This window comes from Notothenia rossii (assembly GCF_949606895.1).
Source record: "Notothenia rossii genome assembly, chromosome: 7".
NCBI lineage: Eukaryota > Metazoa > Chordata > Actinopteri > Perciformes > Nototheniidae > Notothenia > Notothenia rossii.
In genome coordinates, this window is record NC_136905.1 from 6,764,195 (window position 1) to 6,984,194 (window position 220,000).

Here is a 220,000-nt window from a genome sequence, read left to right on the forward strand (position 1 = left end):
CCTATCGTAAGTAGGAGCTATGCTTACATGTCATATCTTTGTTATAAAACATAAAAATCCCCCTGTGATCTGGCCAAAGCTGCTTCAAGTACTACATAAAAAAACAATGAGAGATAAGGGCTCTATTTTAGAGATCTAAAGTAAATGGTCTTAAGTGCATTTTGAGTGTGTCCTACTTTTACAAATGTTTTGTTTAACTACCTACAACTGGGCACAAAGTAAAGTTCAATGGGCTCGTGTTTAGTCTCTTGATTAGGCTATTTAAATGCGTATTTTGGACAAAACAATAATTTTGCCAATTTTTTTAATCAGACTTTTGTTGCAATCTCCACCAGTAAATCTTGACGTCATGCAAAGTGTGATTTCTGCTTCTTCTAGCAGGTTTTGGTTAATCACCGGCATCCAGGCAGGTGAAACTGTTGAGTTGAGTAAGCCATGGAAAATACTTATTTCTAATTGGCTGACGGGTGTACGTTCAAATGGTATCTCTAATGAATAGCCAATAAAATACATTTCATTTTTGTTTATCGAGTTAAGCAGCAGGTGGCGCAAATTCTCCATTTTGAAAAAAAAACATTAAACCATTGCAGAAGAGATGATGAAGCAATTCAAAGAGCACCAGTTGAAGTTTAAACAGTGAAAAACAACGCGTGAAGGTCACATGAGATCTATGTGGAGCACTGAGGTGAATTATTTTATTTTCTATCATTTAATCATCTCATCGGCGTAGCAGAAGCTTCAGTGGACATTTGAAGTCACATGCTTTAAAATTAGTGTGAAACTGACGGCAAGGTTAATTATTGTGGAAGGATGGACTCCATCCTGCAAAAAAAAAAGGTGGCGCAGAGAGGGAAAGGGAGAAAAGAAAGAAGCGAGGAGGAGGCACCGAAATTTGCAAAAATCACAGATTTATTCAGAACCCCGCGTAAGGTATAAAATGACGAAGCAGAACAATAATAAAACATATATAGTCAAATATAATATAACAGTATTTACATTGCATTTGATCTGGGATTAAACTCTGGATTGTATTTTGCACTAAAGAGGAAATATTATGTAAATGTTCAGGTTCATAGTTCTATCTCCTCTAATGTGGCCCAACAGCCTATATATCACACTACAGAAGAGGGGAACCCCCTACAAGCACAATAGGGCCTCTTTAACTGGTGCTGGAACGAGTGTTTCTGTATGGTTAAATCATGGCAGCCTGTGTTCTGTATTTGATGGTAACCACTCATGTGTGCATTTTAGGACATGGTTATGTAAATATATTATATATAATCATTTAAAATATCTAAATTGACTTGAATTTCAGGACAAATAGTGTGTAATTCTCATGAACTTTGTCTTCCTTTCTCTTCGCTCAGGCCCGGGTGCAGCATGCCAGAGATCTGGGACATTGAGGATTCCCAAAACGTTGGTAAAGTTCCCCTTTGCACCCACATGTCCAGAAGCTCACGACCCCACTTCACCACAGTCTTCTCCAACGACATCTACAAAGTTCTCAAAGTCTCCAAAGATCTCAGATAACACCGTGAGATGGACTAGTTCAGCACCTGTTGATCTTTCACTAGGTTTTGATCAGTCACTGCCATTGCTGCTTTTTACTCGAAGCCCAACGGTCCCCCCTCTTTGCGGTGCTCTGATTCACTGAGCGGTTGGACATTTCGCCCTGACTTCTCAGTATCTGTGGACTGTTGCCAACCATCGTTACTGCTGCATTGTTTTCATACAGCAATGTTTCCATTACGCCAAAAGGTTTCCTAGCTTTTTATTGTTCCCTTGGTTCTGTCATATAGAATCTTTACTTTCGGAAATGGTGTTTTCAAAGACATGCTGTTCATACATCAGTATTATTTCTTAATGTTAGGAATTTATGTTCTTTGACTTTGGCTTAAGAAGTACATTTTGTCTGGCAGGCCCAATCATCGATGTCCACATACTGTGAAGCAATACCCTTTGCAAACTTGACAAAATCTGACTTCTTCTATTGTTCTGCACAGTGTTGATCTGGGGAAAGATTCTTCTGTAGTACGCTATTTTTATAATTTATAATTCTTCCCGAGAGTTACTAATGAACTCACTTAGGTATCCCTCTCCCAGCTATGGGATAGCCAACTGAAAGCTAGCTGAAAGCCAACTGACAGCTAGATTACACCGTAAAAAAAAAAACATTAATTCAATTGCAGGCTTTCCCCATGAGAGGGCGCTTTCTACAGAAAAACACATAAACAGCTCAGGCATACAGAGGACACTTTGTTTGGGCCTCCAGACATACATTAGTTGTTTGAACTTTAATATTGTCTGTGGCCCTTCAGTTATCGAGATACCACTCTGACAGACATGATGGGGATTGATCTTCTGATCTAACTTTGGGTAAGAAAGCTTTCAGATGTCTTTTATAATATTTGTCTATTTTGTCTGTATTTAAAAAAAAAAAAACTTGCCTTCAGAACCATTGCTTTCACTGTTCTTACATTCCCAAAAGGTGTACAAGTCCCGTGTAAAAGCAAAAGTCAAGGCAGACTTTTGTTGCAATCTCCACCAGTAAATCTTGACGTCAAGCAAACAATGAAATTTAGGATGCACATTTTATGTTAGATGCTTTGTGTACACATTACAGCATCTTTGCAAATACATTACATTGAATGCTAATCCAGTGCAGAGCCATACACCTCCACCTCACAGAGGGTCAAGTACTCCTTTCTTCCAGGGATACCTATGTAAACATAGCGGCCGTCCATCCCGTTGGGAACCTGGAACACAGCGGTTTGACCAGCCGGGATGCTGGTGATTACAGCAAACCTGTAGAAGAAGCAGAAATCACTACATTAACCTCAGGAAGGGTTTATTGAAGTAACAGGCTTTTCATTTTAAGTTCAACATGCACTCAAAGCGTCATTAGGTTTCTGCGCTTTACTTGGTTAGAATGTTGGTTGCAGATCTTTTAATAAGGTCTTGATAATGAACAATATTTATATTTCAGTAATGTTTAAATAAATGTTTTCAACTCATGTCACAGAATCACAATGGACGACCCTCGGTCAGGCCTTTAATTTGGCGACCTTGGTATTTGTCCATTTCTGTGATCAGATCAGAACACATTGGAGGAATCATTCATACATGAAGGGTATTCCCGCTCCAATCCTATTTCTTGGCAATGTAAGGATTTTTAATCCAAAATGTATCACCAGGTAAACTTGAGAGAGAAAAACTGAATAATGTTCCTCAAACGTGTTCCAACAAAATACCAATTTAGTGACTATTTAATATTAGTATTGTAATAGGACAGGCTTTAAGTTACTTGGGATTGTCAGCACCATTGTTTACAAGAGAATCTCCAATGCGGATCTCGGCTCCATTGAGTCGTTCGCAGTCTTCATATGCGTTAGTTATCTTAACAGAAAACACTTTGTGTGTTTCGGGCAGAGCCAGCCTCCACCAGGGGTTCAATTCCCAGGCTGTGCAACTGCAGGAACCCTCAACCCACTTGGAGGCCCGATTCCCATCAATGGCATAAAATGCATTGTAAAACTGATACAGTGATGACTGTGCAGCTTTTCCTTGAATGGCCAGGTTCTCTTCTGCAACAAAAAAACAAAACAAAGATTTAGTTTAAATCAATAACATGTATGACTCCTGATGCAGATTGTTCTTTATTATTCTGTTTCACCATGACTCTCAAAAGATTTGATTTAATTTGCCGTCAGGATGAAGGACATAAAAGGGATAACCCCACCATATGTAAACAAATAACTACCATATATTATTTATTATTGGAAAAGAGGAATTAAAGTAATATTATAGTCTATAATATATTGAGTCTATAGTTAAAGTTATATATAACTACAACTGCACTAAGTTTAACTAAATGTCAGTTTTGGCAAATTAAACTTTATATAAAATAAGACCTGTTTTAGTAATCATAAGTGACATGAGAGGCTGGTACATCCTTTCTCTTTTTCCTATTAATGGCAACATATTTTACAACTTGAACATCATGCTGGATTGAAGAAGACTTGAAACAAACAATTGAGATCATAAACTAATAGTCACACTCTTTCCAGCGGTAATAAATCAAGTGAGTTGCAGGAAAAATGTTCATAGACTTCTACACAATCAGACCTTTAGAAAGAATGCAGGTTTAAGGCACTTCTGCATTGAGTTCACTTTTCAGCCACTTGGCTGATATGACAGTTCCTTGTTTGGATGGAAATCATACATTATTTATGTAAGATCTCAAACCCTCACCAGTTGGGGCATGGTACCCGTAGACTTCCACCTCACAGAGGGTAAGGACCTTTCCATCACCCGGTATACGCACAGTCACATAGCGTCCCTCCACACGATCAGTGAAAGTCAGAGTGTTCAATCCCTCTACTGTAGAAATTGTACCAGACCTAAAAGAAAGAGAACAAAAGTGAGAAAGAAAGAAGAACATGAATGACATGTTATACCCCTAAGGCTTCAGCAGTTAGATAAAAGGTAACTGGTGATTTCATCATAGACTTCTATACAATCTGAGTCCTTTTTGCAATCAGGGGGGCACCCACTGTGAGATATTAAAGACGATGCAAGTTTAACGCACTTCAGCATTGCCTATATTTCTGATAAGCAATGCAAATAAGTAAAATGACATGGTTGAAACATTTAGGAACAGTTTCTATGAGAATCTACTGGCAGAGGTGGGTAGTACATTTACAGTTCAAAACAGTCAAATCATATAAATACAATTCAACTTGTAAAATGCTTCTTAAAGCATGAATATATCTAGAAATGTCACATACATATGTACATTTAATCATTAAGTACATTTTGCTGATAATACTTTTGTACTTTTCCTTAAGAAACATTTTGAATGCAGGGCTTTCCCTTGTTATGAAATATTTAGAAACTAGGGTATCTGTACTTGTACTCGAGTAAAGCATCTTAATACACCTCTGTCTACTGGTGGTGAGCAGTTAACAGGGGAGAGGAGAAAATAAACAAAATGCTCAGACAGTTACACAAAATAAATGAATCAAATGTGTTCAGGAAATGTCTTACACTGGGTTTGATGCACCATTGTTGTCTAAAGAGTTGCCGATGTGGACCTGTGCCCCGTCAAGCCTTTCTGAACAGCAGTCTCCTCTGTTGGAGATGATGACGGAGGTGACGATGTAGGGCTCCAGCAGGTCCACTCTCCACCAGGGGTTGCTTTCTGTAGTAGTGTGGCTGCACGATCCATAATCAAACTTATTCTCACGGTTTCCATCAATAGCGTTGCTGGCAGCTCCACTTACGTGGTAATATGTGGAAGCGAATATAATCTTTGACTGGGTCGCTTTCCCGCGCAATGCCACGTTTTCTAGTAAAGAGAAAGTTGAATATATAATTATAATACACACATTGGAAAATGGTTTAAGCTACATTATTGTTACCTTTGAACGGTGATCATTAAAAACTATTCCATTGTGAGTTGGGTTACGCTTTCTGAATGTGCAGCATGTTGCCTCAGCATGCACGTGTTGCCAACTTGATACAGATGTTTATCAGTGTTTTTATGTCTATCCATTGTTTTATTTCCAAACACTGAACACGTGCTGATAAATTGGAGATTTAATGTGTTTTCTGTATTTGTTTGTGTCGCTTTGCTGGGATTTCTTACATGGCGATGTGTTCACAGTTACATTTAAACAGTATTACCACAATAACAATAACTAGTTATTGGAGCAGCAATACATACAGTATCTAATGTGAGCAGTGAGATTACAATATGTTATGCATTACATAACTCTTTTTTTGGAGCTAAAGCTATAATCTAGACCAGTGGTTCTCTTATAGAATGGAGACCAGCTCAAGGGGTAAACGAGGTTGGGAACCACTGATCTAGACAATTAAACTTACTTTGTATAAACATGCTTTTCTTGCTAATGGACAGCCTTACATTGACTTCCCTGTTATGTTTTATAGTGAAGACGTCATATACTAACGATTCATACTCACGATAAGTGGAGGCAGAGCACGTCTCCATGAGGAGCATGAGAAGGAAAACACTGAGTTTCATCATTCTGGATGAGACCTAGGGTAGTCATCAATAGAACATATTTAACATAAAATACATTTCTTTGTTATTTCTGAAAGTCATCATTTAAGAAATGAAAATCAGATCTAAGTGTATTGAAATAGTTCGATTTCAACACCTGAGCCTGTTTTTCAGGTTTCAGGCTCGAAAATGACATTCCCAGAACAAATGACTATATCTTCCCTTTTAAAAGGGTTAAATTAATAGTCTTTTCTCTCAAAGTAATGATAAACCTGTCAGTTGGATGTAGAAAAGTCAGTTTCAATATAGATGTTTTTATTTTAAAGAAAATTCAGATTGAACATGGTAAAAAACTGTAAATGATAGTGTCCGTCCAAAATATATTTTGTACTTATAGTGAAAACTAACCTTAGATGATGGGTTAGTAGACTAAACGCTTTAGGAATCCAAAGTACAACATATAATAAGTACCCTGTATCAAGATTGATGCAAAACAAGTAATATTTGACATTTTTAGACAGATTTAGCAAAAAAAACTCTTCTGGGGCCATTTGGGTGGATTTTTCATATCTCTGGCTCCCCCTGCTGGATTTTGACATGTGACATCTCTTTCTAACCGTCAGAGCCAATGGAATCGAGGGGAACTCCCACATAGTCCTTATTTGGTCATGTGTGTGTATTATACTGCTGCATAGCCAAGACCGGAAGCAGCAGCCACTCTGGTGGCTACCATTAGCAGCTAACTTTTGCTCTGTGATTTTTACATAAAAATGGAATTATGGATTATAAATAATTCCAATTATTTCCCAGAAACTTTATCAACCTATGGATTAACCGATTCAGCCGCGTTTTTTCTCGTTTTAATGCCATTGGACACGTATTTTGATCAGTTTAACAGCTACGGTGAGACGATCTCCCTAGAAGCTACGTAAAGGTACGTGTTGTGATGTCTGTCTTTGCTTCCCCTGTCGCAAATTCAGATCACTCAGTGATGATACTATAGACTTAAATAATCTGTGGAACCTCAGCTTTAATTGGATATCTTGTATGTGCAGCTACGATAAGTAATAAGGGTACTTTTATCTTGAGTTCTGTGCCAATGTCCGTTAGCATTTTTCGCTAAGGGGTCATTTAGATGCTTCTTATGAGACTTGTGTTTTGTTTTGTTAAAAATGGTTTATATCATCAGTTAGCTGAGATTATTTCCGTTAATCTGGTATAACACATTAATAGGTTCTTAAATATTAAGATCCCCTGAGACACAGTGTCCTGAAAAAAACAAACAGGGTACCCGCCGGGGCTTAACAGGTTAAGACCATGATCCCGCCCCTTATGTCTTTGACCAATGGGAAGTAAAGGTTAAAGTTGAACATATTTAATAAAATAGAATTGGGAGGGATGAACCACTCTTTAATGGTCACAAATGCAGAGCACACAGTGAAATGTGTTCTCTGCTTTTAACCCATCCTAGTGCCATGAGTCTAGTGCTAGGAGCAGTGGGCAGCTATTGTAGAGCGCCCGGGGAGCAATGGGAGTGAGGGGGGAAGGGGGGTCCGGTGCCTTGCTCAAGGGCACCACAGCAGGGCAGGAGGTGAACTGGGACCTCTCCAAGTAGCAGTCCACACTCCATAGTTAGGTCTGGTCGGGTACTTGAACCAGCGACCCTATGGCTCACAGTCCAAGCCCCTACTGACTGAGCCACTGCCGGACTAATACAACTGTTAATAAAATTAAAGCTGCAATTTGAATGTATACTTTATGATGAAGACCTTTCACGAAGAACAACAAATAATATTACTTTAAATAATTAACAATGGGGAAGAGCTTGGTTAAATCCTTGACTTTGATTGGATATTCCTTCTCTGAGAATACTTGATTTTTCGTAACCTGTCTGCAAGATACAAAACATCCCTGACACATATTTATGTCTAAAAGGAATCAAAAAGTGTATTCTGCCTGATAGGTCCCCTAAAAGGAGGATAGTGCAACACACAATCAGGTGACAGGTCAAAATGCACCAGAGTGAATTGAGAAACTGCAGCAGAGAGCAGGAGTTTGTTTCCTAAAAGGCTAAATTGTACAAATATGTTTTGAGTTTTTTTTTCCAAAGACTTCCACTGAGCGGGCATCCCTGATGTCTCTAGGTATTTTTGTTCCATAGCTTTGGGGCATAATTAATAAAAGCTGCATCACCAAATGTCTTTTTACGGCTGTTTCTGGGAACCTCTAACAAACCAGCCGCAGAGGAACACAGTGTTCTTGACGGCTTGTGGCTGACAAGGGAGTTAGCAATATAGCTAGGTTCTTGCCCATTAGGGCCTTATATGTCAGGAGGGGGACCTTCAAATCAATCCTTAAGTAAACAGGAAGCCAGTAAAGAGCAGCTAAAACTGGACTAATGTGTTCTCTCTTCTTAGTTCTGGTTATCCGCAGAGCTGCAGAGTTTTGGTTGAGCTGAAGTCTGTCAGTCGTTTTTTCGGGAGGTCACTGAAAAGTGCATTTCATTACTTGTGACCTCCGGTTTCATCCCAGGAGTAAATCTCCCCAGATTATTTACCAGAATTTCAGTTTTTGCTTTTACTAATTGTTTAATACATTTTAGGGTGTAAACTTTTTCACACTTCTAGCTTTTCAAATGTGAAGATTTTTTTGGATTTAGAGTTTTCTTTTATATATCATGCTTAAAAACGTTTACTTAAGTAGCATTCTCAATGCAGTATTTTCCTTGCAATGGAGTAATTTACATTGCAGTATTAGTACTTTTACCTAAGTAAAGGAGCCTAGTACTTCTTCCACCGCTGCAAAACATTAATATTAATACAAAATGTTTGAAACATACAAGATTTAAAAATAAAATAGAAGGAATGAGAATTGAAATGCTTACCCTGATTCCCGGTGAGAACAAAATAACTGAGTCAAAGTTACTTGATCTCAGAACTTCAGGAAGTGTCTGTAGATAAAAACCCTTAAAGCTGAGCTATTTGTTTGATATCTTCCCCCAAAGTCAATCAATAATCATGATCAGCATCCAATCACTGAATGCCATGTAGTATCCTCCCAGGCACACGAACCCAGTTCTAGTCAACATATCAAGGTTCCAGTGGTCATCTAAGGACAACTGATGAAACATTCATATGAGTTCATGTTTGCGCAACCATTGCTTTAATCACAGAGCGATAACTGCACTGATCCAACAGTTTCATTTAACTAGGATATAGTTTATCACATTGACATATATATTATATATATATTGTCTTATAGCTACAAATGCAAGAGAAATATATGTTTATATGATGCCGTGTGCAGAGGTGGGAAAAGTACTCAGATCTTCTAGTTAAGTAAAAGTAGAAGTACCAGAGTGTAGGAATACTCTGTTACAGTTAAAGTCCTGCATTCAAAATGTTACTCAAGTAAAAGTAGAAAAAGTATTATCTTCAAAATATAGTTAAAGAACCAAAAGTAAAAGTAGTGATTGTGCAGATTGGTCCATTTCAGAATAATAGATATGATATGTTTTATAATGATTGATCATGAAAGTGTTCTCAAAGCTGGTGAAGGTGCAGCTAGTTTGAATGACTTTGTATACTGCAGGGTAGCTTGTGGATTTACTCCAGGTGGAACTAAAGTCTGATTTAACACTTGATTATATTAAACTTCATTAATCCACATGTTGCTGTAGTTGTAGTTTTCAAAAGTTGTTGAAATGTTTCTTTAGAGGCCAGCAGTGTTTAAAGAGTCTTTGGAAAATTCTCTTCCCATGTTTGGAAGCTTTGAAATACAATATTTACTGCATATCATTCAGCTTTCAGCAGGCACACTTTCATTCTTAATCCAGTTATAAAATGACAGAAAGAGTTGTGTTTTTTACGCCAAACAAGTAGACTGCCTCTAACTGTGCCCTGTCAGAACCTTTTTGTAAATATCCGATTTCTTTGTGAAACACAACTGTACGGCCTTAACAAGGTTCTCTTTCTTTCTTATTGTATTTTTTGCCAAAGGAAGTCTTGTTATTAATGCTTTCTACAGAAAAACACATAAACGGCTCAGGCATACAGAGGACACTTTGTTTGGGCCTCCAGACATACATTAGTTGTTTGAACTTTAATATTGTCTGTGGCCCTTCAGTCATCAAGATACCACTCTGACAGACATGATGGGGATTGATCTTCTGATCTAACTTTGGGTAAGAAAGCTTTCAGATGTCTTTTATAATATTTATCTGTATTTAATAAATAAATAAAAACTTGCCTTCAGAACCATTGCTTTCACTGTTCTTAAATGATTGATAGAAACAAAGTATCAGTTGTTTTCTTATGACATAAGACAAGCACATTCGAAGAAGGTGTACAAGTCCTGTGTAAAAGCAAAAGTCAAGGCAGAGGTTTTTTTTGGGTGGTCATTTGGTGCAATGTTGATGCAATCTCCACCAGTAAATATTGACTTCATGCAGACAACAACATTTACATTTTTATTTTTGGAAGGTTTGTTCACACATTACAGCATCTTTGCAAATCCATTACATTGAATACTAATCCAGTGCAGAGCCATACACCTCCATCTCACAGAGGGTCAGGAAATCCTTTCTTCCAGGGACGCCTATGTAAACATAGCTGCCGTCCATCCCGTTGGGAACCTGGAACTCAGCAGTTTCACAGAATCACAATGGACGACCCTCGATCAGGCCTTTAATTTGGCGACCTTGGTATTTGTCCATTTCTTTGATCAGATCAGAACACAGTGGAGGAATCATTCATAAATGAAGGGTATTCACGCTCCAATCCTATTTCTTGGCAATGTAAGGATTTTTAATCCAAAAACAAATTTAGCGCCAGGGAAAACTTGACAGAGAAAAACTTGTAAATCACCTGGGATTGTCAGCACCATTGTTTACAAGAGTATCTCCAATGCGGATCTCGGCTCCATTGAGTTGTTCGGGGACTTCTCATCGGTTGGCTGTAAAATAACTAAAGGCATTAAATAAATGCAGAGTAGTAAGGCACAAGGCAATTCAACGTGCTTTACAAAAATGAAAGACATTAAAATTGCCAATGTGAAACGCCACAATGAGACAAAACACAAAGTGTTTGACCAAACATTCCCTCTCAAGTCAGAACTGAGGTCAAATAAACAGTCTCATAGCCCAATATGATCAGTCCACCAGGATCAAAATAATAAAACTAAATATCGGTCCAGGCAAACCAATGAGCACCTGCATGTGTGAATGAGAATGGCCCTGACACCATTTCAGCCCAGATTTACAAACTCCTGGCAGGACAAGCTCCAGCTCAATTCTCGCACTGAACACAAACAAGTGAGTGAGGGACTACAATATAAGAGGGAAAGACTTTAAAACGGTTCAATTGTTATGATGTGTAAAGACTGATATTGTTCTATAATCGTCTGAAACTGTTAAGTCATGATGTGAAACGGTTAACAAAGAAAAAGGGAAACTCAAGCTGCTGCTACACTTTATTTTATTTATCTAAAATCAAGCACTTTTAAGATGCACACATTTTCAAAAGCCATTTTATTTATTTTCTCTATTTTATTTTTAAATGCAGCCCGAGAGGAACAATACAAAGTATTTACTGTATATCTGTATAGTTCAATGTTAATTGACAATAAATATTGTTGGTTTTGAATTGTACTTTCTTTATTTGATTGGCAGTCAGTTGTTGATGACATGCAGACGTTGATAAAGCTGCAGGCTACTTCAATATATCACACTAATTCATAAAGCAACTTAGACATTTTGATGTTTCGGACCTTTGCATGGGGACATTTTCTCTAACTGGACCTCGTTGAATTATTGTTGAATACCCCTGGTATAATATGTAAGCAAGTAGGGCTATAAACATTCTCAAAATGAAATCAATGTCATTCTAGTACCTCATTCACACCAACGGTGTTTCAGGGCCGGTTCGGAGCTGGAGCCTGAAAAGCACCGGGGTTTCCTGTTCACACCGCAGCGGAGCAGCCTCTTAGCTCCGGAATCCGGTTCGTTTCAAGCACCAAAAAATTGTCCGGCTAGAGCAAAAGCACCGCATACGTCACGCTTACGTCGAGGCGGGGGCAGAGGCAGGATCAACTCCTGAACAACAACAAAAAGCCGGCGTTTTATCCAGTTTGTACACAACGATGGAGAAACTTAACAAGAGTTTCAGAGTTTCAGTGTTTCTGCCATAGACTCGACTGTATATATAGAGGTTTCTGCTCATGGTGAAGCAACGTGTCTGCGTGTTAAGGTGGAACCTGAGCATTCACGTTGATCACCTCTCATTATAACTCATTATAAAATTAAATGAAAGATGCAACGTTACTCCACACTCATGGTTCAGTCCACCTTAAGAAATAAGACCCACCTCGGAAGCAGTTATGTTTTAAAAAAACCTTTATTGAAACTACACTTTTTTATAAGAATATAGACCAAACCACAGAAATGACTCCGGAAAAGCTGCAGATAGAGCCATAAGAAATGAATGCAACTGATTTCATCTGCGCGGTTTGGCTTTATGAAGCAGGCACGCAAACGGTTACGTCATGACGCAATGACGCAGCACCAGTCGGACTCTGGGCGGTGTGAAAAGAGCCAGAGCTAAACCGAAGAACCGGTTCTGAACCTGAAAAGCTCTAGCACGGAGCTTGAACCGGAGTTGCGTTGGTGTGAATGAGGTATAGGAGATGATTTTAGAAATAATTGATTTTAGTTTTTTTTTTTGCATTGTGAACTTCTCCAGTTCTTCACTTAATCAAGACGAGAGCCGTACACCTCCACCTCACACAGACTCAGAAACTCCTCCCGTCCTGGGATGACTATGTTGACGAAGCGACCATCCATCCCCTTACAATCAAACGCACCGGCACCACCTGCAGGGATACTTGTGATCACAGCACACCTGGCAGAAGAAGCAGAAATTACTTTGTTGAGTTCAATTAAGGTTGGTTTTGTTGCTTTAAAAAAGTGCACTGTTGGCCACATTGGGGCAGCAGAACAAACATTGCAAATACAGGACTTTGGTCACTCACAAAGTTGTTGTGGCATACATGCAAGCAAACATTTGTCTTTTTCATCATCTTTTGGCCACCTGATGAACTCTGTACTGGTCTCCGCGTGATGGAAATATCTTGCTCTCAGCTGCTCCAACGCTCCACTGTGTTCACCGGCTAGTTATTAAATGTGTGTGTGTCTGTACTTTGGTGGTGAGCAGCTAGCGTACAGTCCGGGATATCTGAGGTTTTTCTTATTTAAGCAGCCGAAAGCAACGCTACGATAGCAATCATATTAAACCAAAAATTGTCTAAAAAAAAGTCCCACATAAACCAAAAGCAATATACCAAAAGAAGCGTAAAAAGCTGATAATAATAATAATTTTTATTTTTCGTCAGAATTTATGATGGCAACCCTGTCTCTTAAAAATCACGTTCCCACAGAACTAAACTGCATTCTCAATTACGTTTAGCGAGAAACGTATTTTCTCCCACTTTACGTTCGTTATGAACTTATCTCAAATAGGTTTATTTTCTACATATCTTCTAAAAACATATTTTCTCCCACGTTACGTTTCTTATGAACGTATCTTAAATGCGTATCTTAAATACTATTACTTTCTATGTTTGCCATTTATTGTCTTGCTTGCTTGTAATAATAGTCATTTATAAATATCATTTTAGAGCACACATTTGAAATCAGTAGGCGAGGCTGTAATTTCGCCAGCTGTTACTCTCATGAGCGAGGCAGAAAATAAGAGTTTTAACATGCCAAAAAGCTGCTGTGTCGTTTATTGCACCTCAAACATTAAAAAAAATCCAGAGTTACGTGTTTCTGAACTTCCTCTAAGAAGAAAGGACAGTAACGGCCCGTCCACACTACAGCTTCGGCAGCTTCAAAAACGGTTTCCAACGCGTCTGCCCATTCACTTAGAATGGGGTGACGTCACGTTGCCTCGCTTTTCGCCGAACGGAATTGTGGGTAGCATAGCGGTCCGTCTCCGCCGTCTCCGGTGGCAGAAGTTGAACAATTTTCAACTTCTGCAGCCGGAGACGCCGGAGTAGCCAGCGTCAGCCAATCAAATCCCGTTTACGCAAATCTGACAGTTCAAGCGCTAGCCAATCACCGCAGTTCATTTCCTCATATTCCAAACGAGAAATTACGGTAGCAAATCACCCGGTTCTTTACGACCAGAACTATTTACTGGGATACAAACCGGAGGAACCAGGCATGGAGGGAGGTGGCAGAGACAGTGGGTGAAACTGGTAGGTTTTCGCCTGTTTGGGGAGTTTATATATATATATATATTGCTCGCATAAAATCCCCGTTTTTTTTTGCTTTGTATGCCGGGGGCGGGACATTCATGTGATTGGTTGTTGGTCGCGGTGCTCGAATAAAATCCCCAAGATTCAGACACGCCCAGCTCCAAGCTTCTTTTGAAGCTGTAGTGTGGACGGGCCGTAACAGAGGATCTCTGTGGCTTCAGGCTTGATCGCCGTTCAAATGACAGCATTGGTTTCCCCAAAAGTGGGAAGGGCTCTCATATATTATTCAAAACCATTCTATTTATTCTAACGTAAATTACATGCCAGTGTTTTATCTTTTTATTTCTTTGTTTTTATTTTAAATCGTATAACGTTGGACTTTTTTTGCCGTCTGTGAGGAAAAGAAATGGGGCTCAGAGCCTCAAAATACTGAAATCTGTATTTTTTTAAATCTTTTTTTCCTACTAATTTGTTATTCTTATCTAAATAACACGCTGTTATTTACTCAACAATAACACATAATTATCCTTGTTTTTATTTATTCGTTTAATTCCATAATCTTGGGCTTTTTAGCACGCTTTTTAGCCCTAAATAAAGTCACAGGAAACAGACGTAGGCCTATAAGGGACATTTTGAGCGAAACACACCACAAACCACCCACTGAACAGATTACCCAAGATCCTCAGCTTGAAGCTCGTTGATTGGATGTTTTAGCCGCAATGCATGTTGGGATATGATGTTAATGCGATATGATATCCGAAAACATTTAAAAAATAATACTTTATTCCGAGTGTTCTTGCTTTTCTCTTTGAAAGTAATCACATAACTGCATTTAATACACGGTTCGGCTGCATTCAATATTACATATCTGCCGTAGTTCTCTATTTATAGAGCCTTGATGAGAAGACTTCTAGACAAACATGAGGAACTGCCGCCAACACTGAAAACCTGACGTGGATCATAAATATATCAGAAATTAAACAACATCTTACATTTCTTTTCACACAACACGTCTCTTCGCAGTATCAACACTAATTTGGCTGACTTTTATATTTGATCCAATTGGTAGATAGGCTGTATTTACACCATAAAGGTACACAGCTGATAGAAAGGGACACCTGGTGGTTGAAGCATGTTATTGAATTTCATTATTTTTATTATTAGATATTAATAGGATCCCTATAAAGTATATTCATTACTCGTTATTCTCAACTAATAGTTAATTAAAGACTGTATATAATGACTATTTTGCACATCCCTTTCAAGATTTCAAGATTTACTAAGGTTTATTGACATATCATATTCACAAACGGTGTAGTTATGCAATGAATGAAAAACTTGGGTCGCAGGTTCCTCAATAGTGCATTACAAGACATCTATCAATATTTGTGCATATCTCCAGCAATGTTAACTATGTTGAAGCACTTATTTTAACTGATATTATACATATGTATTATACTCTTATAAGATGTATATAGATATTTCATCTCCGGCCTTGTCAGGTATTGAACAATCAATAAATAAAGAACACAGAATTATTAAATATAAAACACAGAATTTGTCTGATTATACTAAATGATTTACAAATAAACACCACTGCATATTTACAACTGTTACACATGCTGATGTAACGCAAATGTTTCCAACTTGGAATCAATATGGTATATCTTATCTTAAGATGATCGATGGCTACTGCCATATTTGCAAAATGTGCCTCTGAACCTTGACAAGTGCATGTTTTAGGCTTATCAATTAATGTAATGTAATGTAATGTAATGTTATCAATTAACAACAGGTGGGGTTACAGACATAAGACCAGCTGTTAAATAAAGCTCTGCTGACCTTAGCTGGCATGTGGGTATATATTAATGCTGCCCATTAAGGGCACAAGCAATTTTCACTCATTTATTAATTATATATTTTAAATTTGAGTGTTTCCTATCCCCTAAACCTCCAGGGATGTACACAGTATACTGGCAACTTATTATTTTGGGAAATACGAAAACGTCTTTTAAAACTACAACTCCCAGTAGAGACGTGCCATAGATAGAGAACATGTTGCAAAACACAATATCGATAGCAGCGTCCCTAGCAACAAGTAAGAAGTAGTTAATAATAATAAAAGACATTAAGAAAAAGGCATTTTAAACAGTCATTAAAAAGCAACACAATCTACCTGCATTGCATTACTCTAAACGTGTAATAACGTGCTTTAACCAGTAGGTGGTTCCGGTTAAAAAGCTGTCAAGTTTACAGTGTTAACAAAATAAAATATACTGCTGTTTCTGGTTTAGTTTACGACGGATATATTTAGTTATTGTTTTGATATTTGTAACACAAAAGCGATGGAAAAAACCCACAGCAACACAGAAAAGATGGTCTTAACATGACCCAGCGGTCTAGTAGTTAATAAAAAACAATAATATCAAAACAAAATATTACTACTAACTTTATTGTGAAATTCAAACTGAACGGTAAAAGAATAGTTTCCGGTCTATTCTGAGCCCGATCTATGTAGATAAATAAAAATAAAGAACTACTACGACAGATGTGTAATATATTTAATGCAGCCGAACCATTTATTACAATGCATTAATGTGATAACTTTCAAATAGTAAAGCAAGCACTGCTGAATAAAGTATGATTTTATCTTTTACGAAACGTTTTTTTATTACGGAATGCAGTTGGAGGTCAACCAATCACAGAGCTTGAGAACTAATCACGGGGTTTGTCAAACAGAGAAGATGGTGAAGTCCTAAACGATAGCTGGGGATTCTGGGTAGTGTAGTGTCTTCTTCCATCCTTTACTCCGAAAAAATATTCGTTTCTCCGAATCGAAGGGGAAAAATTCAAAAGCATTGCACACAATTTAAACCAATCAATGTTGTGTAATAAACAAGGATAATCTGGTGTTTTTTAGACGATGAGTAGTGCAGATATCACTGTAAAATCAATCGACAGTAAGGGGAATACTTACTTCCGGGTGTACATTTCTCCGTTATCCAATGGGAATGGACGCTCACATTGCCTTTAAGGGCAGCCGACACAAACGAATGCCGTGCTTCCATGAGCGTCAAATCCCGCCGCAGATGGGAATACATTGCAATCAGTTGAAAGCTATTTGCGTCCCTTTATGAAGCTGAAGGAGCCTAGGAGCGTCACAACTGCACGCCACGGGACCCTGACCAAACGTCGCTCCTGGTTGATTATGGAGTGAGAGTGTGTTGCCAGAGGAAACATACAGCAGAGAACTGACCCCTTGGTAAATTAGGTAATTGTTTGAAAAAGAAAATGCACGTTTGTAGATTACATATTTTTCATGGAGGCATAAATAAACATTATTGTTGAAAAGCTCTATCAGACAACAATTGACCAATCAAAACTTGTGTGTGTTGTGGATTTTTCACGATATAGTGTCAATAAAATATCCAGTGCTGTTGATTGGGATGCTATTTATTTTTAATTAGTGACTGATTCCAAACATCTTTACCGAATGAACTCAAAAGGAGGTGATATGTCAATGTTGTGTGGCAAAATGGCAAAACATTGATTTTTTCAGGTTCATTGATTACATTTTTTTTTCATCCACCAAATATGTATTTATTTCAAATGTCTCATTCATAGAAAATGTGGCCTTGCGTGGAAAAGCAAGCCAGTCTGGGCGTCATCCAGACCATTATGGAGATGCAGACAAAGCTATTGATGGAAGCCGTGAACCTAACTATCATCATGGTTCATGCAGCGCTACTAGCAGGATGACCAACCTCTGGTGGAGAGTGGACCTGCTGGAGTCCTACATCGTCACCTCCATCATCATCACCAACAGAGCAGACTGCTGTGTAGAAAATACGGGGAAATACGCTATACTCTGTGAGGTGGAAGTCTACGGGTATCTTGCTCCAACTGGTGAGAATTGAAAACAAAGCCACTAAATATTAGATCTTCCAAGTGTTGAATCCTCATCTATCTGTACAGCTGACATCACACCAGAGTTAAAGCTCTATGAACTTGAATGAACAACAAAGGCTAAATGCAGAGCATCATGAAAACTAATGATCAATGCTGATGTTTGCAAATGTGTTCTGTTTGCAGGAGAGAACCTGGCACTCCAAGGAAAAGCCACTCTTTATATGTCTATGGGGGAGGCCGTCCCAAAGCTTGCTGCTGTATTTACTCCCTCCACGTGACAGGAGGGAGCCTCGTTGAGCTGCGAGTGTGGCTACAGACGGAGTTCACTCCGCCACGGAGGGGTAGGGTCGAGGGAGTGGTTTGGGATTGGGCCTCAAAGTCAATATATATAAGTGGTCATGAACACATCTGTCCATCAGAGTGCTGCTGTGCCTCCTGTCATCATTAATGGACGTCTCTTTAAAATGACCGCTCAGAGGAGAGGAGTTCTCATTTCTCTTACTGACTGCTGCTTCCCCTCCTCTCTCCTCGGTTCCCCTCCTCAGTCCTCCGCTCGCATCTCCTGTGGGCGGCACCAAGTCTCGAGGAGAGGAGTCGAGGATAGGAGTCGAGGAGGGGAAATTTGAGTATTGAGAAACCTCTCCTGTCTTCTGCACAGCTAATCAGCAGCTGATCGGTATCTGCCTGTGCACCTGAGTCTGATGGCTGATTGGATCCTCTCACCCTCAGCTGGCCTATCAGCAGCCAGGGCCGACCATAAAGGAGGCACCCAGGAAGTCTTCTCTCTCTCACCCTGGGCCTGTTGCTGATCAAGGAGCCTGCAATTGACTGCCTTGTTATGAAAGTAATTCTACTTTGTTTGTTCTGACCTTTGATAAATGTGTGTGTGTTGAGAGGTGGGGGAGTTAGGTAAGTCTGGGGTACCCTGTACATTTCTCATCACGTAGGTAACTAATGTTAAGATACACTAGGTTAGCGGATTGTTGCCACCCCTGTATTCTGTTTTATCCAGTTCTGAGGGTTTTTGTTTGAGTTTTGGTTTCAAAGGATGGATGTAGAAATAGGCCTGGTTTTGTTATGCTTATTTCTTTTGTTTGGCACAATCTCCTTTGACTCCTCCTCCTCACACAAAGAGTATTTCTGTTTAATTTCGGTTCAGTTAGGTTTACAAGGAATACAACTTTTGTCAACCTTTACACTGACTCCCTCATTATTATTGGTTGTTGTGTGTTATTGTCTCCAGGTCCCCTAGACCTTAGTGGGGACGTAACACTCTCCATGAATGCATACCAAAGCCAAGCAGAATCCTTCAAGTTGCAAAGTGCATCTTCAATGCTGTTTCAACTGTTTCATTTATAGAGAATGTGGCATTGCAGAGTGAACAAGTAAATTAGTTGGCATAGACCTCATGTTAAATCAGCCAATACATTAAGGTCAATACGTTTCCATATAATTATATTCATCCATGCCAATCAATGTGCACATAAGTCCATCACATTTTGATCGCTTCTCTAGTTGTTTTTAGTTTTTTTTTTACTTTTCAGCAGTAATATTATGTTCCTGAGAATGCAAAGTACACACATTATCTAATCAAACCAGGAAGTTGTGACTTAAATGATCCACTTGGCAGATATTAAACTCTTCCTGCAGATGTTTCCCTGTCACCTGTCTGTTTAAGGCCAGCAGGTGGAGCTGTTTCACACAATCTCTTCTTTTTTAAAGTGTACAGCACCACCTTCATCTTCAAAAAAAGATCGCTAGAGATTGTTTTTAATGAGGCATGCAAAGAAGTGTAGGCTTATTGAGAAAAGGGATTATTCAGGTCTAAAAACAGGTAATTGTATTCATGCTTTTCTATTCTGACAGAATACTGCCTGGGCACACAGATAGGGAGACACATTTGGAAAGAGTTGGAGAAAATTGTACACAAAGCATACAAAATTATACGTAGCTGCCATTTCTCTCTGACCTTCCGGGGCATCAAATTCAGAATTTTGGCCAGATAATTGTATTTAGGCATCAGGTTAATCACTTAAGGATTTAGCTCTATAGTTGACTTAGTACACTTTCTCAATTAGCTGCCATATTATATTATTTATGTTGATTATTTTGACTAGTGTTGACCTGTGCCCTGTTTTATAACTGGATGCTTATATATTTGAATGAGAAGTATCTGTTGACTTAGCAATAAAGTTTTTCACTTCTTAATCCAAATGAGCTTTATCTGCCCACAAGCACAAGGTAATCTGTGGGTAAATCATCAATGAATAACAACATGGACTATAACTGCATTTGGTTGTGCAACCCTGTGTTGCAGAATAACAAAAAGGATTTGAGTAACATTTGACTCAATAGGTAAAAGTTTCCAACTGAAACTCTGTATGAACAATCTGAAACACATCTTTCCGCATGTATGCATAAATAAATAAAAAATAACTATTATTAAAGTTATATCTTATGCGTAAAAAGTACAAGTTACTCTAGCTTGTGATGACCTTGTGTCTGTTATTGCTGGACACCCTAAACACATTTCCTTGCAACCAATTTACATAAAGTTTCAACTGATGAGTTAAATATCAAGCCGTGGTCAACACAGATTTGAACTGCATTCATTAAAATGAAGAAACGGCTAATTGCATGCATTTCCTGTTCCTAATGGAGCTCTCCTCTGCAAAGACACATTTATTAAAGCTACATGTGTATTAACTCCAACATAAAATACAGTCGGACTCACCGGCCTGTTAACATCTTTAGAAATATTCATATACGCTATAAATTGGCAAGTCATAAGAAGACACATTTTTTTCAAATGTTAATGTGATTCTGTATATAGTTGCAGAAATAACAACTCTGTGATAAACCATTCCAGTTAATTTTATGTTGCGTGTATCCTTCTATAAAAAAACTATTTAAACATTTGCTAATGCTAGCTGGTGGTGCATCCTTCAAGGGTCAAAATATATCTCCACAACTTTACTAGACCCCTCCGTTGTTTTCTGCAGTTTCATCTCACCTCAACATATTGTGTTAATTTGGCCAACACACTAAGGTAAATCATATTTCATATCATTATTCATTAATGTCGATCAGAGTGTACAGAAGTCCATCAGATGTATCATCGTTATCTTATTAAGATTAAAGTGGATCACAATCGCATAATATCAAAATCCTCACACAATCAATCGAGGTCAATCAGTTTTCATAATATTCCTGTAAATCATTGTTGACAGCAATCCATCACACTTTCAGTGCTTCTCTAGTTTTCCTTTGTATATTTATTGACCTATTCTCTCCCACTTTGTCCTCATGTGGTTTCAAACTGAATTGTTTTGTTATGCCTTTTCAGCAGCAATCTAACCTTCCTGAGAATGCCAAGAACACTCATTACCTTATCAAGCCGGGGAGTTAGGCCCAATGAGATCCACCTGGCAGCAAACCAGCAACATCAATATTTTCTAACTCTGGTGTTTTATTTTTATCTGACCAGGAAGTACGACCATATTTTGTGTGGAATTGACAATAAACAGCAAGTGAACACAACTGTTGCGCCATGTCTTAAAAACAAGGCGTAGCTTATAAAAGCAAAACAAATCATAAACAAAGTCAAAGTCACCTTTACTGTCAATCTTTCAGTTTGTGTGTACAGACAGAGAGATCAAAGAAATGTTTCCAACAATCCCGAATAAAAAAAATACAAATATGTATAACATATGTATATCCTATATATACACAATCGACAGACACATATGCATATGCAAACCTGTATATTTATATTATTGCATATTGCATTCTACATCAGCATTTTTTTTCAACTAAGCTTAAGGTAATACACTTGTATTAACACATGTAACAATATGTCTGTCTGTCTGTCTGTCTGCCCGTCTGCATTTCTGTCTTTCGTTCTGCCTGCCTGTCTGTCTGTCTGTCTGTCTGCCTGTCTGTTTGTTTGTCTGTCTGTCTGTCTATCTATCCGTCCGTCTATCCTGTCTGCCTGTCTGCCTGTCTGTCTGTCTGTCTTTCTGTCTGTCTGTCTGTCTGTCTGTCTGCCTGTCTGCCTGTCTGTCTGTCTGTCTGTCTGTCTGTCTGCCTGTCTGCCTGTCTTTCTGTCTGTCTATCTATCTATCCGTCCGTCTATCCTGTCTGCCTGTCTGTCTGTCTGTCTGCCTGTCTGTCTGTCTGTCTGTCTGTCTGTCTGTCTGTCTGTCTGTCTGTCTGCCTGCCTGCCTGTCTGTCTGTCTGTCTGTCTGTCTGTCTGTCTGTCTGTCTGTCTGTCTGTCTGTCTGTCTGTTATCATTAATATAACGTTGTAAATAGTTGCTGATCCCTGCTTGATACACATAATACGCCTTATCTACATACAAGGACAAAAACAAGCCATAGATGGTCAATCATCAATAAACGACAGAATGTGCCACGATAAGATGTGCACATAAATATCCCTGTGATGTCCTATTCAAATCATATTCATCAACACAACATAAAGAGCAACTCCTCGTCTTCTTCTGAATAAAGTCAAGGTGTGTGGTTGTTGAATACTGTTGCTTTTGGGTATATAGTTTGAAGGGTTGTTTCATATTTTGTGAACTTACTCTGCACTGACATTTAAGGATTCACACATGTATTGATATTGAGTCATGTAATTAACTTTTATGTTTGTCACCATCAGAGCAATGACACACATTTCAGTTCTGCTTCTCCTGCTGGGGACGAGCTCAGCTTACACCTATCGTAAGTAGGAGCTATGCTTACATGTCATATCTTTGTTATAAAACATACAAATCCCCCTGTGATCTGGCCAAAGCTGCTTCAAGTACTACATAAAAAAACAATGAGAGATAAGGGCTCTATTTTAGAGATCTAAAGTAAATGGTCTTAAGTGCATTTTGAGTGTGTCCCACTTTTACAAATGTTTTGTTTAACTGCCTACAACTGGGCACAAAGTAAAGTTCAATGGGCAAGGGGTTTGTATTTAGTCTCTTGATTAGGCTATTTAAATGCGTATTTTGGGCAAAACAATAATTTTGCCAATTTAGAAAATATTGAAAAGCAAGCTGAAAAGGTATGCACATTCACAAAATGAGACATCAGCCTGAAATGCTGCTGTTTAGGGGCAGAGGACCTGAACATGTAGGTTTGAGGCACTGTGTGGGCAAGTGTAACAAAACAAATAATTAGTTGACTGTCATCTGCATAGCTATGGTAGAAAAAGCCTTGTAAGCAAATTACAGAGTTGGACTTTGTAAGCGTGAAAGACCAGGGGACCCAGAACCGTACCGTGAGGGAAGTTACCCCGTAAGTGTTTTAGAAAGACATGGAAGAAGAGAAACCTGTCTGTAATTCTATAGATAAGAAAGGTTAAGTGGTTTTCTAATTTACTAACATTTCCAAATATATATTTAATATATACTATCTACAACTATCTCATTCACAGACAATGTTGCCTTGCGTGGAAAAGCCACCCAGTCAGACTGTTCTGGGGGAAACTATGGGGCTGCCCACAATGCTATTGATGGAAACCGTGAGTCCAAATACTCTGCTGGATCATGCACCCACACTGATGAGATGACCAACCCCTGGTGGAGGGTGGACCTGCTGGAGTCCTACATCGTCACTTCCATCATCATCACCAACAGAGGAGACTGCTGCGCTGAAAGGCTCAACGGGGCAGAGGTTCACATCGGCAACTCTTTGAAAGACAATGGTGCTGCAAACCCAGTGTGAGTGATCTTAAAGACTTCATAGTCTATATAGTAGAGGACTATATAATCACCAAAGACGTATAAATTAACATGTGACGTTTGATGTTTGATATACTGCCTTCTTCTGGCAGGTTATGTGTAATTTATTCTTTTATACGTTTATACTCTTAAAGTACTGGAGTTTTAAAATAATGTTCTCCGATGCTTCCTCTTTCTCTTCTTTAGGGCTGCTGTTATTCCTCACATCCCAGTTGGCAGGTCTTTAAAAATCACTTTTACCGGACTTGTGGAGGGACGTTTTGTGACTGGTTCTACCCGGTTTAAAAAGGATCCTTACACTCTGCGAAGTGGAAGTCTACGGGTACCATGCCCCAACTGGTGAGTTGAATATATTTGGATGAAGTGTCACATGGTTTGATTTTGTATAAAACTGCTTTCATTTGAAAAACTTCAGGCACTTCCTGTCGCTACAGTAATAAAGATAATCTCTCTTTAATTACATTAGTTACTTGTGAGGAGAACAGTTCTCAACAGTCTCCTGGACTCTTGTTGTTGAAGAAAACAATTTATAAATGTACACTAGTAGCTGCTGGTGCATCCCTCCAGTTTTGCAATTCTGATCTAAATAAAAAACATGCATCCTCACAACTTTCACTGCAGTTAGGAGAATTAACAAATACTTGTGGAATCCACTTTCAAGGCATACACAGATTTGGGCCACATTGTTTTTCAGAAAGCTTCTGTCACGATCTGTCTGTGTTGTGTTTTGTCTTGTCTTTGGTTTCCTGTTTTAGTTTGAAAAGTGTTCACCTCCTGTCTTGCCTGTTGCTTTCTGTCTGTTTTCCCTCCCTGATTACCCGATTGTGTTCACCTGCTGCCCCTGTGTTTTCTCCTACCTCCTCACCTGTCTCTTGTTTGTTTGATTAGTCCTGTGTGCATTTAGGTTCTGTGTTCTCTGTTAGTCTTTGTGAGTTCCTTGTTGTTTCTGGACTCTGTTCACGGGGAAGAGTTCTGTCTGTAGCCTTGAAATAAAGGTATTTTCTGTTCATCTGCATTTGGGTCCTGCTTGCCTCTGTCAACCCTGACAGCTTCAAGGAAAGCCCATTATCAGTGTTGATATTTTCAAATATGTGCTTTGTGCAGCGGAAAACCTGGCAATCCAAGGAAAAGCCACACAGTCATCGCTGCATTCTACAGGCATTACATCTGCAAGCAATGCTATTGATGGGAATCGCAACACCCTCTGGAGCACTTGTGCTCACACCGCATCCGAATTGAACCCTTGGTGGCGCCTGAACCTGGGCAAAACTCACAAAATATTTTCTGTTAACATAACCAACTACATAGATGTTAACTTACAACTTGTTGGAGCTGAGATTCGAGTTGGAGATACTCTTCAGAACAATGGCAACAGCAATCCCAGGTACTTTAATGTCCATTAACTAAACATTTGAACATTTATAGAGTTGTCATTGGGTATGTTTGAAACAACTAATTATGCGCGATACAACATAATAATCAAAGAGCATAGGTTAGGCATAACATAGCAGTATCTTACATTTCTCACAATAGAAATAAGAAATCTTTCTGAGAGTCTATTTATTTAACTGATTTTTGATGTGTTAAAGTATGTTCTTCTTCAAGGTGTGCTGTGATCTCAAGAATTCCTCCAGGTTTCACTGAAAGCTTTCAGTGTAACGGGATGGACGGTCGCTACGTTAACATCGTCATTCCTGGGAGAAGCGATTACCTAGCCCTGAGTGAGGTGGAAGTGTACGGCTCCAGACTGGATTAGGTGAATACAGTTCAATCTCAGTTTCAGCCAAACACATCATTATAACTTTGATGAAGGTAAGATTTACTGCGGGGCTGTTTTACTAAGCTGCATTTTAGATACAGTGTGCCAAAAAAACTATCAACTAAGTTTATCTGGCTCTTTGGAGGCAACAGACTTAAGAAGGTAAAAAAGAATATCAAAATGATTCCAATAAAAACATCCAATTACCAAAGATAAAACTCTTTTTCTTGCCAATTACAGGGCTTACACCGACAACAGCTCAATCTAGGCACTTCCAGTTCAAGTCTTTCAAAGGACCAAGTACGGAGTGTTCTGGTACTTTAACAGGCGGCCGGTGCCCACAAGAAAGCCACCGGACCCCCATGCTGACCCCCAATGCGCTATAAAGCTTCCCAATGCTTCTAGTACTGGTATGGGTAATATGCAAATGAATTATGTTGTGAATGTATATGTATAAATGTTATACTTTTGTATTTGTACTGATCATACTGTGTTTTGTAAAGCTATTGCTGAATTGTTTTTGAATAAGTTCAAGATCTATAAAACTGAGCTTTAGTACGGTCATTGCCTGCATTTAGATATTAAGAACAGTTCTCAACCTGGACTCTGGATAGATAAAGAAAATACAATTGACGTACAACTAGTATTATATGATGTTGTTTTTGCTGAAATAAATTGAAAGGATAAAAAAAACGTTTTTCTTTAACCTGTATTCATTCATTCCTCATTGGACAGTTATATTGTGTTAAATGTTAACATTATTATCACCTACTGAGGTTTAAGGGTGCTTGAAACTCACACAGACACATAGTCCAGTCAATGGAAAGTTTTATTCTTGCAACATGTAAGTAAATAAGGAGTGTACATATATGTTTAGGTTACATTATGACATTAGTTGAACGTACATTGCAACAATGTTAACATGCAATTCCCCAAAACATACATTTGTACTTCCTGGTCAGATTATAAGAGATAAAATAGTCAAGTTAAGGTATATTTGTACTATATGCTGATCATACAAGGTATACAATCACAGTTTGAATTGATCATTTGCATCTGGATTATAATATTGATGATGAAAAAGGCATTCAAAAAATGTGTTGTGACATCATCAAAAGCAGAAAATAAAACCAGAGAAGATTTATTTAAACCGATTGACTATAATGTATTTAATTTATTAGATACATATATGTCCCGTTGCAGGCCAAATTGGTTGCTTTCCACATTTTCTTAATTATAAATGCGACAGTTTAACACAATAAAAGTAGAGTGGAAACATTAATCTGTTAATATTCATTATATTTGGCAAATCACATTACTTTTTTGTTGGAGAGTCTCTGGTTAAACAAGGTACAAGTCCCATCAATATGCAGCTAGCAAAAGAAGATGAAGCTATGATTGAAATTAAAGTATCAATAAGATTATCAGATGTTGAAAATCGTTCTCCTCAGACCTAATCCAGTCTGGAGCCGTACACCTCCACCTCACAGAAAAGCAGGTACTCGTATCTCCCAGGAATGAAGATGTTGACGTAGCGACCGTCCATCCCGTTACACTCAAAGGTTTCGGTGAAACCTGCAGGGATGCTTGAGATCAAAGCACACCTAGCAGAAGAAGACATGTGTTTGTCTTTGAATGATCATTTGAACACATTTTGGTAAAAAATATTTTAAAGAGATATTACTGTGAGTATTGCCAAAATTATATATTATTATATTATATTTATAGAGCATACAAGTGTGGTTCCAAACAAAACTAATGATAAACATTAAAAACACAAACTTTTAACTACAGTAGTAACACAATTAAAGGTCTGTAAAGTACCTGGGGTTGCTGTTGCCATTGTTTTCCAGAGAATCTCCAATTCTGATCTCAGCTCCATTAAGTCGTGTTGCCCCATTATTTAGAGTGTTGGTAACTTTGACAGAAAATATTTTGTGGGTTGCAACCAGGTCCAGACGCCACCAGGGGTTAAGATTGTTTTGTGTGTGGATACAAGAACCATGGCTCCAGACACTGTCACGATTTCCATCAATGGCATTGTAAGCTAAGCCTTGGAAATACTGCACTGATGACTGTGAAGCTTTTCCCTGGAGTGCCAAGTTTGCTCCTGTGAACAGAACACATTTGCAAGTATCAGCATTGATAAGTAGTGGTTCTTGCTCTCTGTAGAAAGAACCCATGAAAAACGTGTGCACTATCATAAAACTATAATGCACAAACAGGAAAGTAGACTCTCCAGTGGTAAAATATGCAGTAGAAAAAGGAGGTCAAGGAAAGTTGTACAGATGCATTGATTTATTTTTGTTGGAGAAAGTGCCACAGCAGCTAGCAGAAGTGAATTTTGTATATCAGTGTCAACAGTGGGATGACGAATCATAACATTAGAGAAACTGTTTCTTTAGAGAATTTACCAAGCCAATAAATCATTTAAGATGAAATAGCTTGGTGTGGCTGCAGCTGTTTCAAAAGAATTAGACAAATGTACCTCCGCGCCATGATTTCAATTCTCACCTGTTGGAGCACGGTAACCGTAGACTTCCACCTCGCAGAGCGTTATGGACTTATTTGAACCAGGTAGAACCACAGTCACATAAAGTCCCTCCACAGATTCGGTAAAAGTCATTATGTAAGAACCACCTGCAGGGATGTGAGAAATCACACCAGCCCTAAGAGAGAGAGAGAGAGAGAGAGAGAGAGAGAGAGAGAGAGAGAGAGAGAGGAGGCAGTTCATTACGTTGTTTAGGTGGAATACTAAACAGGTGGAAAGCAATATAAAGTAAGACATTACACCCACATGTAACCTGCCAGAAGAACAGTAAAGGCAGTGTTTCACACCCCAAATGCTACATGTGCACTGAGTGCAGCTATGACTCAGTCACCTAATGGATCATGAAATAGCCTGGGTGGCTTAGGTCTGCTAAATTATTTCCTGGGGTGAACCCTGTAATCAACAAATCTGTACGATCACTCACACTGGGTTTGCAGCGCCATTCTCTTGCAAAGAGTTGCCAATGTGAACCTCTGCCCCGTCGAGCCTTTCTGCACAGCAGTCTCCTCTGTTGGTGATGATGACGGAGGTGACGATGTAGGACTCCAGCAGGTCCACTCTCCACCAGGGGTTGGTCATCAAAGGAGTAGCGCTGCATGAACCGTGATGGTAGATAGAATCACGGTTTCCATCAATAGCTTTGTTTGCATCTCCATAATAGTCTGGATTACTCCCTGACTGGCTTGCTTTTCCACGCAAGGCCACATTTTCTGTGAAGCAGATAGTTGAACAATTATTAGAAGATGATTACAAATCACCAAACAAAGTGAAGCTCAAACATCCAAGTGAAAAAACTAAATAATTGTTAGAACTTTTATACTGAGCGTAATCCCACTTACGGTAGGTGTAACCTGAGCATGTTCCCAGCAGGAGCAGCAGGGGCAGAACTGAACTGTGTGCCATTGTTCTGGTTGAGAAAGACACAATTGTTAATTACACTGAATAAATATACAGTGTCATAATTACTGCATGAAATCTGTCCTAAACAAACTACAGTAATAATGAACTTCTCTTCCATATTTACTGCAAACTGTTTTTACTTAAAGACATCTTCCGGCTGGTTATTCCTCGTCACGTGACAAGCGGTGCCCGCTGCTGCGTTTAAATTGTGGCGCCTTGGATTCGCCCTGAGTAAAAAGTTGTTTGACACGCGTCGGCGTCGTCCACCACTTATTTTTGAGAGGCTGCATTGAATACAACTGAAATGTGTGCACGAGAAATGCACATGTGTACGCCTCCTAACTCGTAAAAACAACAGCAAACAACAAAGATGGCATTGCAATGCATTTTGCCAAACCATGCGTTAGCAAGTTTGTTGAAGTTTGTATATATATACTCACTCTGTATAGTTGAGGGATGAAAGATGATCTCAAGGTGAGTGATAGAAGCCTGGCGGGCTTCCTGGGAATCAGACGAGACAGACGGGTCAGAGGCAGGCTGGGTTAGCAAAAGGAAATCGTGCTAGAGAGTCTTGCAAAGAACAATCTGGCAATGAGTGAGTGCGCAGGAGAGGCTTATATACTATCTGATAGGAGATGAAAAGCAGCAAGGAGCCCAGGTGAGCTGAAGGTGTGGGTGTGGCTGTCCAGTCGGGTGTGGTGGAGGCGGGGTCAGTGGGAAAGTACTGAGGTGCAGCACGTAAGGCGAGAAGCCGAGCGTGACAATAACATCCGGGATCAGCAACTTCTGCTGGTGTTGGAAAATGTTTATTTCATCCGGTGCTAGCTTCGTTATTGTCCATCAAATATATAGACTGCCATTTAGAAACATACAGTAAATACAATTCTGCTTCAAACAATAGGGCTAGGCCAAACTGTCTAGAAATCTAACGAAAAAAACAAACACTTATGCTGAACTGAGGATGATCCTCTGTAACTTTAAAGTAACTAAGAGGCTCTCTACGATCTTTCGGGTCTAACTCCACGTTATGTATTCAAATGTCCATTTCATTGTTTTGGGATATTACAAGACATTGAAGGAAGTCCAGGAGAATGGCAGCATTGTTTGCTACGCACGGAAACTTGTCCATAACCTCTCAAGTATGATGCCAATGTTTTGTGTGTTACCTGGAACAGTATGGGAGACATCCAACACGTAAGTCCTTAAGGGTATCAAATAAGTGTTGATCCATGACACCTATTCAGTACATGTGGCCGGGGGCGGTGACTTTTAGAGGCTTCTTCTATTGATTTAAAAAAAAACTTGTTAACAAAGTATTTTCTTCTGCTGCCGGCCTTCATGATGAATCAGGCCCTTACATCCCTGCATGCTGAAGCCTCACTCAGCCACCCCAGACCCTCTTGTACTGTAGGTAGGGCCCATCTCCAGCTCAACAGGACAGCAGGGGTTCTCAATCCTGGGCACCATTACTCCCTTTCACACCTCCCCTTCTTCTTCTTCTTCTTCTTCTTCTTCTTCTTCTTCTTCTTCTTCTTCTTCTTCTTCTTCTTCTCCAACCACACCCACTATACAGGGGACAGCCACCCTTCCCCATTTTGGGTGCATCAAAATACTAAGACTGGATATGTTTTGTGATGTTCCATTTGAGAGTATCAAGGAAGCAGCAGGTTTCTAACCTCTTGTCCCTCAGAGGTGATGCCAATGTTTTTGGTTGCAGCTTGTAAGATAACAATAACATCGCTATAGTGTCAGTCTGAAAAATGTGTGCAGCGTCTTAATTGTCAGTCACCCGAAAAGGAATTTGAGAAGGAAATACAATCTGCAATCAATTCATCCGAGGGTATCCACCCAGAAACATTGTCTAACTTAAGATCTGTGAACCCTCTTGGACGTGGAAGACCATAACAGGCTGTAGGCGGAACTGAAAAAAGTAAATATCGGTCCAAATAAATGTATTATCTGGAACAGTATGGGAGACATGATTGTCCAGAAGGAAAGTCAGTGAGGGTCTGAGGTATCAAATAAGCATCAAACCATCCAAACTATTTTGTACTTATGTGTGGGTGACTTTCTAAGGTTTCTTCTCCTGACGCACTAATTCATGGTTTGAATATAATTGACCAACTGTTGAATATAACAGTGAGTTTGGAAAAGATAACACAACAGAAATAAGTTAAAACGTTTAAATAGTACTTATGCATTGTTTTAGCTCTTGTCTCTAGCTATTGCTTGAGCATGTCTTTTGACGCTAATACGATTTTTAACTGGTTACTTGCCGTGTTATGGATATTTGATATCAACTTGGACCCTTTTGCACTTGGAGCTCGCCGGCCGACATATTCTGGACAATTGAAACCAAATGAAAACAAAATGTTATACTTAAACCCAGGGGCGCGGGAAGGGGGGTGCTGAGGGCGCTGCAGCACCCACATTTATTACATTTTTATTTTATATATATTTATTTCATTTCATTGTGCCTGAGATTATATTTTATATAATATATTATTGTTCAAATGATAATTTAAAACGATATAATACATTATTTTGCTTCAGGGAAGAAAAATAAAAAATATTTTTTTTTGCTAGTTTTTAGTCGGCTACTTTTAACGTGACGCACAACAACACAAGTAACTAACATGGCGCAAAAAATATATCGGAATTTGTTCTCTCTACAAACGCTAAATCTGAAACCAAATGAAAACAAAATGTCATACTTAAACCAGTCAGAGCAGCGGGACAATATTGTCCCAAGGAAAATTCTCAGTTTTCAGTCCCGTCTGCTCAATGTTAAGCTACTGCTTTAGAATGCTGAATAATGAGTATTCACACTAAGGGGAAAGTACACTTTTATGTTATTTTTTTACACTTGTGTTTTTATTGAGTTTTCACAACAATAATAACAGATCAACATATGAACCTAAACAACAACAAATAAAACACACAAATCAGTCATAAAATAAAGCACAATAATGACTTGTTGTCTGAAGACCTTCAATATTCATACATACTGTACAGGAAATAATTAGTCATTCACTTACTCATTGGTGTCAACCATGTACATTTTCCACTTTTCCCATTTCCTATTGAATGCATTCTCTTGGATTCTCAAAACATATGTCAACTTTTCCATAATAAAAAGATCTTGACCAATTTCCAGCCACTGCTCCTGATTCGGAGCGTTCACATTAAGCCAATTCCTAGTTTTAGATTCTTTACTCGCTGAAAGTAAAACCTTAGTCAAATATAGATCGCCTCCCATCACAACACCCTTAATGATCCCAAGATATATCACAGGCATACTTGCCAACCTTCAGACCTCAGAAATCGGGAGAATTTCAAAATGTAAAATTGGGGGGGCGAGGGGAGTGGGGTGCTAGTGGATCGCCGGAGCTGTTAGATTAACATTAACATGCTTATTGTAGTTGTAAGTGCACTGCCTTGCGGCCTGTAGCACCGTCCTTGATGGAGCATATGTGTGGGCTGGACCTGTATTTTACAGGAAAGGAGTGAGTAGAGAGTAGAGTAGTTGTCGATTCTTGTTCTGTTTTCTGTGAATATCTGCCTCACCCTCTGAGACTTTGAGTTGCGCGCGCTACTAAAGAAACGTGTTACCATGGAAACCAAACAATGGTGTAGCTGTATTAAAGTCCGAGTGGAAACAGTCGTGTGTAAATCTGATTTGGTCAGAAATCGGGAGAAATGCGGGAGAAATATGACGCCGGGAGGAAACCGGGAGAGGGCAATGAAATCGGGAGTCTCCCGCGAAAATCGGGAGGGTTGACAAGTATGATCACAGGTATGGTATTTGGGAGGGAAAGTGCTTTTTTCATTCTCCAGGACAGTTACATAATTCTTCTGTGACTTGTTATGCGTTTATCATTTTTATGACTGAAGAAATGGGACAAATGGAAACCCTGAACTAGACTCTATTGTAGGGTTGGTATAGTAGAGCATTTTGACCTTGTTGGGAGGCGTGTGGCGCATTGGACTAGTGCGTTGGTGTTCCGATCTGGAGAGCACAGTAGTGATGGGATTTATGGCTCTTTGAAGGGAGCCGGATCTTATGGCTCCGTTCCTTTCAAAGAGCCGTTCAAAAGAGCCGTTTTTTTTGGCGGGGTTACTTGGTTTGTCTGTGAAATAATCACCAGGATAATGATTGACTGTATTGCCAGACCTAATGTCAATAATCTGCTTTGTAAACACGACACAAGGTGGCGCCATATCCATGTCATTCATGTCCGTGAATGTACTACTTTGAATTTACCCTCCGTATGTGTTAAGTAAATAAAGTTGCCTTGCCTTGAATGAAATTCACGCAACTCTTAATATAGATACTGTGTTTTTAAGTGGCGATGGAGATCATTTGTTGGCCCTGCTTTAAAGGATATTTTGCCTTTACAAATGGTGCGCTTTTTTGGTTGAAGTGCATCAAAATGCTGCTGCGTTTTCGCGTTTGGCTCATTTTCCATCCGAAAAACACGTCGTCTACCTGTCCTGTAGCCTACCACTTGTTATGACTTCTCTCTCTCGCGTATTCCGTTAAGACCCACCCCATCTCACTCCTCCTGCTGAAAGCTACTAATCAGAGTAGGGGCGGGTCTTCACAGAATACGTTTGGGGAACAAAATCAAGCTTTTTAACAGGCGAGTGGATTTTGGCAGGCAGTGAGTGCGGACTAATAATTGAACGATAACAAGAACGGCTCTCACCAAGTACGATTCGGTTCCCCTCGTTCATACCAAAGACCCGTTCAAAAGAATCGGCTCGTTCGCGACCGACACATCACTAGAGCACAGGTTCAAACCCCACTGCAGTCAGCATCTCGTTGTGTCCCTGAGACACTTCACCCCAAATTGCTTCTGTGTGGATTGCCCACAGTATTGAGTATGTAAGTCGCTTTGGATAAAAGCGTCTAACAAGTGACATGTAATGTAAAAAAAATGTAATGTTGGTCATTTATTTTGGTTCCAGCTTCATGAAGACTCTGGATATGTTTTGAGATATTCCATTTGAGAGCATCGAGGAAGCCAAGAAGAAGCAGCAGGATTTGGTTCACACGGCAACTTGTTCCTAACCTCTCAGGTCTGATGCCAATGTTTTTGAGCATCAAGGAAGCAGGAAATGCTACAGACAATAACTTGTTTAGAACTTACTGTCACTCAGGTATGATGCCAATGTTTTTGGGTACAACTTGTACAGCTAAGAAAACAATAACATTGTAATAGTGTCAGTCTGAAGAATTTGTGCAGCGTCTTAATTATCAGGCATCCGAAAAGGAATTTGAGAAGGAAATCAAATCTGAGTTGGTGAAACCAGTAAGCTACAGGGTTGGATTGTGTTTCTTCAGAGAGAAAACAGAGAAGTAGAGCATTCAAAATGTTGAAACACACGAGAACAGAGAAGTTGATTGTGCACATTAAGCAAAAAGTAAATTGCAACTAAGCCTTTTTGTTATTAACAAATTCTGTTGTTTTTTTGTAGAATCTTTTGGTATGTTTTCAACTTTCCATGTGCAGAGGTATAATCAGGGGTCATTCACTGCAATGTTTGTTTACCTGATGCTTTTTTTATGATATTTTTCACACATTTTGGTCAAACACATGTAATGGTTGATGCATTTAGTTGGTTATAACTCTTTATTATACACAGTTTACAAGTTTGTGCAAATTAGTGTTGTAATGGTCCAATTTAATCAGAGGTCGTCCGTAACACCATTCATTAAGCAGTGATGAAAGAAGTACTTACATATTTTACTTATGTAAACATTTAAAATGCTCTATAATAAATGAAAGCCTTGCATTTAAACATTTACCCAAATGTATTTACAAAAGCATTATCAGTAAAAAGCACATCAAGTAAGTCAATGTTTGAGTAGCACCCTTGAGAGTATGGTTTATAAATGATTGTTGGAGCAATTCAGTTTATTTCATTGTTCATTATTTATTTTCTTACCGTTTTTGCTAAATATAAATGTACCTTAAAAAGCAAAAGGGGCAAGATTGGAAAACCCAATATTGTTCTGCATGATATTGGATTCTTGGCACAAACTTCAGAAAACGACGTTCCCTTGTGGACTTTGGATATTTTTCCCTGCGTAAGATTTGCTAGCCGGTTCTTCAGTGGCAGTTTTAGTTTGGAGTTCATTTTCATTTTTATTTCTTTATAATTTAGCTGCTACAATTACAGTATGTATTACTTTCTGGAATATTATTACTAGGGGTGGGGGAAATGATCGAGACAGCATAGTATCGCCATACTTTGCGTGGCTATATTGTATCGATACACGGATGGCAAGTATCGATAATTTATTATATAAATCTTTTGTTTGCTTCATTTCATTTAATTGTTTATTTGAACAGGGACAATGCACATGTTTTTGGGGGCAGCTTTTGCATCTCAGATAACAATGTTGTTTACAATAGTTTCAGTCTAAAGAATTGTGTGCAGACTCTTCCTTCTGACATACACGGAAAGGAATCTGTGGAGATGTATCTTTTTACTGCACAGCATTCTTAGCATCTGTCCCACACATTTTGCTGATGTCCCGCATTTGATTGACAGTTGCACGTCTAAAACTTGGCTTTTATCCAAAGGTGTTGAGGAAACAAGAGAGCTGTGTTGGCTGTGTCAGGTGTCAAACAATCAACAGAAAACATTGATTTACTTGTGGGTGTGGAGGGAGATTCCCAGATAGCTTTTGTGAGATTTTCCAGAATTGTTTTTCAATTGTGCATTGAGGTGCATATCTTTTGAAGCAACGCTTCACAGAAACTCACAAGAAATGCCAGACTCATAAAGAACATATCAATCTATGGATACATTCTTCCTGAAACCAAAAGCATATTACCAAAGAGACAAGGTTACAGCAGCTGATTTAATAAACGTTTCCCAGACTGTGCAACACTCGGTCCCAGGGCAGCAGACTGTGGCATTAAGCTGGCTCTGGTCATTTTTCCAGACTCGGAGATCGCAAAAAAAAAAATTAGAATATTTATTGAATATAAAAATGTTGAAAATAAATTCCATTCACAACACAAAGTAAATAAATATGTGTGGGTGACTTTCTAAGGTTTCTTCTCCTGGCGCAACTATTCATGCTTTGAATATAATTGACCAACTGTTGAATATAACAGTGAGTTTGGAAAAGATAACACAACAGAAATAAGGTAAAACATTTAAATAGTACTTATGCATTGTTTTAGCTCTTGTCTAGCTATTGCTTGAGCCGGTATTTTAACGCTAGGATTGTTAACTGGTTACTTGCTGTGTTATGAATATTTGATATCAACTTGGAATCCTTTTGCACTTGGAGCTCGCCGGCCGACATATTCTGGACAATTGAAACCAAATGAAAACAAAATGTTATACTTAAACCAGTCAGAGCAGCGACCCAATATTGTCCCAAGGAAAATTCTCAGTTTTCAGTCCCGTCTGCTCAATGTTAAGCTACTGCTTTAGAATGCTGAATAATGAGTATTCACACTAAGGGGAAAGTACACTTTGTTATTTTTTTACACTTGGGTTTTTATTGACTTTTCACAACAATAACAACAGATCAATATATGAACCTAAACAACAACAAATAATACACACAAATCAGTTATAAAATAAAGCACAATCAATACTAGTTGTCTGAAGACCTTCAATATTCACACATACTGTACAGGAAATAATTAGTCATTCACTTACTCATTGGTGTCAACCATGTACATTTTCCACTTTTCCCATTTCCTATTGAATGCATTCTCTTGGATTCTCAAAACATATGTCAACTTTTCCATAATAAAAAGATCTTGACCAATTTCCAAATATAGATCGATATTTTATTTGATGAACCTTTTTTCTTTTTTTCTAGAAACTGTAGCATATCCCTCCGAAAGATGGACGTATATAAAACGGGAAGTTACGTTAAGACATGTATACAATTGCAATGAAAGTAACAAAAACGATGCCATGTCCTTTTCAGGTTCTAATAACACAAATTGTGTTATTTACATAAACTATTCATATTGCAAATACATTTTTTAACCAGGAAGGGAAGACGGACATGGATATGACCCATTTGATTTGCAATATTGCAATATATATCGTATCGCAACACTTAGCATATCGTAGAATCGCAATACTATCGTACTGTATAGTGGCTTAAAGGTGACCTATCGTGCAAAATGCACTTTTGTACGTCTTTTCTACATTAATGTGTGTCCCCGGTGTTCCAGGGAACTCACCAAGTGTCAGAAAACACAACCCTCTCTATTTTCCTCCATACCCAAATCTCTTAAAAAGGGGCTGCAACGGATCTGATACAGACTGATCCAGATTTGAACACTTCTATGACGTCACAGAAGTGGTGCTACGGCTATTGGGCCAACTCCACCAATCAGGAGGAGACAGCCACGGACATTGCCGTTGGAAAGCGCTGGAGACGCTGTAGTACATATGCCAGGCCTGTAGATGGTGCTGTTCTCACAGAATCAGCCCATGCAAAGACAGTGTTCAATTGAGCGAAATGAGGAATGGCTAAAATGCATGATCTGTTTGGTATTTTGAAAAATAAAAAGTATAAATATGCCTTATATAGGTATGGTCCTACACTATATTATTCAAATATAGCATGATAGGTCCACTTTAAGGATCACGATAGTATCGTATGGTGGGGAGCCTGGTGATTCCCACCCCTAATTATTACTGACGCATTGATGCTTAAGCAATATTTGAATACTATATGATGAGCTAATTATTTCGTACACTATTACGGAGCCCCCTAGGGAGGAGAAAAAAAATAAAATAATGTTTAATACTTTTGCGAAATTTCGCAAAACTTTTCATTTAGTTCAATGTACTTCCTGGTCAGTTCGGCTGCTACGGCAACACAGAAACCACAACAATGGAGGGGTTCATCGATTTGACTTTGAGCGTGGCCTTAAATATAAAGATATAACATCAGTGCTTGGCAATAGGCACGGGTTTCACACATAGGCTGTATATATAAAGGGTTTTTTCATAAAATGTTTATAAAATGATTGTTTTCCCTGTTTTAAAATATCTACTAAAGTTAGTTTTAGTTTGAAAGTATTAGGACACTATTTTCCCTTCCTGCCGCTGTAGTGCAGTAGAAGTATAAAGCAGATTATATTGGGAATACTAATTATAGTATCTTTAAAATGTACTTAAATGTAATAACCTACATTCCACCTACATGAGTTGTTTTAATTCATTATTATCAAAGTTACTTTACATAATATTAAACCGATATTATTGGTAATACATTGGTGTGTATTGAGTGATCTTTAGCATACTTCCTGGCATTAACTTGGATGACTCCTATAATCAAATCCACAAGAAAAGGGAACTGAAATACATGTGCATGGGAGTAAACCCAATAAGATTGGTTGGTGTTGAATATGATCTGATTTCTGATGATTGGTTGGATAAGGTTTGGCCAGGTTGCATATAAAGAGTAACATAATCTCTTTGTTTGGGGCTTGGAGACTTTTCTTTCTGTTCTATTGAACCAACAGACTGTCGGGGTCTCCAGGTAACACTTTTTATTTTGTCTTTGTCTCAAAGCCTGAGCATGGATTATAAAATATGTTACATAGCGTGTAAATAGGAACCCTCTGCAGCGTAAGGATCCTCATTTGCATTTGTCCTACTTTGGACTGCAACTGAAGCGCAACAAAATCCCTATGGATAAATAAAGATCTTATCTTAATGTTGAACTCTAACTCATTGAACTTTACCGTGACAGTCACTGATCCTGCCTTTCTAACAGTAAGACAAATTTAAAATATGGTCATTTGTTAAATGATATTCTGTTAACGATATCCTCTTGCTCTACCAGAAAGATGAAACTCTGTGTTGTCCTTCTGCTGCTGCTCCTGGAGACGTGCTCAGTCTCCACTTATCGTAAGTATGATCCGAGAGGGTCAAGATTCAAATTGAATTATCTGGAGGTTTTTGCTCCAAAATCCCTGCAGTTGTTGCAAAAGCTTAATAAGATAAAGATAAAAAAGTTTCATTAGCAAGTTAAATATTAACTAAAGCTTTAGGACAATTTTATGATGATGTTTAAAAAGAAATAAACTCAGTTGGATTCTAAATAAGAAGATTGTAATCTGCTCACATTAAATATATACACTTTATGTTTTGCAGCCTTAATAACTACTCTGATTTCTCCAAATGTCGTTTTGTACTCGAACTGAATCAGCACACCACTTCCTCTTTTTGCTGACTTCTCTGCAAAAACTTCCTGCAGGATTTTTGTATTGCGTAGAAAGTTTTTAGGCCGATTCGTATCGATTATACTGTTGCTCAAGGCATTGCAATGTAAGCAAACATGTGCAAATGACTGAATAGACACTAAACACATATAAACTATTTAGCAACACCACTGCAAATGCACACAGTACAACCAAACTCACATTACACAAAGACAAAGACATAAATGCACTATTTGGAAAATAACATAATAATAATGTTCAGTATTCAAACACAGGTCATATATCAAGCTAATAAGCAATAATTAACTCCATGACCGATGAACTCTCCCAACAACTTGCAGCCTTTCTATGACTGGAATGTTTCTGATATGCTGTTTTCTTTGGAGTGTCGTGAGTCCTCAGGACCATCTCAAAGTTATCTATTGAAACACTGACATACCTCTGTCTTCTCTCTAGAAAACGTGGCGTTGCGTGGAAAAGCGACCCAGTCAACCAGTTATGAGCACGTATTTGGATTTGCCAGCAGCGCTATTGATGGAAACCGTGACAATAAGTTCTATTCTGGATCGTGCAGCCACACTGATAAAGAAAGCAACCCCTGGTGGAGAGTGGACCTGCTGGAGCCCTACGTCGTCACCTCCGTCATCATCTCCAACAGACTAGACTGCTGTTCAGGAAGGCTTGACGGGGCACAGGTCCACATCGGCAACTCTTTAGACAACAATGGTGCATCAAACCCAGTGTAAGACATTTCCTGCACACATTTGATTCATTTGTTTTGTGTAACTGTCTGAGCATTTTGTTTATTTTCTCCTCTCCCCTGTTAACTGCTCACCACCAGTAGACAGAGGTGTATTAAGATGCTTTACTCGAGTACAAGTACAGATACCCGAGTTTCTAAATATTTCATTATAGGAAAAGTCCTGCATTCAAAATGTTTCTTAAGGAAAAGTACAAAAGTATTATCAGCAAAATGTACTTAATGATTAAATGTACATATGTATGTGACATTTCTAGATATATTCATGCTTTAAGAAGCATTTTACAAGTTGAATTGTATTTATATGATTTGACTGTTTTGTGACTTAAAGAGTTTGTCCCCTAGTTTAATTGTTAGAGATACATTTAGTTAAAAGTAGCTAAAGCTGTTTAATGAATGAACTGGAATAAAATGACATTATTTCCGTATTTAAACGTAGAGGAATAGGAGGAGAAAGTAGAATTAAATGGAAATACTCAAGTTAAGTACAAGTACCTCTGAACTGTAAATGTACTACCCACCTCTGCCAGTAGATTCTCATAGAAACTGTTCCTAAATGTTTCAACCATGTCATTTTACTTATTTGCATTGCTTATCAGAAATATAGGCAATGCTGAAGTGCGTTAAACTTGCATCGTCTTTAATATCTCACAGTGGGTGCCCCCCTGATTGCAAAAAGGAGTCAGATTGTATAGAAGTCTATGATGAAATCACCAGTTACCTTTTATCTAACTGCTGAAGCCTTAGGGGTATAACATGTCATTCATGTTCTTCTTTCTTTCTCACTTTTGTTCTCTTTCTTTTAGAGCTGGTACAATTTCTACAGTAGAGGGATTGTACACTCTGACTTTCACTGATCGTGTGGAGGGACGCTATGTGACTGTGCGTATACCGGGTGAAGGAAAGATCCTTGCCCTCTGTGAGGTGGAAGTCTACGGGTACCATGCCCCAACTGGTGAGGGTTTGGGATCTAACATAAATAATGTATGATTTCCATCCAAACAAGGAACTGTCATATCAGCCAAGTGGCTGAAAAGTGAACTCAATGCAGAAGTGCCTTAAACCTGCATTCTTTCTAAAGGTCTGATTGTGTAGAAGTCTATGAACATTTTTCCTGCAACTCACTTGATTTATTACCGCTGGAAAGAGTGTAACTATTAGTTTATGATCTCAATTGTTTGTTTCAAGTCTTCTTCAATCCAGCATGATGTTCAAGTTGTAAAATATGGTCCCATTGATAGGAAAAAGAGAAAGGATGTACCAGCCTCTCATGTCACTTATGATTACTAAAACAGCTCTTATTTTATTTAAAGTTTAATTTGCCAAAACTGACATTTAGCTAAACTTAGTGCAGTTGTAGTTATATATAACTGTAACTATAGACTCAATATATTATAGATTACAGTATAATATTACTTTAATTCCTCTTTTCCAATAATAAATAATATATGGTAGTTATTTTTTTATATATGGTGGGGTTATCCCTTTTATGTCCTTCATCCTGACGGTAAATTAAATCCAATCTTTTGAGAGTCATGGTGAAACAGAATAATAAAAAACAATCTGCATCAGGAGTCATACATGTTATTGATTTAACCTAAATCTTTGTTTTGTTTTTTTGTTGCAGAAGAGAACCTGGCCATTCAAGGAAAAGCCGCACAGTCATCAGTGTTTGAGAATGGCGATCCACATAAGGCCATTGATGGGAATCGGCACTCCAACTGGGGTCAGGGTTCCTGCACTCACACAAAAAATGATTTGATCCCCTGGTGGAGGCTGGCTCTGCCCAAAACACACAAAGTGTTTTCTGTAAAGATAACCAACCGAGATGAAGTCCCCGAACGACTCAATGGAGCCGAAATCCGCATTGGAGATTCTCTTGTAAACAATGGTGCTGACAATCCCAGGTAACTTAAAGCCTGTCCTATTACAATACTAATATTAAAAAGTCACTAAATTGGTATTTTGTTGGAACACGTTTGAGGAACAATTATTCAGTTTTTCTCTCTCAAGTTTACCTGGTGATACATTTTGGATTAAAAATCCTTACATTGCCAAGAAATAGGATTGGAGCGGGAATACCCTTCATGTATGAATGATTCCTGCAATGTGTTCTGATCTGATCACAGAAATGGACAAATACCAAGGTCGCCAAATTAAAGGCCTGATCAAGGGTTGTCCATTGTGATTCTGTGACATGATTTGAAAAAATGTATTTAAACATTACTGAAATATAAATATTGTTCATTATTGAGCCCTAATTTAGTTTGGCGTGGGAAGCGCTTCGGTTTGTTAGCCGCAAAGCTAAAGAGGTGTCGACTTACTGTTGGTAGAAGTACATAAACAAAAAAATCACAGAAAAACAAACAACTAAAACTCATGGGAAAACTCAAGACCCAGTCGGCTGAGGAGGTCGACGAGATCAAAAAGTCACTCGACTTTCTAGCCGGAGAAATCTCTGCTGTCAGGCTACAACAGAAGGGCATCTTGGACCTGGTTGAGGAGGTGAAAATAGTACGGATTCAGAACGCGGAAAAAGACAAGCGACTGGAATACCTCGAAAACAGGGTGGAGGACTTGGAGCAGTACACCCGGAGAAACAACGTGATCATCACTGGGCTCAAAGTAAAGCCCTGATCGTATGCCCGGGCTGTGGGCGCTGACGCCGGGGGGGAGCCCGGGGAACTGGATGCTAGCTCCACGGAGCAACATGTGGCTGCTTTCCGACAGTCCAAGGGGATACAACTGGATTGCAATAACATCGAGGCATGTCACCCGCTACCCAGGCGGAAGGACAGCGACAATCCGGCTATCATGCTGAAGTTTGTGAACAGAAAACACAAGACCAGTCTGCTAAAACAGGGAAGAAAGCTGAAAGGATCAGATGTCTCTATGAATGATAATTTAACTAAGCGCAACGCTGACATAGCCAGAAAAGCGCGCTACCTAAAGAAACAGAGAAAAATTCAAAACACTTGGACTTCAAACAGTAAAATATATATTAAACTAAATGGAACACCAGAGGAAGCAAAAGTGCTGGTCATCAGGAACGTCATGGATTTGGACAGGTATCAGTGATCATCATCATACGCCGGACTGTGAGGTAACACACACACAAAGCCATGGCGCACACTGACGACACCTGCTCATATACATCTGAAGTCAATAGTGACATAACTCAGAGGATAAAGGATAATGATCAATTGGAACTAAAAACATTCGAGTACACTGAACACAAGTTACATGACTTGGAACATGAAACTGATCCGGACAATAACTTTTTCGTCGACAACAACATCTGCGACTACTACACTGATGAACAATACAACCAGAACATCGAATCAAATGGCAAATTATCAATCATCCATTTTAATAGCAGAAGCCTGTATGCAAACTTTAACAACATCAGAGAATATTTACATACATTTACTAATCTATTCAACATAATTGCTATTTCTGAAACATGGATCAACAACGAAAAGGACATAGACTTTGAGCTGGATGGATATGAGCTCAGATACAAAAATAGATCAAATAAGGGAGGAGGAGGAGTTGCCATCTATGTGGATACAACTCTGCACGTTAGTGTGGTGGACAGTATGACAACTGTGGTTGACAACCTATTAGAAAGTATAACAATTGAAATCTACAAGGAAAAAAATAAAAATGTAATAATTAGCTGTATATATAGGACGCCAGGGTCAAGCATTGACACTTTCACAGACTGCATGTTTGCTAAAATAAATAACAAAGCTATCTTAATATGTGGAGATTTTAATATTAACCTGCTTAATCCTAACAAGCACAAAACTACTGATGAATGTATCAATACAATGTATTGTATTGAGCCTATTTCCGAAAATAACTAGACCCAGTAGAGTGACATCCCATTGTGCCACCCTAATTTATAATATATTTAACAATGACATTGAAAACCAAACAGTAAGTGGCTTATTAATCCATGATATCAGTGATCACTTGCCAGTGTTCACAGTCTATGATAGCAACTACAGGAAAAATAAGCCAGACAAAGAAAAAGGATACAGACTGATGCGATCAGAGGAATCCATCAACGCACTGAAAAATGAATCGCTGGAACAGAATTGGGACACACTACCAAGAAAGAGACATTGATACTGCTTATGAAACCTTTCTAAGGATATTTAGGTCATTATATGACAAAAACTGCCCAATTAAAGAATAGAGCAGAGGGGACGACAAAGGGATTACAAAATGCATCCAAAAAGAAAAACACTCTATAGGGACTTCATTAAACAAAGAACTCAAAGTGCAGAGGATAAATATAAAAAATATAAAAATAAGTTGACTTATATTATTATATATTATAATATTATAAGAACAAGCAAGAAAGACTATTATAAGGAATTAATAGATCAAAACAAAAGCAATATTAAAGTAATATATGGGATATACTTAACAGTATTGTAAGAAATAAGTCTAAACAGAAAGGATATCCTGATTATTTTACTGATAACTATAACGAAAAGTATAACGTAAATAAAGTAGGTAACAACTTCAATCAATTCTTTGTGAATGTTGGACCCGATTTGGCGTGAAAAATCCCTGATCCAGGGACAACTGGGGAACATCAAGACAATGTTTTTGAGAGAAATCCCTGCTCAATGTTCATTAAACCAGTTGATGAAAGACAGATATTAAATATTGTTCAAAAATGTAAAAATAAAAAGTCTACTGATTATAATGACATTGATATGACATTAGTAAAAATGGTCATTGGGGGGATTTCTAAACCATTAACGTACATCTGTAACCTGTCATTCCAAACTGGTACTTGTCCAAACAAAATTAAAAAAAGCCAAAGTCATACCTGTATACAAAACTGGGAACAAGCATCACTTCACGAACTACAGACCTATCTCTTTACTTCCCCGATTCTCAAATATACTAGAAAAAGTATTTAACAACAGACTGGACGCATTCATAGAAAAGCAAAAATTAATCACGGACAGTCAATAAAGATTCAGATCAAACGGATCAACAACACTGGCAATTATGGAATCAATTGAGGATATCACAGATGCCCTTGAACAAAACAAATATGCAGTAGGGATTTAAAAAAAAAGCTTTTGATACAATCAACCATGACATCCTAGTATATAAATTAGAAAGGTATGGTATCAGGGCTATAGTTTTAGACTGGATTCAAAGCTATTTAAGTAATAGACAGCAGTATGTAAAGATGGGAAATGACTGTTCTTCATGTTTGGATATTGCTTGTGGTGTCCCCCAGGGGTCAGTGTTGGGTCCTAAATTGTTTATACTGTACATCAATGACATCTGTAGAGTATCCAATGTACTGAGGCTAGTTTTGTTTGCTGATGATACAAATATATTCTGTTCTGGGGAGAATGTAGAACAGCTAGTGGAGAACATAGAAAATGAAATGCACAAATTAAAAACATAGTTTGACAAAAATAAACTATCATTAAACTTGAGTAAAACAAAGTTAATGCTGTTTGGTAAACATAGAACAAAAACACAAATGCAAATAAAAATAGATGGGGTTGAAATTGAAAGAGTCCATGAAATACAATTTTCATGGGGTAATAATAGATGAGACAATAAGTTGGAAATTACACATAAAACATGTACAATCAAAGCTGTCAAGAAGTATTTCCATACTAAACAAAGTAAAACAAGTTCTTGATCAGAAATCACTTCGCATTCTCTACTGTTCACTAGTCTTACCATATCGGACTTACTGTGCTGAAATCTGGGGCAATAACTACAAAAGTTCTATAAATGCAGTATCTATTCTACAAAAAAAAGCCATACGAATCATTCACAATGTGAAATACCTTGATCACACTAACAAATTATTCCTGCATTCAAAATTGTTAAAATTCACAGACCTGGTAGAATTCCAAACGGCACAAATCATGTTTAAGGCTAATCATAACGTTTTACCAGGAAAAATCCAAAAAGTATTCACTCAACGAGTGGGGTGATATAGTTCAAGGAGACAATTTCAATTCGAAATTCATAGGGTCCGTACAACCAGAAGAACTTTTTGTATCTCAGCCTGTGGAGTGAGACTATGGAACAGTGTGAATGTGGAGCTAAAGCGATGTTCAGACATTAACCAGTTCAAGAGGAAATACAGAGAAATTATTTTCTCGAGATACAGGAATGGGGAAGGTGTTTGACTATGTGCATGTGTATATGTGTGAGAATGTAGGTGTGTATATGTATGTGTGCATATATGTATATCAGTGTATGTATGTGTATTTACATGTGTATACTGTATGTATATATGTCAATCAACAGATAAAGCTGATTAATAATACTAATAATATCAATAATAATGCATACAAATGATAATTATTGCAGATTACAAATTATAAATAAATCATTTAGGGACAAGGGGGTGGGATTAAATAAGTTATACTTCTTCTCACTCCTTTTCGAACATTAGATGTGGCACTGTTTATGTTGATAATGCTGTTGTTGTTGTTGTTGTAAATGTCATTTTTTGTTTTGTCATTTCTATGTTTTGATTTGTTTTACATGACTATGCACTGCAACATTTGTTTTGTTTTTGTCATTTTACTTGTTCGAAATAAAATCAATTAATCAATAATTAAAATATCTGCAACCAACATTCTAACAAAGTAAAGCGTAGAAACCTGATGACGCTTTGAGTGCATGTTGAACTTAAAATGAAAAGCCTGTTACTTCAATAAACCCTTCCTGAGGTTAATGTAGTGATTTCTGCTTCTTCTACAGGTTTGCTTTAATCACCAGCATCCCGGCAGGTCAAACTGCTGTGTTCGAGGTTGCCGACGGGATGGATGGCCGCTATGTTTACATAGGTGTCCCTGGAAGAAACGAGTACCAGACCCTCTGTGAGGTGGAGGTGTATGGCTCTGCACTGGATTAGCATTCAATGTAATGGATTTGCAAAGACGCTGTAATGTGTACACAAAGCATCAAAAATAAAATGTGCATCTTAAATGTCATTGTTTGCTTGACGTCAAGATTTACTGGTGGAGAATTGCAACAAAAGTCTGCCTTGACTTTTGCTTTTCCTGTGTAAAAGCAAAAGTCAAGGCAGACTTTTGCTGCAATCTCCACCTTTTGGGAATTTAAGACCAGTGAAAGCAGGTTCTGAAGGCAAGTGTTTTATTTTTTTAAATACAGACAAAATAGACAAATATTATAAAAGACATCTGAAAGCTTTCTTACCCAAAGTTAGATCAGAAGATCAATCCCCATCATGTCTGTAAGAGGGGTATCTTGAACAGTTGTCTGACCGCTAGCTGTCTATCCCATAGCTGGGAGAGGGATACCTAAGTGTCCTAAGAGATTAGTAAATCTCGGGAAGAAAGCAATAAAACCTATTTCATTCAATATTGAATGGTCATTAATGTGCCAAGAAGAAGGAACCAACGACTGCTACCATTTACATGAAATCTACTGCTACAAATAGGTTGAGTTGACTTTTACAAAACCTACTAACTGATGCAAAGGGGAACTTTACCAACGTTTTGGGAATCCTCAATGTCCCAGATCTCTGGCATGCTGCACCCGGGCCTGAGCGAAGAGAAAGGAAGAAGAAGTTCATGAGAATTACACATTAATTGTCCTGAAATTCAAGTCAATTTAGATATTTTAAATGATTAGATATAATATATATGCATAACCATGTCTTAAAATGCACACATGAGTGGTTACCATCAAATACAGAACACAGGGTGCCATGATTTAACCATACAGAAACAGTCTTTCCAGCACCAGTTAAAGAGGCCCTATTATGCTTGTGGGGCAGTGTTTCTCAAACTTTTTCAAACCAATAAAAAAACACTCGCGGACCACCTAACTCCGCAAATATCCCAAAACACATCGTTTTTCTAGAGCAGATTACAAATCGCCTGAAAATGGTACAAACAGGTGACGAAGGTGTTGCGCTGGGCTATATCATGCAATCGAAAGTGAAACTTAAGCTCGCTCCATTGCGGAGATATTCCCGCGAGAGTGCGGAAAACTTAAATGAATTTATTTAAAATGTGAAATGTTACCAATACACTCACGGACCACTAGGGGGCGCTCACGGACCACCAGTGGTCCGCGGACCACACTTTGAGAAGCACTGTTGTAGGGGGTTCCCCTCTTCTGTAGTGTGATATATAGGTTGTTGTGCCACATTAGAGGAGATAGAACAATTAACCTGAACATTTGCATAATATTTCCTCTTTAGTGCAAAATACAATCCAGAGTTTAATCCCAGATCAAATGCAATGTAAATACTGTTATATTATATTTTACCATATATGTTTTATTATTGTTCTGCTTCGTCATTCTATACCTTACGGGGGTTCTGAATAAATCAGTGATTTTTGCACATTTCGGTGCCTCCTCCTCGCTTCTTTCTTTTCTCCCTTTCCCTCTCTGCGCCACCTTTTTTTTTGCAGGATGGGGTCCATCCTTCCACAATAATTAACCTTGCCGTCAGTTTCAGTCGGTACAGTCCACACTAATTTTAAAGCATGTGACTTCAAATGTCCACTGAAGCTTCTGCTACGCCGATGAGATGATTAAATGATAGAAAATAAAATAATTCACCTCAGTGCTCCACATAGATCTCATGTGACCTTCACGCGTTGTTTTTCACTGTTTAAACTTCAACTGGTGCTCTTTGAATTGCTTCATCATCTCTTCTGCAATGGTTTAATGTTTATTTTTCAAAATTGAGAATTTGCGCCACCTGCTGCTTAACTCGATAAACAAAAATGAAATTAATTTGATTGGCTATTCACTAGAGATACCATTTGAACGTACACCCGTCAGCCAATTAGAAATAAGTATTTTCCATGGCTTACTCAACTCAATAGTTTCACCTGCCTGGATGCTGGCAGACAGACAGACAGACAGACAGACAGACAGACAGACAGACAGACAGACAGACAGACAAAAAAAATGTTGATGTAGAATGCAATATGCAATAATATAAATATGTAGGTTTGCATATGCATATGTGTCTGTGTAACAGGGACAGTTATGTCTCATTTGTATATAATATATTATGTAAATATGTCTATATAATTACACAAAATCTGTGTTTATTCTTGTTTCATCTTGTGTTAATACCTGACGCAGTAGGACTCACATCAGTATGTGGAACTATAATTTTAGCGTGTACCCCTACGTTCCTTATGTATGTGACACTGTTCCCCTTTTTTTCGCGGGGTTCATGCATCGTTCTCCCCTTTTGATACTGATCTCTGTGGGAGAGGTAGGCGGCTCTTCAGCCAGAAGCAATTTCCGTGTTTTAGTGTCGACTTTATGCAATTTAAGTTACTTTTTATTACTTATTTTTGTTGTAGTGTCTCACGGGTGTTCACAATGTATTTCTGTGTTGTTTAATTTGTATAGGGGCACGTTAAAGAGAGTACTGACTGGAGAAATGTTTTCTTTCTGTCGCTGTTTCGTCAGGTATGTTGTGTTACTTTTTACGTTATGCCCCTTTTGATACTGATCTCTGTGGGAGAGGGGCACGTTAAAGAGAGTACTGACTGGAGAAATGTTTTCTTTCTGTCGCTGTTTCGTCAGGAGTGAAAATAAATGTACATCCTGAATGAAGCTACACGTCTGGGTCGTCGTCTTTCTACACAACACAACGCAGAGTCAGACACAGCCGGTTACACTTGGTGCCGTGACGACCCGTTGTATCCGCGACCAGCGCCGTCTGGTCCCCGGGGTAAAGCTGCTGCCCACCGGCGGGAAGAAGGAAAGACTGGAGTGTGTGTTTTTTTTTTCCTCTTTTTTTTTTTTTCCCCCTCTCTTGCTGCGACCGCAGGTGCGTTAAAGGGACAGTGTACATATTCAAATTGAGAGATGCACTGAGTCTGAGAGGACACTTATCACTGAGTATATCTGTCTATCTGTGTTTTATCATTTTATTTTATTTTAGTGTTTTATCTCTTGTGGGTGGCTTTAAACTGTGTTTTGATTGCTTTGTGGGATTTTTTTGTTGTTGTCATTAAGAATATGGATGTTAGTGGGCATGATGTCACATTTGGGTTGGGGAGGGGCCAGCGACTTAAAGGTAGTGAAAGATTTGGGTTCGCTAGTGATTTCAACCCGACATTAACACCTGCTGCAAGCTCCACACCTATTATGCAGCCAGACCGTAAACTTACACAAGTAGTATCTGTTGAAGCTTTTGGGGAAATGATAACAAGTTTGGCTAAACAGATAGGTGAGAACATATCAAGCACCATGCACCAGCCCAGTGCTGCCCAGCCTCAGTCTCCCACCAATCCACACCCGTCCCACCAGGCTGATTTGTCTCAATTGAAGGTTGTGGTGCAGTCAGACACCAAGGCTCCGCCTTACTTCAGGGGTGATCGTGCTGATGTATTTTCTATTCATGAATGGGAGGACATGATGAGATGTTACCTGAATAGAGTGAAATGTGACACTCACGTAGAAAGGTTTGATCTGATTATGTCAAGACTAACAGGTAAAGCCAGGGATGTGGTGAAAGTGTCAATCCGCAGCCGACCTGACTTGAGTGCGACCGACCTGCCCACAGCTGTGTTTGACATATTAAAGGGTAACTTTAGTGAGCTGTCATACTCTAACTTGCCCATGAAAGATTTTTACGGCACTGTTCCACGTGCTGGTGAAAGTGCTATGGACTATTGGATACGCCTTAACAAGTCAATAGATGCTGCGGACGAGTGCCTCCGGAGGCGAGGTAAATGTGTAGATGACCCCAGTGCAGAAGTGGTCTTGATGTTCATTAATCACTGTCCTGACCCCAGTCTCGCCATATCATTCCAACTGAAGGCACCTGAGCGGTGGACCACGGCTGAGGTTCAGGAGCGTCTGGACGCCCATATGAGAAATGTGAGAAAAACAGCAGCGCAGTCTCATAATGTGGTGGGTCTGTCAGTTTATAGTCAGAGCCCTGTGACTGATTCTTTCCGCCCTGTCAATCTGGGGATGTCTCAGGCCTCATTAGCGCACCAACCAGATCCCCCTCCCAACTCTCTACCGGCCACTGCCCTTGCTTACAGTCAGCCTCAGCCAGACCATGCTAGGGTGAGTCCCCAAGTGTCCCCCTTATCCCTGCCTCTCTCTGCTGTCTCTGACCCAGCCCCTACCACCGTCAACCCACCTACTACCGACGCTGGTGTTCAACAGGTAGTTGCAATGTTTGACAGAGTTCTGGCTATGTGCAACGCTTCCCTTACAACCAGTCAAAGGCCAGACTACCATCAGCCAGGTAACCACCAACAAGCCCACCGTCAGAATGGTCAGCCAGGCAACCACCAACAAGTCCACCGTCAGAATGGTCGACCCCGTTACCAGCAGGCATCTGAGTCCTTTCCATGCAAGGTTTGTGGCTCCAGGGACCATTCAACCCATGCACACTGCAGGCTTTACAGATTATGCCTTAACTGCTTCAGTCCTGGTCACATAAGAAATCAGTGCCCACAGGCCTCTCCTTCCTCAGCCATGCCACCTTCTCCCTCCAATGCTGGTTTAAACTAGCCCGCCCGTGCAGTGAGAGGGATAGCATGGGCGGCACTAGTGACACCCTCAGTGAGGAAAATGACTTAAGATCAACATATGTGAACTGCTGTAGTAATCTTCCTGATGACAAAACTGTGATTGCTGTGGGTTCACATAGAGTTGAAGGAGCCAATGACTTGTTTTATACCCCAGTGTTAGTAGGGGGTCAGTCAACTTTAAGGGGGATGCTTGATTCAGGGAGCATGTCATGCACACTCAGCGAAGAGGCAGAGTCCAATCTTAGAGCTGCTGGTGTCCTCCCTTGTCCTCAGCCTGTGCCAGAGAAGGTGGTCCTAGTTGGCTGTGGTGGCCTTATGACACAACCCAGATGTATCTATGACCTGGAGATTGAGGTTTACGGTTCTAAATTCATTGTGCCAACTTTCCTTGTCCCAGGGCAGAGAGACGAACTCATTATTGGTAGCAACGTCATCAGGCCCATATTACAGAGGATGAAGTCTGATGAGAAGTACTGGGAGCTCATCCAGTCCAACACCTCAGACCCCGACTGTGAGCAGTTTCTTCAGTTGCTCAGCTGCATCACTCGTTGGTCTGGTCCTGAACTGCCTGACAAGGTTGGCACGGTCAAGCTACGGCAAGCTATCACTCTAGCACCACAGAAGGAGTATCTGGTGTGGGGAAAGCTACCTGGCAGTGTTCCTGTGTCCCCTGGGAGCACTGTCATTGTGGAGCCCACCTCCTCCCGTTCAGCCCCCAAAGACATTATTGTGGGACGGGTTGTGGCACCCATGTGGGGAGATCGTTGGGTCCCTATGAAGGTCCTTAACCCAACCAAGAGTCCCGTGACACTACGCCGCAATGCTAAAGTGGCCGATGTGTTTACTTGTGTCGCGATGGAAGACCTTCCCCTCTCTCAGGGTGTGAATAGGCCACAGACCAGTCAGGCAGCTGACCCTCCTCCCAACTCAGATGCCAGCTCTACCCACACTCAGCAGCTTAAAGACTGTGGATTGGCAGACATCGACCTCGAAGGCTGTGCGGTGTCAGATGAATGGAAAAAGAGACTCTCTGAACTGTTGCTCACTTACCAGGATGTCTTCTCCAAAGACAAGCTGGACTGTGGGGAAGCGAAAGAGTTCGTCCACCGGATTCATCTCACTGATGATCACCCCTTCAGGCTACCCTATCGCCGTGTCCCTCCAGCACACTATCACAAACTGAGAGAGGTGCTGTCTGAGATGGAGTTGAAAGGCATCATCAGTAAATCAGTCAGTGAGTATGCATCGCCGCTGGTCCTTGTCTGGAAGAAGTCAGGAGAGTTAAGGATCTGCACTGACTTTCGCTGGCTTAATGCCAAGACCGTCAAGGACGCCCACCCGCTGCCTCACCAGGCCGACTGTCTTGCTGCCCTTGGTGGAAACGCCTTTTTCAGCACCATGGATCTCACATCGGGGTTCTACAACATCCCCCTCCATGAGTCTGACAGGAAGTACTCGGCATTCACAACACCCTTAGGCCTGTATGAGTACAACAGACTTCCCCAAGGTCTTTGCAACAGTCCCGCGTCCTTTATGCGGATGATGATGAGTGTGTTTGGTGATTTGAACTTCTCCAGCCTCCTCTGTTATTTGGACGACCTGCTTGTCTTTGCTCCATCCGAGGAGGAAGCCCTGAAACGGCTGGAGACTGTCTTCTCGCGGCTCAGAGCCAACAACCTGAAGCTGTCTCAGAAGAAGTGCTACTTCCTTCGCAGGACTGTGGGGTTTCTGGGTCACGTGATAGACAGCAGTGGCGTCTCAGTCGACCAAGAGAAGGTGAGGGTCATCTCAGCTTTCGGGAAGGAGGATCTCATGAACGACGACGGTTGCACCCCATCTCAGCGGAAGGTCAGGTCTTTCCTCGGGATGGTGCTGTATTATCAACACTTCATTCCTGGCTGTTCTTCCATCGCAAAGCCACTCTACGCCTTAACTGCAGGGCAGAAGAGGAAAGCCAAGGGCTCTTTCGGTCGGAGAAGAGCTGGCACCTTTCGAGAACTGACTCCTCAGGATTGGACCCCTGCCTGTGAGAAGGCATTTGATGATCTGAGACACGCACTCCTCAACAGCGTGGTGCTGGCACACCCAGACTTTGATAGGCCTTTCATCCTCTCCACCGATGCTTCCCTTGATGGTCTGGGTGCTGTACTGTCCCAAATTTCTGCTGGTGAGGAGAAGGCAAGACCCATCGCCTTTGCAAGCAAAACTCTCAGTCGCAGCCAGCTCAATTATCCTGCACACAGACTGGAGTTCTTGGCTCTAAAGTGGGCGGTTTGTGAGAAGTTTAGCCACTGGCTCAAGGGTCACAGATTCACCGTCTGGTCAGATAACAATCCTCTCACATATGTCATGACCAAGCCGAAACTTGACGCCTGTGAGCAGCGGTGGGTTGCTAAGTTGGCTCCGTATTCCTTCGAAATCAAACATATTCCCGGCAGGTTGAACGTGGTGGCGGATGCCCTCAGCAGAGACCCTTTCGTGAAACCTTTGAGGGAACGGTTGCTGCGTGAACCCTACTTGGAGCTACTGGACCAGGTCTGTGACGTCAGTGATGGGTCTGTGCAAGATGCCTTCCGCCTCACCTGCCAACCACAGTCACTGGAGGGTCCATCTCACTCTGACGCCATTGAAGGTTCAATGTCTGAGGATGAGGTCTCTTCTCTTCTTTCCTCCTTGGACGAGTGGGACTCTGCTCCTAGGCAGCGTGCAGCCTCCCTGGTTGATCACCTCACCACCTTTGAACCACCTGGCCAGGACACGTTGCATTCCCTATCTCTTTCTGAGCTGCAGTCACACCAGCAACAGGACCCAGTAATTTCCAGGGTCGCTCTCTATGTCGACAGGAAGCGCAGGCCTTCCAGACGGGAACGCTACAATGAGAGTCAGCCGACTCTGAGAGTCTTGAAGCAGTGGGATAAACTGACTCTTCTGAATGGCGTCCTCTACAGGGTCACGAAAGATCCCTTGACTAGACAGAAGAGGTCCCAGTTCGTGGTGCCGGAGTCGCTAAAGGCAGATGCATTATCTGGTGTTCACGACCATGCTGGCCATCAAGGTCAGCCCCGCACACTGTCTCTGGCCCGCCAGCGTTTCTTCTGGTACGACATGGAGAAGGATGTCCGCAATCATGTGAAGCACTGCCACAGATGTGTTCTCAGCAAGACTCCTGAACCTTCCGCAAGAGCCCCACTGGAGAGCATTAAGACCTCTGCCCCTCTGGAGCTTGTGTGCATCGACTTCTGGTCAGCTGAAGACCGTCACAACAAGTCTGTGGATGTTCTTGTGATCACCGATCACTATACAAAGTTGGCACATGCTTTCCCCTGCCAGGATCAGACAGCTAAGAGAGTAGCCAAGAAGCTGTGGGACAACTTTTTCTGTGTTTATGGCTTCCCTCAGCGCCTTCATTCTGACCAGGGAGCAAACTTTGAAAGTGAGCTGATTGCTGAGCTCTTGCAGTTGTCAGGGGTTGACAAGTCCCACACCACACCTTACCACCCTATGGGGAACGGCGGCACAGAGAGGTTCAACCGCACCCTGGGCAACATGTTGAGGTCTCTACCACTTCGCTCCAAACAGAAGTGGCCGCAGATAATACAGACAATGACTTTCGTGTACAATTGCACTGTCCATGAGACCACTGGGTTCGCGCCCTTCTATTTGATGTTCGGGAGAATCCCAAGGCTGCCAGTGGACCTTCTGTTCAGGAATGTACTTCATGATGTGACTGTGTGTGACTACAATGCCTACGTGAAATCCCTCTTGGAAGACCTGCACTGTGCCATGGCACTGGCCCAGAAAAACTGCACAGCGGAGCAGAGACATCAGAGTGACCAGTATAACAAACGGGTCAGGGGCCAACCTCTGTCTGTCGGTGACCAGGTGCTGCTGGCGAACAAAGGCGCCAAGGGAAAATGCAAGCTTTCTGACAAGTGGATGCCTGTTGTGCACACTGTGGTGGCCTCAAAACCAGCCCTCCATATCTACCGGATCAGGGATCCAGAGGGACATGAGCGTGTTGTTCACCGAAACCTGCTGCTGCAAGTCAACTTCCTTCCGCTGGAGGAGGCCTCGGATGGTGAAGATGATGCTCCTGTGCCCGCACCTACCCCTAGCATGACCGATACCGCTCCGGCATCTGATTGGCATGGGACAGAGGTGTCCGAGTTAGACACAGCAGCTGCAACAGCTGGGCCATCCCTAGCTGGTTCCCTCTCGGATGTTGACGGGGAGGATGGCCGCACCGCCTCATGGGTCCTTGAGCAGTCCCCTTTTGATGACTCTGTTCATCCAGACCACCCACCACCTCCTTCTGTGTTGGTCACCCCCGTTTCTAGTGACCCTGCAACTGCTGTAGAGACCCCAATGGCTTTCCCAGCTCCTCTGCCACAACGGCCCCCTGCCAATAAGCGTCAAGCATCACATGTAGATGGCCAGGTTACCTCACGATTCGGCAGAGTCATTAGACCTGTGCGCCGCTTCATTGAGTCCATGGCACAACTTGAGTCCCTTCTTGAGGGTTGAGATAAGGCCGCGTGCTGTTATTAATGTGTGAAATGTGGCGTGTTAGCCATTATTTGTGCTCTGGTGATATACTGCTGTATTGAGCCTTTTTTTATTTTTCGCTCATCCACATCGTTTGGCCAGGGTGTGGGGTGTAAACTGCACCTCACCTTGTCTGTAGAGTACTGTGGGTTCTTGCTGGGCCCAAGCGAGTCCCTCATTCTCTTATCCTTTAGGTAGGAAGCTCTTATTGCTGTTTCATATGGTTTTGTTGCTTGTTGTAATGGCCAGTGTGTTTATATGTGGATTGTTTTGCGACCCAGAATTTTGCATAATTCTAGCGGGGTGAGTGTAACAGGGACAGTTATGTCTCATTTGTATATAATATATTATGTAAATATGTCTATATAATTACACAAAATCTGTGTTTATTCTTGTTTCATCTTGTGTTAATACCTGACGCAGTAGGACTCACATCAGTATGTGGAACTATAATTTTAGCGTGTACCCCTACGTTCCTTATGTATGTGACACTGTTCCCCTTTTTTTCGCGGGGTTCATGCATCGTTCTCCCCTTTTGATACTGATCTCTGTGGGAGAGGTAGGCGGCTCTTCAGCCAGAAGCAATTTCCGTGTTTTAGTGTCGACTTTATGCAATTTAAGTTACTTTTTATTACTTATTTTTGTTGTAGTGTCTCACGGGTGTTCACAATGTATTTCTGTGTTGTTTAATTTGTATAGGGGCACGTTAAAGAGAGTACTGACTGGAGAAATGTTTTCTTTCTGTCGCTGTTTCGTCAGGTATGTTGTGTTACTTTTTACGTTATGCCCCTTTTGATACTGATCTCTGTGGGAGAGGGGCACGTTAAAGAGAGTACTGACTGGAGAAATGTTTTCTTTCTGTCGCTGTTTCGTCAGGAGTGAAAATAAATGTACATCCTGAATGAAGCTACACGTCTGGGTCGTCGTCTTTCTACACAACACAACGCAGAGTCAGACACAGCCGGTTACATCTGTAAATATTTGGGTACCACTTTACAATAAGACTACCCTTATAAAGGATTAATAAATGGTTTATAATTAGGTTATGAATTAGGTTGTAAACACTTTATTAATCATTAAGAACCAGTTATTATCCAGGTCTAACAGTTTTCATACATCAGCACAGGCAGTGGCGCAAAAAGTGGGTATGCACTATATGCGACGCATAGGGGCGCCACACCAGTGGGGGCGCCCAACAAGCGATGGTAAAAAATTTTTTTTAAATTAAATAAAAATAAAATGGTATTTTCTTTATGTTTCTAAATAGTTTCTGCATTTCCTTAAGGTTTTAAAACATTTTAGAGGAGTAATATGCTAGAGAAGGGCGCCCTATCTCATAAGATTCCATCATAGAATTTTGACATAGAGGAGGGAGCACGAGCAGGGACGCCGTGAACACTGAGGAGCAGGCGCTCGTTGTGAGTTAACGTCAAAAAGAAATCATGGATAAACCAAAAAAGCGGTCGGGGGCAGAAAATAGAAAAAGAAAGAGGGAAAAGGAGACGGCGTGTCAAGGGATGCGACAACAGCTAAATAAGTGGATGTTGAAAGGCAACAGGTAGGAATAGGATGATTTAAAGTGTGACGTCTGTCTGTGCTTGGAAATATTGACTGGCTAGCGTATGCTAACACTGGGCATGTAGCAGCCAAAGGTGGGTGGGTTTATGGCTAGCTTAGAATATGCAAACCAATGTTGCTGCGCCAGCGCTGACATGGAAAGTATGAGGTAGCATGTACAATAAATGACAAGAATCTGGAAAACATAACTAATGCAATAACTCTGGTTTATCATGGAATCATGCACACATTTGCTACCAAATAAGAGGCTTGCAAATGTCAGTTCATGTTAACAGACTGTTCTCAGATTGGCTAGTGTTTGCTAACACTAGCAGCTGAAGTGTGGTTTACGGCTAGCTTTAATGCAAACCGATGTTTCTGATAGCTACATTTAGATTTTGGTTAAACCCCATGCATGTCACGTCCAAATTGTATTAAGGTAAAATAACAACTGGTAAATATAAGGTAGCATGCACAATAAATGTCAAGAAGCTGGAAAACATAGCTAACCATGGAATCATTTAAATATGTTGTGCTGCCATTAGCTGTCTATGTTAGCTGTGCTGTCAGACATACAGGCTATACATCTGTTTGGTGACACAGAAGCTGTTATTACAGGGTCACATCTCTTTACAGGTCTGTGCTAAGTAGCTCTCCGTATTTGTTCTTTTAAAATTCAAAATGTGAATGTACTTTCAACAGCAGCACAACCTTACACGGCATAATAGTGTTTTTTATTTGTTCTTTTAAAATCCAAAATGTGAATGTACTTTCAACAGCAGCACAACCTTACACGGCATAATAGTGTTGTTTTTTTTATTATTAAGTTGCCTTATCACTGGGCTGATATAATAATTTAATTTAGACAGCTGCTTTAACAGTGAATTCATTTTATTCAGGTGTGAGGATGGTGGCTCAGGAAAGACAGGGGAAGGCAACAGGTAGGTCTAACATTAGGTGTAAGTGTAGGGGTCTTGATACCAACAGATTCATTTCTTAATATTATTTTAATATTATTAATAAGGAAAAACTAATATGGAAAATCTATTTCATAATGTTTGTTTGACAATATATCTTAGTGGAAAAGAACACAGGCAAGGAGTGAATGAGACAGACATGAGGTCGGCGATGGCATCAAGTAGAGATGAGACCAGTGATGATGTCAGATAGTAGGAGTTCTATTAGTTTGACCACACAAAACTCAATGTCCAGTATGGTTTGAAGTTCTGTTGACCAACCTATTCACTGTGTCCTTTTTGGGGATAATAGTGCAGACAGAGATGGAGAGCCACTCACCACAGAGGTGGAATTTGAGGAGATTGTCGAACCGAGAGGTGACGATGAGGTGGAAGAGAATGTCGAACCGAGAGGTGAAGATGAGGTGGAAGAGAATGTGGAACAGAGAGGTGAAGATGAGGTGGAAGAGAATGTCGAACCGAGAGGTGAAGATGAGGTGGAAGAGAATGTGGAACAGAGAGGTGAAGATGAGGTGGAAGAGAATGTCGAACAGAGAGGTGAAGATGAGGTGGAAGAGAATGTGGAACAGAGAGGTGAAGATGAGGTGGAAGAGAATGTCGAACAGAGAGGTGAAGATGAGGTTGTGGAACAGAGAGGTGAAGAGGAGAGGGCTGAGTCAAGGCCTTACTCAGAAGATCCATCAGACTGGCCACCACCACATCAGATTGGGGACTCATTTAGGCAGTGTGTTGTTGAAAATGGCCCACACAAATGTCCTGATGGGCCATATCCAAGATCAGAGAAGTCTAGAAGGTGTTTTTCGAAAGCGTATTGTTTTCGCACAATGTCAAATGGAGAGAAAGTTGCACGAGATTGGTTACTGTATTCTAAAAGTACGAATAAGGTGTATTGTTTTGCGTGTAAACTTTTCGGTGGAGCTAGCGTTGTTGACACACGCTTTGTGGTGGGATATAATAACTGGCAGAGTCTTTCAAAAACGCTGCAGCACCATGAAACCAGTGGTTTACACATCAACGCGTATCTTTTGTGGAAAGAATTAACATCTCGCTTACGCCTTGGTAAGACAATTGACAGTACCTTGCAAAAAGCCATAGAAGCTGAAAAGGCACACTGGAGAAGCGTGTTAACGAGAGTGATCGATTGCATACTCTTTCTCGCAGAAAGGAACTTGCCACTGAGGGGGAAGAATGCTACATTAGGAGATCCTAAAAATGGAAATGTTCTGGGTGTCCTTGAGGTCATAGCACGATATGATGTCACACTAGCAGAGCATCTTAGAAAGGTAGCGGCTAAAAAAACCACAGGATATCTTTCCTGGTGCACTCAGAATGAATTTTTAGATTCAATTGCAGACTGTGTACTTGGTAAAATTTGTGCCCAGGTCAAAGCCTCCAAGTACTTTGCTGTGGAGTTGGATTGCACTCCTGACATTTCAAAGCAGGAGCAGGCCTCAGTCATAATCCGGTATGTTCATACGGACGACAAAAAGAAAGCCACCATCAATGAGTCTTTTGTTGGCTTCATAGTTGTGAAGGACACAACTGGTAAAGGTCTCACAGAAACACTGACTGGGGTGCTGGATAGCCTGGGGTTGGAGTTGAAGAATTGTAGGGGACAGAGTTATGACAATGGCTCGAATATGAGAGGTATACACAAAGGTGTTCAAGCCTTGGTGCAGCAGAAGTGTCCAGAGGCACTATTTATCCCCTGCTGTAGCCACAGTCTCAACCTTCTCCTATGTGATGCTGCATCATCAAACAGAGTGTGTCTTACCTTTTTTGGCACTATCCAGAGACTGTACACCATTTTTTCAGCTTCGGTGAAGAGGTGGGATATCCTCAAAGAGTTTGTGGACATTACTCTAAAGCCTCTCAGTGAAACCAGGTGGGAGGCGAAAATAGACTCTGTCAATGCTGTGCGTTTCCAGTTAGGGGGGATTCTTGACGCTTTGGAAAAGCTTGAGGAAGTGGAAAAAGACGGCAAAACAGTCTCAGAGGCAAAGTCGCTCTCTGGCGAGATTGTTACCATGGAGTTTCTGATGTGCCTCTTGATTTGGTATGATCTATTGTCAGAGATCCCGTTTGTTAGCAAGGCAATGCAAGCAGTGAACATTTCGATGGACACTGCCATAAGGATGATCGATTCTCTAAAATAATTCTTCTGTAAGTATAGAGAGGAGGGGTTTCAGAAATCCCTTGACATTGCACGCAGACTAGCCATTGAGATGGATGCTTCCCCTGACTTTAAGGAAAGACGTTGCAGAAAGCAAAAGAGATTTCATGGAGATGATTCAAGCACTGGCCATTTTGAACAGGAACCTGAGACCCATTTTAGGTGCATGGTTTTTAATGTTATTGTTGACACTGTAATTCAGGAGTTGTCTGACAGATTTTGCAATCTTCAGCTTGTGTCCGAAAAGTTTAAGTTCATTTACAAAATGGAACACATGACAAAAGCTGAGTTGGAGGAATCAGTGACAAGATATGCACTGGCTACCGATGATGTTTCAAGGGATATCATTCAGGAAATTTACCCAGCAAGCCGTCTACTTAGGGGGCATGAAAAGGCTCTGGATAAACTAAATGTCCTCCTACAGGAGAACCTTGATTTGGTTTTCCCAAATCTGACAGTAGCCCTGAGAGTTTTCCTGACAATGCCTATGACAGTTGCCTCTGCCGAGAGATCATTCAGCAAGCTAAAGCTGATTAAAACATACCTTCGTTCCAACATGAGCAATGATCGCTTAACCCAATTAGCAGTCATTTCAATTGAAAACAGTGTGGCACGAACTGTTTCATTCGATGCAATACTAGATAAATGGGCAAGTGCAAAGGCACGCCATGTTACGATTTAGTAGCAACTAAAGAGTGCTCTACTACAATCTCAGGTAGCAACATTGTTACATAAGCTACATCATTTTTTAATTTTTTTTATTTATTAGCTTATTTGTCAGGGGCCGTGTACAAGACAGTTCAGGTACCAGAGTTAGCTATAAAGTGATTTACATCTGTGGTTGTTGTTAACAGAGTGTGTTCTAATGGATCTTTGTAAGCTTACTTTTGCATTTTAATGTTTTAATGTTTTATGTTGCATTGATTATAATGATTGTAAATGTGTAAATTTGTTTATTATTTAATGATGGTAGACCTACAGTGGCTGATATGCTTTAAAATAAACCCTTATTATTTAAAGGCCATGTCCAGCAGACTTATTTATTTATTATTACTATATATATATATATATATAATATATATATAAAAAAAATTTTTTTGGGGGGGGGCGCCAAAATTGTTGCTGCATACCCCCCTGACACAGGGCAGCTGCGCCCCTGAGCACAGGCTCACTATTTGGCAAGATAACTAAGCCTTATATTGGCTAATCAGCGAGAATCAACTCAGTGAACAACAGATACCAAGGATGCTGGCTGATGAAGAAGACAAAATAAGTTAAGTAGCCAATATAAGGACCACAGAGCGTGTGAACGTTGTGATCAGCTGTTTTAGCGCAGTGCTGCTGTACAGGCCGACGTTAACAGCAGCCCTGTCTGTGCACACGGAAACCGACTGTCGTCCGGGGATCTAACCGCCTTCTGGAAAAGCTTCACAAGTACGTCGGTACGCAAATGCGCTTTGTGACACAAGTGACGGTACGCATTTCAGATTGTTGCCGCGCATGCGTACCTGCGTACCACTTATGTGCACCCCTGGTTATAAAACACTGAAGTGGTTAACATGTGGTTTGCAATTTGTGACACCACTTGGATGTTAAGGCAGAATGATGCGTGTGCAGAGTTTGACACTAGAAGGCTGTCTCCCTAGCAACCACCTTGGTAACAATGAAAACGTTGTATGGACACAATTTCCTGATGTAATCTTCGTAATAACTAGCAAACTAAAGATCATGTACATCCACTGCACACATAATCTGAAATAACAACTCATATTTCTCGCATCAAATGACATCAAAACGCATTTTAATGGCCAAACTAACTTTAAAATAGGCATTATCCACCGAGAATGAAACAAAGTTCGGCCATGTTTTTTTTTTCTGCAGGGAGAAATTTGAAGACCACGTGACATAGACGCCAGCCATTGGAATGAATGGAATGAAGTTGGAGGTCAACCAATCACAGAGCTTGAGAACTAATCACAGGGCTTGTCAAACAGAGCATATATGGTGTAGTCCTAAACGATAGCTGGGGATTCTGGGTAGTGTAGTGTCTTCTGCCATCCTTTACTCCGAAAAAATATTTGTTTCTCCGAATCGAAGGGGAAAAATACAAAAGCATTGCACACAATTTGAACCAATCAATTTTGTGTAATTAACAAGAATAATCTGGTGTTTTTTAGTCGATGAGTAGTGCAGATATCACTGTAAAATCAATCGACAGTAAGGGGAATACTTACTTCCGGGTGTACAATTCTCCGTTATCCAATGGGAATGGACGCTCACATTGCCTTTAAGGGCAGCCGACACAAACGAATGCCGTGCTTCCATGAGCGTCAAATCCCTTAGCAGATGGGAATACATTGCAATCAGTTGAAAGCTATTTGCGTCCCTTTATGAAGCTGAAGGAGCCTAGGAGCGTCACAACTGCGCGCCACGGGACCCTGACCAAACGTCGCTCCTGGACGATTATGGAGTGAGAGTGTGTTGTCCAACACAGCTCTCTTGTTTCCTCAACACCTTTGGATAAAAGCCAAGTTTTAGACGTGCAACTGTCAATCAAATGCGGGACATCGGCAAAATGTGTGGGACAGATGCTAAGAATGCTGTGCAGTAAAAAGATACATCTCCACAGATTCCTTTCCGTGTATGTCAGAAGGAAGAGTCTGCACACAATTCTTTAGACTGAAACTATTGTAAACAACATTGTTATCTGAGATGCAAAAGCTGCCCCCAAAAACATGTGCATTGTCCCTGTTCAAATAAACAATTAAATGAAATGAAGCAAAAAAAAGATTTATATAATAAAATATCGATACTTGCCATCCGTGTATCGATACAATATAGCCACGCAAAGTATGGCGATACTATGCTGTCTCGATTATTTCCCCCACCCCTAGTAATAATATTCCAGAAAGTAATACATACTGTAATTGTAGCAGCTAAATTATAAAGAAATAAAACAGCAAATTAACTCCAAACTAAAACTGCCACTGAAGAACCGGCTAGCAAATCTTACGCAGGGAAAAATGGTGGTAGCAACAGCAGCCCTGTCTGTACACATGGAAACCGACTCTGTGGTCCGGTGATCTAACCGCCTTCTGGAAAAGCTTCACAAGTACGTCGGTACGCAAATACGCGTTGTGACACAAGTGACGGTACGCATTTCAGATTGTTGCCGTACCTGCGTACCACTTATGTGCACCCCTGGTTATAGCCAACTAAATGCATCAACCATTACATGTATGTGTTTGACCAAAATGTGTGAACAATAGCATAAAACAGCATCAGGTAAAAAAACATTGCAGTGAATGACCCCTGATTATATGGTTGAAAACATACCAAAAGATTCTACGAAAAAACAAGAGAATTTGTTAATAACAAAAAGGCTTAGTTGCAATTTATTTTTGCTTAATGTGCACAATTGACTTCTCTGTTCTAGTGTGTTTCAACATTTTGAATACTCTACTTCTCTGTTTTCTCTCTGAAGAAACACAATCCAACCCTGCAGCTTACTGGTTTCACCAACTCAGATTTGATTTCCTAATCAAATTCCTTTTCGGGTGTGTGACTGACAATTAAGACGCTGCACAAATTCTTCAGACTGACACTATTGCAATGTTATTGTTTTTCTTCACTGTACAAGCTGAAAAAAACATTGGCATCATACCTGAGTGCTGACAGTAAGTTAGAAACAAGTTGCCGTGTGAATCAAATTCTGCTGCTTCTTCTTGGCTTCCTCGATGCTCTCAAATGGAATATCTCAAAACATATCCAGAGTCTTCGTGAAGCTGGAACCAAAAATAAATGACCAACAAGTTCAAGATGCTCTATGACCAATATGCGTCTAGTTCAGGGTTTCCATTTGTCCCATTTCTTCAGTCATAAAAATGATAAACGCATAACAAGTCACAGAAGAATTAGGTAAATGTCCTGGAGAATGAAAAGTGTACTTTCCCCTTGGTGTGAATACTCATTATTCAACATTCTAAAGCAGTAGCTTAACATTGAGCAGACGGGACTGAAAACTGAGAAATGGGACAATATTGGGTCGCTGCTCTGACTGGTTTAAGTATAACATTTTGTTTTCATTTGGTTTCAATTGTCCAGAATATGTTGGCCGGCGAGCTCCAAGTCCAAAAGGAGTCCACGTTGATATCAAATATCCATAACACGGCAAGTAACCAGTTAACAATCGTATTAGCGTCAAAAGACATGCTCAAGCAATAGCTAGAGACAAGACCTAAAACAATGCATAAGTACTATTTAAATGTTTTACCTTATTTCTGTTGTGTTATCTTTTCCAAACTCACTGTTATATTCAACAGTTGGTCAATTATATTTAAACCATGAATTAGTGCGTCAGGAGAAGAAAACTTAGAAAGTCACCAACATATAAAGAGTTTGGATGGTTTGATGCTTATTTGATACCTCAGACCCTCACTGACTTTCCTTCTGGACAATCATGTCTCCCGTACTGTTCCAGATAATACATTTATTTGGACCAATATTTACTTTTTTCAGTTCCGCCTACAGCCTGTTATGGTCTTCCACGTCCATGAGGGTTCACAGATCTGAAGTTAGGCAATGTTTCTGTGTGGATGCCCTGGATGAATCAAGTGCAGATTGTATTTCCTTCTCAAATTCCTTTTCGGGTGTGTGACAATTAAGACGCTGCACACATTTTTCAGACTGACACTATAGCGATGTTATTGTTATCTTAGCTGCACAAGTTGCACCCAAACACATTGGCATCACCTCTGAGCGACAAGAGGTTAGAAACAAGTTATTGTCTGTAGCATATCCTGCTGCTTCCTTGATGCTCTCAAGTGGAATTTCTCATAACATATCCAGAGTCTTCATGAAGCTGGAACCAAAATGAATGACCAACAAGGTCAATATGCTCTATGACCAACCCTAGAGTTCAGTTCAGGGTGTCCATGTTATTCATAAAGCAGATTCTGTTGGACGTTGTGGTTCATTAGTGTAGCATTGATTATCAGTACATAGCTCTCTTAATACATTTATAGAATCATAACAAACGATTTCTTTTTAGTTCCTTCGACAGCCAGTGAAGGCCTTCCACGCCCACAGTATGACTTTACTAAAAGGATTTTAGGTGACTCATCTATGTAGATGCCGAAGCTGTATCAGTTTCAAAAAATAAATCTCCCCAGATTCCTTTTCCGTGTATGCGAGAATTTGATAGAATTACAATACAATTCTTTAGACTTAAACTATTGCAAACAACATTGTTATCAGAGATGCACAACCTGCACCCAAAAACATTGGCATCATACTTGAGAGGTTATGGACAAGTTTCCGTGTGTAGCAAACAATGCTGCCATTCTCCTGGACTTCCTTCAATGTCTTGTAATATCCCAAAACAATGAATTGGACATTGAATACATAATGTGGAGTTAGACCCGAAAGATCGTAGAGAGCCTCTTAGTTACTTTAAAGTTACGGAGGATCATCCTCAGATCAGCATAAGTGTTTGCTGTTTTCGTTAGATTTCTAGACAGTTTGGCCTAGCCCTATTGTTTGAAGCAGAATTGTATTTACTGTATGTTTCTAAATGACAATCTATATATTTGATGGACAATAACGAAGCTAGCACCAGATGAAATAAACATTTTGCAACATCAGTGGAAGTTGCTGATCCCGGATGTTATTTCCAGGCTCTGCTTCTCGCCTTACGTGCTGCACCTCAGTACTTTCCCACTGACCCCGCCTCCACCACACCCGACTGGACAGCCACACCCACACCTTCAGCTCACCTGGGCTCCTTGCTGCTTTTCATCTCCTATCAGATAGTATATAAGCCTCTCCTGTGCACTCACTCATTGCCAGATTGTTCTTTGCAAGACTCTCTAGCACGATTTCCTTTTGCTAACCCAACCTGCCTCTGACCCGTCTGTCTCGTCTGATTCCCAGGAAGCCCGCCAGCCTTCTATCACTCACCTTGAGATCATCTTTCATCCCTCAACTATACAGAGTGAGTATATATATACAAACTTCAACAAACTTGCTAACGCATGGTTTGGCAAAATGCATTGCAATGCCATCTTTGTTGTTTGTTGTTTTTACGAGTTAGGAGGCGTACACATGTGCATTTCTCGTGCACACATTTCAGTCGTATTCAATGCAGCCTCTCAAAATAAGTGGTGGACGACGCCGACGCGTGTCAAACGACTTTTTACTCAGGGCGAATCCAAGGCGCCCCAATTTAAACGCAGCAGCGGGCACCGCTTGTCACGTGACGAGGAATAACCAGCCGGAAGATGTCTTTAAGTAAAAACTGTTGTGCAGTAAATATGGAAGAGAAGTTCATTATTACTGTAGTTTGTTTAGGACAGATTTCATGCAGTAATTATGAAACTGTATATTTATTCAGTGTAATTAACAATTGTGTCTTTCTCAACCAGAACAATGACACACAGTTCAGTTCTGCCCCTGCTGCTCCTGCTGGGAACATGCTCAGGTTACACCTACCGTAAGTGGGATTACGCTCAGTATAAAAGTTCTAACAATTATTTAGTTTTTTCACTTGGATGTTTGAGCTTCACTTTGGTTTGGTGATTTGTAATCATCTTCTAATAATTGTTCAACTATCTGCTTCACAGAAAATGTGGCCTTGCGTGGAAAAGCAAGCCAGTCAGGGAGTAATCCAGACTATTATGGAGATGCAAACAAAGCTATTGATGGAAACCGTGATTCTATGTACCATCACGGTTCATGCAGCGCTACTCCTTTGATGACCAACCCCTGGTGGAGAGTGGACCTGCTGGAGTCCTACATCGTCACCTCCGTCATCATCACCAACAGAGGAGACTGCTGTGCAGAAAGGCTCGACGGGGCAGAGGTTCACATTGGCAACTCTTTGCAAGAGAATGGCGCTGCAAACCCAGTGTGAGTGATCGTACAGATTTGTTGATTACAGGGTTCACCCCAGGAAATAATTTAGCAGACCTAAGCCACCCAGGCTATTTCATGATCCATTAGGTGACTGAGTCATAGCTGCACTCAGTGCACATGTAGCATTTGGGGTGTGAAACACTGCCTTTACTGTTCTTCTGGCAGGTCACATGTGGGTGTAATGTCTTACTTTATGTTGCTTTCCACCTGTTTAGTATTCCACCTAAACAACGTAATGAACTGCCTCTGCCTTCTCTCTCTCTCTCTCTCTCTCTCTCTCTCTCTCTCTCTCTCTCTCTCTCTCTCTCTCTCTCTCTCTCTCTCTCTCTCTCTCTCTCTCTCTCTCTCTAGGGCTGGTGTGATTTCTCACATCCCTGCAGGTGGTTCTTACATAATGACTTTTACCGAACCTGTGGAGGGACTTTATGTGACTGTGGTTCTACCTGGTTCAAATAAGTCCATAACGCTCTGCGAGGTGGAAGTCTACGGTTACCGTGCTCCAACAGGTGAGAATTGAAATCATGGCACGGAGGTACATTTGTCTAATTCTTTTGAAACAGCTGCAGCCACACCAAGCTATTTCATCTTAAATGATTTATTGGCTTGGTAAATTCTCTAAAACAGTTTCTCTAATGTTATGATTCGTCATCCCACTGTTGACACTGATATACAAAATTCACTTCTGCTAGCTGCTGTGGCACTTTCTCCAACAAAAATAAATCAATGCATCTGTACAACTTTCCTTGACCTCCTTTTTCTACTGCATATTTTACCACTGGAGAGTCTACTTTCCTGTTTGTGCATTATAGCGTTATGATAGTGCACACGTTTTTCAGGGGTTCTTTCTACAGAGAGCAAGAACCACTACTTATCAATGCTGATACTTGCAAATGTGTTCTGTTCACAGGAGCAAACTTGGCACTCCAGGGAAAAGCTTCACAGTCATCAGTGTATGTTTTCCAAGGCTTAGCTTACAATGCCATTGATGGAAATCGTGACAGTGTCTGGAGCCATGGTTCTTGTATCTTCACACAAAACAATCTTAACCCCTGGTGGCGTCTGGACCTGGTTGAAACCCACAAAATATTTTCTGTCAAAGTTACCAACAATGTAGATAATGGGCCAACACGACTTAATGGAGCTGAGATCAGAATTGGAGATTCTCTGGAAAATAATGGCAACAGCAACCCCAGGTACTTTACAGACCTTTAATTGTGTTACTACTGTAGTTAAAAGTTTGTGATTGAATATTTGTCATTAGTTTTGTTTGGAACCACACTTGTATGCTCTATAAATATAATATAATAATATATAATTTTGGCAATACTCACAGTAATTTCTCTTTAAAATATTTTTTACCAAAATGTGTTCAAATGATCATTCAAAGACAAACACATGTCTTCTTCTGCTAGGTGTGCTTTGATCTCAAGCATCCCTGCAGGTTTCACCGAAACCTTTGAGTGTAACGGGATGGACGGTCGCTACGTCAACATCTTCATTCCTGGGAGATACCAGTACCTGACTTTCTGTGAGGTGGAGGTGTACGGCTCCAGACTGGATTAGGTCTGAGGAGAACGATTTTCAACATCTGATTATCTTATTGATACTTTAATTTCAATCATAGCTTCATCTTCTTTTGCTAGCTGCATATTGATGGGACTTGTACCTTGTTTAACCAGAGACTCTCCGACAAAAAATTAATGTGGTTTGCCAAACATAATGAATATTAACGGATTAATGTTTCCACTCTACTTTTGTGTTAAACTGTCGCATTTATAATTAAGAAAATATGGAAAGCGACCAATTTGGCCTGCAACGGGACATATATGTATCTAATAAATTAAATACATTATAGTCAATCGGTTTAAATGAATCATGTAAAAAAACGTTTTTACAGAAATCCATGAACCGATCAGATCTTCTCTGGTTTTATTTTCTGCTTTTGATGATGTCACAACACATTTTTTGAATGCCTTTTTCATCATCAATATTATAATCCAGATGCAAATGATCAATTCAAACTGATTGTATACCTTGTATGATCAGCGTATAGTACAAATATACCTTAACTTGACTATTTTATCTCTTATAATCTGACCAGGAAGTACAAATGTATGTTTTGGGGAATTGCATGTTAACATTGTTGCAATGTACGTTCAACTAATGTCATAATGTAACCTAAACATATATGTACACTCCTTATTTACTTACATGTTGCAAGAATAAAACTTTCCATTTACTGGACTATGTGTCTGTGTGAGTTTCAAGCACCCTTAAACCTCAGTAGGTGATAATAATGTTAACATTTAACACAATATAACTGTCCAATGAGGAATGAATGAATACAGGTTAAAGAAAAACGTTTGTTTTATCCTTTCAATTTATTTCAGCAAAAACAACATCATATAATACTAGTTGTACGTAAATTGTATTTGTCATCTATCCAGAGTCCAGGTGACTGTTGAGAACTGTTCTTAATATCTAAATGCAGGCAATGACCGTACTAAAGCTCAGTTTTATAGATCTTGAACTTATTCAAAAACAATTCAGCAATAGCTTTACAAAACACAGTATGATCAGTACAAATACAAAAGTATAACGTTTATACATATACATTCACAACATAATTGATTTGCATATTACCCATACCAGTACTAGAAGCATTGGGAAGCTTTATAGCGCATTGGGGGTCAGCATGGGGGTCCGGTGGCTTTCTTGTGGGCACCGGCCGCCTGTTAAGTACCAGAACACTCCGTACTTGGTCCTTTGAAAGACTTGAACTGGAAGTGCCTAGATTGAGCTGTTGTCGGTGTAAGCCCTGTAATTGGCAAGAAAAAGAGTTTTATCTTTGGTAATTGGATGTTTTTATTGGAATCATTTTGATATTCTTTTTTACCTTCTTAAGTCTGTTGCCTCCGAAGAGCCAGATACACTTAGTTGATAGTTTTTTTGGCACACTGTATCTAAAATGCAGCTTAGTAAAACAGCCCTGCAGTAAATCTTACCTTCACCAAAGTTATAATGATGAGTGTTTGGCTGAAACTGAGATTGAACTGTATTCACCTAATCCAGTCTGGAGCCATACACCTCCACCTCACTCAGGGCTAGGTAATCGCTTCTCCCAGGAATGACGATGTTAACGTAGCGACCGTCCATCCAGTTACACTGAAAGCTTTCAGTGAAACCTGGAGGAATTCTTGAGATCACAGTACACCTTGAAGAAGAAGAACATACTTTGTTAAAACATTAAAAAATCTGTTTAATAATTGAACTCTAAGAAATCTCTTATTTCTATTGTGAGAAATGTAAGATACTGCTATGTTATGCCGAACCTATGCTCTTTGATTATTATGTTGTATCGCGCATAATTAGTTGTTTCAAACATACCCAATGACAACTCTATAAATGTTCAAATGTTTAGTTAATGGGCCTTAAAGTACCTGGGATTGCTGTTGCCATTGTTCTGAAGAGTATCTCCAACTCGAATCTCAGCTCCAACAAGTTGTAAATTAACATCTATGTAGTTGGTTATGTTAACAGAAAATATTTTGTGGGTTTTACCAAGGTTCAGGCGCCACCAAGGGTTCAAGTCGGATCCGGTGTGAGTACAAGAAGCCTGGCTCCAGAGGGTGTTTCGATTCCCATCAATAGCATTGCTTGTAATGCCTGTAGAATGAAGCGATGACTGTGTGGCTTTTCCTTGGATTGCCAGGTTTTCCGCTGCACAAAGCACATATTTGAAAATATCAACACTGATAATGGGTTTTCCTTGATGCTTTCTGAAAAACAATGTGGCCCCAATCTGTGTATGTCTTGAAAGTGGATTCCACAAGTATTTGTAATTCTCCTAACTGCAGTGAAAGTTGTGAGGATGCATGTTTTTTATTTAGATCAGAATTGCAAAACTGGAGGGATGCACCAGCAGCTACTAGTGTACATATATAAATTGTTTTCTTCAACAACAAGAGTCCAGGAGACTGTTGAGAACTGTTCTCCTCACAAGTAACTAATGTAATTAAAGAGAGATTATCTTTATTACTGTAGCGACAGGATGTGCCTGAAGTTTTTTAAATGAAAGCAGTTTTATATAAAAAGAGGCAGAGGCATCAACTCGAAAATCAAACCATGTGACACTTCATCCAAATATATTCAACTCTCACCAGTTGGGGCACGGTACCCGTAGACTTTGCAGAGTGTAAGGATCCTTTTTAAACCGGGTAGAACCACAGTCACAAAACGTCCCTCCACAAGTCCGGTAAAAGTCATTTTTAAAGACCTGCCAACTGGGATGTGAGGAATAACAGCAGCCCTAAAGAAGAGAAAGAGGAAGCATCGGAGAACATTATTTTAAAACTCCAGTACTTTAAAAGCATAAATGTATAAAAGAATAAATTACACATAACCTGCCAGAAGAAGGCAGTATTTCAAGTATCAAACGTCACATGTTAATTTATACGTCTTTGGTGATTATATAGTCCTCCACTATATAGACTATGAAGTCTTTAAGATCACTCACACTGGGTTTGCAGCACCATTGTCTTTCAAAGAGTTGCCGATGTGAACCTCTGCCCCGTTTAGCCTTTCAGCGCAGCAGTCTCCTCTGTTGGTGATGATGATGGAGGTGACGATGTAAGACTCCAGCAGGTCCACTCTCCACCAGGGGTTGGTCATCCTGCTTGTAGCGGTGCGTGAACCAGCAAGATAGTTAGATTCACGGCTTCCATCAATAGCTTTGTCTGCATCTCCATAATGGTCCGGATTACGCCCTGACTGGCTTGCTTTTCCGCGCAAGGCCACATTTTCTGTAAATCAGACATTTGAAATAAATAAATATTTGGTGGATGGAAATTTATTTTTTATCAATGAACCTGAAAAAACAATGTTGGCCACTTGGGGGCAGCCAACACAAATTGTGAAAACAACATTGACATATCACCTCCTTTTGAGTAAAGTTCTTTGCAATCAGTCACTAATTTAAACATAAATATCATGCTATTCAACAGCAATGGATATTTTTTTTAATGTTTCACTATGTCGTGAAAAGATCCACAACACACACAAGTTTTGATTGGTCAATTGTTGTCTGAGAGAGCTTTTCAACAATAATGTTTTTAGCCTCCATGAAAAATCTGTAATCTACAAACGTGCAGTTTATTTTTTAAACAATTGCCAAATTTACCAAGGGGTCAGTTCTCTGCTGTATGTTTCCTCTGGAGACTTCAGATTTCCTCATCACATTAGTATCCATACTGCACCACGTTTGTCTCCAAAGTAGTTGATGTCGCAAAATCACCTCATACTTGCAAGATTTACAATCTGAGGTTATTTTTTATTCTAAATCAGCCTTAGTGTCAAACTGCACACAGATCATTCTGCACACTGAAGCCCAAACATCCAAGTGGTGTCACAAATGGCACACAGCATGTTAACCACTTCAGTGTTTTATAACAAACCGCCCGATTTTGAAAAGCATCATTATTCAACTAAAACAACTTACCTTGACTTGCAAAATAAACTCAGAGGAAGACGAGGAGCCGCTGATTATGCAGTGCAGATGGATATGATTTAAAGTGGACCACAGTGATATTTATGTGCACATCTTATCAGGGTACATGTTGTTATTCATTGATGATTTACCCACAGATTACCTTGTCCTTTGGGCAGATAAAGCTCATTTGGATTAAGAAATGAAAAACTTTATTGCTAAATCAACAGACACTTCTCATTCAAATGTAAAAACATCCAGTTATAAAACAGGGCACAGGTCAACACTAGTCAAAAATAATCAACATAAATAATATAATATGGCAGCTAATAGAGAACCGCAGTGACGCGTCCAAAAACCCAGAAGTAAGTTAGCATTTTTAGCACTTCCAGTTCCTTCGTCAAAAAGCAATGCATTTTTTCCATAGGGTTTTGGAAAATAGCTCGAAATAAGGTCTGTGGTTGACACAAATTTAAGAGATAAATCACGTTTTGTTCTACGACATTAAATACATCAGCAGTGACCCCACTGGGGATTTTTGAAGAGTTTACGTGTCTGAAAAACGATGGTTGTTACCGAGTGGCTGAATAGGACTACAGAAATTGTCGAGGCCGTTGTACGTCATTACGCCGAACACGTAAACACTCCCGCTAAGTTTGTTTTCCCCTGTGTTCTGCTTGAAAGCAAGTACATGCCTATCTTTAGTATCTCTGTATATCTATATCTGACCATTAGAGTTTGTATTTTTGGAATTGTCTTTTTTAACACCGTAGTTTTACAAATTATAGAATAATTAACTACCAGTGTTTTCCAATTTTACTCGGCAGTTCGTTTCGTTAGCTAACGTTAGCTAAAGCTGGCGCTACTAGTTAGCTATGCAATGGTAAGTAAAGATAATGAATACATCCTATTAAAACCTGTGTGGCTTATATGATAAGTCTAATTAGTACAAGCAGCATAACGTTTCACCATGTAACTAAAGATTGTAGTCAGGGAAATCAGTTTGACATATTGAACTAATAACAAATCACCTCTGGCTGGCAGAGAACTCTCTGCTCCATAGCTTCTCTTGGACGTAAAATCACATGTACATTTTACATTTATATTCCATTTAATATTCTATCCCTCACATACTTTTGTATGTATAATAACTTATATTTTGTTTTTCTTGTTATGCTGCTGCAACACAAACATTTCCCAAATTGGGATCAATACAGTAATATCTTATCTTAATTAATTAAGAAATATAACTATTATAATTAGTGTAGCAGCTGACACCTATTTTCAATATGGATTAATCTACCATTTATTTCTTTAGTTCAATTTTCATCTATAAAAATGTCAAAATAGTGAAAATGTTCACAAGACTTATCAAAGTGCAAGGTTATATCTTTAGATGTTTTGTTTTAGCCTATGTACTGTATGTCTTAATGCTCTTACAGTATATGTGACGGTGTGACTTCCATGAAACTAATATTTTATATCTTCCCAACAGATGAGCTGACAGGAAACCTAACACTCTAACAACCACAATATTGCAAAGGCGAGTAAATGTAAATTAAAAACAATTCACAATTTTTTTATTTCTTCTTCTTTCTTGCAGTGAGGTGAAGCTGACCTTGCACTTGGTGCCAGTAAGGATGTTCCTCACGCAGGCTGAATGTTTCTCCTTCCTTACTGACACAGAAGCCCTTGATTTGCAATGCTTCACTAATTGTCATTTCCCTTGCTCCGTGGGGACACTTTACCTCCAGCACAGCGGAAGACCCTACCAGACCATCTGGAGATGCCCCCAACAATCCTGATAGGGAGAGCCACAAACATGACTCATGGACCTGCATCTGGGTTGCAGTGGTGAATGCCCTGACGCCCTCACATTCATTCATAGTCCCCCATTGTACAGACAAAACACCATCAAGGGCCTGTTGTTGCCTTAGCACCCTGGCAATAAAGGAAGCAGTCACACGCTTTGACCTCAGGACAGCTCCAAAGTTGCTGGCAGTCAACCTTCCTTTCCTGAACAAATGCCAGTTTGGGTTGGTTCGCTGACCAGTGGTAGCCACCTGAATCGCCCTCTGTTGCTCTTCAGACAATGCCATGCTTGCCACAATTGCCTCAGGTCCCTGATGCCCAACAGATTTGATAATTTCAGGAACAGTAAGTGTTTCCAAGCTGTAGTGTTCCTCTTCTGGCTCGGGGGAGAGAAGCCAAGAAATTCCTGAAAACCTGCCCCCGAGTCTGTCCCTCAGCCAGTCACGATCTTCGGAGGTGGGCTCTCTTGTCAGCGGGTTAAATTAGTTATTGGTTTCAACAGTCATATTAAAACAGTTACTAAATCAGCTTACTATCACCTAAAGAACATATCTAGGATTAAAAGACTAATGTCACAGCAGGATTTGGAAAACATGTCCATGCTTTGATCTTCAGTAGACTGAACTACTGCAATGGTGTCTTCACAGGTCTCACTAAAACATCTATTAGAAAGCTGCAGCTGATTCAGAACACCGCTGCTCGAGTCCTCACTAACACTAAGAAAGTGGATCACATCGCTCCAGTTCTGAAGTCTTTACTCTGGTTCCTCACTAACACTAAGAAAGTGGATCACATCACTCCAGTTCTGAAGTCTTTACACTGGTTCCTCACTAATACTAAGAAAGTGGATCACATCACACCTGTTCTGAAGTCTTTACACTGGCTTCCTGTGTGTCAAAGAATAGATTTCAAAATACTGCTGCTGTTTATAAAGCACTGAATGGTTTAGGCCCAAAATACATTTCTGACCTCCTGCTAAATGATGAACCATCCAGATCTCTCAGGTCTTCAGGGACTGGTCAGCTTTCTGTCCCCAGAGTCAGAACTAAACATGGAGAAGCAGCGTTCAGTTATTATGCTCCAAATATCTGGAACAAACTCCCAGAAACCCTAAACTCTGACTACTTTGAAATCCAGACTAAAGACTTTTCTTTTTGTCGCTGCTTTTAATTGAACTATTCATATCTTAAACTGCACTGTAACTTTTATCCATGTATTTTTTCTTTTAATATTTATTTTATTAACTTCTCTTTTTAATGACTGATTTTAAATGCCATTTTCTTAATGTCTTTCATTTTTTGTAAAGCACTTTGAATTGCCTTGTGTTGAAAAGTGCTATATAAATAAACTTGCCTTGCCTCATAAAGATTTCATGTGACACATACAATTGATTTGTTGATGGGAATTAATGTGAATAAATTAACTCTAGATTAACGGTACTCTTGCTATCACTACTCACCGACACTATAAACCTTGTCCCTCATGCTAGCCCTGACAACACCGGTAAGCACACCTTCATCTAGGCTGCACTGTAACGTGTCCTGACTTGTAGTGGTTCTCTCCTCTATCTACACTCTTCTTGTCATCTTTGTAAAACGATATCAGACTGGTAATTGACACAGCCATGACTTCTAGTTAAATTCAGTGTGGCTAAAATGAAAAGCTTCGTTAAAATATACAAGCAGGCGAAAGTCAAATTCAGCTTTATTGTCAAAAATTCTACATGTGTTATACATCCAGAAATATCGAAATATCGTTTCCCACAGTGTGACATGTATACATAAAACAAAAAGGGCCTAGATAAACGTGGTATACATTAAACAAAACAAAAAGGGCCTAGATAAACGTGGTATACATTAAACAAAACAAAACGGGCCTAGATAAACGTGGTATACATTAAACAAAACAAAAAGGGCCTAGATAACCGGGGTATACAGTTTAAAATGTTAATATATTTAAAGTGTTCAAAGTGCAGTTTCAGTGCAAGTCAGTTGAAACGATCTTAAGTTGGCGTGACGTTGAAGTCGTGCGACCCTGCTGCTGCACTGGCTTGTAGTTCGTTTATAGCATAACGTTAGCATTTCGCTTTTGGCGACTAGATTTATGATTCAGAAATTATAAAAGTAGGGTTGACATGTGGAGATTATCCGGCTGAAAAAAACGTGATCCCTCTCTTAAATGTGTGTCAACCACAGACCTTATTTCGAGCTATTTTCCAAAATCCTATGGAGAATTTGCATTGGTTTTTCAAGAAGGAACCGGAAGAAGTTTACTTCCGGGTTTTATGACGCGTCACTGCGGTTCTCTATGGTCACATGTCAAAATCGAAGAAGGGGGGCCAGAGATATGTAAAATCCACCCAAATGGCCCCAGAAGAGGTTTCTTTTGCTAAATCTGTCTAAAAAGGTCAAATATCACTTGTTTTGCATCAATCTTAATACAGGGTACTTATTATGTGTTGTACTTTGGATTCCTAAAGCTTTTAGTACTAACCCATCATCCAAGGTTAGTTTTCACTATAAGTACAACATATTTTTTGGACGGACACTATAATTTACAGTTTTTTACCATGTTCAATCTGAATTTTCTTTAAAATAAAAAACACATATATTGATTCTGACTTTTCTACATCCACCTCAAAGGTTTATATTTACTTTGAGAAAAAAGATTATTAATTTAACCCTTTTAGAAGGGAAGATATGGTCATTTGTTCTGGGAATGTCATTTTCGAGCCTGAAACCTGAAAAACAGGCTTGGGGCTTAAGAGGTTTTAAAGAGTCTTTGGAAAATGTTCTTCCTATATTTGGAAGCTTTGAAATACAATTGTTACTGCATATCATTCAGCTTTCAGCAGGCACACTTTCATTCTTAATCCAGTTATAAAATGACAGAATAGGTGTTTTTTATGGCAAAACAAGTAGACTGCCTCTAACTGTGCCCTGTCAGAATTGTTTTGTAAATATCCGAATTTTTGGTGAAATACAACTGTATGGCCTTAACAAGGTTCTCTTTCTTTCTTATTGTATTTTTTGCCAAAGGAAGTCTTGTTATTAATTATTTCTACAGAAAAAATATAAACAGCTGAGGCATACTTGAAAGTGGTCTTTGTTTGGGCCTCCAGACATACATTAGTTGTTTGAACTTTAATATTGTCTGTGGCCCTTCAGTTATCAAGATACCACTCTTACAGACATGACGGGGATTGATCTTCTGATCTAACTTTGGGTAAGAAAGCTTTCAGATGACTTTTATAATATTTGTCTATTTTGTCTGAAAATGCAAAACTTGCCTTCAGAACCTGCTTTCACTGTTCTTAAATGATTGATAGAAAAATAAAAATCAGTTATTTTCTTATGACATAAGACAAGCACATTCGCAGAAGGTGTACAAGTCCCGTGTAAAAGCAAAAGTTACGGCAGACTTTTGTTGCAATTCTCCACCAGTAAATCTTGACGTCATGCAAACAATGAAATGTAAAAGTCACTTTTTATTTTGGATGCTTTGTGTACACATTACAGCATCTTTGCAAATCCATTACATTGAATGCTAATCCAGTGCAGAGCCATACACCTCCACCTCACAGAGGATCAGGTATTCCCATCTTCCAGGGATACCTATGTAAACATAGCGGCCGTCCATCCCGTTGGGAACCTCGAACACAGCAGTTTCACCTGCCGGGATGCTGTTGATTAAAGCAAACCTGTAGAAGAAGCAGAAATCACTACATTAACCTCAGGAAGGGTTTATTGAAGTAACAGGCTTTTCATTTTAAGTTCAACATGCACTCAAAGCGTCATTAGGTTTCTGCGCTTTACTTGTTTAGAATGTTGGTTGCAGATCTTTTAATAAGGTCTTGATAATGAACAATATTTATATTTCAGTAATGTTTAAATAAATGTTTTCAAATCATGTCACAGAATCACAATGGACGACCCTCGAGCAGGCCTTTAATTTGGCGACCTTGCTATTTGTCCATTTCTGTGATCAGATCAGAACACATTGCAGGAATCATTCATACATGAAGGGTATTCCCGCTCCAATCCTATTTCTTGGCAATGTAAGGATTTTTAATCCAAAATGTATCACCAGGTAAACTTGAGAGAGAAAAACTGAATCATGTTCCTCAAACGTGTTCCAACAAAATACCAATTTAGTGACTTTTTAATATTATTATTGTAATAGGACAGGCTTTAAGTTACCCTGGATTGTCAGCACCATTGTTTACAAGAGAATCTCCAATGCGGATCTCGGCTCCATTGAGTCGTTCGCAGTCTTCATATGCGTTAGTTATCTTAACAGAAAACACTTTGTGTGTTTCGGGCAGAGCCAGCCTCCACCAGGGGTTCAATTCCCAGGCTGTGCAACTGCAGGAACCCTCAACCCACTTGGAGGCCCGATTCCCATCAATGGCATAAAATGCATTGTAAAACCTATACATTGATGACTGTGCGGCTTTTCCTTGAATGGCCAGGTTCTCTTCTGCAACAAAAAAACAAATCAAAGATTTAGGTTAAATCAATAACATGTATGACTCCTGATGCAGATTGTTTTTTATTATTCTGTTTCACCATGACTCTCAAAAGATTGGATTTAATTTGCCGTCAGGATGAAGGACATAAAAGGGATAACCCCACCATATATAAACAAATAACTACCATATATTATTTGTTATTGGAAAAGAGGAATTAAAGTAATATTATAGTCTATAATATATTGAGTCTATAGTTAAAGTTATCTATAACTACAACTGCAGTAAGTTTAACTAAATGTCAGGTTTGGCAAATTAAACTTTATATAAAATAAGACCTGTTTTAGTAATCATAAGTGACATGAGAGGCTGGTACATCCTTTCTCTTGTTCCTATCAATGGGACCATATTTTACAACTTGAACATCATGCTGGATTGAAGAAGACTTGAAACAAACAATTGAGATCATAAACTAATAGTTACACTCTTTCCAGCGGTAATACATCAAGTGAGTTGCAGGAAAAATGTTCATAGACTTCTACACAATCAGACCTTTAGAAAGAATGTGTGGCGCAGTGGATAGAGCCAGGTTCGAACACCACTGCAGTCAGCATGTCGTTGTGTCCCTGAGACACTTCACCCAATATTGCTCCTTTGGGGATTGTCCACTGTATTGAGTATGTAAGTCGCTTTGGATAAAAGCGTCTAACATGTAATGTAATGCAGGTTTAAGGCACTTCTGCATTGAGTTCACTTTTCAGCCACTTGGCTGATATGACAGTTCCTTGATGAGATGGAAATCACACATTATTTATGTTAGATCCCAAACCCTCACCAGTTGGGGCATGGTACCCGTAGACTTCCACCTCACAGAGGCTCAGGTACCTTCCATTACCCGGTGAATGCACAGACACATAGCGTCCCTCCACACGATCAGTGAAAATCAGAATGTACAATGCCTCTACTGTAGAAATGTCACCAGCCCTAAAAGAAAGAGAACAAAAGTGATAAAGAAAGAAAAACGTGAATGACATGTTATACCCCTAAGGCATGCAGCTCTTTAAGCCCTCTGCTCTGGCTCCCTTGAGTTTAGACATAAATAAGAAGGAAATAAAATACAAGAATTTGTAGGACTATTTAAATGTGGTTGCATGCTTGAAAATATTTCGTATCTTGTATTTTGAGGTGATACTGTGACACATAAATAAAAAACTAAACGGTTTTAATAAGGTCAACTAAAATATGCGTCACATCCTGCTACGGTCCCGCGCCAGGGCCTTTTCTTGCAGGCAAATAACCTGAACCCCGGCTCGATGAGCGAAAAATGGATAAATCAAAGAAAATAAAAGTATTAGAGGAACACAGAGGGTTTAATTCAGTAAAAAAACGGAAGAGGAAGACAACTGACGATCTTCAGTTATAATTCAATCAGTAAACTATTTTTATGGTGCAGCTATATGTTTTATTTATTTCAAAGTGGGTCAATTTGAATTGTATTTATTTTCCTTCAAATGTGCAGAGGACTCCCCAAGTGCTGTGTTTAATTTATTTTAAAGTAGGCCTTTGTATTTTTTTTAATTTTCCTTATAAGAGTTCTTTGTTTATTATTATAGGTTAACAGTTTTATAATGTAATAAATAATAAATGCAAAACAACTGTAGTTTTTGTCTATGATAATACATACAACTATATATAGTAACAATATATACAACTTTATAATTTATCAAATATGTTTTGCGACTCCAGACAAAAAAAAGGTTTGGAAAAATTGCTCTTTCGTTTCAAAAAGGTTGCAGACCCCTGCTCCAAGGCTTCAACAGCTAGATAAAAGGTAACTGGTAATTTCATCATAGACTTCTATACAATCTGAGTCCTTTTTGCAATCAGGGGGGCACCCACTGCGAGATATTAAAGACGATGCAAGTTTAACGCACTTCAGCATTGCCTATATTTCTGATAAGCAATGCAAATAAGTAAAATGTCATGGTTGAAACATTTAGGAACAGTTTCTATGAGAATCTACAGGCAGAGGTGGGTAGTACATTTACAGTTCAGAGGTACTTGTACTTAACTTGAGTATTTCCATTTAATTCAACTAGCTACTTTTAACTAAATGTATCCCTAACAATTAAACTAGGGGACTAACTCTTTCAGGCACAAAACATTAAAATCATATAAATAAAATTAAAATTGTAAAATGCTTCTTAATGCATGAATATATCTAGAAATGTCACATATATATACATATATACATTTAATCATTAAGTACATTTTGCTGATAATACTTTTGTACTTTTACTTAGACCCCAAGCCTGTTTTTCAGGTCGCAGGCTCAAAAATGACATTTCCAGAACAAATGACCATAACTACACTTCTAAAAGGGGAACATTTATAATCTTTTTTCTCAAAGTAATGATAAACCTGTGAGTTGGATGTAGAACAGTCAGAATCAATATAGATGTTTTTTATTTTTAAAGAAATGTCAGATTGAACATAGTAAAATCCTGTAAATTATAGTGTCTGTACAAAAATAATTATTTACTTATAGTGAAAACTACTCTTGGATGATGGGTTAGTAGACTAAAAGCTTTATTAATCCAAAGTACAACATATAATAAGTACCCTGTATCAAGATTGATGCAAAAAAAGTGACATTTGACCTTTTTAGAGAGGTTTAGCAAAAACAACTCCACCTCTGGGGCCATTTGGGTGGAAATGGGCGTTTTTGCCGTTTCTCTGGAACCCATTGGTCGATTTTGATGATTGACATCTCTTTTTAACCGCTAGAGCCAATGTAATCGAGGGAAGGTTCCACATACACACACAGGTTACCAAATAAGGAGTGAGGGTGACGCGTAGCCAAAAACCGGAGCTGCAACACACTCTGCTGGCTACCATTAGCACTTAATTTGTATTCTCCAATTTTTGGATACAAATTTAATTATGGATTATCAATAATGTTTTCAAAGTGACGGACACATTGGATTAACCTATGGATTAACCTTCAACCGCGTTTTTTCTCGTTTTAATTCCATTGAACACGACTTTTGATCAGAATAACAGCTAAGGTGAGCATATCTCCGTGTTTTGCTACCTAAAGCTACTCGTGTGTTGTCTGTATTTGCTTCCCCTGTCACGAGTTCTGATCGCTCAGTGATGATCCTTATTTTTCTATAATCTGTAGACTCTCAGGATGTTATCTAAGCTTGTTTGTGCAGATCCAATTAGTATATCGATCGGTATAGCTAGAGTTCTGTGCTAACTTCGTTAAGACTTTTTCGCTCAGGGCTAATTCAGAGGCTCAGCGTTAGCCTTGTGTTTTTTTGGCAAAAAAAAAAAAAATCATCAGTTAGCTGAGTTTCTTCCTGTTACATGGATATGAAACATTCATAGTTTATTAAATCTTAAGAAGCTCTCAGACACTGTTGCTTGCAGATGTTGTGGTTTCGGACCCGCCGAAGGGTCCGTGGGGTCTAAGAGGGAAACATTTTGAATGCAGGACTTTTCCTTGTAATTAAATATTTTGAAACTAGGGTATCTGTATTTGTACTCGAGTAAAGCATCTTAATACACCTCTGTCTACTGGTGGTGAGCAGTTAACAGGGGAGAGGATAAAATAAACAAAATGCTCAGTCAGTTACACAAAACAAATGTTTAAAATGTGTGCAGGAAATGTCTTACACTGGGTTTGATGCACCATTGTTGAATAAAGAGTTGCCGATGTGGACCTGTGCCCCCAAAAGGTTTGCAAAACAGCAGTCTCCTCTGTTGGAAATGATGACAGAGGTGACGACGTAGGGCTCCAGCAGGTCCACTCTCCACCAGGGGTCGCTTTCTGCATCAGTGTGGGTGCACGATCCAGAAAAGAACTTATTGTCACGGTTTCCATCAATAGCGTTGCTGGCAGCTCCAAATGCGAAATAGAAACGGTCTGACTGGGTCGCTTTTCCACGCAATGCCACGTTTTCTAGAAAAGTAGACAGGTGAATATATAATTATAATACAAATTGGAAAATGGTTTGAGCTACATTAGTGTTCCAACAGATAACTGGTCCTGAATATTCAACAACTAAAGAAAACAGAAAATAGAAAATACACAAATTAGATGCTGCACGTTTCTCAGAAAGTAAATGATGAGTTGATATTAGACCTGTGAACGGTGATGATTAAAAACTATTCCATTGTGAGTTGGGTTACGCTTTCTGAATGTGCAGCATGTTGCCTCAGCATGCACGTGTTGCCAACTTGATACAGATGTTTATCAGTGTTTTTATGTCTATGCAGTGTTTTATTTCCAAACACTGAACACGTGCTGATGAATTGGAGATTGAATGTGTTTTCTGTATTTGTTTGTGCCGCTTTGCTGGGATTTCTTACATAGCGATGTGTTCACAGTTACATTTAAACCAACCCGGTATCACGGCAAGACGTGAACATGTGACGATTTACCATGCTGGGAGACGTAAAGATGTCACGATTTCGTCCCTTCAAATGTGACAGTTACACGGTATTGTTAACATGGCCCAAATACCCGGAAATGCCAAGCAAATTCCAACACGACGGTCGGTTGTTGTTGTCAATATTAATATAATAATGATTTATTTTCTAATAGTCACACTCGATTTGGACGATTTTCTTGTTGCCCCAGCTAGTCGACACCTCTTTTAGCAGAAACAAAGGCTACATTAAACTATTAAATCGATGTTAATCCATGTGTGCGGTTGTGGAATTAACGGATGTGAAGTTGTGCGATTGCGTTGCCAGGCAACAACTTGGCTTCATGTTAATTTACAAACTCTTCAACTCGAACCTTAGTTATATTTAAAAACATTTTAGATGGCCTCACGGAATACTTTAATATAAATAAATATTTAAATGTGAAGGACTGTGTGTATAAAAAAATTAATCCGTAAAAACAATACCGGAAAAAGCATTTAAAAAAATAAAAATAATACTTTATTACGAGTTTTCTTGCTTTTCTCTTTGAAAGTCATCACATAACGGGATTGTAATACACGGTTCGGCTGCATTAAATATGACATATCTGCCGTAGTTCTCTATTTATAGAGCCCTGATGAGAAGACTTCTAGACAAACAGGAAGAACTGCCGCCAAAACTGAATACGTGACAATAAATATATCAGCAATTAAACAACATCTTAGATTACTTTTCACACAACACGTCTCTTTGCAGTATCAACACTAATTCGGCTGATTTTTATATTTGATCCAATTGGTAGATAGGCTGTATTTAGACCATAACGGTGCAGAGCTGATAGAAAGGGACACCTAGTGGTTAAAGCACGTTATGTAATTGTATTATTTTATATTATTAGATATTAATAGGAGGATGTACAAAACAGAAAAACTAATAAGGCTTTATTTAAACATTAAAGAATACTTTAGATTAAAGGTGGGGTAGGTAAGTTTGAGAAACCGGCTCGAGATACACTTTTTGTTATATTCCATCAAATGCTCTTAACATCCCGATAGCAATGAGTATCTGAAGTGCTTTGACAATAAATCCATGCAAAAATGTAATCTGTGGAAGCTGTGGTGCTGTAAAAAGCAAGACCAATCATTTGAGCCGGCCCGGCTAAAGTAACTGGATGGCCTACCTGCCTGTCAGCCTTCCATCTGTGCACAAACTTATCTCGTGCCCTCATTGGTCATGTGCGCGTTCGTGTGTGTTGGAGGAGGGGCTCTGTGAGGAAGTGGCAGATTTTTTCCGGCTGTGTATTTTCAAATTCTAGCGCACTCCAGCTGGTTTCTCCAAAATTACCTACCCCACCTTTAAGGTCTTCTTTTGAATAAGAGGGGGGGGGGGGGCTTCAGGAAAGTCGACGGGGGGGCTCGTGGAGTACTTCGTGACCACAGAGCGTGAACGTTGTGATCAGCTGTTTTAGCACAGTTCTCCAGTGAAGGGGGGGAGTCTCCCTCCGCAGCCGGTTGGCGTAGTTTTGGCACAATTCCGTTGTACAGAGCGACGTTAACAGCAGCCCTGTCTGTGCACACGGAGACCGACTGTCGTCCGGTGATATAACCGCCTTCTGGAAAAGCTTCACAAGTACCGTCGGTACGCAAACGCGCTTTGTGACACAAGTGACGGTACGCATTTCAGATTGTTGCCGCGCATGCGTACCTGCGTACCAGTTATGTGCACCCCTGCTTATAAGATGTATGTAGATAGTATAAGAAATGTGCAAAATATGACAGTTTAATGGTGGAGGTATACACACATATTGATAGATGTCTTGTAATGCACTGTTGAGGAACCTGCGACCCAAGTTTTTAATTCATTGCATAACTACACCGTAGTTGTGTATAATATGATATCTCAATAAACCTTAGAAAATCTTGAAATCTTGAAAGGGATGTGCAAAATATTCATTATATACAGTCTTTAATTAACTATCAGTAGAGAATAACGAGTAATAAAGATACTTTATACGGATCCTATTAATATCTAATAATTAATGCTGTCAAAATTATCGCGTTAACGACGGTAATTAATTTTTGGAATTAATTGCGTTAAAATATTTAACGCATTTAACGCATGCGCAGAATGGCCCGCCAACACACTAGAGGTCGCTCTAGTGTTCCAGCGGGGCGGATGCATGTAAACAGCATGGAGCTAGAACAACAGGTTGGCCCTCTGGATGGGGAATTTGAGTTCAGAAAGAACAAAGATGGAACAATAAATAAACAAATAGTTATTTGCACAAACTGCAAGAAGGAGTTTCAGTTCCACCGCAGCTCTTCAAGTTTAAAGTACCATCTCAATGCTAAGCATGCGTTTGTTGGGGTTTCCACTTCCAGTGCAACACCTGGCTTGCGTCAGACCACCCTGAATGAACACAGGCCAGTAAGCAAGTCCACCTCGGATTAATTAACCAACACAATTGCCAAATGGGTTGCAAAGGACTGTAGACCGATTAGCATCGTTGAAGACAAGGGCTTCGGCAATGTTTTGAAAGTTGCGTCCCTCGACACATCTTACAAGCCACCATCAAGAGGCACAATAATGACTAGAATCCACAAACTCTATGACAATGAAAAGGAGAAAAAAAAGAGGCTTTAGCTCAAGCGGATTATATCGCCCTGACAGGACACCACTGGACGTCAGTGAGTAACTGCACATCAAATCACTGAGACATGGGAATTGAAATCCTTTGCGCTAACTATAATGAAAACAGAAGAACGTCACTTTGCGGAGGCGTGTGCAGAACAGTTCCAAATTGTACCACGCCTGTGGGAAATTGAAGGGAAAGCTACAACCATAGGAACTGACAGTGCGCGCAATATGATTGCGGCGGCTCGTATTCTACCTTACGATCACATGCCCTGTATTGCTCACATCTTACAGAGAAGCATCACTGTGAGTCTCTCTGACAGTGGATTTGTCGGTGCGTTGGCCAAGTGTCGCAAAATTGTGGGCCATTTTAAGCACAGCCCGGCTAACACAGCGGAGCTGCAAGTAGAACAAGCGGCACTCGGATAGAAGCAGGAGACACTGATCCAAGACGTTCCAACACGGTGGATTTCCACGTTGGAAATGGTCAAGCGCTTGATCCGCAACCAAGCTGCAATAAAAGCAACCCTGGATCAACAGCAGCATAAACTTGTTATGCTGACGCCACCAGAATGGTACAAAATCCAGAGACTGGAGACCCTTCTAGAGCCCTTCCATCATATAATGTGACCATTCATTGTAGACTGAAATTAAATTAATTTTAAACGTTAATCTACTATTAAATGTAACAACTCTCTGTATGTGTCTCTGTGTGTGTGTGTGTGTGTGTGTGTGTGTGTGTGTGTGTGTGTGTTCCACTGCAGGTATTTAACTGAGATCCTGGGTGGGGAGGCCTACGTCTCCTGTTCTGTGGTACTACCTGCCCTCTGCCACTTGCATCATGTACTGGAAGTCTCTGATGAGGACCCTGCATATGTGGTGAGATTTAAGGCAAAATTCAAGGAAGACCTAGCCTCCCGCCAAGAACACACCAACAATTCATGGCTCAAGATTGCGACGGCACTGGATCCAGGTTTTAAAGACTTAAAGAGCCTGCCCAAGACAGACAGAGAAGCGGTGTGGACCACACTTGGAGGCATGCTGCGTTCACCACCCAGAAGATCTGCACATACTGAAAATGGGCCACCCAAGAAGAAAATGAACATTCTTCTACAGATGGGCTAAGATTCAGAATCGGAGGAAGAGGTACAGCCTGACAGAGCCATACACAGGTACAGAGCAGAGCCCACCACTAGTATGGAGGACTGTCCCTTGCAGTGGTGGTCATCTCATGCAGGAGCCCATGACAAGCTGGCCCCACTGGCTCGCAGATATCTAGCCACTCCTGCATCCACAGTTCCATGTGAAAGACTCTTCTCAGTTGCAGGTCACATTGTGCAAAAGAAGCGGTCAGCTTTACTCTCAGAAAATGTGGACACGTTGGTTTGCCTCAGCAACTGGATAAGGATGAATAGAGAAGAGGGCCACATGTAATTGTGCAGGCCATGTTGTGTTGGCCATGTTCTTTTGGTTTGATATAAAAAAAGAAAAAAAAGAAGGAAAAAAAGAGCCAAATGGCTATTGGCTAAGTTGGCCAGTAAGTGTGTTAAAGAAAGAATGTTCTTAACAACACTATCCTATTTTGTTTAGAGCAGTGCTTTTCAACCCTTTTCATATCAAGGTCCATTATTCGTTCTGCATTTGAGCCACGGACCACCATTTGATGAGATTTAGACTCTTGGACCCAAGACTTTGAATATTTTGTTATCGTTGGATACGATTTTGTCCACAATTCCATGCTGTATTGATGGATTGATTATAATAAACATACATACATATTACTGTATGTTAAATGGATATACCCGCCTTCTTTCATTTATCTTTCCATTCCCACATCAATATACATAAAGAAATGTTCAGCATGGTAGTTCGAATGGTGATTAACCATGATTAATTAATTTTTAAGCTGTGATTAATCTGATTACAAATGTTAATCGTTTGACAGCCCTACTAATAATACAAATAATACAATTAAATAACGTGCTTTAACCACTAGGTGTCCCTTTCTATCAGCTGTGCACCGTTGTGGTGTAAATACAGCCTATCTACCAATTGGATCAAATATATATACAAAGTCAGCCAAATTAGTGTTGATACCGCAAGGAGATGTATTGTGTGAAAAGAAATGTAAGATGTTGTTTAATTGCTGATATATTTATGATCCACGTCACGTTTTCAATTTTGGCGGCAGTTCTTCCTGTTTGTCTAGAAGTCTTCTCATCAAGGCTCTATAAATAGAGAAATATGGCAGATTTAATGCAGCCGAAACGTGTGTTACAATCCCGTTATGTGATGACTTTCAAAGAGAAGAGCAAGCACACTCGGAATAAAGTATTATTTTCTTTTCTTTATTTTTTTCGATTTTCACATCGCATAAACACCAAATCCCAATGTGCATTGTGGCTAAACCATCCAATCACCGAGCTGAGGATCTTGCCTACGTCTGTTTCCGGTATTGCTTTTGACGTATGTATTTTGTTATACACACAGTCCTTCACATTTAAATGTTAATTTACATTAAAGCATTTCGTGAGGCCTTCTAAAATGTTTTTAAATATAACTACGGTTCTAGTTGAAGAGTTTGTAAATAAACATGAGGCCAAGTTGTTGCCTGGCAACGCAATCGCACAACGTCACATCCGTTAATTCCACAACCGCACACATGGATTAACATCGATTTAATACATTAATGTAGCCTTTGTTTCTGCTAAAAGCGGTGTCGACTAGCTGGGGCAACAAGAAAATCGTCCAAATCGAGTGTGACTATTACAAAATAAATCATTATTATATTAATATTGACAATAACAACTGACCGTCATGGTACAGCATTTGCTTGGCATTTCCGGGTATTTGGGCCATGTTAACAATACCGTGTAACTGTCACGTTTGAAGGGACAAAATCGTGACATCTTCACGACTCCCAGCATGGTAAATCGTCACATGTTCACGTCTTGCCGTGATACCGGGTTGATTTAAACAGTATTACCACAATAACAATAACTAGCTATTTGAGCAGCAAAACATACAGTATATATCTAATGTGAGCAGTGAGATTACAATATTTTATGCATTACATAATTCTTTTTTTTGGAGCTAAAGCTATAGTCTTAACAAAAGATGTTGAAACTGCTATAATAAGTGTAAAGGTAAAGTTTACATGCATTTGTATTAAGGGTGACTTATCAACTAAGGAACAGTTGGGCTAATTACGATTAGAAAAGGATTTAAAAAGAACAATCTCACAATATCGCTTGGGGCACCAAGTTGGCCAGGGACGGCCCTGCGGACAGCCTTACAGTCACTTCCCTGTTATTTTTTATAGGGAAAGCGTCATATATAAACGATTCATACTCACGATAAATGGAGGCAGAGCACGTCTCCATGAGGAGCATAAGAAGGAAAACATTGAGTTTCATCATTCTGGATGAGACCTAGGATAGTCATTAATAAAATATATTTAACATAAAACACATTTCTTTGTTATTTCTGAAAGGCATAATTTAAGAAATGAAAATCAAATCTAAGTGTATTGAAGTAGTTTTAAACATTACGACCATGATCCCGCCCCTTATGTCTTTGACCAATGGGAAGTAAAGGTTAAAGTTGAACATATTTAATACCACTGTTAATTAAATTAAAGCTGCAATTTGAATGTATACTTTATGATGAAGACCTTTCATGAAGAAGAACGAATAATACTATTTTAAATAATTAACAATGGGGAAGAGCTCGGTTAAATCCTTGACTTTGATTGGATATTCCTTCTCTGAGAATACATGATTATTCGTAACCTGTCTGTAAGTTACAAAGCATCCCTGACACACCGGGGACAAATATTTATGTATAAAAGACATCAAAAAGTGTATTTTGCTTGATAGGTCCCCTTTAAAAGGAGGATAGTGCAACACACAATCAGGTGACAGGTCAAAATGCATCAGAGTGAATTGAGAAAGTGCAGCAGAGAGCAGGAGTTTGCTTCCTAAAAGGCTTGAGTTTTTTTCAAAGACTTCCACTGAGAAGGCATCCCTGATGTCTCTAGGTATTTTGTTCCATAGCTTTGGGGCATAATTAACTGGGGCTGTTTCTGGGAACCTCTAACAAACCAGCAGCAGAGGAACGCAGTGTTCTTGACGGCTTGTGGCTGACAAGGGAGTTAGCAATATAGCTAGGTCCTTGCCCATTAAGGGCCTTATATGTCAGGAGGTTGACCTTAAAATCAATCCTAAAGTAAACAGGAAGTGAGTGCAGAGCGGCTCAAACTGGACTAATGTGTTCTCTCTTCTTAGTTCTGGTTATCCGCAGAGCTGCAGAGTTTTGGTTGAGCTGAAGTCTGTCAGTCGTTTTTTCGGGAGGTCACTGAAAAGTGCATTACAGTAGTCTATCCAGCTTGAAAATAATAATTCTTAATACAAAATGCTTGAAACATACAAGATTTTTAAATAAAATCGTAGGAATGAGAATTGAAATGCTTACCCTGATTCCCGGTGAGCATAGAGGTTTTGTCCCAACAAAATAACTGAGTCAAAGTTACTTGATCTCAGAACTTCAAGAAGTGTCTGTAGATAAAAATCCTTAAAGCTGAGCTATTTGTATGATATCTTCCCCCAAAGTCAATCAATAATCATGATCAGCATCCAATCACTGAATACCATGTAGTATACTCCCATGCACATGAACCCAGTTTTAGTCAGCAGATCAAGGTTCCAGTAGTTATCTAATGACACACTGATGAACAACAGTTTCATTTAGCTAGGTTTTAGTTTATCACATTGACATATATATATTGTATATATATTATCTCATAGCTACAAATGCAAGACAAATATATGTTTATATGATGCTGTGTGGGAAAAGTACTCAGATCTTCTACTTAAGTAAAAGTAGAAGTAGCAGAGTGTAGGAAAACTGTGTTACAGTTAAAGTCCTCCATTCAAAATATTTATATATTTATTTACACTGAGACACAAACACACAGTGGCGGTGACCCTGGAATGAGATCACAGTGACACAAATACTGACACAGCACACAGGTGCAAACAAAGACAATTTAATGTTGTGCCCTCAATCAGATCCATGTACGAGATAAGGATCGGTGTACAAACACAGAAGAGCCGCTCGATCCCTCACAATGGCACCGTGACCTTTCAGAGAAACATTCCTCACACACAGAAACAGCAGAGATGATGTGCGGCTGCTCGGGATGAAGAGGGATTAGCGCTCACTGCTGCTAATCAAATGGAAGAGCAGAAAGATTGTTATAGGTGGGAGAAATAATTGAGTTAGTGGAGCTATTGAAGGACATCGGCGGCTACAGCTGAGGCTCAATGCTGAGTACAGTGAGGCACAAACATGGTGTCCTTTGTTTCAACGCACAAACACCGCTCACTCACAAAAAAAGAACTGTTTCCAACTCACTCATCAATACAGAATTTAGTACAGACACATCCCAGATAATAAAAGCCATTAATTCAACATTGGATTTTGATTTGTTGTTAATTCGATGTGTTATATAGACCCTCCAGAAAAACGCGATTCTGCGATCGCAGAATTTACCGCATAATCAGCAAAATGGCCCAGATTTTTTAAAGGCCGCATATTTATCAGAAGGCCGCATAATCCCCGCATTTTTCCACACAAAGTTGAGAAGAAAAAAAAGTGAACTCATCTTGACGTGAAGTAGTGATGATGATGACGCAACGTCATCAGCTCGCGCATCACAGAAGATAAACAACACCGTAGAGTGAACGTGTGGAACTCAAGGGGGAGGGAAAACACCAAGATGAAAAAATCTGATCCATCTCATTTACCGACGAATATTTCTGCTAAAGACCGGGCAAAGCAGTACCCCGATGTCTTTCACGAAAGTGGGGGGAAACTATTCTGCACCCCGTGCAACTGTGTGTTGGAGCATAAGTCTTAGAGAAAATTGACGGTGACGACCCACTTTGATTCATTCAAACATTCGAAAATGCTTTCTGCTGCTGCGGACAAGAAAGCCAAACAACTCACGTTCACCGAGGCATCAACCTCCAAAACCCTTTCGAGGGCTACAAGAAACAAAGTGAGTAGCCTACAAGATTGAAGCTGGTCAGAGAACGAACGAGTAAATGAAAACAGAATGAGGCGGAGAAGTGTGTGTGTGTGTGTGTGTGTGTGTGTGTGTGTGTGTGTGTGTGAGTGATTAAAATAGCCCAATTGCTTTTACAATAAATAAACATTGAATGTGTTTAATTGAATAGGAAAGGGGTTTAACGTTAGTGGCAGGTTGTGTGTGAGAGAGAATAAATAAGACAGCCCAATTTTTTAAAAATCTATTATTTTTCGCAACTTTCTGGATATTTCGCAACTTCCCGCAATTTCACCGCAGAAAATCACATAAAAACCCTGCATGTTTATTCGCATAATCAAGGATTTTAGCCCGCATAATCAAGCATTTTAGCCCGCATAATCAAGGATTTTTGCCCGCGTTTTTCTGGAGGGTCTAGTTATAACAGATACCATTTCAACGTTTGAAAAAATGTTGTTGAATCAATTAAATATAGATGCCGGTTTTTCAACGTTGAAATTCCCTACAATGAATTGACATTGTTCCAACGTTAGACCAACTGCTCCCCTCCCCCTCCTCTATAGGCCTCCTTGTATTTAAAACACAGCATAACAAGGATTTTTTAGTTAAGACCGTTAAGACCGTTGCAGTCACATTTTCCTCAATTGAAACCCAGACGACTGCGCCCATGCGCATTGCTTTCGTCTACGGGGTTTCCGCAGGGTCTGAGCAGGGTCCCGTCACTGTCTCTGAGTTTTTTTTTCCTAAAACGGGTATATTAATCATCGAGTGAATTTTGGGGCTTGGGAAATTAAGGGAGAGAGAAAAAATATATACTTTGCCGCCACACCCCGTTGCCAAGCAACACTTATTGTTTAGGTCATGCAGCTCCGTGATCAGCTGAAGCTCAGCCGCTGTAACGGACCGGTGAGCGGAGCAAACACACACTTCAAGTTAGACCAAACACACTTAGCTATTTTATCTACCCCTGGAACAAGCTAAACTAGTTATACATATGTTTATTCTTCACTGTAGGGTCACTCATTAGTGGAGTAGCGAGCTGAATGAGATGCTCACGGGCTGTCAGGAGCAGTGTTGGGCAAGTTACTTCCAAAATGTAATATATTACATATTACTTATTACTCTCTTTTGAAAGTAATAAGTTACATTACAATATTACTGTCTCTGAAATGTAATGAGTTACACTACTTTAGTTACTTTTGAGTTACTTTCACCAAAATAACCGCAAAAGAATAGCTAAGTATTTTAAATGCTAAAATGTAGTTTAGTGCAGCTCATTATGCATCCAGTGAAGGGCAATGTGGTATAGCATAACAACTGTGTAGGCCCTTAAGGCTACTAACAACTTGAATTACAGGGCTTAGTTGAATACTCGATTCTGATTGTAAATTCTTAACATGTGACACATTGTTAATACAGCAGTACAGACCGCTGTCAAGGACTATAATGAAGGTTAACATATTGTAAATCAAGGCAAATATTATTTAAACCATGCTCATGGTTTGAAATGGCAAACATTGAAAGGCAAAAGTATTATTAAAACCATGTAGCCTACTACATCATCACCTTGGTCCCATCATATACGCTGGGAAGAGAATATTTACTGTGCTTGAAAACTGGTATCACATCATCATGTGAGGTTGAATTTGTGACCTGGAGAACATTTCAGCTGCAACATCAGCTCGTTGATAATAAGCTTGGGATATGAGATATTTTTTTAGCCATTCGTGGTGAAGGCATCTGTGCTATTGTATGCATTATTTTTGACCCAACATTTCTAAAGGATATCAGTATATAGTACTATTTTCACATGAATATTCTAGCCATTGTCTATTTTTATACCACAAGCTGCAAAATGACCGCCTTACCCCACTGTACAGGCGGGTAGTTGTTTAGATATACCTGGCACCTGCGGGCCGCAGAGGGGCGGCGTAGTTTCGGGCGACGAAGACTGCTGCTCCGGGGCTGGCGAGTCAGGCGGGAGTAAGCTAGTGTCCACAACGGAGGGTAACGTGATGTCCGCATCTGACCTGTTGCTACTGTCTGCAGTAGATGCAGTGTTGCTGGCGTTTAGTGATGGTTGCTTTAACCATTTTCGTATAAATGATTATCCACAGATCAGATGTGTGTCACTGCTGTGGAAGCACTTTGGAAATGATGCACGCGCAGCGGAGCAGGTCACGTGCACCTGACACAATTTGTTGTTAGTATTTTTCGCTACGTTCTCTTTTTTGAATGGTTGCATAACGTTCAACTTCCCCGAAGATCTCGACGCGAAGCCTGAAGGGTAAACACCAGGTTTACTAATCTACCCGCACAATTTGTCCGGTGTCGGAATGTCTCGCTATGTTAGTACATTCTTAAAAAACAAAACACCATTTAATTTCGGGTTAAAATGTGTAGTAACTGCGTTACTGAGCATTGTAACGGGTAATATATTACCCACATTTCATTAGTAATGCGTTACATTACTTCGTTACAGCAAAAAGTAATATATTACTGTAACTCCGTTACTTTTGTAACGCGTTACACCCAACACTGGTCAGGAGAGACAGAGAGAGAGAGAGGAAAAGAGAGCGCTCCGTTTATTATACCGGTGTTATTATCTAAAGTGAATGTTCATTTTGAATGAAGTAGTTCATATACTATTAGTGGTTTGTTTAAATGTATTAATTGTTTTGTTTTTTGTTTGTAGAAAAATACCATTTATTGATTTATTGTAAAATGAATCCGAACGTTTTGATCTGTTACGATGATAAACTGAAGCAATTTAAAAATCAACCCCATTAACTGAGTTTTAAATAGTTTTGTTGTTAAGTCCTACTAAGTATATGAGGAACGGATGAAAACTAACGAATTAAAAGTTTCAAAAATGATATCTCTGCGAGTGCTGACAGAACTGAATGTCCTATGTTTCTCTTGTGTTTCAGGGGTGGATCACATGCAGTGCAGATTTTGCAGATTTGCAAGCTCCAATCAAGAGACTCTTCTAAAACATCGTCACCTTTGTCACGGAAAAGGTACGAACTGGCCCTGTATTCACACTGAATGTGTATGTCAGTCAATTGGCAAACTATACTATACCCTGCCCTACCACTCCACTACAGGCCCCTCCAACACACTACGCCCCACTTTCCAGTCATCAGTCCCCAAAATTGTAATACCAGTTTTTTTTTCAATTCAAAACGTCCAAACTATCCCCTTAAGATGGTGCAGACTTTGAACAAGACAGCTACCCAGGAATTTGCTGCACAGAAAAGATATGACATTGTGGTTACAATAAAATTGCATTGTTTTGTTATTGTGTTTTCCAGATATCTGAAGAATTTCATCGGATCACCAGCAAAGACCTCCTGGGGACGTTCGGTGCAGCCTTTGACAAACATGTGCCTTGTCTGCTGAAACTGTACCGGGCTAGGAAGGGAGCTTTTGGACAGAAGATGGATGACCTCTTGGAAAAACTTGATGAACAAGTAAGTGAAGTGCCTCAATCTAAGAGCATGCAAAAGTTGAGGGGAAAATGTCCGGAGCCGGGTCCACCAAAGCCCTTTTCCCCCGTTTGAAATATGAAATGCTCCTTCGCCTAACTTTTGTAGGAGAAAAAAAAAACGCTTTGATGGAAAGGCTTCAGTAAAAATGGATGTTAAAAGTCATTGCTTGGTGTTCTTAGTTGGTGGAATTTGAGAACTTTAACAGTATTTTTAATTTGTAAAAGTAGAAGGTCTGCAGGTTTTTGTTTTGTTTTGCCAGTCTTTTACTGAAGCATGTTACTGGGATCTGACCTGTTCTTTATCCTCCTCATTACTATACAGAAAGTTAGATTTTGTATAAATTCACTACGGCACTAAACTAATTGATATGTTTGTGTGTTTCCACTGGGTACTCCTTAGACATCCGACATTGTGTCTCACCGAAAGACAGCAGCACTGAGAGGCCTGTCCATTTTTGTCCAAGATGACACAACCAAGTTTCTTCTGGAGTGTTTGGTAAGTAATACTTTTTCTTTATAAACTTTGTTTATTGATTTTCATACACAAATTAAACAGAGATGACAGAGAGGTTGTGATTGAAAGTGTCACATTACAGTTGTGCAGATCACATACCATATGAAACATTACAACAATACAAAAAACCAAAAAAAAACAGTCGGCTTGGTCACACAACAAAACACAAACAAACACATAACCACATTCTCTTCAGGTAAGAGTACAAATAAATAATAATAAATAAAAAAAGTCTCCTCTCGAGTTCCCTGTCAAGTCACCTCTCCAGTTCCCTCTTGAGTCTCCTTTCAAGTCACATCTTGAGTCTCTTCTCTAGTCCCCTCTCGAGTCCCCTTTCAAGTCTCCTCTCAAGTCCCCTCTCGAGTCTCCTCTCGAGTCCCTCCTCAAGTCACCTCTCAAGTCTCCTCTCGAGTCTCCTCTCAAGTTCCTTCTCAAGTCCCCTCTCAAGTTCCTTCTCAAGTCACCTCTCAAGTCTCCTCTCGAGTCTCCTCTCAAGTTCCTTCTCAAGTCCCCTCTCGAGTCCCCTCTCGAGTCCCCTCTCAAGTCCCCTCTCAAGTCTCCTCTCGAGTTCCCTCTCAAGTCTCCTCTCGAGTCTCCTCTCGAGTCCCCTCTCAAGTTCCTTCTCGGGTCCCCTCTCAAGTTCCTTCTCAAGTCACCTCTCGAGTCCCCTCTCAAGTCCCTACCCTATCCTGTGCCGTTGGAGGTTCCGCTCGGGGGCCTGCAAACTCCATGTCCTGTCCCATCGGGGGTCCCGCCGACTACTCTTCTGCTGGGGGTCCTGCCAACCCTATGTCCTGTGCCGTTGGAGATTCTGCTGGGGGTCGTGCCAACTCCATGTCCTGTTCCGTTGGGAGTACTGCCAACTCCGTGCCCTGACCTGTTGGGGGTCCCGCCGACACCTGTCCTGCCGGGGGTCTCTCCAACACCTGTTTCGTTGGGGGTCCAGCCGACACCTGCTCCGCCGGATTTCCTGCCAACACCAGATCCTGTCCTGTTGGGTGTCCCGCCGACACCTGCTCCGCCGGGTTTCCTGCCAACACCATATCCTGTCCTGTTGGGGGTCCCGCCGACACATGCTCCGCCGGGTTTCCTGCCAACATGTCCTGTCCTGTTTTGGGTCCCACTGACGCCAGCCCATGTTCCGTCCAGGGTCCCGTCTACGCCTGACCTGCCAGGGGTTCCACCAGCTCCTGCCCTTCCTTGTGCCCGGCCCCCTGAGTTCCCCAGCAGCGGTCTTCGCCCTCGAGCCCGGCCCCCTGAGTGCCGCGGTCTTCACCCTCGAGCCCGGTCCCCTGACTTTCCCGGCCGCTGCCTTCGCCCTCATGCCCGGCCCCCTGAGTTCGCCCGCTGTGGCCTTCGCCCCTTTATGAACTCTTCCCCGGGCCGTCCGCCCGAGAGCCGTCCTCCGGACCCCCTCCACCCACCCTTTTCGTTTTGGACTTGTTTTTTTGTTTTTTAGGGATGTCTGGGATCCGTCCCTTGAGGGGGGGGGGGGGGGGGGGGGTAATGTCACGGTCTGTCTGTGTTGTGTTTTGTCTGTCTCTGGTTTCCTGTTTTATTTTGAAAAGTGTTCACCCCCTGTCTTGTCTGTTGATTCCTGTCTCTGTGTTTGCCCTCCTGTGTCTGATTTCCTGATTGTGTTCACCTTTTGCCCCTGTGTTTTCTCCTCCCTCCTCACCTGTGTCTTGTTTGTGTGATTAGTCTTGTGTGCATTTAAGTTCTGGTTTTTCTGTCAGTCTTTGTGTGATCCTTGTTTGTTTTTGTCTATGTTCACGGGGAAGAGCTCTGTAGTTTTCTTGTAGCCTTTTAATAAAGGTATTTTCTGTTAAATCTGCGTTTGGGTCCGGCCTGCTTCACTCAACCCTGACACTTATCGGACGAAACGAGGCACAGGACAAAGGGTCCTTATTATTTTTCAAAATGAGGGAAATCGAGGCATGAGTGAGAGTCTGGGGTAATTTAAAAGATTCAAATGAGTCATTAAACATGTTAAATAAAATAGGAGCCAATTTATGTAAAAATGCTTATAGAATTCAGCAGTGTAGCCGTCTGGTCCTGGACACTTGCCACATTGCATGGATTTGTCTGCAGTAGCCAGTTCCTCAATAGTAATATCTCTTTCCAAATCGTCAACAAGGTCAGGGTGAACGGTGGGTATATGGAGTGAGTTAAAGAAACTATCCAAGTGTGAAGAGTCGGATGTGTTTTCAGAAGTATACAACGGCATGTAAAAATCTTTAAACTCATCATTGATTTTCTTAGGATCAATCGTCGGGCCTGAAGAGGTCCTTATCTGGGGAATTTGGTGAGACGACGATGTCTGTCACCGTTGATAGGCTAGCAATCTACTCGCCTATCCCCATGTTCATAATAAGTATGTCTAGATTTCAGTAGCATTTCTGTTGTGTGATCCGTAGTTAAGACCTCAAGCTCAGTTTGTATGGAGAGGCGCTCCTTGTATAAATCTGGAGAAGCAGAATAAATTGCGTCCAGCTCTGCAATGCGTTTCGTTAAATTATTAAGTCTTTTCCTCCTCACTTTCCTCTCATAGCCGCTGTAGGAAATTATTTCACCTGATGTATGCCTTTAAGGTATGCCACAACAGTGACGCGGACACATCAGGAGTTTTGTTAATACTAAGAAAGAGATCTATTTGTCCGGAAGCAAATTCCACAAAGTCTTCATTTGAAAGCAAACGGTTATTGAAACGCCATGGAGCACGGTTTTTAACAGACCCTATGAAATGTATCCTCATAGTGACTGGGGCAATGGGGCATGGTCAGATATGACTATCGCATTATGGGAAATTGATTTAACAGAAGGAAGAATTCTATTGTCTACGAGAAAATAATCTATACGAGTAAAAGGGTGATGGATATTTGAGAAAAAGGAATATTCCTTTCCAGAGGGATTAAAAAAACGCCAGAGTTCAGAAATGGCAAATTGTTTTTTAAATGATTGAATTGCCTTAGCAGACCTAGACGGCTTACAATTTCGGGTCGGTGATCGGTCCAGTTGAGGATCCAGCCAACAGTTGAAATCCCCTCCCGAAATAAGGAAATGTGAGGATATATCTGGTAGAATGGAAAATAAATGTGTAAAAAATCCATCATCATCCCAGTTTGGTCCATATACATTGACAAGAAGCACTGGAGTAGAATTCATTTTACCACTAATAATTAAGTACCTCCCGTTTTGGTCTCCCGTCACATTTGAACACACAAAAGGAATTGACTTGTGCAATAAAATAGCTTCTCCCCTAGATTTCCCTGTGAAAAAAGAGTGGTAGGTATGGCCTAACTGGCCTTTAATCTGCTCTGATCAGAGACTCTAAAATGAGTTTCTTGTAGAAAAATTATCTGTGCACCCAGGTGCTGGAGATGGTGCAACAGTTTGCTGCGTTTAACAGGATTGTTAAGGCCCCTACAGTTCCAGGTACAACATTGAAGCCCCTCTCCATCTTGTTGTATTCATTTAGGTTAAACCATAGAAGCATCTTAAGAGGCAATGAGTGAAGCATAATATAACATATAAGCAGAATGAGGTATAACGAATAACAGCATTTCAACAACATGTACAATGTTGATAGACCAAGCAGACACGGAAAAATAAAAAACAACAACCAAAAAACACACAATATAGAATATAGAACAACCATTTGTGGTAAAAGAACCACGTTACTCCCTCCCACCTTGGCAGAAGTGCCTCCTCAAGCGAGACAAGCCGATCAAACCTTATAGGAATTGCTAAACGCTCCGTCGTAGGTACTACCATCCTAGGCTACTATTAAACACAGCCTAAAGCTACCCAAATAGAAAGGTGACTGGGTAAAACAAGTGTAAACACGCACAAAATAAACAGGACATTAATACGCTTAGATATATTGTCAGTTACTAATTATCATGGAAAGCTACAATGACTTACTGGTAGATGCAGTCCATCTTGTCATGAACAAAAAAAAGTGTGACTAGAAGCCGGTGTTACAGTATAAGTTGAGTCATGACAACTGGCGACATTCTATTATTTTCGTCATAGGAATCCGGGGCGTGTACATTGAGGACCCATTGTTGACTTACCAGGAAAGAAACATCGTTTGTCGTTTACGTTAATCTTTTGCTATATCTGCCTTCCTAAGATCACTTTGCTGCACATTCAGTACTCGTATGTGAGGTTGTGGGTGAGAGTCCGATATCGTGACGCTTACAGGGAGGTATCGAACATTACAAAGTAGGTGACTGTGTGGATGCCTGTTCAAAACATTGCAAACTTCAATAAATCATTTAAATTATATATTTGTGTCCGACTTTCATTTGTTCATCGTTCTTAATGTGATGTATAGTAGCTTTGATAGCTGTCCATACCTTCAGACAGCCTAAAAGTAAAACACAAGTTGTTTATTCACAGCCCTAACGCTCATCGAGATGACTGGATCAGACTCATGACAACTTGTGATCAGCTCCGATTAAATTGTGATATCAATTCTGTAGCTAACCTCCAGGGAGCACGTTTATTTTATGAAATACCTGTATCCCTCTCATCACAACAAGACTGTGCAGGAAAAAACAATTACATACATGAAAATAGCCTTGATGCATGGGAATTAAACACACAAACTATCTTCCGTGGCTATACTGATATGTCACAGTAACGGTAAACCACAGAAAAGTAAGTCCAGCGGGGCACAAGTTGAATACTACGGTAGTTCTATTATGCCTTTAAGCCTATACGTTTAACCCATAAGAACCCGGACCCATTCCTACTTTTGGGGAAATTAAGGGGAACGTCATTTAGACTAAATAGACACATTTCTGACAAGTAACCTCCCTAGTGTCAAATATCTGGGCTTTAATGGTAAAGTAACTCTTATTTATAACTTAATTAACAAGGATGATGTTTTGGTTTGCATTTGTTTGAACATACTATGAATTGAAGAATAAAGCATATGTTAACTAAATATAATTGAATCAGCTAAATTAACTGAGCAGACCATAATCATATTTCTAATTGTGCATATATGTCACTCCGGGTTTACTGTGAATGTTTAGGGTTAAAGTCCCGATGTGACACCATGTGTCACAGCAATATTTATGGAATTTGTTTCATATCAATTTCATCAAGAAATGTTTCCACAAAAGGTTAAATGTAATCAGAATCAGAATACCTTTATTCGTCCCACAGAGGGGACATTTACATTTGTTACAGCAGAAAAGAGCTGAAGACAGCTTAATGTTTAACAAATGACATGTCATGTAAGCATTTTTATTCTTAAATGGCTTGAATATTAACTTTAGCAACAAAAAACCTTTCCAAATCTAGCTAGTTCTGTCACATGTTTTAGCCTGACACATGGACATCTTGGACATGTTGTTATGGGAAGACAAAAGCAAATGACAAGGACCATGACCCCAGACTGTTCAGTGTGTGTCACTTTGGGACTTCATGAGATAAAAAAGGCTAAAGCTGTATAAGGAGCTTTCCAGAACATTTAAATTTCATGTGACACCCGTGTCTAAGCAATTCTGTCTGCCTTCCGTGTTCCTGTTGTTATTTACTTCCTCTCTGCCTTCTTCTGATGATCTATCTGTTAGTTTGTGTGTTTAATTCCCATGCATCAAGGTTATTTTCATGTATGTAATTGTTTTTCCTGCACAGTGTAGAGTCTTGTTGTGATGAGAGGGATACAGGTATTTCATAAAATAAACGTGCTTCCTCGAGAATAGCTACAGAATTGATATCACAATTTAATCGGAGCTGATCACAAGTTGTCATGAGTCTGATCCAGTCATCTCGATGAGCGTTCGGGCTGTGAATAAACAACTTGTGTTTTACTTTTAGGCTGTCTGAAGGTATGGACAGCTATCAAAGCTACTATACATCACATTAAGAACGATGAACAAATGAAAGTCGGACACAAATATATAATTTAAATGATTTATTGAAGTTTGCAATGTTTTGAACAGGCATCCACACAGTCACCTACTTTGTAATGTTCGATACCTCCCTGTAAGCGTCACGATATCGGACTCTCACCCACAACCTCACATACGAGTACTGAATGTGCAGCAAAGTGATCTTAGGAAGGCAGATATAGCAAAAGATTAACGTAAACGACAAACGATGTTTCTTTCCTGGTAAGTCAACAATGGGTCCTCAATGTACACGCCCCGGATTCCTATGACGAAAATAATAGAATGTCGCCAGTTGTCATGACTCAACTTATACTGTAACACCGGCTCTGCTAGCTCAGCCCTGCTTCGTCACACAGCACTTGGAGTGACTGCTTTCTCGAGTTTTGTATTGACAAAGTAATTTTCAGCTGCAACTTCAAACCGATGTGTGTCTCCGCTCGGCAGCGTGATTCGGAGCACCGCTGGGTAGAGAAGTCCAAACTTAATGCCCGGACATGAGTGCAGCTGACGCTTGACAGTTCCAAAAGCAGCTCGCTTTTTAGCGATGGTGGAGGTGTAGTCAGCAAAGATAGAAATCCTCTTACCCTGACAGAGGAGGGGAGACAGTTCCCCGGCCCGACGTAGGATCTCACTGCGAATGTGAAAGTAATGAACTCTTACGACGAATGGTCGGGGTGCGTCTCCCTCTCTGGGCCTGTCCCGCAGTGTACGATGGGCTCGATCTAGCAGGAGCTTTTCATCCAGGCGAAGTATTTCCTGAATTAGTTTGGCGATAAACTCAGTAGGACGAGGTCCCTCCAATCCCTCCGATATGCCCACCAGCCGAATATTATTCCTTCTGGATCTCCCCTCCAGGTCCTCGCACCGATCATCAATATGTTTAGCCTGAGCCGTTAGCCTGCTAACTGTAGCTTCCAGCTCCGTTATCCGGCCGCTATGGTCCGTAGCAGCTCGTTCAAGCTCAAGCTCACTTTGCCTGTGTTGCTCGACTTTATCTTGTAACGGTCCAATTGACTCTTTTAGTTATTTTTCATTCATGCATATTTTACTTTTCCTCAGGACACTGACCATGAAGAACGATTGCTCAGAGTAGTGTCTGTGGCCATCCTCACCGTCATTGAAGATGATGATGCCCAGAGTATTTTGAGTGGGGGTGCTGAGGTGCTGGACTCCAGTGAACACTCTTAAGGACACTATAGAGCACGCACAAAAGCGCGAGCACCAGGGGCGCTACAGTGGAATGTTCTACTGCAACACTCCCCACACGCAAACACACAGTAGCCTACAACCGCGACGGTTACAATGAAGACTCGATAATCAGCTCACGGCATATAGGCAGGGGTAAAGTGCTATTTTTTACGAGTGGGGAGCGGACCTCACCTCCTCTAGGGCGGTCCGGGGGGATGCTCCCATGGTAAGATTTTTTTTAGATGTTGAAGTTAAAAGCATCAATCTGGTGCACTTTGAGAGCAACATTAAGAGATCTATGGATACATCTCTCAGCACCCATATGAAACACAACTGTAATCAGATGTTCTTTTTCTTTATGGATATTTTACAAATCACTCCCCTTTCAAACTGTATTCTTGTTTTACTGTCATATAGTATTTCATATCCTACCTGTTTATCATTTATTCTCTTATTTTTTTATAACTATAATGATCATATAAACGTGTGCCTCGGAAATATTTGTTTACATTAATGGTGACCAAAACGTTTGAGACCCACTGAGATAACTTAGACTAAAGTTAACTATCTAAACACTCAGAGAGTCCTTTAGTTCACTGAGCCTCTCAGTCTGAGAGGAGAGCACTCTCCTCTACTTTGTTGTTGAAAAAGCTCCTTATATCCGTTAGCGTAGTTCGCTACCACCAGGAGCTAACAACTACGATCTCCGGTACTGGTGCGCTCTCTCTCTCTCGCGCGCGTAGTTTGTTTGAACTTTGATATTGTCTGTGGCCCATCAGTTATCAAGATACCACTCTTATAGACATGATGGGGATTGAAAGCTTTCAGATGTCTTTTATAATATTTGTCTATTTTTTCTGTATTTACATTTCTTTTAAACTTGCCTTCAGAACCAGTGCTTTCACTGTTCTTAAATGATTGATAGAAAAAACAAGTATCAGTTGTTTTCTTATGACATAAGTCAAGCAAATTCCCAAAAGGTGTTGAAGTCCTATGTAAAGGTAAAAGTCAAGGCAGAGGTTTTTTTTTTGGGAGGGGGGGCATTTTGTTCAATGTTGATGCAATTTCCACCAGTAAATATTGACGTCATTCAAACAAGGACATTTAAGATTTTATTTTGGATGCTTTGTTTACACATTACAGCATCTTTGCAAATCCATTCAATGTAATGCTAATCTAGTGCAAAGCCAAACACGTCCACCTCACAGAGGGTCAGGAACTCCTTTCTTCCAGAGACGCCTATGTAAACATAGCGGCCATCCATCTCTTTGGCAACCTCAAACTCAACAGTTTCACAGAATCACAATTGACAACCCTCGATCAGGCCTTTTAATTTGGCGACCTTGATATTTGTCCATTACTGTGATCAGATCAGAACCACTCTGTCCTCCTCCAAAAAATGACCAAATAGGTCGATTATTCAGCATCTTATTACGACCTAGTAGTAGTCAAGTTTTTAAGTTTAGCACCTCTAGTGGTCGTGTAAGAAACAACCATTTGCGGCATATGCTCCCGCTGATTGCAAACGTTCCGCAGGGTCGTATATTCACAAATAACCATCTCTGGAAAATCCTAAATTGTTGGATAGTTTGGCCATTAAAATGCTTTTAAAAGTACAAGTAGAAAAAGTATTAGCTTCAAAATAGAATTAAAGTACCAGAAGTAAAAGTAGTCATTGTGCAGATTGGTCCATTTCAGAATAATATATATGATATGTTTTATAATTATTGATAATTAAATGGGACCTATCATGCAAAATGCAGTTTTTTATGTCTTTTATACATAAATATGCTCAGTTCCCGGTGTGTCGGTTAGTTTTCAAAAGTTGTTGAAATGTTTCTTTAGAGGCCAACAGTGTTTTTGAGAGTCTTTGGAAAATTCTCTTCCCATGTTTGGAAGCTTTGAAATACAATTGTTACTGCATATCATTCAGCTTTCAGCAGGCAAACTTTCAATCTTAATCAGTTATAAAATGACAGAAAGAGTTGTGTTTTTTACGGCAAAACAAGTAGAATGCCTCTAACTGTGCCCTGTCAGAACCTTTTTGTAAATATACAAATTTGTTGTGAAATACAACTGTATGGCCTTAACAAGGTTATCGTTCTTTCTTATTGTATTTTTTGCCAAAGGAAGTCTTGTTATTAATGCTTTACAGAAAAATACATAAACGGCTGACGCATACAGAGGACACTTTGTTTGGGCCTCCAGACATACATTAGTTGTGTGAACTTTAATATTGTGTGCGGCCCTTCAGTTATCAAGATACCACTCTTACAGACATGATGGGGATTGATCTTCTGATCTAACTTTGGGTAAGAAAGCTTTCAGATATCTTTTATAATATTTGTCCATTTTGTCTGTATTTAAAAAAAAAAAAAAAACTTGCCTTCAGAACCATTGTTTTCACTGTTCTTAAAGAGCAACTTGCAGGTTATAGACACCAGTAAATAAATGTGTAGGAAAATGATGAATACACTAGATTTAAAAAAAAATATACAGAAGTATACACTACAGTGACATCTGGCGTCGTTTTAGTAAGACATTTTTACTCCCGCAGAAAAAAGCCTCCGCACGTGACCTCCCACGTGCGACGTAACATGGGGGAGAGCGGCCGATCTAACGTATGAATAAACATGGATCACCATGCTAGTTTTGACACAGAAGAGGTCGAAAATATATATTGGAATGCATATGATCATAATTATGAGCCTGCTATGCGTCCAAGAGACCAGGAGCAGCCAAGGAATAGAAGAAATAACAGCCATCGGCGACAAATGGAGCTGTGGTGTGAGGAGAACCAGTGGAGAACAGGGCAGCTGTCTTGGTGAGTGACCGGCGTTAGCTACAGTAATGTTAGCTAACGTCAGTCCCATCACAACATTGTAAAGTTAGCTATTATATATCAGGCTATAACTAAAGTAGTATTGATAATATAGTAACGTTACTGGCAGGACTGTTGATACTGATCCATAACAGAAACTAATGCGCAAGTATCAGCCGTATCTCATTTGGCACACTGTTAGAGCATGCCCTAAGGAAGATGTTTGACTATAGGGCCATCGCAAATTTGTCCAATGGCGCCAATGGCGGTCATTTTGAAAATGGCCGCCATTGGTTGTTATTTTACCAGTAGCTTAGGATCTAGACGACCTAGGATCTTGATTCTAGTGGCTAATCCTACATTTTCAAGGATGGGGAATGCATTGGTACTATTTACAACATGCTAGAATGTAGCTAACTATATGTATCTGGTATTCAGGGAACAAAATACACAGTAACATATTTATTATGGTGAAGTAATACATGTTACATAATATATATATGTAATATTACAGTTTTTCAACTAAATGCAGACTTAGTTCTGAAAACACAGTCCACCACAGTGGCAAAGGGCACTGCACTGAATTGCTGCCTTGACACATTTGCATTGTCCACTGCTCCCCTTTTTGCATCCACAGCGGAGGAGTTCAAGACAGGTGAATGCTGTCGTGAATGCTGTCGTGAACGCTCATGGAAGCACGGCATTCGTTTGTGTCGGCTGCCCTTAAAGGCAATGTGAGCGTCCATTCCCATTCGATAACGGAGAATTGTACACCCGGAAGTAAGTATTCCCCTTACTGTAGATTGATTTTACAGTGATATCTGCACTACTCATCGACTAAAAAACACCAGATTATCCTTGTTAATCACACAACATTGATTGGTTTAAATTGTGTGCAATGCTTTTGTATTTTTCCCCTTCGATTCGAAGAAACAAATATTTTTTCGGAGTAAAGGATGGCAGAATACACTCCACTACCCAGAATCCCCAGCTATCGTTTAGGACTACACCATGTGATTAGTTCTCAAGCTCTGTGATTGGTTGACCTCCAACTGCATTCCATTCATTCCAATGGCTGGCGCCTATGTCACGTGATCTTCAAATTTCTCCCTGCAGAAAAAAAAACATGGCCGAACTTCGTTTTATTTTCGGTGGAAAATGCCTATTTTAAAGTTAGTTTTGGATAGTTATGTCATTTGATGCGAGAAATATGAGTTGTTATTTCAGATTATGTGTGCAGTGGATGTACATAATCTTTAGTTTGCTAGTTATTACGAAGATTACTTCAGGAAATTGTGTCCATACAACGTTTTCATTGTTACCAAGGTGGTTGCTAGGGATGCTGCTATCGATATTATTTCTGTTATGTTGTGTAACTGTTTAATGGTGTTATCTTTATTGCTACCCCCTTCCCCGTCAATGTATAGTGTTGGTCCACAGCGCAAACAAATTAGTTTAACAAAATCCGCATCTAAAATTGTGGCATAGATACGTTATTTTCCCCTGTGCAATTCCAGTCTCACATCTCACATCACATCGTCATTAACAAATACCGGAAACAGACCGAAAACATTTTTTTAAAATAAAATAATACTTTCCTAGTTTTTTTTTTTTTTTTTATATATTTATTTGACAGGGACAGTGCACATTGATTGACATTTCAGTAAATGCACCAGAGTTAGCCAACAGGCTATTTTTCGTTTGTAGTCCCTGGACAGATGTTAAAAGTCATCCTAAAAACAAAAATTCAAAATTCTCTACTGGGATTGAGTTCCATTGTTGTGCAGCTTTAAAAGAAAAAGAAGATTGGCTGAATGAGTTCTTCCTTAATGGAACAACGAAGTCTCCTCTTGTTGCAGCTCTTGTTGACCTAGTTACAGGTGTGCGTATGGTGATAAAATGTCTGAGCGGAGGTGAGGTAAGGCCGTGTATTATTTTGTACATGAGGCAAGCATTTGCATATCTCATTACATTTTCCCAGCTCAACAAGTTATATTTTGTGAGTATTGGGCAATGATGAGAATGAACTGATTTCTTATCTACTATTTTAAGTGTTTGTTTGTACAATGATTCCAGGGGGTTAAGAGTGGTTTTACAGGCATGTGACCAGGTTGTTAAGCAGTAGGTGATATGAGATAGAACCATAGAGTGCATGTACATCAGAGCCGCCTCTGTTGACATGCAGTTCCTGGTAAACCTCAAATTGAATAGACTGAATTTGACCCTGTTGCAAACCTTTTTCACCTGAGCCTTAAAATTGAGTCTTGAATCAATTAAGACCCCCAGGTATTTGTACTGTGAGACCACCTGTAGCCTCTCCCCGGACACAAACACATCTGGCTCAACGCAGGAGGACTTGGTTTTGGTGAAGAACATACATACAGTTTTACTGACATTGAGTTGCAGACAGCATTGCTTCCAACCAAGCTGTTACATGAACCATCTTGTTCGTCAGTTCATTAGCCACTTGTGTCAGACTGCCTCCGTGAACATAAATGACAGTATCATCAGCATACATTTGGATGTTTGTGTCAGGACATATCGATGTTAAGTTGTTTATATACAATGAAAATAACAATGGACCCAGAATTGACCCTTGTGGGACACCTGTGGACAGCTGGAGGTTAGATGATGGATTATTCTCTACTCTGACATACTGAGAACGGTTGAACAAATATGATTCTATCCATTTAAGTTTTAGTGTGGAGAAGTTAATGCTGGATAGCTTAGATATGAGTTTGTTGTGATTAACCGTGTCAAAGGCCTTCTTTAAGTTAAGAAACACTGCTCCTACAACACCACCTTTATCCATTTTGGATTTGATTTGTTCTGTGAAGAAAGAGTTGGCTGTTTCTGTAGAGTATTTGGCCCTAAAGCCAAATTGCATTGGATGCAGAGAAAAAGCACTGTTATTCTGATGGTTCATAATTTGTTCAGCTACAAGTTTTTCAACGACTTTTGATACTGTAGGAAGGATACTAATTGGCCTGTAGTTATTGGTAGACATTGGGTCTCCACCTTTAAAGATTGGGATAACTACAGCCGAGAGTGTGCTTGCTTTTCTCTTTGAAAGTCATCACATAACGGCATTGTAATACACGGTTCGGCTGCATTAAATATGACATATCTGCCGTAGATCTCTATTTATAGAGCCCTGATGAGAAGACTTCTAGACAAACATGAGGAACTGCCGCCAACACTGAAAACGTGACGTGGATCATAAATATATCAGCAATTAAACAACATCTTACATTTCTTCTCACACAACACGTCTCTTTGCAGTATCAACACTAATTTGGCTGACTTTTATATTTGATCCAATTGGTAGATAGGCTGTATTTACACCATAAAGGTACACAGCTGATAGAAAGGGACACCTGGTGGTTGAAGCATGTTATTGAATTTCATTATTTTTATTATTAGATATTAATAGGATCCCTATAGAGTATATTCATTACTCGTTATTCTCTACTAATATTTAATTAAAGACTGTATATAATGACTATTTTGTACATCCCTTTCAAGATTTCAAGATTTTCTAAGGTTTATTGACATATCATATACACAAACGGTGTAGTTATGCAATGAATGAAAAACTTGGGTCGCAGGTTCCTCAATAGTGCATTACAAGACATCTATCAATATTTGTGCATACCTCCAGCAATGCTAACTATGTTGAAGCACTTATTTTAACTAATATTATACATATGTATTATGCTCTTATAAGATGTATGTAGATATTTCATGTCCGGCCTTGTCAGGTATTGAACAATCAATAAATAAAGAACACAGAATTATTAAATATAAAACACAGAATTTGTGTGATTATACTAAATGATTTACAAATAAACACCACTGCATATTTAAAACTGTTACACATGCTGATGTAACGCAAATGTTTCCAACTTGGGATCAATAAAGTATATCTTATCTTAAGATGATGATTGATGCCATATTTGCAAACAAGGATGCAACAAGTTTGTTTTTTTAAAGCGCTCTAGAAATAAATCTGACGTTGACCATGACAGTGTTAATATTTGCCATACTGTAACAGCAATGTTTTATAAAAAAAGAATAACATCCTGAAAACATTTTCAGAATGTTTCTTGGAGAATGTTCTTCAATTGTTATCATGTAACATTGAGGGAACGTTTTATAAAGAACATCTTTAATGTGTTACCCAACAATGCCCAAAACACATCCTTAGAATGTTGCAGGCAAAACGTTCCACCTTTGTTAACATATCACATTAAAGGAACATTTTATAAAACACTTTCTGTCATCTCAGGCCTCAATAACATCCTAAAAACATTTTCAGAATGTTTCTTGGAGAATGTTCTTCATTTGTTATCATGTAACATTGAGGGAACATTTTATAAAACACTTTCTCTCATCTCAGGCCTCAATAACATCCTGAAAACAATTTCAGAATGTTGCTTTGAAAATGTTCTTCATTTGTTATCATGTAACATTGAGGGAACGTTTTATAAAGAACATCTTTAATGTGTTACCCAACAACGTCCAAAACACGTCCTTAGAATGTTGCAGGCAAAACGTTCCACCTTTGTTAACATATCACATTAAAGGAACGTTTTATAAAAAAACTTTCTGTCATCTCAGGCCTTAATAACATCCTCAAAACATACTCTGAATGTTGCAGTTAAAACGTTATGTCTTAGTTAATCTTAAACCTTATAGGAACATTATTTGAACAAATAAACATCCTAAAAAGGTTCTTTGAACATCAGATTAAAACGTTTCTTTAAAACCATGTTAGAACCAATAGGTAACGTTAGCCAAAGTTCTGAGAATGTTCCCCGCTAGCTGGGAGGGTTAGAATTTAGGAGCTGATTTTTGGATTATCGGAACGCAACTTATTTTTCGACGCGACGCAGCCGTAAGGCAATGTCGGGCAGGAAGTGGAACGGTGACAGCATCCGTCCCACCCCCCAAAAGCGGTTCCTTCTCCTCCCCCCATCCCTCCTCTGTAGTCTTTCCAGTAGGAGAATAAAGACCAGCGTTCTCCTTCGGTTTGCAGGCACTGTGTGTAAATTATATAGAATAATTATGATGATGAATACATTTTTTTTACCACTAAAATACAGCAACCCATCTTTGATTCATGTTGTTTTTAACTGGACTATTACAATTATTATTAATTATGTCTGTAGTCTACAACACAACAAAATAGGAAATAACAACAATAAACACGATTTAAACAGACACAAAAATAAACCATTTAACTACGTAGCCTACTTACTTTCTTGTAGAAGTACAAATGTCCAGGAAATATGCCCAAATCAACAAGAACTGCGAGCCGGCATGCACGACACTCGCGCAGCCGTGGCGCAGCCGTGGCGCAGCTGTAACGCGCCGCAGGCGGACCCGGTGGAAAATAGGGGTTACAGGGTTCGCACTCAATTCATCCTAAAAAGTCTGCCGGGCCTGACGGCCTCGACCCGTTCTTTTGAAAAATTGCAGCTCAGATCATAGCACAACCAATAACTGATATTTGTAATCTCTCCCTGTCCACTCACACACTGCCAGCTGTGTGGAGGCAAGCTCTGGTATTGCCCCTCTTGAAAGCTGGTGATCCCACAGAGTTGAATAACTATCGTCCTATCTCAAATCTTTCTGTGTTATCAAAGATTCTTGAGTCCCTAGTTTCTACTCAGCTAAAACTTTTTTTAAATTCACACAACATCCTTAACCCTATGCAATCTGGATTCAGATCAAAGCACAGTACTGTGACTGCCAGTCTGAAAGTCTTAGACGATATTAAGGCTGCTTTGGATAAAAAATCTGTTTGTGTTGCATTGTTTATTGACCTAGCCAAAGCATTTGACACTGTAGATCACCACATTCTGTCTAATGTTATGTTGTTGTCTTGTTTCAGTCATAACGCCATTTGCTGGTTTCAGAGTTATCTAACCGACCGACTCAATGCGACTGGGTAGTACTGTCTCTGACCCTGTCACCTTGGAGAAGGGAGTTCCACAGGGCTCTATTTTGGGGCCCATGTTCTTTTTATTATATGTAAATAATATTTGTAATCAGATGCAATTATCTACCTATCATATGTATGCTGATGACACTATTGTATACTCATGTGCTCCTTCCCTGGATATGGCCGTTTCCAATTTAAAATCTGATTTTATCACGCTGCAGCATGCGCTTCTTGATTCTAAACTGCTATTAAACAGTAAGAAAACCAAAGCAATGCTTTTTGCTCCCAAGTCAGCGTCCTCTTGCCTCTCCATTGACACCCTTGATGGCTTCTCTGTTGAGTTTGTTGATATCTATAAATATCTGGGCTTTTGGTTGGACAGTAATCTGAACTTTAAACATCACATTGAAGTTCTAACAAAGAAATAGAAATTCACCCTTGGCTTCCTTTTCAGACTTAAATGCTGTTTTTCAATTTCATCCCGTAAAAGGTTGGTCTCTGGCTTATTCCTGTCCCAGCTGGACTACGGTGATACCATTTATAGATTTGCCTGTCCCACTGTTTTGGCCAAACTTGACCCACCCTACCATGCTGCACTGCGTTATATATCAAATGCACCCTATAGGACTCATCATTGCAAACTGTATAGCCTAACTGGATGGTCCTCACTTACTATGCGTAGGATGCAGCATTGGTTTTTATTATTGTATAAAGCCATTTTAGGTAAGCTTCCACTCTACATATGTGCCAGATTTGCCCCAGTTTGTGACTCTTACAACCTCAGATCCAGTGCCTGGATACGGTTCTAGGTTCCTGCTGTGCGGAGGCTGGAAAAAGGAGTCTCTTTTATTATGGTCCTTGGTCTTGGAATGACCTTCAATCAAGCCTCAAACTGACGGCACTTGTCTCTATAGCATGTTTTAAATTGAAGTTTTATGAAGTCCTTACCACCAGCTGCTCTTGCAGTAATAAGTAGTGTACCTTTCTTACTGTCCTAATGTGCACAATGTAGTGACTGCTTTATTGTCTTTCGTTTTCTTAGTTATGTTCTCTGTATTTTATATGTTTGTGTTTTGTGTTATGTGTAACGTTGCTGCCTTCTTGGCCAGTTCAGCATTGAAAATGAGATTGTATCTCAATGCTTTTATCTGGTTAAATAAAAGTTAAATACAAATTAAATATTGAATTATTGTTTTTCTGTGTTATATTTGATGGAACAAATATTAAGAATACATACTTTCATTGGGGGAAAGTAGAAGGTCAATGATAGAAATATAGAATATAAAAAAATCAAGAGGATACTATAAGTGATCTCTACAATAAAACAGTTTAGTGCAGGATGTACAAAGATATTAATAGGAGGATTTGCAAAACAGACAAACTAATTAACCTTTATTTAAACATTAAATAAGATTAAGGTCTTCTTTTAAATAAGAAAAAAACTTTGGGGGTATCAACAGATACATATTAAGCCTGAGAAAGTACTTAACGTCTAATATATTGCTTTCCTGCAATGTTAACTATGTAACTTGAAGCACTTATTTTAACTGATATTATACATATGAATTATACTCTTATGTATGTAGATAGTATAAGAAAAGTGCAGAATATGACAGTTTAATTGTGGAGGTATATACACATATTGATAGATGTCTTGTCACTGTTGAAGAACCTGCGACCCAAGTTTTTCATACACTACACCATAGTTGTGTATATGTCAATAAAGCTTAGAAAATATTGAAATATTGAAAGGGATGTGCAAAATAGTCACTATATACAGTCTTTAATTAACTATTAGTCGAGAATAACGAGTAATGAATTTACTTTATTACTTGTTTCCATTCATGTCAATTGCAGATAAATGTTTAGTCTTCTCAAGCAGGGGCGCCGTAAGGGGGTGAAAAGTTAGGACGATTCTAAGGGCCCGTGACTGACAGAGGCCCCAAAAATTGTAGAACATTAAGAAACATTTTTTAAGTAACCTTTCAAGCTTTCAAAAAAGAAAAGAAAGGAGAGAAAGACAAGAGAGAGCGACAGTAGTCTATGTCACCCAGTTTTGCTCTGATTTAGCACCACCATCAGGCCTTTTCATTCCCATTTCCATTTTGTTGTCCATTTACACTTTAATACCCGCTTATTTTGCAGTTGGTATGTATATTTAATTAGAAGATCTGCTGCTTATGTTATTTTTTTTGTGAAAGCATTTTATAAATGATAATATTGGTGTTAATGTTCACTTTATTTTAATTGAAGTGGTCATGTATATTTAAGTTATATTTATTTTGATTTATGAATCAAAAATATGACGTACGGGGACATGACCCCGATGTTATTGAGTGTTTTTTTTAGAGGGAACACCAGCAGCCAGCGGACGGAGCAGTCCGGGGAAGACGCTGATGAATAATCTCTGACAACTAAAACCAGGATCCTACAACTGAGGTGAGCATGTACCTGTTGTTATCAAACATCTGTGATTGGCCTATAACCACATTTTAGAGTTGTCAGAGACATTTCCCAGTGTCATAGTTTTTGGTAGAATATACAATACATATTTTAGTTTAGGTAGGAAAGTTATATAAAATAAAAGTGAATCAACGAGGTGTGTAAGGAGACGATGAAAGGCCCCGTAAAATGTTTTCAAAATTATACGGCTAAGACTCGTTGGGGATGTTCAGTGGTTTTCTAAAGACTCCATCCGGAACAAATAGAATAACAAATTCTGAGGTTCATAGGAACCAAAGTAAGTTATAAGTGAAAATTCCAAGAGGAGAAAAGCAAACTTCAAAAAGCCATTTGAAACGACCTGATTCTCGCTATCTCTTGTTCTGTTGGGGTTAACTCCCATTCTGTTGAAAGAAATATCGCATCTTAGAAGCTGGACAGACAGTGAGGAGGATATATTTATGTGCTTGTGAATAAATAAATATATTATTGAACATAAAACAGCCTTAGTCAGATAAATAGATACGGAGTCATAATAGAGGGAGAATTTGAACGAGAGGAGCGTGAGTTAGGAGCTTACGAGAACAATGGGCTCAAGCAGAAACATTTATTAGCAGTGGGATTAAAACGGCTGATTGTAAAAAGTCCTCCACAGATCTCCGTTCCCTACGCAATAAAATGAAAGCAGAAGTGTTAATGGTTGAAAGAAGCCCCCCTTCTCTAATTGTGAGAGCAGCAGCCCGGAATGTGTCTGTTTGCTCTTTTCTCAGATGCCCGAAAGAAGGCTGCTGAGTGTTGGATTTAAAAATAAGGAGTAGAAGATCGAGTGATCTGAAGTTGGAGTGAAATACATTGAAAATGAATAGATCAGTGTGGGATTTGAAGTAGTAGATCTGGAAAATAAATAAGAAACAATGATTTGTTGCTATTTAAACATAGTCTTTGAGAACTGATTGTTACCGTTGCATTGTGTTGTGAATTTCATGGTAGTTGTCATTAACTAAGACTTGTAGCTAATTATATTCCAAGGGAAACAATTATATTACATACAGTAACATTAAGGGAAAGTAAAAAGAGAGTAACTGAGTATATGAAGTACACCAAAGGTTAAGGCTTTATTCAAATTAAATATAATAGTGGATTTTTCTACTTAGTATAAAGACATAAAAAGAGGAGGATTTGTTAAACATTAGATAACAAACTCACTGGAGGAAATATATATTTTAAGGTTATTTAGGAGTTGTTATCATATAAAGTTACTCTCAGTTGGTGGTTGTTTAAAGTAGATAGGAAACTGAAACATCAACAATTCACCTCAATTGTGTTTTTAAGTTTGTGAAGAAGGAGTAGAAAGTAAAAAGAAGGTTTTCTAACTTTGTCAGTCAGAGGGAATCTGTTAATGTTTAAGCATGACAGAGGTGCTGCACGATGCTAAAGGCCATCTCACACTGTTGGACAACACAAAGAGGTGATTGATGAGAGAAGCTTGTGAGCAGGCAGCTGCAGGGCGCAGAGAGGAAAGAGTGAGAGGAGAGAAATAAGATGTTTTGAAAAGTAAAGAGAGGGTAAATGTTACATAAAGTTAACTAATATTCTGGAAAATGTCATATTGTTTCGGAGTGACATAAGATGAGAATATATTTACTAGATATGAGAACAACAGGCTTATCTAGGTTAACAGAAAATTGCTATTAACCAGTTTCAGATGCAACTATCCTATCTTTGTTCTAAATAGAACATACGTTGCATTTACAATTAATATTAAGAAAGTTCACAATTGATACCATTAAAGACCGTTTGGGATTAATAGGACGATTCTGTGATAAACATTTGTGCTCAGAGGGAATCAAAGTGTTGAGATGTTCTCAAAATGGGAGTTTTCACAATGCTTTTGAGTTTTTATTGAAACAATTAAGTAGTAAGGACAGAAAACTGTTCCGTGATGATTTCTTCAGGTTTCAGCTTTAGTAATAATGAAGATTATATTTTGTAATAATTCCTTTGAGTGTTCCAAAAATATATTCATTAACTGTAATCAGATTACTTGTTTTCAAAATATAGCGCTGAATACTGTTAGTTTTGTATTCTGTTACAAATCTAACCATGCTTGTAACACGACTTAGATAAACAATTTGAAAACCAATAGATTAAGCAAGAAGATTAAAGGATGAACCTATAGTGGTTGGGGTGGGTGTCTTTGTTTTGCTGATTAATTTAAAACTGAAGTAAAGAAGAATCTGGGTAGACTACTACCATTAGTTTGTTTTAATATTCACCTGTTTCAGCATTCCTGACCATTAGACGCTCAGCCGTTTTATTTTATGACACGTTGGAGGAGAGATTTACATTGAGTTTTTCTCAGTAGCTGATTTGCTGTGATTACAGCAGCATTGGATAGTTGTGCGCCACCTTTGGGTTGTACTCTGAATCAGTGTGTGGTGAAATGATGCTCATTGCAAACAGAAGAAGTGTACAAAGAACGCATCTCTGAGGAGGTATTGACAGTTTGCTTGTGCCTCGTTGTCAAGGCAACAGTGGTGTGAAGAGGAAATGCAGTTTTGTGGGGATTCCTGCTGTACAGAGGACAACGTGTGTCTGCTGATTGTATCACATTGATCCAGAGGTCCCTTCCCCCTCAGGACATCCCTGTGCCAAGACAGGAGTTTCCTTGAAGCCCACTGACCAGGGCCGGTTCTAGCTTTTTGGGGGCCCTGCCACTGACTACAGCTGAAGAGGACAATGAATCATTGACTGTTCTCATTATGACAAGATCTTGAGACAAGCTGGTCTCAGTCTGTTCAGACTCTGAAAAACAATGCAATGATTTTACAGCATAACTGTGCAAGAGTTTTCCAGAAGGTGGTGTAGAACGATATGCTTAGTGTTTAGGAAAGGAGGCTGATTGTTTAATGATGGTCTGGAATACTGAAAAGATTAAAAGTTTAATAAAAGTTTAATTGTTTGGCAAACAAGACATCTGATTATTATGTCACACATAATAATCTTGACATAGAAACTAGTTATGGGTGAAACGTGTGGTTGTTATGCCATTGTAATCATGAACTAAACATAAATTGGGAAATAGTATCTGGTTAAAGATGAATGCATTTCATATCCTAGAGAGGGTTAGTTATATTGTGAATACATTTTGGTATTTACTAATGTATTTTGTAGAACAAATAACAAGAACACAAGTCAAATTTTGTTTTGTTTTTACATTAAATTGTCCATTACAAAAACTGTTCAGCTTAGGTCTAGCTTTAGACTTTGACAGTAAAATAATATTTGGGCTTATTTTTATATATCTGACATTTCTTAAATATGTTGGCTATTCACTAGATGGAGAGATGGCATTACTCTCCATTTGTTAAGAACATTTCTGAAGATTGAATATTTGTTCCATTTCTAATATTCCTATTTAAGAAGTAATTTTAGAGTAACGAAGGCTGGTGCTGAAATCGGAAAAAGGTGTTAGTGATTTGCATCTCATAAACAAATTGATAAAATTGATTATTGTTACTATTATTGATTAATTTGGAATATTAATTTAAAAAAGTCCGTTATCTGCAGGTTCACTTAAGAAGGGGCAGTATATTAATAAAGTTTATTGATAATTTGTTTGTTTCAACATCTGAAGAAAATTGTGCTGCGAGCACAGGAAAAACTTTGTTGCATTGTTTGACATCAGCACAATAATGTCACTACTGAAAACTCCAGCTAGTAGAAACAGCACATTTGATTTCAAAAAGCCATATCATTGGAAGGAATGTGGGGTCACTGAACCCATCCTGCTGTGGTTTTTAGTTCTTACTTGCAGCTTCACAGGGAGCGCAAGGCATCATTTTATGAGTTTGAAAGACATGCTTCTCCACTTTCGAATGGACATCCATTGAATTAGTGTTGACCTGATACTTACAGATCTTAGAAGGTAAAGACGTGCCTACTATAGGTGACAATTCCTAAAATTCAACTACAAACCATTGATGAAATTACTTCTGTTTTTGAATCCCTGATGAAGGAAGGAGTAATTGTTGCATGTTGGGGGTTCCACACGCTGCTAAAGAGTTTAACATTGTTTTTTAAATAGACCAGAATTGAAGATAAATGAGTATAATGAGCTACGAGGTGCAGAGCTACACAGATCCTAGTAATGGTTTGACTCAAGATAATAGTTATGTGCGCAAGTTTCTGAAATAGATCTATTAGACATTGTAATATGGATTAGGTGTTAATATACTGCAGTAGTAGTACTAACACATTTCAGGAAATGTGGGAAACGGCTGTCCCAAAGGAAAGTTAGTGATATCTTGGAAGGTGTAGTTGTATTCGTCAATTGATAAATGATGGCGCTCGCCGCTCCATATATGACGGATTTTAGTAGAAGAAAGATCCTGGCTTATGCTGAAATATCAAAGTCTCTGCAGAGCATGACACATGGCCAAAAAGACTGAGACCAAATGACCTTTGACCCTGACTGACAGTGTGACAAAAGCACTGTCAATGACTGACTCTGGGGTGTACCTGACCAGGACTTTACAACCTGACAGAGTGAGTGTGAATGTATGTCTGCATGTGATCAGTGCAACTGCATGATTCTAAAACAATAACTAACCAGGCATGTTTTTGGACTAATATATTATTTTGGAGCTCCAAGGGAAACGAGAGGTTTCCTAAAAATTCCTCGAAAGGGGGAAACCGCACATGTGACCCGTTTCTAATATACTTGATGCTATTGTATTCCCACAGGAGTTGGCGGTTTGCAAATGTAAAACTCAAACTAAAATCTGAAGATTCTATTTCTTTTAGGACTGCAAGATGGAGATAAACACTTGTTTTCACTGGAGTGTTTACTGTGGGAAATAATGGATGTACATTTGTGAATGAGGTTTGGCATAGCTCCCCAGTCCGGGGCAGCAGCTCCAGTCAGCTCCCCGGAGAGATCAGGGCGAGGACGCGGCCGCAGCCGCGGAGGTAAAAAGGGCAGGAAGTCGAGCCCTCCAGGATCCCGGCCACCTCCAAAATCCACCCCTTCCCAGGCTCGCCAGGCCGGGAGTGTCTCTAACACGTCCCTCATGGAGAGTAGCGTGGCCGGCTCTCTGCAATCCCTGGCGAGCTCCATGAGAGCTATCGAGGCTCGCCTCCAGGCCCCGGAAGACTCCGTCACAGGAGCTTCAACTTCCCATGCACTTAGAGCAGCGCTTTCTGCCTCAGTCCCGCCGGGGTTGCCGGGTCAGGGTGTCCCATGCATGCCAGCAGTAGCTCCCCCTATTCTCTGGCTTCGGCCCTCCCAGCCCCCCCTTCAGGTAGGCCTTTTATTTCCCAAGCCGCCAACATCTCCTCAAGGCTTAGGTCGAAAATTCTTGAAGGTAAGGACGTCAATCTGCCCAGCTTTTTTCTGCCCTCCCCGGAGTGAGATAAAGCCATCGCCACAGGAGGAAATATCACCGCCGTCTTTAAGGCCGCAGACCCCAGGCCGCAGACCCCAAGCTTATCAGAGACATCAGCTTAGGGCAATTCAAGGTCACTTCCGGCATCTTCCGCGATGTTCTCTGCTCCGTCTACCCTGAGAGAAGAGTAGAATTAGATGCGTACATGGCCATTATTGGCGAAATTAACATTAGATACGGGAAATCCGTCTTCTATCAGTACCACAAAAGCTTTTCAAGCAAAGCAGCGCTACAACCTAGCACATAGCAATATCCGCCTGGACTGGTCAGTGATGGACATTGAGCTGCTCGTGATGGCCACCGGCGGCCAATCTGCTATCTCATGCAACAGCTGCGGAGCGCAGGGCCATATTGCTCCCCTCTGCCCCTCAGTGCCTTTCTCCGCGCATTGAGCCTCCCACATGCAGTATGCTGGGAACGATAGACCAGCCGTCAGTTTCTGCAGGGATGCACACCCGAAGTCTGTTTGCCCCAGGCGCAGCCGCAGCCTCATAGTAGCTCTGCGCCAGAAACCTCGTGGTGGAAAACATTCTGAAATATCACCCCTCCACTCCCATTAACATCCCTCAGCTAGCAGCTGCGCTTTCTACTCACCCAGATTCCGCGTTCGTTGACCATCTCCTGTCAGGGCTCTCCCAAGGCTTCAGGGTAGGGGTCCTCTCATCTCCCACAGTGACTTTCGTAGCAAAACACTTACAGTCAGCCGCTAAAGAACCCAACATAGTTTCCCAGCTCATCGACAAAGAACTTCTCAAAGGATACATAATCAGTCCTTCTAGCTCCTCCCCCTTCTCAGTGTTCCGTTCAAATCCCATCGGAATAGCCACACGCAAATACTCCGGAAAAAAGAGGCTGATTTCGATCTGTCCGCTCCCCGCTCCGGCCCATTCTGCAGCGTCAATAGCATCATCCCTCCAGATCAGTTTTCCCTTCACTATGCCTCAGTGGTTAATGCAATAAAAATGATCAAGTTCACAGGGCACGGAGCTTGGCTCTCCAAAGCGGACATTACCGATGCCTTCAAAATCATCCCCATTCATCCGTCTCAGCGGAATTAGTTCGGTAGTAAGTGGGAGTCCAAACTCTATTTTGCCGTTCGCCTGACCTTCGGGTGCAGAAGCAGCCCCTGCATTTTCAATTCCTTCTCGGAAGCGCTCTGCTGGATCCTGCTAAACATCGTCAGAATCCCCTCCGTCCTTCACCTACTGGACGACTTCCTCCTCATAGATCCACCACAGGACAGCTCAGGGATCTCACTGGCCAAGCTTAAACATTGCTTTCAGGAGTTAGGCGTCCCTCTCTCCAAGTAGAAAACGCTAGGTCCCGACACACGCTTAGAGTTCTTAGGCATCATCCTCGACTCCATAGACATGAAAGAGTCTCTCCCCTCCGACAAATTGCAGCGCATCCGGGACATCACCAAGTCATACTGCGAGCAACAAGTTATCACAAAACAACAGTTGCTCTCCCTTCTCGGACACCTCAACTTCGCCATGCGCGTCATCCCCCAGGGGCGCTCGTTCATCTCCCGCCTCCTGGACGCAGCATCGGCGGTCGACAACCTCCATGACTGCGTGTTCCTAGACGAAGGCTGCCGCTCAGACCTATATTCCTGGTCCCTCCTGCTCGCCCACTGGAACGGAGTTACTTTCTTTTACGATGACCTCAAGTGTTCCTCCGACTCAATGAGGCTTTTCACGGATGCCGCCCCATCCGCGGGCTTTGGGGGGTTTCTTCAGGGAGAAAGAGAAGTTCAAGTAAGATGATGGAAGACAGTCTAATCACCCAACCAAGCACATCAGCATCTATGTCTCACTGTGGCGTAATCAAACTGCTGATTGGGCTAATCCTATATCATGGGTCATGTTTCAGTACTTACCTAAGCAAACATTATTTCATGCTGCTCATATTCTTGGTTTCATGCTCACTGGCTCATGTTAAGCAGGGTATGATATTCATGCTTCATTGTACTCAAGCAACAGCTGCATTACATTGTCTACATCTCCCTCTTCGCCGGGCATCGGCTCGTGGCGGCTATCCAAGATCTCTCAGTTTACCTATGGTAAACATGCATATAACTGGTGGTGGTGTCTTAAGAGCATTTCAGGGCTCGTTCAGGATAGGTGCAGCAAACCTGCCGCAATCAAGGTCATTTCTCCTCTTCCCTACAACAACTGGACGGCGGTCCTCCTCTGCCTTCACATCCTACACTCTCCCGGACATCAGCGCCGTGCTGGCCATCCAACGATCTCTCAGACCTTAACTATGGTATTTATGCATATAACTGGTGGTGGTTCATAACACGTTTACAAGTATACATGTTCATTATGGTATCGGATTTCAAACTGCATCCCTGTCCTAGTCCGCGGGCACCCGCCCACAGGGAATAATGTCTCGTCTCACGTTGCATCTACACATCACGGGCTACATTCTCCTGCACGCAGGTATCTAATCCCAGTCCTGTGCTCAAATGTGTCTGTGTAAAAATGCATACCCTGCGACGTCAGGTCATAAGAAGAAGAGAGGAAAAGAAAGAGAGAGAAAGAAAGAAGAGAGAGTAAAAGAGAAAGAAGAAGGGACCGTGTGTCCCCGTAGACTCCGGTCTGTGCTCAATGTGTCTGTGTAAAAATGTATACCCTGCGACGTCAGGTCGTAAGAAGAGGAGAGGAAACGAAAAGAGAGAGAAAAGAAAGAAGAGAGTAAAAGAGAGAAAAAGAGAGAAAAAGAGAAGAAGAAGAAGGGACCGTGTGTCCCCGTAAACTTCGGTCTTATGGAGTGCGGGTCCCCGTAGACTTCGGTCTCGTGGACTGTGGGCCACCGTAAACTTTGGTTTCCATTATAAACAAGATCCCTGCTTCGGCAGGACGTTCGACCTTCGTGGCGGCGTAGTCAAGCCCTGCTAGCCAGGCAGGCGACCCTCAGGTCGTTTTCAGATAAGACCGGCACTGATTTCGGCCGTCAGAGACTCAGCATGACCCGTAAACTCCGGCAGTGATTCCGGCCCCCTGCCGCATACATATATTGATCTATTATTTCCTCCCCAGATCACCACAGTCACCCTACAAGGTAAGAAACTCAGTTCATCTCAGTATTCATACTTCACTGGTTTTGGGGATTTTCATCGGAGCGGTTCTTTCCCTCCCGAATAATTATCCTGCAAACCGGGGCCTAATCGCCAAACACCATTCCATTCTCCTGTTGTATTATCATGGCAATCATTTCATTTACATGACGTGTAACAATAAATATGTATTCCATACATCACGTCTCTCCGGTTTGAACTAAAGATGTTGGGGTTTTATTTTATTGGCACAGGCCAAGTATTAAGATTCTGAAGCTGCACTGGCAGATAGGAGGTCTACAATTAATTTAGAAAACCTGTTCACAGACGGCTGTTGTTTTAAGACACCCCACCAACAGGCTCCAAGCGGCCTAAGCAGCGGTGGGTCAAACACCTGAGGGCCCAGGAGCCCTGAGCGTAGGCTGGAGGGGTGGGTATCATTGATTCACCACCCAAGGAGACTGCTTTCTGGCACTCAGGTTCTCACTCTGATAGTTCCTTCACTGACATTGAAAGTTGTGTTCTGTCCCCATGAAGGTTTCAGGTACTAGGTACACAGTGTGGATCTCTTGATATGAGATCCAAAGGGGGAAATGAAGTATTATTTGAATTATTTTGAAGTATTAAAATAACGTGTTTATAGCAGAAAGTTCAATAAGGCGTATTTCTGGTATATTCCTTTTAAATGTCCCATTTTTGAAAGTCTTGTTGCAGTTCCCAGAATATCAGGAGAGTGTTAGAGTCTTTTTGGTTGATCATCCATGGTTTTTGCAATTAACAGGGGAACTCCAAGAGAAGTTTTCCTCAGAGATAATGCAGTTAAATTCTTGTTAGTTAATGATGCACATCCTGCAGGCCTTGAGAATTGAGTCACAGAGTTAACAAAACCATAGTCCTTTTGTTCTCATTAATAAATGTATTCATTCCGGTAAGCTGACTTCGGAGGTGAAAGGAAGTTCAGAGAAGCCCTTAGGCTACAAGAACAATTAACTCCTGTTAAGGGTGAAAATGCGTGTGCCTGAAAGATGTTTGGGGCTATTGCAGCAGCTAGATGTGATTATTGCTGAACCATATCTGTGTTTGTGTTCTATTGACTTCTCTGTTTTATTCTTTCATGTGTGGGTACTAAATTGCTACGAACATTGTGGAGAAATTAGCTTAAACATGTTTTATTACTCTGTATGGAAAAGGAGCAGTTGTGGATGACAGGAGACATTCTTCTTAAGATTTTCAGCATGTCCAATATCAGGGAAATCTACTTGTCTTAAATAGATGTATGTGTTTAATTACTTTGTTTTACCTCAAACTTAAGAGACTTTTGTTTTCCGGATCTCCTGGCTGGCTCGCGCTGATTGGCTGTGACAAGGCCATCGTAATTTGTACACCAATGAAAAACCCCCTTCTTGAATCTCTCTGCATAACTCCCCCCGCTGTAACAACACACTCTCACTCCATAATCGTCCAGGAGCGACGTTTGGTCAGGGTCCCGTGGCGTGCAGTTGTGACATTCCTAGGCTCCTTCAGCTTCATAAAGGGACGCAAATAGCTTTCAACTGATTGCAATTTATTGGGATTCTGGGTAGTGTAGTGTCTTCTGCCATCCTTTACTCCGAAAAAATATTTGGTTCTCCGAATCGGAGGGGAAAAATACAAAAGCATTGCACACAATTCAAACCAATCAATGTTGTGTAATCAACAAGGATAATCTGGTGTTTTTTAGTCGATGAGTAGTGCAGATATCACTGTCAAATCAATCGACAGTAAGGGGAATACTTACTTCTGGGTGTACATTTCTCCGTTATCCAATGGGAATGGACGCTCACATTGCCTTTAAGGGCAGCCGACACAAACGAATGCCGTGCTTCCATGAGCGTCAAGTCCCGCCGCAGATGGGAATACATTGCAATCAGTTGAAAGGTATTTGCGTCTCTTTATGAAGCTGAAGGAGCCTAGGAGCGTCACAACTGCACGTAACGGGACCCTGACCAAACGTCGCTCCTGGACGATTATGGAGTGAGAGTGTGTTGGCTGTAACTACAATATGGCTCTGTGAAGTTTTTAGTTTGCTTTCTTCTTCCTCCTCCTAATAAGATGGTAAGTCCTCCCAGAGAGAGGAACCAGAGCCGGAGTAATCCGGATTACTTCGTGATGGTGTTGTATTGTTGTATCTGTTGCCATTAAATCAGCATATTTGTTATAATTTTATCCTGGTTAGGGATGCACCGAATATTATCGGCTGAAAATAGTTAAAAAGGCCTTTTCGGCTTTCGGCCGAAAGGGTCAGCTGAACACGTTTTACAAATCGCAATCCGCGCCTCTTTCTCTGATATTTTGAAATTTCTCCAAGCGGCAGACATGTTGGCTGTGAGCCAGCCCATGGTTGTGCGCCGTGCTTGTCGCCGCGTTTTGATTACGTCATCACAACAACACGTTAGGTTACCAAACTTATAGGTGCATTTGTTGTTGTTGAAGGCCTGGCTGTTACAGTCTTTATTTACACTAGTTTGTTGTAGGCCTACTGGCCTAGATGTTTATGCAGTTTTAAAGCACCTTGGCTTTGTTCTGAATGCACTTTGTTGTAGTTATCCTACAGAGAAAATAAAATGCACTTGACTTGGAATGAATGTGCTGTATGCATTCAAAAGTGCTGAATAAATGTTTTATCGACCCATAATAGTGGTTACTATTTAAGTTAAGTTTTGCCATAATCATGTCTTTTTCCATAATCAGGTAGCTGAACAACATTGGTAAAAAATGTATACATTATATATATATTTCTATTAATCATTTTCGGCCTTTCGGCATTCGGTTTTCGGCCAACTGTTTCCTATTTTCAGTATATCGGTTTCGGCCAAGAATTTCCCATGCGGTGCACCCCTAATCCTGGTGCTTTGAGTTTTCCTTCTTTTAAGACAACTCACAAAAGGACACGCGGAGCAGGAGGGGGGCCTCAGAGCCCCCGCCAGAGTGTGCCCCAAGCTCCAACAAAGCATAATCAGGCTACAGCCGTTGTGTATTTTATTATGTGAAGCACTAAATGGTCTTAGAAAAATATCGACTCTTTGTTTGTAGAATGGTTCGGGGTACCATATGTGTTCGGGGTCCGTCTCTTACCAATGACGTCACGACGTCATGATGTCAATGATGTCACGCACACCAATTTCCCCGCAGGCTAGGCAGTCAAGCATATTCTTAGCTTCGGCTTGATGTGGAGATGTGATTTGATGTGTCGTTTGTCCCCCAACTCCTTTCCAAAGTTGAGATATGTAATAAAATACTCAGGGGAGTTTCCTGAATTTTCATGCCCAAAGCCTAGCATTAGGCCCTGTTAGGCATCCCTGGAATCGTCTCAGAGAGTAGATGATCAGTGGGGCCTTGTTTTTACTGAAACATGATGTTTCGATGTATATTTCCATTGAAAATGCTAACCGCTAGCCGCAAAGCTAGCATCGCAGCCACTGCTCCGTTTTGCACACGTTTTTCACAAACATTTTACATTGTTTTTGTTACTTTCGTACGTTGCAGTGTCTTAAATGTAATTTAGGTTAACTTCCTGTTTTAAGTTGTTGCTATGGAAACAACATGACGGAGAAAAAAGTAATATCTTCTACATATAATAACGGACAAAGTAAAGAATAAAGTGTACACTCTAAAAACAAATGCCTTGGCTCAACAAAGAAAATCAACGCAACAGTTTGCATCGATGTTTATTGAGTTAAGACAACTTCTAATGAAATTGTCTGCAGAAATACTTCAATTCGGTTCGTCATGATCTGTAGATGTGATTTGCCCCCGAGCACCCCTGGGTAAATTACCGTACAACCAATCACAATGCGTACAATGCGTGACATCATTGGTAAGAGACGGCCCCCGAACACATATGGTAGCCCGAACACATATGGTACTCACACTGGCCGTGCGTCACGCCTCCACCGTTCCCGGAAATGCATCCGCGGAGGAGCCGTGGAGGAACCATCAGTGTCTCCTCGGTTATAGCTCCTCCAGAGAGCCTCCTCGACGCTCGATCGTCGGTTCTCGGTGGGCATTTAGAGAAATGAGATGTCCTTCAAAATGGCGCGCTGAAATAAATTTCCGGGTCACTACCGGAGGACCGAGGAGTCGAGGAGGGGAAATTTGAGAATTGAGAAACCTCTAGTGTCATTCAAGCACGGCTCTGTGTGTGTGTGTGGCAATAGCCCATTTAGTGTGATAGAGGGAGAGAGAGGAGAGAGGGAGAAAGGGGAAGAGGGAGAGGGAGAGAGGGGGACTGGTGCCAGCAGGGACCGTGTTGTTAGCATCTGGTTAGCTAGCTGCGCTAACGGACATACGGAGCTGTTTGTTCCACAACAAGCTGGAGGAGGGTCCTCTCCTCTCAGACTGAGAGACTCAGGTGAGCTAAACAAAGGACTCTCTGAGTTTTTAGATAATTAACTTTAGTCTAAGTTATCTCCGTGGGTCTCAAACGGTTTGATCACAAATTATTCAAAAGATTATCTCAGCGGCACACCTTCATTTGATCATTATAGTTATAAAACAAATCAGAGAATAAAGGAAAAACAGTTATGAAATCTACTGTATGGCAGTAAATCAAGAATACAGTTTAAAAGGGGAGTGATTTGTAAAATATCCATGAAGAAAAAAAAATCTGTTTACAGTTGTGTTTCATTTGGGTGTTCCCGTCTGGAACACCACCTCTAGTGGGCCCTTGAGTCAGGCACACTGTGTGTGTGTGTGTGTGTGTGTGTGTGTGTGTGTGTGTGTGTGTGTGTGTGTGTGTGTGTGTGTGTGTGTGTGTGTGTGTGTGTGTGTGTGTGTGTGTGTGTGTGTGTGTGTGTGTGTGTGTGTGTGTGTGTGTGTGTGTGTGTGTGTGTGTGTGTGTGTGTGTGTGTGTGTGTGTGTGTGTGTGTGTGTGTGTGTGTGTGTGTGTGTGTGTGTGTGTGTGTGTGTGTGTGGGGAGTGTTGCAGTAGAAAATTCCACTGCAGCGCCACTGTGGGCTAAGCCCCGAATGTTTTCAGGTCCAGGCGATGCCCCTGATCTAGACAATTAAACTTACTTTGTATAAACCTGCTTTTCTTGCTAATGGACAACCTTACATTGACTTACGGGTAATGTTTTATAAGGAAAGCGTCATATACAAACGATTCATACTCACGATAAGTGGAGGCAGAGCACGTCTCCATGAGGAGCATGAGAAGGAAAACACTGAGTTTCATCATTCTGGATGAGACCTAGGATAGTCATTAATAGAACATATTTAACATAAAACACATTTTCTTTGTTATTTCTGAAAGCCATCATTTAAGAAATGAAAATCTGATATAAGTGTATTGAAATAGTTCGATTTCAACATTAAGACCATGATCCCGCCCCTTATGTCTTTGAAGTTGAACATATTTAATACCACTGTTAATTAAATTAAAGCAGCAATTTGAATGTGTACTTTATGATGAAGACCTTTCACGAAGAAGAACGAATAATACTATTTTAAATAATTAGCAATGGGGAAGAGCTCGGTTAAATAGGGTTAGTGCTTCAGTCAGTAGGGGCTTGGACTGTGAGCCGTAGGGTCGCCGGTTCAAGTCCCAGACCAGACCTAAATATGGAGTGTGGACTGATACTTGGAGAGGTCCCCAGTTCACCTCCTGCCCTGCTGTGGTGCCCTTGAGCAAGGCACCGGACACCCCCCTTCCCCCCCCACTCCCATTGCTCCCCGGGCGCTGCACAAGAGCTGCCCACTGCTCCTAGTACTAGACTCCTGGTTCTAGGATGGGTTAAAAGCAGAGAACACATTTCACTGTGTGCTGTGTGCTCTGCATGTGAGACCATTAAAGAGGGCTTCATCCCTCCCATTCTATCCATCTATCTAAATCCTTGACTTTGATTGGATATTCCTTCTCTGAGAATACATGATTTTTCGTCACCTGTCTGTAAGATATAAAACATCCCGGACACACCGGGGGCACATATTTATGTATAAAAGGAATCAAAAAGTGTATTCTGCCTGATAGGTCCCCTAAAAGGAGGATAGTGCAACACACAATCAGGTGACAGGTCAAAATGCATCAGAGTGAATTGAGAAACTGCAGCAGAGAGCAGGAGTTTGCTTCCTAAAAGGCTAAATTGTACAAATATGTTTTGAGTTTTTTTTTCCAAAGACTTCCACTGAGCAGGCATCCCTGATGTCTCTAGGTATTTTGTTCCATAGCTTTGGGGCATAATTAACGAAAGCTGCATCACCAAACGTCTTTTTACGGCTGTTTCTGGGAACCTCTAACAAACCAGCCGCAGAGGAACGCAGTGTTCTTGACGGCTTGTGGCTGACAAGGGAGTTAGCAATATAGCTAGGTTCTTGCCCATTAGGGCCTTATATGTCAGGAGGGGGACCTTCAAATCAATCCTAAAGTAAACAGGAAGCCAGTAAAGAGCAGCTAAAACTGGACTAATGTGTTCTCTCTTCTTAGTTCTGGTTATCCGCAGAGCTGCAGAGTTTTGGATGAGCTGAAGTCTGTCAGTCGTTTTTTCGGGAGGTCACTGAAAAGTGCATTACAGTAGTCCAGCTTGAAAATAATAATTCATAATACAATATGTTTGAAACATTTTAAAATAAAATAGTAGGAATGAGAATTGAAATGCTTACCCTGATTCCCGGTGAGCATAGAGGTTTTGTCCCAACAAAATAACTGAGTCAAAGTTACTTGATCTCAGAACTTCAGGAAGTGTCTGTAGATAAAAACCCTTAAAGCTGAGCTATTTGTTTGATATCTTCCCCCAAAGTCAATCAATAATCATGATCAGCATCCAATCACTGAACACCATGTAGTATCCTCCCAGGTACATGAACCCAGTTCTAGTCAGCAGATCAAGGTTCCAGTAGTTATCTAACGACACACTGATGACACAACAGTTTCATTCATCACATTGATATATATATATATTATCTCATAGCTACAAATGGAAAAAATATATGTTTATATGATGCTGTGTGGGAAAAGTACTCAGATCTTCTACTTAAGTAAAAGTAGAAGTAGCAGAGTGTAGGAAAACTCTGTTACAGTTAAAGTCCTGCATTCAAAATATTTATTTACACTGAGACACAAACACACAGTGGCGGTGACCCTGGAATGAGATCACAGTGACACAAACACTGACACAGCACACAGGTGCAAACAAAGGTAATTTAATGTTGCGCCCTCAATCAGATCCATGCACGAGGATCGGTGTACAAACACAGAAGAGCCGCTCGATCCCTCACAATGGCACCGTGACCTTTCAGAGAAACATTCCTCACACACAGAAACAGCAGAGATGATGTGCGGCTGCTCGGGATGAAGAGGGATTAGCACTCACTGCTGCTAATCAAATGGAAGAGCAGAAGAATTGTTATAGGTGGGAGAAATAATTGAGTTAGTGGACCTATTGAAGGACATCGAACCTACAGCTGAGGCTCAATGCTGAGTACAGTGAGGCACAAACATGGTGTCCTTTGTTTCATTCACAAAAAAAGCAGGCCTGTTTCCAACTCAGTCATCAATACAGAATTTAGTGCAAACACATGCAGCCATTTGAATTAAATTATGCTTTTTTGTCAACATTTAGAGGGGAACACTCTCATATCTTATCTGTTAACTATGAAACTACAGCCAGTGTGCTTAGCTTAACTTAGCTTAGCATAAAGACTGGAAACAGCTATCATGAGGCTGTTGAGAGCTAACAAAAGCCACCTACAAGAACATCTAAAGCTCCCTAGTGTTGTTTGATATGTACAAAAAACAAAAGTATTATAAACAGAAAGTTGCGGTTTCCATTTTGGTTAATCAGTCCCTTCTGAAGACTCCACCATGAATGTAAAAAGAGAACTGGATACAGCATCGGAGGCGGGCCCCGTTGAAGCCAGATTGGCCTGACTCTTCATTACAAAAGATACTTGGGTCTGGGATCAAAGAATGTGAACGCTTGTGTTTTCCTAAAGCCCCGCCTCTAACCCGCAATATCATGGGTTGTAAGGCTCAGTCAAATTAATGGACAAGCTACTTAAAGAGCAACTTGCAGGTTTTTTTTTTTTTACTACATTTATGCTTAACCTTTCCTGAAAATTACAATTCAAAAAGTTAATGCAGGATTTGATATGTTTTACAAGACATAAGGGCAGGAATTCAGAGGGAAAGGAGCCGTTTTGAGCTCTGCTACTAAAACCAGCTTTTTTTTAACGTCATATATCAGACGCGTCGTATTACGCCACATGGGGGAGCAACTTTCTCGGACTCGTTCTCTGCCCAATCCGCGGAAGTAGTTTGTAGTTGGTTTGAGCGGTTGTGTTTTAGTGAGATGGTATTTTTTCGGTAATTTTTCATTTCATTTCACCATTTGTAATCAAGGTGAGCTGGAGTTCGTGCAGGTTGCACAAACTCGAGCCTGTCAGGACATCGAGCCCACAGTTTCCCTCACAGGAAAAGGACCGGAGCTAGCTTTCGTTCCTGGGTGCGTTGTGCGTTGTGCATCCACCTCCCTGCAGCACATACTCTCCACAGCTGAAGCCTCTCAAGCAAAACGTTTATCAGGAAACCGTATTACATCTCTCTCCCCCCTTTGCTGCTCTCTCTCTCCCCTCCGGTACACAGCACCGTAGTGTGGAGTTGCATTAGGTAATGCGAGATACGGCTGATACTTGCGTATTAGTTTCTTTTATGGATCAGTATCAACAGTCCTGCCAGTAACGTTACTATATTATCAATACTACTTTAGTTATAGCCTGATATATGATAGCTAACTTTACAATGTTGTGATGTGACGTTAGCTAACATTAACTGTAGCTAACGCCGGTCACTCACCAAGACAGCTGCTTTGTTCTCCACTGGTTCTCCTCACACCACAGCTCCATTTCTCGCCGATGGCCGTTATTTTTTCTAATCCTTGGCTGCTCCTGGTCTCTTGGACGCATAGCAGGCTCATAATTATAATCATATCGATCAATCAATCAATCAATCAATGTTTATTTATATAGCCCAATATCACAAATGTTACATTTGTCTCAGTGGACTATACGACACTTTACAACTCTTACAGTATACTATAGTAATATAGTTCATTTATAGTTCATTTCGTAAGGGGGGTGCGTACAGCAGACAGTAGCCAGCTGTTTTCGAAAGATACAGCTCACTCAAAAATATATTGTTTTATATAAAATTAATTAATATATATATATATATATATATATATATATATATATATATATATATATATTAGCTGTACACTTTACGAATATAATGGTTTTTTATGGACATCTTTACCATTCAATCTCGTCCAACTGATCTTGCTGCTGTCACTCCTCGGCTCTTGGTAGTTCAGGCATTTATCAAACCTGGCAACTCCAGGTTTCCTGGCAGCTGTCAATCAAAGTCCAGTGGCTCCGCCCCAAAGTGCGAGAAACTTTTCACGCGCGCGCAGACAGACTCCACGAGGGAGTGAGGCAGACACTCCCGCGAGCGAGCATGAGAGCTGTCTCTGCTCGTGGGGGTTTAATCTTCGCGCGAGGGTCATTTCATGCGCGTGTAAAAGCACATTTTCCGCTCGTGAGTGGCTTGTTTTGCGCGCTAGAATATTGACCCAAATCTGACTCCATATTTAAGGCTTAATATTAATTAAACAGATGAGTTGAGAAAAAATTCACCCCCCCCAATCCATATTCATGAAGGGGGGATCTAACTATACAGAGAATATGGTTTTTTGAACCACGATGTAAACATATTTATTTCTGCTGTAAAGTTGGGCATTTTAACATGGGGGGTCTATGGAAATTGCTCCCTTCTGCAGACTGCTCCTACTGGCCACTAGATGAACTGCAGTTTGAGGCACTTCCGTATTAGCGTCCCGGCTCTTCCCCAGAGTTTGCCGCTTGGTGAAGAAGCATCAGATCAGTGCATGCACTGCATCGTCCGATCAGTGAGCGATACACAGTAAGGGGGCGGGGCGAGTGTCTGAGGATTTCATCGGAGGATGGTCTGGTGGTTCCTCGATTATAGCTCCTCCATTATCGCTCCTCGCTCCTCTCTCCTCCGGCAAAAATAAGGCTATTGGGACACTACTCAAGATGGCGCAGACAAATTCCGGTGAGACCGAGACCGAGGAAATGAAAAATAAGAGAAGTGAGAAAGGGCCCCAGTGTCATATGGCCTGCATATGGCGCTGGTTTCTCCAAAAATCCCTTGTCCATTAATTTGACTGAGCCCTAAAAGCCATGATATTGCGGGTTAGAGGCGGGGCTTTAGGAAAACACAAGCGTTCACATTCTTTGATCCCAGACCCAAGTATTTTTTGTAATGAAGTCAGGCCAATTTGGCTTCAACGGGTCCCGCCTCCGATGCTGTATCCAGTTCTCTTTTTACATCCATGGTGGAGACTTCAGAAGGGACTGATTAACCAAAATGGAAACCGCAACTTTATGTTTACTTTTGGTTTTTGTACATATCAAACAACACTATAGAGCTTTAGATGTTCTTATAGGTGGCTTTTGTTAGCTCTCAACAGCCTCAAGATAGCTGTTTCCAGTCTTTATGCTAAGTTAAACTAAGCACACTGGCTGTAGTTTCATAGTTAAAGTTTTTTTGTGAGTGAGCGGTGTTTGTGTGTTGAAACAAAGGACACCATGTTTGTGCCTCACTGTACTCAGCATTGAGCCTCAGCTGTAGCCGCCGGTGTTCTTCAATAGCTCCACTAACTCAATTATTTCTCCCACCTATAACAATCTTTCTGCTCTTCCATTTGATTAGCAGCAGTGAGCGCTAATCCCTCTTCATCCCGAGCAGCCGCACATCATCTCTGCTGTTTCTGTGTGTGAGGAATGTTTCTCTGAAAGGTCACGGTGCCATTGTGAGGGATCGAGAGGCTCCTCTGTGTTTGTACACCGATCCTTATCTCGTGCATGGATCTGATTGAGGGCACAACATTAAATTACCTTTGTTTGCACCTGTGTGCTGTGTCAGTGTTTGTGTCACTGTGATCTCATTCCAGGGTCACCGCCACTGTGTGTTTGTGTCTCAGTGTAAATAAATATATAAATATTTTGAATGCAGGACTTTAACTGTAACACAGTTTTCCTACACTCTGCTACTTCTACTTTTACTTAAGTAGAAGATCTGAGTACTTTTCCCACACAGCATCATATAAACATATATTTATCTTGTATTTGTAGCTATGAGATAATATATATATATGTCAATGTGATGAATGAAACTGTTGTGTCATCAGTGTGTCGTTAGATAACTACTGGAACCTTGATCTGCTGACTAGAACTGGGTTCATGTGCCTGGGAGGATACTACATGGTATTCAGTGATTGGATGCTGATCATGATTATTGATTGACTTTGGGGGAAGATATCAAACAAATAGCTCAGCTTTAAGGGTTTTTATCTACAGACACTTCCTGAAGTTCTGAGATCAAGTAACTTTGACTCAGTTATTTTGTTGGGACAAAACCTCTATGCTCACCGGGAATCAGGGTAAGCATTTCAATTCTCATTCCTACTATTTTATTTTAAAATCTTGTATGTTTCAAACATTTTGTATTAAGAAGTATTATTTTCAAACTGGACTACTGTAATGCACTTTATAGTGACTTCCTGAAAAAACGACTGACAGACTTCAGCTCAACCAAAACTCTGCAGCTCTGCGGATAACCAGAACTAAGAAGAGAGAACACATTAGTCCAGTTTTAGCTGCTCTTTACTGGCTTCCTGTTTACTTAAGGACCGATTTGAAGGTCCCCCTCCTGGCATATAAGGCCCTAATGGGCAAGAACCTAGCTATATTGCTAACTCCCTTGTCAGCCACAAGCCGTCAAGAACACTGCGTTCCTCTGCTGCTGGTTTGTTAGAGGTTCCCAGAAACAGCCGCAAAAAGACGTTTGGTGATGCAGCTTTCGTTAATTATGCCCCAAAGCTATGGAACAAAATACCTAGAGACATCAGGGATGCCTGCTCAGTGGAAGTCTTTGCACTTTCTCAATGCACTGATGCATTTTGAACTGTCACCTGATTGTGTGTTGCACTATCAGGGCCGGCCAGTAGCACTGGCGTTATAGAGAGGCGAAGTCACGTCCATCTAGTTCCGGTCCATTCGACCTTATTTCGGAAAAATTATGTATTGAAGTCAATGGGGAGAGGAAACTTATCTTTCGATCCCGTTTGAATTGTGCCACAAATTACACTTATGATGTTTGTGAATCTTAAAAAATCATTTCCATGTCAAAAAAGTCAAGAGTTTTTCGTAAAACTGTTGAAATATAAGACTATGAAATATATGCAACTTGAAAGACAACAAATCCCAGAGTCGCGTAAGTGATGTCATAACTGAGGTCACAATTGTTTTCCTCCCTTAAATATAAGAGATAGATAAGATAACTTTAACAAGATGCCTGTGTGCTTAGTACCAGGTTGTTATCATACCAGCAATGGGTCTTGCTCGTTCTCTCGCTTCCCGTCTGATGAGAGGACCAGGAGTGGCTGGATCAAGTTAGCTACCTAGCTAGCTAGCAAGCACGTTACTTAGCATTACAGCCTTAGCCTTGTCATTTGTATTAGGCTTAACATGAAGTAACATTAAGTAACACAAAATGTTAAACAGTAAGATTAGTAGTCATATTTCGTGAACCCTTTGAAGAATACTGTAACACCAGTGTGATCGTTCTATAATACACCATTTAAGCCTGGTGGAGACATGCTAATGCTAACGCTATATTAGCATCGGCGATCTTTTGTACTTCATGCTATCTGCACAAATGGTTGACATTAAACATTAAAAAGATCAGGCAGTTCAGAGAGAATCAAAGGAAGGCAGGCAGCTTTGCATGACATTCTTCTGGACGTGTTTCATTGTGGTGATAGTGAGGGTAGTCAATCCCTTGTTTAGCAAGACAGTAGTGACGGCCATCTTGGTGACATGTGTTGTTGTGGTTGTGCAAGACCAGGGGCCTGATTTATAACGCTGTGCGTAGGATTCACGTGGGAAGGTTGCTTACGTAGTAGAAATCCAAAAAATAGGTACAGATATTTTCCGATTCACCAAACATTGCGTACCGGTGAGGAAAGTGCGTACAGCACTTCCTACGCCGGTTTCCCGGCGTAGGAAGACACTCACACAGACTCACGTTTTCTTGTTTTTGATAAAAAAGAAAACGTCTTTTAAAACTACAATTCCCAGTAGAGACGTGCCATAGAGAACATGTTGCGAACATAAACTGTATATATAAAGGTTGCGAAACATAATAGCCAGCGTTTGTAGTTCTCGGGGGGCGTTCGAGTCCAGTTTTGGATAGTCTGCCGTAGTTTCGTTCCATTTCAAAGAGCTTGACGCTCGGCGTAACCTTGGCCACTCCAACATCCAATCCCAGAGTTTGAAGATTAATCACGGGGTTTGTCAACGGGACTGTAGTCCCAAACGATAGCTGGGGATTATGGGTAGTGTAGTGTCTTCGGCCATCCTAAACTGAATTTTTTTTCGGATATCATATCGCATTAACAACACCACATCTGGCTTCACAGAGATCTTCTGTTACTGTCCTTTCTTCTTAGAGGTATACAGAAACACGTAACTCTGGATTTTAAAAAATAAAATCACTAGAAAACAGAAAGAAAAAACGGGGGGTTTTTTCTTTCTGTTTTCTAGTGATTTTATTTTTTGTTTTGAGAAGTAGAAAATGAAAATCATCCCGTTTTTTAAGTTTAATAAATCCATTTTTGACCATGATAAAGAAAAACGCCTTGTATTTCAATTTTGGTTTTTCAATTTGAAAACGAAAATCAAAATATCCAGTCGTTTTTTGTTTTTGAATATCCATTTGTGAAAAGAAAATCCAATTACCAAAACATACACTGACCGAGATGGATCAGATTTTTTCATCTTGGTGTTTTCTCTCTCGTGTGAGTTCCACACGTTCACTCTACGGTGTTGTTTACCTTCTGTGATGCGCGAGCTGATGACGTTGCGTCGTCATCATCACTACTTCACGTCAAGACGAGTTAACTTTTTTTCCCCTCAATTTTGTGTGGAAAAATACGGGGATTATGCGTATTATTTTGATAAATATGCGGCCTTTCAAAAATCTGTTACTGTACTGCAAAAAGCAGACGGCGCTGCGCTCAACACACACACACAGACTCACAACCATGGACACACTGGCACATAAATAACATAAACAATTTATAGGCATAAAATGCATAAGCTACAGTATTTATTTTCTCTCTCTCTCTTTATCTCCAAAATCTATTTAAAACTCATAACAAACAAACAAAATTCCCAAAGTTGTCCTGAAATTAACTTATTAAATAAACGAAACGAAAAATATAGCCTAGTTATGCAAACAACATTGAATCTGGACTTGAAATTATTCTGATTAGGCCTAGCCTATACATTGCAAATAAGCAGACAGCGCTGCTTCACAAACACACACAAACTTTTTTTTTAACATGGAAGTCAATGGGAAGAGCCTTAAAATCAGCCAATACTTTAGCTCTCAATAACTTCAGCTTACTTTCAGCTACAGAAACCATTCAAATATGAAGCTCTTCAGCCTTTTCAGCAATTGATGAGAAACTTTCAACTTTTTCAAAATATTTCCTACTTTTCAAAATATTCACTCTTTTTTTAACATTGAAGTCAATGGGAGATGCCTTCAAATCGTCTTTTCCTACACCTTGCGCCAAATGCTACTCCTTCCAAATACTTTCAGCTAGAAACTTCATTCCAACTTTCAAATGATCACAAGACCTTCGGCTATTCAAAATTGACTTTTCTTTTTGATATCTTTGACACTTTTTGAGATATTGAACTTAGTTTGGAGCTTGGTAGAGAGGCCTTTTTCAGATTTTAACATTAGAGTGGATGGAGCAGCTCGTTAACTCTAGAGTTCTTTGATCTCAAAACAGAGTGCAGCAGTGCTTGACATTCGCCCCCAAAAATGTTTTAAACTTGCCATAATTCCCAAACCCTACACTCCTCAGACATATTTTTTCATGAAAAACGTAGGAAAACCTCTCCTAGGTTGGAAAAAAAAAAAAAAACTAAGAACAAATATTAAACAAAATGCTCTTGAGGGCATGAAGAGCCAAAAAGTCCACCTTGCTCCCAATTGATTCCCATGTTAAAAGCAAAATGGTCAGATATACTCTTCAATAAATTCTTAATGGGACTCAGTGCTGCAGTTGGTAAATCGTCATAACTCGTCACCATGGTAACCTTTGATCTCTGGGTTTACACACACAGGTGTTTGTAAACATTCAATCACTACTACTTACATTTGATATCTTTATTTAACTCCTTCAGCCTAATTTCAGCTGCAGGAACCATTCAAATATCAAACTATTCAGCCTTTTCAACACATGATGGGAAACTTTCAAATATTTCAAAATATGTTATACTTTTAAAAAATATTCAGCTTTTAAAGTCTTTTTTTAACATGGAAGTCATTGCAATGCATTTGAGCTGTAACAATTAACACACACACACACACACACACACACACACACACACACACACACACACACACACACACACACACACACACACACACACACACACACACACACACACACACACACACACACACACACACACAGGCAAACACACATACACACTCTCTCTCTCTCTCACACACACACACACACACACACACAATCTATGTCTCTCTCTCACACACAGACACACACACTCTCTCTCTCACACACAGACACACACACTCTCTCTCTCACACACCGAAACACTCCCTCTCTCTCACACACAGACACACACACACACTCTCTCTCTCTCTCTCTCACACACACACCTACACTCTCTCTCTCACACACACACACACACACACACACACACACACACACACACACACACACACACACACACACACACACACACACACACACACACACACACACACACTCTCTCACACACAGACACACACACACTCTCTCTCACACAGACACATACCGATGATGATGAATGATCAAGAGAAGAGAGAGAGGGCGATCAAGAGAAGAGAGAGAGAAGAGAGAGGGCGTTCAAGAGAAGAGAGAGAGGCCGAGCAAGAGAGGAGAGAGAGAGAGAAGAGAGAGGGCGATCAAGAGAAGAGAGAGGGCGTTCAAGAGAAGAGAGAGGCCGAGCAAGAGAAGAGAGAGAGAAGAGAGAGAGGGCGATCAAGAGAAGAGAGAAAGGGCAATCAAGAGAAGAGAGAGAGTAATGTAACCTCCTAATGTAATGTATAACTCCTATGAAAATGCTCAAAAAGTGCTCAAACTTCACATGTGTGCTCACAGTCCAGCCGTGTAGAGTCTAGACATCTACAGGACAGTTTTGAGATTTCTTCAAATGCCGTTGCCATGGCAACACAATGATCACCATGAAACACGGTTTTCTCATAACTTCAGTGAAAATGCTCGAAATGGCCCAAAACTTCACAGGTTTGGTAACGATGCAGCCATCAACGCATCTAAGCGTATTATGGGGTGTCATCCAGGGCTCGAGCTTAAGGACGTCCCGTCGTCCCGGGGCCGAAAAAAATAGTGTCAGGGAGGATAACAAATTATTTCGGGACGAATTTGGGACGAGAGTTAAAATAAAAATACCCTGCTAACTCTACTACAAACGGCGATGAAAAGGAAATCGACTGCACGTTGTGTGTAGCACACAATTATTAAACCTCCTTGTCAACATAAACACACAAAACATTTAGCAACCCGCGAAACACACACACACACACACACTCACACACACACACAGACAGACAGACAGACACACACACACACACATACGTAAGCTGTGCCCATGTGCTGTCAGCCAGCCGCACAGCTGGCTGTGCCCGCGAATTCCTGGCCCGCAAATTCGCGGGTCTATCTACAGTAGGCTATGTACTGAGTGTGTGTATTTCGCGGGTTGAGTGATGTAAAATGACAATGGTATCCCGTGGAGGAATTCTGAAATGTTTTACCATTACATCACAAAAACGCACAGCAGAACCAGACCCTGGAGCGCCGGCCTCTTTATTTACTTACTCCTCTTCATCCCCTATGGGTAATAAGGCTGAGAGGAGAACCCTCCATCGTATTTAGTCCTTAGCAATATGCTGCGCCTCTCCCCATGTAGGGATGGGTACCGAGCCCCGGTATTAAACGGGCTCCGCCCGGGCCGGAATTATTAAAGACAGTGGTAACGTTAAGCTCCGACGTTATCTGACTTTTTATCGGTACTGGAGACATTTAAAAAATATATGTCATATGTATTATTGCTACATAAACATTATATCGCAGTTTTAGTTTATCCAACTCCGTTTCTAATATGCAATAAGACTACAACATGCGTCTATGATGTATTTTCGAGCTTTCCAATCCAGACGAGATCTCTCTCTCCCGTCTGTGTGCGAGGGGGCGGGGCAGTTTGTAAAGGTCTCCTGACTGTGTTACAGACTGTCCTCCTGGTTAGTGGTTACTCTGGGTTCTGTCTTCAGGACAGAGTGTTGGATTTTTTTTGATAATTGGATGGAACTTGATTTGATTCAATATTAGAGTAATTTTCTTTCTCTTTTTGTTTAAATATATTTGGCCTTTGTCATGTGATTGACTGATTTACTCAAATAAAAAGGTTGATGAATTATCATCTAATGATTTGTATGATGTTTTATTTATGTTAAAGGTCACTTTGAATGATTTTAACTAATGATAAGTAGTAGAAAAACTAATATTTTAAATTCGGGACGGTCCACATTAATTTCGGGACGGCTTAGATTGTATTTCGGGACGGTTCCGGGAGGATGGTGAAAAAAGTTAGTCGAGAGCCCTGGTGTCATCAAATGCCGTTGCCATGGCGACAGATAATTCACCATCAAGTTAGTTCAAAAGTTTGCAGTTCAAATATTCTGCTGCTTTCCCAAGCCTTTTTACTTTATTTTCTCATCTTAATACAAATTCATTCACTACTACTTACATCTGATATTTAACTCTTTCAGCCTATTTTCAGCTGCAGAAACAATTCAACTATTCAAGGCTATACATGTTGTTGTTTATACCTTTTTTTAAACCTTTTCTTTTAAATATTAAGCTTTTTATGCATTTTTGTAGCTAAAAGCAGCTACCATTCAGCTAATAACATATTCAGCTTTTTCTGCATTTTCAGCTAAATTCAGCCATAAATGTTCACAGTTTAAAGCATTCGCACGCATTTTTTTTTTTTTCAGTTTCAAATCTTGTTTTTTCAGGTTTCATATTGGTTTTGGTGGTCAATGTAATAACGTAACCAGATGAGTGATTACAGCGCCCGGTATCATTTTACACACATTTGTATCATACAGATGCAGGACTTACACACCGACAGGTCCGCACGCACTCTCCAGCCGAAACTCTAATAAGCATTCATTCACAAACTAAATCAGGAGACCTTTAACGTTTTACGTCCGGTTCGCTCCTTTGTTCCTCGCTGTACACAGCTCCAGTTTGGGCATTGGCCTGTCATCAGATTGTATTTGTTGTTGCTGCTGCAGCGGAAGTTTAGTCCAATTATTTTTGATTAAATACTCCAAATCTCCACCCTCCATAATTGCCGCCTCTGGCTTCCCTTGGCATGGCCCTGACCAATCACAGGTTGGCAGGGGCATGACGTGAGCCTCATCTGATTGGTCAATCCCTCCATTTTTTTCACCAAGGGAAGCAAATTTCGGCTGGCCTCCTCTCGCAACAGAGTGCAATCTACTGTTTCACCATAACATCTAGAGGGGCGCTGTTTCACTCTTTGTAAAATATTCAATGAGAATGGGGGAGAGACGGGCCGGCAGCAACACACAACAAAGAATTTCCGAAACTAAACGAAGTGTTTTTATTTATTTATTAAAATTATAACTACAATCCGAAAAAACAGGGGAAGCCTGGCTTCCCTTGACCTCCAGGAGAAAACGCAACTGGTGCCAGTGTGTCCATGGTTTTGAGTCTGTGTGTGTGTTGAGGGCAGCGCCGTCTGCTTTCTGCAGTACAGTAACTAAAGTAGGACTAAGCATACCGGTAGTTTCTGTGGACCTGTCTGCCCGTTTTGTTAGTGCACTGCGCGCGTGCGCACTTGTGTGGCATTGTTTGGGATGACCTAATTAAAATAGCGTCCCCCCAGTAAAAAAATCCCCACTACACCACTGCCTGTGGGACTAATAAAGGTAATCTGATTCTGATCGCAAAAACCAAGCCAATACTATGCTGCGTTCATGGAGCTACGTGGAAGTGGGGAAGGACAATGCTTGATTGCTGATACGTAATTTCACATTCTAGCACAGTTTATTGCTCTTATACCTTGATTGTTGCCAATTACGATGCTCAACAGCTTGCTTAAAGGAACTTTGACACTGGTATCAGTTTACCACCAATCACGGGAGTATTGTGTATAGAAAGTATTGAGTTATATTTCTCGCGCTACCTAACATCCTTGAAGGTAACATGACAGAGGGAGGCCTGCCACTCAGGATGCCAAACTACTCTTTGCTAAGCCCCGCCCCCCCACGCAACATCAGGGCCAAAAGTCTGAAAGCGAAAAAAAAAGATCTGAAACCGAAAGAAAAGGTCTGAAAGTGAAAAAAGATCTGAAGGTGAAAAGCAATGTGAAACCTGAAAAAACAAAATTTGAAACTGAAAAAATAATTGTTTTGAATCTGAAAACAAAAAATCTGCAACTGAAAAAAATAAGGATTCAAATATCAAAATATGTATAAAATTGAAATCTGAAAATGAATATTTTATTCAAAAAAAATTGCTGAACTGAATCAAAATAATATTCAACTTGAAAAATGATTTCAAATACTTATTTTTATTTTGAATACATCATAGTATTTTTCAAAGTTCAGGATAAAAACTTGAACTTTCAAATAAATTGCATTTTTTTGAATGATCAAAACTTATGACCCTGAAATAGCTCCATACATTTTCTGCAGGAAATGCATTTTCTAGTTTTTATCTGAAGTTGTACCCATGGATGTATAAAGAATAGTTCGACCATAGTTATTCTCCGTGGGGACTTCCGGCAGCAATCTTTATTCTGATTGGCCAGAAGACTCGAAAAAACATCAGCAAAGATGTTTTATTGAGAAGATGATCACTACGTGACAGAAGTTTTCAAAACCGTTTATGGTCTCCGGTACTTCCAGTCCAACGCCTACTGCATGCACAGCGTTATGAAATCGGGCCTTCAAAATAAAAGTTTGACTTTAAAAAAACTATTTATTTTTTCTATTTATTTTTTCTTCACTCGAAACGAGTCCGCGACCCGACCCACCAGTTGAGAACCACTGCCCTAGATCTAGTAGAGATTCTGCTCAAAGTGCACCAGATAGAAGCATTTTATTTTAAAATGTTCAAACATTTCTTCCCGGGGGGGCATACCTCCAGACCCCCTTAGAGGATGTGACGTCCACCCCCTATTCTATTGCGTATTCCTTGGATACTCTATTGATCTTTATCTTTTCTATTTATCTTTACGATTATCTGGCTGGGGGGGGGGGGTGCCAGTTAAAATGTTGCCTAGGGCTGCAAATTGTCTAGAGCCGGCCCTGTGCGCTATCCTCCTTTTAGGGGACCTATAATGCAAAATGCACTTTTTGATGTATTTTATACATAAATATGTGTCCCCGGTGTGTCAGGGATGTTTTGCATCTTACAGACAGGTTACAAATAATCATGTATTCTCAGAGAAGGAATATCCAATCAAAGTCAAGGATTTAACCGAGCTCTTCCCCATTGTTAATTATTTAAAATAGTATTATTCGTTCTTCTTCGTGAAAGGTCTTCATCATAAAGTATACATTCAAATTGCAGCTTTAATTTAATTAACAGTGGTATTAAATACTTTATTGGTCAAAGACATAAGGGACGGGACCATGGTCGTAATGTTGAAATTGAACTATTTCAATACACTTAGATCAGATTTTCATTTCTTAAATGATGGCTTTTAGAAATAACAAAGAAAATGTGTTTTATGTTAAATATATTCTTTGAATGACTACCCTAGGTCTCATCCAGAATGATGAAACTCAATGTTTTCCTTCTCATGCTCCTCATGGAGACGTGCTCTGCCTCCATTTATCGTGAGTATGAATCGTTTGTATATGACGTCTTCACTATAAAACATAACAGGGAAGTGAATGTAAGGCTGTCCATTAGCAAGAAAAGCAGGTTTATACAAAGACAGTTTAATTGTCTTAGATCAGTGGTTCCCAACCTTTTACTTCTCGTTTACAGCTTGAGCTGGTCTCCATTCTATAAGAGCCCCCTCACTCATCTGTGATGATGCGCCTACATTTTTTCTTTTTAAACCCTTTTCTAATCATATTTAACCCAACTGCTCCTTAGTTGATAAGTCACCCTTAATACAAATGCATTTAATCTTGACCTTTACACTTATTATAGCAGTTTCAACATATTTTGTTAAGACTAGAGCTTTTATTGAGACACTCAAACTTGCTTATCTTTCGTACATTTTGACAACCCCTGGTTGGGAACCACTGGTCTAGATTATAGCTTAAAAAAATCCTGAACACATCGCCATGTAAGAAATCCCAGCAAAGCGACACAAACAAATACAGAAAACACATTCAATCTCCAATTCATCAGCACGTGTTCAGTGTTTGGAAATAAAACACTGTATAGACATAAAAACACTGATAAACATCTGTATCAAGTTGGCAACACGTGCATGCTGAGGCAACATGCTGCACATTCAGAAAGCGTAACCCAACTCACAATGGAATAGTTTTTAATGATCACCGTTCACAGGTCTAATATCAACTCATCATTTACTTTCTGAGAAACATGCAGCATTTCTCTGTTTGTAATTTAAATGTTTCTGTTTTCTTTAGTTGTTTCTTTGTGCGTTGAATATTCAGGACCAGTTATCAGTTGGAACACTAATGTAGCTTAAATCATTTTCCAATGTGTGCATTATAATTATATATTCAACTGTCTCTTTACTAGAAAACGTGGCGTTGCGTGGAAAAGCGGCCCAGTCAAAGAGTTTAAATTACGTATTTGGATCTGCCAGCAACGCTATCGATGGAAACCGTGACCATAGGTTCCTTTATGGATCGTGCAGCCACACTGATACAGAAAGCGACCCCTGGTGGAGAGTGGACCTGCTGGAGCACTTCATCATCACCTCCATAATCATCTCCAACAGACTAGACTGTTCTGCAGAAAAGCTTGTGGGGGCACAGGTCCACATCGGCAACTCTTTAGTCAACAACGGTGCATCAAACCCAGTGTAAGACATTTCCTGCACACATTTGATTCATTTGTTTTGTGTAACTGTCTGAGCATTTTGTTTATCTTCTCCTCTCCCCTGTTAACTGCTCACCACCAGTAGACAGGGTGTATTAAGATGCTTTACTCGAGTACAAGTACAGATACCCTAGTTTCTAAATATTTCATTATAGGAAAAGTCTTGCATTCAAAATGTTTCTTAAGGAAAAGTACAAAAGTATTATCAGCAAAATGTACTTAATGATTAAATGTACATATGTATGTGACATTTCTAGATATATTCATGCATTAAGAAGCATTTTACAAGTTGAATTGTATTTATATGATTTGACTGTTTTGTGACTTAAAGAGTTAGTCCCCTAGTTTAATTGTTAGAGATACATTTAGTTAAAAGTAGCTAAAGCTGTTTAATGAATGAACTGGAATAAAATGACATTGTTTCCGTATTTAAACGTAGAGGAATAGGAGGAGAAAGTAGAATTAAATGGAAATACTCAAGTTAAGTACAAGTACCTCTGAACTGTAAATGTACTACCCACCTCTGCCAGTAGATTCTCATAGAAACTGTTCCTAAATGTTTCAACCATGTCATTTTACTTATTTGCATTGCTTATCAGAAATATAGGCAATGCTGAAGTGCGTTAAACTTGCATCGTCTTTAATATCTCACAGTGGGTGCCCCCCTGATTGCAAAAAGGAGTCAGATTGTATAGAAGTCTATGATGAAATCAACAGTTACCTTTTATCTAACTGCTGAAGCCTTAGGGGTATAACATGTCATTCATGTTATTCTTTCTTTCTCACTTTTGTTCTCTTTGTTTTAGGGTTTATATCATTACTACAGTAGAGGCATTGTACACTCTGACTTTCACTGATCGTGTGGAGGGACGCTATGTGAGTGTGCGTATACCGGGTTATGGAAAGGTCCTTACCCTCTGTGAGGTGGAAGTCTACGGGTACCATGCCCCAACTGGTGAGGGTTTGGGATCTTACATAAATAATGTGTGATGAAAAGTCTATGAAACATTGTCCTGCAACTCACTTGATGTATTACCGCTGGAAAGAGTGTAACTATTAGTTTATGATCTCAATTGTTTGTTTCAAGTCTTCTTCAATCCAGCATGATGTTCAAGTTGTAAAATATGGTCCCATTGATAGGAAAAAGAGAAAGGATGTACCAGCCTCTCATGTCACTTATGATTACTAAGACAGGTCTTACTTTATATAAAGTTTAATTTGCCAAAACTGACATTTAGTTAAACTTAGTGCAGTTGGAGTTATATATAACTTTAACTATAGACTCAATATATTATAGACTATAATATTACTTTAATTCCTCTTTTCCAATAACAAATAATATATGGTAGTTATTTGTTTATATCTGGTGGGGTTATCCCTTGTATGTCCTTCATCCTGACGGTAAATTAAATCAAATCTTTTGAGAGTCATGGTGAAACAGAATAATAAAAAACAATCTGCATCAGGAGTCATACATGTTATTGATTTAACCTAAATCTTCTTTTTTTTTTTTTTTTGCAGAATGTAACCTGGCCATTCAAGGAAAAGCCTCACAGTCATCAGTGTATGGGAATGCCGATGCATATAAGGCCATTGATGGGAATCGGAACTCCAACTGGATTAGGGGTTCCTGCAGTCACACAAATACTGAATCGTACCCCTGGTGGAGGCTGACTCTGCCCAGAAGACACAAAGTGTTTTCTGTTAAGATAACCAACCGAGATGAATACCACGAACGACTCAATGGAGCCGAGATCCGCATTGGAGATTCTCTTGTAAACAATGGTGCTGACAATCCCAGGTAACTTAAAGCCTGTCCTATTACAATACTAATATTAAAAAGTCACTAAATTGGTATTTTGTTGGAACACGTTTGAGGAACAATTATTCAGTTTCTCTCTCTCAAGTTTACCTGGTGATACATTTTGGATTAAAAATCCTTACATTGCCAAGAAATAGGATTGGAGCGGGAATACCCTTCATGTATGAATGATTCCTCCAATGTGTTCTGATCTGATCACAGAAATGGACAAATAGCAAGGTCGCCAAATGAAAGGCCTGATCGAGGGTCGTCCATTGTGATTCTGTGACATGATTTGAAAACATTTATTTAAACATTACTGAAATATAAATATTGCTCATTATCAAGCCCTAATTAAAAGATCTGCAACCAACATTCTAACAAAGTAAAGTATAGAAACCTGATGACGCTTTGAGTGCATGTTGAACTTAAAATGAAAAGCCTGTTACTTCAATAAACCCTTCCTGAGGTTAATGTAGTGATTTCTGCTTCTTCTACAGGTTTGCTGTAATCACCAGCATCCCGGCAGGTGAAACTGCTGTGTTCAAGGATCCCTACGGGGTGGACGGCTGCTATGTTTACATAACTATCCCTGGACCTGATGGGATCCTGACCCTCTGTGAGGTGGAGGTGTATGGCTCTGTACTGGACAGTTGCTGCAGTCACATAGACAACAACAATTAAGGGGGTTGATAAAGATGCTGTAATGTGTACACAAAGCATCTAAAATAAAATGTGCATCTTAATTGTCATTGTTTGCATGACGTCAAGATTTACTGGTGGAGATTGCAACAAAAGTCTGCCTTGACTTTTACTTTTACACGGGATTGTAAACCTTTGGGAATGTGCTTGTCTTATGTCATAAGAAAATAACTGATTTTTTTTTTTCTATCAATCATTGAAGAACAGTGAAAGCAATGGTTCTGAAGGCAAGTTTTTTTATTTTTTTAAATACAGACAAAATAGACAAATGTTAAAAAACACATCTGAAAGCTTTCTTACCCAAAGTTAGATCAGAAGATCAATCCCCATCATGTCTGTCAGAGTGGTATCTTGATAACTGAAGGGCCACAGACAATATTAAAGTTCAAACAACTAATGTATGTCTGGAGGCCCAAACAAAGTGTCCTCTGTATGCCTGAGCTGTTTGTGTGTTTTTCTGTAGAAAGCGCCCTCTCATGGGGAAAGCCTGCAATTGAATCAATGTTTTTTTTTTTACAGTGGAATTAGGCTGTCAGTTGGCTTTCAGCTAGCGGTCAGTTGGCTTTCAGCTGGCTATCCCATAGCTGGGAGAGGGAAACCTAAGTGAGTGCATTAGTAAATCTCGGGAAGAAAGAAATAAAACCTATTTAATTAAATATTGAATGGTCATTAATGTGCCACGAAGAAGGAACCAACGACTGCTACCATTTACATGAAATCTATTGCTACAAATAGGTTGAGTTGACTTTTACAAAACCTACTAACTGATAGCTTTTGATCACCGTTCCAGCAAGCCAAATACACAGCTTTAATAACAAGACTTCCTTTGGCAAAAAAATACAATAAGAAAGAAAATGAACCTTTTTAAGGCCATACAGTTTTATTTTACAACAAGTTTGGGTATTTACAAAAAAGTTCTGACAGGGCACAGTTAGAGGCAGTCGACTTGTTTTGCCGTAAAAAACACAACTCTTTCTGCCATTTTATAACTGGATTAGGAATGAAAGCTTGCCTGCTGAAAGCTGAATGATATGCAGTAGAAATTGTATTTAAAAGCTTCCAAACATGGGAACATCATTTTCCAAAGACTCTTAAAACACTGCTGGCCTCTAAAGAAACATTTCAACAACTTTTGCAGAAAAATACTTACACACAAATAAATTATAAAAATAGCGTACTACAGAAGAATCTTTCCCCAGATCAACACTGTGCAGAACAATAGAAGAAGTCAGATTTTGTCAAGTCTGCAAAGGGTATTGCTTCACAGTATGTGGACATCGATGATTGGGCCTGCCAGACAAAATGTACTTCTTAAGCCAAAGTCAAAGAACATAAATTCCTAACATTAAGAAATAATACTGATGTATGAACAGCATGTCTTTGAAAACACCATTTCCGAAAGTAAAGATTCTATATGACAGAACCAAGGGAACAATAAAAAGCTAGGAAACCTTTTGGCGTAATGGAAACATTGCTGTATGAAAACAATGCAGCAGTAACGATGGTTGGCAACAGTCCACAGATACTGAGAAGTCAGGGCCGAAATGTCCAACCGCTCAGTGAATCAGAGCACCGCAAAGAGGGGGGACCGTTGGGCTTCGAGTAAAAAGCAGCAATGGCAGTGACTGATCAAAACCTAGTGAAAGATCAACAGGTGCTGAACTAGTCCATCTCACGGTGTTATCTGAGATCTTTGGAGACTTTGAGAACTTTGTAGATGTCGTTGGAGAAGACTGTGGTGAAGTGGGGTCGTGAGCTTCTGGACATGTGGGTGCAAAGGGGAACTTTACCAACGTTTTGGGAATCCTCAATGTCCCAGATCTCTGGCATGCTGCACCCGGGCCTGAGCGGAGAGAAAGGAAGACAAAGTTCATGAGAATTACACACTATTTGTCCTGAAATTCAAGTCAATTTAGATATTTTAAATGATTATATATAATATATATACATAACCATGTCCTAAAATGCACACATGAGTGGTTACCATCAAATACAGAACACAGGCTGCCATGATTTAACCATACAGAAACACTCGTTCCAGCACCAGTTAAAGAGGCCCTATTGTGCTTGTAGGGGGTTCCCCTCTTCTGTAGTGTGATTTATAGGTTGTTGTGCCACATTAGAGGAGATAGAACTATGAACCTGAACATTTACATAATATTTCCTCTTTAGTGCAAAATAAAATAAAATCCAGAGTTTAACCCCAGATCAAATGCAATGTAAATACTGTTATATTATACTATATATTTTTGTATTATTTTAAATATTTTTCTAGTTCTCTCTTCCTGTGTTTTTAATTCTTGTTTTTATGCACCACGACACCAAGTCAGATTCCTCATATGTGTAAACCTACCTGGTAATAAACGTGTTTCTGATTCTGAAATATTCTGTGATTGTAATGTTTGTTGAGTGTCTGAACACTAAATATTATTCCTTGTTGATGTTGCATTAAAGATTCCAGACTTTATCTTGCTATACAGTGTTATCATATTATAAAATAAAAAATGACAGAAAACAGGTTGAAAAGTCCCCCCTCCCGTGAGAGGGCTCTGGAGGTACCTGGTTCTCCGGGTGCACCAGGAATCCTCCAGGACGAAGAAGTCCACCCCCAGCGTCATCAGGTTCCCCTTCACTGTGTCTGCAGACATGCGGCTGTACATGGAGTACACCAGCTTGGTTCTCTCCCTGCGAGGAGCACAATTAAGCATTGATACGGTGCACAAGTTGGAGAATAACTACATGTAAAGTATATCTGCAGTACAGAGGTGCAAGAAGTAACTATTTAAATACAATTGTGAAGTCACTTTGTTACCAGTTAAAGTGCTGCATTTAAAATTGTGCTTCAGTAAAGGTGCAAAAGTAAAATGACTATTTAAGCGTAACGGCCCATTTCTGAATAATATATATTTATATTCAATTACTGTATTAATTTCTGAATGGTCAGTAGATCAATTTGCATCAAATTATTATTTATTTGTTTATTTCAAAAATAGCAAAAATAATAATAGTGAATAAAAAACGTTTAACAAAAGATTTGTAGCAATGTGGCGTATCTTTAGTATCCTTTGGTTGAAAGTGTTTTTTCCTTCATCGTTTAACCCTCCTGTTGTCTTCGGGTCAAATCTAACCGATTTACTATACTTTCATCAATCATAACTCTTCTGTTTTACACAAACACCCACAAGCACATACTCTAGATGTGTTCCCCCCCGACCCCCCTTATGTGCCCATCACACCTGGCACACATAAACAAACACCCACACACACACACGCAGAACAATTTGATACATTTCCCGCTCTTATGTGCCCCTCCCCCCACATGGATCACACCTGGCACACGCAATACAAGTTCAGTGTCTATTCTTTGTATATTTACTTGGGCTGTCAGTCGATTAAAATATTTTATCGCGATTAATCGCATGATGTCCATAGTTAATCGCGATTAATCGCAAATTAATCGCACATTTTGTATCTGTTCTAAATGTACCTTAGAGGAATATTTTTCAAGTTTTGAATACTCTCATCAACATATGAGTGGACAAATATGCTTTATGCAAATGTCTGTTTATTATCATTGGAACAATGACAAATATTCTCCTGAATATTCTCAACACAACAACCTGGAACCTCTCTCTCTCTCTCTCTCTCTCTCTCTCTCTCTCTCTCTCTCTCTCTCTCTCTCTCTCTCTCTCTCTCTCCCAACCCTGTCTACTTCTCTGCACTGAGCCAGTTGCTCAAACAGACAAGCCTGTTGACAGTTGTCGGCAAAATGCCGCTCCTCTGTCTACAAAGCATGAGACTGTGGGTCAAAATAATGCGCTGTGATGTGCAGTCGACACGTTGGATGCGATCCGAATGATCTAACGCAGCCCCTCGTCCTCCGTGGTCTGCCACAAGCGAGCGGCAGGAGCGGGGCTGTCAGCATCAGCTGTGTGCTTGGCTTGCTGTTTAAAACTCCTTTTTTTGTATCCATATCTCTCGCTAGAATCTCCCACCATCCAACTAACAACAACAACAACAACAACAACAACAACAACAACAACGTCAAGCCTTTGGGTTCTGAAACTACGGGGCGGGCCGAGGACAAATACACATAAGTTAAATCACACGTTAAAAAAATTAGTGGCGTTAAAAAATAAATTGCGTTAGCGCGTTATTAACGCGTTAACTCGACAGCCCTAATATTTACTGCAGTTTTTCCTGTATACCAGTCGTCTGATACAATATGTACAGTTTGAAAGGGTGTTCAATGACATTTGGTGATGATTAATGGTTTTTGTGTTAATGTAATAGGAGCTAAAACAGGACCGGTCAAATTTGACTGCAAACACCAAAGTAAGGGGGGGAAAACGAAGACAATAGGAGGGTTGAATCGGGGGTCTCCAAACTTTTTTCACCGAGGGCCACATACAGAAAAATATACGAAGGTCTGGGTAACTCGAGAGGTATATTGCCTCATGAGCTAATTATAAGGCGTGTGGCACAGGTTCAAACCCCACTGCAGTCAGCATGTCATTGTGTCCCTGAGACACTTCACCCCAAATTGCTCCTGTGGGGATTGCCCACAGTAATGAGTATGTAAGTCGTTTTGGATAAAAGTGGATAACAAGTCAAATGTAATAAGTCCGCTAAATTAATCAAATGTAGGTCAATTATGCTTGATACTTCAAAATGCAGCCTACAACACAGCTCTCCTAAGGGCAGGGGTGGGGAACCTATACGGCCCTCAAGGTAAAACACGCAAAAAAGAAAAAAAACAGAAATCTAGACCGCAAAAGAATTAAACAAGCAAGTGCCTGTTTTTCCTGGCCAAGGTCAGGCTCCTTGAACACAACACAAGCCTAACGTGTCATCACGTGGTATATGTCTTTTCCGACAGGGGTTTAGAGCTGCCAGAGAGCAACAGGACGTCGCCCATAAGGAGCTGTACACATGCCGCAGTTTTTTGCGTGGCTGTGTCTTTAGTTGAAAGCCCAGAGGTGATCTGTTCATCTGTCATATTGATCATACAGTCAATAACTTTGTTATTATTAGCATCTGGTTAGCTAGCTATGCTAACGAATATAAGAAGCTTTTTCTACAACCAACGAGGTAAAGGCACATCTTTATATGATCATTATAGTTATAGAAAAATAAGAGAATAAAGTAAACAGAGACTACAGTTTGAAAGGGGAGTGATTTGTAAAATATCCATAAAGAAAAATGAAATCTGATAACTGTTCTGTTTCATATGGGTGTTGAGAGATGTATCCATAGATCTCCTAATGTTGTTCTCAAAGTGCACCAGATTGATGCTTTTAACTTCAACATTTAGAAAAAATCTTCCCCCCCCACTTAAATCATGTTCACATGGATAGGAAACTAAATACATTTGCTAACATCTTGTGTCCATATCTTTCTGTTTTGGTGGTCATGCCACAACCGTGCATGCATGCGCGAGTCATGGTAGATATCTGGATTAAGAGGTTGCTTTTTCTTTGCACAGCGTGAAAGAAAGGCCAAATGAACGGGCTGTGATTTGAGTATTTTTAAGCAGAGGTCAATTATTTGTACGGCCCTCGGAGGATGTTGAAAAAATTGAAATGGCCCGTGAGAGGAAAAAGGTTCCCCACCCCTGCCTTAGGGTTTCATTTATTCTGTTGGCAGCTCATCCCTCAGTTTGCTTAGAATAAGGGGACATCTGAAGGGTGTATTTCAAGATTGTTAGGTAAATAAGTCATTGGGCCTTTTTTTAATCAACTAAGATATGTTAGAAAATGTTTCCAACTTTAATTGACTGAATTTATTAGAACAATGGTCTTATTGACACATGAATACTGCTGTGTAATACATTTTTACATTTATATTTAAGAAGTACATTAAAAGACACAGGTTTCATTTGTGGGCCATATTGGATTATACTTTTAGAATTTACTGAGGCCGATTCAGCAGTTGGGCTGCTGTGAGTTTTACTGACCTCAGACCAGTGTCTTCGTAGTGGGGGTGGTTGACGATGGGCCGCCCTGTGGAGAGCTTCACGCTGGCCATGGTGGGCATGGCTCCGGCAAACACAGAATCTGCATCAGTCACACACAAAAACAAGACAATGCTGTTGAGTTTCTACACCACCACTTCTTCCTTTTTTATATTTCTCTACTTTGTACGGTTTAATAACGTAAGCCATGGAAAATACTTATTTCTAATTGGCTGACGGGTGAACGTTCAAATGGTATCTCTAGTGAACAGACAATAAAATGAATTACATTTTTGTTTATCGAGTTAAGCAGCAGGTGGCGCAAATTCTCCATTTTGAAAAACAACATTAAACCATTTCAGAAGAGATGATGAAGCAATTCAAAGAGCACCAGTCTAAACAGTGAAAAACAACGAAGTCAGATCTATGTGGAGCAGTGAGGTGAATTTCTTTATATTCTACCATTTAATCATCTCATCGGCGTAGCAGAAGCTTCAGTGGACGTTTGAAGTCACATACTTTATGTGTAACGTAAAATATCCCAAGCACATTGTCACATTTGTTTGATATCCCGATTTATTCTTTCAAATGTTCTGCTTTTTAACTCTCATTTTATTATTTTATGGGCATTAAAACACACATATTACAACCATGGAAGTTGCCAACAAACTCCATTGCTTAATAATTAAATAGTTAATAATAAGTGTTAAATATAAATTGATACAATTATAGAAGTGCCCGTTCCTCAGGTTTATTGATCCTTCGCTCACCAGACGGGGTGTTTTCCTGGATCCAGTCCAGCAGCTCTTCCTGAGGCATGTTGCTGAACTCTCCGATGATCGCCCACTGCGCCTGCATGTTGGCCACGCCCTGCACCGCCATGATGGCCATGACCGCAAACACCGCCACATGGTGTTTAAACCTGTCCCCGACCCATCCAAACAACTGGCACAACAAAGAGAGATGGAGAAAGTATTTAAAATAAATGTTCATAGTGTCAATCATATGACCCTTAATTCAATTCATAAGAGACCACATTTAAAATAAAAATCTCATCACATTTATCTAAACAAAAAGATATATTGAAAGTTAATCTTATCCTCTGCTGCAGAACTAAAAGCAACTATAGAGCAAAACTAATAGAGAGCAAAAGAGCAAGAGATTAAAAAACAACAACTGTTGATAATATTGCATATTATTGCAGACTTTCTTTATCTATACAAATATATATATTAAAGGTCACCTATCATGCTATTTTTAGGCAGTAGCATAGGTCTCAGATATATAAAAAAATACAAAAAACATGTCTATGAAGTGTGTTGGTCAAAAAACCAAACAGATCACCCATTCTAGCCATGCCTCATATCCCTATATTTCACTTCCTGTTACAAAAGTGCTGATTCTGGGTATAAACAGGTCTCACTTGAGAATGAGACCCTGTATCTCAATTAGATTTTCACCTGTAGAAATAAAGGCTAAAAAAATAAAATAAAGCTTTTTTTTTTTTTTTACTGAAAAATAAAATAAAATAAGAGGGGGCGGAGCTTATACTGGCTCATACGGGACCTGGCAGATACTATTCTTCTCAATTCTTATATTTTCCCTCCTCGACTCCTCGGCCCTCCGGTAGTGACCCGGAAATGAATTTCAGCGCGCCATGTTGAAGGACATCTCATTTCTCTAAATGCACATCGAGGACCGAGCATCGAGGAGGCTCCCTGGAGGAGCTATGATCGAGGATACACTGATGCATCCTTACGTTACGCACGGCCGGACTCATCTCAGCCAATGACAGCTCTACATGCATCCCCGGGATATTATTTTAGTAACTGCTTGAATCGCAATGCGATGTTTACAGTGAGAACAGCTGTGAGGTCCGTGCAGAAAGCAGAGCAGTGTGTAAAATATATATTACTCAGTATAACAGGCCTACATTACTCTCTGTATTTGTATGCTGTACTTTAGTAGATATCTACAAACAAAGACACACAGGGGACACATTATGTATAAAAGACATCAAAAAGTGCATTTTGCATTATAGGTCCCCTTTAAAGCACATCTAATCCTCTTTGCCGAACAGAAAGCAACCTTAATACTTTTTTATACATGTTTTTATATATAAAAAACATTAATATACATGTTTTTATATATATATATACGCCCAAGTACCCAAGTTATTGAGTGAGAAATTACATTTTTTTTTTTTTTTTAAATAACTTTTTTTGTTGATATTATCAATAATATGACCTGTAATTCAATTCATTACAGATCTATACAACATGATGTATTAAAAGGTCATCCTAGCCTCTGCTACAGAACAAAAGCAACCGTTATACCTATATCTTCTTTATATAATCTCTATAAAGAGAGACAACAAGAGAAAAAACATAACTGAAAGACTAAATGTGTTCCTAACAAACTGATAACCCTTATTAAAATGCACCGTACGTACTGGCTATTTAATCAGATGAAGAGGTAATGACTACACCAAGATGAAAACATACTTTTTAAATAGAGCACATGGTTTTTGTTTAAACAACACCCTTGACTGGGGTTGGAGACAGACCTGTTTGGAGCAGATGAGCGAGGCCATGATGCACATGTGTGGCGTGAGGAAGAGCTTCAGACGCATGATGAGGACGGCCAGGACGGCGAAGGCCAGCAGCTGCAGGCTGTGGTACACCATCTGCACACACACACGGAAAAGAGTCAAAACACACACTCAACTTTAGTGCTGAGCTACATCTGGAGACAAAGTACGGCTTTAGATCAACTGTTCTGTTTGTCAGTCACACACTCTGCTGGAAAACTGGCATACATGTATTTCTTGGTGCTTTACTGACACTAGCTGGTGATTAGTGGTACAGCACAGACCTTCAGAGGATGTAGCTTTTGCCTAATATCTCCAGGGATTTGATTGTTTTTAGAAAATAAATTGACAAAAAGATAAAAAAGAATCAGCCTTTGATTGTTTCGTTAGGATCTGTTGCTAAAGAGATATGTGACACAGCTCAGAGAAAGAAACTGCAGATGCTTTAATTGATTGAAAAGAGGGTGCTGTAACAAAACTGTGTCCAGTGTCATGTTCATGTGTGACGGACAATTTCCAAACATCCTCCTTTTTGTAAATGTCCGTTTCTTTGTCTGTTACACATATGTAGAAACAAACGTTTAAATTAATGCTGTTAAAATGTTCGCGTTAACGGCGGTAATTAATTTTTTGAATTAATTGCGTTAAAATATTTAACGCATGTGCAGAATGGCCCGCCCCATACACCCCACCAGTGGCAGCGTCAGGGTATGGCTGGGGTAGGCTACACCCATACCAAGAAATGGCTTAGCCCCACCATGAAAAATGATGTTAAAGTAAACAAAATAAAGTCCGACAACTGGCGCGGAGTAAATTGCACAGACAGCAGTTAGTAAGATTGATTTCAGTAGTCACTTGTCTGGAAATACCGAAGACCAGAAAACGGTTTTGAAAACTTTTGTCACGTAGTGATCGTCTTCTCAATAGAACATCTTTGATAATGTCTTCTAACCAATCAGAATCAAGATAACGGCGTGGTGTTGTTGCAGGAAGTCCCGACGGAGAATACTTTTGCTGTAGTACAGGGGTGCACATAACAGGTACGCATGCGCGGCAACAATCTGAAATGCGTACCGTCACTTGAGTCACAAAGCGCATTTGCATACCGACGTACTTGTGAAGCTTTTCCAGAAGGCGGTTAGATCACCGGACGACAGTTGGTCTCCGTGTGCACAGACAGGGCTGCTGTTAACGTCGCTCTGTACAACGGAATGGTGCCAAAACTACGCCAACCGGCTGCGGAGGGAGACTCCCCCCCTTCACAGGAGAACTGTGCTAAAACAGCTGATCACAACGTTCACTCACCCGTCCCCTTGTGCGTTATGAAGCTTTTTATGCATGTAAATGGTCTGCAGAGTCACAAACCCTCAAAGTACACCCTGTAGTGAGTAAATCTCTAACAAAGAAAAGACCTGTCTATGCTGCCCCAGAACGCCTCGTTGGACATTTTTCTTTTTCTTCCTGGGTACAGTGACGTGGCCATACCTAAATGGACCAATCCGTGGAGCTCCTCATGCACACACACACTTCCTCAGCGGCTAAACTGTGTGGGGGGGGGGGGGGGGGTGCTAATGGAGCCTCACAGCGGTAAAACTGTGTCGCGATTGGTTCACAACCATCGACCTGAAGAACGCTCACTTTCCCTTTGCCAAAATTGCTCCACAGCACAGAAAGCAGGTGCAATAGGGGCGTTACCCACTCTGGGCCAACCTCTCCAGGCTTGGCTCCTGAGAGGGACAGGCTGAGACTGGGTGGACTGTCTGACAAAGTTATACAGACTATCCAGGCAGCAAGAGCAGGATCCATTGGACTTGTTTAACTTTGGTCTAGTTTCTGAACAGATATGAGGAGCTGTGAGCTCTGAGGGCTAACAGCTAACGGCTGATGTTGGTGTTGTGGTTCGCATTGAAGACGACGTCACGGCTCCGCCTACACTGCGTTACTATAGTTACTGCCCCAGTTCCTAAACTGTAATGGAAACGCAGCATAAAGTGAGCCTGGCCTACCAAGGACTAATTATACCGTACTAAGCCGTGTGAGGCCCTGCAGTGGAAATGCGTCATAAAGGACAGAGTAACTGAGCACTGTAGGAAGCCGATCGAATAAAGCGGATTTAGGAAAATGGAGGTGTGATTACGTTAAGCTGTGTGCATATGTTTAACAATAACATAAAGGTTGTGAAAAGTGTTTCTTCTCACCTCTCCTTTTGCGGCTATTTCAGACCTGCAACACAGAACACAATGAGATAATAAACTTAAATCCAGACTCGAGATAAAATGAATGAAATCCTATTAGGTTATTTTAGGTACATGTAAAAACAATGTAGCCTCATGAGGTAATATTAAAAAAATAACAAAAAGTCTGTAATCAATTCAATAAATAAAAGGTTGCGAATTGACAAGAAAAAAAAGTTTTCTTAAATGTAGCCAATAAAAAACGAATTTTCCAGTTCTTTTCTCAGAGATTTAAGAGTTTGAATGTCAAAGAATATTCAAGTAATACTATCACCACATTCACACAGAATTGTACACCCCTCCACTGGCAGTGCAATTTGTTATAAACCAACAATCTGTATACAGGGTTGTATAAAATTGCAAATTCCTAATTCTTAAAAAAGGATATGTTAAGATATTGATCGTTGTAAGTTTTGATGACTTATTGTTACACACTTATTTGGATTTTCCTGCTAGTAAATGAAAGTTGAATGAGCAACCAGGCCTCCAGACGCTCACCCTGCAGCCTCATCAGCCTCCTCCGGCTTCATAGACTTCCCCCCGTCCCTCAGGAACCGGACAATATCCTGGAAAGTCTGCAAAGGACTAATGGTTAGAATAAAGTCATGTTTCCAAAGAAAAGTGCACAGTAGGAGCCGAGATCTTCCTCACAGCTTGCTCATGTACTGGATCCCATGCTTTGTCAAATCGACTTATGTATTCTTGACTTTAGCGGGGGCAAGGCGTAATGAGATCAGACTACATAAAGAGCAGTTCTTTAAATATCCCTTTTGAGTTTCCCTCAACAAAATAAAAATCACGTTTTAGGAATCAGACATAAATATCCTCCTTTCTGGAAGCTTAAATATATACACATGTAAATCTGAGCTATGGCTCCCATGCAGGGCAAATGACACCACTGCAATCTACTGAAATTAAAAAGCCTCCTCAGGGGAAGAATAAATGTTAGCAGTGAGCGGAGCGGAGCGACTCCCGGCGTCTCACCTGAAGTGGGACTGCCTGCTGAATTGTTCTGAAAGGTGACACATCTGTAACATTTCTCTAAATACAAACTGCATTTCCCCCAGATTGTGACCAAAATAAAACATGGGTGTGATTATAACAACATTTTAAATTAGCTTTTAATAAGCGACATCCCGCTTGAATTTCATTCAAAAAATGTTTATATTGTTTTATTTCATAGTTTATTAGATTATATTGTAGTTATTAAGGTCTTCTTAATATTTTTGTATAGTTGTATTTATTTCAAAGTTTTTACATATTTGATTGTAGTTATTCTTTAAATATTGTTTTTTAAAATGTATTTTATAGTTTTAATCTGTTGTGTTGTATTTTGGATTATTATGATTTTTTTTTTACTGTCACACTTTTTTTTACCTCCTTGTGTATCGTGAAATCTCATATGCAATACTGTATTCTGCATATGTGCAAAAGAGGCCTTAAACTGCACCCTGGGAATGAAAAGTGCACCAATAAAACTCCAATCAGAGCAGACTGGGCTCTGGTTTCAGACAGAGGGTGAAAAGAGGTGCTGCAGCACAGGCAGTATGAGAGAAATAAAGAGCCTTTTGAACATTAAAGCATGGAGACATGTCCCAGTAGAGACACTACATACTGATATGGACCTGAGAATTAGCACGATAGGGCCCCTTTAACAAGGACTAAATGATTGCCACTTTAAGAAGTTACTTTTGTGGGTCATATTAGTTTTGCTACTTGTTTATCTGATTCCAGTCCAGAAGCTACAGGAACACTTACCCTCCAGGCGATGACAGCGACCACCAGCATGTTGACGGGCAGCAGCAACGTTTTAAGGTATTTTAAAGGGGTCTAAGGGACAGAGAGACACCCTAAGTTAAGACATCTCAAAATCTTGACTGTACACTGCACAACATGAGCAGGGTCCAGTTTGTAAAAGAGTCTAAAGCAAAATGAGCTGCAGGTTTCTATTTCCTTTTAAATTCAAAGCACAGATCTGGTTCTATTTCATCCCTACTGACCGTCAGAGGCGGTGCTTTAAGCCCTGGATATATCCATCGCGAGCCGCGAGTTGCTTGCTCCTCGTCCAGAGGCTGTGGCCGGCTGCGTAAAACTTTGACGGACAGGTTGGCTGTTTGCTGTCTTGTTTGTTATTCGGCTTAGACTTTCTGGTGATGGCAGCGTTCCCGCTCTCATAAGTTGCCCTTATTGTTGCCCTCTTTTATACTTTGCATCTGATTGTGGCAGCGTTGTGCCCGAGCTATCATTAGCATTTTGAGTTTCCAGCTTTATCTGCGTTTTTTGTCGTTTAATTTAGTTGGCAGCAGCGTGGCTCAGCCTAACTATGTTGTTGTTATTTATTGTATTGCTAGTGTGCAGCCGCTTTGGCTGACACTTGTTATAAGCACTGGGATTTTATCCGTGCTGTTTTTTTCTTTTGAAGCCAATTATCTGGTCTTAGCATTTGTGTTATTTGAATTGGACTTGCTGGAGAAGGCAGCACGCTCGCTCCCACTCCCAGAAACGTATTGCTTTGATTGTTAGCAGCAGCCGCTCGCTAACATCTTGCATGTTCTGTTGAACTTCATTATTTAACTCAGCTGGTGAAGGCAGTGCTCTCGCTCCCGGTAACATATTGCTTTGATTGTTAGTATGGAGTCAGATTTGTGTCAATATTCTAGCACGCAAAACAAGCCACTCACGAGCGGAAAATGTGCTTTTACACGCCCATGAAATGACCCTCGCGTGCAGATTAAACCCCCACGAGCAGAGACAGCCCACGAGCAGAGACAGCTCTCTTGCGCGCTCGCGGGAGTGTCAGCCTCACGCGCTCGCGGAGTCTGTCTGCCCGCGCCTGAAAAGTTTCTGACACTTTGGGGCGGAGCCACTGGACTTTGATTGACAGCTGCCAGGAAACCTGGAGATGCCAGGTTTGATAAATGCCTGAACTACCAAGAGCCGAGGAGTGACAGCAGCAAGATCAGTTGGACGAGATTGAATGGTAAAGATGTCCATAAAAACCCATTATATACGCCAAATGGCACAGGCACAGAAGAGTCAGGGTGTCTCAGAGGTGTCTCCACTCTCTGTCCCGCTTGAGGGACAGGGCCTATCTTTTGATGGGCGTGCCCATGGGCGCCATCCCATCCCGCCGGGAGACTGTCACTACGGATGCATGTCTCTCAGGGTGGGGTGCAGTGCGGCAGGGCAGGACTGTTCAGGGTCAGCGGTCTGCCCAGGAAAGTGCACGTCACGTCAACGTGCTAGAGCTTCGGGCTGTGCAGCTTGCACTCATACACTTTTTACCCCAACTGGGGGCCAAGCATGTCCTTGTTCGTTCTGACAACATGTCCACTGTTGCCCAGATCAACCATCAGGGGGGCACCAGGTCCGCACAGCTACTCCGGGTGTCACAGAGCCTTTTGTCTAAGCTTGGATTCTTCATGACCTTGTTGGTATAAGTCATCCAGTGCTTAGAGCACCGCCTCTGGCAGTCAGTAGGGATGAAATAGAATGTAAGTTACGACTGTAACTACGGTTCTATGAATCCCGGATGACCGCCAGAGTATCCTGTCACTCTCCTGTTCTCGCAAGAAGATTCTGTGAACAGATCCTCTGACGACACCGGCAGATATAGCCAGGTGACTTTGTTGGTGTTGGTACTCGACCTGCGCATGCGCGCGATGGACATATCCAGTGCTTAAAGCACCGCCTCTGGCGGTCATCCGGGATTCATAGAACCGTAGTTAGTCGTAACTTACGTTCCCTGTGCTCTGATGCCTGCTGGAACATATCAGACTCTTTGATATAAAACAGCAGGTTTATTCTAATAATAAATGTTTTTCACACCAATCCAACTCAGATTTATCTCAGAGAACACTTTAGCAAACAAAGTCACAAGGAGGATTATTTGTTAATCTTGTTGAGGGCCAGATCTTGGTGAAAACAAACTTTACCTCTAACTCCAGGAAGTCAAACTCTGCAGCACATGTGTACATCAGAGTGTGGAAGTCTCTGTAGCTCGTGAACTTAGACTTTATCAGTCCACTGATGTGCGCCTGGAAGAGACACAAAAAAGAGACATATTACAGACATGTTTTGGTCTTTTTTCATTAACAGAAAACTTTCTTTCATGATTTTAAATTTGTGAAAACATTTGAAATTGTTGTTGATTTAATTCCAACATTTCTGATGTCAGAATGAAACGATGAGACACTTTATATTAAGCTGTTAGCTGTCAGAAAGCCAATCCAAACCTCTGCCGCTGGGTTTTCAATTACTCGTTTTTTGACGGTACCTGTTTCAGATTTGCCTTTATTAAGCATTTAACGGTACGTGAACTGATAGAGCAATTTGAGGCAAAACAGAGAAAGAGAAGAGGGATATATTAGGGAGTCAAATCTGTGAATTTGACGGATTAAAAAAGTCTGAGAAAAAAAACTTGAACATTCTCTGAGAATAATAACAAAAATGTATAAGAGTGAAATATGTTTGTAAGATACTAGAAAAATGTATAAATCTTGAATCTCGGTGAATATCTGAGATTTTCTAAGCAATAAAACCATTCAGTCATTACTATTGTTTTAATGAAGTTATAAAATGATCATTCTGCTGTCAACCATATTCAAATATTAGCATTTTTTCCAGCCACATGACTTTTTTTTTTTAGGTAAAGTTGCTGCAGCTTACATCATCTGAGGCGCAGAGGACCGTGGACAGCAGGAATTTGAGCAGAACTGTGGAGCCGACCCAAGCGAAGCCCTGCATGACCTGAGGAGGGAGAGGAGATACACACTGACAGCCTGACGTGTACACACACAACTCAGGACAGCAATCTGTAATTAAAGCCGTAAAGTGCTGTAGAGTTGGGAGCGACCAAAGAGGGCTCTGGACTGTTCAAACATTTACATTTTTTTAGCTTTATTGTTCATTCAAATGAGAAACAAACCAACTGATCCAAATCAAGGCTGCATAATCAATAGCATCTTTATTTAAAAATGAAAGAGACTGCTTTATAGCTCCATCTGGGTATCTCTTCCATAACAAAGAGGCAGAATGAAGTGTATCCCTCCAAACATAAGAAGGAAAATCATTTCAACATACCCACATGACGATGCCAGGTTTGAAGAGTTGAACAAATCGATCCCTCAATGCGATGATTGCCTGGAAAGAAATGACCAAAACATAATAAAAGAAGTCCAAGTCACCAACACACATTATTATTATTAGTGGTTTTGCATTTTGCTGTTTACTCAACCTAATGCACAGTATAACCAGCAGGATGCATGGATCAAATTGAACTAATCTTGAGTGACCCACTACATTAAACATTCGATGATGCAGGATATATTGTTCTCTAGAGTTTCTACTCACCCAGATGGAGATGAGCGAGGAGGCGTAGAAGGACGTGAGCAGCATGGAGTTTCCGAACATTAGGACAAAGCAGACAGCGAGGGTGATCTGTAGCGCGAGAACAGGAAGGAGAGGAGGTTTTAATACATTTAGAATGAAAATGATTAGAAGTAATGTGAAACATGTAGGCAGGGCGATGAGTGAGACGTAGAGCTGCAAACCAAATGATTAATAACATATATTTCCCTCTCTTTGGCAGCAAGGAGTTCTGGAATGGATTGTATACTATACATACACAGCTACAAGCAATATATAATCCTACTTAATAAACACTTGATGCTTAATCCCACAGTGAAGAGTGAGATAATGCACCATTCATTGCATTATGTAGACAGAAGGGCAGTCATTCACAAAAAGAGGCACTTATGAACCGTGTGTGGAAAGATTGTAGAGAAGCTCGACTTGTTAATAAAAACTGAAATAACAGGTTTATTGGGAAATGCAATTCAGTTCCTTTATGCACTTCACTGCACTCTATCCAGATGGTTGACAAGTCACTTTTATATCTAGAAGACCATATCACCGAGACCACTTCCCCCCCGTCCTTCAACGAATACATTTTAAAAATCCCAAAGCACTCAACAACCAGGGGGGACAGAGCCTTCTCCATCGCTGCCCCCTCTCTCTGGAACTCAGTCCCACAACACAGCACTGACCTCCCCACCTTCAAAACACTGACCGAAAAATCCCCTGTTAAGACTTGCTTTTAATGTGTGATTAACGTTGTGTCCTTGTGTTAATGTTTTATTCTTATTTTTATTTGACTTTAGTTTTACACTTCTTTGAGCACCTGTAAACGCACTTGCAAAAATAAACGTCTTATCATTACCTTAAGTACTGACAGGACAGTTGATGATATCGTGTTATTTTTTGTATAGGTAGGTAACCTGCACGTTTCTCTTCCCTGTAACAAGTGCCACACACACACACACACACACACACACACACACACACACACACACACACACACACACACACACACACACACACACACACACACACACACACACACACACACACACACACACACACACACACACACACACACACACACACACACACACACACACACACACACACACACACACACACACACACACACACACACACACACACACACACACACACACACACACACACACACACCGTTGCCAAGCTCTCTAAATTATGCAGAGGCATATGCTTTCCTCTGACACAAATCTCCAGCATCTAACCACAAAGAGCCTTCTCCTTATCTTTGGAGCACACGGGGCCTGGCATGCTGAGGGGATTAGGGGGGGAGGAATGTGGAGGAGAGGGAGGTACGGCCAGAATAACACACACACCAACACACACACTCCAGAACACATCTTAACACATTAACATCTTTACACGTCAACACATACTTTTGTTCTTGTCAGGGTTAACAAGTTGCCCACATATCCACCCTCTTTAATGCTAAAAAGGCAGCCCTGGCATCGTGGATGCTAAAGAAAGTCACCCCCGTCTCGGCTGGTGTTGTCCTCGCGGCTCATGAAATTCTTCCGGCCGAGGAGCTGAGTCAGATAAGGAGAACCGAGACGGAGCACATTACCGCTCAGGGGACAGCAGCTGGAAATACTTTGACTTATTCTGGGCACAACACATAATCCTCAGACAGAGAAAGCTGATGCACATGTGTGATTCAAAAAACAACTGAGCAACAGAGAAACTCCTGAAACCTTAACTTATTTATTTTTAATTCCTAAAATGAGTTTATTGTCCTTTACATTCTGCATTTTAAATAGGCCGTAATATGCTTTGTGAGGCTGTCCTTTCCTGTACGCCTCCATTGATCTCCTTTGTTTACTTCCCGAACATAGTGACATCAATGTGTACCACTCGCCCTTCTATTTGCTAGCACTCCAACACATTGTACGTGATAGGCTAAGGGGCGGGACATAAGCGGTTGACCAATCACAACAGAGCCGGCCAGCTAACCACTCAGAGCAGACTGGGCTCTGGTTTCAGACAGAGGGTGAAAAGAGGTGCTGCAGCACAGGCAGTATGAGAGAAATAAAGAGCTTTTTGAACATTAAAGCATGGAGACATGTCCCAGTAGAGACACTACATACTGATATGAACACCATAGGCCCCCTTTAAATAATTTTGTCTCAGAAGCTCAGGTGTGTTGCAATCCTTTCACTGTTAAATCAAACCGAATACAGCGCTGCCATTGCATGATGCTTCACTGACAAAAGAGTTAGGAAAAAGAAACACTCTTCACACTGACGGATGGATTCATTTCAGATTGTGGAAAGGCAGCGTACTGTACCATATGAGTGACGAGGATGGATTGCATCTTGGCAGCGCCGAGGTAACCAAGGATGTAAGAAGCAAAAAGAGAAGCCACCTAAAAACATATAAAATAATAATTTAGACACAAAGACAAGGGAACATAGGGTCCAAGTTGAAAACAATACCAACGTTCTCCTTCTAAATGTATTCTGTTTTCATCTCCATCCCTTTTCTCTCAGTCTTTTTTGCCTCTTTGTTTCTTTCCAATCCTGGCCAGCTCCTGCAATCTCTGCATCGTCCTCTGTTCTCTCCAAGTCTCTATTTTCTCCCTAATCTCTTTCTTCCCACATTCCCTCTCGATGTCTCTCTCGCTCTGTGTTTACCTGAGTGAGCAGCACAAACTGGGCAAACTGCCAAGGCAGCATAAAGCACAGATTGGATATGCCCAGGGCGACCAGGGCTGTCCTGCTCGGGCTCCGTGTCCTGAGGAGAGAGGAAGAAAACTGTGTGGGTGTAGAGGAGATAAATGAAGACGCATTAAGACGTCTTAGAAAACACACATAAGCACACACATTCAATTTCACGCCGAGTGCACGACAAAGCTGTGGTTATGTTCCGAGTCGGCCTCAGAAATATGACACGGTGTTCATTCTCCTTTTAGAAGAAGTCACAGTTTACTCGCTGCACTGACATAACACAAGGTGCCAGTTGATGTGCAATGAGAAGATAACTAGTCTGTGTCACAAATACATTCGCTCACAACGCTGCTGCTTCAGTGCTTCACCGTTGAGCAGAAAACAGAACAAGCCTTGCTTCACCCCACTAATTACAACACAAATTGTAGCCTGTCTATCTTTGGTGTGGCTAGGGAACAGCAGTTGCATCAGGGTTTTCTACTGCTGTTTCACAGAGTGTTGAAATGAAGACAAAACCAAATGCTTTCCCAGGTTATCGATGTTCTCTCGTAGGAAAACGAGATGGAAAATGCATCGTACAAACAGCTCACTGAAGCAGGAGATACAGAGGCACTTATAGGGTTTCTTGAACCGCTGATTTGGATATATAACAAGAACCAGCGAGTCGCGACCAAATACCATCAAGCACCGCGCAGTTGACTGAAGAAGGGGGAGAATGAAGGGAGGACATTAAGAGGTGGACGGGGAAAGCAGTGGTGGAGTGCATGAGACTGGCAGAAGATCGGGATGTGTGGAGACATGTGGTGATGTCATCACAGTGCTCCAATGGCCCCGGGCTACAGGACCCGATGTTCTCCAGACAAAGATTTCACACAAGCTGTACACATGGCACAGCTTGGCTCTACTTGACTCCCTCTTCTTCTGGTATTCAGAAACATTTGTGAATGGTTGAGGTTCTAAGAAAGCTGAGTTGATACAAGAAGGTACAAAACGGCAGACCACTGACTTAAAAGAATGTGTCCGGATGCAAACTGTAGTTTAATGAGGCGGCGCGACGGCAATCAGCTGAGAATATTGCCTACATTGAATAGGAAATATTCACAGTGAAAAACATTATAGAAAAGAGCACCTGTTGGCAAAGTGAGTCGAGTCAAGTAGTTTAAATTGCAATGGAAGTGGTTTATTACATGTAGGGAGTGAATACAATAATATTCCTCTATACCAGTGGTTCTCAACTGGTGGGTCGCGGACCCGTTTTGAGTGGGTCGCAGATGTGTGAGGGAAGAAAAAATAAATGTCATTTTTTTTTTTTTTTGTGGAATTTATTTTTATTTTGAAGGCCCGATTTTCTAACACTGTGCATGCAGTCGGCGTTGTACTGGAAGTAACGGAGACCATAAACGGTTTTGAAAACTTCTGTAACATCTTTGCTGATATTTTTTCGAGTCCTCTGGCCAATCAGAATCAAGATGTTGCCGGAAGTCCCAACGGAAAATAACTTTGCAGTAGAACTAGTCTTTATACATTCATGTGTACAACTTCAGATCAAAATGAACACATAATGAAATATGACCCCCGGTTTGATGATTGACAGGTCACAGAACAATGGGGGCTATCTACCCACAATTTAAAGTAATTCACACAGACTATCTCCTCTTTGCTCTTCTCTCTGTGTGGAGCAGAAGGTTCAGCTACAGAACAAAGTGAAAAACAAAAGATGGCATAAAATATTATTAATATGTCGGGTAGTAATAGATTTATTTATTTTCTTCTCAGAGTGTACCAGAATGCATAGTTTATATGTTAGTATTTCAAAAAATCTCCTGGGGAAGAATCCCCCCAGACCCCCCTGCTGGAGTTGGGCTTTCAGCATGTGTGCCTTTTTATGTTATACAGCTCAGCTTTGATTCCATCATCTCATTAAACCGTAATTAAAAGCATACTCTTGTTCTGTGAAGGGATATATGCACTGTACTTCACTTTCATTAATATTGCATGCTGAAAAGCATATATATATATATATATATATATATATATATATATATATATATATTACAGCACACTCTCAAATGGAAGTATGTGTTTACATAAATGGTGACCACACCGTTTGAGACCCACTGAGAACTTAGACTAAGTTAACTATCTAAACACTCAGAGTCCTTTACCTCACCTGAGCTGAGGTTATCCGAGCTTGAAGGACACACAGAGACCAATCAAGGGCTTTGATTTATGATCTGTATGACAGTGGCCATGTCGGCAGGCCACATCATGTGGACAGCCAGTCACCCTGTGTGAGGCAGGTCACTTAACAGGCCAGAAGGAGGCGAGATCAGAGCAAGGGACCAAGGGATCATTGTCCACAAGTTAATCGATCGCAGATGGCATCGTGGTCACGGACGAATAAAAAAAAAATTATAAAAAGAAAAAACCTAAATGGGTCGCGAAATATACTTGGGCGGCCATTAATATACCTGGGTGGCCCACCCAAGTATAGTCTATGTGTGGGAAACCCTGGGTTCAAAATTTCGGGTCACGATTTATTGACAAAGGAAAAAGTGGGTCCCGAGACCTGACCAGTTGAGAACCACTGCTCTGTACTATATACAACCGTGTTCTATCAAAGGTTAGAGAGATGCATGTTTCATGTGCTGATCACATGTGTAATGACACTACTGGCAATGTGTACCTTACGGGTACAAATTGAGAGCCACCTAGTTACACACAGAGGTCAAACTCAACTCAAGGTGTATATATGGAGAGTTTGCCAACAGTTGAGATTGAGATTTTAAGAGAGAAAGGGTGGAGAGTTTACCGTAGGATGTAGGTGAGAAGGAGCATCTGCAGGACTAAGAAAGGGTAGGCGAAGCTCTCCCTCAGGGGCGGAGTCCACATCACACGAGTGCTCTGACACACACAAGAAGACATGCACAATAAAACGCAAATCAAAACATCACAGAGGACAGAATTACTCAGAAATAATTATTCCAAAAAGTATTAAGATAGTTTTCACAAGCCTTGTAAAGTCTGCAGCTTGGACATATCAACAGTTATAATAAACCTGTATTTGTCATGTAAAACAATGCTTGTATCCACAACAGCATCTGGGCGTTGTGCTCTCTGGTGTCTGAGTGGAATGTTTATTTGCCACACTTCTCTCATGAAACTACACAACATCACATTTTCCCGGTTTTGATTTATATACCAATAACTTAACCCCATAAACTTTAATGGTTGGAACCAGGACCTTCAGTATTTAGATCAAGTGGCTTGTGAATAATTAGTGCCACATTTACAAGTGTTGTTACACATGCTGTTATTTTAATGTGCCAGATGTATTTCAAACCAACATTTGCATATCTCCTGCTGCAATGTATACAAGCGGTCTAACTGTACCGAGCAGCATTGGCACACAACGGTTTATATTTTCTCATTTTTTAAGTTGTCGGGACTTCCCAATGGTTCTGTTCCCTGCCAGCCACACAGTCTGAATAGTTTATAAAGAGGGAACCTGTGGCTATAGTTTGATAGAATCACCATTTAATACACATTTATACAAACTTTACACTTGTCACCTCAGAACATACAGCTTCATTACCAATGCTGCTGTAATTCCCACCAGACTCAAAAAGAGAAGACTGGCAATAGGAGAACATTGTACAAGAGTAGGGTTGGAATTAACCATTATTTTCTTTATCGTCTAATAAATTAATTTTTTTAGTCCATAGAATCGTTTGAATATCACATAAAACATAAATTAGAATAGAATGAGAGGGATGAAACCCTCTGTAATGGTCACACATGCAGAGCACACAGCACACACAGTGACATGTGTTCTCTGCATTTAACCATCCTAGTACCAGGAGTCTAGTACTAGGAGCAGTGGGCAGCTAGTGGGCAGCTAGTGGGCAGCTAGTGGGCAGCTAGTGGGCAGCGCCCGGGGAGCAATGGGAGTGAGGGGGGAAGAGGGGTGTCCGGTGCCTTACTCAAGGGCACCACGGCAGGGCAGGAGGTGAACTGGGACCTCTCCAAGTAGCAGTCCACACTCCATATCTTAGGTCTGGTCGGGGACTTGAACCGGCGACCCTACAGCTCCCAGTCCAAGCCCCTGCTGACTGAGCCACTGCCGGACATTAAGGGATGTTTTATGTGGAAAAGGTAAAAAGGAAAAGCAGCATTTTCTGCTGTATTTGCTAACAAAAAATATTATTATATAATATCATTCAAAGATGAATCCATTCTCATGAACTTATCTATAGATTGACTTATTGTTGCAGCTCTTCAAAAGAACGCTGAATGTGTGGGAATTAAATGTTGACTTACAGAGCTTTAAAAATAGAGACCTTGTGTTCTGGGGGGAAACTGTGGAGGAGGAGGGACTCAGCTTTGAGTCTCTAAGCTCCTTTGAGGGCTGAAATTAATTCCTTGGTTTTTTCTGAGTGCCTTTACACGTTTCACATCCTTACACCCACACAGACGTATTGTACAGAATTACAGGACGAGGCAACGAGCGTTCAGCTCTCTCGGGGCTTACCTCGCCGTGATTGAAGAAAAAACATATGGTGGTCACAACGCCGCCCAGTCGACTGTCACTAGACGGGAAACGATGGGAGGAGGGGGAGAGAGCAAACCAAAGGTCATCCTCCATCTCATGTCTTACATCCGTATTTGACAGGAACCAGAGCACTGTCATTAAGTTCATCCTCTCCTGTCTGGTGCCCGTCTGAGCGTGACGGGAACGAGCCCTTGTGCAGCGGAGTTACCTGAGGTAGGCGCCGTAAATGAAAAACAGGCTCATCATGGCGCCGTTCAGCAGGAACACGAAGGTCACGTAGAAATATGCCGGGTCGCCCATGCCTAACACACACACACACACACATGCAGAGAGAGAGAGAGAGAGAGAGAGAGAGAGAGAGAGAGAGAAGATGTTTCCAGAGGTCCTATTATGCCTTTTGTGTCATTTCCTTTCCTGTAGTGTGTTATACAGTATAATAGAGTTTCTATCTGAAAAACCCTTTTGCTTTGATACAGTTAAATATCTGGAAGTTTCATGAACTAGACTTTCTCCAACTCCAATTTAGGTCAATGCACACAAATAGCTCCTAAAACAGGTAGTGTGTCTGCAGAGCTCTTTCCAGGGGGATGTATTCGTTGTGCACTGCTCTCCATATGAGGACAACACACACACCAGAATCTCCTGCTGCAGGCTTTCTGTGGCCCGTATATTATCTATCTATATATATCTATTGCACGTTTTACAATATGGGGGCTCCTATTAACTCAAAAACACCAAATCATACCACCAATACTATAGGTAGAGTACATTATGAGATGTTAAATGTGTGAATCCGTGACAGCATCATATATCATAGTCAAATACAAAGCATATCATCTGAACTGTCACAATCACTTGACATATCCTCAGTGTGTTCATAAACCCAAACACAGCATCATGTTCTCCAAAGTCCAGGCAGAGAACAATGCAGTGTGTTTGGCCCTGGAGGCAAACACACTAGCAGTCAACAGAGGGACTTAGCAATAACAAGGACTGTAGTAAACAGAAGATTACAAATGTTGATTTACGCAACAAAAAGGGGAAGAACTAAATGCTGTGGGGGCTTTAACCACATGCTTTATTTAACACAGAATATGTATTTTTCTATAAAATGGTGGGTTAATGTAGGCAACACAAAAACAAGACCTTTCTATGTGATATTGTCAAGTACTATAATGTTAATGGTTTTGATCACATTTGGGACCTTGTTTGGTTTAATCCCTTCCCCTCTCTCTTATCTCTCGAACATGAATAAATAAATGTAATAAAAACAAAGGACTAGCAGGAGAGAGTGAAAATGTGCCTAGATTGCACTGGATTGAAAATAAATCAAGACTTCTGCTTGCAGTCAATAAACATCCCACATTCAAGGTTTAAATGACACAAAAGTGGGACTGAAATGATGTACGTGGCATACTTGAGATGTGTAGGACTAACAGTACACTTCCCGTTGACCAGCGAGTGTGTCGACCTAATTAGAACAGAAGGTGTCGAACATGTGACCCTGAATAAAAATGTGGTAAATGTTTTTGGTACAGAATGTTTTACTCGGAGATAAAGTGGCACTCACTAAATATGCAGGTTTGCAGAACAGATTGACAAGGATGTAATGACTAACAGGGAAACAGAATGTGTCTAACGTTAGTGCTCTGACAGTAAATGGAGCTCGTTCTAACAGCAAATATCCTTCTGGTGCTCACAGTTACAGGAAATGTTCCCTCTCTTCTGACTGGTAGCTCTTATGCAAGGCAGCTGGCGGCAGGTTTGTGTAAACATGGTGAAAAGAGCCTGTGTGTTTGTCCCTGGGTGGGGCTCTCTAACGGGACTGACAGAAACACACAGATTACAGCGGGTTTACTTTCAGCAGATTTAGCCTTCTAGGAAATGTTCCTGTGAACAAATATCAGGAAACTATTTGTATTGGTTCAAATCATTATATTTCCCATAGGGCTACTGTAACGATGATAATAGTGTGCCCTTGCTGTCTGTGCTGCAATTTAGATCCTTAACGACGTACCTTCTCTTGAAGAGGATTTTGTGAGCCATGCTTTGTTTCTCTCACTTTCAAATCAAAGTGTTGCAGTCGGTCAACAGAAACATATATACATGTAAGATGTTGACGTACATGGTGCAGTGACTATAAAGGAGTTCCCTAATCAGCGACGATGGTGAGAGTGGAGAGATGATTTTCAGACGTGTTTCAGTAAAAAAGCAGATATATTAAGATCTTCTCAAAGGATGTGCTGTTTTAGTTGTCTCATGATAAATAAGCACGTTTTTAAGGAAATTGTTCAACTTTTTGTGAATACCCTTATTCTTAGATGGGCTTGTGTTGCCTCTGGTTGTCTGGAAACTCACAGTGGTGACTAGACTCTAAGTCCGGGCACAAGGCCAATATATAAGCCAGCATACAACACACACAAGACCGCAATTTATTGTTTTTACACTTCTGATTGTGTACGTGTTAAACAAACAAAATGTAAGAGTTTAATTAGTGAGGTTTTAGCTACAGGAGGTCAGGTGTTGTCCCCGTTGTTCCCGCTGTTGAGCAACTCTGTAGAAAAAACGGTTTAATTCTCAATGGAAACTATAAAATAGGAATCATGAATGCGTTGCGTTGAACTCATTCTGTAACATTTCTTTCATCTGCCAACTCCCCCTTGAGGCTGTTTGACTGCATCCACGAGTTCAGAAAAATCTTCAAAGTCTGAAATAAAATTAGTCATCCAGTCAATTCAGCGTGAGACAGTGTGTTGAGAACAGAGGCTTTGAAATGCTGCTGGAGCTTGAGGTCGTAAGAACAAAGCTATCTGCCTGTGAGATGTAGTCAGTGTGTGTGTGTGTGTGTGTGTGTGTGTGTGTGTGTGTGTGTGTGTGTGTGTGTGTGTGTGTGTGTGTGTGTGTGTGTGTGTGTGTGTGTGTGTGTGTGTGTGTGTGTGTGTGTGTGTGTGTGTGTGTGTGTGTGTGTGTGTGTGTGTGTGCAGTCTGTACCTTCACAGCTGTCCACGGGAGTGAGCCCCTCCCCTCTGTTGATGGACCAGCACATCTTTGTGGGAATCCCAAAGTATCCCATGACACCCGTGTACATCCGGAACCAGCTGGCCAGGACCACCTGTGGAGCAGAGGAGGATGAGAGGCAGTTTGTAAGCCTGTTCAAACAACTTGTTAGAAAAGCCTGTGTCCTCTCATCTCAGGAGGGAACGGACACACAGGATTCCCAGTGAAGACCTTTCAGTGTTAAGATTGTTTCCCTGAGCAGAAACTATTTTAAATGAGTAAATAATGCAGCCTAAAATACAATTGAACTAATCATAGAGAATGCAGGGTATAAAAAGAGTTGTTAAGGGTGTAAAACAAGACCTAATTTAAATTCTGATGGCAAACAGGATGATATCGTCAAGAATCACCTTGAAAAAAAAAGAAAAAAGGAAAGGCTGAAGCAAAATGTCAGCATTGCCCATGATGAAAGCTACTGCCGTTAGGACTACACTCATTATTTAAATGTTATGCAAATCACAATGTGGATTAATGCAATGTTTGGTAAAGGCAAAATATGTGAAAATATCTTAAGGAAGTTGTGCTGCAGAAAAGTCAGTATTCCAGAGACTTAATAAAAATCCTTTTCAGATAAAAAACTAAATCTCACCGTGATCATTTAAATATTGTTTTCAAATGTACGTTTTGATTTGTTTTAATTCCCCATGTTAATCATACAGCAATTGCATTATCAGTTAGAATTGCAAATAGTTCTTTTTTCCAAATCGTGCAGCCCGATGCGCCAATATCACCAGTAATAACATGTAAAAACAAAAAGCCAGTTTGAAGTCTGATAAATAAACATTTCTGAACACTATGATGAGTAATCCCATCATACACTACAGAGCGTATGAACAGCATGCCAGAATGAGCATTACCTCTGGATACAGATTGAATCTCTGCAGCGTGTTAATAACCAGAGGGTGCTCTGTCAGCCGATCATTCATCACCATGTGGAGGCCATCCAGGAAAGAGGGAGCTTCTATAATGGTCTTATAGTAGGAATAATACAGACCCTGGAACCAAATGAAGATACATACACATGATTAGACACAAGCAGAGCGACTGAGAAAGACATTTTCAATAGAAAAGTCAAGGCAGAGCGATGGAGAAGAGGAACAAAGAGATGTTTAAAGAGTGAGAGCGATACAGAGGGAAGGAGACGGCAGACAAAACGCTAAAAATAACTTCACAACATTCAAGTCAGACGGAAGGAACCGGAGCGAGCTCTACAGGCGCAGCAGATGGAAACGGTTCACAGCCCATCTAGTAGCACACAGCAGGGGTGGGTGGGGAGAAATCTTCTGTTTGCATAATGATCAACTCTTCACCTTCACTGCCATCGCTCAGAAAGAGGTAGGAACGCTGCGCTGCATGTTAAATATCAGCCACTTTTGCAGTTGTGGCACGATTTAGCAAATGAATTAACATGTTTGCATATTGTTAGAATGTCAGTTTGGATGGTGAAGTTCAATGTTGTTTATAAAACCGTGGGAGCAAAAGCTGCTTTTCTCTGAATGTGCAGATGGTTCGGAGTCAGTTTGGTCACGTTACACTTCTGCCTTGATTATTCATTTTGTTTTGCCGCCTCACTTTAACTGAAACTTGTTAAACTAAAACATTCAAGACTGCTTTCACCTTTCTGATTGCTGCGCCAACTCTGGCAGATTTGCAGGGCATAGTCCATCTTTGCTTCTGTCAAATAGAAACACTGTGCATGGAAACGCCTATTGCTGTGTTATCACCAACACAATGCCAGAATACAAACTGCAGCATTGCTCAATCTCTGCTTGATGTTTAATGTATAACCCACATAAGAAAGACATCCCATCTTATTTAGAACAGAGCAATTTGGTTGAAGAAGGCTTATATTGCAGTACCGCTATGGTGGAGGATGCTGACAATCTAATTTATTTTAGCATTACTTTCTGCCTAGTTCTTTATTTATTAAATCACCTAATCCTTTGGGAAATGACGTTGTTAAAGATAGTGAAAGACACCTCTAAGAGCTGTCCTTGAAATACTTATTTTGTCTTACAGTCCAAAAATAAAATACATCTGTAATCACATTGTGAGAAAGGGTAAATAAGTGATTTAGAATTGTAGCAAATTCATTTTCTGTCAGTTGTCTAATAGATTATTGGGTTCAGCTCTAATGTTGAAAACACTGTTGTCTATTGTTCCTTTTAGTAAATAAATGCACCTCATGTCATCATGGCTCATCTTAGGCATCATATCATATGTTAATGATAAGAATGATATACAGATGCAAAGGAGGTAGACACCTGGACATCTAACGGACTCATTATATCACAGTTGCTGCCAAATAGAAAGCAGAATATTATCTTATCGTTCCAAAAGTATATTGATAAAGTAGGTCTATCTGATTTTTCTGTTATAAGAGTGATACAAGTTCTATGCAAGTGTCAAAATAGCAGAAAATCTCAGCGTATAAAGTGAAATGATTAGTTGATTTATTGATTGGTGGTCTAACCACAAAGACATTGGTCTGCAACCATTCTTACGATCAATGAATAACACGAGTCATTTGTCAAGGACGAGTGCTAAACACTTCCTGGTTCCAGCTTCTCAAATATCAGAATGTATTGCTTTTCTGTGTTTTAAATGATTGCAAATTCAATCGCTTCGGGTTAAGGACTGTTGGTCGGACAAACAAGACATTTAAAGATGTCCAATGGCATTGAATGGCATTAACTTGTTGTTTAAGTTGTTTTGCAATCAATCAGCCGATAAGTCTCAAAATAGTTTTACCAAATGAGAATTCAAGTAATTGTTAGTTGCAGTCCTGCTGTGACACGATTTGCATACAACCCCATACGTTATGCAACAGCAATTACACTTGTACCTGTACTGTCTCACAACAGGACATAGTGGCAACTGTTTCAAAACAATGTTATTAGTATATCCATAACAATAAAACCATAACAACAGTAATCAATTTACCATTTCTGTCCGGAAAGCCATTTCTTTCTCCAGGTTTGACAAGTGTGAAAAGTGTCTGTCATTCTCAAACAGCTGTGAGAGATGATGCCTGATGACAGCAGGAGAAACATGTGAGCCAAGAGCTGAATCCACAAGTAAACACAGCAGTAATGTGTGAGCAATAACATGATCATAGTGAAACTTACCAGTGGAGATACCCAGTCAGAGCAGCTGTGGACAGAGATAATCAACTGTAAATACTGCTTAACAAAAATGTGTACTTTACTTGAGTATTTCCGTTTTTTGCTACTTTGTACTTCTACCCCACTACAATTCAGAGGTAAATAGTATACCTTATCTCCACGAGATGTATTTTATATGTTGAATTACTTTGCACATATTGATTAATAATGTGAAATATAATCAAAACTTAAAAAGGACTATAGTTACACTTTGAGTCACTTTCGAAAGCTACCCTGCAGTATACAAAGTGCATACAACTAGGTACACCTTTACCAGTTTTGATACTACTTTAATCCATCAATAATTATAATAAAAACATATATTATTCTGGATGGGCCAATCTGCATAATGAGTACTTTTACTTTTGGCACTTTAGGTATATTTTGATGCTAACACTTTTGTGCTTTTACTTGAGTAACATTGGATTCAGGACGTTTACTTGTAACAAACAGAGTATTCCTACACTCTGGTACTTCCACTTTTACCTAATTACTATATCTAAGTACTTCTTGCATCTCTGAGGGTGGGTGAGTTGGATAATAAAAAGTGTGGCTGCTGCGGTGAATTCATAAGATAACCCATAAAAAACATTAGCTTTAACTTTTGCAAGAAAACCTGTTAACACGGCTGCAAGCACCGGGCAGATAGTAACACTTTTATATTCATTAATAATAGCAACAATAGGTGGCTAATGCTCCTGAGCTAGCTTCTATGTGCTAACATTAGCCAACTAATCAGCGGCGGAGATAACTTAATTTACCCGCTAATGCTACTGTTATACACATAACGTTAGCAGCCGTTAGCTTGGGGGTCCACGGAGAAGCTAACAGGCTAACTCACCGAGCAGAAGAGTGACACCCAGCTTCCCGACTGCAGAAGGAGTTAGCCCCAGCTTGTGTCTGATGAGCCCGTTAGGATGGGAGCCGTTGAAAGCTTTGCCTGCTCGCCTGCCGTTACTTTTGGCAGGAGGCGAAACAAGCGGGCTCCGGTCAGCCTGGGTCGTTGGACTCTTTCCAGTCTGTTTTCTGTTTTTAGCCACCATAGTTTCGCCAGGGAAGAGCCACGGAGGCGAGAATCCGAGGAGAATAAGAAAAAAAAACCGAGGGGTGTGAGCTAAGCAGCCCCTCAATGATATCTGGTCCGCGGATCTGCCCCTTCACTACCTGCTGCCTGATGCTTTCACTGGTTCCTCCTTCACATCTGATGAAGCTCCGCCCCCTGCCGGCCGTATGTCGCAACTACAAGGAGCTTCTGCTTGTAACCATGACAACAACAAGCAGCGGGTACCATACTGTTTACCAGATTGTTCAAAACAAACAAACACGCACACACACACACACACACAGACACACACACACACACACACACACACACACACACACACACACACACACACACACTGGGCGCGTTTCACTTTTATCCGTTCCTTCAGTCACACGTTCACATCTCCTCCTCAGACTGATCCTACGTTCAACTAAAACCTCCTGCAGACCACGTTCTTCTGAAAGAGAAGGAAACATGTGAGAATCAGGAACATTATTTTTGAGAACTTGATGATAACGATAAACAGAAAAAATAAAGAAAGGGTTCAAATTATTGTCTCTGCTGTAATAAAAAAACAGGAAGAATCCTGATATCAGACATGAAGACAGCATCACACAGATGTACAGACTTACTTTGTAGAGTTCTGGTCTGACTGGCTGTCAGAAGGTCAGCTCTGGTTCTGGATCTTTCTCTACACTGGGGACAGGAGGAGTCTCCTGATGGAGGTTGCTGCTCCCTGAGGTGATGCACTGTCTGCAGAACCTGTGTCCACAGCTGGTAGAGACTGGATCCTTCAGGACGTCCTGACACAGAGCACAGCTGGACAACTGCTCCTCCACAGGAACAGGACTCTTCCCTCTGTGGCAGGGCCGTGGGAAGTAGGGGTGCTGAGGGTGCTGCAGCACCCCCTGGTGGAGGATAGGGGATCTGCACTTCTACAAGATATAATACAATAAAAACGAATTTTCAGCCTTGATGTAATAACATTCATAATTAAGTAAAGATAACACCCTTTTCACCCCGGTTACATTTCCATTTGCTCTGTACGATAGGTGCTGTAGTGATGAAAGTGGGGGGTGTTGGCTTATCAGGCGCCCACAGCTCACAGCCAAAGTGAGAGAGATAGAGAGAGGGGGTGCACCGGTGCCGGCGGAGATTGTTGTTAGCTTCTGCTGCGCTAACGGATATAAGAAGCTGTTTCTACAATAATGTGGAGGGAGAGTTCTGTCCTGTCAGACTGAGAGGCTCAGTGAGGTAAAGGACTCTGAGGGTTTAGTTCAATTTGGTCTAAATTATCTCAGTGAGTCTCAAACGTTTTGATGACAATTTATGTAAACAAATATTTCCAAGGCACACCTTTATAATTATTAGGATAAATAAAAACAGGTTTGAAATCATTCCAATGTATAGCCTACTATAGGACAGTAAACCAAAAATATCATTTAAAACTGGAGAGATTTAAAAATATGCATAAATAAATCAATGTTAACTGGTAAAATAAGATATGAATGAACAACAAAAATAAGTTACATTTATTTGTTATTGGCTATGGTAGGTTATTGAAAATGTTCACATACTTATTTGATTAATAAAATGCAAACCGATCTTTTTCTGGGTGTTTAGAGTTGTACCCCCTAGATCAGTCTCTATTAATTGGGCACTCAAAGTGCACCAGATTGAAGCATTTTACTTTAAAATGTAAAAAATATCTTCCCGGGGGGGCACCCCCGGACCCCCCTAGAGGATGTGAAGTCCACCCCCCAATTAAAACATGTTGTAATACTAAATACATTTGAAGCCTTTTTATATAAGCTGTCTACCATGTCAATATGTTTCTCTTTTTGTAGTGTATTGGTCTTTTGTAGAGGTTTTTCATTGCCAGCTAAAATCTTGCCTATAGGGCAGCACATTGGTCAGAACCAGCCCTGGTGCCATCCCCACAGCACCCCCCATTTGAAACATGTTCCCACGGCTTTGCTCTGTGGAGATGAACACATACCTTATAGCACGTTACATTGGTGGCAACTGATATTCAGTCATTGCTAAAACCCAAATTCTTGCTATATATTTTGAATAAACTTGCCCAAGTGGTAGGTAAGTCACAGTAATCAACTTTTAATTACATTGTTGACTCACAGAATAGGGTATTACAGATATGATTAGTTCTTGTTAAGAGCAGCTTTGCCTGGTTAAAATGTTTTCGACTGGCTCTAAACTCTATATTTTACAGTCGTGTTTGTGGGTTGCTGTCGTTTCAATTCATTTGTGAGAATAAAACATGTTACATGTTTGTGGTTTATTAACTTAACCTAACACAAAGTTCATCATGTACTGTGTGAGAATGATTTCACTATAGTTGATTATTTAGTGTGGCTGAAAAATGCCAAGGAACACAGATGAATCTTGACTTTCCTCTACTGTGTTTCAGTGTACCTTTCTCCTTTTCCCTATTGTACTTCACTGCTTTTCTTTACTGTACTTTTTGCATTTCTGCTGTACTCGCTTAATTCTTGTGCCAGGCGCAAACCATTAAGCGACACTTTGCGTCTGGTCTAAACACTGGGTGCAGGTACCAGTAGGGAGACATCAGTGAAGAGCATAGCTGTGAAGAAAATATTTGGGTGCTAGACTTGCCAGTGTTGAACACAACCTGCTCACCCTTTTTTACTATTATTACCAAACATCTGAAATTATATTTAGAAAAAGATGCTTAGGCCAGGGTGAGGGTTACACTTAGGCAGAAACCCTTGTTCTGAAAAAGAAAAGATGAAAGCACAATAACACATTTTGTTGTTTTAAAAACGAAATATCCTTGGATAATGTTAACTGTCCTCCATTTCCCTTTTACACTGTACTTTATATTTACTGTACTTTACAGTGTGTGTTCAATGTATTTAACTGCAGTAATTAAATGCACTTCACTGCATTTTCCATTCTGCTGTACTGTGTTTCCGTACTGTGCTGTGCTCATGCGTAATTATAATAAAAGCAGTCTGGATGATCAGATAACATAAACGATGAACCTTCTTCGGGTCCGTTTACAATAGAAACAGACTTTCAATTTGTTTCTGAGGGTCCAGGTTCATCACTGAAGAATATAGGTATTCCTTTAGACCGGTCACTCTTCAGAGACAGACAGCTGGAGAATGAATATGTGTCCTCCTCCTCTTTTGAATCACTCATCTTGTTCTCCAGTCCGAGAGATAAACCAGAACCACTGAGGACACATTAAACAAAATATAACACAATTAAGTCAATCAAAACCACCATAATGATACACTTTGGTTGCAATACAACAAATCAGTCAGAATTCAGTCATGCCGCTCTCCATGTTGACCGCTGGGCTGTTATGTTGCCATGATGGCGCACATGCCAGCAAGGGAAAAAGTTCACAACAATACCAGTAAAATACGTAATAAACAAAAAAGGGCATAGAATAGACATATAAAAAAAGATTCATAGTTCATTAGGTACATATATAACTTAACAACTATAGCCAGTAATGGTTTAAGTTTATTTTAGTTAATCAAGCCTCAAGCTAGGGGACAATATTGAATTCATTGTGATGGAGAATTTGTTATTATCACTCCTCTAGCTCATGACCGTTTCGCCATCATTTTAAAACCAGCAGATGTCACTAAAGGATAACAAAATATTGAAAATCTTGAATAAGAATTCAACATTTTTGGAACAGCGGCTCTGGTTTTCTGATGCCAAAGAGACATTTACAAATATTTTAAAGGCTCCTTTTTTCATATTCTGTTTTGTTTCAACAAATTTACATTTATTGAGAGCAGCAGTCATACTTTACAACCATCATGGCCCCTGGCAGACCCCCACACACAACAACAAAGGCTATAACACCCCTGTTGTGCAATACTACTTATGTGCAATATATATATACTGTAAATAGCTGTTCAATATAGTACACTTCCACCTTTAATACTTTCAGCTGGCTGCTATATTTGAAAACTGTTACACTGTATGTGTATTTTGTAAACTTTAAATTGTGTTATTTCTACTTCGATCCTTAATATATGTATGCATGCTTCTTAATTAATATTTGGCTCTTTACTTGCTGTAAAAAATGTCAATTTCCCCTCTGTGGGACGAATAGCGGTATTCAGATTATTCTGATTATCATCATGTGGATGGAAGAGATTCTGCAGATCCCCAGGACAATAAAAGGAAGAAGGGCAATTGTATTTCCATGGGAAAAAAAAACATCAGATCTTGGAAAGAAGAATCTCTTTCAGGTTGAATAGTGTGTGCAAAAGTTTCTAACTGACGACAGAGTCAGCAACATCAGGAAAGATGCGTTGATCTCATCTGTTTAGCTTGGAGAAGCACAGGGAGGGAGCTGAAGGGGGAAAACGGTCTGATTTCTGGTGGTAGCTTCCCTCAAACTCCTCAAACAAACATCTGCACGCTGCTTCCCGCTCAGGGTGATGTAGACAGTGTGTTTGTTTTTCTCTGTCAACTCGGTTCTGGGAAAGAAAAGACACTGTGGAAATCCTCACAGAAAAAAATGAGAAGGAAGACGAACATGGAGCAGAAGCTGAGGTCATGGATCACGGGACATTTGTTTTATAATTTGACAGGATTTTGTGTCTTTGACTTTTGCTTTCAATCTACTAATAGAGCTGTAATTCCATTAGAATTTACTGAATGTTTTTCAACAAATTCTATAAATCAGCGAGAGCAGCTGCTATTCAAAAGGAGAGTTGGTTGAAACAGACGTAGCTTTAGAAAAACAAGTTATGACGTATCTAATTGAACTTTTAAGTGTTTATTTACACTTTTTATTAATTATGTACTTTCATGTCTTCAACATTTTAAAGAAAAATTGCTTTTTCATGTTTTTTTAAATGAATATTCGTCCCTATTTTTTTTACATTTTTTGAACAAAATGGGTTTTTATGTTGTTTTGTACTGCATGCATGTATTGAGAGTTTACCTGCAAGAACATATCCCTTTGTCTATAAAATGAACTTGACCTGCCTTCTTTTGCAAGTGCAATGAAAATAGAAATTAAAGTATCTTGGCTCGACTCAATTTCAAATCCTGTCAATGTTGGCCAAACTTTCTCAGTGTCTTCGATCTCTATCACAATCAAAATTAAACTTATTTCTCTCAAAATGTAATTCTCAGTTTGCCCGCGCCCTTCTGACAGGATGCTTATTGTTACACCACCCTATACAGCAGTTGTTGTTGGAGCGCCATGCGTTTGTCCATCCAAAGCCACGCCTGAAAACCGCCAGAACATGTGGACATTGCATGGGATAAAACCCCTTTCCCTGCATGCCACGTCTCTCATCATCACCCCCAATTTCAAAATCATGGTGGTATTTTCTCAAACTCCCGGCTGATCCACGGCTGGCGGGCTGCGGACGAAATACAATAACTGAGGCTGAGTTGTCATCAGGGCTGTCAGAGGAAGACTGTGAAGGACAAGCTTTTGTAAACTGTTAGCTCAGCCTGTGATTACTATGTAGACATTTATTGTTACACCAAACACAGCATGGCTCTGGCAGGGTGAGGGTGTGGGTGTCCGGGTTATTTTGTCCCGAGCCAGTGTTGAAGTTTGGGGTTGATGACACTTCATATCCAAGGTGCTTCATCGGGTGTGTTGCTTAAGGGACCTCTTGCTAATTAAAAACAGCCGTGTCTGAATAAGACCAATAAAATAAATACATATTTGAAAGGGGCCCTGTTATGCTTTTTGAGGTTTTCCCTCGATTAGACTCCTTTGTTTACTTCTGTAACATAATGACATCACTATGTAACACTCACACTTATTTTGGCTAGCGCTCCAACACACAGTACGTGATAGGCTAAGAGGCGGCACATCTCTAAGCGGGTGATCAATAACAGCAGAGACGGCCAGCTAACCAATCAGAGCAGACTGGGCTCTGGTGTTCAGGCAGACGGTGAAAAGAGGTGCTGCAGCACAGTAGAGACACTAAATACTAATATGAACCTTGCGATTAGAATAATAGGGCAACTCTAACATCATTGATTTAAAAAATAAATAAATGTATCTTTAGGTTTGTCTGTGGCAATGTCTGTAAAAAAAGAATGCTGCAATCTCTGGCCTGTGATCCAAAATCACCTGTAGTTTTTTACTGTAGGCCACCATTGACAACAGAACAAAAGATCATTTCCCTTCAACCAAAGAAGCAATTATCCTAAAACAAATCCTCTGAAGAAGTTAAGACGAAATGTCCTCAGTCTTAATGTCCAAAACCCAATTTAATCTTCACAGAAATAGCAGAAGTTTAAGATTAAACACACTTGCCAAGACAAGTAAACATACACCAGTAAAGGGAATCTTAACATATGGAGGTAACTGCTGGTAAACACACAAAAAAGAAATCTTGAAATAATATCAGCAGTATTAATATGGACACTCGTTCACACACAGAAAAGGAAACCACTGCTCCACTATTACAAGGAGGAGGTTAGTTCAACAAATAGTGATTCATACTTTCCCAATTTTGTAATAACGAACCTTTGTATTACGTGATTAAATAGAAACACACACAGCCGTCCTCCCACTGTCCCATGGTTACTTTGGCATCAATGGATCCCCTCTCTGTCCGAGCCAGGATCCTCTTGCAGACATCTGGGCGATGTTTTTATAGTCGAGGTGACCTCGCTGCAGCTTATAAACACTGCAAACTGTTTCACACCTCCGCCCGCTCACTGACAGGACACACACACAAAGAGAAAAGACTGAATGTGCGGTTGTGAATATAAATAAATATATTATACAAGATATATAATATTTTTGTCTTTGTTCTCTCACTTTAAAGTCCCAAAATAAATCATGTGATAAGATTACATGACAAACCATAGAAAAATATATTAGAATTCTAGATTGAACTGGGAACACACAACACCATTTCATTTATAAAATGATTGGTAACAAAAGATCTTAACCCAGTTTGTAATATTGCAAATGCAAAAGGTTTGTATCAGTAGACCATGGGCTCACTCACCATTATATAACCTCAAGATTGGTTTGTTGAGTTAAGGCTGGTTTCAGTTTAAAGATATGCTGAAGATTGGGTATATGTATAGTGCCTCTCATTCATGCTAGGAAACTTTCTGCAGGGCACCACTGCTGCTGGTTCCTTTCTTTAAAAATCATTATAACCCTTCCCCTTTACACTGTAAAGATGTAATGAACACAGGAACAAGCAATGGAGTAAATATCAGCACTGAAGTATTGTTTTTTTATTTGCACTGTGTCAGCAAATGATTCGGTCCTCCATCAAACATCTATTTTTTGTGTGGTTTTATCCTGAACTTTAAAAATCTGCTTTACTACACGTTGAATTACCTTTAACACATTCTTAATATTGATTCTCCCACTGCCCCTGGACCATTTAAAGGTGGGGTATGTAATTTATTTCAGGAACGCTTTTTGTTATATTCCATGGAATGCTCTTAACATCTCGATATCCCGAATGAATATATTAAATGCTTTGACAATAAATTCATTAAAATCATCTGTGGAAGCCGTAGTACTGTAAAAAGCACGACCAATCATCTGAGCCGGCCCGGCTAAAATAACTGGATGGCCTACCTGCCTGTCAGCCTTCCATCTGTGCACAAACTTATCTCGTGCCCTCATTGGTCATGTGCGCGTTCGTGTGTGTTGGAGGAGGGGCTCTGTAAGGAAGGGGCAGATTCTTTCCGGTTGTGTATTTTCAAATTCTAGCGCACTCGTGCTGGTTTCTCCATTCTTACCCACCCTACCTTAAAGGTGGGGTTGACTTTTGAGAAAAATCCGTTTAGCCGGGCCGGGTAAACGGATTGGTTGTAGTTTTTACAGTATTACGGGTTCAACAGATGACATTTTTTTATGGATTTTTTGTCAAAGCACTTCAGATATTCATTGCTATCGGGATGTTAAGAGCATTCCATGGAATATAACAAAAAGTGTATCTCGAGCCGGTTTCTCAAACTTACCTACCCCACCTTTAAGGCAATACTCTCAAACAATTTCTCCTCAGTGTGCATTAATTTTTACTTAGTATGTTTATTTCTTTAGCTTGAGAAAGGAGCAACACAACAATTATATATCATAGTACAGCGGTTAAGCCCTCAAATCAAGGGAAATTGTGCACTAGACCATTTCCACAGACTACCTGCAATACCACCGCGGACCACTGGTTGAAAACCCCCTGCTCTAAAGCTTCAGTAGCCTACTTATTCGAGGGGTTGTTGCTAGACAACATGGTGAGAAGTATTCAGAAATGCCACTTCTGACACTTCGGACATTTCTAACAGGTAAAAAGATTGACTATGAACAAACAATATTATTAAAAACAATATTAATATTAATATATGCCTTTGAATGCGAATGTATTGAATTTGACTGTAGCCAGGAAGGAGTTTTCCTTGCTAGCTAGCAAGGAAAACTCCTAGCTAGCTAGCTAGCTAGCGTGATCAAAATAATTATCCTAGCTTAAGTAGAAGACAGTCTGGAACATTTCTGTTTGAGCTGAGTAGTTTAATGATTGTATTGTATGAGTATTTTCTAGAGATGTCAACTTGGTTATTATGTCAAATTTGGGTAACATTTTACCTGTCATAACAGTAACAAAACACAGTCACGGACATGTCACGAACATGTCATAAACATTATGTCAATGTCATATATATATGACACATATATGTCATATCATTGTCATTAAGTGTCATTTGGTTTAACCTAACCCTACAAAAACCGAATGACACAATGACAACAGTGTTTAATACAATGTTAAATTGTTATCTTTTCAGATTCCCACGTCTTGCTGGAATTTTAACCCTCACCATGTCAAAGCGTCACAGCTTGATGGTCCCTACCCAGCCCTCGTTATCCAAGCAATCCAAGCCACCCCCCAGCACTAACTGGGACATTTGTGTCCTCTGTCAAGTCAAAACAGATGAACCTTTACAGTGTCCTCTCAGAAACAAATATAAACAGTCTGTTGGTAGTGGCTATGTATCCCTCACAGAAGACCTTCTCCGGTTCCATACCCTTCAGCATATGCCAATGGACCTCAACCTGGAGCGATTAGATGATGGAGATGGCATAGAATCCACTTTGAAGAGACACAAGGCAGAGTGGCACAAGAGATGTCGGCTAAAATTCAACAAAAAAGCATATGATGAGCTAAGTCGGGGGAAATTAACTACAGCACAACAACAAAGTACCTCATCTGTACACACGCGATCTGCCCACAGCCATTCACAGTCCACAGAACCTACTTGCTTCTTTTGCAATGAGCCTGCTGCAGGTTCCTCAGGTTTGCATAATGCATCAACCTACAACATTGACAGAAATGTGAGGAAGTGTGCCCTTGAGCTTGAGGACACTGCTCTGTTGGCCAAGCTCGCAGAGGGTGACATGATTGCCATTGAGGCCAAGTACCATCATCGCTGTCTGTCTTCATTGTACAACAAAGCCAGGCAGGCTGCATCTAAACACAATGATGGAGATGATACTTGCCTACATGGCATAGCCTTTGCACAGTTAGTGGCATATCTGGAAGACAAGAACAGTGATGAGAACACTTCCCCTGTCTTGAAATTGACTGACATCGCTCAGTTGTACAAGACCAGGCTGGAACAACTTGGTCTGACTGTAGATAAACGGATTCACACCACCAGACTGAAAGAACGACTGCTTTCTGAGCTTCCACATCTGAGGGCACATTCACAAGGAAGAGACACACTTCTGAGTTTTGAGAATGACATTGGACCAGCTCTCATGATAGCCTGTCAAACTGACAGTGATGCCATGCACTTAATGCGAGCAGCACAAGTAGTGCGCAAAGAAATCTTTGGTTCGTCTTTCTCTTTTGACGGATCATTCCAAGAAAACTGCCAGCAGAGGGCTGTGCCACCATCTCTCTTGGCTCTCGTCAACATGGTACTTGATGGTACAAACATTAAGCATCAGACCACCACAAAACCTGCCCTAACAATCTCCCAATTGATGGTCTTTAACAGTAAGAAGCAGGCACGGAACATGGATTCACCAAGCTCAGCACGTACAAGGCACACCCGAGAAACTCCACTCCCTCTATATCTGTCCCTCAAGATCCATGCAGTTACACGAAGTAGGGGGTTAGTTGACACACTGTTCAACCTGGGATTGTGTGTTTCCTCTGACAGGCTGCTGCAAGTCACATCAAAACATTGCCAATGGTGTCTGCCAGCAATTTAGGATGGAAGATGTTGTGTGCCCACCAAAGTTGCGTAATGGACTGTTCACAACAGGAGCTGTGGACAATATAGACCATAACCCAAGTTCTGCAACAGCCAAAGATTCCTTCCACGGCACTGGAATCTCACTAATGCAGCATCCATCACACACACAAAGCGGAACTGATCGTGGTGTACTAGTGATTAGTCAAGATGGCTCTTCCACCAAGTCAGTGAAACCTCTGCCAACATCATACACAGTCGTGCCACCAGCTTCCCTCCACAAAAAGGAATTTAGTGTGCCACCTGTACAAGGTCCTGTGAGACCCTCCACCCTCCTAGTTTCTACAGCCGCCACAGAGGATGAATATGCATGGCTCAGAAAAGACATGACAGCTGTTGAAACGTCAGCCATTGATGGCATGATATCGTGGTCTGCCTACCATGCCTGTGTTCACCATGCCGTCATCCCTCCTGCAGCAATCAATGCATTATTACCTCTCTTTCTTGACAATGCACATTCAGTAGCAATGATTCGGCACTCTATGGAAATCGTAAAAAGAGCAATTCAACATGTGAACCCTGGTCAGATTCCTGTCATTGCTGCTGACCAACCACTGTATGCTCTCGCTAAACAAGTACAGTGGACCTGGCCAGACACTTATGGAGAAGATCACTTTGTGATCATGTTTGGTGGTCTACACATCGAAATGGCTATGTTGAAGTTGCTGGGAGACTGGCTAGAAGACAGTGGCTGGACCAATGCTCTGGTCCAGGCTGATATTGCAAGTTCTGGAACAGCAAATTCCTTCATACATGCCAAACATGTCACCAAGACCCGCCATGCACACCAGGTCACAGCTGCAAGCCTCTATACACTACTGCAACGAGCATACAATGAAAATTGCATATCTGATGATACAGATGCCATGCCACCTGACAGTCTATCTTTTGAGGAGTGGTGCATACAACAAGCAAAGGCTAGTGTTCACTTTGACTACTGGCATAAGACCCTGTCATTGCAGCTTCTCGTTTTGCGGTACATGAGGTCCATTCGTGAAGGCAACTTCCAGCTGTACGTGGAATCCCTAACACAGATCATGCCCTGGATGTTCGCCCTGGATCACACACACTACAGCAGATGGCTTCCCGTACACATCCGTGATATGATGACTCTTGCGGACAGACAACCAGATGTCCTGGCAGAATTCAAGTCTGGACATTTCGTGGTGCACAAAACCAGCAACCAGTTCTCTGCCATGGCACTTGACCAGTGCCATGAACAGAACAATGCCATGGTCAAAGGTTCTGGTGGGGCTATCGGACTGACTGGCAATCCAGAAGCACTCAGACGCTGGATGGTAGCAGGACCAGAAATCGCCAGGATCACTAAAGAGTTTGAAGAACAGGCAACACACCAACAGCATGGACCCAGTGACTCTAGACACCATGACCAGCAACCTGGAGTGCAAGCCACATTCCTGAAGGAGGTTAAGGCACTTGTCACGGTGCTGGAAGAGATGGGGAATCCATTTCTAGAACACAGCCAAGATCTTTTAGTCATTGACACAAGAGACATCGTTGATACCCAAGTTGCTGATACTGTAAGAAGGATTTATACCATTGGTGAGGAGCAGTACACCGAGTTTGTGACCCAAAGGCTGGAAAGGTGTACAACACCTTTCACACACCTTCTTCCAAAAAAAAAGTTGCCACTATTCAGCAGACCACCTGTGAAGGTCAAATCAAAAGAGAAAGCACAACTCGCTGCACTGAAGAGTGACTGTGGTCTTTTTTCAAGGCTGTACATCTCATGTCAAACACGAGATGGAGACATCAACCACTTCTTTTCCCACGAAAACCAGGCACCACCTCCAGCTCTGTCAAGTGGAGGAAAACTTCGGTTCGGGGTTAAAGCAGATCTGCTTCGCTGCCTGGAGTCAAATCTGCTTGAAATCAAGAGTGTTCCTAAGACTGATGCAGTAATTCTAGATGGTGCAGCTGTGGTTCAAATGCTGAATCCAAAGTTATCAAGAACATTTCAAGAGTATGGAGAAACAGTGTTCATACCATACATCTCTGCTCAACTAGAGGTAAGCATCCGTGTTGACCTTGTCTGGGATGTATACCTATCTGCCAGCCTGAAAGCTTCAACAAGACAGAAGAGGGGAAATGGCAAGAGGAAAAGGGTGGCTCCCCTTACTGTGATGCCCAAGAACTGGAAAGACTTCCTTCGATGTGATGAAAACAAAACAGAGTTATTTTCCTTCCTGGCCCGAGAAGCCGTAAGTCTGCCAGTAGCACAGGGCAAGGAACTGTATGCAACAGATGGAACTGGAGTCCTCTGCTCTCCTGCCGATTCATGTGTGACCTGCCTTGCCCCATGTTCACAAGAAGAGGCAGACACCCGGCTACTTCTGCATGTGGCAGACGCTGTGCATAAAGGTTGTAAGAAGGTGACCATACGTACCGTTGATACAGATGTGGTGGTGTTGACAGTGGCTTGTTTTAGCAAAATAGCTCCCGATGAACTGTGGGTTTCCTTTGGTGTTGGGTCGAGTTTCCGGTTTATCGCTATTCATGAAATGGTTGCCACAATGACTCCTATCCAATGCCTGACTCTCCCTGTCTTTCACGCTTTCACTGGATGTGACACCGTGTCTGCATTTGCTGGCCGTGGAAAGAAGATTGCCTGGGAGAGATGGAAGTCTTTCCCAGAGGTCAGTGATGCTTTCCAGGAACTCCTGTGCATGCCAAGTGAGGTCAGTGAAGATTCCATGTTACTGCTGGAAAGATTCGTGGTGCTCATGTATGACCGAACGAGTGAGTGCATGGAAGTGAATGATGCCAGGAAACAGCTTTTCTCCCAGAAGTCCAGGAGTTTAGAAAACATCCCTCCAACCCAGGCTGCCCTCAAACAGCACATCAAGCGTACTTGCTTTCAGGCTAACGTTTGGAACCAGTCACTGGTCCTGGACCCAGAGATGCCAGAGCCATCTGATTGGGGCTGGACAAAAGAAACCACTGGGTGGCAGCCACTCTGGACAACTCTCCCTGAAGCAGCAAAGTCTTGCCATGAGCTGATCCGCTGTAACTGTCAGAAAGGGTGCACTGGACGGTGCTCATGTGTCAAAGCTGCACTTAAGTGTACAGATCTCTGCTTCTGTTCTGGGGACTGTTAAGATTTTTGATCACTACCAATATGTGATCCTGACATGAAAGGACTGTGGTGTTGTTAACCACTTCTCCGTCCCTTGATGATGATTAAAAAGTTAAATAATAAATCAGTTAAAAAATTACTTATTATTTCAATGACTGTTGTTATTGGCATTGTTATTATTGTTATTGACATCATTATTAACCTTATCATTACTGTTATTATTTTGAAAATAAACTACCTTTTTGCATCGTTCACCACCCTATGTTTGCATTATTTGACCTCCACATTGATCTAAATGCATTTTCTTGAATTCTATTGGTCTCAAAGGTATCACCAACAGAATGGGCACCCTAAAATGTGTGGGAAATGACACCTTAAGTGTTTTTCTACAGTGTTTGGTTCCAAAGTGAGGCATTTTTGAGTATTATTGGCGGCCATCTTGGATTTGACCTCTCCAGGGCCTCAGAGGTCAAATCTGACTTCCCTCCACATCTGAAAATAAACCTCATGGTATAAACTAACTATGGTAGAAGTTTCATGTTTCTTTCAAAAAGTGCACAATTTCATGGTTATCCGCTCTACTATCAGGCTTGAATCAAGGATTTAAAGAATGATTAAATCATAATATTCTAAACGTTTTAATTTATATACATTTACATTATTTAACCGTGATTTCAGATAAATGGTGCTCAACTCATGAAGCTTCATACACCATGCCAAGGGTAAAATATCATCAATAATGTATATCAAGCTAATCTAGATGTATGTCTTTGTGCAGAAGGAATGGTATACTCTGAAAGCCTGACGTATACATTTTGTCTATTATACTGTGTGTGTTCCGTGCACGTGTGTGTGTGTGTGTGTGTGTGTGTGCGTGCGTGCGTGCGTGCGTGCGTGCGTGTGTGCGTGTGTGTGTGTGTGTGTGTGTGTGTGTGTGTGTGTGTGTGTGTGTGTGTGTGTGTGTGTGTGTGTGTGTTTGGTGGGGGGAGGAATTAATTTACGGGCCAACTGGCTCCCTGCGGTGCTGTGACATGTTTATCACGCGGCAGAAACACACGCTGTCAATGATCACCCGTTTTTTGAGTATCATTTATCTCAACATTAGCCTCCATTAGTATTCTCTGCAAGTCAATTCAATTAGCGCTCTCCAGGGGCCTCGGGGCCACAACACCACATCAGTCAGGAGGGAGCGGCTGTCGCAACATGGGTGTGTGTGTGTGTGTGTGTGTGTGTGTGTGTGTGTGTGTGTGTGTGTGTGTGTGTGTGTGTGTGTGTGTGTGTGAGTGTGTGTGTGTGTGTGTGTGTGTGTGTGTGTGTGTGTGTGTGTGTGTGTGTGTGTGTGTGTGTGTGTGTGTGTGTGTGTGTGTGTGTGTGTGTGTGTGTGTGTGTGTGTGTGTGTGTGTGTGTGTGTGTGTGTGTATTTTAGTCATCTTAGAGGTTAAAAGGAGGCATAATGTATTTTGTCTTTTTTCTTAGGGGGTAATTACAGGTTAAAGCTTTTTCTAAAATTATTTCAAATATAACTTTTAAAAATAAATGTCACCCTTTTCTTTCACACAAACTTTTTTGTAGTTAGATGTTGGAGAAAAGGTCTGTGGTTAACACAAGCTGAAGAGATTTTGACTGGGACAAAAATACATCGGCACATTTTTCACTCGGCGGATGCTAAGAAGACAAATACTGAACATCATCCACCTTTAGCTTAGCGGTGGTGACATGAAGTCATGAGACCGTGATGTCATTTCTTTATAGCCTAACATTAGCCTTTTTACTTTAGCCGATTGCATATACGCTTCATAAATCACCAAGTGGTGTTTAACAAAATAAGGTATCTAAGACGTGTCCCGGCCACAATATTCTAATAATATATATCCAACGGAAAAATCCCATTGGTTTTTGACAAGGGAGTGATGCTGACTTCCGGGTTGGCCTCCAAAAATACCTCCTCACTGCACCACTCTATTGTGAAAGAGAAACAAAGCCAGATTTTGTGTTGGATTGTTGCCATTTATGTATCTCTATGTGTGTGTGAACCTTGATATTAGGTGATTGTTTTACTCTCAGATGTTTTTGTTCCAGCAGGTGCTGTAGCTCTAACACTTGTGTTTTATCCCCCTCAGGTCATCTTCATGGCAACACCTGTTTGAGGTGGAGAGTGCGATGGCCTTGGCCTCGTCTTAATCCTGGTAACACAGCTGCCTGGATTACCGGAGCACCTTGACCTCGAGCGTTTGAATCCCTCGCTTCCCGGGACAAAGCTGTCGGCTGGTTCACCTGCAGCTCGGCTGATGGAGAGATAAAGTGAGGAGGAGACGTCAGAGCTGAGCACACTCTGATACACATCAGGGCCTCGTTTCACTCAACCAAAGCTGCTGCTGGCTCAGCACAGTGTATGGTGGATTTGTGTCTTTCTTTCTTTAAAGGGGCCATATTGTGCTCATTTTCAGGTTCATATCAGTATGTAGTGTCTCTCCTGTGACATGTCTCCATGCTCTAATGTTCAAAAAGCTCTTTATTTCTCTCATGCCTGTGCTGCAGCACCTTTTTTCACCCTCTGTCCAGAGCCCAGTCTGCTCTGATTGGTTAGCTGGATGGCTCCGTTGTGATTGGTCAACCACTTAGAGATGTCCCGCCCCTTAGCCTATCACGTACAATGGGATTTTAGTCTTTGCAGACCATTTACATGCACTAGAACCGATACAACACACTACAGGAAAGGGAAAACATTTTTTTTTAAAAAGCATAATAGGACGTCTTAATAGTTTGTTAAAGGTCCCATGTCATGGCCATTTCTACTGATCATAATTCCATTGTTCAGGTCTACTAAAATAGATTTATATTGTGCAATTTTCCAAACTCACATTGGTTTCTCATACAGCATCTCTGTATAGTATGTGTAATCACTCTCTGTCCTAAATGGCTTGTTGGAGCTCCTGCCCCCCCTCTCCCTGTGAGACCAGTGGCCGTCTGCGAGACAGCGAGACACAGCGAAACCCAGCCTGAAACCAGCCCGAATACACACCCGCAGCCTGGCTGGGAGTTTGTGTGTGTGCTCACACACCGACTAACAGCCAATTCCTAAATATCTAGTATATTCAGATTATATATAATATATAGTCTGAAATCTAAAATGATGACTTTACCCTGGTGGAAATGTATCATAATTTCCCTTAAATTTAACTTATATCAAGATAGAAAAAAAGGCAAAACATTGACAAATTATGTTGATTTGGTCCTTTTTAGTCCTAGGCTTAAAAAAAAATATATATATTTGATGTCCAAAACAAACGATGACTCTGTTTCTACTGGTGGGTATATTGAACATTTACAAACACATCAAAGCAACCATTTATAAAAAGTAAAGATTTGGGGATTTGTGATATTTCGTAAAGTTCTTAAAAGGACTGTATGGTAGCAATAAAGATTAAACGCTGGGAAAAGAGGCAAAGGGCAAGCGAGAGGCCAAGTGTTGGGTTGAGAGAGAGGACATGATTGGCTTAAGTCAGTTCAGAGAGATTGTTTCCTTTGGCCCTGTGCTGCCATTTCCTGCCCTGGGCTCAATTCTTCCATATGATTAGTCCGATGTGCAGAGCATGCAGTCATATGACGGGCTTTGCTTCCAGGACAAATGGAGCGGAGCAGCAACAGAGTCGAACACAGCAAGGATAATCTGCAGCGGAGGGACGACTCTCAGGTGACGATGGTGACACTGTTTGTTTGAGGGAACAGCCTTTTGTACAACTGCTTTTGTTTCTCAAAACTCACATCCTTACACACACTTTCAGCAAACCAACACACAAGCCCTTGAACCTATGCACTGCAACCCTACAATGATCGAGGTTATTCCAGGAGAAGCAGGCCCAGCTCCAGGATGAAATGACTGAGGGGGCTGTTAAAAAATCAGAGGGGGCGATTTTTTTTTCACAACAACGAAAAATACTGGCAATGTAATGAATTGACACACCAAGCTTTTTTCCTTCTCACTGCTCTACAATCTCTTTGCTTCTTTATTTGTTATTCTGGATTTACCCCTCTCGTTCTGTTCTTTTCCTCTGATCTTTAATAACAGATAGTACATTATTAGATGGCCGAACTTTGTTTAACAGACTAACATTGATTTCCTCAATTTATAAATGGACAGGCTCTGTAATTATACCATAACCTTTTCTCCTCTATCCCTTAACTCGTCTTCCTATACAGATTTACTTACCTCTAGTCAAGTCAGGATAAAATAAACATTAATCTGGTTGATTTTTTATTTTCAGGATTGAATGTTCAAATCAAGGCCTAAAACCTGGCATTTCATAAGAAAGTGACTAATATATAAACCAAATGTAATATTGGATCAAATACTACACCAAATGGACCGACACAGATTAAAAATAAAAATAAAGTCCCCTGGTTTGTCTCTAGAGTCTAACTACCATGAGAAAAATCAAATCAATGTTCCAAAATCCGTCACGAGATGTCGCTCATTGTACCAATATGGTTGATATAATACATAACATATTATTATTCTAGTAAAAGGGCTCGCTTTGGCAAAAACCTGATCCATATAGCCCTAAATAATAACAAGTAACCATCACGTGTGGTGCTATCTGTAGTTGTTTGTCTTATTTTTTGTTGATGTCAAACAACATGGATTTCAAGTCAATATACGAAAGTAAATCAAGAAATTAAGCAAACAAGCTGATCTTCAAGTTCCTCAAAAACACTGGTCTGAGGATAAGGATTTAATATGAACATTTAATAAATCAACAGTAGGTGGCGGTATATGCTCCAAGGGGAAGCGATTCGCCAATAAAGACAAAAGAAGAAGAAGAAGAAGAAGAAGTAGTAGAAGAAGAAATAGGCTAACACTACAAACAGGCAAAACACTGTTACTCTGTTTTTACTGACATGTAACATTTGATTTCACCTTGCTCTATTTTTTTTAACGCACGTTCAAAAACGGGAACATTTTCGGGAGTTTCAATCGGGTACCAGCCAACGAAAACGGGGACTCTGCCCGGAAACGGGGACGTTTTGGTCACCCATCCGACTGTGTTTACAGCTAAGCACACACGCTAACATTAAGACTAGCTCACTTGGAGTTGAGGCTTTTTTACACGTTGCTTGACTGCCTGCCCACATATCTGATCTAAACATAGTAATAGTACTTTTTGATGGATGAATGATGCTCAAAGTGAGGGGGCAAATAATACAACTGAGGGGGCAATGCCCCCTTTTGCCCCCTCGTGGCGCCGGGCCCGAGGAGAAGCTATGCGAGAACCAGTCGTCCGAATCATTTGGACCGGATAAAATAATTTACCCTGCCAACTTCCTAGAATTAAGTTTATGTAATGTCCAATTGAGTTCATGTGTGAATAGAGCAGCTCAAAGAGGGCGTGTTGATTACGTTTCTATTGCGGCTGGTCTGCAACCAGAAGACAACAAAAGTCCCTTACACACCAAGCCGATTTCGGCCGTCGATAGATGTCGATAGATGTCGGGCCGTCGATGAGCGTTGTGTCGCCCTACTCAGATTGGTGTGTCTTGGTTTGTCCTGCACCGTTGTGTCTTTTCGGCCATGCCGCTACCTTCCGCCGCGAGGCTGTCGGCTAAAGGCCGTCGGCCAAAGAAGTCACTCTGATTGGCTGTTCAGCTTAGCGAATCAGTGCATGAGAAGTGAAACGGAAGTGAGGGACCCAAACAAACTATTAAGAAGGCAAATCTGAGATTTCATTTAACTCCAGCTCTCGACACAGGTTGGGGAAAGCCCCATGAGCTTCTCGCTGTAGAGTGAAAATGGAACGCACATGCTATTTGTTGTTTGTTTATATCACGCAGTCTGTTCTTCTTCTCTCGGTTATCACGCAGTCTGTCTTCCGGTTGTTGTCTCTTTTGAATGACGAATACACACTACCGCCGCCTGCCGGTAATGAGAGTTATTGCCCCTCACACATGCGCAGTTCGTACGTGCTCCTTGGCCGTCGGCTGAAGTCTTTGCGGTGTGTTCCAGGCCAAGACGCAGGAGACGTGAGGCGACGTTCCGTCGGGACGTGTTCTTTGGTGTCAGTTTGGTGTGTAAGGACCATTAAACAAACATCCACCAGTGTAGAAGAGGGGTCATTAACAAGAAGAAGGACACTCCTGTTGTTTGCTTCATTTGTGTTATAGAAACTCCAGACCCTAACCCTATCACTATTTAAGCACTTCCAGTCTCTAACCCTTAACAAATACAACCTAAAATATAGTCCAACCCATCAACTATGCCAAAAAGATTTGTATAAAATGTAGCTACTTTCATCAAAAATGTCATCACTCTCTAACTGGTCTTCACATAGAAAGACAGACAAGAGCACAGTCCCAAACACACACACACACACACACACACACACACACACACACACACACACACACACACACACACACACACACACACACACACACACACACACACTCACACAAATCCAGCCCTAACCAGCCCTGAGTAGGGACTATGTAATATAATTAGCCCAAATCAGTGACCTCCTTTTCAGACCCTACACAATGCAAGAGAGGCCCTGCGCTCCCTCAGCAACCTCCCAACACACACACACACACACACACACACACACACACACACACACACACACACACACACACACACACACACACACACACACACACACACACACACACACACACACACTCCTTTGCCAACGCCACCACTAACCTACACAGCTGTGACTCCCTGACTAATGGACACTGACAAACACAGAGAAAGGGAAATACACACAGTGTGTTTGAGTATGAATAATAGAGGGGGTGATGTTGATCTGCAGCCTGTGGAAAGGTTTATTTTGGACCAACACGTTGGAAAGCATTGAATTATGGTACTTCTGAATTGTTGTGCTTGATCTTAACATTTGTTTTTATCTCTGCTATGTCCACAAGTTAAAAGTGATGTTACATTTGGATGGAAACTTGACTAATGTTCAACGGCCGTGCACTTTAAAATCTTTTCAAATGAATAAAGTTAGAAAATGAGAATAAAAATAATATGAAAGAGTGAAAGGCAAATGTAAAAATGATCAAGCATATCAATTACAAATACAGCAGTTGTGCAAAGTTAAACGTGCAACAGTTTCTCACTTTTACCTGCTTTGATAATATCGACGAATAATATCCGTAATTGGTGAATGTACTGTAGTATTTTTTACTTTTCCTCAGTAGAGGATATGACTGGAGTTCTTATCCATTCCTATATTTCCCATATCTCTCTTTCTCTTTCCACCTAAACTCATTACCACAGCGGTTTTGACTAATCCTCTTACTGTTACAGACTGATCAAGTATTGGGGAAGCAATCTGGAAAGCCAATTGCTTTAATTAAGGTGAAGAGTTCCTGACCATATACACCACACGCACAAGTAGTGTGTGTGTACATGTGTGAGTGTGTGTGTGAGTCCACGGCTGTGACTTACACCCTCAGCGAGGTTCTTCTGTCATTTGTCAACACCCTGACGGTTTAATCTTTCCTGCCTGTGCAAGTATTAAAAGATTATGAGCGTTCTGCATGGCTTCATGCATGCCGCATAAGGGGCTGTTTCTCCCCGGGCCCCTCACTTCATTCTCAGAGAGGGGGGGCAGAGGCCAACGGGGGCATGGAGAGGCAGAGGAGGTGGTGTTGGTGATTTGGGACCAGAGGGCAGAGGTGGGAGGAGTACTCAGATCTTGTAATTGTAATTAAGTCAAAGTAGAAGTACGTGGTAAGAATGTTCTGTTACAAAATCAAAATGACAATGATAATGGGGCCAATTTACAACTCAAAATTGACAGTCAATGTTTTTATACCAGGTTTTTTATTCATAGCTGAACCATGAGTTTGCCACCCGAAATGACAACTGTTGCTACTCTGGCTAGCTAGATAAATAGGCTAACGTTGACTGGGAATTGGTTGAAAATGCTGTTTTGAGTTGACTCGTTTAACTCCAGTTGACTTGTTTTGAGAAGACTTCTTCAATGTAATCTTTCCAACGAACATAGATAACATTGTGCTGAAAGACATACAAATACAAGGGGCTTTGTTGTTCTTGTATTGTTGTGTAGAGATATTTCATTGTGGAATATAAGAATGATAAAGACTAATGAACTGTGTGGCTAGATTTATGGTTTACTGGGTCTGGGGTTTCCTCCAGAAGGAAACTACAATTTGTGTTGGATGTTATAATTTCTACAGCTAATGGGTGTTTTTGCTACTTGCACGTTAACAGATATTGTATTAGGCAGTTGCTGAAAATACTGTAATTAATATTCGGAAGACTGTCCCCACTGTTGACATCACAAAAGAAAAGGCATGGACCATGGTAACCTGTAACTGTACTAACTTGACTGACACATGTTGCTATACATTTAGAGCATCTACAAACACAAGTGTATGTTTTATTCATAACAGTTAGCAACAGTTCACATCAATTCAATTCAATATGTTATTCACAAACATATCAGGTACAATCATTGGACAGAATGGAGATATGTGAAATGGGAAACCATGAAAAGCTATCCGAAGATCGAGGAAAGGTTCCAAGACACCAAAAAGAAAGTATATTATACTAACATGTCGAGAATTGTAGAGTTCATGTATTTTACAGAAACAACAAACCCAGTCTCACAAAAAAACGTGTAATAACTAAGTTGGTCCACAACGTAGGACGTAGTATTTCTACAAAAACGCCTCTAAAATTGTAAGATCCCTACGTTTTTTTTCACCATTCATTCCAATGGCTGGCGTCTATGTCACGTGATCTTCACATTTCTCCCTGCAGAAAAAACAAACATGGCCGAACTTCGTTTTATTCTCGGTGTAAAATGCCTATTTTAAAGTTAGTTTGGACATTAAAATGCGTTTTGATGTCATTTGAAGCGAGAAATATGAGTTTTTATTTCAGATTATGTGTGCAGTGGATGTACATGATCTTTAGTTTGCTAGTTATTATGAAGATTACTTCAGGAAATTGTGTCTATACAACGTTTTCATTGTTACCAAGGTGGTTGCTAGGGACGCTGCTATCGATATTATTTCTGTTATGTTTTGTAAATGGTGTTATCTTTATTGCTACCCCCTTCCCCGTCAATATCGGTCCACAGCGCAAACGTATTAGATATTTATATATACATATATGCAATATTATATAGAGCCTTGATGAGAAGGCTTCTAGACAAACATGAGGAACTGCCGCCGACACTGAAAACGTGACGTGGATCATAAATATATCAGCAATTAAACAACATCTTACATTTATTTTCATACAATACTTCTCTTTGCAGGATCAACACTAATTCGGCTGACTTTTATATTTGATCCAATTGGTAGATAGGCTGTATTTACACCATAAACGTGCACAGCTGATAGAAAGGGACACCTGGTGGTTAAAGCATGTTATTGAATTTCATTATTTTTATTATTAGATATTAATAGGATCCCTATAAAGTATATTCATTACTCGTTATTCTCTACTAATAGTTAATTAAAGACTGTATATAATGACTATTTTGCACATCCCTTTCTAGATTTCAAGATTTTCTAAGGCTTATTGACATATATACACAAACGGTGTAGTTATGCAATGAATGAAAAACTTTGTGTATACCTCCAGCAATGTTAACTAAGTTGAAGCACTTATTTTAACTGATATTATACATATGTATTATACTCTTATATAAGATGTATGTAGATAGTATAAGAAATGTGCAGAATATGACAGTTTAATGGTGGAGTATACACACATATTGATAGATGTCTTGTGATGCACCGTTGAGGAACCTGCGACCCGAGTTTTTCATCTCCGGCCTTGTCAGTTATTGAACAATCAATAAATAAAGAACACAGAATTATTAAATATGAAACACAGAATTTGTGTGATTATACTAAATGATTTACAAATAAACACCACTGCATATTTACAACTGTTACATATGCTGATGTAACGCAAATGTTTCCAACTTGGGATCAATAAAGTATATCTTATCTTAAGATGATAGATGGCTACTGCCATATTTGCAAAATGTGCCTCTGAACCTTGACAAGTGCATGTTTTAGGCTTATCAATTAACAACAGGAGGGGTCACAGACATAAGACCAGCTGTTAAATAAAGCTCTTCTGACCTTAGCTGGCATGTGGGTATTAATGCTGCCCATTATGGGCACAAGCAATTTTCACCCATTTATTAATTATATGTTTTAAATTTGAGTGTTTCCTACGTCCTAAACCTCCAGGGATGTACACAGTTTAATACTGGCAACTTCTTATTATGGGAAATATAAAAACGTCTTTTAAAACTACAACTCCCAGTAGAGACGTGCCATAGATAGAGAACATGTTGCGAAACACAATAGCCAGCATGTGTAGTTCTGGGGACGGAGTGGGGGACAGGGTCGACCCGTTAAAATCCAGTTTTGGACAGTCTGCCGTGGTTCCATCCGATTTCAAAGTGCTGTTCGGCGCTCGGCGTAACCCTCGGAGCACACTCTCCAATCACAGAGCTTGAGGACTATCACAGGGTTTGCCAAGCGAAGCGGAGAGAATACTTACTTCCGGGTGTAATATTCTGTAAAGCAAATGAGCTGCTCAGACCCTTGGTCCTGACGGACTCCAACTTGTGTTTATTAATCAAACAAATAAATAAACACAAGGATAATTATGTGTTATTGTTGAGTAAATTGAGAATTGCACAGGGGAAAATAACGTATCTATTGTGGTGATTGACATTATTTACCCACGGATCTATGGGTTAGGGTATTGTTCTACACGGACATTTTAGTGAGCCGGACTTCCTGTCTCCGCCGGTCTGTTTTTGCTAAATAAAAGTCTAGCTTGTACCTTTGATACCCCGCCTCCGACTCCCATCTCTCGGCACCACACTATGCCACAATTGCGGATTTTGTTATCTAATACGTTTTGCGCTGTGGACAAACATTGACGAGGAAGGGGGTAGCAATAAAGATAACACCATTTTACACAACATAACAGAAATAATATCGATAGCAGCGTCCCTAACAACCACCTTGGTAACAATGAAAACGTTGTATAGACACAATTTCCTGAAGTAATCTTCATAATAACTAGCAAACTAAAAATCATGTACATCCACTGCACACATAATCTGAAATAACAACTCATATTTCTCGCATCAAATGACATCAAAACGCATTTTAATGGCCAAACTAACTTTAAAATAGGCATTTTACACCGAGAATAAAACGAAGTTCGGCCATGTTTTTTTTTTCTGCAGGGAGAAATGTGAAGATCACGTGACATAGACGCCAGCCATTGGAATGAATGGTGAAAAAAAACGTAGGGATCTTACAATTTCAGAGGCGTTTTTGTAGAAATACTACGTCCTACGTTGTGGACCAACGTAGTTATTACACGTTTTTTTTTGTGAGACTGGGTTGAAACAACCCCCTAAAAAACACCTCACACTAACCAAATACCCTGATAATTTAACCAAGTTTGCTCCAAGTCTTTGGTCATTTGGTAGGAGATCTGTAGCACATGACATACATTTAAAATATATTTTGACTGTGTTTCGTCTTGAAAGGCACTCTCACAAAGCTCCCTGCCACTCTGCCCACATGTACGCTTGTCCTACAGTCAGATGTAAGGAGTGTATACTTCTTGCTGGCAGAGTGTGTGTGAGTGTGTGTTTCCATTAGCAGAGGGTCCAGGTACTGAGGCGAGGTGTAATCGTCTCTTTCAGCGCCCTGGCTGGCGTGCTGCAGTGATCTTTCAGCGGCTGGGCGTCCCGCTAACACCTCTCCGCTCACTGCAGTCCTTCAATTAGCAGTTTATTATTGCAGGGGCCTGCAGCTCTGGCCCCGGGCGATTGCAGCTACATGCCAATGCCGCTACCGACAGTCTGTGTGTGTTTGCGAGGTGCCAGAGTGCAGAGTGACTCCTTTCAGCAGCAGCCCGATGAGACATGATGTGAGCTGCTTTCAAGTATATGTGTTTCAGTACTGCAGAACTGTCAGTGTTGGTATTAGAGCCTCCCCAAGAATCCTGACACAATGAAACATGTGTTCTGCCTGTAAAAAATGTTTGGTTGTGTCGTGGAGAATTCAGTACAGCGTGGCTCCCAAATGATTCACTGTTATTGGTGTTTGACTCCTGACTGATTCCAGCATGAACACACACACACACACACACACACACACACACACACACACACACACACACACACACACACACACACACACACACACACACACACACACACACACACACACACACACACACACACACACACACACACACATAGGTGTTTAAGGCTTGTTTAACTCAGGGGATGTCCTACATGAGAAAGATATTGTATCTGAGCTTTGAGTTAAAGTCTCACAAAAATGAATGGTATCATTTGACATTTTGGGGATAAAGCTTGAATTTCTTTGAATAATAAGATTAGAAGTGTCCAATAACAATGTTCTTGTCTGATAACAGTGATGATTTTACACTTTGCAATGCATTTGTTTAATATTTTCACAAACATAACTAAGAACATGTGAAGTTAAGTGGATTGTGATGTATCTACTGTATTTATTTTAGCCCGCAAAGCAACATTTCCATTAAACAGAGCAGAACGTGACATTTTGACCTATCTTTTTGAGTTTGAAATACAGAAAAAACATATTAGTTTTTAGTTAATGAGCTGTAGAGGTCATGATAGATGTATATTGTAACTTTACCGGGAGCCAGGCCACTGTTTTTCCTGCATTAAGTATTTATGCTAGAGATAAATATTACAAATAATTTTTGCTGCACAGGTTTCACACCTTGCTGCTGCTCCGTGCGGGCTTTACGGGGTGGGAGTGGGTTAATACACACACACACACACACACACACACACACACACACACACACACACACTCACAGCCCCTCCCCCCCCCCCCCCCCCCCCCCCCCTTCGCTCTCCTCTGCTGCCAATGCGCTGCTGGTTAGATATTGTTAGGATTCCATTTGCCATTTACATTTTCTCTGCTTGACATAATTGAGGAATGGATGCTCTTATGAAAATTAAACTCGCAGTCCTCCCGGGTTACTGTAACCCTGTTAAAATGTAATGAGATTCTTTATGCGTCGTCCTGTGATTTTTTTATTAAATAGAATATCAGTATGACTAATTCCCCTGGCCCAAATGTGGACTGGGACACCGCATTATTGATAGGCCAGTGCATAAGTGGTCTCTCTTGGCCTGCCTCTAATGGCCTAATAATGCATTATACCAGTATCAGTGGGCCTGTGGCTTGCAGTGCTTATTGTCGTTATTGAAAACACCTGGGCGGACCATTCATCAAGGTTAAATCACCAGGGCCCATCCGTTCATTAGGCTGTCAGTAAACATCTTTATTTAGTTTCGGCTGCCGATACTGACAGAATGGAGGCAGGAGGAGCCCTGACGAGCAGCTGTGGCCCCCGAGCATCCAGGAAAACACACGGACATGAAGCCAGGCAGTGGAAAGGCTCCTGGCCCCGCGGTTGGACGAGTCTCCCCCTGTCAATTGGACGGATGACGGCCAACCTAATCCGTTCCCGGACTAGAGGCAGTTTTTACGATAGCCGTGCATTCGCTGTGCATATTCATCTTCTTTGATGATTGTTTTGAGTGTAAGCAGAGGGAGAGGCTGAAAAACTGTCTGAGAATTTGGAGTTTTTTTTTTTATATATGCCGTGACGGATGGTCCCCGGGCCGTATAATGAAGAAAGATGGGCCGCTGGAGGAGCCGGTGGAGAAATGATTAACCTCAATGACTCCCATCTTTACTTAAAGAACAACTTGACAAATCATCACTGCACAGGCTGAAGGCAAAAGTTTTTAATATATTCATATGGGTACTAAATAACCCTAATACAACACACACATACTGCTACACCTGCAAAGAACTATTACTGTACATTCAAATGATGAGTGACACTAAGATCATTGGTCTCATCAAAATGAGCATATTCAAGTGTAAATTCAGTTTGATGTATTATTTAGATATAGATGTATTCTGGTCAAATCTTTTAGTAACAATACAAAACCTAAACTGGATCGGCTTACTTGTATTCATAGCACAAACATGCAATTTTAATAAATCTTGATTCACAGTATCAGAGGAAAAGATATTCATATATAGATTACATTTAAACCTTAAATGGTTTCTGTATCTTGTGGTATAAAGTCATTTCACAGGCTGTGTCGATGTGTAACATGGGTGTAGTATAATTGTAAAATCTTTGTGAAATTGGTGTAATAACGGAGTACAATAAGTGTTTGTACTAATGTTGTAATAATGGCCTAAAAACAGTGTGATGGGTGTAATATAGATGCAATATGGGTTTGATGTTATATAAAACCTTATATGGGCAATGTATCTCAGGGGATATAACAAAAAATAAAAGTAATATTTTGAAGAAAATCTTGAACTGTGTCAACCTACATATAGAAAATAGCAATACATTATTTATATGAGCTTGCCCATTTAAGAGTTAAGCAGATATTTCCTATATAGTAACATAATGTAAAAATATAGTTTGTTTTACACAGTTTTTAAACACAGTCTAAACTTTAATTCATTAACAACGTGCTATAAACCTTGGTGTGCACACTGAACAAATAAAGCATCATTAAGCCATAATAGGACATATATCTCATTCGTTTTATCCCGGCCCCAAACAGGGATAAATAATTCATTGTCTGCTCATAATTAATTTCTTTACAGCCACGGGACTCGTGTAGCAGAATAGAACAATTTAATGAATAAATTACAGGCAGGTTTGAGAGAATAAGTGACGTCTACGGCTGTGTGCTGCAACACAAATGGGACCTAATAGGGTTGACCGTGACATTAACGATTAATTCAGAGCAAATAGCGACAAATTAAGCAGATGGGATAAAGTTTCAGGACTTAATTTCAATAAAAAAAGAAAAGAAAAACAGACTCTGCTTTATCGGTTTGGATTCTAATCTGGAAAATGGGCTAAAAATCAAAAGCTGCCATCACTGGCTTTTAGTAATTTCAAAATAAATGATGTGGGCGACTTCTGATTCAGTGGGAATGAAGATTACAAAAGCATGGTGGTAAAGAATTTGCTGACTTGTGGTGCAGCGAAACAAATGATGTGTTGCTTCATCAGTTTATCACTGCCTCTCTGAGCAATGCACTCAGATTTAGTCATCTCAAAAGACAGTTTTCTTTGTCCTATTCTCTCTTAGCAGTGTGCTGAGCAACATATATTATTAGCTGCCTATAGTCCTACATGAAACAGTGGCTTTTAAACATGTTTTCATTAAAAACATCAAATCTTTGCTGAGCACATTATCACTTTTTCAGACACATCTGATTTGATCCAAAATGGATTCACAAGAAGTTCACACTAGAAGTTTGATTGTCATCCTTCACACCAAAAACTGACATAAACGTGGGGATGTATGGTGGCCGACAGGTGGAAATGTGTAGCAATGGCCCTATACTCTTTCAACAGGAAAAACACACCGTCGTTCCAGAAACAATGCAAATATAAAAATAAAAATGCACCAAAAAACAGACAAATGAAGAAAAGTCTTCACCAACTTGACACAACATGCACATTGTTACTAAAAGCAATGCATTAACGAAACGCTGCAAAAAATGTTGCTGCAAAAAGCAAAAAACGCAACAGAAACGGGGACACTAATGGCGCTTTTCCACTGCAGGACCTAGCAAGGCTTAGTACGGTATGGTTAGGCCTTGGTAGGCCAGGCTCACGGTATGCTGCGTTTCCATTACAGTTTAGTTACTTGGTTAGTAACTATAGTAACGCAGTGTAGGCGGGGCGATCGTCTGTTCGGCGGGCGGAGCGACGCTGCATAAAACTGCTGTGACGTCATCTTCAATGCGAATCACAAAACCAAAACACAGCCGTTAGCTGTTAGCGCTCAGAGCTCACAGCTCCTCATATCTGTTCAGAAACTAGACAAAAGTTAAACAAGTCCAAACCACAGACTCTCTGTGTCATAGCGAATACAGTCACTGGTTTATTTATGTCTGTAGGCCGTTGTTGTGAGTGTGGACGGTCGGAGCATATACTGCGTTAGCTTAGCCGATCTCCATTCAGAAAACACGCATTTTAAAAGGTGTTTCACCTGCCGTCTGTCTGCAGACTTGTCAAAGCATTAATTCATGGTTTTTACTAACCGGTATCAGTATGTTGTTACTTCGGCATCCTTTTGAAACGTGTATTACAATTAAATCACGGTCAAATATGTTCATTTTGTTGTAGTTGTAGCCCCCTTGCCAGCAGTCGAGAGTGTTTACGTCACTGGTTTAGCATATTCAGCCCGGTTGTTTGCCCGGTAAGAACCTCGATTTTGGAGGGCCAGAGAAAAGGTGAAAAAGTAGCCCTGAGCCACAACTACCCCTAGTGGAAAAGCAAAAAAAATTGGGCCGGGTTACCGTGCTACGTGCTGCACTGCAGTGGAGAAGCACCATAAGAGACGCACACAGCTGGGACCGGAGCGCTTGTTGAAGTTGGGAGATTATAAAGATGGCCAACTGTCTCTTTCACAGAGTTAGTCTGATTCATAATTAGAAGTGCTTGCTAGCTAGCCTACAGCTGATCTGTAATAATATCGGAAGCAATCATGTGATCACATAAATGTTTTGTATTTGTAGGATTTAGTTTATGCAGCCTTTTAGTAAAAGCTGCACATCTTTCACACACATCATCAAACACATGGCAAACGATGTAGATTGTGAAAATCCCCAAAAAGAAAAAAGGTTATTGCACCAAAACCTTCTGGTTAAGTTTAGGCAACACACTCTCACTCCATAATCGTCCAGGAGCGACGTTTGGTCAGGGTCCCGTGGCGTGCAGTTGTGACGCTCCTAGGCTCCTTCAGCTTCATAAAGGGACGCAAATAGCTTTCAACTGATTGCAATGTATTCCCATCTGCGGCGGGATTTGACGCTCATGGAAGCACGGCATTCGTTTGTGTCGGCTGCCCTTAAAGGCAATGTGAGCCTCCATTCCCATTGGATAACGGAGAATTGTACACCCGGAAGTAAGTATTCCCCTTACTGTCGATTGATTTTACAGTGATATCTGCACTACTCATCGACTAAAAAACACCAGATTATCCTTGTTAATTACACAACATTGATTGGTTTAAATTGTGTGCAATGCTTCCCCTTCGATTCGGAGAAACAAATGTTTTTTCGGAGTAAAGGATGGCAGAAGACACTACATTACCCAGAATCCCCAGCTATCGTTTAGGACTACACCTTGTGCTCTGTTTGACAAACCCCGTTTTTTTTCACCATTCATTCCAATGGCTGACATCTATGTCACGTGATCTTCAAATTTCTCCCTGCAGAAAAAACAACATGGCCGAACTTCGTTTTATTCTCGGTGGAAAATGCCTATTTTAAAGTTAGTTTGGCCATTAAAATGCGTTTTGATTTAATTTGTGTGTGCAGTGGATGTACATGATCTTTAGTTTGCTAGTTATTATGAAGATTAATTCAGGAAATTGCGTCCATAGAACGTTTTCATTGTTACCAAGGTGGTTGCTAGGGACGCTGCTATCGATATTATTTCTGTTATGTTGTGTAACTGTTTAATGGTGTTATCTTTATTGCTACCCCCTTCCCCGTCAATAGTGTTAGTCCACAGCTCAAACGTAATAGTTTAACAAAATCCTCATCTAAAGATAAGTTATTTTCCCTTGTGCAATTCCAGTCTCACATCTCACATCACATCGTTATTAACAAATAGACCGAAAACATTTTTAAAAAATTAAAAAAACTTTATTCCGAGTGTGCTTGCTTTTCTCTTTGAAAGTCATCACATAACGGCATTGTAATACACGGTTGGGCTGCATTAAATATTAAATATCTGCCGTAGTTCTCTATTTATAGAGCCCTGATGAGAAGACTTCTAGACAAACATGAGGAACTGCCACCAACACTGAAAACGTGACGTGGATCATAAATGTATCAGCAATTAAACAACATCTTACATTTCTTTTCACACAATACGTCTCCTTGCAGTATCAACACTAATTCGGCTGACTTTTATATTTGATCCAATTGGTAGATAGGCTGTATTTACAGCTGATAGAAAGGGACACCTGGTGGTTAAAGCATGTTATTGAATTTCATTATTTTTATTATTAGATATTAATAGGATCCCTATAAAGTATATTCATTACTCGTTATTCTCTACTAATATTTAATTAAAGACTGTATATAATGACTATTTTGCACATCCCTTTCAAGATTTCAAGATTTTCTAAGGTTTATTGACATCATATTCACAAACGGTGTAGTTATGCAATGAATGAAAAACTTGGGTCGCAGGTTCCTCAATAGTGCATTACCAGACATCTATCAATATTGGTGTATACCTCCAGCAATGTTAACTATGTTGAAGCACTTATTTTAACTGATGTTATACATATGTATTATACTCTTATAGGATGTATATAGATATTTCATGTCCGGCCTTGTCAGGTATTGAACAATCCATAAATAAAGAACACAGAATTATTAAATATAAAACACAGAATTTGTGTGATTATACTAAATGATTTACAAATAAACACCACTACATATTTACAACTGTTACACATGCTGATGTAACGCAAATGTTTCCAACTTGAAAATAAAACAACATAGATTAGCTCCATGGCATAATGCCGAAACCCGCAAAATAAAGCAAAAGTTGAGACAACTTGAAAGGATATGGCGTTCCACTAAACTTGAAGAATCTCGTTTAATTTGGCATATTACTCTCAATGAATATAAGAAAGCACTGCGTAAAGCGAGAGCAGCATACTACTCTTCATTAATAGATGAGAATAAGAATAATGCAAGATTTCTTTTCAGCACTGTAGCCAGGCTGACAGAGAGCCACAGCTCGACTGAGCCTTCTATTCCCATAGCACTCAGTAGTAATGATTTTATGTGCTTTTTTAACGATAAAATTGTTACTCTTAGAAACAAAATCAATGACCTCTTGCCTTTAACCAGTATAGTGTTATCAACAGCTCCCGGAAACGTAAGTTATAATATTACACTAGATAGTAAACTAGAATGCTTTTCAGCCATAAACCTTGAACAATTAAATTCAATGATTCTCTCTTCTAAACCATCAACGTGTATCTTAGACCCGATTCCAACTAAGCTGTTAAAAGAAGTTTTTCCATTAATTAGCACTTCTTTATTAAATATTATGAATATGTCTTTATTATCAGGCTATGTTCCAAAATCATTCAAAGTAGCAGTGATAAAACCGCTTCTTAAAAAGCACAACCTCGATCCAGAGGTTTTAGCCAACTATAGACCTATTTCTAATCTTCCGTTCCTCTCAAAAATTCTTGAGAAAGCAGTCGCAAAACAGCTGTGTGATTACTTAAGAAACTATGATTTATTTGAAGATTTTCAGTCTGGCTTTAGAACACAACATAGCACAGAGACAGCTCTGGTTAAAGTCACAAATGACATTCTAATAGCCTCTGACAAGGGACTTGTCTCTATTCTTGTCTTGCTCGATCTTAGTGCTGCATTTGATACTATCGACCATGATATCCTATTGCAAAGACTAGAGCACTTAGTTGGCATACAGGGAACTGCTTTAGGCTGGTTTAGGTCTTATCTATCTGAACGCTCTCAGTTTGTACGTGTCAACGATGAATCTTCCATGCAAACCAAAGTTAGCCATGGAGTGCCACAGGGCTCAGTGCTTGGACCTATTTTGTTCACCCTATATATGCTTCCGTTAGGCAATATTATAAGGAATCATTCTGTAAACTTTCATTGTTATGCGGATGATACTCAACTATATTTATCAATCAAGCCTGATGAAATTAATCATCTAAATAAAATTCAAGACTGCCTCAAGGACTTAAAAACGTGGATGACCTTAAATTTTTTTATGTTAAACACGACCAAAACTGAAGCTATTGTAATTGGCCCGAAGAATCTACGAAACAAATGATCTAAAGATATATTAACTATGGATGGCATTAATTTGGCCTCCAGTGAGACTGTAAGGAATCTTGGTGTTATATTTGATCAGGATTTATCCTTTAACACCCACATAAAATCCATTTCAAGGACCGCCTACTTCCATCTACGTAACATTGCAAAAATCAGGCATATCTTGCCTCAAAACGATGCAGAGAAACTAGTCCATGCATTTGTTACTTCAAGGCTGGATTATTGTAACTCCTTATTATCAGGGTGTACCAAGAAGTCAGTCAAGTCGCTTCAGCTGATTCAAAATGCTGCAGCTCGTGTACTAACCAGAGTTAGGAAAAGGGACCACATTACTCCTGTTCTGGCTGCCTTACACTGGCTCCCTATAGAACACAGGATAGAATTTAAAATTCTTCTTCTCGCCTACAAAGCCCTTAATGGGCAGGCGCCATCTTACCTTAAAGGACTCATTATACCCTATTGTCCTACTAGGGCATTGCGTTCCAAGAATGCAGGGTTGTTGGTTGTTCCTAGAGTCTCTAAAAGTACAATGGGAGCCAGAGCCTTTTCTTATCAAGCTCCACTTTTGTGGAATCAGCTTCCAGTTTGTGTTCGGACGGCAGACACCCTATCCGTTTTTAAGAGTGCGCTTAAGACCTTCCTTTTTGATAAAGCTTATAGTTAGGGCTGATTAGATTCAGCCCCTAGTTTTGCTGATATAGGCTTAGTTTGTCGGGGGACATCTTACTTCTTCCTTCTCTCTGTCTATACCTGTGTACTCTCATGTTCCGATTAACCCAGCTTCCCCAAATTTCTTTCTTTTTGGTGTCTATATACGCCGGGATCCGGAGTCATGGATGATCCTGCGGTCCTGTGTCATGGATTGCGAGTCCTGGATCTTGAGTCGTGGCTGCGGTCCTGGATCATAAGTCCTGGATGGATATCCTCGTGGATTCATCTTCTTATTATACACACATGCATTTCAAAACATTTGGACTACCTATGTTGCAAATGTATTATCTTTTCAATTTACACACGGCATCTATTGCACGTCTGTCCGTCCTGGGAGAGGGATCCCTCCTCTGTTGCTCTCCCTGAGGTTTCTCCCATTTTTCCCTTTAAACTGTGGGGTTTTCTCTGGAAGTTTTTCCTTGTACGATGTGAGGGTCTAAGGACAGAGGGTGTCGTATTGTCATACTGATATTCTGTACAAACTGTGAAGTCCACTGAGACAAATGTAACATTTGTGATATTGGGCTATATAAATAAACATTGATTGATTGATTGATTGACTTGGGATCAATAAAGTATATCTTATCTTAAGATGATCGATGGCTACTGCCATATTTGCAAAATTTGCCTCTGAACCTTGACAAGTGCATGTTTTAGGCTTATCAATTAATGTAATGTAATGTAATGTTATCAATTAACAACAGGAGGGGTCACAGACATAAGACCAGCTGTTAAATAAAGCTCTTCTGACCTTAGCTGGCATGTGGTATGCTGCCCATTAAGGGCACAAGTAATTTTCACCCATTTATTAATTATATATTTTAAATTTGAGTGTTTCCTATCCCCTAAACCTCCAGGGATGTACACAGTATACTGGCAACTTCTTATTATGGGAAATACGAAAAAGTCTTTTAAAACTACAACTCCCAGTAGAGACGTGCCATAGATAGAGAACATGTTGCGAAACACAATATCGATAGCAGCGTCCCTAGCAACAAGTAACAAGTAGTTAATAATAATAAAATAAATGAAGAAAAAGGCATTTTAAACAGTAATTAAAAAGCAACACAATCTACCTACATTACCTGCATTACTCTAAACGTGTAATAACGTGCTTTAACCAGTAGGTGGTTTGGGTTAAAAAGCTGTCAAGTTCACAATGTTAACAAAATAAAAATATACTGCTGTTTCTGGTTTAGTTTACGACGGATATATTTAGTTATTGTTTTGATATTTGTAACACAAAAGCGATGGAAAAAAACCCACAGCAACACAGAAAAGATGGTCTTAACATGACCCAGCGGTCTAGTAGTTCATAAAAAACAATAATATCAAAACAAAATATTACTACTAACTTTATTGTGAAATTCAAACTAAACGGTAAAAGAATAGTTTCCGGTCTATTCTGAGCCCGATCTCTGTAGATAAATACAAATAAAGAACTAGGACAGATGTGTAATATATTTAATGCAGCCGAACCATTTATTACAATGCATTAATGTGATGACTTTCAAATAGTAAAGCAAGCACTACTGAATAAAGTATGATTTTATCTTTTACGAAACGTTTTTTTTCATATGGAATGCAGTTGGAGGTCAACCAATCACAGGTTTTGTAAAAAGATAACGGTTTAGCTTCAAATAAATTAGTATGTTTGATACACAAGTTATTGAGCCGTTTCCGCTCTACATCCTGAACTCCTCCCTTCGATGCAATGCACTTCCGTTTTGGCGGACTGGGTTTGTTTTGCTAGCTAGCTCCGTTGTGCCGACAAAGCACTGATATCGCAGAGACAAAGAGGATATAACAATTACAACATGAAGAAAAGTGGTTCGGGAACTACGTGTGCGGTAGTTGGTTGCAATCACTCGAGAAAGCACCTGAACGAGTGGTTAGATAGAGAGTGCTACGACCACAAACCAGCACCCAGCACCCAGCCATGTTGTTCATTAAATACAGATAAACACAAAAAATACTGCATGCATTGTATTTTTTAATATTATATATGAATATTTTCATAGTGATGTAATTGTGTGGGCTGCTTTTATATTTTAATTTGTAATACCTGTTAGGATTAAACATGTGATCTTTCTTGTTGAAGCCATTTCTTTAGTTTCCTCTCAACAATTAATTCATTCAGTGTTATTTATGTACAGTATGAGCTTAATATGAATGATGAACTGTGTTAAAAGAAATTGTAGCACTCTAAGGAACATATGAAATGCAATAATGCAATAACAGTGCAATAATGAAATTAAATTACATCAAACTTTATTTTCACTCAAACAGTACAGGCACATATGATATATTGCACAGCATAAAGAGATCATGTAAATTGTGCATTATGTAAACAACAGACAACTGTTGGCTCCTGTGGGCATGACCTAAATAAGGCAGTTTATTTTGGTTTTATGCTGGGCCACGTCGTCATGTTATCCTCCCAGTTTTGCACTGAATTCGGGTGGGGGAGAGTAACGCCATCTCCAGTCAAAGAAGTAGAATCGTGTTCCCAAGCTAGCATCACTGTTAGCATCGAAATCGCTGTGTTTACACCAGTGCCCGTCTGACTGTTTACATCGGTTTACACCGACAGACGCTGTGCAAAAGACTTCCGGCGGAAATGAAGTGCATTTGTGTAGTGTCATGGCGCTACCCGTGTTTTGGCGCGTAAACTTGTCTATAGGTTATTAAAGTTAAAGACATCAGTTAAAGATTTGACGCTGACTATTTTTCACGGGAAATGAACAGCGGTCTCACAGGTGGAGTTCCTTTGTTTGTTTCACATACAAACAATCCTCTATTTGTAGATTTTTGCAGACTTAAAGAGAAAGCCAATACTGATTCAGAGTCAAGTCAAACGCACCTCGGGAGAAAGTTCATTTCCCTCTAAGCATAATTGACAATTATTTTCAGAAGAGCAGGATGGCTCCAAACAGAGGTTAGAGTTAAGAAAATAAAGGTCAAAGTAGTTTAGTAACGGCTAATTGTGGGAACAATGTTGGCCCATTCCTTCAACTTCACATTACATGGAGAGCTATAGACACATCCAGTTCTTAACAAGTATCAATGTGATTAAAAATGGATCATCAACGTGATTTGATTTGATTTGATGGATATATTCTGCCACATATACATATATATTCCACAAAAGAAAAGGTCAGAAAGAGATGAAAACTATGGAGCTGTGGGTCACCATACACACACACACACACAAACACACACACACACACACACACACACACACACACACACACACACACACACAGAAACAAACACACACAGCTCTGGCACACTGTGTTGAGACACCACATGTATCTGGTGGTTGGCGTGTTGATGAATTGATGTGGCGGCCGCTCTTCTGCTGCCAGCTCGGGACACACAGCTCGGATTCATGGGAACCGAGAAGTTGCATGAAACAATATTTCTCTCAGAGTCCGAGAGCAGCCCGTCTGTCACTGAGCTGCCGGGTCCCGGGGCCTCAGACCAAACACAAACAAACTGAGTCAGCTGGACGTAGATACACACTTTGATGCACACACAGTCATGTACATCAGAGTCTCACACACACGACTCATAACCTGCATTCAACTTAATGCCTCATATACTGTAAATATAGGAAGGTGTTTATTTACATTTACAGCGAAACCAAACAGCTCTTTGGTCGAGAATTCAATATTTGATGCAACTTAAATGCCGTTTATTTCCAAATGAATTTGTGCTATAATGTAATCTCTGTTAAAAGTACCTTTTCAGAAAATATACGTTGTCAACACCAACATTTAAGCACCTTTTGCATAATATTTAAATCTTAATTTATTTTGTATTGCACCTGTTATTTATGTTATGTTGATTATATTTCTAAAGATAACATTAAGGAACAAAAGTTCAAGTATTTATTATACAAAATGTTATTTTACAAAAATATTGATCGATTGGTGAGTTTACTAAGTTACTGCCTTTATTCATACTGTATTCAAGGATTCTTTTTGACTGTTCAATTATACTTTTACTGATTACTTTTATTTCACTATACTTTTTCCATAACATTACATTTTACTTGATAGACGCTTTTATCCAAAGCAACTTACATGCTCAATACTGTGGACAATCCCCACAGGAGCACTTTGGGGTGTCGTTGTGTCTTCAGAGACACAGCGACATGCTGACTGTGGGGTTTGAACTTTGAACCTGTGACCACCTGATCCGAACACCAACGCACAACCCGCTGCACCACATGCCACGCCACATGAAAACATCTGAGTTTAACATGTTTTGTTTAAAGATACTGAGGTGAACATCTAATATAAGTGAACTTGTCGAAAGTTTGTCTAAATATGAGTGTCAGAGTTTTTATTTATCTTATTTTTTGTTTTGTTTTAGCTGCAGCAATCAAACTAAACTGCTTGTAATTTCCTCAAGTGGGAAAGAGAGCTCTGTAATTCCTAAATTGACCTCAAGGGGGAGATAAGAGCATGAAAAGTATCCTGACCTGAGACACAATCTGATGATGTTCTCCAGAGAGGAGGAACTCTTCTGAAAACATGAAGAGACACAGAGGAGAGGGACGTTTAAAAAAACAGAAACAAAACCAGAAACAAAGTAAAAATATTTATTTTCACTTCTACTAGACTTGAAAGCACTCTCTGTTTCACCTGGATGATTTATTTGTGTTTTGATGTATTTTGTACTGTTATCATTGACATTTCAAATGATAAAGATACGTTTTTGCTATTTTTTTTAATTCAACAAACTCAAAAATAAATATGTGGAGATAATTAAATACAAAAACCCATTGTTAACACATTGTTCCTTCTTTTTCACTTTTCCCATTCTTTGATTGTACTTATATAATTGTAATCTTTCTCTCTATCTCCATTGGGAGCCGAAGGGACGCCGGTTCAAGTCCCGATCGGACAAAGGTTGAAGTGGTAGCTGGAGAGTTGACTTACTGTGCAGAACAGAAAAATGCATGTGTTTGTAAATACATGTGTATTCAGACCTCAGGTGTATAGGTCCTGTCCTTTGCATGTGTGTGTTTTTTTACTGTGTATAGTAACAACTGAATTTCCCTTTGGAGATAAATGAAGGGTCTCTTTTCATTTGATATCTAACATGTATGTTTTAGCCACAGTCTCACCTGCACTTAGCACATATCTCACTGAACCCTGCCTTTTTCCTTGCAGAGAGAGCAGTGTCAACATATTTCCCGAGCATCTGGAGACAGACAGGAACAATTAAAAGCTGTTAAGTGAGTGTTTGGCAGCAGGCAGCCGGACAGCTCCCTCTGGCAGGACAGAGAGACTGAGGAGAGACTGAAGAGAGACTGAAGCCCTCTCCACAGCGTTCCTCATCCAGGGCTCCCGAGAACTTCTGAATTATTAAATGATTTGATTATGCTGAGGCTAATGACGAGGGGCATACTTAAATCCATCTCCACGGTTTTCCTTGCTTCTGCCCCTGATCCAGCACGTTGTCAGCAGCTTGTTAGACGTTTTCACTGAATCTCGGCTCACTGTCAGATGAACACTGGGAGAACAGAGAGGTGTTACAAGACAGGGAGGAGAAAACAGTCAAGGATGAAGCTTTGGGTGGTCTTCTGCCGTGGAAGAAGTACTCAAATATTCTACTTTATAAATCTGGTGATTTCACTGTGAAATACTCTCAATGTCCCGCATTCAAAAACAGGCGTGGGAGAAGTACTCAGGTCTTGTACTTGAGTAAAAGTAGAAGTACCAGAGTGTAGGAATAGTCTGTTAGAAGTAAAAGTCCTGCTTTCAAAATGTTATTCGAGTACAGTACTTAAATAAATCTACTTAGTTACATCCCACCACTGTTCAAAAGTACAAAAGCATCAACACTTACCTAAAAGACCAAATGAAAAATAACATGTTGTGCAGAATGGCTTAAGAATAATTGAGGCTAGATGATATAATTTGATTACAATTATTGATGCATTAAAGTGTTTAATGTTGGTAAATATGGAGCTAAGATTCCGAGTTTTACCGCAGGGATCAATAACATTTTAAATGAATCTACAATAATACATGATGGATCACTTCTTGATAGTGTAAGTACTGTAAGTTATCGAATGAATTTACGCACCAAAACATAGAGGAGCAAAAGTAAAAAGTAGTCTAAAATGAAAATAATTAAGAAAAGTACTTGAACAAGTACTCAGTAATTTCACTTATCCACAAAAGTCACAAGACTAGTCACAAGAGTTCCTTTGACTTTATACACCTATTAACAATTCTCATTAGTTAGTGTAATCCACTCCTTATGCTTATACATCTGTTCCACTGCTTTGTGTGACTTAACCCTTATGTTGTGTTCGGGTCTCCCGTGACCCGTTTCAAGTTAAAATTATATATTAACTACTCTCTAGTTTTTTTTATCGGAAAAGGCTTCATGATATCCTCCACAACAGCTACTGTATGTAAACACTACAAACCTGATTTTGACCATTTTTGCCAAGTCTGAATGTCTTTAAAAAAAAAGTGTATCATTTTTGTGTTCGGTTTTGGGGAGACCCAGCAGAATTGTTTTGGGTGACTCGAGGTCAAGTTAGACACCCCTCCCCCACCCCCTTCATCCACTGTAACAATAATTTTCCGCAACATGCACCTGGTCTCCCCTCCCTCTGCCCCCCTCCCCCCACGGGAACTCCACCTTTCTCAAAGAATATATACACTAACACTTGAACCTGAACTCACACACTGCACGTGTTCAATATCTGGTGTGGGGCCATAACATTAAATTACAACAGGATGGTACGGTTATGAAGGTATTATAAGTTAGTTATGATGTAGTTAAAACAATATTGGATGATAGTCATTTTTTGTGTTTGTTTTGTGTGTTTTGGACTGAGATAAATCATGGGTCAAAAAAACACCATGAACGGAAACAGCTTTCGAACACAACACAAGGGTTAACTC

General features: G+C 40.3%; 9 protein-coding genes and 1 long non-coding RNA gene across 16 annotated transcripts in view; 5 read left to right on the forward strand and 5 right to left on the reverse strand.

Annotated features, from left to right (window-relative positions):
- The window catches only part of LOC307046635 (uncharacterized protein), a 29,047-nt gene extending 20,094 nt beyond the window's left edge, over positions 1-8,953 (reverse strand). Inside the window, exon 1 of the mRNA XM_079693099.1 lies at positions 8,910-8,953. The gene's annotated coding sequence lies outside the window, so the exon portion shown is untranslated. The remainder of the gene's footprint in view (positions 1-8,909) is intronic.
- The window catches only part of LOC307046642 (fucolectin-like), a 41,901-nt gene extending 16,596 nt beyond the window's left edge, over positions 1-25,305 (forward strand). For 2 of the 4 annotated variants that reach the window (XM_079693108.1, XM_079693109.1), the window contains exons 4-6: positions 23,619-23,904; positions 24,112-24,264; positions 25,030-25,305. In XM_079693108.1, coding sequence (XP_079549234.1) covers positions 23,750-23,904; positions 24,112-24,264; positions 25,030-25,111 — 390 coding nt within the window. In that variant the 5' untranslated portion in view covers positions 23,619-23,749 and the 3' untranslated portion in view covers positions 25,112-25,305. Of the gene's footprint in view, positions 1-6,070; positions 6,960-22,683; positions 22,705-22,853; positions 22,916-23,618; positions 23,905-24,111; positions 24,265-25,029 lie in introns of those variants that run through there. The other 2 variants (XM_079693107.1, XM_079693110.1) reach the window with 2 other exon arrangements.
- Positions 25,306-26,495: 1,190 nt separating this feature from the next.
- On the reverse strand, positions 26,496-29,739 carry LOC307046637 (uncharacterized protein). Its single transcript, XM_079693101.1, has 6 exons — positions 29,576-29,739; positions 29,075-29,142; positions 28,660-28,945; positions 28,199-28,353; positions 27,509-27,794; positions 26,496-27,288 (listed from the first exon to the last, which is right to left on the reverse strand). Exons 2-6 carry the CDS (start codon positions 29,136-29,138, stop codon positions 27,138-27,140), a joined length of 942 nt encoding a protein of 313 aa, XP_079549227.1. The 5' UTR covers positions 29,139-29,142; positions 29,576-29,739; the 3' UTR covers positions 26,496-27,137.
- Positions 29,740-38,556: 8,817 nt separating this feature from the next.
- LOC307046639 (uncharacterized protein) lies at positions 38,557-47,119 on the forward strand. The gene is made up of 6 exons (XM_079693103.1): positions 38,557-38,673; positions 38,980-39,044; positions 39,815-40,100; positions 40,925-41,073; positions 41,746-42,025; positions 46,887-47,119. Exons 2-6 carry the CDS (start codon positions 38,984-38,986, stop codon positions 47,038-47,040), a joined length of 930 nt encoding a protein of 309 aa, XP_079549229.1. The 5' UTR covers positions 38,557-38,673; positions 38,980-38,983; the 3' UTR covers positions 47,041-47,119.
- A 19,639-nt stretch (positions 47,120-66,758) lies between these two features.
- Positions 66,759-70,087, forward strand: LOC307046636 (uncharacterized protein). Its single transcript, XM_079693100.1, has 6 exons — positions 66,759-66,923; positions 67,354-67,421; positions 67,552-67,837; positions 68,195-68,349; positions 68,751-69,036; positions 69,256-70,087. Exons 2-6 carry the CDS (start codon positions 67,358-67,360, stop codon positions 69,404-69,406), a joined length of 942 nt encoding a protein of 313 aa, XP_079549226.1. The 5' UTR covers positions 66,759-66,923; positions 67,354-67,357; the 3' UTR covers positions 69,407-70,087.
- Positions 70,088-70,178: 91 nt separating this feature from the next.
- On the reverse strand, positions 70,179-73,724 carry LOC307046640 (fucolectin-like). Of its 4 annotated transcripts, none has more exons than XM_079693104.1 (6): positions 73,341-73,722; positions 72,360-72,645; positions 72,004-72,152; positions 71,284-71,563; positions 70,907-71,057; positions 70,179-70,661 (listed from the first exon to the last, which is right to left on the reverse strand). In XM_079693104.1, the coding sequence occupies exons 2-5, from the start codon at positions 72,512-72,514 to the stop codon at positions 70,907-70,909; spliced, it is 735 nt and encodes a 244-aa protein (XP_079549230.1). In that variant the 5' UTR covers positions 72,515-72,645; positions 73,341-73,722; the 3' UTR covers positions 70,179-70,661. The 4 variants fall into 4 exon arrangements, 2 of the variants coding, with proteins under 2 accessions (XP_079549230.1, XP_079549231.1); XR_013810165.1 differs by having other exon boundaries at positions 70,195-70,661; positions 70,740-71,057; positions 73,341-73,720; XR_013810166.1 differs by having other exon boundaries at positions 70,214-70,661; positions 70,907-71,076; positions 73,341-73,724.
- Positions 73,725-78,607: 4,883 nt separating this feature from the next.
- LOC307046638 (uncharacterized protein) lies at positions 78,608-91,291 on the reverse strand. The gene is made up of 6 exons (XM_079693102.1): positions 91,153-91,291; positions 90,035-90,110; positions 83,290-83,575; positions 80,444-80,592; positions 79,340-79,619; positions 78,608-78,840 (listed from the first exon to the last, which is right to left on the reverse strand). Exons 2-6 carry the CDS (start codon positions 90,096-90,098, stop codon positions 78,687-78,689), a joined length of 933 nt encoding a protein of 310 aa, XP_079549228.1. The 5' UTR covers positions 90,099-90,110; positions 91,153-91,291; the 3' UTR covers positions 78,608-78,686.
- Positions 91,292-91,899: 608 nt separating this feature from the next.
- LOC307013835 lies at positions 91,900-111,527 on the forward strand. The gene is made up of 5 exons (XR_013801087.1): positions 91,900-93,652; positions 95,677-95,766; positions 96,061-96,219; positions 96,637-96,732; positions 107,306-111,527. It is a non-coding gene; the product is annotated as an uncharacterized lncRNA (long non-coding RNA).
- A 23,402-nt stretch (positions 111,528-134,929) lies between these two features.
- On the forward strand, positions 134,930-148,400 carry LOC307047351 (uncharacterized protein). The gene is made up of 6 exons (XM_079694270.1): positions 134,930-135,062; positions 144,583-144,658; positions 145,545-145,830; positions 146,654-146,802; positions 147,369-147,648; positions 148,149-148,400. Exons 2-6 carry the CDS (start codon positions 144,595-144,597, stop codon positions 148,330-148,332), a joined length of 963 nt encoding a protein of 320 aa, XP_079550396.1. The 5' UTR covers positions 134,930-135,062; positions 144,583-144,594; the 3' UTR covers positions 148,333-148,400.
- Positions 148,401-148,569: 169 nt separating this feature from the next.
- dpy19l1l (dpy-19-like 1, like (H. sapiens)) lies at positions 148,570-179,202 on the reverse strand. The gene is made up of 22 exons (XM_079694269.1): positions 178,805-179,202; positions 177,928-177,952; positions 177,743-177,830; positions 175,657-175,794; positions 174,734-174,854; positions 171,951-172,044; positions 171,722-171,779; positions 170,003-170,094; positions 167,158-167,257; positions 166,812-166,889; positions 164,480-164,566; positions 164,210-164,269; positions 163,796-163,876; positions 163,063-163,164; positions 160,886-160,957; positions 159,626-159,702; positions 159,092-159,116; positions 156,870-156,989; positions 155,074-155,248; positions 154,307-154,406; positions 150,910-151,035; positions 148,570-150,193 (listed from the first exon to the last, which is right to left on the reverse strand). The coding sequence occupies exons 1-22, from the start codon at positions 179,004-179,006 to the stop codon at positions 150,031-150,033; spliced, it is 2,184 nt and encodes a 727-aa protein (XP_079550395.1). The 5' UTR covers positions 179,007-179,202; the 3' UTR covers positions 148,570-150,030.
- Between the last annotated feature and the right edge of the window lie 40,798 nt (positions 179,203-220,000).

Excerpts from the sequence above, each read along its gene's own strand:
- LOC307046637 (XM_079693101.1), bottom strand. The coding sequence starts at position 29,138 with ATGGCACACAGTTCAGTTCTGCCCCTGCTGCTCCTGCTGGGAACATGC. Across the intron at positions 28,946-29,074 it reads ATGCTCAGGTTACACCTACC|AAAATGTGGCCTTGCGTGGA; the intron begins GTAAGTGGGATT and ends TCTGCTTCACAG. Across the intron at positions 27,795-28,198 it reads CGGTTACCGTGCTCCAACAG|GAGCAAACTTGGCACTCCAG; the intron begins GTGAGAATTGAA and ends TTCTGTTCACAG.
- LOC307046639 (XM_079693103.1), top strand. The coding sequence starts at position 38,984 with ATGAAACTCTGTGTTGTCCTTCTGCTGCTGCTCCTGGAGACGTGCTCA. Across the intron at positions 40,101-40,924 it reads AATGGTGCATCAAACCCAGT|AGCTGGTACAATTTCTACAG; the intron begins GTAAGACATTTC and ends TCTTTCTTTTAG. Across the intron at positions 42,026-46,886 it reads AATGGTGCTGACAATCCCAG|GTTTGCTTTAATCACCAGCA; the intron begins GTAACTTAAAGC and ends CTTCTTCTACAG.
- LOC307046636 (XM_079693100.1), top strand. The coding sequence starts at position 67,358 with ATGACACACAGTTCAGTTCTGCCCCTGCTGCTCCTGCTGGGAACATGC. Across the intron at positions 67,422-67,551 it reads ATGCTCAGGTTACACCTACC|AAAATGTGGCCTTGCGTGGA; the intron begins GTAAGTGGGATT and ends TCTGCTTCACAG. Across the intron at positions 69,037-69,255 it reads AATGGCAACAGCAACCCCAG|GTGTGCTTTGATCTCAAGCA; the intron begins GTACTTTACAGA and ends TTCTTCTGCTAG.
- LOC307046640 (XM_079693104.1), bottom strand. The coding sequence starts at position 72,514 with ATGACCAACCCCTGGTGGAGAGTGGACCTGCTGGAGTCTTACATCGTC. Across the intron at positions 71,564-72,003 it reads CGGGTACCGTGCCCCAACTG|CGGAAAACCTGGCAATCCAA; the intron begins GTGAGAGTTGAA and ends TGCTTTGTGCAG. Across the intron at positions 71,058-71,283 it reads AATGGCAACAGCAATCCCAG|GTGTACTGTGATCTCAAGAA; the intron begins GTACTTTAAGGC and ends TTCTTCTTCAAG.
- LOC307046638 (XM_079693102.1), bottom strand. The coding sequence starts at position 90,098 with ATGATGAAACTCAATGTTTTCCTTCTTATGCTCCTCATGGAGACGTGC. Across the intron at positions 83,576-90,034 it reads GTGCTCTGCCTCCATTTATC|AAAACGTGGCATTGCGTGGA; the intron begins GTGAGTATGAAT and ends CTACTTTTCTAG. Across the intron at positions 80,593-83,289 it reads AATGGTGCATCAAACCCAGT|GGCTGGTGACATTTCTACAG; the intron begins GTAAGACATTTC and ends TCTTTCTTTTAG.
- LOC307047351 (XM_079694270.1), top strand. The coding sequence starts at position 144,595 with ATGATGAAACTCAATGTTTTCCTTCTCATGCTCCTCATGGAGACGTGC. Across the intron at positions 144,659-145,544 it reads GTGCTCTGCCTCCATTTATC|AAAACGTGGCGTTGCGTGGA; the intron begins GTGAGTATGAAT and ends TCTCTTTACTAG. Across the intron at positions 146,803-147,368 it reads CGGGTACCATGCCCCAACTG|AATGTAACCTGGCCATTCAA; the intron begins GTGAGGGTTTGG and ends TTTTTTTTGCAG.
- dpy19l1l (XM_079694269.1), bottom strand. The coding sequence starts at position 179,006 with ATGGTGGCTAAAAACAGAAAACAGACTGGAAAGAGTCCAACGACCCAG. Across the intron at positions 177,953-178,804 it reads GGGTGTCACTCTTCTGCTCG|CTGCTCTGACTGGGTATCTC; the intron begins GTGAGTTAGCCT and ends CTCTGTCCACAG. Across the intron at positions 177,831-177,927 it reads CTGACTGGGTATCTCCACTG|GCATCATCTCTCACAGCTGT; the intron begins GTAAGTTTCACT and ends TGCTGTCATCAG.